The following is a 288,358-nucleotide window of genomic DNA, read 5'->3' as shown; positions in this document are numbered from 1 at the left end:
TCTGTATGGCTTATTTCACTTAGCATAACAATCTCCAGTTCCATCCACATTGCTACAAAAGGCCATATTTCATTCTTTCTTATTGCCAAGTAGTATTCCATTGTGTATATAAACCATAATTTCTTTATCCATTCATCAGTTGATGGACATTTAGGCTCTTTCCATAATTTGGCTGTTGTTGAAAGTGCCGCTATAAGCATTGGGGTACAAGTGCCCCTATGCATCAGTACTCTTGTATCCCTTGGGTAAATTCCTAGCAGTGCTATTGCTGGGTCATAGGGTAGATCTATTTTTAATTTTTTGAGGAACCTCCACACTGTTTTCCAGAGTGGCTGCTCCAGTTTGCATTCCTGCCAACAGTGCAAGAGGGTTCCTGTTTCTCCACATCCTCTCCAGCATCTATAGTCTGATCTGTTCATTTTAACCACTCTGACTGGCTTGAGGTGATATCTGAGTGTGGTTTTGATTTGTATTTCCCTGATGAGGAGTGACGTTGAGCATCTTTTCATGTGCCTGTTGGCCATCTGTATGTCTTCTTTAGAGAAGTGTCTATTCATGTTTTCTGCCCATTTCTTCACTGGATTATTTGTTTTTTGGGTGTGGAGTTTGGTGAGTTCTTTATAGATTTTGGATACTAGCCCTTTGATATGTCATTTGCAAATGTCTTTTCCCATTCTGTCGTTTGCCTTTTAGTTTTGTTGATTGTTTCCTTTGTAGTGCAGAAGCTTTTTATCTTCATGAGGTCCCAATAGTTCATTTCTTAAAAAAAAAAAATTTTAATGTTTTTGAGAAAAACAGAGTGTGAGTGGGGGAGGGGCAGAGGGAGGGAGACAGAATACGAAGCAGGCTCCAGGCTCCAGGCTCCAGGCTCCAAGCTGTCAGCACAGAGCCCAATGCAGGGCATGAACTCACAAACTGTGAGATCCTGACCTGAGCCAAAGTCAAACACTTAACCAACTGAGCCACCCAGGCCAGGTGCCCTGTAACATTCTTTCCTAGTGAAGTGGACTCTTTCAGACAATAAAGGAAATAGAACATTAATTGATGATTCCCAACCCTTGTCCTGGACAGGAGACTGAATTGAGCCCTTGATTTCCAGTGTGTCATAGCTAGTCTAAGAAAGGGAGAGGTAGAGAGGGCCATGATATTTGAGAATAAAATCTTTATTTATAGCTGAGCTTAATGTCATGTTTAATGCTATAACCATTAAGCCATTCCTGTAATACTTAAGTTCATTTTCTCAAGGAAGCTTGTGAAATGTCTCCAAAATGACTTGGTATGTATGTGTGTTTAAATAAGCTCTAGGCCAGGGCACCTGGGTGACTCAGTTAAGCATCCAACTTCGGCTCAGGCCATGATCTCGAGGTTTGTGGGTTGGAGCCCCGCATCAGGCTCTGTGCTGACAGCTTGGAGCCTGGAACCTACTTCAGATTCTGTGTCTCTGCCCCTCCCCCACTCACACTCTGTCTCTCTCTCTCTCAAAAAAGAAACATTAAATAAACTCTAGGCCCAATGTGGGGCTTGAACTCATGACTCTGAGATCAAGAGTCACATACTCTACTAACTGTACTAGCCAGGTACCACAGAATGACTTGTTTTTTAGTGACATTAGTTATTTTCTTTTGGGACTTGATTCTAGTAACAAACGATGCAGTTTGTCAAAGACTGTTTCATCCTCAGTATCTTTAAAAAAATACAATAGCCAGGTAAAGCATTTTGAGATAGATTACATCCATCTGGGCTATTTTCCTGTTACCCAGTAATGTTTCAACATCAGCCACAGCTGTATGAAAGGACATTAAAGGGTCTCCTGTTAAACAGTATAGCACTAATGTTCATAATAGAACATTAAGATAGGTTGAAGCCTTCCATAATCAATTTTTCCCTACCTTCTGCCCTCTTATTTCCCACTTATATTTTATTTTATTTTTTTTATTTTTTTTAATATATGAAATTTATTGTCAAATTGGTTTCCATACAACACCCAGTGCTCATCCCAAAAGGTGCCCTCCTCAATATCCATCACCCACCCTCCCCTCCCTCCCACACCCCATCAACCCTCAGTTTGTTCTCAGTTTTTAACAGTCTCTTATGCTTTGGCTCTCTCCCAGTCTAACCTCTTTTTTTTTTTTTTTCCTTCCCCTCCCTCATGGGTTTCTGTTAAGTTTCTCAGGATCCACATAAGAGTGAAACCATATGGTATCTGTCTTTCTCTGTATGGCTTATTTCACTTAGCATCACTCTCTCCAGTTCCATCCACATTGCTACAAAAGGCCATATTTCATTCTTTCTCATTGCCACGTAGTATTCCATTGTGTATATAAACCACAATTTCTTTATCCATTCATCAGTTGATGGACATTTAGGCTCTTTCCATAATTTGGCTATTGTTGAGAGTGCTGCTATAAACATTGGGGTACAAGTGCCCCTATGCATCAGTACTCCTGTATCCCTTGGATAAATTCCTAGCAGTGCTATTGCTGGGTCATAGGGTAGGTCTATTTTTAATTTTCTGAGGAACCTCCACACTGCTTTCCAGAGCGGCTGCACCAATTTGCATTCCCACCAACAGTGCAAGAGGGTTCCTGTTTCTCCACATCCTCTCCAGCATCTATAGTCTCCTGATTTGTTCATTTTGGCCACTCTGACTGGCGTGAGGTGATATCTGAGTGTGGTTTTGATTTGTATTTCCCTGATAAGGAGCGACGTTGAACATCTTTTCATGTGCCTGTTGGCCATCCGGATGTCTTCTTTAGAGAAGTGTCTATTCATGTTTTCTGCCCATTTCTCCCACTTATATTTTAGTAGTAACTATATTGAGGATACATGACCACTAAATTGTAAGTTTCTTTGAGAGCAGGAGCTATAACATTTATTTTCAAATTTCCTTATGTGCATAAAACAGGACTTTTATTTCTTGAGCAAATATTCACTGAGCATCCACTAGGTGTCAGATATACTAGGTAGATTGTAGAGACACCAAGATAAATACAGACATGCCCTTGGAAATCTAACAGTTTTGTAGGGGAGAGGTAGAAAAAGGTATTTGTGAGCCCAAAACAAAACAAAACAAACCTGCAGTATAATATGATGTAGTGGAGTAAGAGATTTTCTGGTTTAAGAGGACTGAAAAATCATTTCCAAAAATATCTCCCCAATAAGTCTGCTTCAGTGACTGAATTTCCACCATTAGAATGTCTTTCTTTAGGGGCGCCTGGCTGTCTCAGTTAAGCCTCCAACTTTGGCCCAGGTCATGATGTCATGGTCCATGAGTTCAAGAGTGGTGTCAGGCTCTATGCTGACAGCTCAGAGCCTGGAGTCTGCTTTGGATTCTGCGTCTCTCTCTCTCTCTCTCTGCCCATCCCCTGCTCACACCCTGTCTCTGTCTCTTTCTCTCAAAAATAATGAAACATTAAAAAAAATAAAACTAAAAAAAAAATAATGTATTTCTTTATAAGACCATTACTGCATTATGGTTGCCTCTGGGCAGAAGAGCTAAGGGACATCAATGGGCTGTGGAATTACTTTTTCCCTCTTTTTAAAAATCTTTTAACTTTATATAAAGATCCAATTCTTTTTGATATATAATTTCATGAGTTTTGACAAATGCATAGACAACCTCTAATCACTACCACAACTGAAATACATAACAGTTCCATCATTCCACAGAGTTATTTTATGCTGCCCTGTTTATAATTTTATAATATATTTTTTATAATTTTTGGTAAAATATTTTTCAAAAAGTAAGGTTTGATTGTTCCATTGTATGTCTTTTCCTTATCAAAAAAAGTATGTTTGGGGGTTAAGACAGTACCTTTTCTACTAAGCTTCTGGAGAAATATAGATATCCAAGGAAGGGCTGAATTATTATACCATTATAAATCATCCACACTTGGTAGATTAAACTGCCGAATAGAATGAGGATTCAAAAAAGGTAAAGGGAGGGGAGCCCGGGTGGCTCAGTTGGTTAAACATCTGACTTTGGCTCAGGTCATGATCTCACCCTTTGTGGGTTTGAGCCCCACATCGGGTTCTGTGATGATGGCTCGGAGCCTGGAGCCTGCTTCAGATTCTGTGTCTCCCCCTCTCTCTGCTCCTCCCTTGCTTGTGGTCTGTCTCTCAAAAATAAACATTAAAAAAAAATTATTTTTTAAAAGGTAAAGGGTGAGTGTGGTGTGTATATGATAGGTTAGAAAGAGAATAGGAGTCGGGGTGGAGGAGGAGATTAGGGCCTGACAGTGGAATACTGTGCAATAGAAGAATAGATAAGAGTAGCATGTTTTGAGTAGTATAAGTTCCCTGCGTTGTCAAAGATACAGGGGACAACAAAAAAGAGATGAGTCCTAAAGAGGGGTGGCTTTCATGTGTAGATTGGTCTATAATTATCTGGAGCTATAGTCCTGGGAGTCTAGAACTGATTCTGACAGTAACTAATTCTTGAAAAGTCACTTCCCCTCTCTGGGCCTAAATTTCATCAGTTAATCAATCAATAGGGTTGGATTAAAGTATATTCAAAAATCTATTTCAGTGTTCTCCCACTAGAGGCAAAACTTGTGGATAGAGGAAATGGGCTGGTTCTGAGTTTCTGGGCTGGTTCCAATTTTAACTGGAGAGGCACATCTGTAGATAAGAATAACCCAGCTCTAGCAAGTGTTAAGGACTCTTGAAATGTGTAGTTGGATGTCAGAAGCTGCAGAGCAAAGTTAATGCTGATCTGAATTGAGCTCCAGTGATACAGCTCTCTGGCCCTCTGCGTTCGCATTTATAGAATGATTACATATACTTTAAGGTTCCTTACAGTTTCACATTTTATGAATGTGAAACCTATTAAAACTTACCAGTGTTATTTCTATTCTCACTTCCTCTGGGTCTATACCAATTCTGATTTTCATTTCTTAAGTTTTTATTAGTCACTATTCATTCAGTACTTTTTGTGTGCCAGAACTTTTAACGTAGGATATTTAAGAAATACCTATGTTATTTAAGAAAATTTACAGTGCTGCAGTCCTTTATAGGTGTGCAAGTATGGGAAAATCACACCATGCCTCCCACTCCTATCCTGGATAACATATTTCTACAGCAAGATATCATTTCAGTGAATATTAAAAGTAGCTCTGGAGAGGGGAAGAAGAGGAAGATGTGTGTGGCTTTCAGTTGATAAGTGAAGGGAAATGAACTAACAGTTGAGGGCCTACCACGTGCCACGCACCACCTTACACACACCTCTCTTCTCTAGGTCATTGATATAAGCAGACAGGTAGGAGCCTGTTTATCTTGATAAGGAAAAGGAAAAAATTCTTTCATCCCTTAAATCGTTAGAATTATTCAGAGTATTTTTTTTCATGTCATTCTCTCCTATGAGGGCACAAACAGCAGAGTGCTTCTGCATAGTGTTTGGTGAATGTTTATTGAATGAATAGGGATTTTTCTCCTGTCCTTAGAATAGTAGTTCTTTGGGTCCATGGACCTCTAAGAATTTTATAAAAGCTATGGACCCATCTAGGATGTCACCTCTCCCACTACACAAACACCACAAAATTTAAAAAAAAAAAACAAACAAACAGCTAACTCCCTCTCCTTGCCTTAACTACCTCCACATCTGTATTTGAGCAAAATCCATAATTTTGGAATGTTTTCTGCCTTTCTGCAATTTATTCATGTGCCCCAGGTTAAGAACTCAGCCCTGGAAACATCTCTGGATGTCTAGGCAGCCTAGAAGCATAATTCCATTAACTTGTAATGCTTATAGAGCTATCATCCTTGATTGGTCCTTTATACGTTCGAGAAAATGACACCATGCCTCCTGACTATCGGGTTTGTCTGTTTGTTTGTTTTTATGTTTCATGTTTTATGTTTTATGATGTTTTATCATATTTTTTATCTTTTTAAGGTTTTTGAAGTAGGTATTGTTTGATTTTATAGATGAAGAAATTAAGGTTTGTCCCAAAGCTTATTTTATGTGAGTAACATATCTCTGGCTTTCTATAATTTTTTTTAACTTAAAAAAAAATACACTTAAAAAATACACTTATTTATAACAGGATGTAGTTTTTTTAATGTTTATTTTTGAGAGGGGGGGGTAGGAGCAAAAAGAGAGGGAGACAGGATCTAAGCGGTCTCCACACTGATAGCAGAGAGCCCGATGTGGGGCTTGAACCCACAAAATGTGAGATCATAACCTGAGCCGAACTCAGACAGCCAACCAGCTGAGCCACCCACGTGCCCCTAATTTTTTTTTTCAATGTTTATTTATTTTTGAGAGAGAGAGAGAGAGAGACAGAATGCAAGCCAGGGAGCACAGAGAGAGAGGGAGACACAGAATCCAAAGCAGGCTCCAGGCTCTGAGCTGTTAGTAGAGTCGGACACAGGGCTTGAACCCACAAACCGTGAGATCACGACCTGAGACTGACGCTTAACCAACTGAGCTACCCAGGCACCCCATCTCTGGCTTTCTAAGTGGAATGATTCCTATTTGTTTCTTCTTTTTTGTACTTCTTCCCATTCGGAAACCCACTTCAAACACTGTTAGGCCAGTGTCCTCATCTGTGAAATTTTATCTGGGTAGAGAAAGAGGTTGAAAAAAAATGTCATCTCATAGTGGTGGAGAATGACATATAAAGCAAATATTCTAAATAATGCCAAATATGGTATAAGAACTACCCCATAAAGTTGTGAGGATCAAATTGGTTAAAGGAAAACTGAATGTTGTATAAACTGTATAATTTTCTAAACACAACTGGCTCTTATCTTTATATAAAATCCAAGGCCTAGTACAGTCATAACTAGGGAAATTATTTGGATGCTTATCTAATCTCCAATATCTCCTTTCTGTTTAATACTTGACAGCAAGACTGTATCTCATCCAGGCTTGTGATGGAAGAAACTTGAGTTGTTTATTATTATTTATTATTATTATTATTAAAATGAAAAATAGGGGTTTGTTGATCAAATGGATCAATATTTTGAGCACTTATTATGTGCGCAGAGTTTTTAATTGACACAAACTTTCTGGGTGAAGAGTAACAGAGTCTTCATTGTTCAGTTACCCCAGGCTACATAGTTACAGCTATCCTTTGAGAGTTTACTGTAAACAAAAGCATTGTTCCAAGTGCATTTACACTTATTTCATTCACATGTTTCTCAATGTTTGTAATAACTCAGTAAGATATTGTTGATACTGTCATCACTAATATATCAACAATAAATCTGAAATTTAAAGAGATTAGACAATTTGCCCAACAATATTGCAAAGCTGAGACTTTGAACCCTGGCTGAAGTCTGTACTTCATTCTGGCACATTTACAAAGCTTCCAAGGTTAATAACCACTAATCACCACTGTCATTTACAAAGTATGGCTGTAGAGGAGTCTGTAAAGGGGGACTTAAGGAGGAGTTACTGGGCCATTTCTGAGAGAAATGGTCCCTTACCTCGCAAACAAGTTTCTTGTGGTGAAATCAGGTTGGACAGATAAAAAAGGTTGGAGAAGGTGGAGGTGGCGTGGTTGAACCTGTTCAGGAACTGATTACATCTAAGCCTCTGGCCCTTTTGCCTGCCAGCTGACTCAGAGTTGGCGGATGGGCCAAAGCCCAGGCAGGTTAATTTCATGGGCTGTATACTTCAAAGGATCTGATTCCTGGCACTGCTATGCACGTTGCTTTTCAGAGGGCACAACCTTGTGGGGGAGGGAACAGGATGGCCTCCAGGAAGTGTTTGCAAAAGGCCAAGGCACTGTTTGCTCTAAATCCCAATATATACAGCTTGTTCTAGGTTTGGCAATAAAAACCACAGGACCAGCCCTAAGCATGGCTTAAAACTGGCTATCTAAACCTTAAGTATTCCTCTGCAGTAAATGCAGCCATTAAGAATATGAGTCCTAGGGGCGACCAGGTGGCTCAGTTGGTTAAGTGTCCAACTTCAGTTTAGGTCATGATATCACAATTTGTGAGTTTGTGTTCTGCATCAGGCTATCTATTGTCACACAAAGTCTGCTTCATATCCTCTGTCCCCCTTCTCTGCCCCTCCACCCCCCCCCCCCATGCACATGCACACACACACACACACACATGCACGCTCTTTCTCAAAAATAAACAAACATTTAAAAAAAAGAATATGAGTCTTAGAGTTAGACCTGCATTCCAATCTTGGTTCTACCACTCAACTATGGATTTTCTCATGTGTGAAATGGGAGATTAAGTACCTACTTCATATGATTGTTGTTAAGATTAAAGTGAGTATAAAGTATTAAGTGAATAAAAAGCAGTACCTGAGACATGGTAAAATCTCTTGAAATGTTAGTCATTATTATTCAGAGAAAACTCATATTTTATAAGAGAATCTTGGAGCTTAAACAAATCAATTGATTCATTATTCCTTCATTTAACGTACATTCAAAAAACATTTATTATTGTGTTAGGTGGCAAGGATGATGAAAACTGACAACTTTTGTTGAACACTTAAAATAAGCCAACTATCCTAAAAACATATTGTCTCATTTAATGTTCACAGCAGCCCTAGGAAGTATTTTACTGCTTTATTAATGTGACCCTGGGCTGAGAGGGGTTTAGTAACATGCCTAAGATTGTATAGTCAGCATTCTGTAACTCCAAAACCTGTGAATACGATAGCCTTTCTCCCCACTGGAACATGCTATTTCAGCTGGCAGTCAAACACATGAACAAATTTCTAAACTCAAAGTGATGTTGTTGAGGGTTACACTGGGTGATTGGGAGCACTGGGGAGGGAAGGCGAACAGGAGCATGGTGTGTCCAGGTAGAGTGAAGCTCATCTTAACAGAATAAATGCTAATAGTGGGGCTTTGGGCAGGAATGAGTAGGGGGCTTTTGCTAGTAGTAGAGGAGTTAAGAGAGATCTTTCTGGGTTTCCTCAAGTGACATTCAAAGAGGGGTTGGCACTATGACAAGCATTATAATTGCAGCAAATGTTATTATTACAGGTGAAGGAATGGTCTCCAGAGAGATGAGATTATGTTTTCTTGAACAGAAATGGTGGGGGTTATGTACAAATAATGTCTATTTGCATCAGAAGTATCTGTACCTCCTTGGGCTTTGTAACTGAACTAACAATAGCAACTAACTCCTGTTGTATGACTGTTAGGTACCAGTCACTACTGTGATCACAGGCCACAACTCTTAACTAGAGAAAGGTAGAAAGGCTTTGCCTCAACCAGTAATCTCAAATTAAGTATTCTTAATTTAGGCAAATATCCATGATATATGTGTATTACTTCCTACATACTAGGAAATGTAGAGATAGACAATAAAAAATTGTAAGGGAGGAAATGAAGTTGAAACCAACTATTTTATCCCAGGGCAAAATATATACTTGGGATTCTGTACCTTTGTATTAATAGTGGATATAAATTGATATTTCAAATAGGCTACTTAGTAATTTTTTTTGGTCAACTTGTCAGATTTGATCAGATGATCATTGTATTGAACCTCATAATACGAATGGTACCAAGTAGAAGTGTCAGTTCTACCCATTTTTTTTTTGTCTTCTTATGTATCATCTTCAGAGTTTTCTAAAGCAATTCTTCTTTAACCAATTGCTCATTTTGTGAGATTTAGATTAGTGAACATTAGACTTAAAAAAATCCATAAGTCCTCTTTTGAACTACAATATGTCACTAAATTCTGAAAGTGAAAGAACTTCATGTGAAATGTGAGCATTAAACATGGGGACCGTGTGAAGGTGCCAAACTCAATCTGTATTAATAGAGGTTAATGTTTTTGTGAATAACAAACATATGTACAAGTAAGAAGAATTCTTGTCACACCTCAGTAGATTGTGTTGTATACCTACCTCGAGGGTGAGCACACTCCGTTTTGCAGATCAGTGATCTAAGCAACAGGACCTGCGGCCATGAAGTGGGAATATCCAGTCTCATCTTCAGCAATGACCGGTCCAGATTCACTTATGAATGACAGATATGAAGGGCACAATATGACTTCCCAGGAAATCTGAAGAGCTGAGCACAGCTGGACCTTTGAGAATGTGGCCTGTCTGCACAAAGGCAGAACCTACATTCGTTGAGTGCCTCAAAGAAATGCATTCTAGTTTTTAAGAAAACGGACTTTGTCCTACCTACTTAGATTTAATCCCAGTTCTGCTACTTACTAGCCATGCAGTTCCGGGACAGCAACAACCTCTTTGTCATTTGTTTCTCATCTCTGAGAGAAGAAAGATTAATGCTAGTACCTACCTCACTGAGACGTTTAATGTGATACTGTTGAACCCTCACTATGTGTGCACAGAGATGCTGAGCTAAACTCTTTACAAGAATTCCTTTAATCTTCATGATATCCTAGGGTGGTAAAGGCTAACTAATTTGTCACTGAGACATTTCACTAAGACACAAAAGGACTACATTTCCTGGCCTTCCCTGTGGCCACATTACTTTGTTCTGGCCAATGAAATATGAGCAGAAGTGATCAACGTCACCTTCAGGACTGACTCATGAACTTTCCCTTGAGATGCTCCATGCTCTCTTCCCTCTTCTGTCAGAAGATCCAGCAAAACCAGTAGTGCAAGGGTCTCTCTTGTCCTCTCCCTACCTCTAACCTGCATTGGATTGTGATAGGAGCCAGAAATAAACTCTTATTGTGTTAAGTCATTGAACTGTGGGGATAGTGTGTTACAGCAGTTAGTATAACCTAACTAATACAACATGGCCTGACAAGAACCCAGAGAAGGAAGAGATAAATTGTTTACAGTGTCTGGCATATGATGTACAATAAAAAAGGGTGATTACCCTCATTAATTTAAGAAAGGTGAAGAAGGTTATTTAATGAGAGAGCTTATGAGCAAATATCTAAAAGTCCTTTGGGTAAAGTGAGAAAATGTCAGGAATCACAGGCATACAGTCTGGTTTCCAAAACTTTTCATAGATACCACTGGGATGCCTCAAGGAATGGATATACCACCCCTGCAGTACCTCACACTCTACAGCCTGCTAAATCAGCTCAGCACATTCCTCTAAGGTTCATAACAATATGTAACCAGTATGAATACATTTTTTGCCCTGTGCTAGGAACCGTTCCTCTTTTTTTTTTTTTTTTAAACATTTATTTAATCTTGAGAGACAGAGCACGAGCAGGGGAAGGGAAGGGCAGAGAGAGAGGGAGACACAGAATCCGAAACAGGCTCCAGGCTCTGAGCTGTGGGCACAGAGCCCGATGCGGGGCTCGAACTTGTGAACTGTGAAATCATGACCTGAGCTGAAGTTGGATGCTTAACCAACTGAGACACCCAGGTGCCCCAGAACCCTTCCTCTATTTTAATGAGGTTTTCTTCATTTATTCAAATCCAAGAGCTAGAATATATGTTTTAGATTTCTCTCTGAAGTTATTTCTCTCTCACTAGTTTCCTGTAACACATTTTCTAGACACTACAGTGGTTAGCTGGAGCCATATTTTTATCTTCAGAAATTGAATTCCTGTAATTTGGCCTTGGTCTCTGAATAATCTCATGTCACATTTTTGATGTAGCAACTGCTACTGTATTTTCCTCTTTTTCTGTCATGCTTATTTGCAGAGTTGATTGTGTGGAATTGCGTAAATGGGTACTTAGACTCCTGGCTTCACATTTTGTCCTCAAAATTATTATTTCTCGATAAATTATTTCTCCTTGATTTTGGTGAATCAGAATATTAGCACAGCCTTCCAAAACTTTTTATTGCTATTACCTTTGTCATGTTCCTTCCCTCAGTCTTATATTTTCAAAACATTCATGAGCTAGGCAATTGGTTTTAAGGCCTTGATACATGCTCACAGAAGCTATGCAGCTTAAAGGAAGCAAATAGACTTTGTGTGAGGACAGACTTGATTTCCAGCCCTGACATAGCCACCAACTAGCTATATATGACATTGGTCAGTTATTCAACTTTTAAAGAGTCACAACTAAAATGGAGACGGTAAAACCCACTTGTAAGATTGGTGAGAAAACCCACTTTGCAAAGGTAAGTGGGTTATATAGGCTAATTTCACTTTTGAATATGGAAACAAAAATCTTAAATAAAATACTAGCAAACCAAATCCCAAATATACATCATAACCATTTATTTATATCAAGAGTATAAGTTTGGTTTAATATTTTTAAAAATAAAAATGTAAATTATGCCTTAACTGATTGATGAGATAAGCACAAATGGTTATTACAACAGATACAGAAAATTTTTTGATAAAATTTAACATCCATTCATAAAAACAAAACTCTTGTCAAACTGGGAATAGAAGAGAAACTCTTAAATTGACAAAGGCTATCTATTTTAAAAATTGTACTTTAAAGAGGCAAAAGCTTTCCTAAATTATTGATAAATGAAAACTTTAAGAAGTATATCATTCTTAATGGTTTAAAGATGAAAAATTTTCCTTTGAAGCCAGAGTAAGAGACTTCTTGGCTGGCTGGCTGGCTCAGTCAGTAGAGCACGTGACTCTTCCTCTTGCGGTCATGAGTGCAAGCCCTGTGTTGGGTGTGGGGATTACTTTTTATTTTTGTTTTTTTTAAGATTTTATTTTTAAGTAATCTCCACACCCAACATGGGCTCAAACTCACAACCCCGAGATCAAGAGTCATACACTCTACCAACTGAGCCAGCCAGGTGTCCCGGAGATTACTTAAAAAAAAAAAAAAAAAAATAGGGGCGTCTGGGTGGCTCAGTCGGTTGAGTGTCCAACTCTTGATTTTGGCTCAGGTCAGGACTTCATGATTTGTGGGTTCTAGCCCTGCATCTGGCTCTGTGCTAACAGTGCAGAGCCTGCTTGGGATTCTCTCTCTCACTCTCTCTCTCTCTCTGCCCCTCCCTGCTGGTGCACATGTGCTCTCTCAAAAATAAATAAACATTAAAAAGAAATAAATTAATATAATATAATAAAATGTAATATAATATAATAAAAAAAAGAATAAGAGACTTCTTTTATTTACCATTGTCTTTAGAGGTCCTAGCCAGCTAAGGGGGAAAAATTTAGGATAGATATTCAGGAAGAATGAAAATCAAAAAACAACTACATATAAATTATTAAGACTTAAAAAGAGCGTGGAAAGTTTATTGGATACAACACTAATATGTAAAAATTAATTGCATTTTATGTACCACAAATAGTTTTTAAAAGTATCTGAAATAGACAACTTAAAATTAAGCATTGAAAATATCAAGTGCCTGAGGCACCTGGGTGGCTCAGTCTGTTAAGTGTCCAACTCTTGTTCTCAGCTCAGATCTTGATCTCAGGTCATGAGTTTAAGCTCTTTGTTGGGCTCTATACTGGGCCTGGAGCCTACTTAAAACAAATCAAGTGACTAGGCATAATCTAACAAAAGATGCATGTGTCTCTAAGGAGAAGACTAAAACTGTTCAGAGACATTAGAGAGGACATAAATAAATGGAGAAGTATACCATGTTCAAACTGTCTTCTTCCCCCATTTCTTTTTTTAAATAAATCTATGCCCTTCCTTCCTTCCTTCCTCCCTTCCTTCCTCCCTCCCTTCCTTCCTTCCTCTCTTTCTTTTTCTTTCTTCCTTTCTTTCTTTCTTCCTTTTTAAATGCAAGCTCGATGCCCAACTGGAACTTGAACCCAGAACTTCAAAATCAAGAGTCACATACTCTCTCAACTGAACCAGCCAGGCACCCCTTTACTTTGCTCCTTAACATATATATAGTATTGAGTATACTACCCTACCTGGAACCCAAGTCCTGGTGCCTCAGAGGCTTTCCTGACCCCATTTCTTTGTTACTGTAAACAAATGCCTGTATTAGAAGGAAAAACTAAAGAAACAGCACCTGATAGTCTCAGCACTGTTGTGTCCAATTTTGGACCCAAGCTCAGTGTCACCAGGTTTGATGGCAATGACTCTACTGGAGCTTCATGGTAGACCCTGATCTTTGAGAGTGTCAGGGAAGCCCAGCTCATCTCCAAACAGAAGAATAGTCAACATTTATAGATGGATTCATTCTAACCAAATTACATGCCTTCTTCTGACCTTGGGTACAAGCCCAGGAGGAGAGGATTTGCATTATCCCCATTTCATATGTGAGAAAGTTAAGGCTCTTCAATGTTGATGGCAGCCAAAGACCCACAATCATTCATGAAGCTGGAACTCAAATCCAGGGCCTTTGACATCAAATTTGATGCACTATCTTCTATAAAAACAGTGCATTTTGGAGGTGTTTGGATGGCTCAGTAGGTTAAGCATCCAACTCTTGATTTTGGCTCAGGTCATGATCTCATGATGTGTGAGTTCGAGCCCTGTGTCAGGCTCCACACTGACAGTGCAGAACCTGCTTGGGATTCTCTCTCTGTAACTCTCTCTCTCAAAATAAATAAATGAACATTTAAAAAATGCATTTTTGATAGGAACCTTGCTCTGCCTCATTTACCAGGGCAAATGCAGTGCCATGGATTCTTGAGTCTTTTGACTGAACAAATCTTTTCCAGATGCCTCTATTCTCAAACAATTGAGTTTCCGTAGGCATTATACTTTTACATCTTAAGAAGGGAAGGGATAGAGGGAAAGGAGAGAAAAAAGTAGGGACTTTACAGTATTTGCCTCACAAGACAGCAGTTAATTTTTTTTTTTTTTTTTTTTTTTTTGAGAGAGAGAGGAAAAGAGAGAATCTTAAGCAGGCTCCACACCCACCATGGTACCCAACTCAGGGCTCAATCTCATGACCTTCAAATCATGGCCTGAGCCAAAGTCAAAAGTCAGTCACTTAACCAACTGAGCCACCCAGGCATCTTTATTGTTTTATTTTTTTTTATTCAATAGACCTTTATTGAGGAGCCAGCAATGTACCAGACACTATGCTAGTCACTGAGAATGGAGAAAACTATATCATCAGCACTGCCCCAAAGGAACTCTGGGGCAATCATCTCAGGCATGCCAGTTCTGAGGGTCCAAGACTGTTCATTTGGAGGAAGAGGAGGCAGACTACCAAGTATGGTGAGAAATGTATAAACTTGGCATCAGAGGGATGGCAGTTTAAAGAAAGGTGCTGCTTATTTTATATATAAACTTGAACAAATCCTTTGTATCTTTAGATCTCTGTTTCTTCATCTGTTACTGGGAATTATATACTTACCATGAAGAATTATAATGAGGATTCAATGGTGTCATTTAGGTTAAGTGCCTGGCCTTTGGTGGCTCCTTTTTCTTATGAAATTGATGGGCATCTGCCCCTCTAACTTTTCCAGTCCAAGTTGCACTTTTCTCTTTGTGGTTTCCTATTCCCTTCAAGCCTGATCTTAATTTGCTATAAGCCCTGTTCTTTTTTTTTTTAATTTTTTTTAATGTTTTTTATTTTATTTTAAGAGAGAGACAGTATAAGTGGGGAAGGGGCAGAGGGAGAGGGAGACACAGAATCCGAAGCAAGCTTCAGGCTCTGAGCTGTCAGCACAGAGCCCGACATGGGGCTTGAACTCACAGACTGTGAGATCATGACCTGAGCCGAAGCTGGACACCCAACCGACTGAGCCACCCAGGTGCCCCTAAGCCCTACTCTTGATCAAGTAATAATAATAAAATATATGGAGAAGTGGGTGGGACACAAGGTGTACTTTGCCTCCCGCAAGGAAACCACCCTCCTGTTCCTCTTCCCACATAGCCACCATTGTTTCAAGCACAAACTACTGGATCTCAAAGGCCAGTCATTCCTTAATTGTCCATAACCAAGCATTTCAAGCCATCTCTGATAGGTACATCAAAAAGACCCCATTTTGTGCAGGTGGACTCTTTTTACATTTGTTTTTTATGCTCCAGTATCCAGTCAGACTATTCAGAGGGAGAAAAGGATCTTGTAAAGAAGTTGACTCTAGAGGAATGCTGTGTACGTCATTCTTGGACTCTTGATGCATCAGGACAAATGTCCTTTGTCCTTTGGATAGTGATGGCCCAACTCCTTTATGTCTATTTGAACCCTATTTAAACACTGAGAAAGTTGTTTTCTTCATTTATTTATTTGTTTATTCATTCATTTACTTAATAGACGTTTAGTGACCACCAGCTATGTGCAAGGCCTGTGCTAGATCTTGGGGATATATCAGTGAAAAAGAGACTATACCCCTACCCTCATAAAGCTTGCATTCTACCAGGGTAGACCACCATCAAAAAAAGTCATCAAATAAATTAGGAAAATTGCAATAGATGAGTACTATGAAGGAACTAAACAGACAAATGTCTGAAAGAGTAATTGTATAGAATGGGAGGTGAAAAGTGACCAGAGTTGGCCTTTCTGAGGGGGGGAGTATTTAAATTGAGACGAGGTGCCAATTATGTGAATAGCCAGGAATAACTTTCTTTGCAGAGGGAACAGTAAACGCAAAGGTCTCTGAGTGGGGGAAGGGCTTGATATGTGTAGAGAAAATAAAGAGGTATGAAATGAGAGTGGAGAGGCTGTCAGATGACAAATTAAGCAGCGTTTTATAAGCTAGGATTATAGATTTTACTTTAACTGTAATTCATTAAGTATTCAGCAAATACTGATTGAGTGCCTAATGTATGTCAGGCACTGTTCCAGGCTCTGGGCATGCAGCAATAATATTGAAAGTAACTTTTTTAAATGGAAGTATAATTGACACACAATGTTATATTAGTTTTAGGTATGCCAAAAGTAATTTTTGAAAGTTACATTGTAGTGGGAAAGGCAGGCAGGAAACTAAATAAGAAAACAAAATACCACTTTTAGATAGTTCTAGGGAGAATATTTTATTTATTTACTTTTGAAGATTTTATTTTTTTAAGTTTATTTATTTATTTATCATGAGAGAGTCCATGCCTGTGGGGGAGGGGAGGAGATAGGGGGAGAGAGAGAATCCCAAGCATGCTCCACACTGCCAGTGCAGAGCCTGATGCAGGGCTTAAACCCATGAACCATGAGACCATGACCTGAGCTGAAGTCGGATGGTTAACTGACTGAACCACTCAGGTGCCCCTGAAGATTTTATTTTATTTTATTTTATTTTATTTATTTTTTTTTTTTTAATTTTTTTTTCAACGTTTTTTATTTATTTTTGGGACAGAGAGAGACAGAGCATGAACGGGGGAGGGGCAGAGAGAGAGGGAAACACAGAATCGGAAACAGGCTCCAGGCTCCGAGCCATCAGCCCAGAGCCTGACGCCGGGCTCGAACTCACGGACCGCGAGATCGTGACCTGGCTGAAGTCGGACGCTTAACCGACTGCGCCACCCAGGCGCCCCTATTTTATTTTATTTTATTTTATGTTATTTTATTTGTATTTATTTATTTTGGGGAAAGCACAAGCGGGAAAGGGGCAGAGAGAGGGGAACAGTGGATCAGAAGCAGGCTCTGAGCTAACAGCAGTGAGCCTGAAGTGGGGCTTGAACTTACCAACCACGAGATCAGGACCTGAGCCGAAGTGGATGGATGCTCAACTGACTGAGCCACCCAGGTGCCCCAAGATTTTATTTTTTAAGTAATCTCTACATCCAACATGGGCCTTGAACCCACAACCCCAAGATCAAGCGTCACAGGCTTTACTGATTGAGCCAAACAGACACCCCAGGAAGAATATTTTAACAAACTAAGAAAAGGAGTTAAGAAGTGTAGGGTTGCAATTTTAGATAAAAGTGGCCAGACAAGGCCTTGCTTAAAAAAAACTTACATTTAACTAAAGATATGAAGTGTCCATATGTTATCTATGGGCAAAAGCCCCAGGCCACTTCAATATTTAGAAGTCAGGGAAGATGAAGAAGAAGAAAGGAAAGGAGAATGACAAGAAATACCTGGAATAGTAAAAAAAAAAAAAAAAAAAAAAAAAAAAAAAAAAAAAAAAAGTCAGGCAAGTGTCCTGAAGGCTGGAAAATGTGTCAGGAAGGAATGACATCAATGGTGTAAAAATGCTGCAAGTATATAAAGATGAGGACTGAGACATGATCATTGGATTTAGCAACATGGAGGTCATTGGTGACCTAGAGAAGAGTTTCCTGCCGTAGTGGAAGCAAAACCTTGGTAGAAATATGTTCAAGAGACAGTTGGAGGAAAGTAACTGGAGACCCTGACCTGAGATAACTTTCAAGGAGCTTTGCCATAATGTAAGGGGATGAAATGGGGCAGTGACCACAGAGCCACCTAGATTAAAAGAGATTTTCCTCCAATTGTTTTTAGTTTTTATTTTTTAATTTTTTTAATATGAAATTTATTGTCAAATTGGTTTCCATACAACACCCAGTGCTCATCCCAACAGATGCCCTCCTCAGTACCCATCACCCACCCTCCCCTCCCTCCCACCCCCCATCAGCCCTCAGTTTGTTCTCAGTTTGTAAGAGTCTCTTATGCTTTGGCTCTCTCCCTCTCTAACCTCTTTTTTTTTTTTTTTTTTTTCCTTCCCCTCCTCCATAGACTTAATTTTTTTTAAAGTAGGCTTCAAGCACAGCACAGAGTCCAAACTCATGACCTTAGGATCAAGGCCTGAGCCAAGAGCAAGAGTCAGACACTTAACCAACTGAGCCACCTGGGTGCCCCTGTTTTTAAATGTTCAAACCAACAGAAAAGTTGGAAGAATAGTGCAATACTCTTCACCTAGTTGCAGCAATTGTTGACATTTTGCCACATTTGCTTTCTCTCTGGAGAAAGCTTTTTAAAAACTGTATTTCAAATTGTGAAATATAATACATGTACAAAAAAGTCCACAAAACAACATGTTTTAACTCAGTGAATGATCGCAAAACAAACATCCAAGTAACCACCAGTGATGTCAAGAAAATAGAACACTGCTAGCATCCCCAAAGCCTCCTTATGCCCCTTCCCTCCCATCAAGATGTAACCACCATTCTGAATTTTCATGGTGATAACCTCTAGCTTTTCTTTATGGTTTTGTATATTGTCTTTCCTTTTTTTAGCATATATATCTCTAATGACCCAGCACCATTTATTTATTTATTTTTAAAAAGTTTTATTTATATTAAGAGAGAGTGTGCACCACTGGGGGAGGGGCAGAGAGAGGGAGACAGAGAGAGAATCCCAAGAAAGCTCTGTGCTGTTAGCACAGACAGAGCCTGATGCAGGGCTTAAACCCATGAACCATGAGATCATGACCTAAGCCAAAGTCAGACACTTAACCGATTGAGCCAGCCCCCAACTCCCCCCACCCCCACCCACCCCACCCACCACCGGCACCATTTATTAAAAAACTGTCTGTCCCAGTGTTTTCAAGTGCCACATTTGTTATAAATCAGGTGTTCATGTGGCAGTTCATTTCTGGGCTTTATGCTCTATTTTATTGGCCTATTTTCTTTCCTTGCAACATTAATACACTGGCTAATTACTATAGCTTTATAATAAGTCTTTTTTTTTTTAAATGTTTATTTAGTTTTTGAGAGACAGAGCATGAATGGAGGAGGGGCAGAGAGAGGGAGACACAGAATCTGAAGCAGACTCTAGGCTCTGAGCTGTCAGCACAGAGCCCGACTCGGGGCTCGAACTTATGGACCCTGAGATTATGACCTGAGCTGAAGTGGGACACTTTACAGACTGAGCCACCCAGGCACTCCTATAATAAGTCTTGATATCCGATAGAACAATAACTCCTACCTTGTTCCTTTTCAAAAATGTCTTAGCTCTTATTGATCCTTTCCATGTCTCTCTAAATTTTAGGATCAGTTTATGGAGTTTATATACATAAAACAAATCTTCTTGGGATTTGGATTGGAATTGAATTGAATCTACTGAGAATAAGGGGCAAATTGACATCTTTAAAATCATTGAGTCTTCCAATCCATGAACATAGTAAAGCCTTCCCTTTACTTAGTCTTTAATTTCTCTTGATAAAGTTTATAGTTTTCTATATAGAGATCTTGCAGATTTGTGTGTGTGGGTGTGTGAATTTATCCCTAAGTATCTGAAACTTCTAAATGTTATCTTCTAAATATCTATCTAAAAATTTTATTCCTGTTTGTTGTTGGTATATAGAAATACAGTTGATTTGTTCATTGGCTCTTTATCCAGCAAACTTCTTAAACTCACTTTTTAATTCTAGTAATCTATGTGTAGATTATTTTGGATTTTCTATGTATATAACCATTTCATGTATGAATAATGATAACTTATTTATTGCTTTTCTTCATCCTGAAATTATAAAATACATCCTCTTTCTCTTAGTAATTTTAGAATTATGATTAATTCTTCAATTTACCTGGAATTTATTTTTGGTATACAGTATGACATATACCTTATAAACTAATTTTTTCCCAGATGGATATCCTGACTTTTTAGGTAACAGTTATTGAATAACATTTTTCTTCAATGATTTGAAATGAGACTTCACTATATATTAAATTCTTATGTATATTTGGTTGTATTTTTAATAGTTTTTCCTCTCAGGGCTCCTGGGTGGCTCAGTAGGTTGGGCGTCCGACTTCAGCTCAGGTCATGATCTCACAGTCTGTGAGTTCGAGCCCTGCGTCAGGCTCTGTGCTGACAGCTCGGAGCCTGGAGCCTGCTTCGGATTCTGTGTCTCCCTCTCTCTCTCCCTCTGTCCCTCCCCCACTCACACCCTCTCCGTCACTCTCTGTCTCTCAAAAATGAATAAATATTAAAAAAAAAATTTAAAAATATAATTTTTCCTCTCATCACTGATTTCTGTTTTAGTTATTATAACTTTAAAATGTTTTAATATCTGGTAGGAATTTACATTACTTTTTGGAATATTTATTGCCATTCTTATTTATTTTGTTCATATGAATTTGAAAATCAGCTCATCTATTGCAAAAAGAAAGTTCTGTTAGAATTTTTATTAAGTGAGATTTATTTATTTATTTATTTATTTATTTAAAGTAAGATCTATCAACTTGGGGCTCAAACTCACAACCCTGAGATCAAGAATCATATGTTCTACATACTAAGCCAGGTAGATGTATCAGGTGAGCTTTAAATTATGGATTCTGTTTTTGACCTTGAGTCTTTGGATCCATGAACAAGGGCTGCTTTTCTAATTGTTCAAATCTTTTGTGTTCCTTAGCATTTTAATATAGACCTTGTGCATTTCTTTACAATTTCTTCCTAGACATTTATCCTAACATGTTATTGTTAATGAAAATATTTATTCCATTGTATTTTCAAACTGGTCATTGTTTGTTTGAAGGTTGTATATTAATTTTTCTATGTGTTAATTTTATAACCTGACCACCAAACTAAATTCTCTTATCTATAAAAGCTACTCAGTTGATTCTCTTGGTTTTCCACTGGTAAGCAATTATATCATCTATAAACAACATACAATTTACTTCCTCTTTTCTACTTTTTATTTCTTTTATTTTTTTCCATCAAGGAGTTTTAAGCAGGAGGGCTATCTAATCAGATTACAATAATAAAGATTACATTGGTTGCAAAAGTGGAGCTAAGGAAATGTTTTAGAAGTCCAGTACAGTAGTCCAGATAGCAAAAGACGGTGCCTCAGCTAAGAGAGTTGCAACAGAGATGGGCAGAAATGGGTAGACTGGAAATATATTTTTAAGTGTGTCAGATAATGGTCTGATTATATTATGGTAATGATTTGTAAAATTCTTGGGAACCTTAGAACATAAGAATCATAGTTAGAAAGGACCATCAATATAATCAGTTGTGTACCGTAATCCTACGTTTTCTCGGATTCATTCCAATTTCTTAGTCACGTCCAGTGATGGAGAACTCACGAACTCCCATGATACCCATTCCATTTGTTCATTTTTCTCCCATAAACCCTGGTCTGTGTCAGGTACTGTAGGGGGCCCTAGGAAATAAGAATAATCACCCCTTCCTCCCCTCCCTGGGGAAACTCAGAGAAAGAAACAGTTCTCTTAGAAAGTCTCTTTCCAGGCAGATCTTAATCTCTAGTTTCCTGTCTGAATCCTCATACAGAACAAGGCTGACTTCTCTTCGTAGGCTGCTTACTCCTCAGGTGTTTGCAAAGATGATCATAGCTTTTGGGGTTTCTCGTCTTCTCTTCCTTGTTTTTTGTTTTTTTTTTTAGTCTGATCTGATATCAAATTCCCTCTTTATCTTGGTCCAAATTTGGGAAATTTGAAACTTGATCTTTTGTGCTATTTTTCTGAAGAGTTATTATGTCATTTCTTTACCTTTATAATTCAATACCTGGGAAGTTAATGTTCATTTGTTAGATATCTTTGTTCATATTTTTGGTTTTCCCTTAGTGTTCACTTTTTTTTAAAGACTGTCTTCAGGGCACCTAGGTGGCTCAGTCGGTTAAGTGTCCAACTTTGGCTCAGGTCATGATCTCACGGTCCATGAGTTCAAGCCCGACATCAGGCTCTGTGCTGACAGCTTAGAGCTGGAGCCTGCTTTGGATTCTGTGTCTCCCTCTCTGCCCCTACCCCCCTCTGCACTCTCTCTCTCTCTCAAAAATAAATAAACATTAAAAAATTAAAAAAAAAAAAAGACTGTCTTCCTTAAGAACTTAGTGTATGAAGTGTATAATTAGCTTTGGAAATGAAAAACTAAACAGCTGTACAATCATTTACCTTGCTAGGCTCAGCAAGCACTAGCTGGTTACAAGGCTGAAGGCATTTATTCAATGGAAAGACTGAAAATAAACTAATAATGCATATGGAAGGAAGCTAGCAAGTTGATCAGTGCTGAGTGAAATATAAACATATGATTTCTTCAAGGCGAGCAGTAACACAGAGTCTACTTTTACAGGTACTATATAACATCCAGTTCCAAACAATCAGGCTTTTTTTTTCCCCCTCAGCAGCCCATTACTCTTCCAAAGTAATTATGTTAATTATGTGTTCACAATCCCCGTCCAATTTAACGGTCAATATATTTAATGAACATGTTATCTTCTTGGTGAGACATTTTTGTGTAACATTTGAATATCACTATATTTACAGTGTCAAAAGACATAATACAATTTGACAGGGTTTCCCAAATGACTTACAAAGAAATGACAGGGGGGAAGGGAAGAGGTTTTGTTGTTGTTTTTTTCCCCTGTAAAGAGGGTAACCCTGGTCAATTCAGAATGGAGACAAGTATGAATTATAATGGGTGCCTCTGAGAATTGTCATATTTAAACTAAACTGATGATATGGTAGCTCAGGAAATAATTCCTGGTGCTTTGCAAGTGTTGTGGGCAGTTTGCTTCCCCGCATGATGCAAGATTATTTTGCCTCCCTAAATTTTGTCTTTAAGCATAGGTAACTTGGGATAGCATAAATAGCATTTGTCTTGCAGTCAGATATGTCTGCCTTTGAATTCTGATATGAATCAGGACAACCCAACAGGTTTTTTTTTTAACATTTTGCATATGTTACTTAACTTTTCTAATTTGTTTTTTTAATATTTAAATGAGTTATAATATTTTCTCTATTAAGGGTACTGTGGAATTGAATAAATGCAATGTGTGTGTATTTTTTTTAAAGATTTTTATTTTTAGCAATCTCTACACTGTTTGTGGGGCCTGAACATACAAACCCAAGATCAAGAGTTGCATGTTTTACCAACTGAGCCAGTCAAGCACCCCCAGTGTGTATGTGTGTCATTTTCATTTATTTGATACTCATGTATATATAAATGTATGTATAATTAACAAAACCTTTACTTAGTGTTTCGTAATATCAGAGGCCAAATTCTTAACCACGTACTCCCTTTCTTTTTAGTCCATTCATTTGCCTAAATGGCTTCTTTCTTTCATATCTGAAATTTACTGGGTTATTACAGCTCTTTTGATTCTGCCCCCAAAAGCCTTCTCAGATTGGTTTCATCATCTCCATTTTTTCTGGCAATGCCTTCGTTCAGGATACTATTGTCTCTTGCTTAGATTATTGCAACAACTTTTTAATTATACCCTTTGCTCCAGTCTTGCTACTTCTAGCATATCTTCTATGCTGTCCAGAGCTCCTCAAAACCCATTTCTGATTATGAATCAACTTTTCTGGCCTAAGTGCCTTTTTATTTATTTTTTTATTTTTTTAATGTTTATTTATTTTTGAGACAGAGAGAGACAGAACATGAGCTGGGAAGGGGAATAGAGAGGGAGACACAATCCGAAGCAGGGTCCAGGCTCCGAGCTGTCAGCACAGAGCCCAATGCGGGGCTCGAACCCATGCACGAACTGTGAGAACATGACCTGAGCCTAAGTAGTATGCTTAACAGACTGAGCCACCCAGGAGCTCCCTACTCCACGTGGAGCTCAGACTCTCAACTCCCAGGTCAAGAGTCACATGTTCCACCAACTGGGGCAGCCAGGTGCCCCTTGCCTAAATACTTTTAATGCCCAATCTTTATTGCACAGGTTTGTCTCCTTCAACTTTTGTCTTTGATGTCAAACAGGGTGCTATGTTAACCACTGTCTTCTATTATCTTCTTCAGTTTTCTGTTTTTGGATTAAGTTATGGCAAACTTTCTAAACAAAAGGATCTCTAGGTGGCTTTTAAACACATGACAAAAATATTCAACTTCACTTAAAGTAATAGATCTGAATATTAAAATTAAGTAAGATATTATTTTTCATCAGTTTGGCAAAGATGAAAAAGTTTGACAGTACATTATTTTGGCTAGGGTGTGGGGAAATATTCTAATACGTTGTTGATAGGAATGTAAAGGAGTATAATCTTTTAATTTTAATTTAATTTTATTTTTAAAGTTTATTTATTTTAAGAGAGAGAGAGAGCACAAGCAGAGGAGGGGTAGAGAGAAAGGAAGAGACAGAATCCCAAGAAGGCTCCATGCTCCCAATGCAGAGCCTGATGAGGGGCCCAAACTCACGAAGAGTAAGATCATGACCTGAGCTGAGATGAAGAGTCAGATGCTTAACTGACTGAGCCACCAAAGTGCCCCAAGGAGTACAATCTTTTTAAACAACCAGTTTCACAGTATCTATCAAAAATGACCATAACTTTGACCCAGCATCCCATTTATCCTGCAGAGATACACATGCAAAGATATACATGAAGAATATTCCTTGCACCATTGTAACAGCAAAAGATGGAGCATAACCAAAAGATCTACCAACAGGATAATGGTTATGTAAATTGCAGCATGTCCTTAAAGTGTAATTCTACAGAGCCACAAAAAAGGAATGATGTAATCTATGTGCACTCATATAGAAAGATTTTGAAAATTAATTAAAAAGTGAAGTGCAGAACAGTGTATACAGGATTGCTATCATCTATATGGAATTTTAAAATAGATGTATGTGCATATATGTTGTAAGTATTAAAACATCTCTGGGGTGATATAAAAAGTCTGGAAGAGAGTGGTTCCCTCTGAGGAGGTGAATTTGGGACAAGATGTAGAGAGCTTACACTTTATACTCGTCAGTACTGTTTGCATTTTTTTTAATCAGGCACACATATTCGTTTTCAAAAATAAAAACAGAGCAGTGGTTAAGCAAATTATGGCTTATCACCTTGATAACATAGGCGACTGCTACTGTACCGCATCTCACAACAGTCCTATGAGATGTTTATCTCTAACAGAGGAATAAGCTGCTGATTGATGAGAGTAACTGATCGAAGTCTCAGTGTCATTAGGAAGCATAGGGACGTAAGCCCAGGTTTATCTGGCACCAGCACACTTCAACCTTCCTTGAAAATACCTCAGTTGTGAAAAATACTCCATTGTATTCTGAGTATTACTCTGCATATCTATGCTTTTTCTCCAGTAGACTGGAGGCTTCCTGAAAGCAGGAGCCATTCATCACTTTATCATCAGCCTGGCACATATTAAGAACTCAATAAAAGTTTACTGACATGAATTATTTTCTTTAAGCAATGAGATATTTATGGAGAGGTAAATTCTTTTCTGAAAGGTAGACTATCTCTTTTTAAAATATTTATTTATTTTGGGGAGACAGACAGAGTGCAAATGGGAGGGGCAGAGAGAGAGAGGGAGACACAGAATCTGAAGCATGCCTCAGGCTCTGAGCTCCGAGCTGTCAGCACAGAGCCTAACGTGGGGCTTGAACCCATGAAGCGTAGGATCATGACCTGGGCTGAAGTCGGACATTTAACCAACTGAGCCAGCCAGATGCCACAAAGGTAGACTATTTTGATTTGTGTTTTCATCATACCAAGCAATGTAAGAAGGAACAAACAAGATGGTGATGGTCAACACCGCAGCCACAGAATTGAAGAGCAAGCTGGGTTTTTTGATGTTTGTTTTCCAGTGCGTAGGAGAATAATTCAAAATATTCTAAAAACATGTGCTTCTCCACATAGCTGACAGGGGTGAGTGTAAGACTGACCCTGTGGTTTATCTCGTGAAACATTTTTACTCACTGCCTCTTGTTTCTAGCTCCATTTGGATTGCTCAGAGCACTGCCTGGCCCCTAGCCTGTTTGTGCCTGGAGAATTCTGTCACACGTCAATGAAGAAGCCTGTGTCCCCACCAGCCGTAGTGACGTGCCTCTGAGATGTGCATTCACTACACTCACTGCAAAACTTCCAGCCTCTGGGAAACTGAGGTATTTAGAGAATTTCCAAAGCAATCAGCAATGCCTAAACGGCATTTATTTCTTCAAAGCCAAATTCAGAGTTACTGAAAATTTTACAAAATAGTGCTTCAAGAAACGCTTAGTTTCCTGAATCCGTAAGAAAGATTTCTTACAGAAATCTTTTATTGGTCTCCCCTAACTTCCCACCTTCTCTGGAAGTATGAGTCAACCAATGGAAACCAAAGGACGGGGGGAGCAATTTGAGTCTATCCATTGGGACTTAAACATGGGCTTGCCAACTTAGAATCTCAAAGGATCCTTTCCCATCATCACCTGGGCAAAGCAGGAAGGTATGATGAAAATAGCACACACTGAAAGTAGTCTGACCAGAGTTTGAAACTAGGTTCTGTCAACAAGTGATCATGTGATCTTGGGCAAATTACTTCACTTTGAGGTTCTGCGACCTCATTTTGCAATGTTGTGGCGAGAACTTGATAGATCATCAGCAGCACAGTTCCAAGCAGAAGCAGATGCTCAAGAAATCTTATTGAGCAAAGTGAGTGAATTACATATTTAAGATGACCACATATAGAAGAGTTTAGTAAGTATTAATTCCCTTCCCACTCTCTAACTTCTCACTTTTAGTTCAGTCTATGTGTTGCTCTTTGGTGAATTTTTCCCCTTCAGTGTTGCTCCTAAAGGTCACCAAAGCCTGTGTTTACCCAGGAAAAAATTAATTAAGGCAAAAAGGGAGCTTGCAGTGGAAATCACTTTAGCTTCCAAGCGCCCAAAGGATGACCTTGTTTTTCTATTTGTTTGGTCAAAATAAATCTGTTGAATATTGTTTAACAAAGAAAATGATAGATTTTAATTTTTAAACCTATCCATAGTGTTGCAGAATGTATTAAAGAGAACCAACAGAGAGCAGCCATTGCCAAACCGTGCATTCTAATCTTCCTGTACTTTTGTTATGAAAACACCATGGATCACTAGCCGAGTACATAGCTTGAACCTCTGACCAACCTATATTAGAATCCAAACTTTTGTCACTTATTTTTTTATGTGTAAGCTTGGGCAGGTTACTTAACCAGTCTGAGCCTCAGTGTGCTTATCTGTGAAATGTGGCCAAAACGCAAGGACCTACCTCATGGGTTTGGCAAGGGTGGAATGAAATAATTGCCACACCTACCATGGTTCCTGGTATGGTGCTCACTCTCAACAAATTGTAGCTATTATTATCATCTCATTTAATATAAACCCGAGAGGTAGCTAACTTTATTGCCTCTGTTTTACAGACAAGGAAACAGAGTTTTAGATGAAGAATATATAACTAGCACAACACCCAGCAAATAGTAAAAGCTCAAAATATGTGACCTTGAAGAAAGAAAAAAAAAAAAACCATGGTCTCCAACTGGCAGATCAGGATCTGTAATTAGAACTTAAAGTGGGGCACTGATCCTTTATTATAGTCTGCATGCATTTTGTGTAGGAAGAGGAAACCTGAAATGACCTATTAACTTTTCTGTTTACCCCTATGTGCTGGGAGGGTATGGCCAGGGTCCCTATACAGCCAGCACATAGGCATCGTAGGTGCTCAGTATATATTTGTTAATCAACCAAGTGGAAGGGGTGAGCATGCAGGGACTCCATTCTGGATCTTTCTTATCAAGAAGGTACCAGCCCCCATTCCTGTCCCAGACACTCTCTCTTCTTTGTGACTTCCTCTCTCATCCTGAAGCTTAGAAATCAACACAGGGACCTCCTCAATGAAAGGTAAGAAGAAGTATGCCTTAAACAAAAAACCTGGGGCACCTGGGTGGCTCAGTTGGTTAAGCGTCTAACTCTCGATTTGGCTCAGGTCATGATCTCTTGGTTTGTGAGACCAAGTCCTGCCTGTGCTGACAGTGGGGAACCTGCTTGGGATTCTCTCTCTCCCTGTCTCTCTGCCCCTCCCCTGCTCCCTCTCACATGCACACTTTCTCTGTCTTTCAAAATAAATAAATACATTAGAAAACAAGCAAACAAACCTCTGACCCTTCCTTGAAATGCCAGTCCTGTAAAGTTCACCCTAAGTTTTTTTTGTTTTTTTTTTTTAATATTTATTTATTTATTTTTGAGAGAGAGAGAGAGAGAGAGAGAGAGAGAGCATAGATGGGGAAAGGGCAAAGAGAGGGAGACACAGAATCTGAAGCAGGCTCCAGGCTCTGAGTTGTCAGCCTAAGGCCCAATGCGGGCTTCAACCCACAAACCGTAGGATCATGACCTGAGCTGAAGTCGGACACTTAACCAACTGAGCCACCCAGGCACCCCCACCCTAAGTTTAAAAAGTGGGCCATTCACAGGGTGCCTGGGTGGCTCAATCAGTTAAGTGTCTGGCTGTTAGTTTCAGCTCAGGTCATGATCTCACAGTTCCTCAGTTTGAGCTCCCCGCGTTGAGCCCCGCTTGGGGTTCTGCACTGACTATATGGAGCCTGCTTGGGATTTTTTCTCTCCCTGTCTGCCCCTCGCCTGCTCACTCTCTCTGTCTCTCTCAAAATAAATAAATAAACTTAAAAAAATTGGGCCATTCATATGTAATTGAGAAACTGTGGTAGAGTCTTTATTAAAGGTAGACTCTTGAAAGACTAGAACATTGCTGGAGACAGAAGGACTCACGTTTTGGAAAAGCACATGTTTAAGCCTGAATAAGTCAATAGTTAAGCTTTGGAGATGTTAAACAAATATTTTTGACTCACGGCATAAATATAAACATGACCCTAAAACTGTATTCACGAATGATTGTTCTTTACCAACTAGTAAAATAAAATCCAAATTGAGAGTCCTTTGGGAGATTACAGTTTGTTCTCTTCTTATATCTGTGACAGAATAAACATGTAGAAAAGAAATGTGAAAATTTAAAAATGAAAGCATGTTTGATTGTCACTTTGTGCATTTCAAAGATGAGAACAACAGTCTAGAAAAGGAACGGGAAAGTATATAATATAAAGTCCATGCAATAATAATAAAGTATAAAATGCTAGAATTCTGCCCCACTCAATTACTAGTATGTGAGGTTGAGCAAGTCACACACACACACACACACACACACACACAGTGTATATGAGTATACACATATGTGATGGTAGTGGAGATTAAATAAATGGAGACCTTAAACTACTTAGCATGATGAGGTATGGTACACAGAATGTGCTCAGTAAATCTTAGCTTTTATTACCAGAGAAAGAAAGGTGAGAGTTAGAGGCAAATCCCTTATAAGTTCTCATATCCAAGGGCTCAAGTCCTCAGAAGATGGGCCCCAGGAACAGGGTTTTACTGGTATGTTTGCAAGGAATTGCCTAGAAGACAGGCAGCTGTGATGTGAGCAAAGTGTGAGATTTACCATTAGAAGAACCGACGCCCCAAGTCCCAGGCCTGACTAACATTTCTCAGCAGCGCACACTTGGACTAATCACCTATTATCTCTGCGATCTGGGTTCCCCATCTGAAAACAAGTAACAAGAGAAATGCATGGATTATAGCCCTTTATAAATTGTGAAGTACTCTTAAAAATATTAGGCCCTTTGTTGCTGATCCTATACTAGTTGTGCCCTAAGAAAGGAGATGTGGTGCCATCAGTAAGGCACCAGGTTTCCCTCTTATCTGTATCTGTATCTGTATCTGTATCTGTGCCTGTGCCTGTATCAGGCTCTGCATGAAGGAGAGCTCTGGCAGAAGGAAAGGCTAGTCAGTTTTTCCAGGTCTGTCAAGCAAGGAATCCCTCACCAATGTTATCCTCATCAGGAAAACTCATCCACACTCTCAGCTTCCTCACAGAAGAAATTAGCCTCACAGAGAATCCAAGGTCTTGGGAGTAAGGAGGAGGCTGGAGAAGAATGCTCCTGCTTAGCACTTTCTTCTCAGAAGATATTCCCGTGAGGACAGACTGCTCATCTTCATGTGGGGACAAACAACTGTCATGTTTCATGAGCTCTTCCTTATAGCAGCAGTGTTGTGTCATGGAAAGAACTTTAGAGTGACTCAAGGCTTGGCTCAGAGCCCCTGTTCTTTAATTAATATGTGACCTTCAGTTGATCGCTATATCCTTTGAACTATGGCCACCTTTTGAAGCTAAGGAAAGCCCTGAAGATAGAGACCGCACTTCTTAGCTCACCCGGTTGCTCTTAGAAGCCACACATTTAGATGTCAATTAGATTCCATCTTGAATTGGTCTCCAAATGTTTTTTCCTTATTCTAGTCTCCCTATCGTTGTAAGTTCCAACACTATCTTCCTCATCTGAGAATTTGGTGCCAAGTCCTGAACCCAGCATATAGGTTCTCAATACCTGCTTGTTAAAATGACTAACTCTAGGAACGAATTTAATGTTTATTTATTTTTGAGAGACAGAGACAGAGACAGAGCACATGCACAAACATGTGAGTGTGGAAGGGGCAGAGAGAGGGAGACAGAGAATCCTAAGAGGGCTCCATGCAAACAGCAGAGAGCCAGATGTAGGGCTTGAACTCATGAACCACGAGATCAGGACCTGTGCCAGAGTTGGTCACTTAACTGACTGAGCCACCCAAGCACCCTGGGAATTAATTTGAAATTCAGGGGTGCCACAGTGGCTTAGTTGGTTGAGCCTCCGACTTTGGCTCAGGTTATGATCTCACGGTTCACGAGTTGGAGCCCCGAATCAGGCTCTCTGCTGCCAGTGCAGAGCCTGCTTCGTATTCTCTGTACTCCTCTATCTCTGCGCCTCTCCTGCTCACTCTCTCTCTCTCTCAAAAATAAATAAACATTAAAAAAATAATAATAAAATAAAATTCAGGGGCACCTGGCTGGCTCAGTTGGAGGAGCATGCTACTCTCGATCTCAGAGTTGTGAGTTCGAGCCCCACATTGGATGTAGAGATTACTTAAAAAAAATAACATAACAAAATAAAATAAAATAAAATAGATAAAATAAGATAAAATAAAATAAAATAAAATAAAATAAAATAAAATAAAATAAAATTCATTGTAAGCTCCTGAGTGAAGCCCCTGTAGTACCTAGCACACTTCAAAGCAAGTACTCAAGAAACAAGAATCTATTGATTCGTCAATTCAGCATTTATCATCCTTACTCCTGCTTGATTGGCATCTTCTCTTCTTTAGGCAGTTGAAATTTCCTGCCATGTTTTCCATTTCCCAGCTGCCAACAACCTCGGGTACAAATTGCCATATTCTTGGAGGCTTCTGGAATCTCCTCTTATAGGAAGGGTTTCCAGATTTAGTTAATAAAAATACAGGACACCAAGTTAAATTTGAATTTCAGATAAACAGTAAATAATTCTGTAATTTTTTTTAATGTTTATTTTTGAGAGAGAGCGAGGCAGAGTGTGAGGGGGGAGGGGCAGAGAGAGGGGGAGACACAGAATCTGAAACAGGGTCCAGGCTCCAAGCTGTCAGCCCAGAGCCTGACACAGGGCTTAAACCCATGAGCTGGAGATCATGACCTGAGCTGAAGTCAGATGCTTAACCAACTGAGTCACCCAGTCACCCCAATAATTCTGTAGATATAACCATCTCCTGTATAACCTTTGGATCATACTTGTACTAAAAAATTTTTTACTGTGTATCTGCAATTCAAATGTAACTGAGATCTGTATTTCATCTGGTAACCCTTCTTAGAGGGTCTTACCATAAGCAATGATACCAACATGGATAATTGTCATTTCATAAAATTACACCTTTTAGGCTCTGTGCTCATTAATCAGTTGGGTTCCAAACATCCCTACGGAGACAGAAAGCTGCTTTATCTTCCTTTAAGCAAAGGTCTTACTCATAGTCATGTGTCGGGGAAGAGAGAACCAACCCCTGTTTCCTGCTTGACATCAAGCCTCCTTCATTTCACCAGTAAGCCATTGGATAGGTGCTTGCGGATATGCCATCAGCACCCAGAAGTTACAGCGTCTGTCTTTTGTATGTCTCCTGATGTAATAAATCACTGAGTCCTGGGTTTGTTCTTGTTGCTGTTATGCATTTTTTGTTGTTTTCCCTACAGAAACATTTCTTGGACCTGCCTCTTCCAGTCTACTTCTCCAGCCGGCTGTGCCAATTTAGTATGTCATCACCTGGGGCTTGGATTGCAGCAATTGTCCCAGCTCTTCTGGCTGCCGTATCTGCGCAACTTTCTGCAAATTTATCCTTATTTACTATTCTTTTCCCACTGGGATTCCCTTTGGGAGAAGCTGGCATGAGTCTCTATTTTCTGTTTAAGAAGTCAATACCAGGCTCCACAACCTGGCCTTCAAGGCCCCAAGCCTATATAGTTTCCTTGCCTTGCCTACCTTCCATAGATGCAATCCCATTTCTATTTGCCAATCCCTGGGCCCCATTCCTCCTCCTGCCTGCATCAGCCCCATCATTGCCCTGAGTCCTTAAATCCCCTCCTCCTCCTCTGGGTCAATCCATGTCCCTTGTTTCCTTCAAAACCCAGCCCATTAGAAGATAACAAAGTCAACTGTGGGATGGAGAAAGCCTTTCCACAGGGAAGAAGGCAAAAGAGGAAAACAAATTGTTCAATAGATTTGCTTACACAAGAATGAAAAGCTTCTTTGTGTCAAAACGTCCCTCAAACAAAACAAGAGAAACTGGGAAAAATAAAGTTCATATTCTTAGTATAATTTTACAAATCAGTAAGAAACAGACATTCCAAAAGAAAATGAAGAAAAGATGTTTGTGTGTCACACACAGACACAAAGCAGAAGAGGCCAGGAACATAAAAAGCCATAAGACCTCAGTAGTATTAGAGAAATTAAAATTACAGTAAGCTTTCTTTCCCTTTATCAAATGGGTATTTAAAAAAAAGAATGATAGTCAATGTTGATGTGAGTGCAAGAACAGGATCTTTCACATACGTTTTTAGCAGGATGTTTCTTATACTTATTTTTTTTAATGTTTATTTCTGAGTCAGAGAGAGACAGAGCATGAATGGGGGAGGGGCAGAGAGAGAGAGAGACACACACACACACAGAATCCAAAAGAGGCTCCAGGCTCCGAGCTGTCAGCACAGAGCCCGACGTGGGGCTCGAACCCACAAACCGTGAGATCATGACCTGAGCTGAAGTCGGACGCTTAACCGACTGAGCCACCCAGGCACCCCTTTTATACTTCTTTAAAATAGCATGGGTTTAAAGATCTTACTACCTTTGTATCATATTAACAGTGTTTTCCAGTATCCTTTTTACAAGTAACAATATACACAAATGTGTTTTTAAAAATCCCATAAAAATTAAAGAAAGATGAAGAGAGAGAAGGAAAGTATTTTATCCTTTTTTTAAATGTTCATTTATTTATTTGAAGAAAGGGACAGTGCGAGTGTGTGTGAGCCAGGGGGAGGGACAGAGGAGAGACAGAATCCCAAGCAGGCTCTGTACTGTTAGCACAGGGCCTAACTCAGGGCTCTGTCTCATGAATAGCCATGAGATCATGACCTGAATCTAAATCAAGAGTTGATGCTCAACTGACTGAGCTGCCCAGGCCTGGTTTAGGAATCCACGATTGCCAGTAACTAGCTGTGATTAACCGCTTAAGCCTAGAAACTTCAGCTCACAGGGCAGTTGTTAAGATTAAAACGGGAAGAAAGGGTGTAACTTGTTACCATAGTACCTGATATTTTGTAGACATTCAGAAAATGGTGGTATCTGTTATTATTCTGTTGTGTCCTCAGCAGATAGTTTCAATGTTCTGCGTATAGTAGTAGGTGCTAAATTAAAATATGACTGATGGTCTGCTCTTTTTAATCTGTACTTTTAATATTCTTCTCTACTGACCCCATTCTCCTTTTCCCTTCTCCCTTTCCTCTTGCCTATTCCACATCTGTTCTCTCAATCTCCTTTCTGCTTCTCATTAAACTCCTTGTCTTATATAACCATCTTTCATAAGTAGTCTGAACAACATTTTTCAAAACCCAACTCCAAAACCCACTGTTGTGTCTGATGTGTCAGTCTTACCTGAAGGTCAGCAGCATTGACAATGGGTCCCAGTCTTCTCTTCACTCCTGCTTCTTATTTTATTAATACCTACCTTGAAACTCAGCTGTCCTTGGAATGCTTCCTATGCTTGACTGCACTTGAGTCTGTTCACATGGGTGCTTCCTGGCGGCCCGTGATATGCTTGTGTGTTGGCTTTTTCTTTCCTCCAGGCAGAGTCTAATTTTATGTTCCTTATGATCCTTCCTGCATGTTTGTGTTCATCCATCTTAGAAATAAGTTTATAGCATTTATTAGTCAGCAAACTATCCTCCCTCCCTTCCTCTTCTGCCCCCTTTCCATCCCTTCCACTCTTTTAACACTCCCCCCCCACAACAGGAATATAATTATTATTCTTTTCTTTTTCTCTCACGTAAAGTTGTATTTATTTCAGGAAAGCAGGATGAATGCTTTTGTGCTTATGACCTATTGGCCCATATTGTCTATGTGTCCTTGTGTTTTTTTCAGAAACATACACTAAATGCTGTAGGGCAACTGATATGAGATAATAACAAGAGCAGAATGTGATCATGACAGCAGCACAAGATCCTCCCCTCCATACCCTCGTAACTATTAAGGTGGTGAGCATGGAGTTTGTCATTAGACCAGATTTGAATCTGTTGCCAGTAATGCACTCGCTAAGCTTTAGCTTCTTTGACTGTAAAAAGATGATAACATCTGTCTCAGGAGGTTGGAATTAAATGTGTGTAAAGCATAAGATACAATCTAAGTCAGAGTAGATTTAAGGGCATTCTCTAGCACAAAGGGAAATTTGAATTTCCCCTTCTCTTTCCAAGATTTATTCATTCTGTGGGGATTTATAATTCAGTGGGGAAAAAGCCAAGACATATATAAATAAACATTAAACACAATCGAAATGAATTTATCAAACACATAGTACTTACTACATGCCACATAGTCTACTAACGCACTTTGTAAGCATCACTTGATTTAATCCTCATAACAGGGGCTATTATAACCCTAATTTTAAGATGAGAAAATTGACCAGGGTGCCTGGGTGGCTCAGTCGGCTAAGCAACCAACTTCGGCTCAGGTCATGATCTCGCGGTCCGTGAGTTCGAGCCCCATGTTAGGCTCTGTGCTGACAGCTCAGAGCCTGGAGCTCCTTTGGATTCTCTGTGTCTCCCTCTCTCTCTGCCCCTCCCCTGCTCGCACTCTGTATCTCTCTCTCTCATAAATAAATAAATGTTAAAATAAAAAATGAGGAAATTGACATCCCTACAGTCTCACAGTGAGGAAGAGGTGGAGCAGGCAATCTAGTACCAGTGCTCATGCTCATTAACTGCTGCATTGTACGCTTCTCACTCATGCCTTGAACATGTTAGGAACTGGAGAAATCTCTTCACATCTTTCCTTATAACCCCTTTGACCAAAGCAAAGAGAACCACCACACATTCCCAGGAAAGCAGCCCTTACCTACCTATTCTTTGATCAAAACAGTTGGCTACTTTGCACATAGGCTAAAATTCCAACCCAGTCTGGTGCAAAGGAGCCTTGGGAAAAATGGGGTATTTTTTATTGTCAAAGGTCTATTTCCCCCAGGGCTAGTGACTCTACAATAATAAACACCCCAGGGTGTGAAGAAGATGACATTTAGAGTAGGTCTTCAGGACATCAAGTTAGTAGCTACAACTTAAAGTCATTATAAGGGCCAGGAAGCATTTTGTTCTAGCTAGTCTGTGACTCTATCAATCAAATTAATGATATGAAAATACTTTGAAGATGCAGACTCCTACAGAAAGACTACTTGTAAAAGCCCTGGACTCCAGTTGTATTTAATTCTTATTCATTAATGTTAACATTTCATCTTGCCCGGTAGGTTTTGCTGTGTGTGCATTAAGACATTCAAGAGTGTGGCTAGAATATGGTTGACACCTTTTACTTTGGTATTTCTTGTTGAAATCATTATGGACACTGACTTTTCTTGAAGTAAATGATGTAACCACTAGAAGTTCCACAGATTTATATTTTCAAGCATAACCTACATTCCATTCAAAAAGAAATTTCAAAATGATTCCATTTCAAGGCGTGTTTTTAATGAGAAAGGTGTCTAGTTCCAAGGTGAAGATTGCGTGCATAGTGTAAGAACAAATGAGTTCTGAACACTAATTAATCTAGATTTTGTCTATTTAGACTCGTGGTAATAATTTTGACTAGGTTTAGGATAAATTTACCTTAGCTTAGCAAACACTTTTTCCCTAAGACTAACTCACAGTATGGGGTTCCTGGGTACTCAAGGGGTCTGTGAGAGTGGTAACTTTGGGTTTGTAATGGTCAACTCAGTAGGACAGATCAGCTCTGATGGGCTTAAAACTTAACTATTTAAGAAATAATGAAACAAGTAATTATTGTGAATTAATATAGTTTGGTTAACAATATTTTTCAAAATTTGGGATCCATGATGGCAAGGGGTGAGGTCTATGTGTACTTAAAAAAAAAAAAAAAGGCTTGATAGTGAAAAGTATTATTGTCCCAAAGTATAAATTAATAAAATCAGCAAGACCAAAGAAGATGTTCAAAATATAGTATACTTTTATGTATATAGTAAAACCTTGAATTGTAACTTCTTCTGCGAGTGTTCTGTAAGATGAGCAAACATTTCTAATAAATTTTAATTTGATAAACAAGCGATGTCTTGCAACATGGTAGTACGTGACATCAAATGTCACATGATCACAACTGAGCTTATGGTTCTTCTGTCTCTCTCACTCTCCCTCCCTCTTTCTGCAAGATTGTGGGTGATCGTCTCCCATGCTTAGATGCTCGGTCTTAGGCTATGGTGTTTGACAGAATCTAATTTTTCAGAATGTTGGAAGGTGCCCACAACTGGCACCAGTGTATTTTTTGTCACTTCAAAGCACCCATGGACAATCCTTTGCTTTTCCATACAAGAGTAAGCTTAGGAATGCTTTGCTTCATTTTAGGTCAGGCTGCCTGCAGATATAGACCCCTTCCTCTGCTGCCTTATCGCCAGTTACATTAAATACAGTATATGACAAGAGTTTATTAATACCATATGGTAGTCAACATTCGCATGAGTATATACAATGGTCCCCATGCAGAAACAGGTTGAAAAGAAAGGCAGTAAGAAGAAAGAGATGATTACGGTGGAAGTTAAAAAGGAAATCATTGAGAAGTACAAACGAGGTATGCGAATGGCTGAAATTGCAAGATTTTGTAAGAAGTCTATACCTGCGTGGGGCACCTGGGTGGTTCAGTTGGTTGAGCTTCTGACTTCGGCTCAGGTCATGATCCAATGGTCTGTGAGTTCGAGCCCCGCATCGGGGTCTGTGCTGACAGCTCGGAGCCTGGAGCCTGCTTCAGATTCTGTGTCTCCCTCTCTCTCTGACCTCCCCCATTCATGCTCTGTCTCTCTCTGTCTCAAAAACAAACATTAAAAAAAATTTTTTTAAAGAAGTCTATGCCTGCATATCGTCTGCAGAGGAGGAAGAGAAAAAGGTGGAGGAATCTCTCACTTCAAATGAGATTAGGGAGATGTGTAAAATGTGGGAAACAGTGCAAAGTTTTGTAGAAAAGCACCACTCGAATAAGGCTGTAGCAGTGCGAGTGATGAATCTGTTTAATGACAATTCAATGTCACATTTCTGTGAAATGCTCAAAAGGAGGCAAAAGCAAGTGTCACTGGATAGGTTTTTTGTTAAAGTTGCACAAAAAGAAAATGATTCCATTGAGCCAATAGATAGCAGTGATTTCATTAGTGATAATGGAAGTTGTTCTACACAATAACCTTCCTCTCTCTTGTCTCCCTCACACAAGTCACAAAGGTTTTCAAAGGCAAGTGCAGGTTAATTTGTTTATTTTTCTTTATATTTTATATTTTCTTTATTATTTTTTATTATATGACAGTATTGTAATAATTTTTATATGAATATTTTTGGGTTGTGGAACAAATCATCTGAGTTTCCATTATTTCTTCTGGGGAAATTCACTTTGACATACAAGTGCTTTAGATTACGAGCATGTTTCTGGAACAAATTATGCTCGCAAACCAAAGTTTTACTGTATTACCAAAAACAAAAAACAAAATAAAACAAAAAGGATGGAAATGACTGAAATGTAATAGTGGTTCTTTTTGATTTGTAGTTAATGGGAAATTAATAATTTTCTTCTTTTCTGTTTTCTCAAATTGTATTTAATGAGTATGCATTAATTTATAATTGTAACTACATGTAATTTTTGTAATTAAAAGGTTTGACCGTTGATTTCTAAGTAATTTTTTAATTTTTTTAATGTTTATTTATTTTTGAGAGAGAGAGAGCATGTGAGTGTGAGAGACAGAAAAAGGGAGACAGAGGATCAGAAGCAAGCTCCACACAGTGAGCACAGAGAGTCCAACAGAGGACTTGATACCACGATCCATGAGACCATGACCTGAGCTGAAAACAAGAGTCAGCCACTCAGCTGACTGAACCACCCAGGCATCCCTCTAAAGCCAATATTTTAGAAAATACTAATCTAATCTATACAGACTTATGCACTATCCTTATCTGTTTCATTTAATCCAGGCTCTTAAACCTCTACCTTTCCTCTATTTCATTTAGTTTAGACCTACATTCCTCATTTAATGCTTTAATGGTGGGCATTTATGTATCAGGAAGGACATTGGGTTTGAGGCTGGTGTTGAGCTTTGATGAAACCTCAGAGGCGAAGCTTCTTGCCAAGCATCTGCGATTTCATATTGTTGGAACTTTCTCTATATAGCTGAAGGTTGCATCTTTCTATATGTTTGCTATGACCAAACAAAGCAAGAAAGAATATGCAGTTTTCTACAGAAATTATGATTCCATGAAAGATTTTGAGGAGATGAAGGAGGCTGGTATCTTTGAGAGTGCAAAGTGATGTTGGAATGTAAAGAATTTCTTTGGGTTGAGTTCCATGCAAGTTTGTCACTAACCTATGTTCCTGAACTATGACACATGAATATTGGGTTATGGAATAGTTTCTCGTGATAAATAAACAACTAACAATAACAACAAATTAACAATAGAATGAGTGACTGGGACCTAAGCCTTGTGGTATTGACTTGCAACTTTCAGAAAATGCTGTCAAATGTGTCAATTGATTGGGAGTAATCTAAAAGGGGATAGGCCAAATAGTGCACCTCAAGAAGTCTCAAGAAATAACTCAAAGTTTGCTTCAGTACCCAAGAGAATGAGTCAATTAATTCTCCAAACTCTATGCTGGGACATAGCCAAAAGCTATTTTTTCAGGACACAGCCTGGAAGATTTATTTAAAAAAAAAATAAAGTACTAGTTTTCTTTCCCTATTTAAAAAAGTAATACACAATGTAGAAAAATTAGAAAACAAAGCTATAAAGCAAAATAATTTTTTAAAAAATCACCCCAGAGAAGCTTTTTTTTCTTTTTGGGAATATCTTTTAAAATACAGATTTAAGGGGCACCTCAGTGGCTCAGTCTGTTAAGCATCTGACGTCAGCTCAGGTTGTGATCTAGCAGTTCATGAGTTCGAGCCCTGAGTCGGGCTCTGTGCTCACAGCTCAGAGCCTGGAGTCTGTTTCAGATTCTGTGTCTTCCTCTCTCTCTGCCCCTCCCCTGCTTGTGCTCTGTCTCTCTCTCTCTCTCTCTCTCTCTCTCTCAAAAATAAATAAACATTTAAATAAATTTTAAATGCAGATTCAAAAAAATATGTACACAGATTTCAGGGTTTTATCCTCAACTACTTGAATCAGAATATCTGGGGTGGAACCTAGAAAGCTGCATTTTTAGCCAGGATGCCAGGGGAACCACTGTTCTGGTGAAGACTAGTTAACATGTAGCCCAACTTGGACAAAGCAGCTATGGGGTGTTGGACTCAAATTACTCACAAAACATACGCTCAGCTTTCTGATGAATTCTCTTGCTATATAAGGTAATTTAACTTTACCTCCCTTTGTTATGTGTGTCATTTGGATTTATTAGCTTTTTCTTTTTTTAGATATTCTGGCTCAATATAACTATGGAAGCCATATGAATAAAAATTTGAGACATCTGATACAGGATTCTATCATCATCGTCGTCATCATCAGCATCATTATTACTAGTACTATTATTTTGATTGGAAGCATCTTATAGTAGTAGGAAAATAGTAAAGTTATGTTTATTGAAAAGAATGAAATTGAAGCAATCCTGACAAATGTTGAACAAATGGCTTTAACACTGTAATAAATTGAAGTATCCTTAGAGGAAGTCATAGGATGAAGTTAATTGCAAAGATAAAGTAAGTATACAAATACCACTAAAATAAAATGTAAAACACTATAAATGTCAAAAGAGAAACACAAAGCATATGGAAAGATGCTCCACATCATAAGTCCTCAGGAAAATTCAAGTTAAAGCAACTAGTTTCCAATTCACACCTATGAGAGTGGCCAAAATCCCGAACACTGACAACTCTAAATGCTGATGAGAATGTGGAGCAAGAGGGGACACCTGGGTGGCTCATTTGGTTAAGCATCCGACTTTGACTCAGGTCATGATGTCACAGTTCGTGGGTTCGAGCCCCACATAGGGCTCTACGCTGACAGTGCAGAGCCTGCTCGGGATTCTCTCTCCCTTTCTCTCTCTCTGTCCCTCCCCCACTCTCACTCTCCCTCCCTCTCACTCTCCCTCACTCTCACTCTCTCTCACTCTCCCTCTCCCTTTCTCTCTCTCTCTCTCTCTCTCTCAAAATAAATAAACGTAAAAAAAGGGGGGGGGCACCTGAGTGGCTCAGTCAGTTAAGTGTGGGACTTCAGTTCCAGTTATGATCTTGTGGTTCGAGTCTCTCTTTGGGCTCTACAGTGACAGTGCAGAGCCTGCTTGGGATTCTCACCCTCCCTCTCTGTTCCTCTCTCATTTGTGCTCTCTCTCTTTCAAAATAAATAAATAAACTTAAAAAAAGGTATATATATACACACACACACATATATATATATATATATATATATATATATATATACACATAAATACACATACTTACCTATGTATGATTGCTGGATTGTAAGGTAAGAGTATGTTTAGTTTCTAAGAAACTGCCAAACTATCTTCCAAAGTAGTGGCACCATTTTGCAAGAACAAGAGGGAATCCATTCTTTGCTGGTGGGAATGCAAAATGGTACCACTACTTGGAAGATAGTTTGGCAGTTTCTTATAAACTAAACATACTCTTACCTTACAATCCAGCAATCATACTTCTTGGTATTTACTCAAAGGAGTTGAAAATTTATGTCCTCACGAAAACCTACACATATAGCAGCTCTATTCATAATTGCCAAGCCTTGGAAGAGACCAAAATGTCCTTCAGTAGGTGAATGGAGAAATAATGTGTGGTATATCCAGACAAGTGGAATGTTACTCACTGCTAAAAAGAAATGAACGATCAAGCCATGAGAAGACATGGAAGAAACTTAAATGTGTATTACTAACTGAAAGAAGCCCATCTGAATCCTGTATGACTCCAGCTATGATTCTGAGAAAGGCAAAACTAAAAAGATGGATTATTGCCAGGGGTTAAGGGGGAAGCAGGGATGGGTAAGCAGAGCACAGAAGATTTTTAGGCATGAAATTACTTTGTATGATACTGTAAGGTAGATACATGTTATCATAAATTCAAACCCACAGTATGTACCACACCAAGAGTGAACCTTAATGTTTACTTTGGATGGATGGACTTTGGGCTTTGGATGACAATGATGTATCAATGTAGTTCACCAACCATAACAAATGTACTGCTCTGGTGGAGGATGTTGATAATGGGGAAGGCTATCAGTACGTGGGGCCAGGAGGTATATAGGAAATCTCTGTACCTTCTCAGTTTTGCTGTGAACCTAAAACTTCTCTAAAACATAAGGTATATTTTTCGGGTGCCTGGGTTGCTCAGTCGGTTAAGAATCTGACTTTGGCTCAGGTCATGATCTTGAGTTTGAGTCCCACATCAAGTTCTGTGCTGACAACTTAGAACCTGGAGCCTGCTTCGGATTCTTTGTCTCCCTCTCTCTCTCTCCTCCTCCCCTGCTCATGCTCTCTCTCCCTCTCTCTCTGAAAACTAAATAAAACATTACAAAATTTTAAATAAAGTCTATTTTTAAAGATGAGAGAGAAACACAAACAGCATGATACAGGACTTCAAAGAAGAAAGAATTCTGTTATGTATTCATTCATTCAGTAGACATTTATTGAATACCTATTATCTGCCGGGTATTGTGTTATTAAAGAGAAGGAATGTCTGGAAGAATTTTTTTTACTTGGGGTATAATTGACATATAACAGTGGAAATTTTAAACTTAATATTGTTTGCTAATAAGTTCTTCCAGAATTCAAAGACTATCTGCCCAGACCTGGTAGGAAGTAGATGTGTTGTAATTACAGAATTTTTTATCAAATGATAGTGTCATGAATGATGGAGGAAAAAGAGCTCAGACGTTTGTTAAATGCCTACTAAATGTTAAGCATTGTGATGCCAGCTTTACAAACTTTGTCTCACCTAATCCTTATAACCTCCAGGGAGGTAGATGTTTTTATCCTAACTTACAGATAAGGAAACTGAGACTTAGGAACTGAAGTAACTTGCCTGGAGTCACACATGAAGTGGTTGGCACTTTATTGAAACTAATTATACTAATTCTGTTTTCAGTACATTACTACTGAAGTTTTAATGGGGGTTTCTCTACAGAAACAGGATAATTATGATCTAAGGATTTGTTTAAACTTTTTAAAAATAGACTTCTCACAAAAATCAAGCACAAAAGAGGAGACTCCTGGAAATGCTTGATCTTTACTTAACATCCAAGGTTTTTCTCCAGGATTTACAGTTACTTCATATGCCTTGATGCTCTTCTCATAATCAGATATTGTGCCTGGGTTGACTGTCCTGTTTCAGGGTTTAGTTATTAAATTGGTCATCAGTATCTTCATCATAGAACATTAAAACAGTTACTGTGAAGCATGAGGAACTATTCTTTATTTCTATGATTAACAAACACCTAGATTTAAACTAGCTCAAGCACAGAGACCAGCAGAATAGCCCAGTTAATAGCAGATTAGGAAGAAGATAACTAAAATTCTGAAATCACCATGTTTGAATTTGCATCATTATTCATGAACTGTCTAGGTTTCAGACTTTGTGTCCTACTCTCAGAACAGAAATAGATTGAAGTGGGAGCATGCCCTATGAGAGTAGTTTCTTAGTAAGAGAGTGTTTAGTGCCATGTGGAGAGGTAATCTAATAAAATGTGGTCTGTTGGAAAGGTAGAACCTTCATCAGGAAGAGTTCAAATAGCATGATTAGAAAAAGGCAGGGAGAAGGCCTAGGGGTCACCAGAGAAAAGAATAAAGAGGAAGAAGACCTGTGTGAGAGAAATAGGACTGAATGTAAAACTCATGGTGGAAAGGGAAGTCTGGTGTTTCCAGACTTGCCTCTGTGGCTGGAACTGCCACTGTCTCTTGTGCTTAATGTTTCCTGTTTGTCCCTAGATCTGCTCTTCACTTTCCTTCCCCATTGGCATAAGGAAGCCCTAGGACAAAAATGTAGGAAGGCCAGCAGGGGAGGGCAGGGCATTTATGCTCTTGGCTTCCTCCCAGCGGAGCCACCTCTATCTGGCTGAGTCCCTCAACAGAGGCCACAGTTTCTCTCTAGGCCATCAAATGTATCCATCCTTATCTCCTTCTGGGTTCTGAAATCCTTCACTTTGTCTCTTTGGACTTTGGGTTGGTACCAACACAGATGCTGTTAGCCCCCAGGTTACTGCATTGTACCTTGTGCAGTAGACCTTGATCTTCACATCAAGAGTCTCTCTCTCTCTCTTTTTAAAGTTGTTTATTTTATTTTTGAGAGAGAGAGAGAGAGCATGAGTGGGGAAGGGGCAGAGAGAGAGGGAGACAGAATCTGAAGCAGGCTCCAGGCTCTGAGCTGTCAGCACAGAGCCCTACGTGGGGCTTGAACCCACGAACTGTGAGATCATGACCTGAGCCAAAGTAGGATGCTTAACTGACTGAGCCACCTATAATAGTGCCCCTATAATAGTCTCTTTTAGGTGAAAGACTCGTACTCTGAAAACTATAAAACAATGATGAAAAAAATTAAAGATGACACAAACAAATGGAAAAATATTCCATGCTCATGGATTGGGAGAACAGATATTGTTAACATGTCTATACCACCCAAAGCAATCTACAGATTTAATGCAATCCCTACCAAAATACCAACAGCATATTTTACAGCAGTAGCACAAATAACCCTAAAATTCGTATGGAACCACAAAAAACCCTGAATAGTCAAAGCAATCTTGAAAAAGAATAACAAAACTGGAGGTATCACTCTCTCAAATTTCATGATATACTACAAAGCTGTAGTAATCAAAACAGTATGGTACTGGCACAAAAACAGACACATAGATAAATCAATAGAACAGAACAGAGAGCCCAGAAATAAACCCATGATTATATGTCCAACTAATCTTCAACAAAGGAGGCAAGAATATGCAATGGGAAAAAGACAATCTCTTCAACAAATGGCATTGGGAAAACTGGACAGCCACATGCAAAAGAATGAAACTGGACCACTTTCTTATACCATACACAAAATAAACTCAAAATGGATTAAAGGACCTAAATGTGAGACCTAAAACCATAAAAATCCTACAATAGAGCACAGGCAGTAATTTCTCTGACGTTGGCCTTAGCAACATTTTTCTAGATATGTCTCCTAAGGCAAGGGAAACAAAAGCAAAAATAAACTGTTGGGACTATATCAAAATTAAAAGTTTCTGCACAGCAAAGGAAACAATCAACAAAACAAAGACAATGAGAGAAGATATTTGCAAATGATGTAGCTGATAATGGCTTAGTATCCAAAATATAGAAAGAACTTATGCAACTAAATGCCGCAAAAATAAATAATACAATTAAAAACTGGGAAGAAGACATGAACAGACATTTCTCTAAAGAAGACATCCAGATGGCCAAGAGACACATGAAAAGATGCTCAATATCACTCATCATCAGGAAAATGCAAATCAAAACCACAAAGAGATGCCACCTCACACCTGTCAGAATGGTTAACCTCAAAAACACAGGAAACAAGTGTTGGTGAGGATGTGGAGAAAAGGGAACACTTGTGCCCTGTTGGTGGGAATGCAAACTGGTCCAGCCACTGTGAAAAACAATATGTAGATACCTCAAAAAGTTAAAAATAGAAATGCCATATGCTCCAGTAATTCTACTACTGGGTTATTTACCCAAAGAAAATGAAAACACTAATTTGAAAAGATATATGCACCCCTATGTTTATTGCAGCCTAATTACAATAGCCAAGATATGGAAGCAACCCAAGTATCCATGGATAGGTGAATGGTTAAAGAGATATGATACACACACACATACAGGAATATTACTTGGCTATAAAAAAGAATGAGATCTTGCTATTTTGTACAACATAGATGGATCTAGAGGGTATAATGGTAAGCGAAATAAGTCAGGCAGAAAAAGACAAATACCATGTTTTTTTTTTTTAATGTTTATTTAGTTTTGAGAGACAGACAGAGTGTGAACAGGGGAGGGGCAGAGAGGGAGGGAGACACAGAATCTGAAGCAGGCTCCAGGCTCTGAGCTGTCAGCACAGAGCCTGACGTGGGGCTTGAACCCACAAACCATGAGATCATGACCTGAGCCAAACTCAGATGCTTAACCGACTGAGCCATCTAGGCTCCCCTCATATAATTCCACTCATGTGTGGAATTTAAGAAGCAAATGAACAAAGAAAAAGAAAAACATTAAATTATAAAGGAGAAAAATCTTAAAGTATGTATTCCTGAAACTGAGAATCTATGCTGTGGTGGCTACCTGTTTACATAACCTTTATTACCCCCCAATATATTTTTTTAATTTCCTTTTCCCTCCACTAAAATGTAGGCTCCCTAAGGGCAGATATTTTGCTTGTTTTGTTATATCTCCAGCCCCTAAAACAGAGTCCACCATACAGCAGGGGCTCGTTAAATATTTGCCAAATGAATGAAAAACCGAATGAATGTTACCTGGTGCAAAATGCAGAGATGGGCGCTGCTGATTGAAGGAGTTACACCAGAAAGTATAACTCTTATACTGAATAGCCTGGTATGATTACACTGAAGCAATATGGCTTCACACCTCCACGCTTTGGCATGAGCTGTTCATTCTGCCAGGAATGCCTTTTTTCCCTTGTCCACAAGGCACACTCCCACTTATATCTTAATTTTAGCTTAATCATTACTTTCTCTGGGACACTGTCTTCCATTTGGAGGCCTCTGATTTCGAATGCATCCTTTCCGCTGATGTAGCCAGTCTTAGAGATGTACCCATTTCATTTAGGATTAATATTTAAGACAAGACCTTTTCTTGCCCCTATAAAATCCAGCCATAAATAGCAGCCAAAATCTGAGTCCTCCTTGTGCTTGAAACCTGGGCTACCTGGCTTCAGCCTGCCTCAGCCTCTAAAACTTGGGCCTCTTGTTAATACAGCGAGAAAGAGTGTAACTCTCATTTTATTTCTCTCTTGTCCTTTGAGTCTCACCTTGATTTGCTCCAGCAGGCTAAGGAATTTAACAACTCAGCCAATAAGAGGGAGTCATTATGAGTTAGTGGGGAGGGCGGAAGAAGGGCAGGGATGTTTTCGTGGGCCTCACCTAGAGCTGTACTTAAGGATCAAATGGAAAGATGGGATCACTAACTCAGCCCTGGAATGCAGTCTAGCAGCACTGATGAGGTGATAGCTACAGTCTGTTTCCTCTGGGCTGGCCGCATGCAGTGAGTCCGGGTTGTTGTTGGGAGATCACGAGCATTTTGCACGTTTCTCCAGTGCTCCTACTGCTTCTGTTTTCGTGATAGTTGTGACCACCTTTTCCCATTTTCCCTTAAGGTGCCTATAATCTCAGATTAGTTGTTTGGATCGAAAAACTCTTCCTTTCCAGGTCACAGATGCCCTCATGAACACTGGAACAACTATGGAATTTAGTTTCTCAGACTTCTCTCTCTGTTTCATTCAGACGACTTCTATCACTCTCGCCATATTCAATTCTACTTCCTCACCCTTGCCCCAATATCACCCCCACTTAGAGTGCTCTTCCCTTGTTACTCTTTAAAACAATTTTTTTTAATGTTTATTTATTTTGGGGTCTCCTGGGTGGCTCAGTCAGTTAAGTGTCCAACTTCAGCTCAGGTCATGATCTCATGGATTGTGGGTTCAAGCCCCACGTCAGGCTCTGTGCTGACAGCGCAGAGCCTGAACCCTGCTTCAGATTCTGTGTCTCCCTTTCTGCCCCTCCCCCATTCATGCTCTGTGTGTGTGTCTCTCTCTCTCAAGAATAAATAAATTTAATTTTTTAATGTTTATTTTTGAGAGAGACAGAGTCAGAGCATGAGCATGAGCATGTTATTTTTGTGTCACAACAAGATTCAAGCCCTTGGAATTTAAGAACTAAATTCTTTTGTATCTCACTCATGGCACATAACATTAATAGTTATTTGGCTTAATAAATTGGTTTCTTGATTTGGGGTAGAATGGGGCTGGAGAAAGAGCTTAGGTCGGAGAATCAGACCATGCTTTGGTCTAATTTTAGCAAAGGCATTTGTTAGTGATAGACTTTGGCAAGACATTTAGCCTCTCTGAGTCTCAGTTCTTCTTCTTAAAATGGAGATGAGAACATCTTCCTCTCAAGTTGTTATGATTTAATTAGATAGCTTAAGTGAAGTGCCTGGTTTTAAAATAAAATTCTCTTCCTTCTCTTTCTGAGAGGACTATTGGGAAAGTTTATATGATCCTTTGCACCTCTTCATAGCTAAAGTGACCATGTATTTTTTTTAATTTTTTTAAAATATTTATTCATTTTTGAGAGTGAAAGAGACAGAGCATGAGTCGGGGAAGGGCAGAGAGAGGGAGACACAGAACCTGAAGCCAGCTCCAGGCTCTGAGCTGTCAGCACAGAGCCCCACGCAGGGCTCAAACTCACAGACCGCGAGATCATGACCTGTGCTGAAGTCAGACACTTAACTGACTGAGCCACCCAGGCACCCCTAAAGTGACCATATTTTTTTAAATGAAAAATGTAGACACAAGCCTTAAAATTTGTTTTTCTAGTTTGTGAACTTACTCATAGAAAAACTTGTATAAAAGCATAAAAATTATACCCTATCTAGTGGTTCGTATAATTACAAGGTTCTAAGCTCCACGAAGGCAAGGATCCTATCTGTCTTGTTCAATATTATAACTTGCTTATCTCATAATAGGTATTCAATAAAAATCTAATGAAGGAAGTAATAAATTGATAATAAATTTATATGAAAAAATATAACAAGTCACAAAATCTTTGGATATTTAAAATTTGGAGTGTCTCAAAAATTCTGGATCAAATATCTATACTTTTTGTTTTGAAATCTCTGTACTTCTGACCCCAATCTGACTGTGTGTGGCACAAACAATTGGCCTGGTGGAGTCTGATTCAGGATAACTGGCAGTAGAAGTCCACACTGAAGCAGTTGCTCCTGACAGATTAGTGAGGCAACTGGAAGTAGGAGAGGGGAGGAAATGGCAGTTGCACACAGAGTGAGGTCTAAAAATGCCTCTAACTATTGATTTTAAGAATATCAGGAAAAGTGACACCCACTTAGCCAACTATTCTCTGAAAATAAAAAGTGAGGCTTGTGACCAGTCAAGGTAGGTAGGCGACAGGTAGCATCACATTTCTACAGTATTTTCTAGTTTTCAAAACACTTTTATACACATCCTGGCACTTTGTCTCTACAACAGCTGTGTAGATTAGGTAATTCAATTCAATAAGCATTTGAGCATTTTCTAGGTCCCATGTACTGTGCTTGGTACTATAAGACATAAGTATGATTAGGTCATTATCCTTCCTTTCCAGTAATAGTAATAATTACTCTTTATTGGACTCTCACTACTCACCAGCAATGTCCTAAATTGTTTTTTTAAATGATATCATCTCATTTAATTCAGTCAAATTGGCATTATTTTTTTTTTGAAATTTTTGGCTTGCTTTATGTTTTTAAGTTTATTTATGTATTTTGAGAGAGAGAGAGAGAGGTAGAGAGAGAGAGAATGAGTAGGGGAGGGGCAGAGAGAGAGAAGCCTAAGCAGGCTCCACACTGTCAGCACAGAGCCTGATGTGGGGCTTGAACTCACAAACTGTGAGCTCATGACCCAAGACGAAATCAAGAGTCAGATGCTTAACCAACTGAGTCACCTGGGCGCCCCTACTTTAGACATAAAGAAAATGATGCTTAGAGATGTGAATAACTTGTCAAGGTCACATAGTTAACAAGGGAGATTAACAAGTAATCTAATAAGTAGATCTGGGACTCCAACCTGGGCTTTCTTGACTCCAAAGCCCTTGTTCTCTTAATAAGCTAGCAAAAGATCCTAGTAAATAATTCAGCAAACAGTTGCTCCCTGCTAGAAATGTGTCTCAAATTCTATATGAAATAAAATAGGATATATGTTTTAAAAAATTAAAATTTTAAATGGTCCTTGTTACATAGGAATTCCTTACACCAACTTTTTTGGAGAGCCATTGAGCATTATACATCAAAATTTAAAATGCTCACCCCTTGAGCCAGGAGCCTACCCCTTAAGCCAATTAGTTTAGTAGTTATCAAGTGAATATAAGCAAGCAAATATATGACAATATTTTGGGTTGGGTTCTTCCTGAAATAGTCCCTGAGACAAAGATTTCAGTGTAGTGGCTTCTCTGGACAGTGAACCCAGAATCACTGGTGTGGGCATAGGGAAGTGAGAGGAAAGGGATGGTCACCACACAGGGTGCAAGATTAATTAACAGATGACTACTGCAGCCAACTGGGGCTCAATCGTACTCAGGAGGACTATACAGAATTTGCCTCAGAAGTGTCTTACCCAAGAAGTTGAGGTCATTTTCCACAAATACTCATCACTGGATGGTGGCCTGCTGGGTTGTTAATGCCCTGCCCATGCATGGACCAAACTCTCTCCTCCCACTGAGAAAGCCTAAGGTGGAGGACTCACAGGCACTTGAAATAGAAAGAGAACCCCAAGAGGGTAGCCTGGGTGGCTCAGTCGGTTAAGTGGCCGACTTCGGCTCAGGTCATGATCTCGCGGTCTGTGAGTTCGAGCCCCGCATCGGGCTCTGTGCTGACAGCTCAGAGCCTGGAGCCTGTTTCAGATTCTGTGTCTCCCTCTCTCTGACCCTCCCCCGTTCATGCTCTGTCTCTCTCTGTCTCAAAAATAAATAAACGTTAAAAAAAAAAATTAAAAAAAAAAAAAAAGAAAGAGAACCCCAAGTATAAGGAAACAGGGAGGGCCAAGGGAACATCTTCAGGGCACTTGATAGCATCTGTTGGAGTATACTAATAATACACAAAGGTGTTAATTGAGTCATTGCATATAATAGTTAAACACAATAAATGACCTGAATGTACTTTAGAGGGGATTGGCTAAGTTTCCCTGAACAACCTTATGACAAAGAGGTGGTTTCTACTGAGCTTTTTCAAAGGCTTACACCCAGGAGTGCTTAACCTAGTCTGGAGGTCAGAGAAGGCCTCTTTGGGAAAGTCACAGTAGCCAGGCACATCCTCAGGCTAGGGAACACTGAGGGGAGTTATCCAAGCAGATGATGGCATTGTTAAAGCCCTGAGAAAAGAAGAGGCTTGGAGACTTGTTTTAGTGGCTGGAATACAGAGAACCAGGACAGACTGGCTTCCAGTAAACAAGGGCCAGGAGATTAGGGACTTGAACCTGAGGCCAATGGGAAGCTTGGAAGGGTGTAAGTTTTTGCAGCAGATGTTTAGAATGATGGCTCTGGCTGCAGAATAGAGAAAATAGGAACCTACACCATACTGCTTGGCCTCTAAATTCTTTGGCAAAGTGAAGAAGGTCAGGCTGTCAAGAATGTACTGCAAGATTTCTAACAGGCTGATTATTGTGCTATTTAAACAAAAAAATGATATATTCATTTCAAATAATCAGAGATAGTTTTAATTTTTATTACCTAACCTAGTTCAACACGGGGCTTTATTAAAGAGAATTTTTAACTGTCCAAGAGTTGCTCTATATATAGAAGAGAATTTTCATCAGTATTGAAGTTTTTAAAAATTAATATTCAATATATTAAGATGGCAGTTAAAGAAACGTAGTATTCTTTATGTCTTTAGGTTAAAATAATAAATTTAATTATTTTATTTATACACCTAGAAAATGTTACAAATTGCCTGATTAATGTTCAGTCAACTCCACTTGAGTAAATACATTTTCATCAGACAACTAAATCTATTTCCAACATGGTTGGTTGCATTTATTTAAACTTTTAAACTGCATTTGTAAACTCAATACATTCTATTTTCTTTCAAGCACTTTAAATGCTTGATTTCATAGGTAACCTTTCCAAGTTCTTGAGTTCTTTTAAATATTGGAGTAATTTATGAATAGTAAAATTGTTTCATAAGTCTAAAATCACTGAGTTACATATTTTGTTTGAAAATTATATGTCTGATTCTTTAAAATACTAAATTCTGTAAAATTATAAATAGTATTTTTTAAAAGTGACTTACTGAATTGATATAATATTCAATTTATTTGGGGTGCCTGGGTGGCTCAGTTGGTTAAACGTCCCACTTCAGCTCAGGTCATGATCTCATGGTTCATGGTTTCAAGCCCTGCGTAGGGCTCTGTGATGACAGCTCAGAGCCTGGAGCCTGCTACGGATTCTGTGTCTCCCGTCTCTCTTCCCCTCCCCTGCTTGTGCTTGCTCTCTCTCTCACACACTCTCTCTCTCAAAGGTAAATAAACATTAAAAAAATTTTTTTTAATATTCAGTTTATTTAAATAATACTATTCATCTCAAAACAATGAGAGTTCTATTGTCATATAGAGTATATTATCTGAGGCATAGTATTACAATTCTGGTTTAGAAGCAGATGTTCTTTTTTTTTTTTTAAAGATTTTATTTTTGAGTAATCTCTACACTCATGTGGGTGGAACTCAACCCTAAGATCAAGAGTCACACACTCCACTGACTGAGCCAGCCAGATGCCCCTGGATGCAGATGTTCTTAGAAAAGGCTTTGGTTGTTGAGGCCTTTGATTTGTTGCAGGGAGAGTAAAAATATTTTAAGGATGGTAACAATAAAACCATGTAAAATGTCTTACAATCAGAATTTTTCTTTGATTTAAAATGAATTGAGGGGCACCTGTGTGGCTCAGACAGATGAGCGTCCGATTTCAGCTCAGGTCATGATCTCACTGTTCATGAGTTTGAGCCCATCAGGCTCTCTGCTGTCAGCCTGTCAGCGCAGGGCCAGCATCAGATCCTCTGTCCCCTTCTCTCTGCCTCTCCCCTCCTGGTGCTCTCTCTCTCAAAAATGAAATAAAACATTAAAAAGAAATGAATTGAGTAAACAGACGCATGTGAAAATCCTGGCTCCTCTGAGATCGTAGGGCAGCTGAGTTTTCTGGATTAATCTATAAACCTAAAAATAATTTTAAAAATAAATACATGTTATTTGTTTGTTTGTAATAGAACTCTCTCTGAAACGTTCTTGGCAGTAAATGTGTGTACGAGGTCATGAGTCCAAAATAGGGTGCATTCACAGAGTTCGGCAAAAAGTAAAATATTCATTAACATAAAGAGAATGAAACAAATCCTCTGAAGAAATGATTTACTTTAGAGCTGACATGTTGCTATTGAGATCAAGGTGTTTCTCAAGGCTAGATCAGCTGTCCCAAACTATTTCACAGATTGAATCATGGTGACTAGGAAACAATGGCCAGAAATTTACTGAGTAGCATTTGTAACTTCATTTTTTTTTTCTTTTTTGCTGTAATTTCCTTTTCTTAGAGATTCATTTCTCTGTTAAGACCTTTTATCTTTTATTTCATTCTGTTCATTTCTTACCTCTAAATTTTTTTTTACATATTTATAATAGCTATACAGGCATACCTCGGAGATATTGTGGGGTCGGGTCCAGACCACTATAATAAAGTGAATATTGCAATAAAGCCAGTAAAATGAATTTTTTGGTTTCCCAGAGTGTATAAAAGTTATGTTTACATCATACTGTAGTCCAGTAAGTGTGTGATAGCATGATGTGTAAAAAGAAGTACATACCTTAATTAAAAAATAATTATATTGCTAAAAAATGCTAACCATCATCTGACCTTCCAGTGAGTCATAATTACTGGACACAGATCACCATAACAAGTATAATAATAACGGAAAAGTTTGAAATACTGTAGGAATTACCAAAATGTAACACAGAGACACAAAGTGAGCAAATGCTGTTAGAAAAACAAAGTTGCTCAACACAGCATTGCCACAAACTTTCAATTTGCGCAAAAGATATCTGTTAAGCACAATAAAGTGCAATAAAACAAGGTATACCTGTATTAAAATCCTTTTATTGGGGCACCTGGGTGGCTCAGTTGGTTAAGCATCCAACTTGGGCTTAGGTCATGATCTCGTGGTTCATGAGTTCAAGCCCAGGGTCGGGCTGGGCACTGACAGCTCAGAGCCTGGAGCCTGCTTCAGATTCTATGTTTCCCTCTCTCTCTGCCCCTCTCCTGCTCATGCTCTGTCTCTGTCTCTCTCTCAAAATTAAGTATACATTTTAAAAAATGAAGTGTGAACATAACTTTGGGATACAATAAAAATTACAAAAAAATCCTTTTATTTTAATTCGATGTCTGGGTCATCTGTTTCCATTGGCTTTTTTTTCCCTCTTGATTTTGGGTCACATATTTCTGCTTCTTTTCAAGTCTTTTAGCTTTTAATTGATGTCAGGTAGGCATTGTTTAAAAAAAAAAAAAAAAACATAGAGATTGGAGTACAAATAACCTCCCCACCCTTTCTTTTGTTAGGCCTTTAGGATGAGTTGCTGATCACTTTGGTCCAGTCAATGGTTGAGGTGGTCAGGAATGGGTTACATCTTTAATTAGTTTTGTCTTGAGGGAAAAATAGATTCTGTGTATATTAGAGGACTCTCTTCTAGTAGCATGTTGAGAACTTAGTACCACAACACCCTGTCTTTGTCATTTAGCCCAGCCTTCAATTTCATGCTCTGCCACACACACAGCAAATATCCTGCTGCTGGACCTTCTTGTCTTTCATGACAACCCAGGTTGTGATGGCAGAGGCACCTTGAGCTGCTGTTCTCAGCAAGGTTGAAAGCTGAGGAACCAGCCTGGGGCCAGAGCAAGGTGGCAGCTCATACTGGCCACAAACTCCTACTACTGTCACTATCTTGGTTCCTTCTTCCCTAAATAAATACCAAACAGGTATAGATTATTCCAAAAGCGTTTGATTTACTTCATTGTCTCTATGTTTACCACCCCAAGGAAACCTAGGTTACCAGTTCAGCAGGGTAAGACTGTTTATGGACCAGAGATGTTGTACCTTGGGCTGCATATACCTAGTCATTATTCTTGAACCATTAAGGAACATATGGAACTCTTTTAAAATGATATGATAGATTGAATCATTATTCCAAATACTTCATGACCTTCCTCTATTGGAACTCTACATTCATGTTTTTATCACATGACTTTTCAGTGTCTCCCACTTGAGATTGCAGAAGACATCTCCCCTCACCCCAACGGATGACATGTTTGGCCTTATAACTTGCTTTGGTCAGTGACATGTGGACCAAAGAGACAAGCGTGCCAGTTCCAGGCCCAAAACCTCAAGAGGCATCTTATGTTTCTGCCTACTCTCTTGGACTCCAGTAATCCCCCCTGAGAAGAACACGTCCCAGGTAGCCACTGGTCCAAGGAGAATGAGGAAATATGTGGAGTGGGCTTGTACCCAACCAGCAGCCTGGAGTCAAGCCTAACTGATTCCAGTCAAGCCTAGCAAAGCTGCATCCAGCCTACAGACCTGTGAGAGAGGAAATCAACATGTGTTGCTAAAAGCCGCTGAGAGTTTATTTTTAATTTTTTAAAATGTTTTTTTATTTGAAAGAGAGAGAACAAGAGGAGGAAGGGAAGAAAGAGAAGGGGACAGAGGATCCAAAGCATGCTCCCTCCTGACAGCAGAGAGCCGGATGTGGGGCTGGAACTCACGAACCCACAAGATCATGACCTGAGCCAAAGTCTAACGCTTAACGGACTGAGCCACCCAGGTGCCCCCAAAATTATTTATTTTTAATTTTTTACTTTTTTAAAGTTTATTTATTTATTTATTTATTTACTTACTTACTTATGCATTAGTAATCTCTGTACCTAATGTGTGGCTCAAACCCATGACTAAAAGCCCCAGAGTGTTTAAAATTGATTGATATTCAGGAAAAACTGTTTCAAACCAATGGTTAGTATTAGACATTTACAAAAATTATTTTTAATGTTTATTTATTTATTTTGAGAGAGAGAGAGAGAGAGAGAGGGTATGAGCAGGGGAGGGGCAGAGAAAGAGAGAGACAGAATCCCAAGCAGGCTTTGTGCTATCTATCAGCACAAAACCTGACCAGGAGCTCAAACTCAAGAACCTAAGCTGAAATCAAGAGTCAGGTACTTAATCAATTGAGCCACCCAGGTGCCCCAGATATTTTTAAAAAGTTTAATGCTGATTTGTCTCTATGAAGTTTTCTAATTTGTCTAAGGTTTCTCTCTCGTAGGTCATCTATTTGCTGCATGATTGAATTGGATATTACCTTTACATACTTGTTTGCTTATCTCAATGGTCATTATGATCATTTTATAACAGATTTTAAATAACCACAATTATCAGGCTGTTTAGGTTTTGTGTATTTATTTATTTAAATGTTTGTTTTTGAAACAGAGAGAGAGAGAGAGAGAGAGAGAGAAAGTGAAAGCGAGCTTAGCAGGGGAGGGGCAGAGAGAGGGGGATAGAATCTGAAGCAGGTTCTAGGCTCTGAGCTGTCAGCACAGGGCCCAACATGGAGTTCAAACTTGTGAACCCTGAGATAATGCCCTGAGCTGAAGTTGGACGCTTAACAGACTGAGCCATCTGGGCGCCCCTAGATTTTGTGTATATAATCTAAGTCAGTTTAATAAGAGTATGTATATTCAGAATAAAATATTTTCAGTTGTTTTATATTTTTCCTATTGTTGAAAAGCTTTTAAAATAATTGTCTTACCTCAGGGGTGCCTGGGTGGCTCAGTTGGTTAAGCGGCCGACCTCGGCTCAGGTCATGATCTCGTGGTTTGTCAGTTCAAGCCCCACGTGCTGACAGCTTGGAGCCTGCTTCGGATTCTGTCTCCCTCTCTCTGTGCCCCTCCCCTGCTCATGCTCTGTCTCTCTCTGTCTCAAAAATAAATAAAATATTTTAAAAAAATTATTATTTTACCTCAGAATAAAAAGGCACTATGTATAATTTATTAAGCATCTGCCAGGCACCGTGGAAAGTATATATATCATACCCACTTTTAAAAACAAATTTAGGGGCGCCTGGGTGTCTCAGTGGGTTTAGCGTCCGACTTCAGCTCAGGTCATGATCTCGCAGTCTGTGAGTGTGAGTTCGAGCCCCGCGTCGGGCTCTGTGCTGACAGCTCAGAGCCTGGAGCCTGTTTCAGATTCTGTGTCTCCCTCTCTCTCTGCCCCTCCCCTGCTCATGCTCTGTCTCTCTGTCAAAGATAAATAAACATTAAAAAAAAAATTAAAATAAAATAAAATAAAAACAAATTTAATTTTTTGATTAGTTAATACTTTCATAAAGTAGATAGTTCAAAAGACAAATAGGGGAACGAAGTGAAAAGATTCCTTCTCACCCCATTTCCCAGGTTGCAATCTAGAGACAATTAATTTATCAGATTTTTGTATATTCTTTCTGTGATATTACCTGTACATACAAACTTAATACATATTTATATGTATATAGTTTCCCTGACTTTTTAAAATAAATTCACTGTTAATATATGATTACAGGGTTCTGTACCTTTTTTTTTTTTTTGAGAGAGAGAGTGAGGAAGCACAATTGTGCATGTATGCACACATGAGGTTGGGGAGGGCCAGAGGGAGAGAGAGAGAATGTATTTAAACAAAAAAAATTTTTTTAATGTTTATTCATTCTTCAGAGAGAAAGAGCATGAGCAGGGGAGAGGCAGAGAGAGAGGGAGACACAGAATCTGAAGCAGGTTCAGACTCTGAGCTGTCAACACAGTGCCTGATGTGGGGCTCGAACTCACAAACCGTGAGATCATGACCTGAGCCGTAGTTGATGCTTAACCGACTGAGCCACCCAGGTGTTTTGTTTTTTTTTTTTAATGTTTATTTATTTTGAGAGAAACAGAGAGAGAGAGAGAGAGAGAGAGAGAGAGAGAGAGAGAGAGGCGGCAAGCAGGGGATGGTCAGAGAGAGAGGGAGAAAGAGAATCCCAAGCAAGCTCCACACTCAGCACTGAGCGGAAATCAAATCAGATGATTAACCATCTGAGCCACCCAGGTGCCCGAGAGAGAGAGAGAGAGAGAGAGAGAGAGAGAGAGAGAGAGAGAGAATCTTAGGCAAGCTTCATGCTCAGTGTGGAGCCCGATATGGGATTTGATGCAGGGCTTAATCTTGACTATGAGATCATGACCTGAGCTGAAATCAAGAGTTGGATGCTTAACTGATTGAGCCACCCAGGCACCCCTGTAACTTGCTTTTATTTATGTATATTTTCACTTAACAACATATCTTAGAGCTTGTTCTACAGCAACACATAAAGAGCTTCCTCATTCTTTTAAAAAGCCATGTAATATTCCAGTGCCATGGTTCTCAAAATGATAGGAGTGTGTTGAGGTTGACTTTATTTTTATAAGAACACTAAGATATTATTTTTCGTTTTTATTCTCTTTCACCAGAGTAGTTTTCCAGGGCCTATATGTCCTGTGTCATTGCAACAGAATGAATGCAGAAGCAGACCTAAAAATCCAGCTGTCTTCTATTAACCCAGGCATTAAAGAGATTTGCAAAAATATAAACCATACCAGTTTTTAAATTGATTTTTCTGTGTTTTGGAAAATAGTTATATTTTAAAAATATGTTGTTTAAATTCCATGTAAAGGATTTATTATTGTTATTTTTAAATGAATAAATATTTTTATTACTTCTAAGTTCTAATTTCTAAAATGGTAAACAATGATAGATGTAATCCATATTAACTAAAACTATTTGGGGTTCTCAATCATTTTTAAGAGTGTAACACGGTCCTGAGGCTAAAAGTTTTGAGAACTGCTGTTCTGTTGCACAGATGTACCTTAATTTAACCTGTTCCCTCTGAATGGACATTTCATTTATTTTCAATTAATCGCAACTTCAAGCCATGCTGAAATGAATAAACTTTTACACGTTTTATTTTTCACATATGTGACTAAATTTGTCTTGTGTTTTTAAAAGTGGAATTGCTGCATCAAATATACCTTGGTAGACTCTCACAAAAGTGTATATGGTCTCATTTCATCCTTGTAATAACCTTATGAGGTGAGAGTGGTCATTAATTCTTTTTTACATATGAGAAAATGGGGCCTTAAAGAAGTGAGGTAACTGTCTTAGAGTCATCAGGCTAAGAAGCTGTTGCAGAGACAGGAGTGAAACCATTTTAGCAGACTGCACGCTTTGAGCCACTATTCTGAGCTATGGTTTCTCCAAGCAATACATGTACATATTCAGTTATCTGATAACAGGCTCTATTCTCCTTGGCCCAAGTTATTTCCTGGCATAGAACAGTTTTGGAATTAGATGCACTGGGCCTCTCAAAGCGAAAGTCTGTACCAGAAAACTTCTTAAGTGATAAGAAGAATAGAACTTTTTATTTTGACTCACAAGAATTTCAACCACCACACAATCTCAGAAATAAATTTTAGAAGGCAATGCAGTTAATTAAAACTAATTCACATAATTCTGAGTAAACTTTATAAACAAACCTACATGTCAAAACAAAATATTATGATGTATATCCACTTTAACCCCCATGAAACTTACACTGTACTGTTACCTGTAATTAAGCTACATCATCTTCCATTTAAACACACAAAGAAGAGAAACCTAAGTGCTTTTAAAGAAATGTAATTTAATTTTTACCAAATCTAGCACTGCCAGAAATCTTTTTGATACAAAAATCTGGCCACTCCCCATAAAAATCCTTCAGTGGACTCCCATTCCTTGTATTATAAAGCTGATAAGAGGTTACTCATGATTGGTTCTTATCTCATAAACTCTCCTACACACATTTTGATCTCTTTTGAAATACAGATCTCAAAGATCTATTTCTTTTGAACAAGCCTCTTCAAACAGGTGGATATACAATGAAACTTCCCTCACATGAGCCATAAAATTTTATATTTATAATGTTGTATTCTTTTTCCCCAAGAATATCTTCCAAATTGTATATGCTTCGAGCCCCCACAAAACCTAGATCTACTTCTGTTTTTTTTTTTTTTTTTTTGGTCTGGAATACCCTTTTTTCCCTTAATCTAGGTAATCCAATTCATTCCTTTGAAACCTGCCAACTGTCAACAATTCAGGGAAGGTTTAGTTGACCACTCCAGTGTGATTTAGAGGCTTCCTTCATGCTCCCAGTCTATGCTGCTATCTTGTCACATTGTGTGTGGTCTGACTCTTATCATCCTGTAGGGTAATTGTTGGTTTACTTGTTTATCTCACCCAGCAGACTTGAGCTCCCTGACAGCAGGGGTCATGTTGAATGAACTAATGAAAAAATGAACACTTTTTTTGTGAGAAAATCTATCTGTACTTTGTTATGAAATAATATTTGGGAGGTTTTCTGTTAGTATTAATTCACTGCATGTCTTTCTGCTTTTTCATCCACAACTACAAGGAAATGAAACATGGTTAAGATAAATATATGGGAGCAAAACTTAAATTGAGAAATTATTTTCGCTCAGTCATATTTTTCTGAAAATATGTGAAAAGATTGCTAAGACTAGCACTGCTGGCAAAATAAAAATTTTAAGGCCCCAAACTATGAATTGGTTTTTGGAACATGGTGATTGCATCATTTGAATTGTCAGTCAGCCTCCCTCCCTGATAATCTCTATCTCTAAACTCTGTAATGTCAAGTCCAATCTTTAGTCTAGGTTCTCGGCTAATCCTGTATTTGTCTATTTGAACTAGAGGAATACAACAGGGACAGGCAAGGTGAAATTGAAATCAGAAGGTCTGGATCAGTCAACAAATATTCATTGAATGTCTACTACAGGACAGTTTTAGAGTCTCTTTTTGAGCTAACACCAGAATGGCCCTATTCTTGTGATAGCTATCTTCCTAAGCCACACACTTGAAAAAAAAAAAAAAAAAGATTGAATTACATAGTTTTAGGACTGTTCATGAAAGAATGTCCATGATACCTTGAATTTAAAAAGCAAGTAATGGGGCGCCTGGATGGCGCAGTCGGTTAAGCGTCCGACTTCAGCCAGGTCACGATCTCGCGGTCCGTGAGTTCGAGCCCCGCGTCAGGCTCTGGGCTGATGGCTCGGAGCCTGGAGCCTGTTTCCGATTCTGTGTCTCCTTCTCTCTCTGCCCCTCCCCCGTTCATGCTCTGTCTCTCTCTGTCCCAAAAATAAATAAAAAAACGTTGGAAAAAAAAAAAAAAAACTTTAAAAAAAAAAATAAAAAGCAAGTAATAAACTATTATATAATGATCCTGTTTCAGTAAAAATCAAAAATAAAAAGCTATACACACCCTGTTTGTGTGTGTGTGTTCACTGAAAAAGGCACGGAAGGATGCATATTAGACTATGAACTGTAGATACCCTGTTCCCAAGGGCAGAGAGGGAGAACGTTCATTTTTTACTTATGTGCTTGTACTTGAATTTTTTAGAATAAGCACGAATTATTTTGTAATTATAAAATGTGTATGTGTAAACAATAAAGAATGTTTAAATAGGTAAAATGCTTGTTCATGTTTTAGTAAAAATATATATTATATATAATGTGTAAATATTTTATACATATATACATATACATACATATATACATATATACATATATACAGTTGGCCCTTGAACAACATGGGTTTGAACTGCCTGGGTCTACTTATTGATGGATTTTTTTTATAGTACGATGAATGTATTTTCTCTTATCCATTTCTTAACATTTTTTTCTTCTAGCTTAGTTTATTGTAAGAATGCAGTATAGAATACATATAACGTACAAAAGTGTGTGTTGATCTACTTTATGTTTTGGGTAAGGCTTCTAGTCAATGTAGATTATTAAGTATATGGAGAGTTAAAAGTTATATGTAGATTTTCCACCATGCTACTGGTCGGTGCCCCAACCCACCATGTTGTTCATGGGTCAGCTGTGTGTGTTTGCTTGTGTGTGTGTGTACACAGTATATATGTGTGTGCATAGTATAAAAATATAGTATAAATATATATCAATACATGTAAATATTATTCCTGCATATTATTTACACACATTGGATTCACATATTGAAAGGGAAATACCACCTGCTGGCAGTGCTAATTAATTATTTACATCAGAAGGGTACTTGATTGTCTAGAACAGAGGTTGTTTTGGGAGGAATTAACTCCTCTTGTTAACACTTTGTGAACCAAAGGAGGAGTATAGTTATTTTCCTCAAAAAAATGGAAGACTTCACATTCTGTGGAAACACAAGAATCAGTGGGTTTGATTTTTGAAGACAGCTCTGGAAAACCCACTGTCAGATGCAGTACTTTTTCATACTACTCCATGAGATTACAATTAGACTGTACATTTCATGAAGGTCAGTCCATGGGCCTGCCATGCTCACCACTGCACCTAGCATAGAGAGGGCGTATAACTGGGGCTTAAGGTTGGTACAAAGAGTGCATTAGCTGCATATTCTGATGAAAGAATTGGCGCTGAAAATCATGGGAGAAGTTTCATTCATTTATATATTTAAAAATAGTGATGATCTGGGGCGCCTGGGTGGCTCAGTCGGTTGGGCGGCCGTCTTCGGCTCAGGTCATGATCTCACGGTCCGTGAGTTCAAGCCCCGAGTCGGGCTCTGAGCTGACAGCTCGGAGCCCGGAGCCTGCTTCAGATTCTGTGTCTCCCTCTCTCTCTGCCCCTCCCCCGCTCATGCTCTGTCTCTCTCTGTCTCAAAAATAAATAAACATTAAAAAATACTTTAAAAAAAAAATAGTGATGATCTAATTTGTGGTCGGTCCTAAGGATATAAAAAAAGAAAAATTCTTGGGGTATCTGACTGGTTCAGTTGGTAGAGCATGGACTCTTGGTTGTGTGTTCAAGCCCCAGGTCGGGCACAGAGCTCACTTAAAAATAAAATAAATAAGTAAAAAAAATAATAAAGGTTCTTGTTGTAGTTTAGCACATGATTTGAAAGAGATTGCTACAGCACTTGAGTTTTTCATGTGTTTTGAGGGTACACAGATTTGTTGATTTAAATCCCAAGCATATATTGTTTGCTCTGCAATGTGTTAGGGATACAATAGAAGCAAAATTAGAGCTTTGAAAACTCTTTTTAAAGTGCACTTGGTTGTTAACAGAATATAAAAATAACAAAAGGTGGACAGCTTTTATAACTCAAAGTTTAGTAACTGAATTCACTTTTAAAATTACAAGGAAACCTATTGGAGACTGCTTTACCCCGGACATTACCCTTCAGAAAGCAGGAACTTTCAAAGTTCCTTAATTTTAACTGTGTTCACTGTATCTAAATATCACCACTAACAGTGGTGTGAAATTACTGAAATCAATAAAACCTATGCAACAATATTTCCTAGCTTCAAATGAGAAAAGACAGGCTTTACTTTACCCAGACTTTACTTCTCATTCATATGTGGTAGCACGTCAAAATAGTCTCACGTCAAAATAGTCTCACGTCAAAACAATCTTGTACATTTTACGTATGTGCAGTTTACTATATGCCTCAATAAAGCTGCTTTAAAAAACTCAAAAAACCGAAGAAAAATAAGACATGAAAATGTTACTTTATATGGGACAAATAAAGGAATTCACTTAATTCTTAAGAGCGGTTTCCACTGGAGAACAAAGTATTTCTGCAGGCCCTAGTAGCCTGAGGAGGACAATCGTGAATCAAATTTTACGTAATTAATACCTTTTTTTTTTTTTTTTTAACTACATTTAGGTTACCATCTCTTCAATGAAAAAAAAAAACAAAAACAAAACACAGTCAACCCTTTTAGTTTATTGTGTTATGATGCAGCTCCAGGGCAGAACTATTTGAATGCTTTGTGTCTCGAGAGCATCACTTCCAGCCTCCAAATAGGATTTTAGAAGTCTGGGAAAAGACTCTCGCACGAAGAGACTCTCTCCTACGTGCCCCAAATAGCGTATTCTAAGGCTGTTTCGAAGTGAAGATTGAGAGAGAGGAGATATCAGGCTAGAGGCTGGGTGTGGCTTTTGAGAAACCCTTCCTAGAGATCTGAGTTGGCTCCCCAAAGATCTCCAAATCCCTACGGAAAAGCCTTTCGCACACAACTCTAAATAAAAGCCTTTTCCCGGGGATTCGACTCAAGAAAGCTGGCCTAGGTGTTTTTGTTTGTGGATGTGGGAAGCAGCGTGGAGACCACTTCCCTAGGTTCCGGGTAAATTCGGCGTCTCACTCCCTGTGTCAGTTCCAGGAGGGACAATCTGCCCCGCAGCTGGACCCGCCCAGGCTCTCGGGAGCACCTGAGTCGCCAGCGGCGAGGTGGGGTGTGGCGGGCCGAAAGCCTTCGCTCCCCTCAGCCCCCACCCCCTGGCCGCGGCCGCCAGGGCAGACGGGAGGGAGGATGATTGACGGAACCGCTCAGTGGCTAGGGGATTGCGGAGGGAGGGACGAGGGGAGGGAACGGCTGAGCTTTCTCCTTAAACTGGTTGGGTTGGGCCTCGGGAACAGGCTCCCCCAAGCCTATTGGCCTCCCTGAATGGGTTGTTATGGTAACAAATGACCGAACAGTCCCTTATGAATCAGCCAATGAGAGGGGCCGTCTTTTTCACCGCACCTCTGAACGGTAGGTGTTGCGAAAGCCCGGGTAGGGCCGGGAGAAGAAGGCGGTGCCAGGACGCCCTGCGGAAGGGCCGAAGGCGGGGCTTGTGACGTTACTGGATGAACCAATCACCCCTGGTTTTCTCAACGGCCCCGCCCTTTTACCGCACATTTCCCCTCCCCTTGCTCATTTCGCACGACGCAGCGGTTGGGAACACAGACATTTTCGGAGCTGGAGCCGCCACTGCCGCCGCCATTTTGTGTCTGTGGAGAAAGAAGCTTCTGTGGCGGCTGGAAGTGGACGGAGATCACCCTTGAGACGGCGGCGTTTCATACCCGAGGTTCCCCCTGTGTCGTCCCCTAACCCCCCTCCGCGGTCAGCATGTGGTGAAGCCGGAGCCGCGAGAGACCCGGGGAGAGGAAGAGGAGTCGGAAGGGAGGCGGGGTATCGAGAGCGGCTTCAGCTTCAGCTGCGGCGGACCTCGGAGGGGGGCCGCGGCGCAATGTCAGAGCAGACGCCGGCCGAGGCCGGTACTGCGGGGGCCCGGGAGGACGCCTGTCGGGATTATCAATCATCACTCGAAGACCTGACCTTCAATAGCAAACCGCACATCAATATGCTGACCATTCTAGCCGAGGAGAACCTGCCCTTCGCCAAGGAGATCGTCTCTCTCATCGAGGCCCAAACCGCCAAGGTTTTTATACACCCCGCAGCCTCCTATTCTTCTAATACTCCCTGATTTTAGTGTCAGCCTCATCCCAGGTCTCGCTTCCATCCAAAGGGGGACAGTGTTCCTCCTCTCCAACCCTCCACCTCCAACTCAGGCTCGGTCTCTGGCCCAGGCTTCGAGCGTGGGCCTCTCTCGGGGGGGAGGGAGTGGGGAGGATAAAGGGTGGAGTCCCACTTCCGCTTACCAACTCCCTATTTAGGCCACCGCATTGTATATCCCGACACACACGTTTTGAATAGAGCCCTTTGGGGAGGGGGGTACTTAAAAGGCAGTTTGTGGTGTGGGGAAGTAAGAGTTAAAACCATTTTAACCCCCGGGAAGGTGGGGAGTGGTGGTTCTCCCATTCCCCGCCCCCACCCCCACCCCCTTACCCTTTTGGGTAATTGTGCTCTGTGGGTTGGAAGGAGGTGAAGGGGGACCTGGGAGCGAGCTGTTGGTGGGTGGGAGTAGGGAATTGGCCCCGAGTGGAGCAGCCGCCTGTTAGGAGCCCAACATGGCGCCTGAAAAGCACATGATGCGAAAGGGAAGAGAGGAGAATCCATTCCCTGCCAGCCAGGCAGCTGCTCACACCCGTCAGCCCCGTTTTGGGGTGGGGGCGGCCAGATCGAACTTTTATTCTCCTATCGGAGGGTCTAATTTGCCCCAAAATACGGGAAATTGGGGGTTCGGGCGGGGTTCGGGTGGGGGGAGGAGATCTTATCCAACCTGTAGGTGGAGAACTGGCCCAGTGGGTAACAAGTACTTGCAGTTTTTTTTTGAAAAGTTCAGTCCCTCCTCCTCTTCCTTTTCTCTTTTTTTCCTCCCTTCCCTGATAGTGAAGACGTGCTTTTCTTCACCCCTTGAAAGAAGTGGTCCTCTGCCACCCTATATTTCCCTGTAGTCCTCCTCTTCTGTGGATTCATGTGGGAGCGATGTCATTTAAGTTACTGTTAAACTTAGTTATCATAATGAGTTTTAATAGCTTCCCAGTATTACGTTTTAAGTTATTTTTCAAGCTTGTACTATGGTTCAGTTTTTTCTAGTTGTTAGTGATTGAAATTAACAGGATGAGCCTCCTTTTAGCAGAGTGAACCCCTTTTAAAAGGCCACTTTAACAACAACCACCAATATATTGTTTAGAGGCGGTTTCTGTCTAGTGTACAACTGAGTGGTCTGACTCTTAATAAATGGTTTTGAAATGTGTGACTGGTATTATAAAATTTGTGAATAAAACATATAAAATATGTATTTGTCTTTTTTATTTACCTTTGTAAGGTGTAGAATCTGTTTCCAAGACTTATTTTTATCTACGTGGTTGTGTGTTTTAAACAAAAGTCTTTAAGTGACTTGGGTTCATTCTTTAGGTTCCATCCACTCTTTTGGGTAAATCTGTTCACAAGATACACGGTTTCAGGTGGTCCTTTCATACCTTAATTTAAAGAGGACAAAAAAGTAAAGATGTTTTGTTTTGTTTTTAAGGGCCCAACAAGTTTGTCATGCTCAGTCTGACAGCTAAAATACAAGTCTTCATTCACCTTTTCCTGTGAATGTCTGTGAAACAGCTATTGTTCTTTTTTTAAAGTATGAGACTTAAAAAGGAAGCATTCCTCATACTCAACATCCTTTTTATCGATATCACAAACATGTTGGACGTGAAAACTTAGTTTTTGCCTTGTTGAAGGCTTACCTTGACATTGAATGCCTTTTTTAAAAAACAAAACACTTGCGTTTCTTTCTTTCTTTCTTTTTTTTTTTTTTTAAAATAACATTGATTTTTAAAATCTAATTACCTAGTAGTTTGGGGATTACTAATATTCCACAGAGTCTAATATTTAGCAGTTCAGGTTGTCACTCAACAGTTTCCTTGCTGGTTTTTAATGGATCCAGAAGATCTTCGAGAAGTGAAAACTAAATGCTGACGATAGTGACCACATTAAAATTTGTATTTGTGTATGGCGACACAGAGTGGTGAAAATAGATGGACTATTTGCTGATAAAAGCTGAAATTTTTTTGGCACACGTTTCCTGGTTATTTTTGGAAAGCCAGGTTGAGGAAAAGATGTAAAAGTCACTGGGGAAATAATCAGGGTTGGGGTTGAGGGTGAGGGGAGGGATTTTCTGTCATTTGGTAGCAAACTGGCTTGGTTTTGTGTTTCTGGAGGTGAATGTTTGTGTCCTTATTCTCTAGCGTCTCGGCATTACTAAAGGATTCACACCTAATTTGACTCTTCCCATGAGGCAGTAGTAGTGAAAAAATATTACATACAGGATTCACTTGTACAATAAAAAAATTAGCCTACTGAACAGATTTTGGTTTTAAAGAGAGCCTGTCTTCATAAGTACAACAATGACTAAAATGGTATAAAACATGACATGGTAAGATAAAGACACAGCAATAAAGCATTGGACATGTTGGTACTTACTAGTATACCCACATGCAGTGGCCTTGTGAACCCTTTTATTAGGACCCTAAAAGAAATTTTTCATACAAAGTTATTCAAAGGTTTCCTTGGCCAACTTTGGTTGTAAAGGTGTTATCAGAAGCAAGAGCACTTCCACACACTTGTATGGGCAATTGGTTTTGTGAAATATGATGGCGTTGTGTACTGCAGAACTGTGAGCCTACCCTAGCTACAGATAGCTATGGGTAAGTGTTGTTCAGGGTTAAGATTCCGATACACATGGGATGGGTAAATGGGGATAATTTTTTTTTATTTTGTCTTTAAATCATGGGTGCTCCTGTGGAGTCGGAGTTAACACTTTTTATGGTGTGTCTTAATGCTCCTCAAGTCTGTGAACCTGCTGATGCTTTCTGGAAACTTGCTGTACATTCTAAAAGCCAGTGGTGGGTTAGGCATTGCAGTTGAACTGGGGGCAACATTTCTTTGCTTTGGAAAGGGCCACCTGTATCAGCATCACCACACTGGCTTTGCACAAATTTAGAAACACTGGTTTGTGCATGTCAGAGGAAAAATATTTCGACGGAGAGTCCATGCTGTGAAGAAAATCTTCAGGACAAATCCTGGTTTCCAGAGTCAAGTTCAACCTGATTTACATGACTCAGCAGCTGCTCCATCCAGTTTTTCTTGTATCAGTAACAACTTGCACCTTCCTGCATGTCCTTGTGCAAGTTTCAGAGTGTTTTTTGCCATTAACTTCATATGTGAAGTGTACTTAATTTCTTTGTTCATTGGATTATAGAAAAGTAATCCTAATGATTTTACAGGTAACAAAAGCGTCATAGAGTCTAACATATAAAATATGCCTATGAAAATTAGGGTTTCTGCCAGAAGTCTGGAAACTTTACTTCGTTGAGTCTAGGCACACTATTCTAAGTTAATGGGAGTCACAAAGCTTACACTTGGGTTACAGAAAATACCCTTTCCCCTTTTTGCTCACTTAAAACACAGGTCTTTTTACCGTATGAACCTGAAATTACATCGAGTGTTAAATGAATGTGCTAAAGATTACGGTTTGTCTTTCTGGTATTTCTGAGCTAATTTTATATGCTCAACTAAAGATCATTGTAAGAGATGACACCTTGATTGAACATTTAATTTTCATAAAGGTTAATATTAATTCGAAAGTATTTAGCGTCAACAAGAATAGAAATCTGTATTGTATGTTTGAAAACTCACTTTTAAAAGTAATTCTTTGGTGACAATTCATTATACTAAACTTCTCAGTTTCTTTTTATCACTTCAGGCTCCTTCCTCAGAGAAGCTTCCTGTTATGTACCTTATGGATTCTATCGTGAAAAACGTTGGAAGAGAGTATCTCACTGCCTTTACTAAAAATCTAGTTGCAACATTTATTTGTGTGTTTGAAAAGGTATATATGCATTTAGAAACATTTGAATTTTTTAAAAAATGTGTTCCTGATTAAATAAATACTTGTGTTTGTGTTGGGTTTTCTTGGGTGGTGAAATGTTTTATTCTCTTGGATATTTATCAAGTACCATGCTAAAGTTAGTGTTTTATGTTAGATCTTTAAAGCAGATTCTAGGGCTTTTCCATTATCCATTCAAGAATAGATGGGGTTTGCTTTTAGAATTTGTTTTGTTTTTAATTGAGTTCATTTGATTGAAGGTCTGTTCCATCACTAGAATATGGGCAAAAATATCTGAAGCTATCAATAATACTTCAAATTTCATTGTTGCAGTTTTTGGTGTTAGGATGTTGACTATTCCTATCTGAAAAAGCATAATCTTCCTGTGTGTCCCAGCCTGTGATTGGTGCCTGAAACTTTTGTGATCCCCCTCCCCCGCCCCCCGGAAATGTTTCCTGTTACTTTGTTCAAGTGTGTTTTCTGTGAATGTAATAGGTATGTGTGAATGGTGGACCAGTTAATTGCTTTAAATTATTTTGGAAATAACTTTTAATCCCCTCTTAATGTTTAGAAGAAAGGCTTGTTAGTTTCTATACCCAGAGATTGCAACTTCTTCCTTCCATAACATTGTATCTGGTAGTTTGTTTAATACAGTATTAGGCTGAGGAAGACAAGGGATTTGCTGGAGTAATCCATTCTCTTCCTGTCAGACTTGATCTTTCACACTTAGCAAAAGGACATTTATAAGTAATTTAGTTTTAAATCTTGTTACCTAACATAAAAAAAATGGTAGTTCTTATCTTTTATTAGCTGAACCTGTTGTGTTTGGAGAACTCTTACAGTTGTCAGACTTGGAGAATTGGAATTATTTTGAAAGAAATACCAGATTTTACTTGTTTGTTAGAACAGATTTTACTTGTTTGTTACTTGTTTGTTTTACTCAAGTAGTTGCTACTTGAGTAATTTTTTTCTTCTCAGTTCTTAGAAAAAAATACTGCTTGTAAGTATATGCAGAAGAAATTTGGAAAGCTGGGTTTCAAATTGTATTAAGGGGCTTGCTGATGAATAGTGTATTGTAGACCTTGGCTAAATACAGCTTACCTGAAGCTGTAGTCTAAGAAGCCAACTTTGCATTACAGGAGTTGGGAAGCTAAACCAGCTTCTTGGTTTCAGTTTCATTATGTTCAAATTTAGTTGGGTGTTTGGTAGAATATTACTGAATCTAACAGGGCATTGACCCTGCAGTTGATGAAAATGACTATAATAAATATAATTCTCTAAAGACTTGAATATAGGCCAGGCTTTATTATCCTAAAGCTAAAATTCTAATTCAGTTTTCCCAAGTACTAGATGTCTCTGCTAACTAGTTTCTGAATATCATTGTTATTGTTATTCCTGTCATAGTTAGGTAACACTGAAGCTCAACAGTGGGTAAGATACCTGTGAATTTCAATTTTTATGGTGCCTTCCATACCACAAATAACTTGTTCATAGGTGCCAACCATATTGTATTGCAGAAGATTGGTTAGGGAGACAGATTTGTCTTACAGGTTCAACTAATTTCTAGTTGTTTTACACTTTTGTCCAGAGTAAGAGTAACATAAGGAATACTATATCAAGCCCTAAAATTTGGAAACATTTTGTACTGTTAAAAATAGAATTGCTTAGTTGTTTGCTTTCATAAAGGCCAGGGGACAATGACTTTAATTTTTCTGAATTTTTTTGAAGGAGAAGTTTCTTAATTAACTTTACATTTTCAAACCAAATATACCTTTAATAAGTTATTACTGTTGTACATATTTATGAATGAGTAGTATGTTTGCTGTATTGAGTAGAACAGATATTTATATAGCTTTAATTCTTAATAATTAAAACATTCTATAGTAACTTAACAAGCCATAGAATTGTTCTGTTGTTCTAGGTGGATGAAAATACTAGAAAAAGTTTATTTAAATTACGTTCCACATGGGATGAAATATTCCCTTTGAAGAAACTTTATGCCCTGGATGTCAGAGTCAATTCGTTAGATCCTGCTTGGCCTATTAAACCTCTGCCCCCCAATGTGAATACATCTAGCATCCATGTGAATCCTAAATTTTTAAATAAATCGGTAAGTTTAATATGAATGGTATATAATACTTTATCAGATTTCAATTTACCTAAAATTTCTTGTTTGAAATCTCAAGAATACCCCGTGCTAAATTAGTTTCGTTACAAAAAAACTTTTTTTTCACTCATGTTCACAGTGCATTTAAAATACATTCTTCTTGTTGAGGTGTTACATAATATCCTTATTTCGGTTTTTAAATTTTTGGAAGATTTTTTGTGTGCTTTAAACGTGACAAGCCATTTATGATTATGGATAATATTTATTAAGAGGTCAGCTGATAATTTTTAGTTCCTCAGCTTCCTTTTTAGCCGTGAAATATATATTTTTAACACATTATTTTCTCTTCTAGCCCGAAGAGCCTTCAACACCTGGCACAGTGGTCAGTTCCCCTAGCATCTCCACTCCTCCAATTGTTCCTGATATACAGAAGAATCTTACTCAAGAACAACTAATAAGGCAGCAGTTACTGGCAAAACAAAAACAGTTGTTAGAACTTCAGCAGAAAAAGCTGGAGCTTGAGCTAGAGCAAGCTAAGGCACAACTGGTAAGTAGAGGAGATTTGGCATTTTAAATATTTTAAACCTGTCTTCAGATAGAGAAGTAATTATTTTGTATTTGAATTGTATTAGCATGTTATTTTTATTAGTGAGTGTATTCTTTTTCCACATTTATTTTGTAAATTATGGTACCTTTATTACACCAAATTTTTATTTCCTTATTGTAAAACTCACTTGAGTATAAACTATACACTAGTTTCTTTCAAGTACTTTTTTCTGTTAAATTGCTATCTTTTAAGATAACACCTTAGTTTAATTAACATTATATCATGTGGACTTAAGACCTGTCCCAAGATGGTTAGGTGTGTTGTTGTGAATGTTTTTGCGTAGTCTTTAATGTTTTATGAGCTTAGGTTTCAGGAGTAGAAATCCAGTTCCTAAAGCCTATGAAAGAAAAGCCATCACAAAATTAAGGAGGCCAGGAAGATTACATATTTCCATGCATGAGTGACCTTTTACTAAGTTATTTTACTTAGCACTTGAATTTGAGAGTGAGGAAGTACAGGAAGGCAAGATTTTATCAAGTTCATTATCAGTGACATTAGGAGGAACTAAATTTTATGACCTAAAATTTAGCTGGAATGACTCTGATTCTTGTGCACCTAGGGTGCAGTGATTTATTTGGTAATTTCTTAGTAGCAGTCTGGCTCAGAATCCTGCATAATTAGGAAGAGGGAGGATGTTTTTTTCATTCTCTTAAAGATTATATTACAAAAACCCCAAAGTAAAGGACTAGTAAGAAATAACAAGCCCCATAAGTACATGAACTTTCTCTCTTTATTTTAATCTCCACTTAAACACTAGAAGTATACAATGTAGCTGTAGTATTGAATGGATTTATTGAAAAAACATTACATTCTTTATTGTTTTCCTGACAGATAATCTGCATGTTTTATGTATTAACATGAACGTTTATTTTGTATTTCAGGCAGTTTCTCTTAGCGTTCAGCAGGAGACATCCAACTTAGGTCCTGGATCTGCACCATCCAAATTACATGTTCCACCAATTCCCCCTTTGGCTGTTAAACCTCCCCATCAAGTTCCTGTGCAACCAGAGAAAAGCCGTCCAGGTCCATCCTTACAAATTCAGGATTTGAAAGGAACTAATCGGGATCCCCGTCTTAATAGGATGAGTCAACATTCTTCGCATGGAAAAGATCAGAGTCACAGGAAAGAATTCCTAATGAACACATTGAACCAGTCTGATATTAAGACAAGTAAAACTGTACCCTCTGAAAAACTAAATTCGTCCAAGCAAGAGAAAAGCAAATCAGGTGAAAAAATAACCAAGAAAGAACTTGACCAATTAGATTCTAAATCTAAATCTAAATCTAAATCACCATCACCTTTGAAAAACAAATTATCCCACACAAAAGACTTAAAAAATCAAGAATCCGAAAGTGCAAGGGTGTCGGATATGAGCAAGAGAGATCCTAGGTTAAAAAAACATCTTCAGGATAAGACTGATAGCAAAGATGATGATGTAAAAGACAAGAGAAAAACTGCAGAAAAAAAGGACAAAGATGAGCACATGAAATCATCTGAACACAGACTCGTTGGAAGTCGAAATAAAATCATCAATGGCATCGTACAAAAGCAGGATACAATAACGGAAGAATCAGAAAAACAAGGGACAAAACCAGGGAGATCAAGTACTAGAAAGCGGTCAAGATCACGATCACCCAAGTCTCGATCACCAATTATACATTCTCCAAAGAGAAGAGATAGGCGGTCACCCAAACGAAGGCAGAGGAGTATGTCTCCAACTTCCACACCCAAAGCTGGAAAGATTCGCCAATCAGGAGTTAAGCAATCACATATGGAAGAGTTTACACTACCTTCCAGGGAAGAGCGAAATGCTAAAAGGAGTAATAAACAAGATATTCGAGATCCGAGGCGAATAAAAAAGACTGAAGAGGAACGACCACAAGAAGCTGCGAATCAGCATTCTACAAAATCCGGCACTGAACCAAAGGAGAATATAGAAAATTGGCAAAGTTCGAAGTCTACCAAAAGATGGAAATCTGGTTGGGAAGAAAATAAAAGGTAGGATGTTAACGTTTTTAATTAAGTAAAATAATAACGTATGTTTTAAAGACAGTGTTAATTTTAAAATTGGGTAATATTTATTGGATGCTGTAATTAGTGCTTTATTTTTCCTTTTATTTTTCAGTAACTGGGTGAAATACCATTAGTATTCCTATTTTACAGATAAGGAAACAAGTTTAGAAAGGTTAACTAGTCTACCTAAAGCTTCACGTCTAGGACATGCAAGAAGTAGAATTCATGTCTGATTTTCCTGACTTCAGACCTTGTGCTCTTAATCATTTAGTTAACTTTTGTAGTTACATGTATTCATTTTAACCAGATCCTTTGGAATATGGTCCTGAGTAATTGAAAAAATTTTCATGAAGTAACATCATGCTTTTGTGGTTTCAGCTTACAACAGGGTGATGAACATAGTAAATCTCCTCATCTAAGGCATAGGGAGAGCTGGTCAAGCACTAAAGGAATCTTGTCACCTCGAACCCCAAAGCAGCAGCATCGATTAAGTGTAGATGCCAATCTTCAGATTCCTAAAGAGTTAACCCTTGCAAGCAAAAGAGAATTACTTCAAAAGGTAGTTACTATGACCACATGTAGTCATTATTCTCTTTTGTCTAAGTTTTTTTGTAAGTGCTTTTTATACTTAAAATATTTGATTTCCTTTTATCACCCCTACACAGACGAGTGAACGTTTAGCATCTGGTGAAATTACACAGGATGAGTTCCTTGTTGTTGTGCATCAAATTCGACAGCTATTTCAGTATCAAGAAGGTAAACATAGATGCAATGTACGGGATAGTCCTACAGAAGAAAATAAAGGTGGATTAAAAAAGAAACCTCTCTTATCTGATGCTGAATTAACCTACTATGAACATAAAGCAAAACTGAAAAGGACACAGGTTCAGCATTCATTTCCAAGACTTGATCTCTTAGATCCTGATATTTTTGACTACCCTTTGACCGATGCCTTGTTGTCTGGAATAGAATGTGAGCCATCCAAAAGTAAACATGCAAGTAGGAATAGTGGAGCACAGTTTGACAGAAAAGAACAATTTAGTGAAAGAGCAAGACGTCTTTCTCCTATATCTGGGAGTCGTACTTATGCTGAGAATCTTTCACCCCATGAGGGCCGGAGAAGACATGACGAGCAAGTCTCTGCTAAAGGTAGAAAAAGTTAAATCAGATTATGCCTATTGAATCAGCAGTGAAGGGAAAATGAACAAGCTAAGTGGGGATGGATTTCTGTGACTGTTCAGACTACCTTTTGTTTATTTTGTTTCATTTTTTCCCCTCAAAGGGAAGGGAAGGGAGCTAATGCTTAAGGCCACCCTATGTGTTAGGTACTTGACTTAGGTTCTTTATATATGTAATCTGATTTAATCCTCACAATAACCCAATTAAATATATTTTATCTCATTTTACAGATAGGAAGCAAGACCAGAGAGGTTAAATAACTTGCTCTCAAAGTCAAATAATTAGTTGACAAAATGGGGATTTTTTTTTTTTTTTTTTTTTTAAACCCAGGTGTGTCTGACTGTAGAGGGCATCCTCTTTCTTGCTGCTTGATATGCTGTCTTTTCCTTCCCCTCTAATAAAGTGAGATAGTTTTGGATATTTTTGGCTAAACATTTACATGAAAATAAAAAGAATTAAGATAATTTAATAAAAATTCAGATTCAGGGAAAATAACATCTTTTTCTTTTTAAAAGGTGTACGAGAAGAGCAGAGGTCACCATTCAATGATCGTTTTCCACTTAAGCGACCTAGATACGAAGATTCAGATAAACCATTTGTAGATAGCCCAGCATCAAGATTTGCCGGCCTCGATACAAATCAGCGACTTACAGCTTTAGCTGAAGACAGACCATTATTTGATGGACCTAGTAGGCCATCAGTAACAAGAGATGGCCCAACCAAGATGATTTTTGAAGGACCTAATAAATTAAGCCCTAGAATTGATGGACCTCCTACACCAGGTTCTCTTCGGTTTGATGGGTCACCAGGACAAATGGGGGGAGGTGGCCCTTTGAGATTTGAAGGACCACAAGGTCAGCTAGGAGGTGGGTGTCCTTTGAGATTTGAAGGTCCTCCAGGACCAGTTGGGACGCCTCTGCGGTTTGAGGGGCCGATTGGTCAGGCAGGAGGAGGTGGTTTTCGGTTTGAAGGTTCCCCTGGTCTGAGGTTTGAGGGATCTGCAGGTGGTTTGCGATTTGAGGGACCAGGGGGCCAGCCTGTGGGTGGTCTCAGGTTTGAGGGACATCGGGGTCAACCTGTGGGTGGTCTACGGTTTGAGGGACCTCATGGTCAGCCTGTGGGTGGACTTAGATTTGATAATCCCCGAGGTCAGCCTGTAGGTGGACTTAGATTTGAAGGGGGTCATGGTCCATCAGGGGCTGCAATTAGGTTTGATGGACCGCATGGTCAGCCAGCAGGTGGGATCAGATTTGAGGGCCCTTTGCTACAGCAGGGAGTTGGAATGAGGTTTGAGGGTCCCCATGGTCAGTCAGTAGCTGGTTTGAGGTTTGAAGGACAACATAATCAACTTGGTGGGAACCTTAGGTTTGAGGGTCCACATGGTCAGCCAGGGGTTGGGATCAGGTTTGAAGGACCGTTAGTCCAACAAGGAGGTGGAATGAGGTTTGAGGGTCCTTCTGTGCCAGGAGGTGGCTTGAGAATTGAAGGGCCTCTAGGTCAAGGTGGTCCAAGATTTGAAGGTTGTCATGCTTTAAGGTTTGATGGGCAGCCAGGTCAGCCATCACTCTTGCCAAGATTTGATGGATTACATGGGCAGCCAGGTCCTAGATTTGAAAGAACTGGTCAGCCAGGCCCACAGAGATTTGATGGACCACCTGGACAGCAGGTTCAACCAAGATTTGATGGTGTACCTCAAAGATTTGATGGCCCACAACACCAGCAAGCATCAAGGTTTGATATTCCTCTTGGTCTTCAAAGCACACGATTTGACAATCATCCTTCACAAAGGCTTGAATCAGTATCTTTCAATCAGTCTGGTCCATATAATGATCCACCTGGCAATGCTTTTAATGCCCCATCCCAAGGACTACAGTTCCAAAGACATGAACAAATGTTTGATTCACCTCAAGGACCAAATTTTAATGGACCACATGGCCCTGGAAACCAGAGTTTCTCGAATCCCCTTAACAGAGCTTCTGGACACTATTTTGATGAAAAGAATCTCCAGAGTTCCCAATTTGGAAACTTTGGCAATTTACCTGCTCCAATAACAGTAGGAAATATTCAGGCGTCTCAACAGGTAAGTCTGTTGTTACTCTAAAATGATGTTCTTTACAGATGTGGACCATTTTAATGTTTCTAGGGTTTGAAGATTTTTAGGAGATAATTTATTCTGTAGATTGACAGTTTGTAAGGTACTCTAGAAGTCCACATGCTAGGCAAGTGGGATGAGAGTCTTGAGCCTTAAATTTGCAATTTAAATCCAAAATTGATTTTAGCTCTCCCAGGATCTGTAGAAATCTCTCTCTGTCTCTGTCTCTCTCTCTGTCTCTCTCTCTCTCTCTCTCTCTCTCTCTCTCTCACACACACACACACACACACACACACACACACGCACACACAGTGTTTGTTTTTTAATGGACTTTATTGTTTTAGAATAGTTTTAGGTTTACAGCAAAGTTGAGCTGTGAAATACAGAGATTTCCCATATTACCCCTTACACATGCATAGCCTCCCCATTATGTTTTTTCCTTTTTGGTTTCAAAGCTAGTAAAGTATTACACAATTGTGAGTTTGTTTCATAGACTTGTGCTACATTGTAGAACTGTGGAGCCCTTAAAGTTATAGGGAGCTGGATTTTTAGACTTTTAAGAACTTCCTTAACCTGAGTTAAATAAAATCAAACTGCCCATGCTTTTACAGCCTTTCTTTTTCTTTTCTTCCTACTTTTCACCACCTTTCCAGTGATTCCAGTTGAATACAGTTGTGTGATATTAATGTAAACACAGGAAACTTGTGACATGTCTCCCAAATACATTCAGTGCATCACCTCAACTTGTACAATCATCTGTTGGTATTCTTTTGCTTTTGTTCTGCATATATTTTAAAACGCATATTGAAATAATTATAAAGCAGTGTGCTTACATTGTGTGATTAATGACTACTTTGCTTGCCTGCTGAAATTCTCCTGGGCTAAATTCACTTTTTTTCTAGGCACTGACATTTTCTTACTAGGACAGATTCATTTTATAGTAGTAATGTCTCATGGAAGAAAATGTAAAACAAAAAGATTTTAAAATGTGTTATAAGCATTATTGATAGCAAGCAGTCTGTACAGTAGTTGTTTGTCTTTTACAGTCTACTTTGCAACCCAAAGTATGATGTTCAAGCAGGATGATCAAAAAAGAGTTAAGAGATTGCTGATTAAAGCAGGCTTTTCATATCTGTGGGAAGGAGTCTGGTCAGCAGTTCTGGCCTCAGCTTTGCTGACAGCTAGCCATTATGATTGTGTACAGGTCATATCTCTAGATATCAGTTCTATTTGTAAAATAAGGGAAAGCATCAGCAAGGTAAAATGATTTGTTTAAGGTCACACAGACTGTTGGCTATCTTATGTTTGCATGGTATCTTAAACTTCTCGTATATCTTATAACCCATGAAACAGGTAAGGGAGTATTGTTTCATTTTTGTAGAAAGTCTAGAAATGAAGTGATCCAGTTAAGTTACACTTGTACATTTTTATTGTAGAAACCAGACCTTATGATATCTGTCGGTATTTTTATATGATCAGAATGTTAAAGTTTTAGTTAAAATACAGAAAGGATGTTCTTTTTTAAAACCAAGGTTTCTCTTAAAGGTTCTTACTGGTGTTGCTCAGCCAGTAGCATTTGGCCAAGGACAACAATTTTTACCAGTTCATCCACAAAATCCTGGAGCATTTGTTCAGAATCCTTCAGGTATGTGCTTTCTGAACTTAGCGTTTTTTCAAAAAACAAATATTGTTTTGTTGAGTAGCTAGTTTTGTCAGTTTTAGGAAATGACAATTTTGAGAGGGGATATGCAGTTTAGAGAAATTTAATCTGGCTGGAAATTTGTGTTCCCTTTTTGAGTTTGTTTCCACTGTTTATGTGTATTCACTTGGATCCTGTTTATAGCTAGACATGGTCAGCCAGGGTTTTGTAGACCATAAAAAAGAAAGAAACCTGTGGAGGGTGGAGTAAAGGGTGATGTTTGTGTTGAGGTAAAATGAAATAAATGACAAACCTCAGAAATCTCAGTTATTTGATATTTTGAGTTTTTGTTTTGTGTATATGTGATGATCCAGCAAACACGAAGTGAATACTAGGGACTTTGCTTTATGAAGTTGATTCATTCATATGTCTTTATGGGCACTCAAATAATAATTGTACACAACATGTTAAAAAAGTAGAAATAGGGTGCCTGGCTGGTTTAGTTGGTAGAGCATGTGACCCTTGATCTTGGGGTTGTGAGTTCAAGCCCTGGGTTGGGTGTAGAGCCTTCTTAAAAAAAACAAAAAAGTAGAAAAACCTGAGTCCCTAGCCAGGTCCCCTGAGAAGCTCTTGTTACTGTGAGATGAGGCATAACAGTATTGTTATGGATACAGTAACTGTATTGGATATGAGAGCTTTAAAAGCGATTTTTAGTTTTGGGGTGTCTGGGTGTCTTAGTTAAGCATCTGACTCTTGGTTTTGGCTCAGGTCATGAGTTTGAGCACTCCATCAGGCTCCATGCTGCAGAGCCTGCTTGGGATTCTCTACCTCTCCATCTCCCTCTGCCCCTCTCCTGCTTGTTCTCTCGCTTTGCTTTCTCTCTCTCTCTCCTCTCAAAATAAATGGAAAAAAAAAGTGAATTTTAAATTTAATTTTAAAACAATGGGAAGTTTATAAATTATGGTATTTTATAAAATAACTGCAAAGCTTTAGTGTATTGAGAAGTAGCCCAACCAAATTGTAGTGGTACTTGCTTTATTTTTTTAATTATTAAAATAGGCACTTTCAGAAACATGCTGTAGCGTGGCACTATTTAGTTTACAAATTTAGGGAGTTTTCCAAAACTTTGGAAGTAACTATGGAAAGCCTAGTCAGTCAAGTTCTAGTTTATGCTTTAGTTCTTAAATTGTGTCATCACAAGTATTTCATGTAATTAATTTGAAAAACACTTTGTGTTTTTAGTTCCTAGATTGACAATTAGGATAAATTAATATTTTTAAAATGTTTTTTTGTTGTCACCGTATTGAAAAGGGAAGAAAGAACTGGGATCTAAAGTCAGAAGACCAGTGTTAGAAGCTATACTTTACTACTTTATAGGTAGGCAGGGTATAAGCAAATATCCTCTCCGGGATTCAGTTGCTTCCTCTTGACAGACAATAAAGTCAGTATTTGCTTGGGAAGTTTGTTTTTTAAGAGTCAAATAAGGTAGTATATGCAAAAGTGCTTTGTAACATGTGCTGTATTAACGTATTCTTTTTAGAACTCAGTTTTTTTTTTGTTGAGTAGAGGATTTGTTATGTTGGGGTGAGTAGCATGAGATAGTGTGCAAAAACTGCAAATTTTCTTTTTGTTTTTACAACCTTGGGGTGCATGTGTATACACACAGGGGATAGCAATGTCACAGAGGAAATCACATCTTTTTCCTCTAGGTTGGAGGAATTGAGTGAGATGTTAAGTATGCCTTACTTCAGGTTCTGCTCACTCCTACTAAAGAGGTGTGAAAAGCATCCAGTGTTCTATATTCAGCTTCTCTTAAGGTTTCTTCTTGAAAATGAAAGTAAAAACACCTCCTAGTAGTAAATATTTAAACATATTGATCATTTGCTGTATGCTAGGTATTGTTCTAGGATGACTCTTCTTTACCTATAAAACTGAGGCACAGATATGCAACTTGGTTATGTCACACAACTAGAAAATGGAATTTCCAGTTAGAATCCCAGGAGTCTGTTTCCATAGTTCATGCCCTTGATCACTCAACTCAGCTGCTCACAGACTTGTGAATAGCTGGTTACAACTCTGAAACATAAATAGCTAATCCCAGTGAAATGTAAATGTTAAACTAGGGTGTGAAATGGTGTTGTAATTGACTGTTGAGGTTAATTTATTCATTCATGTATTCAGACATTTCAACAAATATTAATTAGCCCGCAATGTACAACGGACTGTGCTAAGGGTACAGTATACAGTGGTTAAGAGCAGGGATTATGTATATTGTGGATGCAAACTGAATTTCTGTCATGAAGAGAAATTTTTAGTAGTTCAGAACTTTTTTCTAGAGGTGTAGTGAGATGCATAATAGATAATAGTGATATACAAATACATTAAAATACTGTGTTTACAGTTGATTTAAAGAATAGTAATTGGGGCGCGTGGGTGGCTTAGTCGGTTAAGTGTCCGACTTTTGATTCTGGCTCAGGTCATGATATCCTGTCGTGGGTTTAGCCCTGCTCAATAAAGTATTTATAAAGTACTTATAAAGTTTCATAAAGTATCAGTGTTTTCAGTGTTAACTTTTAATATTTGTCCTAGAATATATTTTTAAGAGATGAGGACTTGCTGACCTAAATGAAAAGTTCACTTTAGGAGCTTCTGTGATAATTACACTCATCCTGAAGAAGATTTTTTTCAAATTTATTTTTATTTTTTTATTTTCTTTAATGTTTATTTTTGAGAGAGAGAGAAAGAGAGCGTGCACACGCGCCGCGTGAGCGAGCATGAGTGGGGGAGGGGCAGGGAGAGAGGGAGACACAGAACCTGAAGCAGGCTCCAGGCTCTGAGCTGTCAGCACAGAGCCTTACAAGGGACTCAAACTCACTGACCGGACCTGAGCTGAAGTCAGACGCTTAACCGACTGAGCCACCCATGCATTCCCCAAATTTATTATTGATAGGGCATCTTGAAGAAAACTTTGAAAAATGCATAGTATGATTTACATCTTTGAGTTCTACTTTCATTTTAAGAGTGCTATTTTTTTAAAGGAGCCCTTCCAAAGGCATATCCTGATAATCATCTCAGTCAGGTGGATGTAAATGAATTATTTTCAAAACTGCTAAAAACAGGAATTCTCAAATTGTCCCAGCCTGATTCAGCTACAACACGTGAGTATGGTTCTTCTATACTGCATGTACACAAAACTTTATTAAGTTTTAAAGGTGTATGTATGATTTGCTATAATGTTATAAGTTATGATAAAAGTCATTAAAATTTTGAATTTTTAATTTTTTTCTGGAAATCAAATATAATTGGCTTATAATGAAATACTTTAAAAATTTTCTAAGATGGTACTAGTAACTTTATAGTGGACATTGTTTCATTTAACGTTCCTGCAAATGCCATGTGCAGACTTTTTACTAGTTATTTTATATTGATTTAGTTTTTAAAAATAATTTGCATATTGATGAAATAAAATTTCATGAAAATTGACTTTGAAGAAATCAGACTTAATTTCAGTTATCAAAACAAAGAATTGTATTTGTTTCCTTGGTCAGTAAATACAGTGAATAGACAAGATGGGGTTCTCTGTATGTTTATGACACTTTAGTATTCCTCTATAATGAATGCTTAGAGAACGGTATTGAGAAGTTTGTTTTTTTTTCAATTGAAGAAGTAAATGAAGTTGCTGCTCAGCCTGCCCCTGAAGAGGAGGAAGATCAAAATGAAGATCAAGATGTTCCAGATCTTACCAATTTTACAATTGAAGAACTGAAACAGTATGTAATCTAATTTTCTTTCTAATTTTCCAAGATAAATGGGACAATGACTTTAATTAAACAGTGGATGTTATTATTAGTGCTATTCATTTTACCCCTCTTTCAAGTGTTTATAAAATTTAGGAAGCATGTTTTCTTTTTCTTTAATGTAGTGAAATATACATAACATAAACTTCAAGAAGCCTTTATGTTTTTAAATTTCGTTTTAAAATATGTCTGCTGCACAAGTATTTAGGCCAAGAGACCATCCCCAAATTTCAATTTTTTAATATCTGTATTTGGTATAGGAAATATAATCATCAGGTATTAATCATCATGTATTCCTTTTATCTCCATTTCTCTTAATCATTATTTTTTCTGTATTTGATATTCTTGTGCTTTTGAAGATAGGAAAATGAGATTTTTATAGTCTAGTATTTAAGAACTTAAAAAAAAAATCTATTTTCATTTCATAAGTAATGCATATTCAGTGTAGGAAGTTAGAAAATTCCTACATGCTCTGTAGAGCATGTGACTCTTGATCTCAGGGTTGTGAGTTTAAGCCCCATGTTGGGCATGGAGCCTACTTAAAAAAAAAAAATTAAGGAAAAAAAAAGAAAATTAGAAAATTCAGTTAAATCAAGAAAATAAATTTAACCTACAATTCCAACTTTACTGATAACCACTCTTTTAACATTTGGTGCATATTTTTTCCTAATATTCTATTTGTGTGTATTACTCCTATAAAAAAAGTTAAAGGTGCTTTATGGACTTATTATATCCTTATGAATACTTCATAAAAATATAGACACCTAATGGATTACACCTTTTAAAACTCAATTTTTTTTAACTGTAATTCATGGAATTAAAGCTTTATAATGAAAGTCTTCTAATAAAGGCTTATAATAAAAGATAGTATCCCTTTTTCCTGGCATTACTCTTTACCCAGAAGCATTAAAAATAATTGTTTTTAAGTTTATTTATTTATTTTGAAAGAGAGAGAGGGAGTGTGAGTGGGGAGTGGCAGAGAGAGAATCCCAAGCAGGCTCTACCCTGTCAGCACAGAGCTGGATGCGGGTCTGGCTCTCAACGAACCCTGAGATCATGACCTGAGCCAATATCAAGAGTCAGATGCTTAACTGAACCATCCAATACCCCCACCCAGACACTTTTTTTAAAACCATTTTTAACCTTTAGTTATGGTTCCTTGCATTTCTCTATTTCTTAAAAGATACATATTTTCTTGATTTCTTGATTTATCACATTTAGACAATCTTTTGATTTCCTGAAAATGAAGATTTAGCCAGCTCTTTTACTGTCCTACCAACTCTTCCCCATATAGTTATAAAACCATTTTTATTAAATCATTATTTAGTATTAACAGTTCATAACTGCCCTATTTATTCAGTTAGTTGGTCTGTATACCTATTTCTTTCCAAATAGGAAGCTCAGAATTGTAAGAACTGATGGTGACCTCAGTTTACCATGAGTCTAATTTTTCTTTTTAGTTATGTATACTATTATTATTTCTTTTGTACTACTTTCACCATTCTTTAGATGAGGGTGGGGTAGTTGAGTCATTCAGAACTCCAAAGATCTGAAGAGGTGAAATCCATTTGTTCTGCCATACCCATCTGCCATGTCCACCTTGATGTTGACACTGATCTAAGAGCAGGCCAACTATTGGCTTATTAGTTAGCAGATGATCATTCCATTTTTAGCTAGAAAGGAAATAACTGGGCCAGGCCTATCAATAAGAGGATAGACTCCATGTTCTAAAATTCACCAAAGTTAATTTAAAGAGGGTCAGTGACATGATATTAGAGAACAATATTGATCTTAGGGTATTGTTTCAGCCAGCTTTTGGCCATTTTTCCATATTATCAGAACTAAAGATGATTTCTTTGTTTTTCAAAATAGACGTTATGATAGCGTTATAAATCGACTGTACACTGGTATTCAGTGTTACTCTTGTGGAATGAGGTTTACAACATCACAGACAGATGTATATGCAGACCACTTGGACTGGCATTATCGGCAAAACAGAACTGAAAAAGATGTTAGCAGAAAAGTCACTCATAGACGTTGGTACTACAGTTTAACAGTAAGTAATCAGTATACCTCTAAACCATCTTTTAACCCTTAAATCTTATCATTCTAAAGAGTGTTATAGTTTAAATAATTGCTGGGAGCTATCTCATCAATTTTCTGAATAGAATTTGATCCCTAGAATATAAAACGTTTTTAAAATAAATTTGAAGAGTATGTATTTGCTTTTTGTTGAGATAAGAGTAGGACATAAGTTTCTACTAGCTGTAAAATTCCAATTTCCTATGACATTTTTTTTGTCAAAAATTTTATGTGAAATTTATCTTGTTTAAATTAGTAGTTGTAACTCTAGAGGTAATGGAAAATGAACATTAAGAACTTAACTGTTCAGTAGTTGCTTTGTATTGTCTCTAAGTTGTGGGGTTCATAGAGAAAGTATAATTTTAAATAATATTAAAGCATATTATAGGTAAATGTACCCTTATCTTTCAATGCTATTATATTGAAGATAAGCAGTAAAAGTTTAGAAACAAATGAAAATATTCCTTTTAAATCAACTTGTTTTAAGGACTGGATAGAATTTGAGGAAATAGCTGATTTGGAAGAACGTGCAAAGAGCCAGTTTTTTGAAAAGGTGCATGAAGAAGTTGTGCTCAAAACTCAGGAGGCTGCAAAAGAAAAGGAGTTCCAAAGTGTACCTGCTGGACCAGCTGGAGCCGTTGAGGTAAGAAAAGAATATTAAATTTTCTACCTCTGGTCATCCCTGACTTCCTTATCAGTGACCAACAACAGCAAAATAAATGTTAACTATTTTTGCATGGAAGAATGCAAAATCCTTAGAACTTATTTTGTATTTATATATTGAACTTCCAGATAGCACGTAAGTTTTCTTCCACTTAATAAAATGTTTATATGTTTTTACCTAAGGTGATTGAATATGTTCTGTAAATTTCATTTTTATCATTCTATTTTAGAGTTGTGAAATCTGTCAAGAACAATTTGAACAATACTGGGATGAAGAAGAGGAGGAATGGCATTTAAAAAATGCTATTAGAGTAGATGGAAAGGTAATTTTCAATTCTTTATAAGTGTTAAGATTAGATTTTTTTTGTAGGGGCTAGCTCACCAGTTGGAAAGAAAAATTTTTGTTTTTTGATTCTTATAAAAAAGGTATAGAGTGTTTGAGTTGGAAGTTATTTTAGCAGTCAATTGGTTCTATACTCATTTTATATAAGAAGTTGCAGAATTAGTTAACGATAAACCCAGAGTAGATCTGAATCTAGTCAGTCTTCTTTTTACCTAAACCACATCATTTTAATTCTGAATTTATAATTCATCATAAAAAAACTGTTACTATCTTAAAAGTATACCATGTTATCTACTTAAATGTATAAAGCAAGATTACAGAGAAACTGGATGAAATTTTTGTTTTATCCACATATGTGACTGAGTGATTTTTGCCACCTTTCTAAGATAGCTATTTTTTGGTGTAAATTGAAAAAGAAAATCCTATCAGAATAGTCTATTGGAAATGAACACACATGTGAATACCTACTTACTGTTTTTCTTTTTGCTTCAGATTTATCATCCATCATGTTACGAAGATTATCAAAATGTAAGTTCTTTTTGATTACTGTTTTTTCTCATGTACATTAATAAAGTCTATTTTCAGTTATTTTTTTTGCATCAGAGCAATATTTAACTTTATTGAGCTGTTTTGTGTTTTGATGTAGCATTTAGGTTGTTCACTAAATATTGGTGCTAGATTGATAGGATCTGATTTAGATTTTGAAATTTCTGTATTCCTTGCATTCTATTCATTTGAGTCTTGATGTTTTTTACTAAAACAGTAGGCCCAGAGAAATGTGAGGGAAACTGAAGAGGAGGATCATAATGTGAACAGATTTCTAGAGTTATGGGTAGTGTTTACGGCCCTTTTTTTTTTTTTAAACTTAGCATATTATAGCATAGGAATAATTTTAAAGTGATCACATGTGAAATCTGAAAGACCTGTCTTGACTTCAGAAGTTCAAATTTTCATATTTGAGAGTAACCATTTCTTAAAACCAAACAATAAACACTAACTGGTTCAAGAGGGAGTTTGAGGGGCACGTGTGTGGCTCAGTCAGTTAAGCGTCAGACTCTTGATTTTGGCTCAGGTAATCTTGCAGTTCATAGGTTTGAGCCCCACTTCAGGCTCTGTGCTGCCAGTGCGGAGTCTGCTTGGGAAATTCTCTCTTCTTCTCTCAGCCCCTCCCCTGCTTATTCTCTCTCAAAACAAATAAACTTAAAAAAAAACTAAAAAAATAAATAAAAATTAAAAAGGCAGTTTGGAAGATACATTTAGGTCATCAAAACAGAGTAGACATTCTAGGACATTTGATGGTTTGTGAGGTCAGAGTATTTGAAATTACGATAGTCAGAATTCCATAGTATATGTAGGGGTTACTATCTCTGTGGGGTTAAATATAGAAGTATATCTAATCAACTTCTTTTGGCCTGACAGTGGTTACTGCTTTTCTTAGCTCAGATCACTGCTGAGGATGTATTAAATGCTCAGTATATTTATTTGCCTGCTTTTATAATGTTGTATGGGGAAGCAGGTATTATTTATTTGTTATGTGTATGTTTCTTTTTCCACACAAAGGTCTTATAAATAAAACTAATGTGGTACTTTTGAACTTGAATTAGAACTCACAGGGCTTTTCATTTTGTAGACATCTTCATTTGATTGTACACCATCTCCCAGCAAGACACCAGTTGAAAACCCTTTGAACATTATGTTGAACATTGTCAAAAATGAATTGCAGGAACCCTGTGAAAGTCCCAAAGTTAAGGAAGAACGAATTGATACCCCACCAGCTTGTACAGAGGAAAGCATAGCAACACCCACTGAAATTAAAACAGAAAGTGATACAGTCGAGTCAGTTTAAATAAAATGAGAAAGGTATGTTTTTCTTTTTAAAAAAAAGCTGCTGTTGGATCTAGAAGGTGAAGAATTTTTTATGTATATATAGACATATATCTATATAAATTGTCTAGCTGAGGCAGGGCCTTCAGCTATCATTTGGTTAATAAATACATTTTAGTATTTGCATTTCCTACTGCCTGCACAGTTTCAGGTGCTTGTTGTGTGAAAGTTCTGTAGATGTGTGCAAATTTAACAAAATGAAATTGTATGTGTAAAAATGTACGATTTTCACTTGTGAAACTGTAAATTATAAATAAAAAATATTTTTGCTATCCATGGAGTGTAATATTTATGCACACCATCAAATAAAGACAGTGTTTCTGTACTTTTTATTGGGTGAAAATGGAATTAAACAGCAACCTCAACATAAAAGATTTTTTTTTTCTAGTAGCTTCACATGATTAAAGAAGCAAATTCTGGTTAGTTTTATCCTTCAAATGAGGGTTGTGAGAGAGCACTGCAGGACTTTTCTTAAATAGAAAAGCCAGACTTGAAAAATTTTTTAAACCGAAATAGGACTTTGCATATATATCTCTCCAGCTATAGAGAACCATCCAGATGTCCATTTTTGAAAAGTATCTAATGAAGCAACTTTTATTGAACTTGGACACTGATACCATCAAGCGATTAACAAATATATTTAAGTACTAAAGGTGATTTTTTTTTAAGTGACATTTTTCAAATTTGTCAAACAATTTAATGCAGATGAACATATTTCTATTTTAAGTTACAGGGGAATCTGTAAGAATGTTCATTTGAAACATGGTTAACCTTTTTCCTTTGTTGGTTTTGACTGAATTAGATGGATACCATGAGATGTTAATATTCATACATGTAATAAATAGAATGATGAAGAAACTTCAAGTTTGTATCTTTTTATTTCTTCAATGGCTTTAGAATGGCTTCTTTTTCTTACGTCTTGTTCATCACTCTGTTCTTTAAAACCTGAGCATGGCACCTGCTATATATAAGGCAGGATCTCTGAGATGCAAGATTAATCTTTCCTGTCATCTATTGGAGATGGGCATACAAAACAGTGAAAGTCAGTTTGTTGAGCACTTGCTATGTGGTAGGCATTGGCAAACTTTTTACATATATTTTCTGTGGTATTTACAGATACTACTACATAGCAGAGTGTGTCCCCCAGTATACAGATTGAGTCACTAAAAACAGTTGAACAAGAATGTAGATCTGGCTTTACTTCATTTTACTGCGATTACTACTTCATTTCTGCAATTAAAAAAATAAGTAGGTACACTAAACTACCTGGAAGTTGGTTAAGGAAGACTTAAAGGTGGTGGTATTTGAGTCTTGGAGGATAACTAGGAGTCCACATATCTATGGAGAATGAACAGCAAACTTAAAATCTTGAAAACACGTGTTTTCAAATGTTTATGTGGTTAAAACCCAACAACTTTGAAAATTATGAAGTCTTCTTTGTCATGCTTAGTTGTATTACACTGGGGAGCATGGGAGCCACTAGAAATTGTAAACAGACCCTATCTGCATGTTTTTCTTTTTTTTTTAAGATGAAAGTGAATACAAGAGATTGTCAAATGCTATTATAGAGAGGTTCAGTCAGAAAACTTAGGTGTCCAGTGGATTTGAGAGGTAACATATTTGTGATAGCTGAACTTAGGAATATACATGAACACTGTCATGGAAGAAAGGCTGGGGTCTGCATCCAAAAACATAGGCAAAATTTTCTGTTGTACCTTCCTTTGGGGAGACCATAACTTTTATCAAAGGCTTAAAGGTATGACAATCAAAAGAAAGGTGACATTCAAACCTACCAGTGTACCAAAAGTATCCATACCAAGGAAGAAGGTCAAGGACAGGTCCCTGGGGAGCAAACATTTAGACTCCTAGGTGGGAAGGTGAGAAAGAAGCCCTATTGAAAAAATAAAACCAGTAATGGTAAAATGGTAAAACAAAACAAAAGTTTAAAGACTGGGTAGTAAACAAGCCAAGAAAATATGGAATGACTGAGAAACAATTGACTGAAGAACAGCTAGGTATGGGTGCCAACACCAGTAGCAATGGGTTGTGTGAGAGGTAACACAATAGTAAGAGCTACTCTTATGAAATTTAACTAGAGATTTAATTGTAGTTAGAATGAGGCAAAAAAGAGATGTTAACATGTATATTAAAAGGAGTTCATTGGAGAGACATGTTGAAGACAGATGATTGACCAATCTCAGAGTTGGAAAGAGATTATCAACAGCACAAAAGGAATTAGCTTTGGAGTGGCAGATGGACAATACTTTATGAGATGATTACAGGTATTTACAGTTGGAATTGAAAATTTAGTTCCTAGTTTTTGACACAGGAGGCTGGATGTTGGATAGTGATTTAGGTGTGTGGCCCTGAAATTTCACTGCATTAGAATCAGTGAATATTAAGAACAGATTGTTTATCTCTGGAGGGTCTCATTTAGTAGATTCTCATTCATTCAGGTGCCTCTACCATTTAAGAAGCTCCATAGTTATACCTGAAAATAATGTCAATTAAATCTTAATTAAAAGAAACACCATAGTTGATTTTTAATGAACAGCTAGATCTGATAACTTACCTAGAAAGAAGCAACACTGAATTATAGGCCCCCAAAATGGAAAAGTAAGTCAACACATACCCCTGGGAACTAGAACTAGTAAGTAATCTACAATATGAAGTGTAGCAAGGAAAGCCAAAGGAAGCCTCAGGGAAGATGGAATATTGTCTTTTAAAGTAATAGTTGAAGTTTGTGAGAATAAAAGGGTTATTTCCTAAAACTTACAAATTTTCTTTCTTTACAATGTTCTGATTTTAACATAATTTGCTTACTTAAAACTTTGAATTTCAATGTTCTGGAAAATACTAAAATACAACCTTATTCAGCTACAAATAAAATAAGCTTTGGCAAAAAAAAAAAAAAAAAAAAAAAAAAAAAAAAAAAAAAAGACCTAATTATATAATAAAAATTCTAAGATTTCCATGTAACAGCTTAGCCTAAAATAGAACATTCTAGATTCCAGTTTTGTTTTCCTGGCTGACTTTGTTTTTACAAACCATTTAGCAACTATTAAATGCTGTAAGAGGTTTATACAGAATATTCAGAAAAAATGTAAGAAGGCATCTATCTAATCATTCCTGCAAGTGGAAAGATTTAGCAGACTAAAGAGGAATCTGGACGTAGAAATGGAACGTCAGGTTACTGTCAAGGCCTGAACTTCTGTAGAAGTAGGGTTTTCTAATCCTATACGGGGTCACTTTGCTGTGCAGGTGGGAAAGAGCAAGAAACCAAGGCACCCATGGAGTGTCTAGTCAGTTTGCAGGTGTGCACCAAAGGGAGAGCAAGGATGCTGGAGAAGCAAGAGCGTGCCTACACAGAAGGGAGAGGATTGCCTGGTGTTGGCTTTACTCCCTCTTCTGGAACTAGATGCAGTTTATCTATGGGGGATTAGGCAGACCCCTCTTTGGAAAACCTGAGAGGTGGAACCATAAGCTTCCACTTCTCTGGAATGCTGAGATGCCCACTTCAGTGTTCTGGAATTTCACTTGAGAAATTTCCTTCAGTCAGTCCCTCACTTACCTTGAAATCCTGTGCATTCTGAGTTTTTACATCTTGACTCCTAAATTTTCCCAATGACTCCTTGCCAAAACAAGTGTTTTTCTTAGTCTCTTAATCTCTCCTGGCCCACATACTCCTTTAAAAGTACTTTCTTCTGCTTTATACAGCAATGCATGTTTTCCTATTCTTTTGTACTTAGGAAGAACTTTTTTTTAATTAAAAAAATCAAATAACATAAAGTCTCCTTTCACATCTTTCTTGTTCTATAAAGTAACTACTGAATTTATCTTCTGTAGATCTTTTTTTGAAAAAAAACTAAAATGAGATTGCATGTGCAGTTTGCCTTTTTTTAAATTCAGTGTATCTTTTTCCATGTTGATGTAGATCCTCATTTCTACAACTGTGTAATATTTCATATGAATGCAGCCTAATTTACCCATTGTTTCACTGATATTCAAGTGTCTATTCACAACTATAATGTGTTGCAGCGACTATCCTACTGTAAGTGATTTCTGAGATTTTACAACTGGATAAAGTTACCAAGTATGCAGTGTACATTTAGAATTTTGACAATGCCAAATTGTCCTTCTTGGGTCACACCAATTTAATCTCTCACCAGCAGGGTGTTTTGTTTAGTAAACCTCTTCCAATACTCATTATCCATTTTTTTAGTTTTTACTAGTGATGTGCAAAGAGCATTCTTTCTTGTGCATTTGAGTATCTTTTAACTTGCTTTTTTTTCAAATTGATGTCAACTAATACAACATACAGTAGTTTCAGGTGTACTTGCTCTTATTTTTAATTATGTTTTTTGTGCATTACTTCTAGAGTTATTCTTTTTCAGACTTGATAATAAAGCTGGTCTACCTTTGATCTCAACTGCATGTTAACATACCTTGTAGCCTTTTATGTTTATACATTTTTTCTCTGTGGTCTTCAGGGTTCATATTGCTTAGGAAGGCCTTTGCAATATGCATAAAACAACCTTTAATTCTTAAATTTTTGTATATGGAAATGAAGAGCCTACATTCCTGTATTTGAAATGCTACCTCTATAATGAACATACACATGGATTATTTCTGAATTCTAGTTTGTTCCATTAATCGAATTGTCCAGTCCTATTCCAATACCTCCCTGTTCTAAATACTCTAGCTTTGTACTTGTGATGTGTATTTGGGTTATTGTATTTTTTTTAAAAAAACATTTTGGTTAATCTTGCACATACATTCTTCCAGAGAAACTTTAAAACCATTTTGTTGGGTGCCTGGGTAGCTCAGTCAGTTGAGCATCCTTCAGCTCAGGTCATGATCCATGGTATGTCAGTCATGATCCATGGTATGTCAGGTTCTGCACTGACAGCGCAGAGCCTGCTGGGATTCCTTCTATCCTCTCTCTCTGCCCCTCCCCCGTTTGTGCTTTCACTCAAAATAAATGAACCTTAAAAAACCCCAAAACTTCAGATAATAAAAATCATCTTGTTGATTTCCACTAAAAATTGTTAAGTATTTTTCCTTGGAATGCAAAAAATTTATAATCTGAGGTGAATCTTATCTTTCCATTGCTGAGCCTACTCATGTAGGGGCACAGCATTCTTTCCATTTATTTTGATTTTCTGTAACATACATAAATGAAATTTTATGTTTTGATGTAGGTTTTCCTTTTTTCTTGATAGATTTCTGGAATATTTCACCATTGTTGCTGCTAATGTGAATAGTTCTTTAGAAGTTGATTATCTGGTTTATAAAAAATCTCAATGTTGCTCTGAGAGCTTACCATCTTCCTTCCAATGTTTCATAGTTTTTTAGTTGTTTTAGATTTCCAGGTAAACATTATCATATACCTTAATTTCTTCCTTTCCGATTTCATACCTTACCTTACTACAGTGGATCCCTAATTCTCAGAACAATGTTTAATTGTAGGAATGACAGCAGATAACCTAAACAATGCCATTAAGTGTGCTGTTTATCTTTGGTTGATACCCTTCATCCAGTTAAGCAAGCTTCCTTTTATTACTTAATATGAACTGTATTTTTCTTTAAGAAATCAGTAATTTTCAGTATCAATTAAGATTATATAGTTTTTCTTCTTCAACGTAGGAAATTTTCATTCTATGTCTAATGTTGATCATCCTTGACCATAACGCAACTTGGTTATTATGTTATTTTCTAAATGTACTGGTGGCTTCTTAGTTTCCTTAATTTCTTTGCAGGTATATTCCTAAGCGGCACTGAGCTGGGTTTTTTTTTTCAGTATCCTTGTCTAGATTCTGTTACAGTTCTGCTACCTTCATATCTGGGATATACTACATTCTTCTCTATGCTTTGTTCCTGGTGACTTTTGTCAGGGGTATGTAGAGCATTCTTTTATGCTTCCTTTATTAAGGTTTTCTAACTCTTCAGTCAATTTTTTGAAATCTGTATTTTCCTAGAAAATTATCCAAGTCAATTTTCAAGATTATTAGTATATAAGGCTATGCTAGGGGTGCCTGGGTGGCTTAGTCGGTCAAGCATCTGACTTCAGTTCAGGTCATGATCTCATGGTTAGTGGGTTCGAGCCCCACGTCGGGCTCTGTGCTGACAGCTCATAGCCTGCAGCCTGCTTCAGACTGTATCTCCCTCTCTCTTTCAAAAATGAATAAACATTATAAAAAAAAAAAAGGCTAGGCTAAATTCACTTCTAATTTTGGAGGTCCCTAATATCCATATGTTCCCTTTGTTTCCAAAATTGTTTTCTCCTTTCTTCTTTAGATTTGCTAAGTGTCTACTCTTTTCAAACAACAGCTATTATTACTAATTTTATTTTCTATTTCATTAATATCTTTTATTTTTAATTCCTTTTATTTTGGGAGATCTTATTTTTTCTGCTTCTTTGCTGTTTGTTTTCTTTTCTGATCCTTCCTGCCATGTGCGTATCTTTTAAGGATGTGCTGACCCTCAGTGAGTTTATCCACACAACATAGCAACATATGAAGCCTTTACCATTAGCCTATGTAGCCTATGCAGGCTACAAAGTCTGTATTAATCTGGAGTCAGAGTGGGTTCCAATTCCCCACTTCCTACTTATGAGATCTCGGCCAAATGTGAGCAGTTTCTTCATCTGTAAAACAGAAATAATAATACAGATTAAGTTTGAAACTATTTGCAAATCATTTAGCATAGAAACTTGCTCCTATTAGTAACTCAATAGGTGTTTGGTAAGACAAAACACCTCAGTTGTCCTATTTCTAAAAATAAGGGGATTGGGATGACTAATCCCCAATTCCCTCCCAAGTGCAAAAAAGTTTATTTTCAGTCTATCAGTTCATCCACCAGACAATCAACTGATCAAGCCACCCACGAACCCCCACCACAATTACTAAGCCTTCCACTTGAACTAAGTATTCCAAATGTCAGGAACACCAAGATGAATAATGAAAAAGTCTTTACCTTCCAGAAGCTCAGAGTCCTTGGGGAGTAGGGGTGAAGATCAACTATTAAACAGTGGTTTAATAAAGTCTGTGGAAATTCAGACTTTGAAAAGTATGTGCAGCAAAATCAAAGACCTAGGTTGAAAACCTAATTGAGATACTTAATACTAGCTGTGAACCTTCAGGCAAGTAATGTTGATGCTTTATTTCTCTTTCTGTCTCTATACCGTCCTGGTAGGTTAAGGATTGAATAAGAAAACAAATACAAAGTATAAAGTGCCAGAGTCACATGAACTCAGCAAATAGCAGTTGTTAACATTACTAATATTACAAGAGGCTATGGAAGTTAAAGAAAGCCAATTTACTGTACTTCAAGAGAGGAATGATAGGGTCTGGGGAATATCCCAAATGTGTTTACGGAACAAACCCTGAGGATTGGAAAAAAAAAAAAAAAAAGAATGAAAGGGCAATTAAGGTGGGTGATGCTCTTAAAGGGCAGAGAATTCTAATTTTTGTGTTCTCTGCTGCTAGCATTAAATCCAACCCACATATTCCTTCTCTGTCTCCGTTTTTTAGTAGGCTCCACGCCCAACGTGGGGCTCGAACTCAAGACCTGGAGATCAAGAGTCCCGTGCTCTACAGACTGAGGTAGCTAGGTGCCCCGTGAACCATGTATTTTCAATAAAGAGTGAATGGAAGAATACCCGTTAAATAATAAGGTTGGAGAAATAAAAGATTTGAGCGAAACTGTTGCAAGTATCATTTTACATTAAAGGGAACCTAGGAGTTAGAGTCAGGAATCATGGAGCAGTCTTTTGACTACTGACCTGTGTTTATACTGGCTCCACAACTTACCTGCTGTTTGGCTTTAGCAAATTACTGAGACGTTGAATCGCCTCACCTACAAAACAGGGCTAACACCTACCTTACACAATTATGCTCAGAATTTAGTACCAAGCAATTATCCAAGAGCCTGGCACTAATAAAACATTCAATAATGAAAGCGGCTGCAGCTAACTTCTCCTTTGGGTCTTTCTCAGTACCTGTGAAATGACAGGATAAGAACAAATTTCCTCCAATGTTCCAAAAAGCACTGAAAAATTATACTAGGTTTGCCAAGGACGAAGAAAGGCCCCGCCCGGCCCGCGCCACACAGGTCACCTACGCAAACTGCAGTCCTGGAGCCCGCATCTGCGTCGCTGAGCCATGGAAGGCGTGATCGATGCCAGGCCGTTAGAGAGACGGGGCCTAGACAGGCTGCATGTGAGACCCCGCGGAATCTCAGGAACACCAGCCCACACCACCATCCGATTTCTCTAGAGGCGAAGCCTCGAAAAAGGTTGAGGGGAGGCCGGAAGTGACGCAAGGTCGTGAGGAACCGGAAATGACCGCAGCACGCCGGAAGTTTACCCGTTTCCAAGGCAACGGCTCCACCGCAACTACGACCGGTTAGCTGTAGTCGGGACGCTGGAAAGCACCTCGGAGGAGAGGGTAGCAGCTGACGGCGGCCGCCGCCAGAGCGACTCGCGGAGAGTAGCAATCGAAGACGGCGGCCGCCTCACTAGTCATCGCGTTTGGAGGACAAACGGCCGACGTGGTCAAAGCGGCGGCCAGTTAAGGGAAAGAGTTAGCGAAGACAGGGGAAGTATCCGTGAAGACGGCGGCCACCTCTATAGGGGCTCTAGAAGAGTACGTGAAGACATCGGCTTCTCCCGCAGTGACTCGAGAAGAGTCAATGAAGACCTTGGCAGTGTCCCTCTGGAGAGAGTTAGGGGAGATGGTGGCCGCTGTTACAGCACCTCCTGGGAGACATTAAGGGGAGACCGCGGCTTCAGCAGCAGCGACGTGAATTTAAGTGAAGTCGGTAGCCACCAAACTAGTGACTGTGAGGGACCGGTCCGAGAAGACCGCGGCCTCCGCTTCAGTGATTCTTGGGAGGGGGTCAGAGAAGTCCCCCAAACCAGCGACTCCGGGGAGAGAAGCAGTGACTACCACAGCCGCCGCCTCAGTGACTCTTGGGAGGAAGGGAGTGCCGATGGCGGCCACAGCCTCAGTAATTCCTGGGACGAAGTAAGTGAAGATCGCGGCTACGCGGCCAGCGACTCCTCTGCGGTGAGCGTCAGCATAGACGCCAGCCGCCGCCTCAGTGGATTCTGGGAGGGAGAAAGTATAGACGAGGGTTCCCGCTGCGGGAGCTTCTGGGAGAGAACCAGGGAGGACGGCGGCCCCGGTGCTAGCGACGACGAAGGCGGTAGCCGCTGCAGTGGCTCGTGGGTGACAGCGAGTGAAGATCACCGTAGCAGTAGGGGCCTGGACTCGATTCCTCCCCGAAGTCCGCGGGATCGCACCATGCCGGTGGTGTCAGATTCAGGCCCCTCCACTTCCTCTAGGGAGACTGCAACCCCAAGTGAGTCAGACTACTTCTCTTGCCCGTCTCTGCCTCTCTTCTCACTTCACCCACATCACCGTTGGCCCTTTCTGGTAGTTTCGTTTCTCAGCTGTTACTCCTAATTTCCCTCTGACATATTTTAAGTGGGTCCCAAGGCTGTTCACCTGTTTCTCATCCTCCCTCCAGGTTTCCTCACTTTCTTCCCACCTGCTATATTCCCGAGACTTCCTACCCAGATTGACATCAACGCTTGTTAAATCTTATGGACCCTTGGCTTCTCTGCAGCATTTGACCCTGTGGAGATGACTTTAGATTTACCTAGTTTTCTTCCACTCTACTGACGCTCCCTTTCCCTTTGATGACTTTTCTACCATCCTCTCCTTAAATGCTGTTCCCCCCCCCCCCCCCCGTGGATAGTGCCATCACTGATGCTTTTTTTTTTTTTCCTGGTCGTGTACTATGACTTCAACCCCTTTGAAATCTTTATTATTCAACCATCCAGTAAATATTTACTGAGGGCTTACTATTTGCTGTATCTTAAGGATATATCAGTGAAGACGACAGACACATTCCTTACATTTTAGGAGGAAAAATAAATGAGCAAATAATGACTAGTGTGATGAATATTATAAAGAAGAGTACAGTGTCCTTGGCTTCAGAATGGGGTGAGGGTAGGTATCAGAAAAAAACTATGTATGAATACTGAGAGACACCTACCACTGAGATCTGCTGCAGACAAATATATACAGCTCCCTCTGGAACTCTTTGGCACCTCAAGATCAACATGAGAAAAATAGGATTTTGTGTCCATATGCCCTCTCCGTCCTTCTTGGAGTTATCCCATTATGCCTTCCTTATTTCACCCACTGTATGCATCCTATTTCCATATTTGTTGAATCTGTCTCCTTTTCTGTTCCTGCTGTTACTCTCAGTTGAGAGTTTCAGCGTCTCTGGTGTGGACCACTGTAGCTTCTTACAAGGTCTTCCTGAGTCTCTAGTCTTACCTTTTTGCTCCCCTTCAGGAATAGGATGGGTGTGTGTGTGTGTGTGTGTGTGTGTGTGTGTGTGGTTTCTTGACCACATCCTACAATTCATGCTGTCTAGGATGCCTTTCCCTGTCCCCATTTTATCTAGCAAACTCCTGTTAATCCTTGAAGATTCATCTTAGAACTCACCTTCCCCAGAAATCCTTTTCTTTCTCATTTCCTTCTATCCTGGCTGATTTAGAAGTCTTCTGTGCTTCCATAAGTTCTTATGAATATTTGTCATTGTTCTTATTGCATTATTTTATAATTTTTTTGTTTGTATCTCTCTGTGAGTTCTTTGAGGATAGAGACCATGTTGCCTTCATCTTTTTATCTTTATGGTAGAGACCAAATTAATGTTGAGTGGATACATGGGTGGATGAATGAATGAATTGGGATGGAATGTGGTGGGGGAGAAAAGGCTGTAAAGTTAGATGTAGCCAAGTTAGTGGAGGGCGTACATTGTCATACTGAGGGTTTGGGCTTTGTTCTCTAGACTAGCAGTGGATAACCAGATGCAGTTAGTGGAATAGAGGCATGGAGTGATCAGGATAGTGTCCTTGTACATGATGGATTAGAATGTCCTGTATAAAATGGATTAGAGTAGAACATCATTTGTAGATCTTGTATTGCTAGTTTAAAGGAGAATAATGAAAGTCTGACCTAGGGGATTACGTCATTAAACAATTATTAAGTGGCTTGGTTATTTTTGGTGCCCTCCTTACTCCCTTCCCCATATGCATATTTCTTAATTGTTCTTCAAGATCTTGCTCACATGTTTACTAAGTCCCAACGTCTTAATTTCACCTATACTCACTTAGGGCAATACTGTCATTTTTTTTTATTTTATTGAATTTATCCAAATACATTTTATTTTTTTTTATTTTTTATTTTTTTTAATGTTTTTATTTATTTTTGAGACAGAGAGAGACAGAGCATGAATGGGGGAGGGGCAGAGAGAGAGGGAGACACAGAATCGGAAGCAGGCTCCAGGCTCTGAGCCATCAGCCCAGAGCCCGACGCGGGGCTCGAACTCACAGACTGCGAGATCGTGACCTGGCTGAAGTCGGACGCTTAACCGACTGAGCCACCCAGGCGCCCCCAAATACATTTTAAAGTGTTGGTGGAAATAAAATGCATTAAATCCCTGTTCATTTGCCATCATATTATCTTAGTGCCTGGAACGTGCTAGATGCTCAGAAAGGATTTTGAATAAAATGTATAGCATTTTGCTAAGGGGTGGCATGAGATGCAATTCCATCCCTCAAAGAAATTAACATTTGAGTTATTGAGAAAGGACATACACATGGATAAGTAGTAGTACAAGATAGCCTAGATTTTCTACCAGAAATGTCGGTGAGTTCTTTTGAAAACAGTTTGAGGTCAGGAATCATGCCTTTTTGTTTAGGAAATGCTTTGATTAAACTCTGTACTCTTCCTCCCTCAACAGCTGTTCATGCTGAGATATCTGTATTGCTTCTGGCTTACAGTACACATTAAATATTTCACAGTCACAATGCGGTCTTGTGATGTTTGGAACATTAAATTATAAAACATAAGACCCCTAGAGTGTATGAAGTAAAAATTGTGACCTGCCATTCCTTTCTTAGTGTAGTAGTATGAGAAGGATAAGAAAAGTATATTGATAGAATGTATCAGCCTATGTGAGGTGAGGCTTTTGTAAAGTCTTTATCACTGGAGAGTAGGCCTTTGTTACAGAGAATGCACTGGGTATATTTCAGAATGATTACTTTCCCCCTTCCCCTGCCGAAGACATGAAAAGAGTCTTCTTGACTTTTCACAGTGATAACCTGGTGGGATTTACCCTAGTGGGGTAAAATCTATGAAAATGTGGGGGCCTTCTAAGACTGTGGCCTCAAGAGTTTCTCACTCATAGGCTAATACTTTCCCGACATCTAGCAATTTGTCACAGTTACCATTTCAGTGCTTCTAGGAGTTTATGGCTCCAGTGGCTTCTGCTCCAGGTAAGCTGAACTTGTTTGTGCTTCTGTATTTGTGTGTCTCTCCAGACTTGAGGAGGCAGTTGACCTTGAGACCTCAGTTCTCTGATAAATCCAAGAAAAATAATTGATTTTCTGTTTGACAGCTTTTTTCCTGTATCTATGCGAGTGACAACTTCAATGCTCTTTACGTGTTAGAGCTGAAATGGAAGTCTGATTAAGATGTTAACCACAAATATCTTTGTAATAAATTATTTGGAAAATCAAAGTGATTTTGTGCTTTCTATTGAATCATTGCTTTAGGCTTTTTTTTTTTTTTTTTTTTTTTGTAATATATTTTAAGCAATTTTTCAATAGGTGCCCAGAAGAAAGTGCATTTTGGTAACATACATGATGCAGTACGGGCTGGAGATGTAAAGCAGCTTTCAGAAATAATAGAACGTGGAGCCAGCATTAACGAAGTTGACATTCTCCATAAGTTTTCCCCTTTACATCGGGCAGCACATTCTGGAAGTTTGGAGGTAAGAAGCTGTATAAATTATTAAACTGAAGTTTACAGCTGTTAGCAATTTTGAAAAGTTAGCAAATAGGATTGAGACTTTATGCTAGGTATTTGAAATATTTTTCTTTTTCCTCTTTTTTTAAAGTTTGTTTGTTTGTTTGTTTGTTTATTTATTTATTTATTTATTGAGAGAGATAGAGTGTGAGCCGGAAGGGGCAGAGAGGGAAGGAGAGAGAGAATTCCAAGCAGGCTCCGCACTGTCAGAGCAGAGCCCCAAGGGGGCTCAAACCCACGAACTGTGAGATCACGACCTGGGCTGAGATCAGGAGCTGGATGCTCAACTGACTTAGCTACCCATGCGCCCCAGAAGTATTTTTCTTTTTCAATTCATCGTGATATTTGTTGTTCTGGTTACTGTACCTTTGTAACAAATTATCCCAAAAGTTAGTGGCATAAAATAACCATTGATACTCAGAAGCGAATCAGGAATTTGAATCTCATGGATAGCTCGTCTCTTTTTCATGATGTCTGGGGCTTCAGCTAGAAGATTGAAATACTGAGGCTGAAATCTTCTGAAGGCTTGTTCACGCAGATGTCTGGTGGAAGATGCAAGCTACAGGCTGGCTGCCTTAATTCCTCTCCATGTGAACTTTTATGTGAGGCCTCTCCACCTGGGCTAATTTGTGATTCCTCACAATGTGGTGGCTGAGTTCCAAAGGCAAGCCTGGAGGGTAACTTACAGAGGGTAACATATGAATACCTAATTCTATCAAATCTTAATATTTTTGCTATGGTTGCTTTAGATTTTTAGAAAATAAATGGAACCTCACAGATGTATTTGAAGTCCCTTAGCACCCCTCACGGGTGCCATTCCTCCCCTAACAACTCCAGAAGTAACTATTACCCTGCATTTGGTGTTTGATATTCCCATGTAGGGGCACCTGTGTGGCTCAGTCAGTTGAGCATCCGACTTTTAATTTGGGCTCAGGTCATAATCCTAGGGTCATGGGATTGAGCCCCATTCACCGTGGAGCCTGCTTGGGCCTGCCCCTCCCTCCCTCCCTCCCTCTTTCTCTCTCTCTCTCTCTCTCTCTCTCTCTCTCTTTCTCTCTTTCTTTTCTTTCTCTCTCTCTCTCTCTCTCTCTCTCTCTCTCTCTCTCCCTTCCCCTTGCCCCCTCCCTTGCCCTTGGGCATGCTCTCCCTTTCTCTCTCTCTCAAAATAAATTAAAAAAATACTATCTATGTTTTATGTTGTTATTAAATGATTGTATCATTGTTCTTAATAACATTTTATATAAATGACATTATACTATGTTCATCATCCTGCAGCTTTTTGCGTTCAACAATGTATTTTTGAGGCTTAACTATGATGGCATTTATGTACTCCATTTCTTTCAGGCATGTTATAATTATTCTTAGACTAATATCATCCATTTTTCAATGGCTATTTAGTTGGTTTTCTTTTTTAGCTAGTACAGGCAGTGCTTACTGAATATTTTTATGCAAAAGTTATTCTCAGGTTGTGTACAAGGCCAACTGCACTTTTTCCTCATGATTAGAGATTATGTGTGGAGAACTTATTTTAATTACCGCATTTCCCTAGCCGGTAGGCTGCAGGAGGTCTGCTATGAAGTGTTTGTTTTTTCTCCCTACCACACAGAGACTGCTTTCTATGAAAATGGCTTCTCTGTGTGATTTCTTGTTTGTTTGGGTTTCTCTGCTTCTCAAAACTGAATCTGGCCTGGAGAATCTCTCCGCCAGTTGTGTGCCCCACTTGAACTGTTGTAAACAAGGATTTTTTGATTTGGCCTATTAGTGGCTTCCTCTCATCTAGGAAGTATGTGCCTTGATGGTTCTTTCTCAGTTTGTAGCCCTGGGTGGGTATGTTCTCTGTTTCCTTCCATATCCCTATTGGATCTACACTTCGGCAGCTTTTTCCCATTTGTTTTGTAGCTTCGGATGTTTCTTAGTTTCATCAAGGATAGAGTTTTATTCCTGTTTTTCTTGCCTTTTTTTTTTTAATGATTTCAAAGAGAGTGGGGTTTCCTCTCTTTCGTGGTATCCTTTCAGCCTTTCTGATTACTCCCAGTCTTCTTTGGTTAACCTCCTCTGACTACTCTATAAATATAAGTATTTTTTATATTTCTGCTAATAGCCTTTTCTCTCCTACTTTATGTACTCTCTCTAGACAGTCTTTTAGCATTCCTTGGTTTTATCACTACTACATAATTACTGATTTGCTTTCTCTCTTGAACTCTGCTTATGTATCAGGTGCTTGATCAATAACAGCACATATGCATCTGACTGGATCTCTAATTGGTCTGAAACTAAACTAGTACTCTTTTCCCTCCCTTTCTTAGTTTTCCAGGCTATTGACTTGGCATCATTCTTGCATTGTCTCCATTTTTTCCAGAAGTGAAACACAATATCAACATTTGTCTGAAGGTGCACTTGATAATGCAGTGAGAACTGATCATTAGGTCATTGATTTTGTTCCATCTTTGTCTCCTGAGTTTGTCCTCTCCACCCTTTTAGCCACTGCTTTAGATCTAATTGATTTTCTTCTTTTGAAACCTTTAAGTCTGTGTAGTGACTCTTTATCCCCTATAGGATAAATTTCAAGCGACTTAATATAAGAGACTTCTCTCTGCAACCTCATCTCCCATCATACTTGTTTTATTCTGTAATACTGGTGACTACTGTCATTTCCTAAACTAGCCTGCTGTTCTTTGTTATCCTAGACTTTACACATACGGTTTTATCTGCCTGTTTTCACTCACCTCTTCCTACTGGTTACTTGGTTGAATTCCAGGTCAGGCAGCACCCACTTGGAAAAGCTTTGTGTGTCTCCCCGCCCCCCCAACATCCCTTAGTAACCTACCTAGGAGCTACACCTAAATCTTACACATATTTTTAAAACTATATTTATTTGTATTTATCACATTGAATTGATCACTTTGAATCTCTTTTAGATTTTGAGCTCTTTGAAGGTACCATTTGGGTTTTGTTCCTCTTTTTTTCCACATTTGGCATATTGGATTCTCAATAAATGTTTGCTGTATAGCTGAATTTGCTGAACTAAATATATATACATTAAAAAAAAAAAACCCACATATATGTGTGTGTGTGTGTGTGTGTGTGTGTGTGTGTGGTTTTTTTTTTTTTTCTTATGATTTATTTTTGGGACACACCTGAGTGGCTCAGTCAGTTGCGTGTCTGACTTTGGTTCAGGTTATGATCTCATGGTTTGTGGGTTCGAGCCCGTGTTGGGCTGTGTGCTGACAGATTCTGTGTCTCCCTCTCTCTCTGTCCTTCCCTCCACTCATGCTTCGTCTCTCTCTCTCAAAAATAAATAAATGTTAAAAAAAAAATTAAAAGATTTATGTTTAGAGAGAGAGAGAGAACAAACAAGTGGGGAGAGAGGGAGGGAGAGGGGGAGAGAGAGAGAAAGAGAGAGAGAGAGAGAGGGAGAGAGAGAGAGAGAGAGAGAATGAATATGAATCTCAAGCAGGCTCCATGCCCAGCACAGAGATGACATGGAGCTTGATCCCACACCCCTGAGATCATGACCTGAGCCAAAATCAAGAGTCAGATGCTCAACTGACTGAGCCACCCAGGCGCCCCTTAAATTTATATTTTAAGTGTTAGCATAGTGCATAACAGATATTCCAGAAATGTTTGTTGAATTTAACAAAAATAAGTTAAACCAAAACGTTTTGATGCCTGTGTACCTCTCCATTTAAAGATCATCTCCTCATTCTCTACTTGACTACTACGTTAATGATCTCACATTTTGTTACCCTTTCTGAAATTTCTTAAGACTGTGGTACTTATGTTGGTAATATAATCACTAGATAAACAACTAGTGAAAACTATGCTTCATTAGACTTCATTTTTTTTTTTCTTCGTGAGATGAAATCAGCTCTTGAGCCCCTATGGTAAACTTTTTATTTCAGATATATTTTTTACTTCCAGAATTTCTTTTTCTTCTTTCTTTTTTTAAAAATAACTTGTCTCGGGGCCCCTGGGTGGCTCAGTCGGTTAAGCGTCCGACTTCAGCTCAGGTCACTATCTTGCAGTCTGTGAGTTCCAGCCCCGCGTCGCGCTCTGGGCTGATGGTTCAGAGCCTGGAGCCTGTTTCCGATTCTGTCTTGGTCTCTCTCTGCCCCTCCCCCGTTCATGCTCTGTCTTTCTCTGTCTCAAAAATAAATAAAACGTTAAAAAAATGTTTTAAAAATAAAAATAACTTGTCTCTTTGTGTATATTTTCTTTTTTTTTCATTTTCTGCAATTGTATTACTACTTTCACATTTTAAAGTTAACTTGGAAATATAATAGTATTTCATATATTTGGATAGGAATCAATATTTTAATATTCATGGACACAAAATAATTACAATTATTTGAAATTAAAATGAATCTTAATAATCTGTAATTGAACAATAGTCTCAAAAACATAGATACTTATAGTTTTATTATAATTCATATAATTCATTTTTATCCACAACTTTGAAATTGAATTGTTTGCCAAACATAGCATGAATTAAGCAAAACTTTAATTCAATTAATACATTTTTATGAGTGTGTATTTATTTCTATTAAAGATTTTATTTAAAAAATTTTTAATGTTTATTTATTTTTGAGAGAGAGAGACAGAGTGTGAGCTGGGAAGGGACAGAGAGAGGGAGACAGAATTTGAAGCACGCTCCAGACTCCAAACTGTCAGGACAGAGCCTGATGTGGGGCTTGAACTCATGAACCACGAGATTATGATCTGAGCCTAACTAAGATGGACACTTAAGCAACTGAGTACACAGGTACCTCCCTCCTTTTTTTTTTTAATAAGTGCACTCTTTTTTTTTTTTTTTTTTTTTTTATATGTTTATTTTTGAGATAGAGGCAGAGAATGAGCGGTGGAGAAGCAGAGACAGAGGGAGACACAGAATCCAAAGCAGCCTCCAGGCTCTGAGCTGTCAGCACAGAGTCTGAGGTGGGGCTCTAACCCATGAACTGCAAAATTATGACCTGAGCCGAAATTGGACACTTAATGAACTGAGCCATACAGGGACCCCTTTTATGTTTTTAAGTAATCTCTATACCCAACATGGGACTTGAACTCACAACCCTCACAGGGTCAAGAGTTGTATGCTCTGCTGACTGAGCCAGCCAGGCTCCTATATGTGTGTGTGTTAAAAAAATTTTTTATAAGTATACTCCTTAATCGCTGTTTCAGCCACTCCTCACTCACCTCCTCTCTGATAACTATCAGTTTGTTCTCTATAGTTATGAGTCTGTTTCTTGGTTTGTCTTCTCTTTTTTTTTTTCTTAACCTTTGCTCGTTTGTTTTGTTTCTTAAATTCCACATAAGAGAGAGATCATATGTATTTGTCTTTCTCTGACTGACTTATTTCTCTTTGATGAGTCATTGTCATCATACTTTCCTTTAATTTTTTAAAATGTTTATTTATTTTGGGATAAAGAGACAGCACTAGTGGGGAAGGAGGAGAGAGAGAGAGAGAGAGAGAGAGAGAGAGAGAGAGAGAATCCCAAGCAGGCTCCACATTGTCAGTTCAGAGCATGACGTGGGGCTTGAGCTTATGAATTGTGATATCATGAGCTGAAATCAAGAGTCAGATGCTTAACCAGCTGAGCTACTCAGGTGCCCCTCCTTTAATTCTTTAAATATAAATTCTTTCATTCTTATTTATTTATTTTTTAAAGTTTATTTATTTTGAGAGAAACAGAGACTGTGTGAGTGGGGGAGGGGCAGAGAGAGGGAGACAGAGAATCTCAAGCAGGCTCTGCCAGTACAGAGCCTGACATGGGGTTTGAAGTCACAAAACCTCGAGATCATGGCCTGAGATGAAACCAAGAGTCAGATGCTTAACTGACTGGGCCACTAGGCGCCCCTAAATATAAATTCTTTAAAAAAAATTCCTTTTAGTTATCCCAAACTGTTTATAATAACTGCTCTATTAAGTCATATTAAGTCCAACCCTGGGCCCTCTCAGATATTGTTTCTGTTGATCATTGTATACATCTCATAATTTTTTTTGTTTGCCTAGACATTTTGAAAACAGCGCTTTTTTTTTTTTTTTTTAATTGAGAGAGGTAGAGAGAGTTTGAGTGGGGCAGAGGGTGAGAGAGACTATCTCGAGCAGGTTCCACGCTAGGCCTGGAGCCTAATGTGGGTTGTGATCCCACAACCTTGGGATCAGCACCTGAGCTGAAATCAGGAGTTGGATGCCCAACTGACTGAGCCACCTAGGCACCCCAGAAAACTGCACGTTTTAGATTATATATTGTAGCAGCTTTGAATTCTGATCTTATTCAGGTGTGCTTGTTGCTATGTGTTTGCTTGTTGACTTACCTGGACTAAGTGTATGGAATCTGTTCCCCACAGTGTGTGGTCACTGCTTAGTTTTTTTGTTTTTGTTTTTAAAAATTCTTATTTTTTTAAAATTAAAAAAAATTTGTTTAAATGTAGCTTATTGTCAAGTTAGCTAACATACAGTGTGTACAGTGTGCTCTTGGCTTTGGGGGTAGATTCCATGATTCATTGCTTACATACAATACTCAGTGCTCATCCCAACAAGTGCCCTCCTCAATGCCCATCACCCATTTTCCCCTTTCCCCAGTCTCCCCATCAGCCCTCAGTTTGTTTTCTGTATTTAACAGTCTCTTAAGGTTTACCTCCCTCTTGTTTGAAACTATTTATTCCCCTTTCCTTCCCCCATGGTCTTCTGTTAAGTTTCTCAAATTCCACATTTGAGTGAAAACATATGATATCTGTCTTTCTCTATTACACTTAGCATAATACCTTCCAGTTCCATCCATGTTGCTGCAAATGGCAAGATTTCATTCTTTCTCATTGCCAAGTAGTATTCCATTGTGTATATAAACCACATCTTCTTTATCCATTCATCAGTTGATGGACATTTGGGCTCTTTCCATAATTTGGCTATTGTTGAAATCGCTGCTATAAACATTGGGTACATGTGCCCATATGAATCAGCACTCCTGTATCCTTTGGATAAATTCCTAGTAGTCCTATTGCTGGATTGTAGGGTAATTCTATTTTTAATTTTTTGAGGAATCTCCACACTGTTTCCCAGAGTGGCTGCACCAGTTTGCATTCCCACCAACAGTGCAAGATGGTGCCTGTTTCTCCACATCCTTGCCAACATCTGTTGTTTCCTGAGTTGTTAATTTTAGTCACTCTTACTGGTGTGAGGTGGTATCTCAATGTGGTTTTGATTTGTATTTCCCTGATGATGAGTGATATTGAGCATCTTTTCATAAAATATCTAGGAATAAACCTAACCAAAGATATAAAAGATCTGTATGCTGAAAACTATAGAAAACTTATGAAGGAAATTGAAGAAGACGCAAAGAAATGGAAAACCATTCCATGCTTATGGATTGGAAGAACAAATACTGTTAAAATGTCAATACAACTGAAAGCAATCTACGTATTCAACGCAATCCCAATCAAAATTGCACCAGCATTATTCTTAGACCTAGAACACACAATCCTAATGTTTGTATGGAACCACAAAAGGCCCTGAATAACCAAAGTAATGTTGAAAAAGAAAACCAAAGCGGGAGTCATTACAATCCTGGACTTTAGCCTCTACTACAAAGCTGTAATCATCAAGATAGTATGGTTTTGACACAAAGCAGACACATAGACCATTGGAAGAGACTAGAGGATGCAACCTGGGTGGCTCAGTCAGTTAAGTGTCGGATTTCAGCTCAGGTCATGATCTCATAGATCATGAGTTTGAGTCCTGCATTGTGCTGTGTGATGATAGCTGAGCCTGGAGCCTGCTTCTGATTCTGTGTCTCCCTCTCTCTCTGCCCCTCTCATGCTCTGTTTGTCTCTCTCAAAAATAAATAAACATGAAAAAAAATTAAAAAAATAAAGAATGTAGAATTGGACCCACAAATGTATGGCCCACTAATCTTTGGCAAAGCAGGAAAGAATAATATGTAATGGAAAAAAGACAGTCTCTTTACCAAATGGTGCTGGGAGGACTGGACAGCAACATGCAGAAGAATGAAACTGGACCACTTTCTTATTACCATACACAAGATAAACTCAAAATGGGTGAAAGACCTAAATGTGAGACAGGAAACTATCAAAACCCAAGAGAGGAGGGGCGTCTGGGTGGCTCAGTCGGTTTAGCACCGACTTCAGCTCAGGTCATGATCTTATGGTTTGTGGGTTCGATTCCTGCATTGGGCTCTGTGCTGACAGCTCAGAGCCTGGAGCTTGCTTTGGATTCTGTATCTCTCTCTCTGTCCCTCCCCTGCTCGCATTCTGTCTCTGAAACATAAATATAAAAAAAATTAAAAAAGAAAAAACCCGAGGGGGGAAAATGCAACAACCTTTTTGACTTCAGCTGCAGCAACTTCTTTTTTTTATTTATTTTTTTAATTTTTTTTTCCAATATATGAATTTTGTTGTCAAATTGGTTTCCATACAACACCCAGTGCTCATCCCAAAAGGTGCCCTCCTCAATACCCATCCCCCACCCTCCCCTCCCTCTCACCCCCCCCCCTCCCTCCCACCCCCCATCAACCCTCAGTTTGTTCTCAGTTTTTAACAGTCTCTTATGCTTTGGCTCTCTCCCACTCTAACCTCTTTTTTTTTTTTTTCCTTCCCCTCCCCCATGGGTTTCTGTTAAGTTTCTCAGGATCCACATAAGAGTGAAAACATATGGTATCTGTCTTTCTCTGTATGGCTTATTTCACTTAGCATCACACTCTCCAGTTCCATCCACGTTGCTACAAAAGGCCATATTTCATTCTTTCTCATTGCCACGTAGTATTCCATTGTGTATATAAACCACAATTTCTTTATCCATTCATCAGTTGATGGACATTTAGGCTCTATTCATAATTTGGCTATTGTTGAGAGTGCAGCTGCAGCAACTTCTTACTTGACACATCTCCGAAGGCAAGGGAAATAAAAGCAAAAATGAACTATTGGGACCTCATCAAGATAAAAAGCTTCTGCACTGCAAGGGAAACAATCAACAAAACTAAAAGGCAACCAATGGAATGGGAGAAGATATTTGCAAATGACATATTAGATAACGAGTTAGTATCCAAAGCAAACTCAACACCCAAGAAATAACCCAGTGAAGAAATGGGCAGATGACATGAATAGACACTTTTCCAAAGAAGACATCCAGATGGCCAACAGACACATGAAAATATTCTTACTATTTTTTTAAAAAATTTTTACTTTTTTAAATAAATTAAAAAAATGTTTTATTTTTGAGAAACAGAGACACAACGTGAGTGGGGCAGGGGCAGAAAGAGAGGGAGATGCAGAATTGGAAGCAGGCTCCAGGTTCTGAGCTGTCAACACAGCGCCTGATGTGGGGCTCGAACCTACAAACTGTGGGATCATGACCTGAGCCGGAGTCAGATGCTTAACTGACTGAGCCACCCAGGCCCCCAAACTTTTTTTTTTTTTTTTAATTTTTTTTTTTTAAAGAAAATTCTTATCTTTAAGCCTGGCTTCCTAGGGGTTACTATTGCATCAGTGACTGATCAGAGGTTGTGCTTAGGTACCTTGAGCCCGTAAGGTTTCTGTCTTTTGCTGATGAGTCTGTGTGTGGCTTGGGGAATGTTTTCCAAGTCCAAGCAGTTTATTATAAGTCAGCTTGACTTTGTTTTTTTTTTTTTTTAATTTAAATTTTTTAAAATAATGTGTTTAGCCAGGGATATATAGCCAACTTGGGCCCTCTTCAATCTTTCCTGAGAATAAGCAGCTTTGTATATGTAGATGGCCTTTTAGATTACAAGGGATAAGTGGAATCTTAGCAAGGCCCACTGGCTCTCTAATTTCTTGGGTGTTTCTATTAGTTTTATGGGAGGTCTTTTGTTTTTTGTCTTACCCAGTATTGTGACTTCAGGTGAGCTCTGATATTGGCTTTCCCAGATTGTTGGCCACTTGGGTTTGGAATTGTTTTTGACTATGTGCTTGGGCATGAAATTTTCAGTCCCTCCAGCAAGATAGTGAGCTGTTCAGCTGGGGAGAAATTCTGTACCCTATAGCTGTGGGGTAGGGATAGTTGTAGTCTCAGGCTAATCTGCCACAGATTCCACTTGTTACTGAGATTCAGAAGATTTTCTTGAGTAAATGCTTCTTATTTTGCTATATGCCTCTGATGAATTCCCAGAGTCTTTAAATTGTTGTTTTTGAAAACTTTATCTGGTTTTATCATTGCTTCTTGGGGAGGATTTGCCAAGCTCCTCATTTAGCCATTTCTGAAATCTTATTGATTGGTCAGTTGATTTTTGGCAAAGATACAAATGCAATCCAATGGAGAACAGATGGTATTTTCATTAAATGCTGCTGGCACAATGGAACAGTCGTATGTGAGAAAATGAATCTCAACTTATATTTGGCACCTCATGTAAAAATATACTCAGAATAGATCATAAACAAAGGTAAAACTTAATCTTGTAAGACTTCTGGGAGAAAACATAAGTGAAAATATTTGCAAATCATATATCTAAGAACTTGTAGCCAGAATATATGAGACTCTTATAATTTGGTAGTAAGAAAACAAAAAACCCAAATAAAAAAGGAGTGCATGACTTCAATAGACACTTCAAAAGTACCAATTGAATGGCAATTGGATGGCAATTGAGCACATGACATGTTCCACATCATTAGCCATTAAGGAAATGCAAATTAAACCCACAGTCAGATGCCACTACATACCTATTAGAATGGCAAAACAAAAACAAAAATGATACTACCAAGTATTGACAAGAATAGGGAGCAACTGGAACTCTTGTACATTGCTAGTAGAAATGTAAAATGGTATAGCCACTTTGGAAAACAGCTTGGTAGTTTCTTATAAAGTTCAACATATGCTTTACTTATGTTCCAGCAATCCTGCTTAAACATATTATCTAGGAGAAATAAAAAACTTATACATGAATGTTTGCAATGATTTTATTCTCCTGTAACTGAATGGTGTTAGCATACAGTAGTCTGTCCCTAAATATTTGTTGATAAATTGATAACTTACTGTGATTAGTAGTGAAGTTGAGCCTTTTTTTTGTCATCATATTTTATTGGCCTTTTATCTCTCTGACAGGCAAATGATACCTAAATGTTAAAAGCCTTTTAACAAGTGATGCAGCTATAACTGATGTGACGGTGTATCCCAATGATACAATCAATTCATTCATTCATTCTTTCTTTTCTTTCTTTCTCTCTTTCTTTTTTAAATTTTAAGTAGGTTCCAACCCAGTGTGGTGCTTGAACTAATGACTCTAAGATGGAGAATCTCATGCTTTACCGACTGAGCCAGTCAGGTGCCCCCATACAATAAATTCTTTTTTTTTTAATAAAATTTTTTTTTTAACATTTATTATTGAGAGACATAAACAGAGCATGAGCATGGGAGGGGCAGAGAGAAGGGGAGACACAGAATCCGAAGCAGGCTCCAGGCTCCAGGCTCTGAGCTGTCAGCACAGAGCCCGATGTGGGGCTTGAAGTCACGAACTGTGAAATCATGACTTGAGCTGAAGCCGGTTGTTTAAGCGACTGAGCCACCCAAGTGCCCTGACAATAAATTCTTTAAAAAGAAACTTCTTGCAGATAGAATCTCCAAACTTGAACATATGAAGACAGTAATACTGTATGTGGCTCAGACCTCTAGTATTGTAATCTATTGAGACCTATGTTAATTAAAATATTAAATGAGGATGCATTTGACCCTTGCCCCATTTTTTTCTTTTCTTTTCCTTCCTTCCTTCCTTCCTTCCTTCCTTCCTTCCTTCCTTCCTTCCCTCCTTCCTTCCTTCCTTTCGGGTTTCAGAACGAGAGCCAGAGCGAATCAGTTGGGGGAAGGGCAGAGAGATGGAGAGAGAGATTTCCAAGCAGGTTCCACACTGTCAGCACAGAGCCTGATGCAGGGCTGGAACTTAGGAACCGTGAGATCATGACCTGAGCTGAAATCAAGAGTTGGATGGTTAACCTACTGAGCTATCTAGGTGCCCTAACCCTTGCCTCAACCATTTTTTAAAGTCACTTAAAAAAATTTCTTTTGGGGGTGCCTGGGTGGCTCAGTCAGTTAAGTGGCCGACTTCGGCTCAGGTCATGATCTCACGGTCTGTGAGTTCGAGCCCCACGTTGGGCTCTGTGTTGACAGCTCAGAGCCTGGAGCCTGTTTCAGATTCTGTGTCTCCCTCTCTCTGACCCTCCCCCGTTCATGCTCTATCTCTGTCTCAAAAGTAAATAAACGTTAAAAAAAAAAATTTTTTTTAGTGTCATCAGAATAACAATGTTTGCTCTGACAGAAGCTTTTGGCCCCCTTTAAAGATCTATGACAGAGGTTGCAAATTGGCAGCCATTGAGTGAAGTTGACTCACAGATGTGTTTTGTTCGGCTTACACAGTATTGGTGAAATAAAAGATTTGGATCAGCATTTCACTTACAGCAACAACTGGCTGGGATTAAGTAGCATCTACATTTTATGGGCAAGGAATGTGATCTTCACTTTGCCATAGCTCCCACCATTCCCTAATGTTTACCCCAAAAAAACCCCACAAAAAACAAAGATCTAAAGACATAAAAAACCAGTTTTGCCTTATCACTTGTTAACATGATTATCTTCTTAATTTAGTGTCTTCACTGGCTCCTCTGGCATGGAGCTGATATCACCCAGGTAACCATGAGAGGTTGGACAGCAGCTCACATAGCTGCAATCAGAGGCCAAGATGCTTGTATGCAGGTAATAATAACTTTGGTTACTTTTTTAAAAACTGGTAAGTTTAATTACTTTAGCATAGTTTGGTTGGGTTGTTGCTTTTATTCTAATAATTTGATCCATAGATTTAGTTCTTTGTCCTAAACAAGAACTTACTGAATTCTGTGACTCAGATATTTTGGTACCAACAACTTAAACAAAGTATGTGAGACTGGGGATCCTTTTATCTCTGAAGTTATTGGCTATCTGATAGATTGTTTTAAGGGCTGTCATAGACATGCCCAGATTATCTCCTTCATAGCTTGCCACGTCTAAAATTTCTTATTTAGTGTAATTTTTTTTACCAGAGTTACACATTAATATATGCAGGATCTAGCTTATTAGAGTAACTAGATATAATCAGTGTACTGAAATAAACTGGAATTTGGAGGAATACAAAATTGTATAAGCAAACAGTTCCTGGGTATAAGAAGCCTGAGATTCTATTTGGGAATGGTAAGCATTTACTCAGTGAGTTATAAAACAATACAGAGCACAGTCTATGATTAAGATTCTAATGATTGGAAGGTGATAGAGGAATCATAAATGGAGGAAATAAAACTTCATCTAAGTCTAAAAGAACAGGTTGATTTCAGAAAGTTAAATAGTGAGGAAGCATTGTAAGTAGAGTTTATATCAGGAGCAAATAAAAATAATGATTATCACTTTTTATGTGTCAATTACAGTTTTCCATGCATCGCATCATTTAATGTAACAATCTTATGTGTTCCCCTTTTTATAGATAAAGAAACAGATTCAGAGAGTTAAGTACCTTGCCTAAGTAAGTGACAAAGCCAGGACTGGAACCTAGATTTTATTCTATTAACCTCTATCTGTAATTCTATGTGAAATACTGGAATTGGAAAAATAAGGGTGTTCAGGGGATAAACTATTATATGAGTTTGAATTGTAGATGTTTTGTTGTTATATACTATTATGAATTAAGTGTGCATAGCCAGGTATGTAAAATATCTTAGAAGTAGAATAAAGATTAATTTGTATAAGAGACAGAGTTTTTATATGCATACTAATATATACTCTTACACATACATATAATACATGCATACTTATACATACGTACACATGCACATGAGTGTTAATAGAGGAATGAAGTAATGAAAGCAGTTTTTCAGGAGATTATTCTAACAAGATTTATCAAGGATTACCTAGGATGAGGAGATGATTTGGAGGCAAGAAGACCAGTTAGAGACTTTTGGTGTCATCACTACCCATAGAGGGAGAAATTTTATGGTGGCACTGGGAAAGAAAGAAAATGATTGAAGACATCTTGCAAAGCAGGCATTGATAGAATAGAGTGAAAATTTAAATTTGTTTAAAATTTATTTTAAAAATTAAAATTAAATTTAAATTCATTTAATTTTAAAGACAGAATGACAGATAAGTATGACACTACAGATACATAAATCTGAAAGGCAGGGGAGATATGGGAGCAAAAATGTTGAGTTCAGTTTGGCACATGTTGTTTAGGGGCCCTGTAGGTAATTCATGTGCAGAAGGTCCAAGCAGCTGAAAAGGGTGCTGGAGACAAAGATTTCAGGAGTAATAAAGTATAGAGAAGAGAAGGGAGTATTGAGGATTGAATTTTGAAGAATGTTACTAGCAGTGATGGTAGGAAGTGGAGAAATGAGTAAAGAATTCAGAGGAAGAAGTGGGAGATAGGAGAGCCAGGGTTCATTAGGGCTGTGCAAATGAAGGAGGAAGTATAAGAAGTTAGGTAGAGTATCACAGTTACAGGACGAAGCTAAGGAAATGCTATTGGACTTGAGAGCTCACTATCAGGCGAGATTGCTGTATTTCCATGTAGTGTTAGGGGTGGCACATGGTTTGCAGGGGAATTTGAAGTTGAGGCATTGAGGTATTAGTTTGAGAAGTAGGCAATGGAAGAGCAAATACCGTAGTAACTTCAGGGAACATCAGGGTCGAATGAAGCTTTACTTGTTGCTTTCCTTCCTCTAATCATTAGATGAAACCATTCCCTTTGTTCTTTTCATTCTCAGAGATTTTGTAGTACTTTTTTGGTACTATACTGTGTAGTTGTTGCTTATCAAGGACTTCTTTGTATAGTTGATGATCTTTGTCTCTATGTATGTCCTAATTCCCTAGGTTGACATGTCTTCATATTCTTTGTAGTGATTTTTAAAACACAGCAAACACTCAGAATATGGTTTGTGATGATTATTGACTAGTTTGTTAATTATGGAGACTATTCTTAAAACTTGATAAGAATTATGACTGAGTCTTTTGCTAAGATACTGGTAAATACAGACTGGTTAAAAAAGAAACAAAGTCTGAGGGAGTATAACTAGGGGCACCTGGGTGGCTCAGTTGGTTAAGCATCTGACTTCAGCCCAGGTCGTGATCTTAAGGTTCGTGGGTTTGAGCCCCTTGTTGGGCTGTCTGCTGTCAGCACAGAGCCTGCTTCAGATCCTCTGTCTCCCTCTCTCTCTGTCTCTGTTTCTCTCTCTCTGCCCCTCCCCCACTCATGTTCTCTCTAAAAAATAAACAAACATTAAAGAAATACAATATTAAAAAATATTAACTAATAATTCTTTTAAACCAATTACTTGGTATACTATATAGAGAGATGGGCTATGTATATGATATAACCCATATACAGAAACTAGGCCAATTGTAAATTCTGATGGGATTTCCTCAGATGCAGTTAGAAATTTTATTTGGAGCTAGAGCTAGTTACTTTAATAAATAATCCTTTTACAGTATTTTGAAACTCAGGTAATAAAAGATACTGCTTTTGAAATAGTGGAAGTTTACTTTTTTGGTTTATTAGCTTAGCATTAAAGTATTTAATTTAGTGATTATTAATCTCTGTTCCTGAAAGCGTGCCTTATAAATTATATGTACATGCTCAAATCAGAGTGTGAAATAAGGTATTATAAATATCTCTTAGGCAAGGTTAAAAAGGATCTCAAGTGTTTTCTTAGTATTAGCTAAGAATTTCTCATACTTTGCCTGTGGCACATGTGTAAGAATTTATATAGTAATCTAGCTATAGGTTGGTAAATTGCTTGCCTAATAATCTGAATCTGCATTTATGATTTAGCATATATATATATATATATATATATTTATGTAAACTCTTATATATCTATTTTGAGGCTCTCATAATCAATGGGGCAAATCTGGCAGCTCAAGATGATCGTGGATGCACTCCTTTACACCTTGCTGCAACACACGGACATTCTTTCACTTTACAGATAATGCTTCGAAGTGGAGTGGTAAGAGATTCTTGTTAATATGTGAGAATGTATAATCAGATATGTAGAATAGCATTTGGTAGCCTGGTTATCTCTTCCTGACTTTTAAAATCTCTTATATGACGTTGGAGAAGTAATTTGATATATCTCTTTAACTTTTCTGTCTTTAAACATGGGAGCAATAATTTAGATAAAGCTTCAAAAAAACCCAGTTTAGGGGCGCCTGGGTGGCTCAGTCAGTTGAGCTTCTGACTCTTGATTTCGGTTCAGCTCATGATCCCAGGGTCATGGGATCAAGCCCTGCATTGGACTCTATGCTGACAACATGGAGCCTGCTTGGGATTCTCTCTCTCTGTCACTCTCACTCTTCCCCTCTCTCCCTTACGCCCTCTCTCCCTCCTTCACTCCCTCCCTCTCTCCTTCTCCGACTGTGCATGTGCACTTTCTCTCTCTCAAAATAAAGAAACTTTAAAAAATAGAAACCAACTCCAATTTAGCAGTGCAAAGTATTTCAGAGGCTGTGGGTTCTTCATGTCAGTTCAGAGTTTAACTGGGAGGATTCTGAAGTTTTCAAATACATCTTAACCAGTGATTGTAAATCTTTCTGAATTTCTGTGTGCTTGCCTGTTTGTTTTGTAACTTATTTCATACACTAATTTAGAAAGTGATTTTTAATGTTTGTTTATTTTTGAGAGAGAGAGACAGAATGCAAGCGGGGGAGGGGCAGAGAGAGAGGGCGACACAGAATCTGAAGCAGGCTGCAGGCTATGAGCTGTCAGCACAGAGCCCAACGCAAACCACCAAACCAGGAGTTCATGATCTGAGGCGAAGTTGGCCGCTTAACCGACAGAGCCACCCAGGTGCCCGAGAAATTTTCTTTATTGTAATATTTACTTTAATATTTCCCAGTGGTTGTTAAAAAAAAAAAAAAAAAAAACTTAAAAGAACTAACCATATTGAAGACATTGTGGTAAGAGTTGAGAAAAAGTTAAAGGACTATTAAGTATTTTTATTCTGTCATTAACTCTTTGTTTATGCTCTCAAAGATATGATTGGATCATTTGAGTACATCCCTTTCATTTTATTGGTCAAGAACACAGGTTCTTTTTAAGTCCCTTTTTAAAAACTATTTTTATGAAACTAGCTATTGTTTTTTTAAAAGACTATTTTATAAAATTTCATTAGTATTTTATTAGCTCATATGTTTAAATCAGTAGTAAATTTTTCTATTAAATTTGTTGTTTGCCTTATATTTTTAAGAACAGTCCCCAATTTTCATTTGCAGAATTAAGCTGCTTGACTTATTGTTTCTTCTGCAAATGGAAAAAAACTGAGTTCTTGTGAATGTTACCTCTAGGATCCCAGTGTGACTGATAAGAGAGAATGGAAACCTGTGCACTATGCAGCTTTTCATGGGAGGCTCGGCTGTTTGCAGCTTCTAGTTAAATGGGGATGCGGCATAGAAGATGTGGACTACAATGGAAACCTTCCAGGTATTCTTTACAAAAGCAACTTTTAAATGATTGTGTTTAAGAAATTTAAACTTGTCATCATTCTAACAGTCCCTCAAAAACCAAAGTAGTAAATACATTGACATGAACGTTTTTTACTCTTACACCTATGTTATATACCTGTCATATGATAGATTTTTTTTTTTCTGGAACCATATCAGCAAAAGAGAAATTGGCAAAATTAAACTTGGATTTACTCTTCCCACCAGCTGTTTTGTTTATCTACTGTCTAGGGTTATTATTATTATTATTTTTTTTTTTTTTTAAATTTTTTTTTTCAACGTTTTTTATTTATTTTTGGGACAGAGAGAGACAGAGCATGAACGGGGGAGGGGCAGAGAGAGAGGGAGACACAGAATCGGAAACAGGCTCCAGGCTCCGAGCCATCAGTCCAGAGCCTGACGCGGGGCTCGAACTCACGGACCGCGAGATCGTGACCTGGCTGAAGTCGGACGCTTAACCGACTGCGCCACCCAGGTGCCCCTATTATCATTATTTTTAATGTCTATTTATTTGTGGGGGAAGAGAGCAGGGAAGGGGCAGAGAGAGAGGAAGAGAGAGAGAATCCCAAGCAGACTCCACACTGTCAGCCCAGAGCCTGACTCTAGGGTTATTATTTTTTAACTTCATACAGCTTCACTTCCCAGACTACTGTTTATTAAAAAATCATATAAATAGTGGATACTCATGTATTTGAGTTAATTTTCTAACTGCAGTTGGCTAGCCTGCGATTAGCTGGCTATTTGAGACCTGTGCCTTAAACACTCTGTCTTCTAAGAGGTGCTGTAGAAATTCAGAAGAGGAATAGGTCACAGAGTGGAGTGCAGGTTACTAAAAATTATACTCGAATTATGTCTTAAAAGAATCTCAAGTAGCAAAACAAGTGAAGGGGGAAGCCCAGGCAAACTTGTTCATACCTGAATAGCTTCACTCAAATCACTTTTTGGCTTAAAAACTTCTTAGATTGCTATGGAGCTCTGATTTCTTAGCTTGGTGTGCTGTATGCTCATAATTTGGCTTGTACCTTGGCCTCCTCTTCCACCCCTTTACCCTACTGTCTGGGATTGTTTTGCTTCTTTCCAAAGTAAATCCTTTATTGTTCATATAGAAAAGATCTGTTGGTATGGACTCTCAATTTTTATATATCTGGAAATTATTGTTTTGCTCTTATTCTTTTTTTTAAATAAATTTTTAAACTGAACTATAAACAAAAGTACCCAATTTCAATGCACAGCTCATTGAATTTTCACAAATGAGTAGTTTTCTGTAACCATTAGCCAGATCAAGAAATAGTCTCTTTCATGTCCTCTTTTTGGTTACCAAGAAAGAGTCTCCAAAGTTACTCATCTCGGGGTGCCTGGGTGGCGCAGTCGGTTAAGCGTCCGACTTCAGCCAGGTCACGATTTCGCGGTCTGTGAGTTCGAGCCCCGCGTCAGGCTCTGGGCTGATGGCTCAGAGCCTGGAGCCTGTTTCCGATTCTGTGTCTCTGTCTCTGCCCCTCCCCCGTTCATGCTCTGTCTCTCTCTGTCCCAAAAATTAAAAAAACAAAACAAAACAAAAACAAGGTTACTCATCTCACTTCCAACATAAAAATTAGTACTTTTTTCTTTCTGAACTCTATGGGATAAAATAATACACTGGTATTCCTTTTTGTCTGACTTGACTTTCCAAGGTGATTGTTATCAGTTCGTACACTGTTGAGTGGTATTTAAGACTGAGTTACTCTACTCTCTCATTAATACTTGTCATTATTACTTTTTTTTAGTTTTAATCATTCTTTTGGGTGTAATACTTTATTGTGGTTTTAATTTACATTTTTTTGATTAAAAATGTAGAACAGCATTTTTTTTTTCCTGGAAGTTTATACCTCTCTTTAAAATTTTTTTCTTCATTTTTTTAATTGAAGTATGTTTGACATACATGCTGTATTACTCAATTGTACGACATAATGATTTGACAGTTCTATATATTACTCAGTGTTGACCGTGATGAGTGTAGTCACCGTCACCATACAACATTATTAGAATATTATTGACTATATTCCTTATGCTGTACTTTTTATTTCCATCATTTATTTTGTAACTGGTAGTTTCTATCTCTTAATCTCCTTTACCTGTTTCTCCCATCCCTTCAAGCCTTCCTCATTCTGGCAGCCTTCAGTTTATTCTTTGTATTTATGAATGTCTCTCTCTCTCTCTACCTCTCTCCTTTTTTTTTTTTTTTTTGTTGGTTTGTTTGATTTTTAGATTCCACATATAAGGGACATCATATGGTATTTGTCTTTCTGTATCTGACTTCAGTCACTTAGCATAATACTCTTTAGTTCCATCCTTGTGGAAAATTACAATATCTCATTCTTTTTATGGCTGAGTAATACTCCATTGTATATGTATACCACTTCCTCTTTATCCATTCATCTATCTATGGACACTTAGCTTGCTTCCATATCTGGGCTCTTATAGATAAGGCTGCCATAAACATAGGGTTGCATATATCCCTTTGAATTACTTTTTTTCCATTTCCTTTGGGTAAATACCAAGTACTAGAATTACTGGACCTATGGTATTTCTATTTTTAATTTTTTGAGGAAACTCCATACTATTTTTCACAGTAGCTGCACCAGTTTACCTTTACACCAATAGTACATGAGAGTTCCCTTTTCTTCACATCCTCTCCAAAACTTGTGGTTTTGATTTGATGATCATCCCTGATGATGAGTGATGTTGAGCATCTTTTCATGCGTCTATTGGGCATCTGTATGTCTTCTTTGGGAAAATGTCTATTGAGATCCTCTGCCATTTTGAATTGGATTATTTCTGTTTTTATTGTTGAGTTCTTTATATATTTTGGATATTAACCTTTTGTTGGATATAATTTGCAAATATCTTCACCCATTCAGTAGGTTACTTTTTGTTTTGTTGATGGTTTCCTTTGCTGTGCAAAAGCTTTTTATTTTAGTATGATCCCAGTGGTTTATTTTTGCTTTTTTTTTTTTTTTTTGGCATGAGAAGATATATCCATAAATATGTTGTTAAGGCCCATGTCCAAGAGATTACTGCCTGTGTTTTCTTTTAGAAATTTTATGATTTCAGGTCTCACATTTAATTCTTTAATCCATTTTGAGTCTATTTTTGTGTATGGGGTAAGAAAGTGGTCTAATTACATAATTATGCATATAGCTGTCCAGTTTACTCAGTGCCATTTATTGAAGAGAATGTCTTTTTTTCTATTGTGTATTCTTCTTTGTTGTAAATTAGTTGACCAAGTAATTGTGGATTTATTTCAGGACTCTATTCTATTTCACTGATATATGTGTCTGTTTTTGTGCTAGTACCATACTGTTTTTATTGCTGTAACTTTGTAGTTATTCTTGAAATCTGAGATTGTGATATCTGTAGCTTTGTTCTTGTTTTTCCCAGATTACTTCAGCTCTTTAGAGTCTTTTATGGTTCCATTCAAATTTTAGGATTATTTGTTACAGTTTTGTGAAAAATACTCTTGGTATTTTGATAGGGATTGTGTTAAGTCTGTGGATATTTTGGGTAGTATGGACGTTTTATTAATATTAATTCTTCCAGTCTGTGAGCCTGGTGTATGTTTTCATACGTGTCATCTTCAATTTCTTTAATGTATGGTTTTCAGAGTACAGGTCTTTCACCTCCTTGGTTAACTTTATTCTTAGGTATTCTTTTTGGTACAATTTTAGATGGAAATTAAAAAAAAATTTTTTTAATGTTTATTTTTGAGAAAATGAGAGACAGAGCGGGGGAGGTGAGAGAGGGAGACACCGAATCTGAAGCAGGCTCCAGTCTCTGAGTTGTCAGCACAGAACTTGATGTGGGGCTTGAACTCACGAACTATGAGATCATGACCTGAGCTGAAGTTGGCCATTTAACCGAATGAGCCATCCAGGCACCCCTGGAATTGATTTCTTAATTTCTCTTTGTGCTGCTTCATTATTGGTATATAAAGAAACACAACTGATATCTGTATATTAATTTTGTGACCCGCTACTTTACTGACTTCATTTATTACTTATAGTAGTTTTTTGGTGGAATCTTTAGGGTTTTTTTATGCATAGTGTCATGTCATTTGCAAATAGTGATAATTTAACTTTTTCCTTACTGATTTAGATGCCTTTTATTTTTCTTGTCTAATTGCTGTGGCTAGGACTTCCAGTACTATGTTGAATTCAAGTGGTGAGCGTGGACATCCTTGTTTTATTCCTGATCTAGAGGAAAAGCTGTCAGGTTTTCAACATTGAGTATGATGTCAGCTGTAGGTTTGTCTATATGGCTTTTACTATGTTGAGGTATGTTCCCTCTACCCACTTTGTTTAGAATTTTTATCATGAATGGATGTTGTATTTTGTCAAATGCTTTTTTTGGATCTAGTGAGATTACCATATGGTTTTTATCTTTCCTCCTGTTAATGTGTTGTATCACACTGATGGATTTTTGAATATTGAACCATCTTTGCTCCCTGGAGTAAGTCCCATTTTATTGTGGTGAATGATCTTTTCAGTGAATTATTGAATTCAGTTTCTAATATTTTATTGAGAATTTTTGTATCTATGTTTATCAGAGATATGGGCCTGTAGGCATTATCATCATTATTGTCGTCATCTTTTTTTTTTTGTAGTATCTTTGTCTGGTTTTAGTATCAGGATAATGGTGGCCTTGAAGAACAAATTTGGAAGTTTTTCTTCCTCTCTGAATTTTTGGAATATTTTGAAAAGAATAGGTGTTAACTTTTCCTTAAATGTTTGGTAGAATTTATTTGTAAATCCATCAGATCCTTGATGTGTTTGTTGAGAGGCTTTTTTTTTTTTTTTTTTTTTAATTTTTTTTTAATGTTTATTTTTGAGACAGAGAGGGACAGAGTATCAACGGGGGAGGGTCAGAGAGAGGGAGACACAGCATCTGAAACAGGCTCCAGGCTCTGAGCTGTCAGCACAGAGCCCGACACGGGGCTTGAACTCATGGACCGCGAGATCATGACCTGAGCCGAAGTCGGCTGCTTAACCGACTGAGCCACCCAGGCGCCCCGCGAGGCTTTTTTTTTTTAAAATGTTTATTCATTTTTGAGAGACAAAGAGCATAAGTGGGGGAGGGGCAGAGAGAGAGAGGGAGACACAAAATCTAAAACAGGCTCTAGGCTATGAGTTGTCAGCACAGAGCCCAATGCAGGTCTCGAACTCATGAACTGTGAGATCATGACCTGAGCTGAAGTCAGATGCTTAACCAACTGAGCCACCCAGGCTCCCCTGTTGAGAGTTTTTTTTTATTACCAATTCTTTTTTCTTTTTTTTTTTTTTAACTAGTAAACAGTGTGTTTAGTTTTTAAATTTCTTCCTGTTTAAGTTTTGGAAGATTTTATGTTTCTAGGAATTTATCCTTCATTTTTAGGTTGTCCAGTTTGTTGGTATATGATCTTTCATAGTCTCTTATATTTCTTGGTATTTCTGTGGTGTCAGTTGTTATTTCTCCTGTTTTATTTCTGATTTTAATTTATTGGCGTTCTATTTTTTTCTTGATAACTCTGGCTAAAGATTTATCAATTTTGTTTTGTTTATTCAAAGAACCAGCCCTTGTTTTCATTAATCTTTTCTTTTACTATTATTGTTGTTTTTGTTATTGTTTAGTCTCTGTTTCATTCATTTCCTCTTTGATCTGTATTATTTCCTTCCTTCTGCAATCTTTGGTATTCTTTTTTCTTTTTCTAGTTCCTTTAGGTGTAAGGTTAGATTGTTTATTTGAGATTTTTCTTGTTTTTTGAGGTAGGTCTGTATCACTATGAACTTACTCTTAGAACTGCTTTTGCTGCATCCCAAAGATTTTTGATCAATATGCTTCTATTCTCTTTTGCCTTCATGTATACTTTGATTTCCTCTTTGATTTCTTCATTGACCTGTTGGTTGGTGAGTAGTAGGTTGTTTAGCCTCCACATGTTGTGTTTTTTTTCTGTTTTTTTTTCTCTTGTGCTTGATTTCTAGTTTTATATTATTGTAATTGGAAAAAATGCTTGATATGATTTCAGTGTTCTTAAATTTATTAAGATTTGGCCTAACATGATCTGTCCCGGAGAATATTCCATATGCACTTGAAATGAATGAGAATTTTTCTGTTTTGGGGTGGAATATTCTGTATGTATCTGTTAAGTCCATATGGTCTAATCTGTTATTCAAAGCCACTATTTCCTTAGTGATTTTCATCCTGGATGATCTATCCATTGATGTAAGTGGAGTTTTAAAGGCCCTTACTATTATTGTATTACTATCATTTTCTCCCTTTATGTCTGTTCATATTTGCTTTATGTATTTAGGTGCTCCAGTGTTGGATGCATAGTTATTTACAGTTGTTAAATTCTCGTTGCACAGATCTTTTATCATTATGTAATGTCCTTATTTGTTTGTTGTTACAGTCTTTGTTTTAAAATCATTTTGTCTGATATAAGGATTTTTACTTCAGCTTTTCTTTCTTCTGCTTCCATTTGTTTGTGAAATATCTTTTTTCATCCCTTCCTTTTAGTCTGCATGTGTCTTTAGGTCTGAAATGAGTTTCTTGTAGGCATCATATAGATGGATTGTTCTTTCTTTTCTTTTTTTTTTTTTTTTTAAGTTTATTTATTTTGAGAGAGAGTGAGAGTGGGGGGAGGGACAGAGATAGCAGAGAGAGACACAATTCCAAGCAGGCTCTGTGCTGACAGCTCGGATGTGGGGCTCAATCTCAGGGAACCATGAGATCATGACCTGAGCTGAAATCAAGAGTCAGGACATTTAACTGAGCCACCCAGGTGCCTGGATGGGTCTTGTTTTTTTTAATTCATACAGTCACACTGTATATTTTGATTGGAGTATTTAATAGTTTATTTACATTTAAAATAATTATTGATTGGTATTACAGAACATCATTTCATATGTTCAATGGCCATTTTTTAATGTTTGCTGTCCTTTTTTAATTTTAAAAATATATTTATTTTAAGTATATTTTAAGTGTATAAGTATATTTTAAGTGTATATTTTAAGTATATAAGTATATTTTAAAAATATATTTATTTTAAGTAATCTGTACACCCAACCTTGGGCTTGAACTCACAACCCCGAAATCAAGAGCTGCATGCTTTTCTGACTAAGTCAGCCAGGCATCCCTCATTATTTTCTTTTGTGCAGTAGCAGTTCAAATGTTTTGACTATTTTTTTTTTTGAGTTTTCTCTGTGTTTAAAAATTAATTGTATGGGTTCTTTATATAATAGATACAAGCTCTCTCTTATGTGTTGCAAATATCTTTTATTTAAATATCTTTTCCATTCTGTCTTGCCTTTTCATTCTTTTAAGATATCTTTTGATGAATAGAAGTTTTCACTCTAATGTAGTCAAGTTTAATAAGCTCTTCCTTTATGGTTATTCCTTTCTGAATCTTGTTAAAAAATTCTCTACGCTTTGGTCATGAAAACATTCTTTTATATTCTAGAAATTTTATTATTTCACTTTCACATGTAGATCACCAGCCCACCTGGAACTGACTTTTCTGTAATACAAGGTAGGGGGTAATTTCATTTTTAGTTGGTTCTTTATTAAATGTGCCTGATCATTTGTTAAAGTCTTTTTGCCTGCTCATTAAAAAATTCCAACTTTTATTTCTTGAAGCATATAAAAACATTTATGACTATATATAGTATATTTTTTAATAGTATAATATAGAGATTAGGAATGTGGCTTTAGTATACACTGCTTGTGTTCAAATCTCTATCCTAGATTGTTATTTGTTTTTGTTTTAAGTTTTTAAAATGTTTATTTATTTTGGGGGAGGAGGGGCAGAGACAGAGGGAGACACAGAATATGAAGCAGGCTCTGGGATCTGAGCTGTCAGCACAGAGCCCAGTGCAGGGCTCCAACTCATGGACCGCAAGATCATGACCTGAGCCAAAGTCAGATGCTTAACTGACTGAGCCACCCAGGCTCCTCTCTGTCTTAAATTATTAATCCAGCATTTATTTCCTGAGCATCTACTATGTGTCAGTCCATCTTGTGTGTTGGGGATATCACAGCAAACAAAACAGGCAAAAGTCTGCCTTCATGTGATGCTGGTCAGAGGGAGACAGGCAATAATCACAAGAATATAAATTATATTAAGTAGGGATATGTGTATGGATAATCAGAGAAGAGAGTAAAGAGGATGAAGTTTAAAAAAGCGTGGTCAGGGAAGCCTTCACTGAGGGGGTGATAATTGGATAAACACCTGACAGAGTTGAGGTAGCGGGTCTTGTGACTACCGTGGGGAAAGAATATTACAGGAAGAGGTGATAGCAAATATAAAGCTCCTGAGGCAGGAGTGTTCCTAGTGTATTTGAGTAACAGCAAGTAGTAACAGTGAGTCAATGTGGTTGGAACAGAAATCAGAGAGTGAGTAATAGATGATGAGGTCAGAGAGGTAACAGGAGCCATTGAAAAATTTTGAGCACTGCAGTGACGTGATCTGAATACATTTAAGAGCATCATTTTGGCTATTTTGTTTATAATAGATTGCATTGTGGGTGTGGGGATGGCAAGGGGAGAAATAGACCACTTGTGAGACTGATAGAATAATTTAATGCTGCTCTTTGGTTGGAGCAGTGTAGAGGCAGCAAAGATTGTGAGAAGTAACTGGGGTCTGTGTATTTTGTAAAGATAGAACCAATAAGATTTGCTGATTGATTAGACATAGAGAGTGACAGAAAGAGGAGTCAAGGATGGCTCCGGGATCTTGGGCATGAACTACATGGAAAAAAGACAGTTCCTATTAAGTGAGATGGGGAAAACTATGGAAGGAAAATGTGTGCAAGAGGGATGAGGAGTTGAGTTTTTGATGTGTTAAGTTAGAAATGCCTGTAAGACATGTATGTGTATATATGATGAGTAAGCTGTTAGAGGATTCTCAAATTTTAGGGGGAGTTTTTTGGTGTTTTTCCTGGAAGGTTCAGCTGAGAAAGTGTAGATGGCATGTGCCGGCAACTTCTCTTTTGGATGTTGTTACATCTTGTTTCTCCTGCATTACACTGGTCATTTCGGTGCTGCCTTACTTCTCCAGTGGTAAGATTTGTGTATTGATTGGGCTGCTGCCCAAATACTCCCTTCTCCAGAGATGTAAAGGTGCTCTTGTTCTTCGTAGTCACTGCCCTAAGCTTGTAATCCCCCAGAACCATTCTTATTTTTTGTGGATTTTGGGTTGTGGGTCCCCTTTAGCCTGCTTCAGTATATTTTCTTTCAGGGATTCCTTAACATTTTTTTGTCTGTTCTTGGAGTTCTTGTTTGTTTTTCTAGACCTTTTTGGCTTCAGAAAATCTCTTTTCTATTGTTTTCAAGGATTTAGAGTAGAAATGGTGAGGCAGTATGTGTGCTTTGTCTGCAGTTTTGATCCAGTCTTCCTGTTTTTAATAAAAAGAATAAACGTCTATGGAAAAGTGACAAAATACATAGTGATAAAAATAACATTCATATTTGCATATGACTATTTTTTTTTAATGTTTGTTTATTTTTGAGTGTGCAAGCAGGGGAGGGGCAAGAAAAGGGGGCAGAGGATCCAAAGTGGGCTGTGCACTGATAGCAGCAATCACAAACCGTGAGATCATGACCTGAGTCAAAGTCACACGCTCAACGGACTGAGCCACCAGGTGCCCCCATAGTGACTATTTTGGTTTATTTCTTCCATTTTTTCCAAAACATTAAAATAAATATATCTATCATCTGTCTTACCTAGCAAGTATTTTCTCATGTAATTATAAGCTGCATAATTGGGATTTCTCTTTTCAAGAAAATGTTCTGGGGCTTGCTCTTTGGTATCTCTCATCTGGCCTCTGCACTCTCACAGTAAGTGTAACTCCACTTAGTCTGTTGCTTTAGCACGACTAGAAGGCTGACTAAGGACTTGTGGGCTTGCAGAGAAGGTGTTACCATTGCTTACAGTATGTCCCTGTTACATGGGGAAGGGACAGTCATCTTCTGGTGAGGATTAGAGCCAATATTGTTCTTTGTTTCTTCAAATTATCTTATTGTCAATTTAAAAATTAAATTCTTTTTCTCTCTCACCTACAGTTCACTTAGCAGCCATGGAAGGCCACCTTCACTGTTTTAAATTCCTACTCAGTAGAATGAACAGCACCACACAGGCTCTAAAAGCCTTCAATGATAATGGAGAAAATGTACTGGATTTGGCCCAGAGGTTCTTTAAACAGAACATTTTGCAGTTTATCCAAGGGGCTGAGTATGAACAAAGTGATTCAAAAGATCAGGAAAGTAAGTAATAAACCTGGAGTGTGGTAGCATTTAATAAGTAGAGTAAGTGGAAAAAGAAAATAAGTTATAAGGAAAATGTCGTATTTAAATATGTAACTTATAATTGTCCACCCATTCATTCAGTTTGTCTTCTGTATTATAAAATATTTTAGGCAGAAATATATAGAGATTAATGTGATGAACATTCTTTATGCCACTAATTTAAGGATAAAATGTTATACATATAGTTAAAGTTTCTTGGTTCTGTCTCCTTCATATCATTCTTTTTCTTCCTTCTCAGAGGTAAATATTGTTTTCAATTTATAATTCCATTCTATAGGTTTTAATTTTAATTTTTTTAATTAAGTTTATTTTGAGAGAGAGCACAAATTGGGGAGGGGCAGAGAGAGAGGGAGAGAGAGAGACAGACAGACAGAATCCCAAGCAGACTCCATGCTGCCAGTGCAGAGTCTGACACAGGACTTGAACTCATAAAACCACAATATCATGACCTGAGTTGAAACCAAGAGTCGTATGCTTAACTGACTAAGCCACCCAGTGTCCCTACATGTTTTATATTTAATGTATATGTACTTACAAAAATATGCACTACTGTGTGTTTTTGGAGTAAGAGACTAACCTGTTCTAACAAAGAAATCATAAAATTCAGTAGCTTAAGGATTTATATGACAGCCCAGATTGGAGAGTGAATCTATACTGTGCAGTCATTCAAAACTGGCTTTCTTTCCAACTAGCTCTCTCTGGTTGTAGCTAATTCAGTAGGAGGTGGGGAGGAGCAAGACTGTAAGGTTAGGACCAGAGATTTTCAAGGTCTAATTTGTATCCATCACTTTTGCTAACAATTCCATTGGCAAAAGTTTAGCCACGTGGGCATACTAGCTGTGAGGAAGCCTGGAGAATTCAGTATTTAGCTGAGAAGACTTACTCAGCTACAACTCCCTTAATATTGAAGGAAGGGGATTTTAGTGGATGACTAGTAGTCTTTGAGACTTCTCTTAAAATCTTAAGGAAATGGCATAAAACAGTATTCATTCTTCTATTCCTTGCTTTTTTCCAGAAAATACTATGTTTTGGGGTTTTTATTAAGCTGATAGATATACCTATTCTTTTTAAGTGTTTGTGTAGTATTGTATTTTATGAAAACCATTATTTATCCATTTTCCAATTTGACATTTAGATTGTTTTTCACTATTATAGTAATGTGGTTGGGAATATTCTTGTATGTGTCTCCTTATATACACATGCAAGAGATTCTGTGGAGAAGTGCTTTACTACCTTTTTAACACAGAGCCCACATAGAAAATATTTTTATGGCACATTGGGATTGTTGGATGAGGCTGCTGGTGGAACTGCCTGTCTTCTCTGAAGACTGAGAGTTAAGAGCCCTGTTTGGGTAAATAGGTGTGATATTCTACTTTAGGGTTTGCTTGGTGGGATATGCCCTTCGTCAGTATAAACAGGCATTGCTACATTCTTCATCAGGTGCTCGTAGAAGTTTGCACTCTAATCAGCAACGTTTGATGGGAATTTAGAGAAATGATATTCGTTATTGTCAGACTTTAAAATGTTTGCCAGCTGATTGGATATGAAAAAGTTTAATTTGTATTTTGATTTGCATTTTCTTGATTACGAATGAGGTTGAACATCCTTCTGTAAGTTATTGGTTCTTCTAGTTTTTTTCTTCTATGAATTGCCTGCCTATACTTTTCTCCCTTTTTAAAAACTGTATTCTTTGCCCTTTTCTAAATAATTTGAGTTCTTTTTTTTTTTTAACGTTTTATTTATTTTTGAGACAGAGAGAGACAGAGCATGAACGGGGGAGGGGCAGAGAGAGAGGGAGACACAGAATCGGAAGCAGGCTCCAGGCTCTGAGCCGTCAGCCCAGAGCCCGACGCGGGGCTCGAACTCACGGACCGCGAGATCGTGACCTGAGCTGAAGTCGGACGCTTAACCGACTGAGCCACCCAGGCGCCCCATTGAGTTCTTTATATAGTCTAGATTCTAATCCTTTATTAATTTTATCAGATATAGATATTTTCTCTCACACTGTGGCTTGTTTTTTCACTTTGATGAGGATATCCTTTATTTATTTATTTACTTATTTAATTTATTATTTATTATTTATTTATTTTTAAGGGGATATCCTTTTTTTTATTAAACTTTTTAAAAAATATTTATTTATTTTTGAGAGAGAGACAGAGTGTGAGCAGGGCAGGAGCAGAGAGAGAGAGGGAAACACACAATCTGAGGCAGGCTCCAGGCCCCGAGCTGTCAGCACAGAGCCCGACGTGGGGCTTGAACTCACGAACTGTGAGATCATGACCTGAGCCGAAGTTGGACTCTCAACGGACTGAGCCACCCAGGCGCCCCCTCCTTTTTTTAAAAATGAACTTTATTTCAGTATGATTTACATGTAATAAACCGTACTCATTTAGTGTGCTGTTAGGTGAGTTTGGATGTATACACTCATGAAACCATCACAATCAAGATGGAAAACATTTCCACCACCTCTGAAGGTTTTTTTTATAATACCCCCTTATATTTCACCCTTCCTTTCACCCTGGCCCACTTACTTGCTTTCTGTCAGTATAAATTAGTTTGAATTTTCTGTTTTGTTTTTTTTTTTTTTTTTTTAATGTTTTATTTTTGAGAGAGAGAAAGAATGCAAGCTAGGGGAGGGAGAGAGAGAAAGAAGGAGACAGAGGATCCAAAGCAGGCTCTGTGCTGAGAGCAGACGGCCTGACGCCAGACTCGAACTCATGAACTGTGAGATCATGACCTGAGCCAAAGTCAGATGTTTAACCTACTGAGCGACCCACATGTCCCAAGTTTGAATTTTCTAGTAGAATCATTTTAAGATTCATCCCTGTTATGTATATTAATAGTTCATTCCTTTTTATTGTTCAACAGTATTCAACTGTATGGATGTAGGCCCCATACAACCTCTTATTTGCTTTATGTCATTATAGATTAGTTTGAATTTTCTAATGGAACCATTTTGAGAATCATTCCTCTAATGTATATTAATAGTTCATTCTTTTTTATTGCTCAATGGTATTCTATTGTATAGATGTACTATATTTGATATATCTGTTTGGCAATACTACAGCTTGATTACTCTAGCTTTATATAGTAAGATTTAGAATCAGGTAGTGTAAGTCTCTAACTTTTTCTTTTAAAAATATTCTTTGGTTGGGGTGCCTGGGTGGCTCAGTCAGTTAAGCATATGACTTCAGCTCAGGTCATGATCTGTTTGTGAGTTCAAACCCCGTGTTGGGCTGTGTGCTGACAGCTCAGATTCTGGAGCCTGCTTTGGATTCTGTGTCTCCCTCTCTCTCTGCCCCTCTATGGCTCATATTCTATCTCTGTGTCTCTCTCCAAAGTAAATAAACATTAAATTTTTTTTTTTTAAATATTCTTTGGCTATTCTGTTTCCTTTTCAGATTTAAAAATGAGAATAGGGACACCTGGGTGACATAGTTGGTTAAGCATCCAACTCTTGATTTTGGCTCAGGTCCTGATCTTGGAGTTGTTATCAGTAAAAACATCTTATCAGGTATTTAATGTGTAGTTAGGAGCTAGGTCAGCCCCTTTTACACAGGCATGTGTATATGTGTATGTGTTTGTATACATACTTATGTATACTTTATCTGCTTCCACTTTATTTTGCTTTCTTCACTTCCTTGCAAACAGAGAGTGAGTGTTCTGTGCAAATGTAGGACTTTAGACCAAAAATGTCTTTATGTGAAGGGTTGAAAATGACCGTCGTGTGTTTTGTGGTGGCCTGAGGGAAGAATGGAATATAGTTAAGCATAGTTCTGGTACAATATTACTTGGCATGTTTGAGGTCCTGAGGGGTGGAAGGGCTACACAATTAATAATAATCTTACTTTATGATTGTCCTTTTTATTACTTGTTATTGCATCAATCAAACTAATTCCAATATAACATTATCATAATTGAGTTAATATTGAAATCTGAAATGTGTGACTGCTTGAGTCAAGAAAAATAGAATGAACTCATGTGTTTACTGAAATACTGAATTTCTATTCATAGCCTTAGCATTTCCAGGTCATATGGCTGCCTTTAAGGGTGATTTAGAAACACTTAAGAAATTAATAGAAGATGGAGTAATAAATATTAATGAACGTGATAATAATGGATCAACTCCTATGCATAAAGGTGAGTTATTCCTGGTTTTGTTTTCAGTTCTGACATAATTACCTTTGAATTATTTACCATTTAAAATAATTATACTTCAGAAACATGTGAAAATGTAAAACTTTTCCTGATACCCTAGGACATTTAAGTCTTCCTTATATGGTACACAGAGGCTTAATTTTCAATTGAAGTGTGATATTCCTTTTATGATGTCAGAAATTGTCACATTTAGGGTAATTCCAATAGAAATTCTCTTGTGATACTGACATGTTTAGATATGAAATTGACTGCTAGAGAAATTTCTTAGGACTGACATTTTCTTTGGGTTAAAAATGGTCTATTAATTCATGCTAAGGCATGAAAAAGGTATACCAGAACTTGAGAAAAAGGTGTAGCAAATTTTTATTCTTTCTTAGACTCTGAAAAAATGTTTTTACTTCCATAGAAATATCAATGAATGTTTGATTTGAACATATCTTCAAGATGTCTACCACTTTTATCTGCATTCTCTCCTTCTTTGTATGTGAAATTCTAACATGTTAACTAGCTTTTTGGTTTTTTAATCAGACTGTCAAATTGTCAGTCCTTATTGGGAGTAGGTACTCTAGGATTTATTCTTGCCAATCTTCATTGTATTTATAAAATCGAAAACCAAATCTTTACCCCATCTGAAATTTCCATTTCGCCTCATTTGTAATTTATAAGTTCCTGCAGAATCTAATGGCAGGTAATTCTTGTAAAAGTGTTAAAGGGCCTGCCAAGTAGCTCAGTCAGTGGAGCATGCAACTCTTGATCTTGGGGTTGTGAGTTGTAGCCCCATTTTGGGTATAGAGATTTCTTAAAATGCCCTTAAAAAATGTTAGAGTAAAAGACAGTAAGTAGTCTAGTTAATGCAGTCATGTGTTTTTTAATTTTTTAAAAAGTTATTTATTTTTGAGAGAGACAGCATGAGTGGGGGTGGGTGTGGGGCAGGGCAGAGAGAGAGGGAGACACAGAGTTCCAAGCAGGCTCCACACTGTCAGCACAGAGCCCGATGCGGGGCCCAAACTCACGAACTGTGAGATCATGAGGTGAGTTGAAACCAAGAGTCGGGTGCTTAACCAACGGAGCCACCCTGACACCCCTGCAGTCATGTGTTTGGATTAGGTTTTTATTTTTATAAATAACTTCTGCTGGTCCTAATCACAGACTATGTTCCTGTCGGTTAGGTTCTTAGTTTAATTATTAAAGTTGTTTTAATTCATAAGGAATCTCCAGTATAGAATCTAAGTACCATGTGTACCAGTAGTTTTGGAAGAGAGAGCTTAGGTGGCATAAGAAGAAGGGGAATGCAAAGAGATTTCCCCTACACACAAAGGGGTTTCCACTTTGACAAACACTCTACCCTAGACTTGGAAAATCTCACTCCTTTGTCTCTACTGGCTGTCTAGGGGTTTAACTCTTCACCATGGGATTTGCGAATGGGGAGGAGACTTAAAATGTGCTCTATATATGGATAGTTTAAAATGTGGTGCCCTGGAGCAAAGCCCTCATTTCATATCCTAGATATAAGCACTTCTTATTACTAATATTATGATATGTGGAGTATCATTTAGACACTGTAGCAAAAGATAGGCTTGCTCATGATGCTTAATATGCATCTTTCCAGGAACAATTAAGTTTCATTGAAGGCTAGTTGTCAGCCTTTCTCAGTCACTTCTTCACCACTGGAACTAAGATGGAAATGAGAGATCTGGAAGAAGGTTCTAAAGGGACTGATGTATAACGATAGGGTGGGATGCAACCATTGTGAGATGGGAGGGTGAAAATTGAGGAGGAACCAGTAGTGTTTGCTCTTCATCCCTTCTCTTGTCAGTCTATCCACTGAGGACACCTAGGGCCAGGAGTGGATCAGGTGGTGTGGTAGAGGGGTGAGAAGTGGCTATAATGGGGAGAAGGAGCATTTTGTGTACATTTGCCTTTCCTGGCAAACATCTGTATGTTTAGTTTATAGCCAAATTAATCAAATAAAAGTTGATGTCTCCTTATGATTTAATTCACCTTTCCCACATTTTATCAATCTTTCTGCTTCTTTTCCTTTATTTTATATATTGATTCAGTAAATAAGCTGCTGTGTTTATTATTGAGGCTTTCTTCTTAATCATTTAATGATTTTTAAATTCACCATGACTGCTCCTTCCTTTCATTTGCTAAGCCATAAGTATTGCAAATAATTTCTCAAAAATTTCTAGCCACTGCATATTTTATCTGTTCTCTTATAAAACATGGATTAAATTCTTAAACATATCCTAACCAGTATACAATAAGGATCTTGGGTAAAAATCCTCTTATTGTAATTCATTTTAGAGAAATACTTTTGCCTCCCTTTCCCTTTTTTGTAAACAGTATTTGTGTAATAACATGGAAATGTTTGGTTAAGCTCATTCTGTCTTCTAAAACTGTTATCCATGATACATAAATACTATTTTGTAAATCTTAAAGACAGAATATGTTGCCATCTTTGTCTAAAGTGGGGTTATTTCTAAAGGTCTGGGAAATCTTGTAGTATTCTTTGTTAACTGGTTTTGAGTTTGCTGTAGGAGACAGGGAGAAGGCCCAGGCTTTTCAGGGGCCAACTCTGAGTTTGATAGATGGCTCTGAGTGAAGAAGAGAATGGTGGAAGAATTCGTACAGTAGTGATGGGTTACTCTGTCACTGTTTCTGACTTTCTGTCCTCTTTTCTCTGTTGCCAATATTGGAGGTGGATTCACTTTTTGGGACACCAAAGATATACCAGAAGTTCCTAGTCTTTGATTTATTTTACACAGGCATTTATATTTAGCACCAACCATATGCTTGCACTGTGTAGACTCTATGAGATCCAGACCTTCCTGTTAAGGAGTCACATACTTACAATATGAACAACTAGAGATTTGTAGAAGTTAGGATGTAATAAATGGCAGAAAGGATTTGGTTGTTAAAATACAGGCAATAGGAATTCAAGAGTAGGAACTGAGGAAAGAAGAATTTGGTAAGGGTGAAATTATTAAAGGAGAGTTCATGGGAATTCAGAAATAATATATTTATATGATATTTAACGGGATGCAAAACTGTCATCACATTTAATCCTTGTAATTTTATGAAGCAGCAGTGTACCCTCCTTATAAATATGAAATCATCTTTGTAAAAGATAAGGAAATTGGGGTCCAGAGGAATCAGTTTTCTTGATTGAGGTTGTACAGCTAGCTGGTAAGAGCAAAGCTGACATTTTATTAATATTGTCATTCATTTATTCACTCATCAACTTTACAGACTTTATTGAGAGTCTTTATGTGCCAGCCACTTGCTAAGTTCTGTCCTGTCCTCCAGTCTCATTGTTTAGTAGACCTAAAATCAGGTCTTTTAAGTTTATTAAGTTTTTTCCCCCAGTTTCCCAGAGTCTTGAGATGAATCTAGAAGGATGGATAGAGGTTAGATGAGCACTGGTTGAGTGCTGGGTACTAGGTGAGAAGACATGTAAACAGAGCTATGGAGGTGGAAATTAGTATTGAGTGCATGTGTTAACAAGATTTTGAAAAAGGTGGTAAATGGTTCTGATAATCAGTGAGGGGACTGCAAATTTTGAGTTTTGAGAGTCAGTAGAATAACCTCTTTACATAAGATGATGCAAGATATCTGAAGTCCTTGTGGGTCCCTGTGGCTGGATTGTGCTCACGTTCTGGTGAGATACAGGATTAGTCAGGACCTATAAATAGCAGCAGGCAAACACTGGATAAGGATTGGGAACAACTAGATTATAGTTTCAAATCCATTCCTTGCTAGCTGTGTGATGTTAAATAAATAACCTCGTTGAACTTCAGCTTTTATATATGTAGGGAAAGTCCTCTGTATAGAGACTAGCACAGTAGATATTTGATAGAATATTTGTCTAATGAGTATGTAAATTAACAGAGAAAGTAACATCTGCCCAACTTACTTTTGTTGGTTATTATAAGGATCAGTATTTGTGAAAATACTCTGTAATGGGATTGTCCAAGATTTTCAGATAATTGTTACTACTAACTTTTTTTGTCTGTATTTTCCGTTTTGTATTTTTGAAACAGCTGCTGGGCAAGGCCACATAGAGTGTTTGCAGTGGATAATTAAAATGGGAGCAGACAGTAATATTACAAACAAAGCAGGGGAGAAACCCAGCGATGTGGCTAAGAGGTATCCCTATTTGCTTTACTACTTTCTTCTGTTTTTAAACTTTTGTATATACTCTCTTATATTCAGAAAACTCTGAGGATTTAATGGAATTTTAGGACTCTGTCAAATACTGATGGAATGACAATTTTCAAGCTGAATTGACATTGGATGAGACCTCAACTCTTCTCTCTAAAGTGATGATTTTCAATTGGGAGATAATATTGTCCCCTTTCCTGGGGGAGGGAGGGGATTTGGAAATGTGTGGAGGAGTGAGTGTCACAATGATTGGAGACCAACACTGATATATAGTGAGGTCAGGTCCAGGAATGCTAAACATTCTACAGTGCTTAAAACAGTGGTACACAATGGAGAATTGTGTCCCACAAATGTTCGTACTGTGTGAAATACTGTGTGATAAAAAGGAATAATCAATTTGGAGCCACATAGGTTTTGAAACAAATTTTGATGTTTATGTTTGAATTAAATATAACACCTAGTATTGAACACCCCCTCACTCAGGTCAGGTCCTCAAGGAAAATTCAGTCAATCCATTTGTTCATTTGGTTGTTTTTCATTCAATTTCCTGTATATATAGTGTGTCCCTAGTGCTATGGTTAGTGTTAGGATTACAAAGATGAAAAAACACAGTCCTTCCCCTCAAGTTTGCAATCTTGTGAAGAGACAATGTACATAATAATAATTATTAATTATAATCATTATAACATATGTGTAAGATACAGTAAGAACTTAGGAGAAAAAGTACCCAGATCTTCCTATTTGAAAGTTGTGGGAGAGAAATGTTAACACAGATGATGGTAAGAGTTATGAAGGAACCTGAAGGGAGATGGAATTTATATAGAGGTCAGGGAAAAAGCTTTTTTTGGAGGAAGCAATGTTTATGCTGGTGCTTTAAGAAGGCAGAATTGTAAGATAGTACCTTGTGTGTTTGAGGAGCTGTATGTGGTTCAGAACTGCTTGAATCTAAGGTAGAAATGTGGGCTAAAAGTTGCAAATGAGGTTTGACAGGATGCCAGAACGTAATCATTCACTGAATTGCTCTGCAATTTTTGTGAGTTCATGTTCCTTAAAATTTTGAGGGATTTCTTTGAAGTCCCGGAGCATGGTTTTGCGGTTCCACATACCTAGGATCATAGCCAACTCAGGCCCACTTTATTTTTATTTTGGAAGATGGCTTTTCCAAGATATAATTGGCATATGACAAAGTATGCATATTTGTATTGTACCAACTGATGAATTCTGATAAATGTATGTACCCGTGAAACCATTAGCACCGTCAAGAGAGTGAATATATCCATCATCCTCAAAAGTCTCTTTGTGCCCCCTTTGTATCTCTCTCCTTCCACTGCTTTCTGCTTCCCCTTCCCCCAGCAGATGCGGATCTGCTTTCTGTCACTGTAGTTTAGTTTGCATTTCCTAGAGTACAGTACAAACTCTTATAAATCTGGCGTCTTTCTCTCTGCATCATTATTTTGAGATTCTTCTATGTGTATTGGTAGTTCATTTCTTTCTTATTGCTGAGTAATACTCCATTAGATATAGAATTCCATGGTATTCTAATAGTTCTATAATCCAGTAGCCAATCGATGGATATCTTGATTATATCCATTTGTTGGTTATTATGCATAAAGCTGCTTTAAACATTCACATACAGGGTTTTGTGTGAACATAAGTTTTTAGCTCACTTGGGTAAATACTTGGGAGTAGGATTGCTGGGTCATGTGCGAAGTTTGTGAGTATGTTTAATTTTATAAGAAGCTGCGAAAGTGCCTTCAAAAGTGATCATACCAATTTGCATTCTCACTAGCAGTGAGTTTCTTTTGTTTTCTTTTTCTTGCAAGCATTTGATACTGTTTATTCACCAGAGGAAAATGTACAAATGGCAAATATGCATTTAAAAAATGCTCAAAATCATTTACATTAGGAGAATGCAAATTAAAACCACAATGAGATTCCACTGTATACCTATTAGAATTTTGTAATTCATGCACCAAAATTTTAGGTGTATGTGTACTATTATAGAAATAACCTTGAATAAATTGTAAAAAAAAAAAAAAAAAAGTGGGGTGGGGGTGGTTCCTGGGTGGCTCGGTGGGTTAAGCATCTGACTCTTGATTTCAGCACAGGTCATGATCTCACAGTTTGTGAGTTTGAGCTCCACACTGACAGTGCAGAGCCTGCTTGGGATATTCTCTCTCTCTCTCTCTCTCTTTCCCTCTCTCTGTCTCCCTCAACCCCTCCTCTTTCCCAACTTACATGCATGCATGCACGCTCTCTCTCAAAATAAACTTAAAAAAAAACCAAAAAAACAAATACACTTGAATCTGGCATAAAGCAAGTACTCAGTAAATGATAGCTGTTAAATTGCAACCTAGTGGTAGAGATAATGAATTCTGTTAACCTTACAACTTCCTAGAATATTTGTTAATATTTGCAGTACCTGGTGAAAGGGGAGGACATATGTGTGCATATGGTTATGTAAGTATGTGGAAAAAAATAGGATTTGAGATTTTGTATTTAATGAGTAGTTCTCCATGTGATAAGAAGAAACATTAAGCACTTCAATTAGCATGACTGAGAAAAATATGCAGATTACATGGCAATCATGTCAACTCCAAAACCTAGGGTATATTACTGGAAGCTTCATGGAGATGTGGGCAAGCTCAAAGAAAATAGAAAACATGGATAGAAAAAGTCACTGTTTTTCCATTAAATTTCAAAACCATGCCAAGTATTTTGGGTTGAGGAAGGATGAAAATTAAGGGGGTAGATATATAGTTACCCTAAAACTGGAAACAGAACTAGTTCTGCAATCTAAATTAGGCCATCAAAAAAGGTAGTAAATATAGGTAAGAAATAAGGTGGTTCTGGGCTTTCTATACAGTTGACCAGCTGTGTCTAGGGCACACCACATATTGTCTTGATATTGGGTCTCCTCTCCCATTTGGATTTTTGCCAATACAAATTATGAAATAGCCTGTAGTAGGACTGTTTGTCCTTAGTGTCCAGTAACTCTTTGAGCTGGATGTATGTCAAATTGTCACTGACCTTCAGGTACAGTTGTGTTTTTTTGTATTTTTTTAAATGTTTGTTTATTTTTGAGAGAGAGACAGAGACAGAGCACGAGTGGGGGAGGGGCAGAAAGAGAGGGAGACACAGAATCTAAAGCAGGCTCCAGGCTCTGAGTTGTCAGCAGAGAGCCTGATGCAGGGCTTGAACTCATGAATCATGAGATCATGACCTGAACTGAAGTTGGATGCTTAACTGACAGAGCCACCCAGGCACCCCCAGGTACAGTTTTGCTCCTTTACGGGTAGATGGGTTGGTGGCATAATGTACAGAGTGTAATCTGCTAAATTAAGTTCAAACTGTCATTTCAGTTTGAAGAAGATTGTGTATTAATTTCTGATTCTTTCCCACAGGTTTGCCCATTTAGCGGCTGTAAAGCTATTAGAGGGGCTACAAAAATATGACTTGGGTGATGAGAATGAAATTGATGAAAATGATACAAAGTTTTTCTTACGACATGGTGTTGAGGGAAGCACTGATGCCAAGGATGATCTATGTCTCAGTGAGTTGGATAAGACAAATGCCAGAAGTAAGTGTGCCAACTCTATGTTGCTTTATTGTTTAAGAAATACCATAGCCAGTTTTTACCACAAATCTGGAAATTATTCTAATTAACCATCTGCAAACACAAATACTTTGATATTTTTGGGGGGAAGCCAGACTAGTACAAATGTTTGTGCTACGGGTTTGTGAACACATAGAGTGTAAGAGGGGTGCCTAGGTGGCTAAGTTGGTTAAGCATCCGAATCTTGGTTTTGATTTAGGTCATGATCTCACAGTTTGTGGCTCTGTCTGCACTAACAGCATGGAGCCTGCTTGGGATTCTCTCTCTCCCTCTCTCTCTGCTGCCCCCCCCCCCCATTCTCTCTCTCTCTCTCTCACTCTCAAAGTAAATAAATGTTTGAAAAAAAGTAAGACATAATCTCTGTCCCTCAGGGAGGAAAAAGTTATAAGGAGGAAAAAATACTTAAGTGGGTCATAGGAAACAGGGAAGTAAACATCTCGAGGATTTCCGTGGTTAGTTGTCAAATGATTTTTACAGATTAATAATAGGAAATATTTATTGAGTGTCTACTGTGTGCCAGACACTGTTGCACAGATCGATGAAACAGTGAACAGCACAAAATCCCTGCCCTGCCAGCAAATTTCATTCTACTGGTGGTGGTGGTTGAGGCAAGGTGATGACTAGCTGATAAGAAAATAAGTACACAAAGAAAATAAGGTATAGTAGTGCCAAAGATAAGATAACCAGTAGAGGAGGCCTCTCTGAGGGGGTGACATTTGAGGAGAGACCTCTGAGTGATGAGGATGAGCCATATGAAGATCTTGGAAGAACATTCTAAGCAGAAGGAGCTGTGTGTGTAAAGGCTATGGGGTGGACTTGAGCTCAATAAGTGTGGCTGGAGTACAATCAGCAAGGAAGTGGTAACAGATAAAGTTGGGGATGTAAGCAGGGGCCCAGTCAGATTGTATAGGGCCTAATTAGGATTTTATGGGTTTTTAAATTTTTAAAATTTTTCTTATTTTAAATAGAAGCCACTGGTTGGGTTTGAGATGGGAATGATCTGATCTATGTTTACAAGTAGTATCACTCTAGCTGCTGGGTAGAGAGTAGACTGGGAGGTAGGGGAGAGCATAGCATTTCAGGTGGGTTATGAATGGGCAGGAAGAGAACATACTCACCTGCCATTCTAAGGTTAGATGAAGTTTTTAATATAATTTAAATTTGCTGAGGACACCAAATTAAAATTGTACAAGAGCAGATGCAGAATGTCTGCACAGATTTCCTGGGCTCCAGGAGTCTCTGATGTGGACCTGGAACTACCAGTGATGCTACAAAGAAAGCTCCATTCTGGTTTTGCAGCCTTTTTTTTTTTTTTTAAATTTTATTTTTTATTTTTTACATCCAAGTTAGTTAGCATATAGTGCAACAATGATTTCAGGAGTAGATTCCTTAGTGCCTCTTACCCATTTAGCCCATCCCCCTTCCCACAACCCCCCCCCCCCCCAGTAACCTTCTGTTTGTTCTCCATATTTAAGAGTCTCTTCTGTTTTGTCCCCCTCCCTGTTTTTATATTATTTTTGTTTCCCTTCCCTTATGTTCATCTGTTTTGTCTCTTAAAGTCTTCATATGAGGGAAGTCATATGATTTTTGTCTTTCTCTGACTGACCAATTTCACTTAGCATAATACCCTCCAGTTCCATCCACGTAGTTGCAAATGGCAAATTTTCATTCTTTTTGATTGCTGAATAATACTCAATTGTGTATATATATATACACACACACCACATCATCTTTATCCATTCATCCATCGATGGACATTTGGGCTCTTTCCATACTTTGGCTATTGTTGATAGTGCTATTATAAACATGAGGGTGCATGTGTCCCTTCGAAACAGCACACCTGTATCCCATGGATAAATGCCTAGTAGTGCAATTGCTGGGTGGTAGGGTAGTTCTATTTTTAGTGTTTTGAGGAACCTCCATACTGTTTTCCAGAGTGGCTGCACCAGCTTGCATTCCCATGCAGCCTTTTTTTTTTTTAAAGAATTTTTTTCTTAAGTTTGTTTATTTTTGATAGAGCATGACCGAGGGAGGGGCAGAGACGGAGGGAGACACAGAATCTAAAGCAGGCTCCAGGCTCCTTGCTGTCAGCACAGAGCCCGCTGTGGGACCCAAATCCATGAACCATGAGATCATGACCCGAGCTGAAGTCTGATGCTTAACCTACTGAGCCACCTAGGTGCTCCTTAAAGGAATTTCTTTTTTAAGTTTATTTATTTTGAGAGCATGAGAGTGGGGGAGGGGCAGAGAGAAAGGGAAAGAGAATCCTAAGTAGGCTCTGTACCATCAGCATGGAGCCCAACACGGGGCTTGAACCCATGAACCATGGAGCCTGCTTGGCATATTCTCTCTCTCTCTTTCTCTGTCCCTCCTCCTCTCTCTCTCTCTCTCTCAAAAATAAATAAATTAAAAAAAAAGTGAGTAGAGCTTGGGCACTGAATTCAGACATCAGAATTTCACCACTCTTAGCTGTGTTAATCCTTGCACCTCAGTTTCCTCACCTATAAAAATGAGAATGTTATAATGTCATCCCCACAGAGTTAAAAAGATTAATATACTAGAGAATGGAATGTGCCTAGCCCTTAATAGAAGCTCAGTAAATGTCTGTTCCCTTCCTCTTGATCTGTGGAAAGTATTTTTGGTTTGTTGGGCAGGAAGAACTAGTTAGACCAAAACTACATTCTCTAAGGAAAATTTCTAACTCCTGTCTAGATTTTTAAAAATTAAAAATTAAAAAATTCTAATTGAAGTACAGTGGATGTGTAATATTAAATTAGTTTCAGGTGTACAACATAGTAAGTCAACAATTGTGTATGTTATGAAATGCTCACCATGGTGTGCATTACACTATTATTGACTATATTCCCTCTGCTTTACTTTTCATCCTGGTGACTTATTTACTTTAGAACTGGAACTTTGTGCTTCTTAATCCTAAACACCCATCTTCCCACCCCCCTCCCCTTTGGCCACCACTAGTTCTCTGTATTTATGAGTCTGTTTCTCTCTTTGTTGTTGTTTGTTTGCAGTTTGTGACAATGTGAATATACTTGGAGGGTATTACACTAAGTGAAAATAATCTGGACAGAGAAAGACAAATACCATATGATTTCACTTGTAAGTGGAATCTAAAAAACAAAAGAAATGAACAAAGAAATTAAAAAAATGTTGTTAAGAATTTCCAGGGCATTGTCAGGCAGATCATTACTCTCCAGGGTATGGTGAAAGCCTCTTCCCTGGCAAATGCAAGCAAGTGAAGACCTGAAGATGCTGATATCAGGGGCTCCCAACAAACAGTCCACCTAGGTCACCCTGTAGTAAAGCTCAGAGTTAATGATCCCTTCGAAATTTCAGTAGCTTTATTGAGACATAATTCACATACCATTCAATTTACCAACATCTAAGATATCCAGCTTAATGTTATTTAGTATATTCATAGATTTGTGCAACCATCACTATAGTAAATTTTTAAACATTCCCGTCACACCCAAAAGAAACCCCACATTTGTTAGTAATCGTTCCCCTTTACTCCTGCTTTCTTCTCCCTTCCCCCCAGACCCCATCACTAGGTAACTAGTAATCCATTTTCTGTCTGTATAAATTTGCCTATTCAGGGTATTTCATATGAGTGGAATGATACATATGTGGTCTTTTGAGACTGGCTTCTTACTCTTAGAACAATGTTTTCAAGGTTTATATATCCTGTAACATGGATCAGTACTTCATTACTTTTCATTGCCAAATAGTGTTCTTGTATGGATACACTACATTTTATTATCCGTTCACCAGTTGATGGATGTTAGAGTTGTTTTCATATTTGGGCTATTAAGAATACTGTTGCTGTGAACATTCATGTACATGTTTTTGTGTGTACATATTTTTTCATTTCTCTTGGGTATAAACCTAGGAGTTAGTTGGGACTGCTGAGTCATTTGGTAACGCCATGTTTAACATTCTGAGGAACTTCCAATCTGTTCTCCAAAATGGCTGCATCATTTAACATTCCCATCAACAATGTTTGAGGGTTCCGTTTTCTCTACATCCTAGCCAATACTTGTTATTGTTTGATTGGTTAAGGCTAGTCTATGAGTGTGAAGTGGGATCTCATTATAGTTTCTTTTTTTACATTCTGTAATTGAAGTATAATTAACATACAATGTTTTGTTACTTTCAGGGATACAATATATATACTCGACAATTTTATATATTACTCAGTGCTTACCATGATAAATGTAGTCACCATCTGTAACTGTCAAACATTCTTACAATATCATTGATGATATTCCCTATTATACTTTTCACCTCTGTGACTTACTTATTTTATAATTTGAAGTTTGTACCTCTTGGTCCCCTTTATTTATTTCACCTACACACCCACTCACATACCATCTGGCAAACACCAGTTTGTTCACTGTATTTAAGTATCTGTTTTTGATAGAATCGGGGGGAAGATGGCAGTGTAGGAGGACGCTGGGCTCACCGTGTCCTGCTGATCACTTAGATTCACCCACACCTGCCTAAATAACCCAGAAAACTGCCAGAAGACTAGCAGAACGGATTCTCTGGAGCCAAGCGCAGATGAGAGGCCCACGGAAGAGGGTAGGAAGGGCAGAGAGGTGGTGCGCGCTACACAGACTGGCGGGAGGGGGCAGAGGGGCAACCTGCCGGCAAAGCAGAGCCCCCGAGTCTAGTTTGCAAAAGCGGAGGGGCCGGAAGGAGTGTGTTCAGACAGCAAGCGGGACTTATCATCTGGAAGGTTGTAAGTTAACAGCTCTGCTAGGAGAGCAGGAAGGCTGGAGGACAACGGGAGGGAGAGTTGTTGAGCCCCGGATGACAGAACTCAGCTTGGTGGGGAACAAAGGCACGCGCCAGTGCCATCTCCCTCGCTCATCCCCCGGCCAAAATCCCAAAGGGAACAAGTTCCTGCCAGGGAATTCGCTTGCACCGTGCAAACACCCAACACTGTGCTTCTGCAGATCCATCCCTCCGGCGGCGGATCTGATTCCTTCCCGGTGCTGCAGGGCCCCTCCCGAAGCGGATCTCTGAAGGATAAGCGAGCTGAGCCTGCCCCTCCCGCCCCTGTGCACCTTGCTGATCCACCCCAGCTAATACGCCAGATCCCCAGCACCACAAGCCTGGCAGTGTGCAAGTAGCCCAGATGGGCCACGCCACCCCACAGTGAATCCCGCCCCTGGGAGAGGGGAAGAGAAGGCACACACCAGACTGACTGTGGCCCCAGTGGTGGGCTGGGGTCAGACATCAGGTCTGACTGCGGCCCCGCCCACCAACGCAAGTTATTCAAGACAGCACAGGGGAAGTGTCCTGCAGTTCTGCACCACTCCAGGGACTATCCAAAATGACGAAACGGAAGAATTCCCCTCAAAAGAATTTCCAGGAAATAACAGCTAACCAACTGATCAAAAAGGATGTAAACAATATAACAGAAAGTGAATTTAGAATAATAGTCATAAAATTAATCGCTGGGCTTGAAAACAGTATACAGGACAGCAGAGAATCTCTTGCCACAGAGATCAAGGGACTAAGGAACAGTCACGAGGAGCTGAAAAACGCTTTAAATGAAATGCAAAACAAAATGGAAACCACGACGGCTCGGCTTGAAGAGGCAGAGGAGAGAATAGGTGAACTAGAAGATAAAGTTATGGAGAAAGAGGAAGCTGAAAGAAAGAGAGATAAAAAAATTCAGGAGTATGAGGGGAAAATTAGAGAACTAAGTGATACACTAAAAAGAAATAATATACGCATAATTGGTATCCCAGAGGAGGAAGAGAGAGGGAAAGGTGCTGAAGGGGTACTTGAAGAAATAATAGCTGAGAACTTCCCTGATCTGGGGAAGGAAAAAGGCATTGAAATCCAAGAGGCACAGAGAACTCCCTTCAGACGTAACTTAAATCCATCTGCACGACATATCATAGTGAAACTGGCAAAATACAAGGATAAAGAGAAAATTCTTAAAGCAGCTAGAGATAAACTCCCTAACATATAAAGGGAGACCGATAAGACTAGTGACGGATCTCTCTACTGAAACTTGGCAGGCCAGAAAGGAATGGCAGGAAATCTTCAATGTGATGAACAGAAAAAAATATGCAGCCAAGAATCCTTTATCCAGCAAGTCTGTCATTTAGAATAGAAGGAGAGATAAAGGTCTTCCCAAACAAACAAAAGCTGAAGGAATTCGTCACCACTAAACCAGCCCTACAAGAGATCCTAAGGGGGATCCTGTGAGACAAAGTACCAGAGACATCGCTACAAGCGTGAAACCTACAGACATCACAATGACTCTAAACCCGTATCTTTCTATAATAACACTGAACGTAAATGGACTAAATGCGCCAACCAAAAGACATAGGGTATCAGAATGGATAAAAAAACAAGACCCATCTATTTGCTGTCTACAAGAGACTCATTTTAGACCTGAGGACACTTTCAGATTGAAAATGAGAATGGAGAACTATCTATCATGCTACTGGAAGTCAAAAGAAAGCTGGAGTAGCCATACTTATATCAAACAAACTAGACTTTAAATTAAAGGTTGTAACAAGAGATGAAGAAGGGCATTATATAATAATTACAGGGTCTATCCATCAGGAAGAGCTAACAATTATAAATGTCTATGTGCCGAATACGGGAGCCCCCAAATATATAAAACAATTACTCACAAACATAAGCAACCTTATTGATAAGAATGTGGTAATTGCAGGGGACTTAAACACTCCACTTACAGAAATGGATAGATCATCTAGACACACGGTCAATAAAGAAACAAGGGCCCTGAATGATACATTGGATCAGATGGACTTGACAGATATATTTAGAACTCTGCATCCCAAAGCAACAGAATATACTTTCTTCTCGAGTGCACATGTAACATTCTCCAAGATAGATTGCATACTGGGTCACAAAACAGCCCTTCATAAGTATACAAGAATTGAGATCATACCATGCATACGTTCAGACCACAATGCTATGAAGCTTGAAATCAACCACAGGAAAAAGTCTGGAAAACCTCCAAAAGCATGGAGGTTAAAGAACACCCTACTAAAGAATGAATGGGTCAACCAGGCAATTAGAGAAGAAATTAAAAAATATATGGGAACAAACGAAAATGAAAATACAACAATCCAAACGCTTTGGGATGCAGCGAAGGCAGTCCTGAGAGGAAAATACATTGCAATCCAGGCCTATCTCAAGAAACGAGAAAAATACCAAATGCAAAATCTAACAGCACACCTAAAGGAAATAGAAGCAGAACAGCAAAGCCAGCCTAAAGCCAGCAGAAGAAGAGAAATAATAAAGAGCAGAGCAGAAATAAACAATATAGAATGTAAAAAAACTGTAGAGCAGATCAACAAAACCAAGAGTTGGCTTTTTGAAAAGAAAAAATAAACAAAATTGACAAACCTCTAGCCAGGCTTCTCAAAAAGAAAAGGGAGACGACCCAAATAGATAAAATCATGAATGAAAATGGAATTATTACAACCAATCCCTCAGAAATACAAGCAATTATCAGGGAATACTATGAAAAATTATATGCCAACAAACTGGACAACCTGGAAGAAATGGACAAATTCCTAAACACCCACACTCTTCCAGCACTCAATCAGGAGGAAATAGAAAGCTGGAACAGACCCATACCCAGCGAAGAAATTGAATTGGTTATCAAAAATCTCCCAACAAATAAGAGTCCAGGACCAGATGGCTTCCCAGGGGAGTTCTACCAGACGTTTAAAGCAGAGATAATACCTATCCTTCTCAAGCTATTCCAAAAAATAGAAAGGGAAGGAAAACTTCCAGACTCATTCTATGAAGCCAGTATTACTTTGATTGCTAAACCAGACAGAGACACAGGAAAAAAAGAGAACTACAGGCCAATATCCCTGATGAATATGGATGCAAAAATTCTCAGTAAGATACTAGCAAATCGAATTCAACAGCATGTAAAAAGAATTATTCACCATGATCAAGTGGGGTTCATTCCTGGGATGCAGGGCTGGTTCAACATTTGCAAATCAATCAACGTGATACAATACATTAATAAAAGAAAAGAGAAGAACCATATGATCCTGTCAATCGATGCAGAAAAGGCATTTGACAAAATTCAGCATCGTTTCTTAATAAAAACCCTTGAGACAGTTGGGATAGAAGGAACATACTTAAAGATCATAAAAGCCATTTATGAAAAGCCCACAGCTAACATCATCCTCAATGGGGAAAAACAGAGCTTTTTCCCTGAGATCAGGAACACGACAGGGATGTCCACTCTCATAGCTGTTGTTTAACATAGTGTTGGAAGTTCTAGCATCAGCAATCAGACAACAAAAGGAAATCAAAGGCATCAAAATTGGCAAAGATGAAGTCAAGCTTTCACTTTTTGCAGATGACATGATATTATACATGGAAAATCCGATAGACTCCACCAAAAGTCTGCTAGAACTGATACATGAATTCAGCAAAGTGGCAGAATACAAAATCAATGTACAGAAATCAGTTGCATTCTTATACACTAATAATGAAGCAACAGAAAGACAAATAAAGAAACTGATCCCATTCCCAATTGCACTAAGAAGCATAAAATACCTAGGAATAAATCTAACCAAAGATGTACAAGATCTGTATGCTGAAAACTATAGAAAGCTTATGCAGGTAATTGAAGAAGATATAAAGAAATGGAAAAACATTCCGTGCTCATGGATTGGAAGAATAAATATTGTCAAAATGTCAATACTACCCAAAGCTATCTACACATTCAATGCAGTCCCAATCAAAATTGCACCAGCATTCTTCTCGAAACTAGAACAAGCAATCCTAAAATTCATATGGAACCACACAAGGCCCCGAATAGCCAAAGTAATTTTGAAGAAGACCACCAAAGCAGGAGGCATCACAATCCCAGACTTTAGCCTCTACTACAAAGCTGTAATCATCCAGACAGCATGGTATTGGCACAAAAACAGACACATAGACCAATGGAATAGAATAAAAACCGTAGAACTAGACCCACAAACGTATGGCCAACTAATCTTTGACAAAGCAGGAAAGAATATCCAATGGAAAAAAGACAGCCTCTTTAACAAATGGTGCTGGGAGAACTGGACAGCAACATGCAGAAGGTTGAAACTAGACCACTTTCTCACACCATTCACAAAAATAAACTCAAAATGGATAAAGGACCTGAATGTGAGACAGGAAACCATCAAAACCCTAGAGGAGAAAGCAGGAAAAGACCTCTCTGACCTCAGCAGTAGCAATTTCTTACTTGACACATCCCAAAGGCAAGGGAATTAAAAGCAAAAATGAACTACTGGGACCTTATGAAGACAAAAAGCTTCTGCACAGCAAAGGAAACAATCAACAAAACTAAAAGGCAACCAAAGGAATGGGAAAAGATATTTGCAAATGGCATATCGGACAAAGGGCTAGTATCCAAAATCTATGAAGAGCTCACCAAACTCCACACCTGAAAAACAAATAACCCAGTGAAGAAATGGGCAGAAAACATGAATAGACACTTCTCTAAAGAAGACATCCAGATGGCCAACAGCCATATGAAAAGACGCTCAACGTCGCTCCTCATCAGGGAAATACAAATCAAAACCACACTCAGATATCACCTCACACCAGTCAGAGTGGCCAAAATGAACAAATCAGGAGACTATAGATGCTGGAGAGGATGTGTAGAAACGGGAACCCTCTTGCACTGTTGGTGGCAATGCAAACTGGTGCAGCCACTCTGGAAAACAGTGTGGAGGTTCCTCAAAAAATTAAAAATAGACCTACCCTATGACCCAGCAATAGCACTGCTAGGAATTTACCCAAGGGATACAGGAGTACTGATGCATAGGGGCACTTGTACCCCAATGTTTATAGCAGCACTCTCAACAATAGCCAAATTAATGGAAAGAGCCTAAATGTCCATCAACTGATGACTGGATAAAGAAATTGTGGTTTATATACACAATGGAGTACTATGTGGCAATGAGAAAGAATGAAATATGGCCCTTTGTAGCAGCGTGGATGGAACTGGAGAGTGTGATGCTAAGTGAAATAAGCCATACAGAGAAAGACAGATACCATATGTTTTCACTCTTATATGGATCCTGAGAAACTTAACAGAAACCCATGGGGGAGGGGAAGGAAAAAAAAAAAAAGAGGTTAGAGTGTGAGAGAGCCAAAGCATAAGAGACTCTTAAAAACTGAGAAAAACTGAGGGTTGATGGGGGTTGGGTGATGGTTATTGAGGAGGGCACCTTTTGGGATGAGCACTGGGTGTTGTTTGGAAACCAATTTGACAATAAATTTCATATATTGAAAAAAAATTATGAATGCAAAAAAATGTAAAAAAAAAATCTGTTTTTTTCCCTCTATATTTAAGAATCTGTTTTTGTTCATTTGGTTTTTAGATTTCAAAACTAAGTAAAATCATATGGCATTTGTCTTTCTCTGACTTATTTCACTTAGCATAATACTCTCTAGGTCCATTCATGTCACAAATGGTAAGATCTTACTCCTTTTTATGGCTGAGTAATATCTCATTGTATACGTAAATTATACCTTTATCCATTCATCAGTGGACACTTAGGCTTCCATATCTTGGCTATTTTAAATAAGGCTGCAACATACACAGTGGTGCATATATCTTTTAATTAGTGTTTTTGTTTTCTTTGGGTAAATATCCAGTAGTGGAATTACTAGATTCTATGGTATTTCTATTTTTAATGTTTTGAGGAACCTCCATACTGTTTTCCACAGTGGGTGCACCAATTCACAGTCCCACCAACAGTGCACAAAGGTTCCCTTTTCTCCACATTCTGTCAACACTTGTTATTATTTGTCTTTTAGGTACTAGTCATTTTGACAGGTATGAGCTGATATCTCATTGTGGTTTTGATTTGCATTTCTCTGATGATTATTGATTTTGAGCTTTGCCAACCATTTGTCTTCTCTTGAAAAATGCCTATTCAGATCTTCTGTGTGTTTTTAAATCAGATTTTTAATCAGAGCTTTGTAAGTTCTTTATATAGTTTAGATATTAACCCTTTATTAGATATATCATTTGCAAATATCCTTTTCACTAGGTTGTCTTTTTATTTTGTTTATGGTTTACTTCACTGTGCAGAGGTTTTTATTTTGATGTAGTCATAATAGTTTATCTTTGCTTTTGTTTCCCTTGCCTTAGGAGACCTATCCATAAATATGTTGCTAAGACTGATGTCAAAGAAATTACTATGCTGCATTTTTTTTTTTAGGAGTTTTATGGTTTTATTTAGGTCTTTAATACACTTTGAGTTTTTGTATATGGTATACTAAAGTGGTCCAGTTTCATTCTGTTGCATGTAGCTATCCAGTTTTCCCAACAACATTTATTGAAAAGAATGCCTTTTCCCTTATTGTGTATTCTTTATTTCTTTGTCTTAGATTAATTGACCATAAAAACATGGATTTATTTCTGGGCTTTCTATTCTGTTCTATTGATCTCTGTGTCTATCTTTGTGCCAGTTCTGATTTCTACAGTTTAGTAGTTTATCTTGAAATCTAGGATTCTGATACCTCCAGCTTTGTTCTTGTTTCTCAAGATTGCTTTGGCTACTCAGGATCTTATGTACTTACATACAAATTTTAGGGTTATTTGTTCTAGTTCTGTGAAGAATACTATTTGTGTTTTGATAGGGATTGCTTTGAGTCTGTGGATTGCTATGGGTAGTATGGGTGTGATAGCCAGATTAATTCTTCCGCTCCATGAGCATGGTATGTCTTAACATTTGTTTGTGTCATCTCAATTTCTTTCATCACATAGTTTTCAGTCTTTTACCTCCTCGGTTAAGTTTATTCCTAGATATTTTATTCTTTTTTGGTGCAATTGTAAATGGAATTGTTTTATTAATTTCTCTTGCTGCCACTTTATTGTTAATGTATAGAAATGGAACTGATTTCTGGGCATTAATTTTGTATTCTGCAACTTTATTGCTTTCTTTTTTTTTTGAGAGAGACCAGGAGTGTGCACACATGTGGGTGCCTATACATGTATGCAAGCAGGGAAGGGGTAGAAAGAGGAGAGAGACTCTTAAGCAGGCTCTGTATCCACTGTGGAGCTCAACCCAGGCTGGATCACAGGACTGTGAGATCATGACCTGAGCTCAAATCAAGAGTTGGATGCTTAACCAGCTGAGCCATACAGGCACCCCTGCAACTTTTCTGAATTCATTTATCAATTACAATATTTTTTGATACTCTTTAGGATTTTCTATGTATGGTATCATGTCATCTGTAAGTAGTGACAGTTTAACTTCTCCCTTAATCAATTTGGATGCCTTTAATTATTTTGTTGTCTGATTTCTCTGGCTAGTACTTTGTTGAATTAAAACAGTGAGAATGGACATCCTCATCTTATTCTTGATCCTAGAGGGAAGGCCCTGAGTTTTTCACCATTGGCTGGTGAGCTAGGAGTTAGTCATATATGGCTTTTATTGTATTTAGGCTTGTTCCCTCTATACCTATTTTATTGAGAGTTTTTAAAATCATGAACAGATGTTGAATTTTGTCAAATGCTTTTTCTGCATTTATTGAGATGACCATATGGTTTTTATCCCTTGTTTTGTTGATGTGGTGTGTCATGTTGCTTGATTTGCAAATATTGAACCACCCTTCCATCCCAGAATAAATCCCACTTATCATGGTGAATGATACTTTTAATGTATTGTTCAATGTGGCTTGCTAATATTTTGTTAAGAATTTTTGCATCTATGTTTATCAGAGATGTGGGCCTGTAGTTTTTGTTGTTGTTGTTGGTGGTGGTGGTGGTTGTTTGTTTTTTGCAGTGTTTCTTTTTTGTTTTGGTGTCAGGGTAATGCTGGCTTTGTTGAATGTGCTTGGAAGTTTTTCTTCCCTCTATTTTTGGGAACAGTTGGAGGAGAATAGGCATTAACTCGTATTTAAATGTTTAGTAGATTTTAACTGTGACTCCATCTGGTACTGGCCTTTTGCTTATTGGGAGTTTTTTGATTACCATTTCAGTTTTATTGCTAGTATTTGGTCTGTTCAGATTTTCTGTTTCTTCCTGATTTAGTTTTTTTTTTAATATTTATTTTTATTTTGAGAGAGAGATAGAGATATAGAGATGAGAGAAAAAGAGAGAGAGAGAATGAGCCTAGAAGGGGCTGAGAGAAGGGGAGAGAGAATCCCAAGTAGGCTCCATGCTGTCAGCACAGAGTCCCATGTGGGGCTCGATCTCACCAACCATGAGGTCATGACCTGAGCTGAAATTAAGAGCCGGATCCTTAGCTGACAGAGCCACCCAGGCTGTTTTCTTACTGATTCAGTTTTGAAAGTTCATATGTTTCTATAAATTTATCCATTTTTTCTAGGTACTTTGCTGGCATGTAATTTTTTGTAGTATTCTATTATATTCCTTTATATTCCTGTGGTGTTGGTTACTGTTGCTTCTCCCCTTTCATTTCAAATATTACTTGTGTCCTCTTTTTTTTTTTTTTTTTTTTTTGATGAGTCTGGCTAAAGGTTTATCAATTTTACCTTTTCAGAGAACCAGCTCTTGGTTTCATTAATTTTTTCAATTTTTTTTTTTTTTACTTTCTGTTTCATTTATTTCTTTTTTTTTTTTTTAATTTTTTAAATGTTTATTTATTTTTGACGGAGAGAGAGAGAGTGTGTGTGTGTGCGCATGAGTGGGGAAGGGGCAGAGAGAGAGAGAGGGAGACACAGAATCCAAAGCAGGCTCCAGGCTCTGAGCTGTCAGCACAGAGCCCGACGCGGGGCTCGAACTCCCAGACTGCGAGATCATGACCTGAGCCGAAGGCGGACATTCAACCGACTGAGCCACCCAGGCGCCCCTGTTTCATTTATTTCTGCACCAGTATTTATTATTTCTGTCTGTGTACTAACTTTGGGCTTTGTTCTTTTTCTAGTTCTTTTAGGTACATAGATTTTTTATTTGTTTTTCCTGTTTCTTGAAGTAGACTTGTTTCACCATGAATCTCCTTTTTAGAATTGCTTTTGCTGCATCCCAAAGATTTTTGACTGTTGTGTTTTCATTTTCATTTGTCTCCTTTTTTTTCTTTTTAAATTTCCTCTTTTATTTGTTGACCTGTTCGTAGTTTTGTAACATACTGTTTAGCCTCCATGTGTTTGTGTTTTTTTCCAGTTTTTTTCTTGGGATTTATTTTTAGTTTCATAATGTTATGGTTGAAAAAGATGATGTGATTTCAGTCTTCTTAAATGTATTGAGACTTGTTTTGTGACCTAATATGATCTATCCTGCAAAACATTCCATGTGCACTTGAAAAGAATGTGTATTCTGTTGTTTTTGGAAAGAATGTTTTGTATAAACCTGCTAAGTTCATTTAGCCTCATGTGTCATTGAAAGACAGGTTTCCTTACTGATTTTCATCCTGAATGATCTATCTATCGATGTAAGTGGGGTTTTAAAGTCCTCTACTCTTAGGAGTACCTGGCTGGCTCAGTTGGTAGAGTATCCAACTCTTGATCTCAGGGTCATGAGTTCAAGTCCTATGTTGGGCATGGAGTCTACTTAAAAAAATCCTCTGCTCTTACTGTATTACATCTTTCCCTTATATCTGTTAATATTTACTTTATGTATTTAGCTGCTGAAATGTTGGGTGTCCAGATACTTACATTTATTATATCCTCTTGACCTGTATTGACCTGTGAATTATCACATAATGCCCTTGTTTTTCTCTTGTTATGGTCTTTATTTTTTGAGAGAGAGCAAGAGAGCATGTGCATCAATGGGGGTGGGGCAGAGAGAGAGGGAGAGAGAATCCCAAGCAGGCTCTGCACTGTCAGCACAGAGCCCAACATGGATTTCATCATGTGAACTGTGAGATCATGACCTGGGCCGAAATCAAGAGTTGGACGCTTAACTGACTGAGCCACCAAGAAGGCCCAAGAGTCCGTTTCTTGGTTTGTCACTCTCTCTTTTTACCCCCTTTGCTTGTTTGTTTTTTAAATTACACATATGAGTGAAACCATATGGTATTTGTCTTTCTCTGATTTACTTCACTTAGCAGTATACTCTAGCTCCATTTATGTTGCAGATGGCAAGATTTCATTGATTTCAATGATTAAATAATATTCCATTTGTGTGTGTGTGTGTGTGTGTGTGTATACATACATATACATACTACATCATCTTTATCCATTTATCAGTTGATGGACACTTGGGCTGTTTCCATAATTTTGCTATTGTATGTAATGCTGCTATAAACATAGGATGGCATGTATCCCTTTGAATTAGTATTTTTCTATTCTTTAGGTAAATATCCAGTAGTCTGATTGCTGGATTGTAGGGTAGTTCTGTTTTTAACTTTTTGAGGAATCGCAATACAGTTTTCCACAGTGGCTGTATCAGTGAGCATTCCCACTAACAGTGCACGAGGCCTCACCTTTCTCTATATCCTTGCCATCCTTGTTTCTTGTGTTGTTGAGTTTAGCCATTCTGACAGGTGTGAGGTGATATCTCATTGTAGTTTTGATTTGTACTACCCTGATCAGTTTCATGTGTCTGTTGGCCATCTGTATGTCTTCTTTGGAATGATGTCTATGCATGTCTTCTGCCATTTAAAAAACAAGGTTTATTTATTTATTTTTGAGAGAGAAAGAGAGCAGAAGCCAGGGAGAGGTGGAGAGAGAAGGAGACACAGAATCTGAAGCAGGTTCCAGGCTCTGAGCTGTCAGAACAGAGCCCAGTGAGGGGCTTGAACCTACGAACTATGAGATCATGACCTAAGCCGAAGTCAGACTCTTAACCAACTGAGCAGGCGCCCCTCTTCTGCCCATTTTTTAAATTGGATTATTCATTTTTTGAGTGTTGAGTTTTATAAGTTCTTTATATATTTTAATACTAACCCTTTATCAGATAGATATGTCATCTACAGATATCTTCTCCCATTCTGTAGGTTGCTTTTAGTTTTGTTGATTGTTTCCTTTGCTGTGCAGAAGGTTTTTATCTTGATACGGTCCCCAAAGTTTATTTTTGCTCTGTTAACCTTGCCTCAGGAGACATATTTAGAGGGAGGTTACTATGGCCGACATCAAAGAGTTTACTGCCTGTGTTCTAGGATTTTTATGGTTTCAGGTCTCACATTTAGGTCTTTAATCCATTTTGAATTTATTTTTGTGCATGGTGTTAGAAAGTGGCACAGTTTCATTCTTTTGCCTGTTGCTGTCCAGTTTTCCCAGCACCATTTGTTGAAGAGACATTCTTTTTCTCAGTGGATAGTCTTATTTTGTCAAAGATGAATTGACCGTATAGTGGGTTCATTTCTCAGTTTTCAATTCTGTTCCATTGATCTGTGTGTCTATTATTGTGCCAGTACCATACTGTTTTGATCTCTGTAGCTTTGTAATATAACTTGATGTCCAGAATTATGATACCTCCAGCTTTACTTTTCTTTTTCAAGATTACTTTGGGTATTCAGGGTCTTTTGTGGTTCCATACAAATTTTAGGATTGTTTGTTGTAGTTCTATGAAAAATACTCTTGGCATTTTGATAGAGATCACATTAAATGTGTAGATTGCTTCCGGTAGTACAGACATTTTAACATATTTTAACAATATTCCATGAACATGGAATGTCTTTTATGTCATCTTCAATTTCTTTCATTAATGTTTTGTAGTTTGCAGAGTACAGGTCTTTCATCTCTTTGGTCAGGTTTATTCCTAGGTATCTTATACTTTTTGTGTGCAATTGTAAATGGGATCCTTTCCTTAATTTCTCTTTCTGATGTTTCATTATTGGTGTAAGAGAAATGCCACAGACTTCTGTACGTTGATTTAGTAACCTGTGACTTTACTAACTTGGTGTATCATTTCTAGTAATTTTTTAGTGGAGTTTTTTGGGTTTTCTATATATATAGTATCATGCCATTTGCAAATAGTGAAAGGTTTACTTATTTATTACCAAGTTAGATGCCATTTCTTTTTTTATTATTTTATTTTTAGGGTGTACTTATGAATTTATTCAGAATTCAGCACTTATAGACAAAGATAAATGAAAACTAATAATAGAATAACTAGTACTCTATAGCAATACTATCCAGGGTAGTAGTCACTAGACACGTGTGACCATATTGAATAACGCACATAAGGAACATTTTTACATCATCATGAAAAGGTTTTTTTGGACAACACTGCTATACAAATAATAGATGATAAAATGAGACTTTCAAATATCCATAAACCAGAATGGAAAGATTGGTGGAGAAGCAATATTTGAGCAAGTGATTCTGAGCCTTTTGTTATCCTCAGTCTTTTTTTTTTTTTAAGTTTATTTATTTTGAGAGAGTACAAGCAGGGGAGAGGCAGAGAGAGAAGGAAAAAAGAGAGAATCCCTAGTAGGCTCTACACTGTCAGCACAGAGCTCGATGTGGGGCTCAAACGCAGTAACTGCAAGATCATGACCTGAACTGAAATCAAGAGTTAGATGCTTAACCAACTGAGCCACCCAGGTGCCCCTAAATGCTTTTTAGGTTTTGTTGTTGTTGTCTGATTGCTGTGCCTAGGCTTCCAGTACTATATTGAATAAAGGTGGTGAGAGTGGACATTCCTGCCTTGTTTTTGACTTTAGAGGAAAAGCTCTCAGTTTTTCCCCATTTAGGATGATATTAGCTGTGGGTTTTTCATATATGGCCTTTATTATGTAGAGATATGTTCTCACTAAACGTACTTTGTTGAAAGTTTTTATCATGAATCGATGTTGTATTTTGTCAATGGTTTTTTCTGCATCAAAATGATCTTATGGTTCTTATCCTTTCTTTTATTAATCTATCACACTAATTGATTGTGAATATTGAACCACCTGTGTAACCCAGGAATAAATCCCATGGATTCAGTTTGCTAGTATTTTGTTGAGGTTTTCTATATCTGTGTTCATCAGAGGTATTGGCCTGTAGTTATCTTTTTTTTGTGGTGTCTTTATCTGGTTTTGGTATCAGGCTAATGCTGGCCTCATAGAATGAACTGAGAAGTTTTCTTTCCTCTTCTGTTTTTTTGAATAGTTCGAGAAGAATAGGCATTAACTCTTCTTTAAATGTTTGGTAGAATTTGCCTCCGAAGCCATCTGGGTCCTGGACTTCGTTTTTTGGGAGTTTTTTGATTACTGATTCAACTTCTTTGCTATCAATCTGTCCAAATTATCTATTTCTTCCTGTTTCAGTTTTGATAATGTATTTATTTCTTGGAATTTATTCATTTCTTATAGGTTGTCCAGTTTGTTGGCATATAGTTTTTCATAGTATTCTCCTATAATTGTTTGTATTTCTGTGGTGTTGGTTGTTATTTTTTTCCTCTCTCATTTGTGATTTTGTTACTTTCTTTCTCTTTTTGCTAAGTCTGGCTAGAGGTTTATCAATTAATTTTTTAAAGAAACAGCTGGTTTTATTGATCTTTTCTATTGTTTTTTTTTTTTTTTTTAGTTTCTATATCATTTATTTCTGTTTTGATTCTTATTTCTTCCTTCTGGTGGCTTAAGGCATCATTTGTTGTTCTTTTTCTAGCTCCTTTAGGTATAAGTTTAGGTTGTTCATTTGAGATTTTTCTTGCTTCTTGAGGTAGACTTGTATTGCTATACTCCTCCCTCTTAGAACTGCTTTTGCTACATCCCAAAGATTTTGGATCATTGTGTTTTATTTTCATTTGTATCCATGCATTTTTTATTTATTCTTTGATGTCCTCATTGACTCATTCATTGTTTAGTAGCATGCTGTTTAGACTTTGGCTGGCTGACTGGAACTTTGGCTGAATGGAGGTCCTGGAGCACTCTGTGCTGGGGCTCTTCTGGTGTCATGGGCAGAGCAGAGGTTGGTGTAGGTGGGGGCATTCTTAGGGCTGTGCATGCAGAGAGCACCCTGGCTGGACAGCTGAAGCTGAAGTGAATATGGCTCAGGGCTCTGTGCATTGAAGGCACCTTGGCAGGATAGCTAGAGCTGAAATGGGTACAAATCAGAGTGTCCCAAAGTGCTTAATTCAGAGGGTTCCCTGCTGATTGGCTAGAGCTGGGGTAGTTGCAGGCCGGGGGTTCCTTCTGCTATGCTGGGGATGCTCTGGCAAGTTATCTGGAGCCAATATGGTATGGACCTCAATGTTGCATGGCACTTTGAGCCTGTGTCACCTTGGCAAGATGGCTGGAACTATTGTGAGTGCAGACCAGAGGGTCCTAGTGTGCACCTCACTGAGGCCTGCCTTGGTGGGACTGATGGGGCTATTGTGGGCTAGGGGCCCCAGGATTACTGAGGGGATAGGCTGGCTATGGACATCAGACCCTGCATCTATCTGTGCTATCAGGGTAGAGTGGGAACATGAACTGTGCACCTCGCCAGCCTTTCTGATTCAGAGAGAGTTCCAACAGTTCCCCTGTTGTTTGGCAGGGTTCTAATGGTGGTTCCTTTATATTCTAGTTGCCCCTTTAAACTCTGGCTTTTTTTTTCTGGGCCTCTGGGCAGATGAATCTGCTCATGGTCCCTTCCTACTGTAGTTTACAACATCGGGAGTGGGAATTCCCTTCATTGCCATGTCTCTGTTTCTCTTGCTGTTTGTTTTCTATGTGGTCTCTCCATCTTTTGTTGTGCAGAAGCTGTTCAGTAGCCCTCACTTCTTATTCAGGAGCAACTGCTCTATAAATAGGTATAGATTTGATATGTCTGTTGGACTGAAATCTTGCAGAAGCTTTTAATTTTGATAAAGTTCAATTTATCTACTTTTTATTTTCTTGTTTGTACTGAAATTTTTGGTGATTCTTTTGGGAAGTAGCATGAACTTAGAGCCTCAGAGAATGAGTAGTTGATTTGTAGACTTTCAATTTACTTCTAAAATTATTTGAGTAAGAGATATTTGTAAGGGGATCATTGTCAGTGAATCACAACATTTTGAAAAGATGTTTTAGGACAGACCAAGAATGTGACTAGAACCATTTCCTACTGTGGTGTGTTTGATACAAATGCAGTCTTAAACTCTTGCCGTACAGTGAAGCTCACTGGTACCTAGCTGGGGTGCTTGTAGCTAGTGAAGTTATGAAACCATGGGCTTTTTTCTCATCCTTATTTAATTTTATTCCAGAACAAAACCTGAAGGACAAGACGACCTCTTCTTGGGACACTGCATTTTGCCAGAGCACCTGTAGGGGACTGATTGGATTTCTTGACATAGACAATTCCTGGGACTGAGCCTCAATTTAGAGCATTCTTTAGGAAATTATATTTAGGACTATGGCATCATAGAACCCTATACCCATTTGAAGTTTGGCTTTTGACTCAACATTGCTGTCACATGTCATCCAGCATCCACTGAGTCACCTTCAGTGACAAGACACTCATTGTTTTCCAGGGATCCCATTTTCATCTGACAGCATTCTTGTGAGGATTAAAATGTGTAAGGAACTTAATGTAATGTCTTGCACATCACAGGCACTCCAGAAATACATAATAGCTCTTACTGTTTTTGTTGACAAGTTTCTCCTTTGTTGAGTTAAAAATCTCTCTTCCTGGAGCTAATCTCATTTAATCCTAGCTCTTAACTCTAATGACCCCATAGAACAGCTCTTTTAAAATATAGCCTTTGGATATTAAAGAATTATTATATGAGCTAAATAGCCACAGTTCTTTTGATCTTCTTTAACCTCTCTTTTCTTAAATTCTACTTGTTGCTGCTGGTTATCGTGGTTCCCAAACCTGTCTGCCAATCAACATTGTCTGAGGGGCTTAGTACCAGTACCTGAAGTTGTAAGTCTGGTATGAGACACAAACACATACCTTTTTAAAGTGACCCTGATTCTGACGTATGTAGCTTGGAACCTGCAGCTCTATAACCTATTGAGAGAGAAATCCGTGTGTTAAGTGTTAGGGAGAAGAGGCTGTGACTTGCTAACCTGGTCCCATAAAGCAGGGTTTTTCAACTTCTGCACTATTGATCTTTTGGGCCAGATGCTTATTTGTTGAGGGAGATTTTCCTGTGCATTTTAAGATTTTAGTTTCATCCCACACCTCTAGCTGCCAACAGTCTGTTACTTTCCAAGTATGACGAGCAAAAATGGCCTTTGGAGGAGACAATCACCCAAGGTTAAGAACCACTGCCACAAGGATAGAAAACTCAGTTTGGGGGGCATGTGAGTGGCTCAGTTGGTTATGTGTCCAACTTCGGCTCAGGTCATGGTCTCGCGGTTTGTGAGTTGGAGTCCCGCTTCCAGCTCTGTGCTGACAGCAGAGAGCCTGGAGCCTGCTTCAGATTCTGTGTCTCCCTCTCTCTCTGCCCCTCCCCTGCTCACACTGTCTTTCTCTCTCTCTCTCTTAAAAATAAACATTAGAAAAAAAAATTTAAAAAAAAGTTTTGGTAGTTGGATAATAGCTAAAAGCAGCTTTCAAAACTTCCTTCCCTCAGTATTCTCTTGCTTAAATAGATATTACAAGTGACTAATGATAAAATTAGGGGGCTGGGGCTCTTGGGTGGCTCCGTCTGTTAAATGCCTGACTCTTGATTTCAGCTCAGGTCATGATCTCACGTTTCATGGGATTGAAACCCACATGAGGCTCCTTGCTGACAGTGTGGACCCTGCTTAGGATTCTCTCTCTCCCTCTCTCTCTCTCTGTCCCTCCCCTGCGCTTGTGTGCTCTCTCTCTCTCAAAATAAAGAAATAAACTTAAAAAAAAATTGGGGGGCTGGGTTAGATCTGGTTTATTTTAAATCAAGCATATTTCAGTTTTTCTAATTTTCTTACATATAGTAGATTGTGCATGGTCTTGAAATACACCACTAATCCTAAGAAACCACGGTGTTTTTTAAGCCTTCCTGTTTGTAGTATTAATAACCATAGCAATTTGATACATCCTCCCATAGCAAGAAAAGGATCCTCCATTCAGGTATTTCACTGCTTGTTCACCCTAATCTTCTGTTACTGATATTTATCCTCTATGTATATGCCATCTTCCCCTCACCCCTTTCCGCAGAGCGTTGAGGGACTGGCTCTCAAAGAAGCATGTTTCAGGACCAGCATCCTGTGAACACATGAGCTGTTATCTGTCTAAACAAGGTTCCTATTCAACTTTGTCTTGCAGTGAGAGCTTATAAGAAAATTGTTGAATTGAGACACATGCTGGAAATTGCTGAGAGCAACTATAAACACTTGGGAGGGATAACAGAAGAAGATCTAAAGCAGAAGAAAGAACAGCTTGAGTCAGAAAAGTAATGTCCTCCAAACTATTATGGTTTGCTTTTAGTTACCTTTCTAAATGCTGTGTAAGGGTTTGTTGACAACCTGTTTTTCCATCCTCACCAAAGGGTGTAAGGTTCCAGCCAGTTTTTCTCTTAAACCCCCAGATGGAGAAGATGTTAAGATGATTTTTGGTTGTGGTAAAATACACATAACATGGAATGTATCATCTTAACCATTTCTAAGGGTACAATTCAGGGGTGTTAAGTACTTTCACAGTTTTGCACAACCGATCTCCTGAACTCTTTTCATCTTATAAAACTGAAACTCTATTTTTTTGAGACCACACCTACTTTGAGCTTATCAACCAACAGTCTCTACCTGTTCCTGTCAAATTGGACTGATTACTTGAAAATCTGAGACCCGGTCCTGGGCTCCCCAACTGTCCTGCCCAATCAGAGAATGTGGTCGTGTCCAGGGGCAGTGAGGGGTTCCATAGCTGCCCTCACCTGTCACTGCCTGCACCCTGAATCGCCTTGCTGCACATTTGGTGTTGCTGGAAGAGAGGGTGCCTCGTGCTCACTTCCTCCACCAGGCGGGGAACAAGGGGAGACAGGACAAGGGATTCTGGCCTAATCAAAACATGGGTCTGTAAAGAGCAGCCCACATGGACTCTGCTTTCCCTTTTCTTTGCTTGAGTCCCTCACACTCTTAGGACCTGTTTCCTTTTCCTCCACCCTCTTCTCAATGTAGCCTCAGGTACTTGGGAATTTAAACGAGTCAAAGCCATAAGCCAAAATACCCTCTTAGTGGGATTTTAGACACTAGGAAGCTGTGGCAGACCAAAACAAAACAAAACAAAAAGAAGAATTGCTTTTTAATTAGAGGTCTTTTTGGTATCTCAGGTGTTCACTGCCTCTACATTGATTAAAGTGTTTTGAGGTGTAGAATATTTTTAGTATTGGCCTTTGCTTAAGAGCCTGGCTGAAAACCCTTGTGGTCTGGAAAAGTTCTTCACACTGGAGCATTTTTTTTCCCTAGATAATGAGCTTTAAACTTTGGTTTTCTTTGCTTTCCTTCTAAGGTAGATTAGTACTTCTATGGCTGCTTGTATGACTTCTGAGCACTACTGTGTGCTGAGCACTAGATAAGCTTCTTAGATACGTTATCTCATGCAGCCTTCATGGGGCCAGGAGCTATTGTCTTACTACGTGTATGGGAAACCAAGACTTAATATAGAGGTTAAGTGAGTCTCATGAAGTCACAAAGGCAGGAGAAAGGATGGGAAGTGGAGCCAGGATTTGAGCCTGAGTCTATTTGACTCCAAACCTGTTATCTGAGATGATTATGATTTTTAACAGTCCTTCATGGGACTTTTAATGCTAATATTCACATTTCACTGTGAAATGGTTATCCTGTTGATATGATTTTGAACAGATTCTCCCCCAAAGATTGCTTTAGTCTTTGTGCCAAGTGTAGCTTCATGTCAGCTGAGACTTCAGTGTCTTCTGAGTGAGCTTTAATTCTTCTGTAGCATTTGTTCACCACTTTGTGTTGAGTACATCTTAAGACATTTATTCTTTAGGTACAAACCCGTGCTTTTAGGTCTAATTGGAAAGAAACACTGGACAAGTATTGGTTTGAGGGACGTCCTTTTGATTTTGTTGTTATCGCTTAGTTAGATCAGAGTCACAATACAGCAAAGCACCAGTGGTGTTACTCTGTCCTGGGAATGAATTTCCCTTCTTGTTTGCTGAATCTTGTTTGCTGAATCAGTTGACATTCTTCTTCCCTATTCCCAGTCTCAACCCCGCTCACTTCCATGAGAGAGCTACTACTGATGCTCTTAGATCGCCCTCACAGGAACCTGACATCCCACCCAGCCTGCTTCGGAAATTCTGTTCCCCCCCACTATCCAGCAACAAGGCAGAAAAATATCCTGGTTCAAGTGTCATCATCTCTTGTCTGGATTTATTTTAACATCTCCCTGATGCATTTCCAGCTTCCTGTCCCTGCCCCCTGATTCTATGTCCCCAAACCCTGAAATCTTTTTCAACACAGCATCCAGAGTAATCATGTTAAAATCTGGGTCCAGTAAATCTCACATACTGTTGACTGAAGGAAGTCAAGCACACAAAAGTATGTAATATGCAATTTCATTTATAAGCATAGGCAAAACTAATCTAACATGATAGACATTCAGAATGTGGTTGCATATGAGAAATGAAGATCACTTGGGAAGGACACGAGGGAACTTTCTGAGGCAATGAAAATAGTCTGTATCTTGGCAGTTGTGGTGATTACAAGGTTTACACATTAATCAAAACTCCTTGAATTGTTCAGTTAATATTTGTATTTTACTCAAATTGTAGATCATCAAAAAAATACGAAAGCAAAACAAAAGTCTAAGCTCATGCTGTTTCTCTGCCCAGACCCTCCAATGGCTTTCCCACTTCATTCAGGGTGAAAGCCTAGATTCTTGCTGTGACCTAGAAGGCCCTGCTTATTCTGGCTCTCTTTTGCCTCTGTGACCTACTAGTCTTCCTTTTATACTTTACTCCAGCCACATTGGCTTCTGGTTTTCTTCCAGTTCGCCAGGCATACTTCTGCCTTAGGGCCTTTGCACATGCTATTCCCTGTGGAATGCTCTTCCCCCAGATGTCTATGTCGTTACCTCTCTCATTTCCTTTAGGATTTTTTTAGAAGCCCCCTTCTCAGGAAGGCCTTCCCTGGCCACTGTGTCTGAAGTATTAATCCCCTCCTCGGCGACATTTTATATTACTCTTTCTTGCTTAAATTTTTTCTCCCTTGGCATTTATCACCTTTCCCCATACCATATTATTTACTTGTTTCTTTACTGTCTTCTTCCATAGCTAAGATAAGCCTGAGGAAGGCAGATTTGGCCTGTTTCATTCCCCAGTGTCTAGATCAGTGCTGGCTCATACTAGACTCTCCGTACCTATTTGTTGAATAAATTATTTCTTTGTTTTATTTGCCTTAAATACAATGCATGTATGCTTTTCGCTATTGCCAAAAATAATTGGTAGCTCATATTGGAGACTGACTGAAAACAACTTTTTTTGATAGGACAATCAAGGAGCTGCAGGGCCAGCTGGAGTATGAACGGCTACGCAGAGAAAAATTAGAAGGTCAGCTGGATGAGTATCGCGCAGAGGTGGATCAACTCAGGAAGACACTGGAAAAGATTCAGGTCTCCAGCTTTGCTGTGGTTGGTGTCCTTCTTAACACATTTATCTCTCTCAAGAAGTGGTATATAAGAGTAGCTAAGAGTCTAAGCTAGGGTTTGAATCTTGGTCATAACCCTTTTTAGTTTGGACAAGTCATTTAACCTCTCTGTGCCTTATTTTTAAGCCATAGTTAATAATTTGTACTTGGTAAAGTGTTGTAAAGATTAAAGGAGTTATGTGTATAACAGTATAAAACTTTATATGTACACACACATACTTACATATACATATATACTGGCTAGTATAGCATCCTCAGAAGTGTGCAGTGTCATTGTTTGTGACACATGAGGAAAAAATGTATTTTTTAATATTTATTTAGAGGGCTTCAGCAGGGGAGGGGCAGAGAGAGAGGGAGTCACAGAACCCGAAGCAGGCTCCAGGTTCTGAGCTGTCAGCACAGAGCCCAATGCAGAGCTCAAACTCATGAACTGTGAGATCATGACCTGAGCTGAAGCCGGAGGCTTAACCGACTGAGCCACCCAGGTGCCCTGAGGAAAAATATTTTTTTATAAGCAGAGTAATAATAATTCTCAGACAGCTGGAATCTGTATACTTTAACATTCTAAATAGCCAGAATAATGATTCCATGTAAGAAAGCTTCAGCTCCTCAAAAGAAATTGTTAGTATATGTGCTGCCGATGCGAGCAGTTGGATGCAAGAGCAGCTGGAAGAGTAGAAAGGAGCCACCGTGGGAGTGGTCATAGCATCCCTTTGTTCAGATTGCAGAGTAGTAAAAACTAACATCTGTAACGCTTCACCTTCACAAAGTTCTTTCATGTGTTAGTATATGTCATTTGATCTGCCCTCATTTAATGTGAGGAAACCGAGGCTCAGAGACTTTAAGTGACTTGTCTAAATTCACACAGCTAGTAATGGTGAGATCAGTAGTCAGTCTCTACTTTTTGATCCCATAGTTTTAGCTCTGCTTATAATTCTCGGCTAGAATTATGAATTTGGAATTCAAAATATAGCTCTAAAATCTAGAAAAATGCTTTAGAGTGACAAATAAAAAGGACAAATGTGTAGGAAGAAGCTGAAAAGAAATGGATATAAGAGTCAAATACAAAGAACAAATACAGAAAAGCAGGTATAGAAAATAGAGTGAAAGTGACAGCAGGTGACCCACAGTGGTGCTCATATCACGGCCCTCTGGTCTCAGAGCAGAGCAGGCAGAATGCAAACTGGGGAGACTCTGTGACCCTCACTCTCTCTTGTGAACGAAGACAGCTTGATGTAGCCCTTGTGGAAGCTCATGTGACACAGGGTAGTGATTCAGGTGCATTTCGTGTTTTCTTTCCCATAGGGAAATGTTTTCTTTGGTCATCGTGGGTGAGTTAATTCTCAACTCTGATTTGTAAGAACTTCCTGGCTCCTTTTTATTTTGTACAAACTTATCATTAGTCTCTTTAATAACCACTTTTAAAATATTAACACATGTGCTTGTTATAAAATGTTAAAAGCAGGGCAGTCGTTCCTTCCCATACCAAGTCCAACTCTCCAGAGGAAGCTACTGGTAATGGTTTGGTGTATCTCGTGTCAACAGCATTCTATTCATCTACAAACATGTGTGTGTATTTCTCTGCATGCATGCATTCACACACTTTCTCTCAGTTTTGGTATCTTACCAGCCCTTACTTTTCCAAGAGACAGAATTAATTATAACCCATTCTCTTCATTTTTGCAGTGCTTACCTTGCACCACTCCTAGCCACTGTGGGAAGCTTTTGTGTAGAGAGGCCAGCCTGTGCGGTCACTGGGTATTGGCCGGGGACCTGAGGACACACACCTTTCATAAACTACCCCCTACAGTCTGAATCCTGATGTGCTGTCTCAACCTGCGGCAGGAGATCCGCCGCCTCCGTCTCCTGGCAGCACCAGATCCTACATCTTTTGGAGATTACCCAAGCCTCACCATCTTTGAGTCATTCCAAATCGATTTGTCTACCTGGAAAATTTTTATTTTTTAGTAGCTATTTAAAATATTACTTTCTTACCCCAGAACATCTGTTCTCAGGGTTGGGCTCGATTCCACATGCTACCACACATCCCCCCTAAAGCTCTGCTCTCTACCAACCATGTGGTTTTCAGGAGAGCCGACTCAAGGTCACTGTACTCCGGGCCCACCGTCTTTTGCAGTCCTACTTTAGGTTAATCGATTTTTCATAAATGAGCAAATGTCACCAACCTTTTTTGGCAGCTGCAGTCCTGCCACTGCTTCTTTTCTGCAAAAGCTTCTGAGTCTTCAGTTCATCTTTGAAATGGTGATAACACCGGTCTCACAAAGTTGTATTGATGTTAAATGAAAGACTAAGTGGCAATACTGAGGTATTTTCTATCTCGTAGTATTCATAGGACTACATTCACGCTTTTTCATATCCTTTTCTTTTTCCTTCCTTTCTTTTCATTTTCCATGTTCAAGCTGCATAAACATTGTCGGTATATAAATAAATGTGTGGAGCCCTATACTTGAGAGTAGGAAGAATTAGTTTATTTGGGAGTCTAAATACATAACGTATAAATAAAATGAACTTTCTGTTCAGTGCTCGTTTATACAGATTTAAGAAATTTTGACCAAATCTCCTGCCACCTTCTGGTCAGGACCTATGATTGCATTCAGCTGTGCCTTGAAGACTTTTCTCTGCAACAGTCTGTAATAGTATAATTTTTATCCAGGAAAAATTTCTCAGGGTAGTTTCTTAGGATCGTCTGACATCTGTAATGTACTTAAATAGTTTTTGATAATAGTAACAACAGCAGCAATTGGTTTTGATAATAGTGACCATATTTATAGTGCAAAGGTGTGGGCAGGAACACCTGGTGGAATCCTAACCCCAGCCACGAGCTCTTCCCATGGACATGTATGTGCCTTGTGTGGTTCTTGGAGCCCTGCATTCAGCTCTGTCCTGGACAGCTGGGTGCAGAGCATTTTTGACTGAGAGAATTACTCATGGATGAGTAGCATCTGCTGAGTGAGTGTCACCTTATTTCTAGCTCTCTCTTGCTCCTTGTGGCATTAAGTGGATCTTCTGTGCTAGGTCCTGAGAATACCATGATGGATGAGAAATATTTGGAAACAGTGGTGGCAGGCAGAGTGAAGAGTGAGACAAGGGCAGTAGAAGGATGTTGTATGAACACAGAGGAAGGAATGGAGTGGATGTGGAATGAAGGAATGGAAGGAACTAGATGTGGTTCCTAGTACTACCGGGCTTGCAAAGAATCCAGGCGATGACATTCTAACACTGTGTGTGTGTCATTTAGCAGTATATTGAGAAGTGACAGGCTAAGAAAAAAAGCAGAAATAGGGCTGTTCTCTTTTGGGGATGTATCAGGCAGAGCCAGCACTGGTTGGTTTCTCTAGGTGTCTCCTACCTAGTCCATGAATCAGCATAGTATGATGGACTGATACTTCAGATTTGAGAATTTATTTATACAAAAGCCTAAATTTTAACCCAGAGTTGAAAATAACAGTATGGCTAAATTTCTTCTTTTGGAACAGATCATGTAGAAAGATGAAATTGTGTCTACTGCAGATCTCTCATTTGGCCATTTTCTTTGTAGGAAGAGGACTCTACTGACTCAAGCAAAGATAAAAGGCGAGTGAAGAAAAAGGTGTCTTCTGGGGGAGTTTTTGTGAGAAGGTACTCATCAATGAAATAACTTTAAATAAACTTGTTTTTCATTTTTAAATTGATATAAAACCTGTAAGTTCTCTTCAGAGTTACTCTTATATATGCTATCCCAGTTCTGGAGGCAGAAATATAGACTATCAAAGGGATTGCTAAAGTTGCATGCACTTAGCTATACTCCCTCTCCCAATATACTTTTATATATTTATGTAGGCAAGACTCCACATTTATGAGTAATTAATTCTGCAAGTAATCACACACAAACTTTAAAATATAAGATGGTATAGTCAGTAATCAAAATAAATGTAGACATTAAAAATTATGAAGCCAAAGAGAATTTTAACTTTCTAGAGACTATCATTTTTTAACTTTTCAAATGACTTTTAGAAAGCATGTGGATTTAGGAGAAAATGCAGCATCAGACAAGTAAATTTTAGAAAAGGACGTCTTTACAGTAACAACCAAGTATCTCAGGAAAGTTTTATGTAAAGTGAAAATCTGTTCTTGTAAAAGAAAAAAAAGTCATAGTATGTGTTTGCTAAGGATACCTATTTAAATAATCTGTTTCAGAATTCAACCATTGCCTTGTCTTGCAAGCTTTATAAGAAAGCAACACAGAAATGAGGCAGACTGGACAGGATAAAAGACACATGGTTTTATTATTCTTTCTTCCTCTTTTCCCCCCTGACATTGCTGACCAAAAAAGAACCCAGCATTTCATTTCAGTTCAGACTTCGTTCCCTCCCTTCCTACCTCTACCTGCTCCCTCCTTGATGTAGCCGATTTGGTCGATTTGGTCATGGGGCAGTTGTCTAGATCTTGCCTCCTCCTGAAGAGCTGATTGTTGGCTTTGGGCTTCCCAGGGAGCAGCTTTCTCACCATTCACCAGATGCTCACCCTCTGGGTCCTGGCATGTGCTTTATTTACATGGATGCTGAAGGCCATTCTGACACAGTGTCATCAGGACCAGTTTGGCCTGACATGGGTGCATCGGAGTGCTAAGATCGGGCTGATCAAGGGTTTGTAAACAGGTCTTAAAAAATGCCTGAACTATCCTTTTGATAACCTTTATAGTCATTAGTGTTAGTTTCTCTGTGGTTTCCAATAGGCCTTCAATCTATAATAAAACATTTATTTGGTACTTACTATGTGTAAGTCCTTTCCACATATTATCTCTTAATTCTCACCACAGCAGTGGGAGACAGGTATATTTTATAGCTGGAAGATTGATTTGCTCAGAATCACACAGCAATGTGGAAGACCCTAACCTTAGCGGGGAAGGGTCAGCATCTGCATTCTTGACCACCACAGGAATTCCCAAATCCATTATTTCTCACCTTCTGGGACTACATACAGCTTTACTTCTTCCTTCCCACCCGGTGACCCTAAAGTTAATGCTTTATACTCTAGTTTGTTATTCTTGCTCCGGTTTTCTCCAGGCCACATCTCGCGTCTCTCTTTGTAGCAGAGAGGTAGGGAAGAACTAGATGAGTGTGGTCATAGAAACGTGCACCCTTGAGGCAGAGGTTCCCTGGTTGCCCCCAGTACCTGTTCTCCCTTTTTCCCCCACAGTGTTAGGACTTACCTGGCTTGTGGCTGCTCAGGATAAGGGCTAACTTCCCAATCTCCTTTGCAGCTAAGACACCAAGTTGTGGCCAATAGAGTATGAACCAAAATGGCGTATAAAACGTCAGGGTCTTGCCCTTAAAGGGAAAGGGCTTGCCTACATCTTGCCCTTTTCTACTTCTGGAATGTGGATATGGTGGTGAGTCACTGGACCTTGTGAATGAGGGCAACACCAGGAAGGGTAGAGTAATAAGATGATACCACGGAGCTGGCATATTAGCCCTGGAATGCTTACACTTGGACTGCAGGTAAGTAAGAACTAAACCTCTTTGTTCTTTAAACAACCATTATTTTGGGTCTTAGTAGAGCAGCTAGATCAAGATTGTAATACCCTCAAATTACATGTATTTAATCATAAGTCGCATACATGTATTGTCATGTGTGCTGTTTCCAGCACAACCAGTTCTTGGATTTTCTGACACTATCTGGATGTTCAACGGTCCAGTTCTGACATTACCCAGAGTTGGCATCAGACTCCACAGGTTAAGAGCTCAGTCCCACAAGAATGCCCCCACTTCAGACATCCTTTTGCAAGTCCCAGGTTGTCACTGGTACTTCTGACTAATCAGCGGTACTTTTGGAGGTTTCAGGAACCCTCTCCTCAGGTTCAACAATTTGCTGGAAGGGACTTGGAGAAACACTTTACTATTAGTTTATTAGAAAGGCTACGTCTCAGGAACCACCAAATGAAGGAGAGGCAGGGGGCAAGGTATGGAGTGAGCAGTGCATGAGGCTTCCATGCCTTCTCCCGTTGTGTCACCAGTGGCCTGATGTGTTCCTTGGGTTGGCCAGTAGTGACTGAACTCAGTCAACCTCCAGCTCCTCTCATGTCCTTCTCCCTTCCCCAAAGGTTGAGTTGAGTTGGGAGGTCAGGGAGGCTGAAAGTTTCACCCTCTAATCATGCCTTGGTCTATTTGGCAACCGGTCCCCATTCTGAAGTTATATAAGGGTTCCTAGCCACCAGTCATCTCAGCATACAAAACCCACTCTTATCATTCCAAAGATTTAAAAGATTTCAGGAGCTGTGTGCCAAGAAAATGGAAAGAAGCCTGTAATTACCTCTATCAAGAAACGGTAAGGGTTTTAGGAGATCTGTGCCAGGAACTGGGGACAAAGGCCAAATATATATTTATTATGCCAAATTATGTTAATGAAAAACAAAAATAGAAGTGAAAAAGATGTTAGAGATAGAAGTAGAAATATTGTGTTTTTTAAAGTTTATTTACTTTTTGAGAGAGCAAGTGAGCATCTCAAGCAGGCTCTGCACTGTCAGCACAGAGCCCAGCACAGGGCTCAAACCCACACGTGAGATATGATGTGAGCTGAAATCAAGAGTTTCAACCTTTTATTTGTTAGTCCATAAAATGACGATCAGTTTAATGTTCGTGACCATAGCTTTTTCCGTTGCCTTTTTTTCTTTATATTAAAAAAAAAATACTGCAAACTTTTATATATCTAAATTCTTAAAGACTGACTAAAGGGGAATTATAAACTTCAATTTGCTTTTTAAATACACTGAAGGGTTTTTACTGACTCTCAACTGGTCCTTATAAAACTCTGCCTGATCTACTTTGTCACCAAATGGAAGTTTACTGAATTTAAGGGAATCATAAAAAAAACAAACAAAACCCTTCATTTTATGTAATAAGTTTAAGATGAATTTCTAAAAAGCAGGGATAAATTGGCTTTTGTGAATCAAAAAAAGTATATGTAATACTCAGAGTTCAAGACATTGGCAACTCTTTAGATTTCATACTGTCATATAATTGCACTAGGGTACACATGATTTTAAAGGTTATTGTTTTAATCCACTACCAAAAAACCCCAAATCTCCAGTTAGATGGTAAGTTGCCTTTAAAATCCAAACAATTTTGTTATGACAACATTTTATTTATTAATTTTTAAATTAAAATTTTTTTTTCTTTTTTAATGTTTATTTATTTTTGAGACAGAGAAAGACAGAGCATGAATGGGGGAGGGTCAGAGAGAGAGGGAGACACAGAATCTGAAACAGGCTCTGGACTCTGAGCTGTCAGCACAGAGCCCGACGTGGGGCTCGAACTCATGGACCGCGAGATCATGACCTGAGCCAAAGTTGGACGTTTAACCAACTGAGCCACCCAGGCGCCCCATAAATTTTTTTTTTTAAATATGAAATTTATTGTCAAATCGGTTTCCATACAACACCCAGTGCTCATCCCAACAGGTGGCCTCCTCAATACCCATCACCCACCCCCCATCAACCCTCAGTTCTCATTTATTTTTTATTAAAAATTTTTTTTAATGTTTTATTTTATTTTTGAGACAGAGAGCATGAGCAGGGGAGGGTTAGAGAGAGAGGGAGACACAGAATCCAAAGCAGGCTCCAGGCTCTGAGCTGTCAGCACAGAGCCCGACGTGGGGCTCGAACTCACAGACGGTGAGATCGTGACCTGAGTCGAAGTCGGAAGCTCAACCGACTGAGCCACCCAGGTGCCCGTTCTCAGTTTTTAAGAGTCTCTTATGTTTTGGCTCCCTCCCTCTCTCTCTTTTTTTTTTTTTTCCTTCCCCTCCCCCATGGTCTTCTGTTAAGTTTCTCAGGATCTACATAAGAGTGAAAACATATGGTATCGGTCTTTCTCTGTATGACTTATTTCACTTAGCATAACACTCTCCAGTTCCATCCATGACAACATTTTATTTTACATGAAAAGGTAATGGTGCAGTAGTTACCAGGAAAGTTGAGTAAAGTAACAAGTATGTAGGTTTAGGAATAGTTTTTAAATTTGCAACAGACATCAAAGAAATCCTATATGATATACAGTTGTTCAAGCAAACACAAGAAAGCTCAGGCTCAGCTTCTATGAACTATTAAAAGGATAAAGACAAAAGGCCTTTTATCTCAATCGGATTTTGAACAGCTTTTCAACATGATAAAGACACATATAAAATACAAACACAGAATACATCTTCCCATTCTAAAACATTTCTTTTTTAGTCCATATATGCTTTGAATAATCTTGTTTTACTAAGTACCTGCTGCAAATTTCACTCCAAGTAATCTCTTCTGGTGTAGTGTTCTAAGAAGTCAATAGCAGTGGCCAGCAGTAGAAGAATATAGTAGTTTCTCTGCTATTTCCAGATTCTGTAAAATCCCAATGCTATTGCCAGGCATGTAAACACTGAGGCTGTGAAAAGAAACCAGGTTATGGGTCATGCATTTGTGATTATTTTACAGAGACAAACACAAAAATGTCATCTTCAATTTAAATGAAGAGCAAAAGACAAAGGAAATCCAATCTTTTTTCTACCTTACGTTTTTTATTCCCAGAAAATTAAGCTAAGGATAAAGGCTATACTTTAGGGCAGGATTAATACCAATTTTTAAAAGCTTCCTGTATTTAAAACCTGAGTAAGGATGATAGTTTACAAATTATGTCAGTTAGATTCTGTGAACAGTGTTTAAAGTCATTATAATTAGCATTAACAATGCTACTTTAATACTTTATTAAATAAAGTATTTTATTTAATGACTTTAAATAATTATGAAATTGAATTTTAGATCTTGTCAGTGGAAAAACTTTCTTACTTATATATGAAAAAATGATGTAAAGCTAATAAAATAGACATCTGTATTATCCATGATAAGAAAATTTTAATTGCTTTTTCAGTACATTTAAAAACAATTTCATGATTAACAAATTTATAAATGAAATTTTAATGAAAAGCCTATAAAAAAATCTCAGTGAGGTAGATGAAAAGGCAGAAAAGGCATCAGGCTTTTCAAGTAGTTAACATACTACCTATTCTTTGTTACATCATTCTAGATAGAAAACCTTGTTTTCCTTTAAGAAGTTAAATCTGGGTGAGGCTTTTAGTGACTCCTTAGTTTTTCTAGTGTGTTTTAACAGCCTTAACTTTTAAAATAGAGATTCGAGATGAGTGGCAAACTTTTTGACTAAAGATGCAAGAAACAGCCTTTCATGATAAAGTTACTGTAATTTTAATATATAATATATATCCATGTGATCCTAAGATTAATTGAAACTTGGTTAACGATAACACACAGGGAGGCTGGATATTTGAAGAGGAAGAATAACACTTAAGTTTCTTGTCTTATTGCCACTGGTCAATTCAATTATACATTCACCTACTGGATCCTGAAACTATTTGCCATGTTCCAGGCAGTGTGCCGAACAATTATAAACATTATCTTATGTAGCCACGATTAAAACCATACAAGATTGGTGGTGTCCCACTGTATAGATAAGGCAATAAGCTCAAAGTTATATTGCTGGCAAGTGGTGGACAAGGAGTCAACATTATGTGTACCTATGTCCAAAGCTGTTTAACGTTTATATTTTGAGAGAGTGAGCATGAGAGAGATAGCAAGAGTGGAGGAAGGGGAGAGAGGAGACAGAATCCTAAGCAGGCTCTGCACTGTCAGCGCAGAGCCTGATGTGTACAATATACAACATAATGGTTACTGTATTTAAGTTTCTCATTTCTCTTGTCAGCTGTTACTTCTCATTACTGTTACCCTGCCACCCAAATAGCTTTCACATTTGTTATTTTCTATGGCCTGTAAAGGACACATCCCTATACAGGATGCTCAGGTGACCTTGTACCCGGTACCTCTTAAATACTCTGTAAATGTTAGCTCCTGTTATTACTTGTCTGCCTAGAACAGAATCTACCACATTAACTATATAGATCAAATGGAAACTGCCACTGCCTTACAGTTCTTATCTCCTTGGCAACAGTGATCTGGGTCAAAGGTTGGTGTTTGATCCAAGATGGGCCATAGAGGAGACTCCTGGGGATTTTCTGAATTGGACATAAGGAAAGGGGTAAATTTTCTTGGTTGGTGAAACTGGTACGATAGGAGTCTGGAAGCTATTAGTAGCCATGTTTCCAACCCAGGAAGAAAGATGGATAAGAGAATGAGGCAGATATTCAGGGACAAGATAATGAGTAAACTGTGATTCTAATTATCCTGGACTTCAAGCTATACCTCAGCCCTTCCAGAATTCAATATGTAAACTAATGAATTTCCTTCAATGCCTAAGCTAGTTCAAGTTGGATATATGATCATTGAAACTAAGAGTCTTGATTGATACATGATGGGAAACCAAATTATCCAAACTGATTACAATTTATAAGGGTTTCTTCTCTAAGGGAAATCTAAGATCTTTAATGCTGGGGCTTTATTAGTATTTTTTTCCTTTTTTTTTCCTTCTGCTCAAGACTGAATTCAGTATGTGAATCTCAGGTAAGTGGAGTATTACTGTTTTATGTGCAACATCTCAGGTATTCTATGCCCAACTGATCTACTCATGACATTACCTCCCCACCTGCTGAGTATGAGATTCTAATTTCCTAAAAGGCTTAACAATAACCTCAGCAATAACATATATTTGAAGGAAAAGGAGGAAAGAAAATGCCTTCAAAGTGGATGATTCCAAATCCTCAGTGAAAAGAAGGAAACGAAGGTAACTTACATGATGTATTTTGTAAACAATGACTAATTTCTTTTTTCTTTTTAATTTTTAAATATTTATCTTTGAGAGAGAGAGAGAGAGCGCGCGAGCAGGAAAGGGGGGCAGAGAGAGGGAGACACAGAATCCGAAACAGGCTCCAGGCTCTGAGCTGTCAGCACAGAGTCCGACGCGGGCCCAGAACTCACAAACCATGAGATCAAGACCCGAGCTGAAGTTGGATTACCAACAGACTGAGCCACCCAGGTGCCCCAATGACTGGCTAATTTCTAAACAATAACTTGTTAATTTCTTTTGTCACTGCCACTAAATCTATACAAGTCTGTCTTATATACAGCCATTACTGAAAGAAAGCTTTCTGGAGATGACCACCATCTTCAAACTGAAGGTAAAAGGGACTTTATTTTTAACTAAGATACTGATCTTTGGATAAATATTCTAGAGGAAGCAGAGTGGAATCTGAAGCTCCTCCTAACCTGGGTTGCTCGGAGATCTGTTTTGAAGGTGGGATTGAATGCTGCAAACTGGGCTATTTTGTAATTTCCCCTGAACATCACCAATGAACTAAAGATGTCTGGTTCCAGAGACTTTGCTAGAAAAGTGGTTTTCAAAACCTGTTTTAGTCTTAGAAGTCTTTTTCAAATGAATCTTCAACAGAAGCTCAGTATTTTAAAAAGACAAAATACTGTAAAAGATTCAAGTTGAAGAGAGGAGGGGGGTATGTATCAACTGAGGGCGGGGGAGGGGGGCAGGCTCCACTTCTACTCCTGCCAGGTCAACATAATTAGTGGCTGCCCAGAAAACCACTGATGGTATAAATCAGCAATTTTATTTTGGAAAATAATATAAATGATTTTAAATGTGCATTATCTCTTTGACCCCCAATTTTAGATGTTCATAAACAATTTATTATATAGAAATACTAGCATAAAGACACAAAAATGTGTGTCTGTGAATGTAATGTTTACACATACATGGCTGTTGGATGCACTATTTCTCATAATGAAAACCTGGCAGAATGTTAATAGAGGTTTGGAAAAATAAATTATGGCTTTTTCATATAATGGAATACTCTGCTTTTGAGTAAAAAGATACATATGTTTTGCCACGCAAAGATACTTAAAACATTTGGTTAAATTTGAAAAAGTTGTAGTCTGTACAATACAAATTATTGTATTTAATAATCTGTAATGTTTATATATGTAAGAAAAAGCCTAGAAAGAGATCTACTAATAGTAAATACATGTGGGGAGGGAGTGGAAGGCTTTCACTTCAACTATATTGCTTTTGGTTATAGGACACAATTTATGAAAACACATTACTTTTTATAAAAAGAAAGTACTACGAATGTAGGGCATTTTTCTCATTCCTTCGGGCCCTGTAACTGGGTCAGGTCACATGGTACCTGAGCTCAGTATGTGACAGTCTAATTTTTGGGTAGTATCTGTGCTCAGCTGGATTTAAGGTAAAAAGGTAATTTCCCCCCTATACTTGTTATCATTTTTGCCTGTATCTATTTTAGTGATTGTCCTCTGGAGGTCCACTCAAATCCTTATGGAAGAATGTAGGAATAAACATAAAATTTTCATTTCTTTCCACTGTGGAGCAACCAATTTATCTTTTTTGCATCATTCTGTACTTGTTTTTATACATTTCTTAGACATCTATATGCTTTTTCCTATTAGTAGGTTGCAGAGTTACCCGTTAAACTTATATACTAACTGCTTGTTAAACTTCCACTGCAAGTGATACAGGAAACCTGTTATACCTCCTCCTTTTTTTCTTTTGTGCTCCATAGTTACCCTGGGAGATAGTAGCTAACAGATCTCAAAATCAAATGTCAGCAATTACTTTCCCTGACAAACACAGTATTAAAAAGGAAAAACCACACACCCCAAACGTCACTTAGGCTGGGTCCCCAAACTGAAGCTTATTACCTAATCTAATTGCAGTTTAAACTTGCCCCAGAAGTGTGGTCTTAACCAGTCAGTGGGAATTTTGCGGTCATCTGCAAGGGTCCCCTCCATCCCCTAAAAGAAGATGAAGTAATTTGCATGATAAAACTACCTGCACTCCCACTCAGGGAAAGGGACTTTGCCCGGAACAGTCCCTTTCTTTTGCTAATAACCTTCTTGCCCAACCCTCCTTCTACAAAAACCTATTTTTTCCCCAAGTTTTATTTATTTAATCTCTATACCCAGTGTGGGGCTCAAACTCAGGGCAAGAGTCAGCATGCTTTCCCAACTGAGCTAGCCAGGTGCCCCCAAACCTTCCATTTTGTACAACTTCTGAGAGTTCGCCTCTACTTGCTAGATGAGATGCTGCCCAATTCATGAACTGTTTAATAAAGCCAATTAGATCTTCAAGTTTACTTAGTTTTGTTTTTTAACACATCTGGTGGCAGCGAACATCCGTTGGCATTTGGGGACAATGAGAAATACAGGTGTGGCACCCAGAAAACCTTAGAGTGTGCTGTCCTTGCCATTTCTGAGGACCACTGGTAAGTCCCTCTCAGTTTCAGCTCCACTTTTTGTGTTCAAGCTGCGGATCTAATTGATTCTCCAGTCCTGGGTTCAGGAGTCAGTTTAGACCTACAGCAGAGGCTCTAATGGAGTGCCCTGGTTCAATCTACAATTCCACATTGGAATCCTTCCCCCAGTTCCAGTCCACAGTCTCCTTGAATCTGCTGGAGTTCACTTTAGGAGTTGCTGGTGGTGTGCATGGCCTTCTTTTGGACAGTCTGCAGGGACATTATTTTGGTTACTACTGGGGTGCTGAGGTGCATGTATGTCTGTCTTGTGTACATAAAGGCTACTGCTAGGATCTCGGAGGCCAAAAAGCTGCAAAAATTGGTGGGCACAGATTGACATTTAAGAACTATTAGGGTACTTGCCCACCTGACCCAAAGACTCTTGTGTTTGAATAAGATGGTCATGGAAGAGGTAGACTGATACTAGGTCAACTGCCAACGTCAAGAAAACTGTGTAACGAGGCACACTGTAAAACATGTATAACCCCCAAAACAGCAGCAAGTCCCTCTTAGGTATTAGTTTGGCTCTGAGAAACCCAAAGGCCTAGCTAAAGAAATGAGGTTCTTTATGTTCAGAGAGTTGAGTGTGCCACCTTCTGGCACAGCTGCTTATTCTGTGTCTAAGAACTTAGTCCTAAAAGATGCAGATAACTAGTAAAATGAAAAAATTTTACTGAGAACAATGTGGAATTACAATGGCCATTATGGGGGAACACTCCAATTAGACAACCTCATTCATTTAAGAAGAATACTTGAAAGCAAGGGCTCTCAAATTAAACAGAACAAATGGTCCAATTAGCAAGCAGAATCCTCTAAAAGGTTTTAAAATTCTATAATAGTTTCATTAAAAAAGCAATGAAAAAGAGAAAAGGTATCTAAAACAAGACTAATAAGATGTGCTGTAACTCCTACTTCTCTCCTCTATCCTTTGAGTACTCATCCCAGTGATCCTGTCTACATTGCCTTTCCACTCTAAAGAGACTATGGCAACAATTACCTTTTAAAATAAGACCACCTGAGGTTATAGAGGATCTTTCACCCTTTGGTCAAAGGCCAAATTAAGGGCTGTAGTTAGAGAATTTTTTTTTTTTTTTTTTTTTTTTTTTTTTTTTTTCCTTTTCAAGGTTTTTTTTTTTTATTTATTTTTGGGACAGAGAGAGACAGAGCATGAACGGGGGAGGGGCAGAGAGAGAGGGAGACACAGAATCGGAAACAGGCTCCAGGCTCCGAGCCATCAGCCCAGAGCCTGACGCGGGGCTCGAACTCACGGACCGCGAGATCGTGACCTGGCTGAAGTCGGACGCCTAACCGACTGCGCCACCCAGGCGCCCCGAGAATTTCTTAAACTCAGGGAGGATCCTTAAGAGTTTCTCTGAACACCTTACCTCCTGAGCTCACTTGAGAGAGGGTAATAAAATTTCACACTGTCACTTCCTTTCCAAATCTAGATCCACTGATTATTGATCTTTTGTGGGAAGAGCTGTTTCCTTCTTGCTTGTTATTTTTACATCCTAAATATGGCTTGGTTTTTTGCCTGCCTAGGACTTGAAGGTTGTTGGTTCTTCTTTTTGCTCTCTTTGGGAGTGACTCTAGACCTTGTGAAGGTAGTACCTTTTACACCCTCTTTGAGGATGCCTCTTGGGTCCCTGAAGTTCTTTAATACTGCCAGAAATATTTACTATTTGTCCCAGATGAAACCTGACAGACTGACTCAATAACCAGGAGTTTAAACTGAAAGCTGACATTGATAGCTTGACAGAGTACTTTTAGGCCTTCTCCCCTCAGTTATATGTACCAGAGGGAAAGAAGACATTCTCATAGGTGGATGGGTTTGTCAGTCCTTTGGCATCACGGAGGTGGCAACCCAATTCTTTGAGGAATTAAAAATAGCTGTCCTATTTTATATATCTAGTCTTTACAGGATCAGGACCGTGATTCCAAAAACAATTCAAAGACCTACAATCTTTTTTTTACCACCCCCAAAACCTCCCCTATTTATCTCAAAAGTTTTTAAATGTAAAAATTCTGGCCTTAAGGAAACAAAAATTTCTTCTATGAGAAGCTTGTACTTTATTTCCCTGTGCCTTTAAAATGTTCTACCAGGTCTTCTCCAGGAACTCTTACCTAGTCCATCTCATTAAAATGCAAATTTCAGGGAGATAATTCTTACCAAGTAAAAACAAAAGGGAAGAATCATGTATCATGTAAGATACAAGAATCAAGGGAAGAATCAAGAATCATGTAATATAAACCTTAAGTGTCTTCTCCACTCATACTAGAAACAGCTCTAGCCATCTAGACATCTGCCAGATGTCTATTATTCCATCTACCAGAAAAACAAATTCAGACCCAACTTTTATAACTAGCAAATTTAGTACCTATTTCATGGCAGTAATTTTAAAACAAGCTATAAGATCTCTATAAGCATTGGTATGTTTACATAAGTCTATATATGTGCATTGTAATTATGTGGTTACTTCCTACCTCTGGACAGTATTGCTAAAATTAATTTGTAATAGAGCTCTATTTAGTTGGTTTGAAGGCAAGCACTTACAAAACTAGGACTCTGAAACTCTCAGATAAAAACGAATCCAAGTATTTTCCAAGTTCATATAACCTGGAAAAATATTTGATAGGAAAGCAAGTTTAAGGTTGATGGTTTAATTAAGACAAACATGTTTTGGGATGCCTGGGTGGCTTACTGGGTTAAGAGTCTGACTTTGGCTCAGATCACGATCTCACAGTTCATGGGTTTAATTAAGCCCAGCGTCGGGCTCTGTGCTGACAGCTCAGGGCTTGGAGCCTGCTTCAGATTCTGTGTCTCCCTCTCTCTCTGTCTGCCCCTCCATAATCTGTGCACGTGCTTGCGCGCTCTCAGAAAATAAGCATTAAAAAAAAAAAAGAGACAAACATGTCTTTAGAGTTATCAACATTATATATAAAACTTTTGAATTTACTAGCCAAGTAAGTACATGTTCTTTTATAAGATCTGTGAATAAAAAATAATAGCTTAAGATAATGGCTGACTTTGCCTAATGTTTCAATGAGGTTTTAGTAAGTAATTTAAATATGATTTTATTTTTTAAGCATTTTTAAATTAAAAAAAAATTTGTGTGTGTGAGAGACAGACAGACAGACAACATGAGCAGAGGAGGGCAGAGAGGGAGGGAGACACAGAACCCAAAGCAGGCTCCAGGCTCTGACCTGTCAGCCCAGAGCCCGAAACAGGCCTCAAACTCACAAACTGCAAGATTATGACTTGAGCCAAATTCAGACGCTTAACTGAGTCACTCAGGCAGACACCCCAGTAATTTAAATACAATTTTAAAGAACAAGTAGAGTAAATAGAAAGTTTTAAGGAAACTTTTAAAAAAGTTTCTCCAAATCTTTTTGGTAACTTGAAACCTTAAAGTTTTGCTAAGTTAAATGACTTAAATCCATTAAATATCTAGATTACTTCCAAATAAAACAAAATACTAAAACATTAATTTACTAAACATAGGTTTATCTACTTTTGGTTTTCTACTATAGGGAAGCTAAAAGACATCTGGATGTATTAAAGCTACATTAGAAAATTTTAAATCATTTAAAATGATTCTAGAAAATTTGAAATGTATTCATGAATTTGCAAATTAAAAGCATGCTGGTAAACAGATGTTCACAAATGCTTAGTTTTCACTAGAAATTAAGGTTTCTAAGGGTTAAGAATTATTTTTAAATTTTTTTATTAACAATTTTTTTTTTAAAGAGTATTTTTTTATTTAGAGAGAGAGCATGGTAGAGGGAGAATCTTAAGCAGGCTCCATGCCCAGTGGGGAGCCCAATGCAGGGCTTGATCTCACAACCCCGAGATCCTGACCTGAGCCAAAATCAACAGTTGGATGCTTAAATGACTGAGCCACCCAGGCGGCCAAAAGTTAAGAATTCTAATTAATATATGTAGTTGAAGCTACTGAAAATAATAAGGGAGGGGTGCCTGGGTGGCTCAGTCAGTTGAGTGTCTGACTTCGGCTCAGGTCATGATCTCACAGTTTGTGAGTTCGAGCCCCGTGTCAGGCTCTGTGCTGACAGCTCAGAGCCTGGAGCCTGCTTCAGATTCTGTGTCTCCCTCTCTCTCTGCTCCTCCCCTGCTCACATGCTGTCTCTCTCTCAAAAATAAATAAAGATTAAAAAAAAATAAAAAAAAATAAGGGAAACATCTCCATATGCCAGGAAAACAGGATGTGTTTTCAGCAAAAAAAAAAAAAAAAAAAAAAAGTATGAAAAACAGAGACGTATTTTGTATTTTTTGTTGAGGGAAAAGAGAGTAATTTTGTCCTAAAGTGAGCCTGGTTGTTTAAAGAGGAAAAACAGGACAAAATCAGAATGCAGGAAAAAAGAAAATGTTGTATAGAAGGTTTTTGAAAAAGCAATCTTTAAAAAGGAGTTTTATGTGTGGTCAAGGTGGTTAAGATAAAAATTAATTTAAAATGGTTTAATATCAAAAATAAGCTGGTGCAAAATTAGAAAGTAGTATTCCCTCTGTAAAAAAGGATGAAGTTTTCTTATACTTTTGGTCTGCTTTTGATAAGACTGTAAAAGTTTCTTTACCTTTTATATTTAAATTTCATAATGATCTGTGATCCTTCAGGCAAGTGCTTTAAAAACTTTTTTTGACAGCGCATACACAAAATGATTTGCTAAACCAATTAGGCTTACTTGATATGCACATTACATGGAAAGCACTGGCAAACAAGTAATACAAAGTCTTATATTTGTAAGATGTGGCACATGTGGATGAAGTCCATTTGGTTGCTGCAAAAATGGCCCCTTATTGCCAGACTTTTGCCATCCTAATGTCCTTGTAACATGGCAACAATGTACTCAAATCTGAGAAAGTAAGAGGGGGTAAGCAATGGCTATAAATTACAGTTGGGGCAAAAGAAACTGAAGACAGCGGCTTGGTTCTTTCTGGCTCCCTGACAAACCCCATTTCCCATTTTTTGCACACCTTCACCTACTGTACATTTAAGAGGACTCAAATTATGAAAAGGCATTGGTGTGAGGCTTGTGTAAAATTACAAAAACGGTCTACCAAGACCTGACCTGTTTGGTCCATAATCATGGAAAAATTGTTTGTATTTGGAGGCTTCAGATCTCCTTCTGGACCTTCTTAATACCTGCAGGTGGACTTTATTCAACTATCACTTCGTATGGGTTATCAGTGTTCTTGTTATTGTATGTGTGTTTTCCAGATGTGCTGAAGCCTTTTCCTGCTGTAAGGCACATTGAAAAAGGCAAACTGCTAGAAAATGTGAAATACTCTCTTGGGGTATACCTTCCATGGTCTCTAATAATCAAAGCACTACGTAAATCACACTTCACTGGGCAAATCATATTAGCCTTAATGAAAACCTCACAAACTTCTTGGAATTCTATTAGAATTGAATCCAATTCTATTGTAATTCTACACAACCTTCCGCTGAGTCTCTGTTGTCTCACACTGGCATGACCAGCTACAGTAAGTCTCTAATGTCTTATGCTCAAGCCTGTCATCAACAGGTTAGAGAAGCCTTCCTGGATCCTTATTCAAAGGAAACCTTCAGTCACAATCTGTAGCCTGGTGACTGGGTATTTTAAAAATATCACCAGAAGAAGACAACCCTTGAGCCCTATTGGAAGAGAACTTCCTTCCCAAGTGCTCCTGACACTGTTGCAAATCTAGAAGATGCTAACGACCTCAAAATCAAATTGACAAGAAAGAGAAGTAGCTGACATCATAGAATGCTTCTGCCCAAGATGACAGATCAAGACTTCATACCCTAAGTCAACATAAAACTTTCTTCCTCTTTTCCTTTCCTTTATTCTACCTTGGCCTGTAAAGATAACACCCTCATCTGTAGCTCCCAGGCCACTGCTAAAGTGGGGTAACCTCTGGAATTTAAACAACCTTTTATTTCAGGGTTGGAGAAAATCTAACAACTGCGCCTTCAACTTTTCACAAGCAAAGTAAGACATTTAATTGTTTTAGCTCCCCTAAATTTAAATTGTTGAGTTAAAAAGGACCTACACTGGATGCTTTTGTGATTTGGGATTCACTCCTTTTGGCAGATCCCTGTTATTTCCCTGGTTAGGGATAAAGGTAGATGAGACGGTGATCTTCTCCTTAATTCTTAAATTATAAAATTTGCTGTTAAAGAAATAGCAGCCCAGCAAAGATCTTAGATTCTGCAGCCAAAGTTGTCCTTGATAATGGAATACCTCTTACGTTTTAGTTGAGCAAAGAGGTGTCTGTGCTGTGGGGGCTATCTGCTATGCCTAGAGTAATACTTACGGGGAAGCGGAAACTCAGTTATATAAGATCGAAGAACAGGTTGCTTAGCTTAAAAAGTGGATTCCTTCCAGTCTTTATTTGCTTTTGACTGGTGCTAATGGTCTTCCTCTCCTTTGTATCCCCACACCCCTACCCCTCTCCTTAGCGTAGGATGTCACGTAACCTCACATTGCCTATCTTCGTGATTTCATATCTGTAGGGACTCCCTGTGTATATATGAAACTAACTCTGATTTCGTCCCGTTAAACTGTCTCATGTCAATTTGATTCTTAGTCCAGCTAAAAGAACCTTGAAGGGCAGAGGACATTCCTTCTTCCAGACAGCTGGCATAGTTGGTGGGATAACCTGCTGATGGCATTATCCCTGGGTGCTGCTGCAGCAGAGAGCTCCCCAGGAAATCTGACATGCAGCCCGCAGGAGGTAAGATTTCCTATCTTGTCTGTCTCCTGGAATCTCTATCTTTGGAGTCTGAGAGAGTAACACTGGTGAGAACCCTTTTTCTAAATTTATACGAGCAGGAGAAAATATCTGTGGAATTAGTTCCTTGGCCTTAGTGACTCTTGATAAATTTGTCAGAGAACTTTCTGGTTACTGATCCATTTCATCCTGGGAGTGGTCTTTGTATTCTTGTGTCTTTTATGTCGTTTGTCATACATTAGGTAAAGGCTGTTGCTAAGGGACATCTTGGAAGCCAAAGTTGCAAAATTTGTGGGCACAGGTTGGACACTTAAAAGCTGTTAGAGTGTTTGCACCCAGCTCAAAGACTCCCAGGTTAGGATAAGCTGGTCATGGAACAGGGGAGGCTGGCACTGGGTCACCTGTCAACTTCAAGAAAACTTCTGTGCAACAAGGTACACTGTAAAACACACACAGTCCTCAATCCTCACAATCCATAGCATAAGCCTCCTATGTATTAGTGTGGCTCCAAGAGACACCGGCTTAGCGAAAAGAAAAACCAGATGGTTTTTTTTCCTTTGTCTTACTCTATGTCCTAAGAGCATAGCTTTGTGACCAATGAGTATATCCTTTTTGGTCTCCAGCATCCAGGGTGCACCCTAATGCACCATTAGGTTCTGAGTCTCTCTGCCCAGCCATGCCAGCTCAGCACAGGTGTCTTATGAGAGGTCCCAGGCCATAGGGACCTTTGTCATCTCAACCTCTGTTGCTTATTAGTAATTAGAAAGTTCCATTCTAGGAGGGCCTGCCTGGTGTTAAGAGATTAGTGAGTTTGTGATGGGAAGAATCTCATTTTTGTGGGAGACCAGAGACACTGTTTTCATTGCATTATCCTCACTACCTGTGCAACAAAGGGCTTTGCTTCCTTTGATTAATTTTGGGAGTGAACCTTTGGATCACAGGGGCTACATTATACATGTTCTCTGGGTGCCTCTTGTGGCTTTGGCTAAGCTATTAAAAGGCTTATTGGTTTGAGTTGCTATTAATAGATCTTATTTGTCAATGGCCAATTTAAATTGGCTGTATTTTAAAAATGTATATTTTATAGTGAGCTTTTCAATTATCTTATTAGTATAATGACTAGCCTTAGGGACTTCCCTTACAAGATGAACAGAAATCAAACTGAAGACAAAAATCAATGTCCACATCCAACATAATGCCCCTTCTTAAAATCTAGCCTTATCTGCCTGTTTAAACTTCCATTTCCCTATAAGATTTACAGAGAAGTCTGGCATAATCTCTAGGTTAAAAGTATACAGGTTGCTCACGTGAATGCTGAAAGCCAGAAAACGAATGTTAACAAAAGTGCCCAAGACTGTCAGTAAGGCTCTCTTTGCTCCTACCTTCCAGGGCTCTGTAATCGGGCTCCACTAGCTTCAGGCCTTTCTATGCAATGTCCTTTACAAGTATATTCCAGACCACTCACCACAAAAGAAATCACATGAAAGAAATCTGGCCAGCGGAAGTCTTTTAAGTTATATAGCCCTTCTACCTCTACTTTCAGAGGATCCTACCAAATTTAGAGAATTGAAAAGGTTAATGACTATTCACAAACCCTCTTCAGAGAGAAACAATGACCAAAATTTCTTCTAGACCCTCCTACAAATGGGCTGTGAAGAGCCAATATTCAGGGGCTGATAGGGGATAAAGCCAAGGTTGAATTGTATACCCAGAAAAAAGGCTTTTGTTATAAAGTGCTTTAGAAAGATTTTACCAAGGCATAAAGCTTTTGATTTCAATTTTTGTTAAAAATCTGATATAAAGAAGCAAATTTAGTTAAAAAAAAACAGGCCAAGCCCTTGATATTCAGGCTATAATTCCATTCTTTGGGAATTGGTAACAACTGTCTTTGTCTTAAAAATCTCTAAATGGCTCAGTGGGTCATGATCTCAAGGTCTGTGAATTCGAGCTCCACTTCGGGCTCACTGTTGTCAATGCAGAGCCTGCTTTAGATCCTTTGTTTCCCTCTCTCTGCCCCTCCCCTGCTTGCTCTCTCTCTCTTAAAAATAAACATTAAAAAAAACTCTATAAAGCCAGAAATGCAACTACAGAAACAAATCCTATCCATTCCTCTCACAACGTCTGTAGGTGTTAGAAAAGATCAGGATATTGGAATGAAATTGTCCTGCTTAAAGAAAGAAAAAAAGCTAAATCTTAAATAGGAGTTACCCTGAAACTAAAAGAAAAAAAATTGTTTTGTATTCTTTCACTCTCTCGAAATTATAAATCTTACCATGTCTTTAAAATGGAAATATAGTCCATAATTGCCTAAGACTGAAAATTAAAAATGTAAACTTCTAAATGGGCTCTTGTGTCCAGACTCTAGGACTGTTGATAATGGAGTAGATATGTCCCATCTCCACCTTGGAGAAAACTTGGATAATATCTCCATACCTTTGGGATATAAAATTTCTACCCCCATCATCTCTAGGATGTCAGAGCCATTCTTTGAAATACAAACATTAGGGGGGCACCTGGGTGGCTCAGTCGGTTAAGCAGCCGACTTCGGCTCAGGTCATGATCTCGCAGTCCGTGAATTCGAGCCCCACGTCGGGCTCTGTGCTGACAGCTCAGAGCCTGGAGCCTGTTTCAGATTCTGTGTCTCCCTCTCTCTGACCCTCCCCCGTTCATGCTCTGTCTCTCTCTGTCTCAAAAATAAATAAACGTTAAAAAAAAAATTAAAAAAAAAAAAAAAGAAATACAAACATTAGGGAGAAGTTTTTATCAGGAGAAAAAAGGGGGAAGTATTTGGAAATTGGGACTGTAATGTCCTCTCCACAAATATGAGTAAAAACAGAAGTTAAGAGTTTCTTTCCATCTTGTCTGGATATATGGGTCTATATATGTTGTAAATGTGAGATATTTTCTCTACCTAGGAATGGTAATATTAAAATCTGTAATAGCTCTATTTCAGTTGGTGTGAAGGCAAGTGCTTATAATTGACTGTTCTAAAACTCAGAAAGCTAGAAACTAACCCTAATTTCAAGTTCATATGATCCGGGAAAAAATTCAGTATTAAAGCCAATTTAAAGTTATTAAAGACACATCTTTAATTAAGAGTTATCAGTATTAAAAAAAGTCCATGTTATCTCTATTGGAAAATTTATCAGAAAAAAAAAAAACTTAGAGGACAGTGGGTAACTTTATTGCCTCATGAACTTTTGTGGGTAAACATAATTGTTAAGAACAAGTAATTTAGATGTAAATAAGATTAAAAAAAGGTTTGTAGGTAAACTTTTGATTTTTTAAAAAATTTGTTTCTTCTGAGAGAGAGGTAGCACGAGCTGGGAAGGGGCAGAGAAAGGAACTCAAGCAGTTCCATGCTGTCTGCACAGAGCCTCACGTGGGGCTCGAACTCAGACACCTAGCTGACTGAGCTACCCAGACGCCCCTGTATATAAACTTTTAAATTGCTTCCAGAATCTTTGGTAACCTGAAACTTTAATGTTTTTGCTAAGCTAAACATAAATTTATCTACTTTTGTTTTATTACAGAGAAACCAGAGATAAGTTTAGATGTTAGAAAACATGTTTTGGAATTCATTGTGAAAAAGCACGTTTCTAGAAATTATGAAATGTACTCACAAAACAGTTCACAATTGTTTACTATTTAGTTTTCACTAGAAATTAAGGTTTCTAAGAGTTAAGGATTCTAATAAATGGTAATAATTAAGACCCCTAGAAATAAAGGATACAACGGTGTACGCCGGGAAAGTAAGATAGGTGTTTTGGGTGAGACAAAGTACAAGGAATAAAAATTGTGCACTAAAATTGCAGTATGCAACTGATGTCACCCTTCTCTGACTTGAGGTCTCAGGTGACCTTAAGGAGGAATCACACAGGTAGAACTGGCAAATTGGAAGCAAAATTGCAAGCAATATTTTCAAACAATCAGATATGATAGAAACAATGTATTAAGATGACCTAAGGGTCTTTCTTGTGTCTATCAGTAAACCTGAATTTTAAGGACTGTAACAGATACCTTGTGACACCCAAGTATTTGGAGAATGCTTACAAGCACATAAACTCCTTCCTTTTTATGTATATAATCTGTAGCTCACAAGTTTTTGAGCAGTTCTTCAGAGCAGTCTGAAAGACCGTCTCCCAGACTACAGTCCTCAGTAAGAAAAAAAAAAAGCATTTATTAGCATACTTTGAAGTTGGTTTTCTTTCACTTGACAAAATACAGTTTTGCTAAGGGAAAAGAAAATAATTTTGTCCTAAAGTAAGTAAGGTTATTTAAAGAGGGAAAGTTGTAGAAGGTTTATGGAACAAGAAATTTGAGAAAAGAATTCTATGTGTGGTCAGTACTGGCTAAGATTAGGATGAAGTTAAGTAAATAATTTTGTCACTTTGTTAAAAGAACAAAATTTTCCTGAACTACTGGTCTGTTCTTAGCAAGTAATTGCAAACAAAGTTTTTCTTTACATTTAAAGTTACCTGCCTAGAAAACAAGGATTCTGTGTTTGGTCTTAACTGAGTCTTGATATTAAAAGGGCTAAATTTTGGGGCGCCTGCAAGTGTCTGACGTTGGCTCAGGTCATGATCTCGCAGATGACATGTCAAGCTCTGTCCTTACAGCTCAGAGCCTGGAACTTGCTTCAGATTCTGTCTCTCCCTCTCTCTGCCCCTCCCCCATTCACTCTCCCACTCTAAAAAAATAAACAAAAAAGCGCTAAATTTTGCTCACAACTATGTAACTGTCTCTAATTGCCTTTGAAATCTTTTACTGTCACTTTGGCTAAATAATTAAATACTGTTTCAAAATAATTTGTGACCCTATTTAATCAAATATACAAACCTTTTAAATATTTTTGATAAACTTCCAAAAATAAAATTCTGAAGTTTTTGGACCATAATCTTAAATATAAAAGATTTTGTGAAAATTTGGTATATTAAATTGCATGGGAAGCACTGTCAACACTAAACCCTCTTAGATTGTTTATATAGATATGTTATTAACATGGGTGAAACTCCTAAAAATCTGTTATCTTTGAAGTGTTGTATACCACAGAAATAACTAAATTTCCTTATCAACTGTAATCAGATCTAGAACCATGGTCATATTTAAGTCTTGTCATGTTACTGTTTTAGTCTGATGCTATTGCAAATGTCTTTAGTGAGACTCATGTAAAGAACTCTGAGTACAGGTTTCCAATAATTTTAAGATAACCAGGTAAGAATTTTTGAACTAGTGAAAAAAACCAGATCTAAGCACAACAAGAATTATTAAATAGGACTGAATGAATGGAGATTTACTTTTAAGACTTTATTTGAAACAATGCTTTTTGTTTTTCCAGATATATGGAAACTTTTTTCTTAAGCTAACTAATAGCAATTTGAAACATTTATCTTTTTCTCCCTACCTGATCCCTCCAGCATTCAGAAACCCAGTGAGTATTCTATTTTCATGACAGTATATTTGCATAAGTTAACTAAAAATCTCTTCTCCTTTTGACTAGAATGTTGTATTTTAGACAGATCTGCATAGATTCAGATATGAGTAGACAGCTTTAAGGAACTAAGATGGACTTTATGGGGCCTAAAAAGCCCCTTTGGAAATATCATCCTGATTGATACCTTGCTTACAGAGTACCCAGCAGCTTTACCAGGTGAGTAAAGAAGGTCACTTCCTGGTCAGTGCAGGAACCTTGAGAAGAGAATTCGCCCAAATATATAGGTATTGCAGGTGAAGTCTGACTGCAAGTATTTGGCTTGGCTTCTGGCCTTGAGATGCTGTTAAAAGTTCAATCTGGAAATCCTGATAAGTAGTTGCAGCAAAGGAGATCTTAAAGAGCCTACAGAGTCAACTGCACTTATGTAAATAATCAGGCCAAATTTTTTTGTTTGGTTTTGTTTTTTGTTTTTAAATTAAACTTATTTTGCAATACAATTAGTGTTAATTTGGCTATGAAGGTGATTACAGAAAGACACACCTGTGTCTAATACCTGTGTATTAGATTTTAATATTATTCATCAAACTGGAGTAGAGCCTGATTACCTCTAGTTTCCTCCAATGACTGGCTACAACTGTCTAAACTAGTATTTTCAATTTTTCTCCTACCTTTCTGACTTGGAATCATGTTAAGAACTAAAACTATTCTTTTCCCTGAAACCCTACAAACTAAACTTCAGAAAAATCACACTAGCTCACACCTAGAGACAACCTTCATGTCTGTCATTCTATGGGTCACTCAAAAGATCAGAGACAGTTGAACTATAAATGAAAATCCGTCAGACTCACTGCTTGCTCTGACTCAGTCTGAAAATGCTTCCAGCCTGACAACTAGAAGTCATGACTACCCTTGACCCAATCATTAACCGTTGTTTTCTTTTGTTCTGACAGAACCAAAACACCCGATTACTTATTTAATACCTGATTACTTAAATCACAAGCCTAGCTTTGAGAATATCCCTACCTCATAGCCTTCTGAAATGAGTTTAACTGAGCTGATCTATTGTCTCATCTATTGTACTAGGTGATCTGTTGTACAGACTGGTTCAATGAGACAGAACAATCTACCAGTGCTCAACTTTCATGTGTGAAACTTCAGGGAAGTTTCCTTCAAGTGCCAAGGGCAGACTGCCCCAAGAAAGGTGATTTTGGCATGAATATTACTTTGAGTTAAAAGCAGTCAAACCTAGCAGATTAGGAAAAGCTTCTTACTCCCATTCAACTGCCTACATTTACATTTACATAAAGGACAGCCTATATACCAGGAACACAACTATTAGTGGAGATTCCTCTTTACCTAAGATATCTAGTATTTGCATAACAGCAACTTTTATTTTCCAAACATCTCCTCTCACCTTCCTGCCAATGGCCGTCCTTCTCTATGTATCCTCAGACCCCTAAACCCCTTTCCTTAGCTCAGGATGTCATATAAGCCTTATGTTGCTTGAATGTCTTTGGAATTTCATGTCTGTTTTCTCCTGTTAATCTGTCTGATGTCAACTGCAAAGGACATTCTTCCTCCCTGACAATACCGTAGAAAAGAACAACAAAATAGTGGTAACTGAGAGTAGCACTAATGCCTTAAGTTTTGATCATATTTTTTAGTTAAACTGAGACTTAACAAAGGGGGTGGAACTGTTAAACTGAGATGGTGTCACTCAGGCTTAGTCTGAAAACCAGGGCTTAATGGCTAATCTAATTGTAGTTTAACTGGTCTTAACTGGTCAGTCAGGAATTTTCCCATTAGTTATAGTGGGTCTGCCACACAGCCCTCTCCCTTTCCTCAAAGTGTAATCTGCGTAAGACTTCTTGTTTTTTACCCTTAAGAGAAAGTGACCTTGCATGGAACAATCCTTTTCTTTTGCTAGTAACTTTCTTGTCCCACCTTCCCTCTACTTGCTAGATAAGAGGATGCCCAAATCATTCAAAAACAAAAAAAAATCCAAACGATTAGAGGGCACCTGGGTGGTTCAGTCAGTTAGAAGTCTGACTTTGGCTCAGGTCATGATCTTGCAGTTTGTGAGTTCAAGCCCTGCATCAGACTCTCTGTTCCTCCCCCACCTGTGCTCTCTCTTGAAATAAACTTAAAAACAAAACAATTAGATCTTCAGATGTACCCCACTGATTTTTGTTTTTTAACAAAATATGGAATTACCTTACCTGCAAGGTAACGGATAGTCTCAAGCTTGTTAGACTCCATCAGTGTTTTTAAAGAAGCAATTTCAGTGTCAATTTTATTACAGGTCTCTGAAATAATACTTCTGGTTTTGGTATCCTGCAGTAAATAAGAATGAGACAATTTTGTCCATATGACAAATATTTACATTAGAAACCTTACTTATGGGCTGTGTATTGCAAAAATTTTAATGGTGATAAAAAAAACATTACATGAACATTATAAACTGACAAAAATTCCTTCTATTTTTAATATTTGGGAGATTATTTATAGGATTATCACATTTTGAGTACATTCTATTAAAAGCCTCATAGGAAGAAATTTGAGACCTAAGAGGGAAAAATTTTAGTCCTAGAACTTAAATTCCTTAGGATATCACAGTTAAAACTTTCAATTGTGTAAAAGAAAAAAACTCAACCAGATTTATAATGCAAACTGGCAGAAATGCTTGCTGGGTAAAAACAAATGCTATGTGTAGAGGGGTTAAGGGGTAGAAGAGCTCAGAAATTAGCCCTGAGAGAATTTGTTGATTTCCTTGTTCATCTCCTCTATCCTGACAAGAAGTAAGAGAATATAACAGAATACATGGAAAGGCAAATGATACCCTCCCTTCTATTTAAGAACGAGGTCTCTTCTGTTAGAATGTAGACCCAATGGCTTTTATTAAGACGATGGCTGAGTAAAAAAGCTGCGTTTCACTCAAACCGTAGAGATTAAGCAATGATTACCATTTAGGATTAGGAGAAAGTAAATAGTAGTGGAGTATGGAGTTTAGAATCTGGGTTCACATTCCAGCTCCACCATTTATTAGCTGTGTGACCTTAACTTCCGTGTGTCTCATTTTCCAAACTGGTAAAATGAGAAAAAAGAGGGCCTACTTCAGAGGCTGATAAGAAGTAAAGCAGGTAGAACTATCTGATGTATAGTAAGCACTCAATAAATATTCACTATTAGTTTTAAAATTTTAAAGATAATTTCATTGAACCTGTGCCCTCATTTAAATGTGAATCCAGGTCTTCCAAAAAATAGTTATTTTCTATATAAAAATAAGCTGGGGGGGGGGGAGCGGGGTGTGCACCTGGGTGGCTTTGTCAGTTAAGCACCTGATTCTTGATTTGGGCTCAGCTCATGATCTCATGGTTTGTGGGTCTGAGCCCTATGCTGGGCTTAGTGCTTGGAATTTTTTTCTTCCTCTCTCTGCCCCTCCCCTGCAGGTGCCTTCTCTGTCTCCCTCAAAATAAATAAATTAAAAAAAAAAAAAGCTCAGATACAACACATAAAATACATAAGTGGTATGAAATAGAATTTTTACATACTAGCTTACATTTTTGGTAAATTCTGTGGTTGCTTCCATAAGTTTCTTTTCTTGATCTGTAAACTAAAGGATATGACAAATCAGGAGGTAAAAAAAAAAAAAGACTAGAAGGAATTAATAAGTTACCAAGAAAGTACATTTAGAAGCACATTACCATATCAGTTACTCTGCTTCTTTCTAGGTTGATGTCCAGTTTATTGTCTGCTCTGATCTGACTGGTTTCATTCTTTACAGAAAATCAAAATATTAAAAAAGCAATCTCATAATGTTTGTTCTGAAATTAATAAAATATTTTAAAGTGAGAAAAGTAAAACTTACTATCAGTTGCTGCTTAACTTGTTCCAATTCAGTTTTCATTTTCTAGGTATAGAAAAAATCACATGCAATTGCCATTAAGCCAAAAGCCCATAGCATGATTTATTCAACAAATCTGAAACCTTGCATTAGCAAAAACTGGATGATCTACAGATTTCTAATGAAGCACTAAAAATAGACAAAAAAGGAAAGTAGTATTTCATCATATTCAGAAAATTCTTATGAACAAAACAGTAAAAAATGTATTCTAGTTAGTTTTAAACCATGACTGATATTTGAAATTTAAAAATATTTAAAATTAAAAAAAATTAAAACTCCAAATGAATTACAGAAGCAGTTTTCTCTTAACTCACAAAAATTACTGCAGATTCATATAAAATGGCACATTGATTTAAATTTTGAGAACATTATATTGAGCTATATTAGAAATTTTATATATAATGTGAAACATTTTATATATAAAGATTTCCCCTTACATTTGACTTTTACATGTGTAAGATACAACTCTTATTCTTTGGTCTAGACTATGATTGATACATAGATTAGTTATAGGTTAAACATCTAGCATACTTTGACCAAAAAACTTGTTGAAAGTTACTGAATGACCACATAAAATCATTACTTGGTCCTATTAGAACACATGTGAAATCAGTTATTTTATTAGTAATAAACAAACTAGTATCACCTGGTTCTCTGCTCTCAGATTTGCAAATTCACTTTTCTCTAGGATGACCATGTCTTTCCTGATGGAGTCCAAATGAGCCATTAGTTGTTGTACTGTTATTTCCTGGAAAGCAAAATTGAAATGACCTAGTGATATATGGAATGCTTTCACCTTACACAGAATTGTTTTCATGGAATGTAAAAGAATCTGTTGTTATGCTATAAGGTGTAATGTTGCTTGGCTAACTAAACAAAACCATATGAAGCCTATATATAAAAATGAAAAGGAGGTTCCAGTCCAAGGTTGTGACACAGGAGGACCCTGAACTCACCTCCTCCATGGATACACCAAATCTATACCTATTTATAAAGCATTTCCTCCTGAAGGACACCTCAGGGCTAACCGGCCAGCTTCTGCACAACAAAAAATATACCACAAAGAGAAAGGCAAGAGAGACAGAAGCACAGTAATGAAGGAAATCCCTAATCCTGACACTGAGAACTGCAGTAAGAGGGACAGTACTGAATGACCATGAGCAGATTCATCTGCCCTGGGATAAAGAAAAAATGCTGAGGTTTAAAAGGGCAACTAGAATATAAAAGATCCAGCCCTCGAACTCTTCCAGAGAGTGCTGCTGGGACTCTCTAGTTCTGAGGGGCTGGTGAGCATCACTGTTTACATCCCCCTTCCATTTTTAGAGCACAGACAGGAGCAGGATCTGGGCACCACAGCCAGCCTACCACTTCAGCAAACACTAGGCCCCCAGCCCAAACCAGCACAGTGTCGTGGCCCCAGCGTGGAGACACCAGAATACCCCTGGTCAGTGTTCACAACAGCTCACCTTCCGAGGTGAGGCAGGTACAAAGCACCCCAGAACACTCCAGGCTCCCAGCACTTAAACTCCAGATGACTTGGCATGACACCCCCAGCTCAGAGCATCCTGTTACCTTTCCAAATTAGCTCGTGGCTAATTTGACTCCAGACAACTCATCAGGGCACACTCTGTAGAGTGTGTCCAGGGATCCAGTGGTCCATACCCTGCAGCAGCTGCAGCAACCTGACCAGGGTGTGTCTTGGGCTTGCACTTACCCCTGGCTTGCGCTCATTTCAGCACCAGGTACTCTCTTATGGTGCCATCTATGCAGAGAGCCCCTGGACCACCCTGGCTCATGCTCACTTCAGCTTAAGCTGTCCTGCCAGGGCACTAATTCCACAGAGAGTCGCAAGACCTCCCAGATTGGAACCTTTTCAATTTCAGTTATCTTACCAGGGTATGTTCCATGGCAAGAACACTGGGCTTGCCCCCCAAATGATACCCTTTATAGCACCAGTTGTCCTGCCTGGGGGCCCTCTGCACTGAGAGCCCTGGGAACCTCCAGCTTGCACCCACTTCAACTTCAGCTGTCTGGCCAGGATGCACCTCTATGTGGAGAGCCCGAAGACAGTTCTGGCCTGTACCCACTTTGGCTCTGGCCATCCCACCAAAGTGGCCCTAACATGAAGTGCCCCAACACCCATGACAGCCACATATTCAGAAAGCCAGCTAATGTCACCAGACACACATTCTCCACAGGGGATGACTTGACTATACACAAGATCATCCTACTTTGAAAACGTAGCTGTTGTGTGTAACTCACAAAGTAAAGCAAGAGGAAGAGACAAAAGAATTTGCTTCAAATGAATGAACAAAGCCCAAACCTCAGAAACAGAACTAAATAAAATGGAAATAAGTATGCCTGATAAATAGTTCAAAATTATGGACATAAAGATGCCCACTGGGCTGGACAGCAGAGTGCATAAGCTTGGTGAGAACTTGAACAAAGAGATAGCATATAAAAAAGAACCAAGTTGAAGAACACAATAAACGAAAAATAAACTGGAGGGAATCAACAGATTAGAGAATGGAAAAGAACAGATTAATGATATAGAAAAGAGGGTAATGGAAAGCACCCAAGCTGAACAGTAAAAAGAAAAAAAACACAGGGATAGGTTAAGGACTCTCTTGGACAAAATCAAGCAAGAACATCTGCATTATAGAGGTCCCAGAAGGAGAAAAGACACAGGGAGCGGGGGGAGGCAGAAAACTTATTTGAAGAAATGATAGTTGAAAACCTCCCTTATCTCTGGGAAGAAAACAGGTATCTAGGTTCGATAAGTGCAGAAGTACCAAACAAGATGAACCCAAGGAGGTCCACACAGTAAGTAATAATTAAAGATTAAAGATAAAGAGAGAAGTTTAAAACCAGAAAGAGAGAAGCAATGAGTTACATACAAGGAAACCCCATAAGACCATGGGCTGATTTCCCTGCAGAAATTATACAGGCCAGAGGAAGGAGTTAAGATGGCAGAGAAGCATAGAGACCCTGAGCTTGTCTCATCCCTGAAACACAGCTAGATCAGCACCAAACCATTTTGAACACCTAGGAAATTGATCTGAGGATTTATGCAACAATCCGTATAACCTGAGCCACAGAACTCGGCAGATACATGGTGTGCAGAAGTGAACTGGGGGAGAGAAAAGCCACAGAGGGTAGGGAGCTGTTTTTGTGGAGAGAAGACTAAAAAAAAATAAAGGGGTAGAGTATGGTACATTGTGCACAAGAAAAGCACTTGCCCTGAAAGTAGTTTGAGAGAGAAAGAGTGAAAATACTCGCAGGGGACTGAACAAGAAATCTGTTCCCCAAAACCAATGACAGGGAGAAAGGAGAGGGCTTCAATACCACCAGGATTCTATACACAGTGGAGTGCAGAGTCTGAAGATTCAGAGCCCCGTGCCTGGTGGTGCTCTGGTGAGAAAGTAGGGAGAATCCCCAGGAGCAGGCAGTGGGGTTTGAGGGGTCCATGTGCCACATAGGGAAAAGTGGTTCCCCTGCATGGAGTGCATTTGGTAGACACCATATGGCCTCCTGGTGGGCAAAGGTCCCAGAGGACCCCAGAGAAGCAGCCATGTTTGCTGGTATTGGGACAAAGATGCCAGAGTGCTGTGAAACCTGGCACCAACTGTGTGTTATGGACTGCCATAATCTCTGAACCTCTGCCACCGTGTGATCACACAAACGTTTTCTGGGGCAAGCTGGCTTCCAGCCATTGCTCAGTGAGACCCTCCCCAGAGAGTCGGTGGGGGTTTCCAAAGTGTGGGGTTTTGAAACACAACCCCATCTGAGATAAATCTCGAGAAGGAGTTTTGTCTCGCAGGCAGACAGCTTAGACAGACAGGGTAGAGGCAGGGAGTGAACGAGACCTGAGACAAAGGAGCGGTGCTTGACTGTGGGTTGGTGAGATTGCGAAGTTCCTGAGCCAGAGATTAGGGCGCTGGGTGAAGTCAATTCCACCTCAACCGCACATGCACAGGTACACAAACACACAGATCCAGCCCAGCAAGCTAAGCAGCACCATCTAGTGGAGAACTGAGCTGTTACACCAAGCCCTGCCCAACTGTGCCCTCCAAGCACATCCCCTAGAAGACCAGCACAAGTCACTCCACCTGCTTAGTATATGGACTATACAGTGCTTCATAGTTTCAGTTCTAGGGGAAAGTGGATATAAATTCTTTTGGGTTTCATTCTATTTGGTGGCTCATTTGTTTGCTCATTTTCTTTACTTCAGTTTTCTTTTTTTAATCTCTTGGATACAGAGAAAAAATTTATTTACACTTTTTTCCCCCCTTTCCTTTTCCTTTATTTTCTACATTCTATAAAGTTTCTTTCAACAAGGAGACTGAAACAAACCTAGGATCTGGCTTCCTTTGATTTTGTTTTGTTTTGTTTATAATTTTTATTTTATTAATTTTTATCCTTCCTCCAAAATGAAAAAAACAAAGGAATTCACCCCAAAAGAAAGAATGGGAAGAAATGACAGCCAGGGATTTAATCAACACAGACATAAGTAAGATGTCTGTACTAGAATTTAGAACCACGATAATAAGAATACTAACTCAGGTTGAAAAAAGCAAAGACACCATAGAATGCACTTCTACAGAGATAAAAAAATAAAATCTAGTTAGGCCAAAATTAAAAATGCTATAACCGAGATGCAATCTTCAATGGATGCCACAATGGCAACGATGGACAAAGCAGAACAGCGAATCGGCAATATAGATGGTAAAATTATGGAGAATAATGAGGTAGATAAAGAGTGAAACAAAGCAAAAGATCACAATATAGGACTTAGAGAACTCAGGGATTCATTAAAAAGGAATAACATCTAAACCATAGGAGTCCCAGAAGAGGAAGAGAGAGCAAAAGGGACAGAAGGTTTATGTGAGCAAATTATAGAGGAAAACTTGCCTAATCTGGGGAAGCACACAGACATCAAAACCCAGGAAGCACAGAGAACTCCCATTAGATTCAACAAAAACCCATCACCAAGGCATATCATACTCAAATTCACAAAATACACAAGACAAGGAAAGAATTATGAAAACAGCAAGGGGGAAAAAAAACATCTTTAATCTATAAGGGAAGACAGATCAGGTTCACAGCAGACCTATCCACAGAAACTTGACAGGCCAGAAAGGAATGGCAGGATATACTCAACATGCTGAATCGGAAAGACATGCAGCCACGAATTCTTTATCCAGCAAGACTATCATTCAAAACAGCAGGAGAGAGAAATAATTTCCCAAACAAAAACTAAAGGTGTCCATGACCATTAAACAGTCCTGCAAGAAATTTTAAGGGGGACACTTTGAGTGGAAAAAAGACAAAGAAGACCAGAAGCAACAAAGACTAGAAAGGACCAGAGAACATCACCAGAAACACCAACTCTACAGGCAACACAATAGCACTAAATGATTATCTTTCAGTACTCACTCTAAATGTCAATGCACTAAATGCTCCAATCAAAAGATGTATGAGAATGAATAAGAAAACAAGACCCATCTATATGCTGCTTACAAGAGACTCATTTTAGACATAAAGACACCTTCAGATTGAAAATAAGGGGATGGAGAACTGTCTATACTGCTAATGGTCATCAAAAGAAAGCTGCAGTAGCCATACTTCTATCAGACAAACTAGATTTTATTTTAATGTGTTTTAATGTTTATTTATTTTTAAGAGAGAGCGTGAGTGGGGGAGGGGCAGAGAGCGAGAGGGAGACAGAATCTGAAGCAGGCTCCAGGCTCTGAGCCGTCAGCACACAGCCCGATGTGAGGCTCAAACTCATGAACTGCAAGATCGTGACCTGAGCTGAAATCAGATGCTTAACCGAATGAGCCACCGAGGTGCCCCCAGACAAACTAGATTTTAAACCAAAAGAGTGTAACAAGAGATGAAGAAGGGCATTATATCATAATGAAGGGGATCTATCCACAAGAAGATATAACAATTGTATTTATTTATGCCCCCAACGTGGAGGCACCCAAATATATAAAGTAATCACAAACATAAACTAATTGATAATAATACTATAATCGTAGGGGACTTCAATACCCCACTGACAACAATGGACAGATCATATAGGCAGAAAATGAACAAGGAAACAATGGCTTTGAGTGACACACTGGACCAGATGAAATTAACAGATATATTCAGAACATTTCATTGTAAAACAACAGAATACACATTTTCTGGAGTGCACATGGGACATTCTCCAGAATAGATCACATCCTGGGTCATAAATCAGCCCTCAACAAGTACACAAAGATCAAGATCATACCTAGCATATTTTCAGACCACATCACTATGAAACTGGAAATCATCCACAAGAAAAAATTTGAAAAGACCATGAATACTTGGAGATTAAAGAACATCTTACTAAGGAATGAATGGGTTAACCAAGAAATTAAAGAGGAAATTAAAAAGTAAATGGAAGTGAATGAAAATGAAAACACGACTGCCCAAAACCTCTGGGATGCAGCAAAGGCAGTCATAAAAGGGAAGTATATAGCAATCCAGGCCTTCCTAAAGGGGGAAGCAAGGTCTCAAATACACAACCTTATGCCTAAAGGAACTGGAAAAGGAACAGCAAATAAAGCCAAGAACCAGCAGAAGAGAAACAATAAAGATTAGAGCAGAAGTCAAGGATATCAAAATAAAAAAAAAACAACAGGTCAACAAAACCAGGAGCTGGTTCTTTGAAACAATTAACAAAATTGTTAACCTAGCCAGATGGATCAAAAAGAAAAAGGAAAGGACCCAAATAAATAAAATCGTGAATGAAAGTAGAGAAATCACAACCAATAGCAGAGAAATATAAACAATATTAAGAGAATTTTTTGAGTAATTATATGCCAACAAATTGGGCAATATGGAAGAAATGGACAAATTCCTAAGAACATATAAATTACCAAAACTGAAACAGGAAGAAACAAAAATTTTTTAACAGATCCATACCCAGTAAAGAAATGGAATCGGCAGTCAAAAATCTCCCAACAAACAAAAGTCCAGGGCCAGATGGCTTCCCAGGGGAATCTACCAAACATTTAAAGAAGAGTTAACACCTATTCTTTTGAAGCTGTTCCAAAAATACAAATGGAAGGAAAACTTCCAAACTCATTCTATGAAGCCAGTTTTACCTTGATTCCAAAACCAGACAAAAACCCCACTAAGGAGAAATACAGACCAATTTCTCTGATGAACATGTATACAAAAATTCAACAAAATACTAGCAAACCGGATCTAACAATACATTAAAAGAATTATTTACCACCATCAAGTGGAATTCATTCCTGGGATGCAGGGCTGGTTCAATATCTGCACGTCAATCAATGTGATACATCACATTGATACAAGAAAGGTTAAGAACCACATGATCTCAACAGATGCAGAAAAAGCATCTGACAAAATACAGCATCCTTTCTTGATTAAAACCCTTAAGAAAGTAGGGATAGAAGGAACATACCTCAAGATCATGAACACCATATACAAAAGACCCATTGCTAATATCATCCTCAATGGGGAAAAACCAAGAGCTTTCCCTCTATAGTCAGGAACACGTCAAGGACGTCCACTCTCACCACTGTTATCCAACATAGTGCTGGAAGTCCGGCCTCAGCAATCAGACAACACAAATAAATAAAAAGCATCCAACTCAGCAAGGAGGAAGTCAAACTTTTGCTCTTCGCAGATGACATAATACTCTATGTGGAAAACCTGAAAGACTCCACCAAAAAACCCCAAAAATAAATAATCCAGTGAAGAGATGGGCAAAAGGCATGAACACTTTTCAAAGGAAGACATCCAGATGGCTAACAGACATATGAAAAGATACTCAGCCTCATGTAGAACTGATACATGAATTCAGCAAAGTAACAGAAATAGGTTGTATTTCTATATACCAATAATGAAACAACAGAAATAGAAATTGAGGAATTGATCCCATTTACAACTGTGGTAAGAACCATAAGACACCTAACCAAAAAAGTGAAAGATCTATACACTGAAAACTATAGAAAGCTTATGAAATGGAAAAACATTCCATGCTCATGGATTGGAAGATCAAATATTGTTAAAATGTCTATACTACCCAAAGCAATCTACATATTCAATGCAATCCCTATCAAAGTAACACCAGCCTTATTCACAGAGCTAGAAAAAATAATCCTAAAATTTGTATGGAACTAGAAAAGACCCCGAATAGCCAAAGCAATCCTGGAAAAGAAAACCAAAGCTAGAGGCATCACAATTCCGGACATCAAGCTGTATTACAAAGCTGTAATCATCAAGACAGTATAGTACTGGCACAAGAACGGACCCACAGATCAATGGAACAGAAAAGAGAATCCAGAAATGGACCCACAAACATATGGCCAGCTAATCTTTGACAAAGCAGCAAAGAATATCCAGTGGAAAAAAGTCTCTTTAGGAAATGGTGCTGGGAAAACTGGACAGTGACATGTAGAAGAATGAACCTGGACCACTCTCTTATACCATACACAAAAATAAACTCAAAATGGATGAAAAGACCTAAACATAAAACAGGAAGCCATCAAAATCCTAGAGGAGAGAACAGGCAACAACCTCTTTGACCTCAGCTGCAGCAACCTCTTACTTGACCTATCTCTAGAGGCAAAGGTAAACAAAAACAAAAATGAACTATTGGGAGCTCATCAAAATAAAAAGATTCTGCACAGTGAAGGAAACAATCAGCAAAACTAAAAGCAACCAATGTAATGGGAGAAGACATGTGCAAGTGACACATCTGATAAAGGGCTAGTATCCAAAATCTATAAAGAACTTATCAAACTCAACACCCCAAAAATAAATAATCCAGTGAAGAGATGGGCAAAAGGCATGAACACTTTTCAAAGGAAGACATCCAGATGGCTAACAGACACATGAAAAGATGCTCAACATCACTCATCATCAGAGAAATACAAATCAAAACCACAATGAGATACCACCTCATCATACCCGTCAGAATGGCTAAAATTAACAACTCAGGGAACAACAGATGTTGGCGAGGATGTGGAGAAAGGGGAACCTTTTTGCATTGCTGGTAGGAATGCAAAGTGGTACAGTCACTCTGGAAAATAGTATAGAGGTTCCTCAAAAAATTAAAAATAGAACTAGCCCTAGACCCAGCAACTGTACTACTAGGTATTTATCCAAAGGAGACAGGAGTGGTGATTTGAAGGGGCACATGCACCCCAGTGTTTATAGGAGCGCTATTGACAACAGCTAAATTATGGAAAGAGTCCAAATGTCCATTGACTGATAAATGGATAAAGATGTGGTGTATATATATATATATATATGTATATATAATTATATACATAATGGAATATTACTTGGGTGATCAAGAAAAATGAAATCTTGCCATTTGCAACAATGTGGATGGAACTAGAATATATTATGCTAAGTTAAATGAGTCAGAAAAAGACAAATATTCTATAATTTCACTAATATGTGGAATTTAAGATACAAAAGAGATGAACATAGAGGAAGGGAAGCAGAAATAAGATTTTAAAAAGTAGGGGGAACAAACTATAAGAGACTCCTATATAGAGAACAAACAGGGTTGTTGGCAGGGTGTTGGGTGGGGGGAGGGAGGTTAACAAGGAGGTTAACAAAATGCTACTAAACAACAAATTTCTTCAATGAAATCAAAGAGGAAATAAAAAAAAAAATATACGGAGACAAACGAAAATGAAACACAATACTCCAAAGTCTGTGGGACACAGTGAAACAGTTCTAAGGAGATGCACAGTGAAACAGGCCTACCTCAAGAAACAAGAAAATTTCAAATAATCTCATCCTACACCTAAAGGAACTAGAAAAAAAACAAAAACAAAAACAAAATAAACCCGAAGTTGGTAGAAGGAAGAAAATAATAAAGATGAGAGTAGAAATAAAGGAAATACAGATTAAAAAACAATAGAAAAAGATTAATGAAACAAAAAACTGATTCTATGAAAAGATAAACAAAACTGATAAGCTTTTATCCAGATTCATTGTGAATAAAATAAAGGACACAAAATCAGAAATGAAACAGAAGTAACAACTGACACCACAGAAATAGAAAAGCGTATAACAGAATACTGCAGAAAGTTACATGCCAGCAAAGTGGACAACCTAGAAGAAATAGATAAATTCCTAGAAACTGATACAAACTTTCAAAACTAAACCAGGAAGTAACAGAAAATCTGAACTAGTAATGACACTGAACACATAATCAAAAAAAACCTCCCAATGAACAAAAGTCCAGAACTAGACAAATTCACAGATGAATTCTACCAAACATTTAAGGAAGAGTTAACAGCTCTTCTCAAAATATTCCAAAAAATAGATGACAGAAAACTTCCAAATTCATTCTATGAGGCCGGCATTACCCTGATACCAAAACCAAACAGACTTTACAAAAAAAAAAAAAAAACAAAAAAAAAACAAAAAACCACAGGCCCATCTCTGATAAACACAGATACAAAATTCTCAACAAATATTACCAAACTTTGAACTGAACAATACATTAAAAGGATCATTTACCACCATCAAGTTGGATTTATTCTAGGGATGCAAGGATGGTTCAGTGTTCATAAACCAATTGGTGTGGTACATCACATTAACAATAGAAAGGGTAAAAACCATATAGTCATCTTAATAGATGCAAAATAAGTACTTCATAAAATACAACATCCATTCATGTAAATACTCTCAAAAAGAGTGGGTGCAGAAGGAATATAACTCAACATAATAAAAGCCACATATGAGAAACCGACAGCTAATGTCATACTCAATAGTGAAAAACAGAGAGCTCTTCTTCTAATATCAGGAACAAGATGAAGGTGCCCACTCTCACCAATTTTATTCAACATAGTACTAGAAATTCTAGCCACAGCTATTAGGCAAGAAAAAGAAATAAAAGGCATAGAAATTGGTACGGAAGAAGTACAATGGTCACTGTCTACAGATGACATGATACTATACATAGAACCCTAAGCCCTAAACACCAAAAAAAAAAAAAAAAAACAACAACAAAACCCTATAATTCAGTTTTTATGTGAATTCAGAATATAACTGAATTTTTGGATTGAGTGTACTTAACAGTATAGTCTTTCTGCAGTGATCAAGTACAAGGCCCTGAGCCTCAAACCCATCTTTCATGACATCTTTGGGGTGGGGGTGGGGTCAACAATTGGATTAGGCTCAATGACGGAATGAGATGTTAATTTCACACACTAATCATAAAAACACCAAAATTTAGCATTTTGAATGTAGGATTAAATGGTATTGCCAGCATAAAACTTCCTTAAGCCACAATTTTAATTCACTGGTTATAGGTAAACTTAAAAATCTAATTTAAGAATATTATCAAAAATGTCAATAGCTTGGACTTTTGAGGAAGATGGCAGAATAGGCAGCCTTTAAATTTTCCTTGTCCCATGAATACAACTTGGTGACACTCACATCAATGCAAATAACCCAGAAAATGACCCAAGATTAGCAGAACTCCACAAGTAGCTGTAGAGAAGAAGCCACATCAAAGAGGGTAGAAAGGCACAGAAATTGTGGGGAGCTGAACCCCATGGGTCTGGCTGCCAGAGGAAGGGAGCTGTGAGGTGCAGAGAGGGGTGAGAAACAGAATATCACATCAGAGAACCTACACAGGGCAGACGAATCTCCACAGGATTTGGCTTTGAAAATGAGAGGGGCTAGATTTAGTGATTTCTTAACCAGGAGAACTTAAAGCCTACAACTTTAAAAATCCCTGAAAGCAGCAGAACGCTGAGTCCCACACTTAAATAGATAGCCCCCAAAAAGCCCAGGAGATACAGCTTAGAAGCATCAGTTTGTTTAAAAAAAAAAAAAAAAAAAAAAAACCCTAAACACACACAATAAAAAAAATGGCAGCAGTTTGAAAAATGAGAGCATTTGAGAAGGAGAGTTAGTAATCTGAGTTCCTTAAGGGACATCTCCAGGGAAAAAGGAGCTGGCATGTACCATTTCCCTCCACCAACCCCAGCACAATCACCCTTCCACTGGTGGGAACCAGCACCTGTGGGCATTCACTGCCTAATTTGCTTACACTGCACCACCCCAACCTTCTCCAGCTAAACCTGCCTCAATCCAGGTGCTAAAGGTCCTCTCCCCCAGCAGACTAGCACAAACCTTGCCAACAATGTGTTGCGACCACCGGTGGGGGATGTGTGCACCTTGTTAAAACTGCATCACCCACCCACATGTGCTTTGTGGAATGTCCTTAAGCCAACTCCAGTACCCACAGCAGCTGCATACAAGAGGACCAGCCAGCTTGTTAAAAGTGAGCATCCCACCAACTACTCTCAAGAGCAGGAGATGTAGCTGAATTTCCTAACACACAGAAACAGACAGAGCTAGGTAAAGTGAAGAGACCAAACCAAATTAAAGAAAAGGACAAAATCACAGCAAGAGACAAGTAAAACAGAGATAAATAATGTGCCTGATAGAGAATTTAAAGTAATGACCATAAAGATACTCATGGGATTTGAGAAGAGTGGAGGACATCTGTGAGACCCTTAAAAACAAAAAAGAGCCACTCAGGGATGAAGAGCACAATAAATTTAAAACAAAAATACACTTGACAGGCTAAATAGCAGGCTAGAGGAATTAGAAGAATGACTTCATGGCCTGGAAAACAGAGTAAGAGAGAGTAATCAAGCTGAGCAAATATAAGAGACAAAAAAAAAAAAAAAAATGCAAAATGAGAACAGATTTAGGGATCTCAGTGACTCCAACAAGTGTAATTTTCACAATACAGGGATCCCAGAGGAAGAACAGAGAAAAGGGGGCAGAAAATTTATTTTAAGAAATAATAGTTCAAAACTTCCCTAATCTGGGAAGGAAACAGACATCCAGATCCAGGAGGCACAGGGAACCCCCAACAAAATTAACCAAAGAAGGTGCACAAAAATACACATAGTAATTAAAACAACAAAAAGTAGTGATAAAGAATTTTAGGGATGCCTGGGTGGTTCATTCAGTTAAGTGTCTGATTCTTGATTTCAGCTCAGGTCATGATCTCAGGGCTATGGGACTGAGCCCTGCATCAGGCTCTGCATGGAGTATGAAGATTGAGATTCTATCTCCCTCTCTCTCTGTTCCTCTCCTGTGCTCATGTGTGCATGATCCCTCTCTCAAAAAAATTAAAAAAGTTAAAAAAAAAAAAATTTAAACACAGTAAAAGACAGTTACATAAATGGGAAACCCCATAAGGCTATCAGTGCATTTTTCAGCAGAAACTTTGCAGGTCAGAAGGGAGTGGCATGATATGTTCAAAGTGCTGAAAAGAAAAAAGTCTGCATCCACGAATATTCTATCCAGCAAGGCAATCATTTAGAATAGGAGATATGGTTTCTCAAAAAAAAAAAAAAAAAAAAAAAAGTAAAGGAGTGAACGACCACTAACCCAGCCCTATAAGAATTATTAAAGGGGACTAAATGAAGGACTGTATAAAAAGCAGGAAACACAAAAGAAGTGAAAATAAGTGTATCAGTAAAAATCAGTCAAGGAAATCACAAAATAAAAGGATGCAAAATAGGACATCAATACATAAAATGTGGGTGGGCAGGGGTGTAAAGAATGGGTTCAAACTTATGAGAACATCAACTTCACATGGAGATGTTATATACAAACCTAATGGTATACAAAGAAATCAAAACCAGTAACAGATATGTAAAGACTAAAGAGAAGGGAGTTCAACTTTACCACTAAAGAAAGCCAGCAAACTGTGAAAGAGAACAAGAAGAGGATAAGAGAAAAAGTACAAAAAACAACCACAAAAAAGTAACAAAATGTCAATAAATACATATTTATCAATAATTACTTTAAATGTAAATGAACTAAATGCTCCAATCAAAAGATATGGGGTGACAACATGGATAGAAAAGACCCATTTATATGTTGCCTACACAAGACTTGTTTCAGATCTAAAGACACCTGCAGATTGAAAGTGAGGGACAAAGAAACATTTACCATGTAAAGGATATCAAAAGAATGCTGAAGTAGCAACATTTATACTGGACCAAATAGAATTTAAAACAAAGATGGTAATAAGAAACAAAGAAGAACACAATATTGTAATAAAAGGGACTATCCAACAAGAAAATATAACAATTGTAAATATGGACCCAACATGGTGGCACCCAAATACATAAAACAGTTAACAACAAACACATAGGAACTAATCAGTAGTAATACAATAACAGTAAGGGACTTTAACACCCCACTTCACCCCACTTACATCAATGGTCAGATCATCCATACAGAAAATCAACAAGAAAACAGTGGCTTTGAATGACACAGTGGACCAGATGGATTTAACAGATATATTCAGAACATTCAACCTTAAAATAGAAGAATACACATTCTTTTCAAGTGCACATGAACATTTTCTAGAAGAGATCACATATTAGGCCACACAACAAGTCTCAACAAATTAAAAAAAAAAAAGTCATTCTATGTATCTTTTCGGACTATAATGCCACGAAACTAGAAATCAACCACAAGAAAAAAATATGGAAAGAGCACAAATACACAGAGGTTAAATAACATGCTACTAAACAATGAATTAATAAACCTAGAAATCAAAGATGAAATAAAAAATTATATGGAAACAAATGCAAATGAAAACACAAAGGTCCAAAATCTTTGGGATGTAGGAAAAGTGGTGTTAAGAAGGTAGTTTATAGCAATATAGACCTACCTCATAAAGCAAGAAAAATCTCAAATAAACAACCTAACCTCATACCTAATGCAGCTAGAAAAAGAACAAAACCTAAAACCAGCAGAAGAAAGGAAATAAAGATTAGAGCAGAAATAAATGACAAAGAATCTAAAAAACAAACAAACAAAAAAAACCCAAAACAAAACAAAAAACCCCAATGAACGAGATCAATGAAACAAACCAACAGTTGGTTCTTTGAAAAGATCAACAAAACTGATAAGTCTCTAGCCAGACTCATTAAAATAAAAAGACTGAAATAAACAAAATCACCAGTGAAAGAAGAAAATTAACCCACAGAAATACAAACAAATGTAAGAGAATATTGTGAAAAATTATATGCCAACAAACTGGACAACCTACAAGAAATGGATAAATTCCTAGAAACAAATCATCACCCAAAACTGAAGCAGGAATAGAAAATCTGAACAGACCAATTACCAGTAATGAAATTGAATCAGTAAGCAAAAACTCCCAACAAAAATCTAGCACCAGATGGCTTCACAGGTGAATTCTACCAAACATTTCAAGAATTAATATCTACTCTTCTTAAACTATTCCAAAAAACAGAAGAGGGAGGAAAACTTCCAGATTCATTCTAGGAGGCTAGCATTACACTGATAACTAAAACTAGATAAAGATATCATAAATAAAGAGAACTAGAGACCAGTATCTTTGATGAACATAGATACAAAAACCCTCAACAAAAATATTAGCAAACTGAATCCAACAATATATTAAAAATATCACTGACCACAATCAAGTGGGATTGATTCCCAGGATGCAAGGCTGGTTCAATATTTGCAAATCAATCAACATGAAACATCACATTAATAATAAAAAAAAGGATAAAGACCATATGATCATTTTGATAGATGCAGAAAAAGCATTCAAGATGGTACAACATCCATTCATGATAAAAACCGTCAAAAAAGTAGGTTTGTTTGTTTGTTTAGAGAGTGCAAGCAGGGGAGAGGCAGAGGGAAAGAGAATCTTAAGTGGGCTCTGTTCCTGACGTGGGGCTCTGTCTCACAACCGTGGGATCATGACCTTACCTGAAATCATGAGTTGGATGCTTAACCGACTGAGCCACCCAGGTGCCCCAACAAAATAGGTTTAGAGAGAACATAATAAGGGCCTTTATGACAAACCCACAGCCAACTTCATACACAATGGAGAAAAATTGAGAGCTCTTCCCCAAAGGTCAGGAACAAGACAAGAATGTCTACTCTCACCAGTTTTATTCAACACAGTACTGGAAGCTCAAATCACAGCAATCAGACAACAAAAAGAAATAAAAGGCATCCAAATCAGTAAGGTAGAAGGAAAACTTTCCCTATTTGTACATGACATGATACTATATATAGAAAACGCTAAAGATTCCACCAAAACCCACCAGAACTGATAAATGAATTCAGTAAAATTATAGGATACAAAATCAATGTATAGAAATCTGTTGCACTCTATACACTAATAGTCAAACAGTAGAAAGAGAAATTAATAATCCCACTTACAATTGCACCAAATATAATAAAATACCTAGAAATAACTTTAATCAAGAAGGTAAAAGACCTGTACTATGAAAACTCCAAAACAATGATAAAAGAAACTGAAGACAACACTAAGAAATGCAAAGATATTCCATGCTCATGGACTGGAAGAACAAATACTGTTAAAATGTCTATACTACCCAAAGCAATCTACAGATTTAATGTAACCCTATCAAAATACCAACAGCATTTTTCACAGAACTAGAACAAACCACCTTAAAATTTGTATGGAATGACAAAAGACCTCGAATGGTCATAGCAGTTTTGAAAAAGAAAAACAGAACTGGAGGTATCACAATTCTGGACTTCAAGTTATATTACAAAGCTGTAGTAATCAAAGCAGTATGGTATTGTCCCCAAAATAGAACAGAATAGAAAGCCCAGAAATAAACCCACAATTATATGGTCAATTAATCTTTCACACAGGAGGAAAAGAATATGCAATGGGAAAAAGACAGCCTCTTCAACAAACGGTGCTGGGAAAACCGGAAAGCTACCTGCAAAATAAAGAAAGTAGACCACTTTCCTACACCATACCAAAAATAAACTCAAAATGAGTTAACCACATAAATATGAGACCTGAAACTGAAAAGTCCTGTAAGAGAGCACAGGCAGTAATTTCTCTGACATTAGCAGTAGCAACATTTTTCTAGATAGGTCTTCCAAGGCAAGGGAAGTAAAAAAAAAAAAAAAAAAAAACTACTGGGAGTACATAAAAATAAAAAGCTTCTGCAGCACAAAGGAAACAATCAACAAAACTAAAAGGCAACCTATGAAATGGGAGAAGATACTTGCAAATGACACATCTGATAACAGCTTAGTATCCAAAATATATAAAGAATTTACACAACTCAACACCAAGAAAACAAATAATCCAATTAAAAAATGGGCAGAAGACATGAACAGACATTTCTCCAAAGTAGATATACAGATGGCTAACAGACACATGAAAAGATGCTCAATCAGCATCAGTCCTTGTTAGGGAAATGCAAATTAAAACTACAATGAGATTTCACCTCACATACTTGTTAGAATGGCTAAAATCAACAACAGAAGAAACAACACATGTTGGCGAGGATGTGGAGAAAAAGAACTCTCCTGAACTGTTGGTGGGAATGCAAACTGGTGTAGCCACTATAAAAAACAGTAGGGAGGGTCCTCAAAAAATGAAAAATAGCCTATAACCTAGTAATTGCACTACTGGGTATTTAACTCAAAAGATACAAAAACACTTATTCAAGGGGCACCTGGGTGGCTCAGCTGGTTAAGCATCCAACTTTGGCTCAGATCACGGTCTCATGGTTTGTGAGTTCGACCCCACATCAGGCTCTGTGCTGACAGCTCAGAGCCCAGAGCCTGCTTTGGCTACTGTGTCTTCCTCTCTCTGCCCCTTCCCGGCTCACACTTTGTCTCTCAAAAATAAACAAACATTAAAAAAATATATTTAAAAAACAAACAAAAACACTTATTCAAAGGGATGCATACACCCCTATGTTTATTGCAGTATTATATACAATAGTCAAATTATGGAAGCAGCTCAAGTGTTCATCGAATGATGAATGGATACAGATGTGGTATATATACACAATAGAGTATTATTCAGCCATAAAAAAGAATGAAACCATGCCATTTGCAATAACATGGAGGGAGGCAGAGACTACAATGCTAAGTAAAATAGTTAGAGAAAGACAAATACCTTATGATTTCACTCAGATGTGGAATTTAAGAAACAAATAGGCAAAGGTAAAAAAAGAGAGACACAAACCAAGAAACAGACTTATAAAAAAAACTGTATAGTGACAGATAGTGACTACATATATCATGGGGGAAGCACTGAGTAATGTATAGAATTGGTGTATCACTACTTTGTACATTAGAAACTAATGCAACGTTGTATTAACAGTGCATCACTTGGGAGAGGAATAAAAAAAGAAGGAAAATCTTAATTCCTAAGTAAAAATGAAGTATTTGTCAAGTCCAAGGGAAAAAAATATACATGTATGTGTGTGTGTATAAAATTACAGAAAGTAAACATTTTTAATCAGTGATTAATTCACGATTATGAGTTTTATCAATTATATTCTACAGTCAAGCTCATTTAGCTTATTCTATGTTTTATATAAAATTATTCTTTTTCTCCACAGCACCACAATGACAACTGTAAAAAATTAATCTGATTCTCTCCTCAGTGGCAAAGTAGAATAATTCTATCTACTTTGCAAGGTTGTTAGAGGGATTACATAAGATAATATGTGAGAAATCCACAGCCCTGTGCATCTCTCACTGTAAGTTCTTAGTAAACGGCATTATCTGACTTTAAGAATTTGTGTATCCAAATTTAAAGCATCTTAATGAAATCCTTTCCAGCCATGTTTAATTAAGTCTCTTCCGTTTGTGAAAATTAACCAGAACATACACCTGACTGCAGTTAAATGTTTTTATCTAATAGGTTAGCTTTTCTACTGTGGTAGGTATTCTGTGGAGAAGAAGTTGTTTCACTCATCACCTACCACCACCTCAAATAATTCAAATAATATATAATTATCTCACACAATGAAAGCTTTGACAAAATTTCATTCTCTGTGTGACCATAATTTTATTATGACTCTTCTAACTCCTCAATCTCTTTAGATACTAACTTTACTGAAGAGTTTTGCTTTTGTTCTTTGGTCCCTTTGTAGAGAGAAAGATGCAGGTATGTTTGGCAGGTGGGTGGGTTGACAGAGATGCCATATGAAAAAGATTATCTAATGAAATGGTCACAATTGATAATAATGAAAATATTACCTGTTGAGCTCGAGTGACCATCTCCTTATAGATACTATCCAGGCTGACATTTGATAAAGTGGTTAATGCTGATACAATTGTTTCTGCTTGTGCTTTGTCAAATCCTGTAGAGAGCAAATACATATGTGTATATATATATATATATATATATATTTTTTTTTTTTTTTAATTTTTTTTTAACGTTTATTTTTGAGAGAGAGACAGAGCATGAACAGGGGAGGGTCAGAGAGAGAGGGAGACACAGACTCCAAAACAGGCTCCAGGCTCGGAGCCGTCAGCACAGAGCCATCAGCACAGAGCCCGACGCCGGGCTCCAACTCACAGACTGCGAGATCACGACCTGAGCCGAAGTGGGACGTGTACCGACTGAGCCACCCAGGCGCCCAACATATGTTTATATTTTTAAAAAATGATATCCATATCAACATAGACAGCTAGAATAACTTTCCTCATCATTTAAATTTTTTACTTTTAAAAAAAATATTTGTTTATTTTTGAAAGAGGGAGAGATAGAGCATGAGTGGGGAAAGAGAGAGGGAGGGAGGGAGGGAGGGAGGGAGGGAGAGAGACAGACAGACAGACAGACAGACAGAAATCTGAAGCAGGCTCCAGGCTCTGAAGTGTCAGCACAGAGCCCAACGTGGGGCTCAAACTCACAAACCGTGAGATCATGACCTGATCCAAAGTCAGATGCTTAACCGACTGAGTCACGCAGGCACCCTTAAATTTTTTACTTTTTAAAAAATGGTTACAATAAAAAATTTCAGATTATGCTAAATTACTCTCTAAAAGCATTCTGCAATTTTAATTCCCACTGATCCATTTCCCCATATTTATATCAACACTGGATACTGCTAGTTTTTTTTTTTTCAGTTTATAATTGGCATTAAAAAATGAAATGGCATAGCATTGTTATTTATACTTAAAATTTGCATTTCCTTAGTTAAGCACCTTACATATATTTATTGCCTATTTATATTTTTCTGTGTGCTATTTATGGCCTTTACCCATTTTCCTATAAGATACTGAACATTTCCTTATTGGTTCATATGAATTTTGTGTATTAAAGCAATAGGGTCATTATTATGTCTATTCCTAATATTTCTAACTTTACAGATGACACCCTTTGATATACAGATTTAAATATTTCAGTAGTCACATGTCAGTCTTTAGTTCACTGCTTTTGAGTTTTGTCTTGTTTCCTCAATCTAAAAGTCTTAAAGTATTCTAGCATTTTTTTTTAACTTTTCCCTCATATTTTTACATTTGACTTTTTTTTTAATGTTTATTTATTTTTGACAGAGAGAGAGCGAGAGAGAGAGCATGAGTGGGGGAGGGACAGAGAGAGAGGGAGACACAGAATCCAAAGCAAGCTCCAGGCTCTGAGCTGTCAGCACACAGCCCGACATGGGGCTCCAACTCATGGACCGCGAGATCATGACCCGAGCCGAAGTCGGATGCTCAAGTGACTGAGCCACCCAGGTAACCCATCCATTTGACTTTTAATCAACCTGGAATTTATTTTTTCAAATGGCTAGTCATGTATCATATCGATTTATTAAATAGCCCTTCCTTTCTCTAATTTGTAATGCCTTATTGTTTGCTAAAAATATCTATGTTTACCTATCTGAATACAACTCTATTTTATTAACCAACTTTTCTTATTTTTTACACTGTATTTATTTTTGAGAGAGAGTGACAGCATGTGCATGAGCAGGGAAGGGGCAGAGAGAGAGGGGGACAGAAGATCCAAAGCAGGCTCTGTGGTGACAGCAGTGAGCCTGACATGGGGCTCGAACTCATGAACTGTGAGATCATGACCTGAGCTGAAGCTGGACACTTAACTGACTGAGTCACCTAGGTGCCCCATTTATCAACTTTTCTATTCCTGTATTATCACACAATTTAGTTTAAATTATTGTTTTGACAACTGGTTATTTTTTGTGCTTGTTCCTTTTTCTTTTTTGCTATTCCCAAGCAGTCCTTGTACTTACACATGAACTTTAGTATCAGCCTAGAAACTCTGCAGTTTTTTTCTACATAATTGAAATCATACTGCATATGTAATGTTATATGTTCTCTATCTTGAGTATTTCTCATTATCAGTAAATATTCTTCAAGCAATACCATTTTCATGACTGTAAAATATTCCACTGTATGGATAGCACTTGTATTTCAACTGATTCTTAATTGTCCATAATAATGATACTGTCTTGACTAGGTAATTTACTATGACTGTTGTTAAATTCTTTCAAGAGTTATCCGTTTCTTACCATGAGTTTCCAAATCCTGAACCAGTGCATGGGTATCAAACGTTAATTTCCTTTGTTCTAAAGGAGTTAGGTCCACTCGCCTCATATCATATCCTTCCTTGGTTGTGGTGGTGAAAAAGTCTGAAAAGAGAAGACAGGGTTTTTTCCTTGTAGGAACTAACACAAGTGTGCCACTTTAGCTTCTCAAGCATTTCTCTCATCTATTTACAATACAGTTCTAGCTCTTCTACTTAGGAATTCTGTAATTTCAAGGAAGAAAACGGGTTCCTCTGAGCCTTGGACTCTTTTATCTGAAAAGTGTCTAAAAGTACTCTGTACACGGCATTCAATAAATGCTTCCTTTCCTTCTTTCAGTATGATGTTTTATTTGTTAAGAGTCAGTAAAAAGTTGTAATGTAATATACATCAAAAGCTTTGGATATCACCGTCACGTCTCTCATTACTGGAAGAGTGGAAACCATCCAACTCTCCTAGGTGCTAAGATGTCTTTCACAGAGCTATGATAATTATTTATACCTACATCCTCATATAAAGTAGCTTTTTGAACTCCCACTCTCCTACATATCCAGCTTATTTCCATCACAGTCCTCAGTTCTAATCTGAACTCGTCTTGTTTGTCTCTCTGAACCAGACTACAAGCTCTAGGACACTTTGTGTTTTTCATCACTGTATCTTCGGTACCTAGAACGGTACTCAGCAAATAACTGGGTCACAATATTTTGTTGAATCAATCAATGAATCTGATTTTAAATCCTGGAGTATTTACTAGAGGCAACACAAAAGCCCTAGCAAATTTCTTATCTTTGAAATAAATGTATCATTTCAATAAATTCCCAATTTTTAACCTAGACACAGTACGGTCCTTTTCCATATATTGCTGGCGAATTTCATTAAAAAGTATTCTCTTTCAGCAAGAACTCTGTTTACATTCAACTTCATTACTATTACTATATTTAAGTAAAATAACAGCTAATTAGTATAATTATTAATTGAACACAAGGTACTGTACTAGATGTTTTATATACTACAAAGGCAAGGTGGCATTATCCATTTTAGATAAGGTAAGTGAACCTAAGGTAAAGCATTTTACCTCCAGTCACAGACTCATTAGTGAATTCAGACTCAGGTCTTCTGACTCCAAAGCTCAGGCTCTGTCACCCTATGCTGTCTCTCTTTTTTATCCCAAACCACTTAATACACGTAGGTACTTAAAAAGACACAGCTGCAATCTCAAGTATTGCTTTTCTGGTAGGTACTGTAGGGAAAATGCAATTCTTTCCTATATCCTTCCAGCAATATCCTTCCAGCCAACAGACACTTGAGCACCAGGTACAGAGGATGATGAGAAAACCAGACATAACTGATGTCTTTGCTGACTTTGTGGACTAGTAAGTGGGCAGGAAAGATAGGTTTAAAAACAGTATCTAAATATAAACTCTAAATTCAAATGATGAAAAAGTGATGCCCAGTCCTTTAGATCAATTTATTTAAATACTCAGATAAATTGTTTAGAGATAATGGTAATCAGATGTAAAAGTGGATCAATTTTGAACACATACACACACATATTAGCACAGCAGTCAGCAATCTTTTTGGCTTTGAGTGCCATCTAGAAGAGTTCAGCAATGTGCCTGTGTGTCAATATTAGACCCGAGGAGGAAAAGAAAAAATTGGGAGGAAAAAGAGGGGCAGATTTCAGCAATATTTCCAGTAACAATTGTATTAGGATTGATTAGTACCTGAAGTTATCTCTCCTTGATTAGAAGTTTAGTATTTTATTCAAGGTTTACTTGGTGGCGGAGGCGAGAGGGTAATATTTATATGACATGATACTGCTTTCACACCTAATACTTATCCTTAAAATTCTCATGTTATGGATGAGGAAAACAGGCTCAGAAGTGCTAAGTAACTGCCTGAGATGTTATGGTCTCAGAGCTAGGCAGGTTAGTGCACAACTCCTCTGATTTCAGTCAACAAACATTTGAATGCCTTTCACAAAAGGCAGCTTCCTACTGAATATGGGAGAGACACCAAATACCTAACACAGCCACAATCTGCAGGGTGCAGCTGCAGTCTCCTGTCTCCCCTCTTTGGCTCTCTGCTCTTAAGGATTCTTTTAACTCTAATTCTCTGAATAACTTAAGAAAGCTCTCCTTTTCTTTGCCTGCTCATGTTTATCCTTCTGAGTTCAGTTTGAATGTCTCCTCCTCCAGAAAGCCTGCCCAGACTGTCTTACGTCAGGTGTTGCTTGTTCACAGGATCCTAGAACAGTTTTGCCACACCTCATGAATTACACATTTATATGACTGTTAACTGCTTACAGTTGGCCTGACCTGAAATGCATGCTGTGTCTACCAAAAACCTGGGTCCGAGACAGCACCCAAATAACAGCTTAAGTCTGAACAAGCCACGAAAGAAACCAGAACTCTCAGAACACGGATTACTCCAGACAGACCTCGGAGAGGGAGGGGATTGCCAGCCTCATTTGATAATAAAAAGGAACCAAGCGCTGAGAAAGAAAAGCCCGAGGGACTCTAGTGGTGGAGCCAGGTGGGAGCCCCAGGCTTTCACGGGCTCGCTCTCAAAAGAGGAGAAGCGGTTCTCTACTCAGTCCTGGCCCCTCCCGCCCCAATCTAAGCGGGCGAGATGCAGCGGCGGGGTCGCCAGCACCAGGGACTGGGAGGGGCGTGGCACTCTTGTCTACCGCTCGCGGGAGCAGGCACGAACCACCCGCAATATCCCCAAATAGCACGCAGGCATCGACACCAAGCCGTCTCGTCTCACCTCTCCGCAGGGCCGGCGAGAAACGCCCGCCGAGGATGGAAACCCGGCGGCCGGCACGGCCGTCAGAGCACAGGAGCCGCCAAACACTGCGACTCCACATTTCCTGTTTTCAGGCTGGCGGGTGGAGGTGAGAGGCTGGCTGAATCACGCTCAGGCTTTCGGGCAACGTAGTTCTGGCACCACGAGGATTCTGGGAAGTGTAGTTTTCGGCCTGCAGCAAAAGTCCTCCCCAGCAGATTCTAACCTCGGTACCGTTAAGACGGGCCTCTTTACAGACGGACCCACAGTTCGCGAGCATGGTTCACAGAGGCTCCGCTCCTTCCACCGCCCTTTCCCAACCGGCGCACGACGTTACCACTCTAAGAAAGCGGGACCTTGTCTGAGAACTTTCTGGCGCCCGTTTCCTAGCAATGAGGTACAGCTCAACAGCGGAAGTCCCCCGGGAAAACCCAGAGGCCATTACGCCCCTGGGTGTGGGATTGCGTCACACCCTTCCGCCCAGCAACCTGGGACCTGAAATCCTCATCCGCTGAGTATTCCGGGGAATCGCGCAGAAACCTGGGAAACGTAGTCCAGCGAGATGCTCATTCTTGCTGCTTCATGGCCTACTCCTTTGCCCTCTTGTGCACAGGAGGACGAACTGCAGTTAGTTTAGTTACGGTCTTGAGGGAAACAATTTCTCCGTTTCCAGAGCGGTGCTGCTTTTCGTCACTTACCCTCTGAGACTTGTTACCTCAGACTTTGTTCCACACGGAAAAAATGTTAAAAGTAACAACACACAGTAATTCTGGGGTTCAAATATGTTGATATGTTCTTCGTAAATTCTAAAGTGGTACACAATGGTTGGGTTTTAGTGGCTTAATTATTCTCACAAGGATGTAAACAGTTACTCTAAGATTTTTCTAGCTACTTGTTTTCAAAGCTTTGTCAGCATCAGTTGCATAACAAGCACCATTGTAAGCACTGAGGCACATTAAAGAACAGCACTTGATTCCTGCCAGCAAGGGCTTTAACAGGCAATTTATGGAGAGGGAATATAAGTGTTATTTAAAAATTGAAAAACAAAACAAAACTCAGTTTAATCTCACCAGTTAAATGAAAAAACAAACCTAAAGATATACCAGTTTTACTGATTAAAATTAAAAAAAAAAATTACCGATGCCAGCAAATATGCAATTACATCGGGTCACTTACACTGCTGGCAAGAATGTAAGTTAGTACCTTTAGAAAGCAATTTAATAATATATATGAAATTCTAATAAAAATGAATAGCCAGAGGTTCACTTCTAACAATCTGTTCTGAGAAAAAATAACCTTAACTGTAGCTAAGATTTTTAAGAATTAAAACCCTGGAATGTTACTTATAATAGTAAAACTTTAGAAATAATTTAAATATTCAAGGTGATTCAGCAACTTGCACAAATGTTCCAAATTGGAATAGTATACAGTCATATAATTGGAATTATTATACAAATGGGAATATTATAGAATCATGGAATATTCTATGAGCGTCACTATAGATGAGGGAGCATGGGGCGGGCTAAGGACAAAGTGCAAGCTAGCATCCCCCCTCCCACTCCCAAGGTGGGATGTGTGTGATATTCCTCAGGCACTTCTGGCTGACCAAGGACAAAGGAAAGGAAAGAAAACAAATGGCCAATTGATAGAGATCACAGTCATACAGACCATGGGTTTCCATCAGTTTACAAATATTTTAGTAAGTTACAAGAAAAAGTCAATCTTATCTATTCTCCTAATCTCCAGAAGCCTGTAGACTGTTTCCTGGAGCCCCAACATCACCCCTCCATAGTGATAATGGGAAACAAAGGCAAGAAGGAAATGGCAGGTAAAATTAAATTCTCAAATACAGAGTATAATATTTCTCCAGGAACCCCCTACTGTCTTAATGCCTACTAGAGGGACAACAATCTTAGCTTGACAATAGCAAGTTTTTGGGTATCTTAGGAGTCGTCTTTAGCATATCAAAGTCCCTCTGGAGGCCTCCCTTTTGACTTTACCTTCCCAACTCCATAGTATAAAACCAGCCATTCTTTACAGCACCGATATAGCTCTTTCTGCCCACGGGTCGTGTTCTGTGCGTTAATAAAATCACTTTATTGCACCAAAGATGTCTTCAAGAATTCTTTCTTGGTCACCAGCTCCTGAGCCCCCACCATCACCCCAAAACCTCATCGGTATGATATCATTATTTAAAAAAATTCTTTATATATACACACATACATCAAAGTTATGACATATACACATGCATATATTTATACATATACATATATGTATATATATGTATACATATATGCACATCATGTATATATATATATATATATATATATCTCCAATATGATTGTAATTCTGCCTAATGTTATGATGATTACTGTTCTGGAGAAGCTTACAGACTACTGGAGGATAAAGACCAGTAAGTGGGACCACAATATTTTTAATTACCTAAAGTAATGATTATGAAAAAAGCTACACCTCTTTATACATTAATATTTATTGGTTATTATTTACATTACTGTAAAACTCCACAACAGAAATGAAGTTTTGATTAGTCACGTGACCAAAGCTGCGCCAATCATTCTCTTTCATGGGCCGAGCAAGCCGAGTCAGGAATTCTTAATCATCTTCTGAAGCTGGTTGGCACTACAGCAAGTGAATTTGGGAGCTGAGACAGCCATACTCTGACAATGGGCAGGAGAAGTGCACAGAAGTAGAAGCAGGAATAGCAGATAGAGCGAGAGTCCAGACAGTATTCAGCTAACAGATCTAACCACTCCCTGAGACCTCCCTGATGTACCTGTGTGTGTTTCCAAACTCTCCATTGTTGCTTTCCATTTGTATGTGAAAGCCTTAATTTATAAAAATATTTTCACATATATTTGTTAATATTTCCTCATAAGTTTGTTGGCAGGAGTAAAAGACGTAATGCATGTAAAATAATTAGCACAGTGCCTGGTGCATATAAACACCCAATAAGCAAGAGCTACTTTTATTAATAATGCCTGTTGACTTTACTCAATATTGGGAAGTAATTCTCCGTGAGTCTCTCACATTTCTGCATGTCTTGCACACAGAGGCCCTCCCTGCCTTTTGCTATGGACTCTCTTTTTAAAGAATTTTGTATAATGAGGAGACTTGGGAAATTCAGTGTCCTTCTGGAGCAAAACGTCCCATGCTTATTGCCTATTATAAAAGATTTGGGTTTTTCTGCTCAGAGTTCCTCTCTGTGATGTAGTGCACACTCAGGCACACACCTGGGCCTGTGTATGTCACCACCATGGGAGTGAGGGCTGGGGGAGCTGCGTAATATGCCGAGGCTCAGGCCGCTGGCCATGCCTTAAGTAATTACATCCTGTCTCTGACCAAGGAGTCTCGTGTCTTCCGTCAGCATTCATGAAATTGTGGCTGGCTAACTTGTTATTTGCAAATAGGGTAAGATCTCAGACCCTTCACAGTTCTTAACAATCACTGCCTTTCTAGACTTGAAGACAATTTTCATTTTTTCAGTTTCACTCACAGAAATCTCTGAGTGCCAGCTAGCTTTAAGGCTAGATGTTGTGAGGAGTGCAAAGAAACACAGCTCAGGGGCTCCTGGGTGGCTCAGTCGGCTAAGTGACCAACTCCTGATTCTGGCTCAGGTCACAATTTCCTGGATCCTGAGTTCGAGCCCCGCATCAGCCTCTGTGCTGACATTGCGGAGCCTGCTTAGGATTCTCTCTCTTTCACTTTCTCACTCCCTCTGCCTCTCCCTCTCTCTCTTGCTCCTCTCTTGTCGTGTGCATACACACGCTCTCTGTCTCTCTCTCAAAATAAAGAATAAATTAAAAAAAAAACTTAAAAGAAACATAGCTTGATCAATTGTTTGTGTTCCTACTATTTGCAAAGATTTCTGCTCTCTGAGAACTTGTAACCTAGTTGGGAGAATAGAACAAGTATACCAATAACTTCCACACAATGCAGTGATGGACTAGTGCCATCTAAGTGTTATAGAGAAGAAATCCTTCAGTTCAATTGTGGATGATAGTTCCCAGTCATGGTTATCGAGGAGAGAGAAGATTTAAGCCCTGTGTTAATGGCTTTTCTTAGGCACAGATTGTAGGGATAAGATCTAGGAGAAAGGATTGGCGTAAACAAGGATAATTTAGTAATCTCCACAGTCCTCACTTCCGGGCTTTTACAAATGGTATTCCCCCAACTTGGAGCACTTTCTCCTCCTCTTTACCTGGTGAATTCTTTCCTATCCTTCAGACCCTAGTTTAAATGCCAGCTCTTTTGTGCCCCCAGTCACATGTAGACTTCGTGTTTTTGTTACGAACTCCTGTAGGAACCCGTGTCCCTGCCCGCGCCCCTGCACTTCCTATTTGTATCCTCCATGATGGCAGAGACACATCTGTCACTGTTTTCTCCAACACCTGGCATCATGCCTGGCTCATAACGAGCCTTCGGTAAACGTGTGTTGAATGAACCAATACATGTTCGAAATATAGCCATAGTTTGGTGAGGCGATCTGACAGACTGGGGCACAGGATTCATTTGTAAGATTGGGTGGGATGGGTGGAGATAAAACTGAAAACAAGAATAAAAAGACTAAGGAAGTGAGTTTGTACAGTAGACTCTCAGGAGACTTGGAAAGTTTAAAAAAAATCATTTATTTTAAAAACATGCTTATTTATTTATTTTGAGAGAGAAAGAGCACATGGAAGAGCAGGAGAAGGGGAGAGGGAAAGGGGGAGGGAGAGAGAAAATCTCAGGTTCCGTGCTGTCAGCACAGAGCCCCACGCAGGGCTCGATCTCACCAACTGTGAGATCATGAGCTGAGTCGAAATCAAAAGTTGTACACTTAGCTGACTGCACCGCCCAGGTACCTCTAGACCTCAGAGATTTCCAAACAAAAACAGGAAATGAAAGTCTTGAGGACAAAATGTTGATATTGAAACAGGACTCTGGAAGCGTCTCAGAGAAGTTATTACACGAAATGAGATACTCATTTTTATCACTCACAGATATTCTGCAGACCTGAGCTGAAATCAAGAGTCGGGTGCCTAACCTACTGAGCTACCCAGGTGCCCTGATTTTGAGTTTTTAAACCCAAACTGATAAAAGCCGGTTTGAGTACCTTTCCAGGAAACACTTTTTGCCATTCAGTAGTACAGGCTTATGAATCATTGCTCTTCTCAGTGTCTGAAGACGTGGCCTGGCCATGAGAAGTGCTCTCTCTCAGAGAGCAGCCTAGTTTATCCACACCTCAGAGGCCAACAGTGTAGCAGGGGAGTGGGTCTTACCTTTTTCATTGTGAAGGACCACTGTTAATTATCTTTTTATTCCTATGAATCCCAAATTTAAAGCTATCTTACACTCTTTACCAACTGCATACATGAAGCCATTACTTAATTTCCTATTTTTTTTATCATTTTAAGACATAGATAACTACCACTTAGTGAGTGGGACATATGTAGTGCTGATCCAACACTTTGCTGATGATGTCCAACTAAAGGCGAAAATACTTGCCAATTTCTTTGGTGGTTTTCAGTTTCATCTCCAGTGATGGTACAATTTCCTCAGGCATTGTGAAATTCCAAGTCCCTCCTGAGGACCCCAATACTTTTCTTCTGAGGCCCAGAGGTCTGGGAACCCAGGCTGGACATAATTGCAAGAGATGGCCAGTAGCCTTCCAGCTCTGTGAATGTAGCTCTGGTGACCTCAGGGAGAGAAGATGCAGCTTGGACCACTCCTTGCATTATCCTTTTCTCTCAGAATAGGTGATCTGAAGGAATCCAAATGCATTTTTTTAAGCAGGTGAATGAGGATTTGAGACACAGATGGGACCCAATGGGCTCCTTTTCCTTCCCTAGTTTACTCTGAGTTTTTGACACTAGAGGGAGTATGTGGACAGAACAGAAGACCATCCTTTGTCTTTATTTCTGCAACTAATTTTACAGTTTTTGTGAATCCTTGAGTCAGAAGAGCCCATTGTCACAAAAGTTGTGTGCTATTTTATATTTCATTTCACACTTTCACGGCTTGAAAGTAACCATCCTCTATCCCCTACAAATCTGGGACCTTTTTTTCCTGATTGTACTAGGGAGCTGGCACTGACACAATGCACCCAATACAAGTTTGCTGATTACAGCAAAGAGAAAGATGAAAAGAAAAGGAAAGAAAAAGAAAACAAAAGAATTGGTAAAACATTATTATATTTTGCAATGTTACATCACACCTGACAGTGTCTCTCATTGATTATTCATTTATTCCTTCAACTAATCCATACTGAGCACTATTTATGGTATCAGACACTGTGCTAAGCCATGAGGATCCAGACATAAGACACAGTCCTACCCTCAGATTGCTATCAGCCTAACTGTAGTCAATACTATGATGAAGGAGAAGGGTGCCAAGGGGATGTGTAAGAGAGGCTTATACTACCCAAAGCAGGAAGCAAGCCCTGGGAAGTCTTTCATTTGCAAGGATGAGTAAAAAAATTATTTAGTTAAGTGGAGTTGGTGGATAGTGGTATGAAGTGTGCAAAAAGCAACAGCGCTTGCAAAAGCCCAGAAGTACACGTGGGAGAGTCTGATTCTTTTGAGAGAATGGCTGGTGGAGAGAATGGGCTGAGGATAGAGGGATTCAGAGGCTGGGGTTGGAACAGGTGGGGCTGGCCCTCAAGCTCTCTTTGACTCCTTTTGTGGCTATGGAGGATTCGCTGAAGGGTGTTAGGCTGGGGAGTGTCATTAAAAAGAAAGGGTGTTTACCTGTTCTTTACTCAGTCCTTTAGTCTAGACTTCTGGGAATCAGGGCCATGCATTTCACCGAGGTCTCTTGTCCTAGATACCAACCTGGAGGATCTTCGAGAGCCAGGATCTTTCCTGGCCAGAGATAAATCCTTGCCTGGCAGAGTTCGTAGCTCCAGCCTCAAGGTGCCTGCTCAGAGAAACCTTCCTCATGGGATGGCTTGGCTTCCTTGAATCTCAAAGGAACCTGCCTGGGAAAAAGGACTTCAGGGTCTCCTCATCTTCAGGGCCAATTTCTGCACTGGTGTTGGCAAATCTCGCCAAAGCCTCACGTGGCTCATGTCCTCCCTTCCCTAACCATGGAGTGGGACATTCATCTCCAAAGAACTTCTGATACGTTGCTTTATCTCTTCATGGGAGCCCATTCATATACATGAACGCATTTGAGCTCCTTAGCAACTTCATGAGTTGGGGATTATTGCTCCTATTTCACAGGTGGGAAAACTGAGGTTCAGAAGACTGAAGTGACCTGTGTCTCAGGTCACAGAGCAAGTAAGGAGTGGAGATCAGAACTGAACGCACTGCACATGGTACAGAGAAGTCGCACCATCACTTTCCCCTCCACCATTTATTTTCATCAGGCACAGGGCACAAACTGTGAAATCATGGCTACTGTTAGGGACACATGACCTCTCATCCTCCAAGAGGCTATTTCACATCTTTTTTCATTCATTCAGTATGTAAACTCTCTAAGACAGGGGTGGCAAATAGGTTTCATCTTCATGACAACTCTTTTCGATGGACTGCTCAGAAGAAAGCATTGGATTGTACAAGGCCACATCCCGGTGCAGTAGGAAAGAACACTACTGTTGATTGGCAATGTCTGCTATGGATCTAGGAGAGGGAAGGGGCAGGACATATGCCATTTCTAGTAGATAAAGATCATGCTTCCCTTGGGTTTCCACAATCCTGCGCTAGGTCGTGATATGTCCACTGACACCCACCTTCACCCCCAATATTCATTTTGCTCACTTTCCCTTATTCCTTCCCTTCCCTGCAGGACCTGTCCCTGCCCATTTAATACTAGCTTCAATGGACTGAGCAGGTAGGGTGTGAAGCTGTGCACATATTATTGCCAGGCCTCACAACAAGCCTGCAAGGTAGGTAGAGATAAGAACAAGGTTTAGAGAGGTTACATAACTTGTTTAAGGGCACACTACGAGGAAGTTAGAGTTTGAACCCTGAACCAAAAATAAGCGTTGTGTATTTGTGGTGGGCCACGAGTCCCTTCTTATTTACTGTTTGTTCTGACCCTCACAACAGCCCTGGGAGGTAGTTCTCTGGGTTTGCAGCTGAGGGATCCTGAGGCTCTGAGAGAAGTCAAGCTGGCTTGTAAGCTGCGGAGCCCTGACTTCAGACTCTGGGTTTAGGGCTTCACCTGCCTGCTCCGCCAGGTTCTCCAGAGGAGCCCTGGACTCCACACAGCCCTTGCGGAAGCTGATCTCACCACTGTGGTGAGAATTTGGGGGCCCTTGATTAATTTTGCCAAGTCATCCTGACCCTGTTTTCAGCTCTCATCATCAAGAAAGTCATTCTTTAACTAGTAGCTTCTTTTTCTGTAACTTAGCCTCTTTCCTTTAAAAACAATTATCTTTTGGAGGTGAGATTCACATAACATAAAATTAAGCATTTTATTTTTTAATATTTAAAAAAAATTTAAGTTATTTGTTTATTTATTTATTTTGAGAGAGAGAGAGAGTACATAAGTGGGAGGAAGAGCAGAGAGAGAGGGAGACAGAGAATTCCAAGCAGGTCCCACACTGTCAGCATGGAGCCGATGCAGGGCTTAAACACACAAACCACGAAATCACGCCCTGAGCTGAAATCAAGAGTCAGACACAACTGACCTAGCCACCCAGGCACCCCCAAATTAAGCATTTTAAAGTGAGCAATTCAGTATCATTTAATACATTCACAATGTTTTACAACCATCGCCTCTATCTAGTTCCAAAATGTTTCCATCACTGCAATGTAAAACCCTTTACCTAGTAAGCAGGGTTTCTCTGCCCCCTGCTCTTCAGCCCTTAGCTACCATCACTCTGCATTCTGTCTCTGTGGATTTGTCTATTTTGGGTGTTTCATATGAAATCGATTGGATTATACAACATGCAACCTTTTGTGTTTGGCTTCCTTCACTTAGCATAATGTTTCATTCACGTTGTAGCATGTATCAGTACTCTATTCCTTTTTATGGCTGAATAATTTTCTTTGGATATACATACCACAATTTGTTTATCCATTTATGCACTTTCCACCTTTTGACTATAATGGATAGTGCTGCTGTGAACATGTGTGGGCATGTACTTGCTTGAGTATCTGTTTTCAATTCCTTGGTATAAATACCTAGGAGTATTGCAGGGTCATATGGTAATTCTGTTTAATATTTGGACCCAACAAGACCCATTTCTTGTTGAAGTAGATGGGAAAGTCCTTATGAAAGGGAACGTTTGCTTTTGGAAGATCCAGAGATGAAAAAGGGTATCCTCTACAGATGAGCAGAACAGGTGTGTCTGGATATGAGAGAACTGGAAGTGGAGAAACTATAGTACCCCAAAGTGCTATGGGCAGGAAGGGATGTTTGTGAGGCGTGAAAAGTAGCCTGGGGTAGAAAGCCTGTGGGTGGTGGGCATCTCTTGAAGATGGCCCTTCACCTGGAGGTGGTACTCTTCCCAAGGCACACTTGTGACATTGCTCAGCTCTAAGCAGCTGCAGAAAGCACAGCAGGATTGTGAACCTCTTTAAGTGTGAGCATTTTGTAGATGTTTGTATTGGCATATTAGGAATGATGGCCATAAATGCGAACCGTAAAAATAATGATATAGTGATTCTATCAGCACTTAAGTCATGAGCTTGGAACTACAGTAAAACTTTGGTTTGCAAGCATGATTTGTTTCAGAAACATGCTTGTAATCCAAAGCACTTCTACATCAAAGCGAATTTCAAGAACCATTGGCTCTGTTGTGATCATGTGACATTCGGCCTCACAAACTACTCATATTGCAAGACATTGTTTGTTTACCAAGTTAAAGTTTGTTAGAAATGTTTGCTCGTCTTGAGGAACACTCACAGAACAAGTTACTTGCAATCTAAGGTTTTACTTGAACGACAGGAAGGGTGACTGATAATTCTCAAAACCTCAACACTAAGAGGTGGACATGAAAGGCAAGTACATGCAGAACATGGGCTGTGTGGGCCTAGAAAAGGATCGTAAGGCAGAATCAGGATGACAAGTGAAGACTTTCTGGACAGGAGGAGGGAAGAAATATTTCTTTAGATATACCTGGCTCAGGATCAAATGGTTTTGCCATTCCTGAAGATAACTTCCCATCCCATTGTGGTGGTTATAATTGATTTCATATATACTTATGCTTTAAAAATTTGCATAGTAATTTCTATGTATTTTATTTGATGGGTTAGGTTTGTTTATTCCCAACTTTTTGTGGCCATGATCAAGGTTTCAAACCTTGAATCATGCAGATAAGATTCTGATGTCCAGAATGGGCAGATCATTTATGCAACTTACAGGTACAAAATGTGATCTGAATACAGTTTTTTTTCTGTATTTAAGACCTTGATAAAAACACTATTTATGGGGCGCCTGGGTGGCTCAGTCAGGTAAGCATCCAACTTCGGCTCAGGTCATGATCTCACGGTCCATGAGTTTGAGCTCTGCATTGGGCTCTGTGCTGACAGCTCAGAACCTGGAGCCTGCTTCACATTCTGGGTCTCCCTCTCTCTCTGCCCACCCCCCCAATTGCAGTCTGTTTCTCTCTCTCAAAAATAAATAAAACATTAAAAAACGCCACTATTTATGTTGCCACCTTGGTCAAATGGATGTTAAGATGTCAGTATGGTGTCTGACAAGACAGCCAACTCTTAAGTTGATGGGCACACGCAAAGGGTCTAGCCTTTCTGGTTTAAATTATCCAGACAATTGCTTTGGCTCACTCCTAAAATAGCAGCACAGCACCAAAGATAAACATCAGAATTTATGTCCTTTTGGACAGGCAGGCACATTCACATCTGGATCTGAAATATGAAGCCTGTGGCCCTGAAACATAAACAGTTTCTTCACAGAAAGTTCCAACAAGGAGGAGAAAATCTTGGAACTAATCTTGCCTTTGCCTACAAAATGATCAAACTGTAATTATCACATTTAAGGGGTAATTGTTCCAATTGTACCAGAATGGGATGCTCCAGCCCTCTTTCTTCTGCTGACACAAATAGAATTGCTATGAAGATGGAATGGTACTTCCGGAACAGCTTGCTTTGAGCTTGTTCTTTTTATAGTGACTCTAGGGTCAGGGAAAGGTGCTGTGTGGGCAGGCCCTATCGAGTCTGCTGGGGTGTCAGCTTCTGAAGCTCTTCCCTCTGCACAGCTAGGCTGTTTGGTGCCCACCTGCAGCCACAGACCCAGACCCAGAGTAGCACCCACACTGACCTAAAACAATGGGATTTGAACCATTCTTACCACACACTAGGACTTGGACAGGAGGCCTGATAGTTCTCAGATATGCCACAGGGCAGATGAAGTGGGGAGTCTGGTCTGAGTTGCTTTCACAGGGGCAGGATGAGGACAATAGCCCTTCAATAATTAGGGATCTCAGGACATGATGAGAGGAAAAATGAAGGATAATATCACATACTGAGCAACTACTATGTTCTAGGCACTGTGCAGGGCACTTTCTCATATGTCATTTTAATTAGGTAGCAAAATCTCAGGCACAGTAGACAGAAATGTTGACGGGGGGTGCCTGGGTGGCTCAGTCGGTTGAGCATCCGACTTCAGCTCAGGTCACGATCTCACAGTTCATGAGTTCAATCCCCGTGTTGGGTTCTGTGCTGACAGCTCAGAGCCTGGAGCCTGCTTCAGATTCTGTGTCTCCCTCTCTCTCTGCCCCTCCTTCACTCACACTTTGTCTCTCTCTTGCTCCCTCAAAAATAAACATTAAAAGAAAGAAAATGTTGAGAGTACAGTGTTTGAGAGTCAGCCAAGGGAGCAGTCCTTTTTTGGGAGTGCAAAGGTCTTGAGCTTCTGTCTTTGGCATTCTGTCCCTGGATAAAGGAATAGTAATAGGACAGAGAGCAGACACTAATCCTGCAAACTACTTGTGAGCAACTGAGGTGAGCTTAGATAAAATGGTGGTGGGGTTGGGAGAGGACCCAAGAGCATAGAAACTCATTTTTCTCTTTGTAGTTGTAGATCACCACAGGAAAGGGGCAAGGGCAGGGGACTGGTGAGAGGTGAAGCAGGAGCAAGACCCTGAAGGACCTTGTATGTTACGTAGAGAACTTTTGACTTTCTTCTGGGGCACTGGAAGGCTGTTTGTAGGTTTTAAAATTATGATTTTATTTGAACTTGGAATCTCACATTGATTGTCCAGTTGAGTGGGAAGAGTAAGATTTAGAGTAAGAAGGTGGTGGACACCATGCTACATGTTGGGGAGACACTACCTTTTTGTCAGGAATTTTTTGGTTGCTAGAGGCACCAACTCAACTTGACAGCCAATCGCATGTTGGTTGCACATGCTTCCTTCTCTACCCACACAGGGCAGAATGGTTCCAGATGCAGTCTGGAACATCAGGAACAGGGGCTTGAACATGACCAGGCCTCTTGCCATCTCTTATTTTCACTCTCTTATTTTTGCCAGTTCTGCAAGGTAGAGTCGTGGTTATGATGATGGGCTCTGGAGCCAGTTGACCTCAGGCTCTGTTACTTACTAGCTGTGTGATATGAAGCAAGTTACTTAGCCTTGCTTTACCTCAGTTTCCTCATTCATAAACAAGGATAATCATATTATTTACCTCCTGGGTTTGTTGTGAATTAATGCACATAAAGAGCCTGGCATGGTGCCTGGTACATAGAAGGTGTTTAAAAAGCGCTAGCAATTATTACTATTCTTCAACTGCAGTCTGGCTTTTCCTATATGATAGGAAAACAGCATCTGACAGCTCAGAAGTTTTACATCTGACTTGGGCCACCAGAGAGAGACTGACTGAGTTTTCTCTGGTCCCAAGTCCAAATATCCAAAGGGAAAAGATTCGCAGGACAGCTTTAATTTGATTTTGCTCCCGGACCAATCAACATGGCCAAGTGGACAACTGCCATGATTGCCCCACTTTGATCTGTGGTCTCATAGAGATCACAAAAGACAATCAAGATAAAGTCCCTGGCCAGTCTATTGAAGAAGGCTGGATCCCAACCTCCCCCAAGTAATAGGCACAGTGATGGAAGCATTCACCAAGTCCCACAGACCTTCACATTTCAGAGGGTACCAATGTCTTTGGGGTCTCTGCACTTGAGGAATCCTCGATAGCTTCATATTACCACATGGAATTCAGAAAAAATATAACAGAAATATTGTGATCCTATCAGGCTCTATTTGTAGATATGATGAAGGACTATGGAAATACAATTGATGCTAGATTCCTGGGGACTTGGTCAGCTCTCTGGTCCTAAGGCCTTGAGCTTCTCCCTGACATCTGGTGCTTGAGCCCTGATTTACAATCAGCAGTGCCTCAGTTCTGCTCCCTTGGTCCTTGGCTATCCCCCCTACACAGCCTTCCCCTTTTCTCTTCTTAGAGAGCCTGGCTTGTATCACCTGATGCCTCCAGATCCATTTGTTGGGGCTCACGGACTAGATTCTAATCTCTTACCAATCCTCTTACAATTTTTTCTCTAACAGAGTGGGATAAAGGTGATGGTGGAAATAGGAAGCACCACCATTCTCTGCCCTCTTTGTCCTCCAGGGCCTTGTTTATACCAATCTTCTCAACATCCTTTTAGCTCAGTGACACCTTCCTGTACACTAGCCTTACAGCAGCTGTGATTCAAAATCTTCTTAACAAAATTTCAGAGAAGCCCATGTCTTAGACCTTTAGGGTGGTTTGAAAATGTTCAAAATAGAAAATGTTAAAATCTGTAAATGTCAAGGGTCTACAATACAGATGTGGAAAAGTTCTTCCTGTCTATAGGGATCGATTGAAGTCTTTTTGATGCAGGTGGCACTCAGATGAGCCATGGAGGATGGGTAGAACTTTAAGAGTTAAAGGGGAAAAGGCACAGGGGACAGGGCAGGCCATGTTTTGGGGATGGTGAAAGTTGGATGTTCCCAAGCCTCAGGGTGAATGGAGAGGTGGCAGGAAATAAGGTTGAGATGGCACAATGTGGCCATTGGAAGCTCCAAGACAAGAAGCATACTTTTTTCCAGCAGCCACAGGTGGGTAAGATCTTGAGTGTCCCTTGCACTGTTGTAAAAAATGGGCGGGAGCCTATATTATGAAGAAACAGGGTAGAGTTGGTGGGGCACGTGTGTGTGTTGTCCTTATGGAAGTCAGCCTCTCTACAGTGAGCAAGTGTTGTTTTCACATGTTAGATTTAAAAATTCTTCATCCTGTAAAACATTTCCTCATCTTTGTTTCACTTTCCAGAAGATGCTCACAGTGGTGTGCAGTGAACACTTGTGCATTGGAGATGTGCCGCCTTCCAACTGAACTTTCCAGAACATACGTATCTCCCATGTAAAACCTTCTTGGAGTCCCTATCTCTGATGATACATATGTGAATACATAATTAGCTGCCTCACTAGACTATAAACACCAGGAGGGCAGTGACTAGGTCCTTTTCATGCCCATAACTCCAGTGACTAGCCCAGGACCCTTAGCAAAGTTCTCAATATGGCTTAGGGAGACTGAGTCATGATGAAGCATGTACGAGTCTGAATCTGGGGAATAATCATGGAAGGTGAAAGGCCAGGATCAGTCTGAGAGGGTGTATGGGTAGGTCATAGAAATAACAGACTCTGTTCCCCTGGTTAGCAGAAAAGGGTTTGTGAAAAAGCACGTATGGCTCACGGAATTACTGGGAGGGTCAAAGAAACAGAATATAAAACGAGCTTCCAGAAATGACTCCCCCAATCACACTGCAGGGTTCCTCCTTTTGCCAAAATCAGGAAGCTGCTGTCCCAGCTGTGGTCTCTGAACCTAAGGAGGTTCGACAATGTTCTACTCTGAGAACTGATGCCTCATGCTTTGTCTCTCTCCCCAGAATTTAATTCAAAATTAATTTCTGAATTTAAGTCTCAGGACAGGGCATCTGATTAGGGAAACTAAATCACATTCAGAACCTCAGTGAAAGGAAGTTTGGGCAATTATGTTTTCAGTTTTGAAGCACTTTGTTCAAAGACCCTTGGAGGGGCCTGCACAAACCAGTGCACCACTGTGTCTGCCCTGTGGCTGCTGGGAAGGCTGCCAGATGTGGATGAGGCATCGGGAACTACACAGCCTTATTCATTCAGCAAATATTCTCTGAGAACGCACTGTGTTTAGGGCATGCACTGGAAGAGGTACAGAGGCCTGTTTTCTGCCCCTTGGGCAGGATATTACCCTGTGCGGAGATGTTCAGGATGAAACTCTCAGACCTGCCTTTGGACAGGACCAGCTCTAGAGGCCGGGTGAGGACGGTGATGCAGGCAGGAGTCAAGGAGCACCCCTAGCGTCCATCCACTGGAGGGCCGGGGATACAGATCCTGGCAGTAAATGAGGCCGGGTCTGCTAGCATGAGATTAGCCTTCCAGGCAAAAGCCACTCTTCCAAAGATTCTCAGAGCTGGAAGGGCCTTGGCGGTTAGCTGGTCCAACCGTGGTGGTTACACAGGCTTCCTCCTCTCCAGCATCCCTGAAGAGTAGTTAAAATCATTTTCAGCTTTCTCCAGAATCTTGGTTTTATCCTTTAGTCTTTAGGTTCTCATTTTATGGGTCAATATGTGGCAAGCTGCCATCCAGATGAAATATGTGAACAGGTGTAAGAATGGAAAATTAGATAACAGCAAGTTTAAAAATGTTAACGAAATCAGGACACAAAGGAATAGTAAGAGCTTGGTTCCCACAGCAGCTTAGTTACTGCGGCGGATCATTGTGAATACATATGTGAGGCTGTGCTCTAGCATCCTCTCTGAAGGGTAGAGGATGGGAAAATCATGGTCACAGAAAGAGCTGGAGAGGATACCGCTTAGGTCAGAAGAGAATGTATATACATGAGCTTCCTTTTAGTAACAGGATCTAAACTGCTCCTATTTCATTTATTTTGTCTCCTTGCTAACAGTATGAGGTCTCCTGGCCCAAATCTGAGTCCACATCCTCTCTTCCTTCTGACGGGCTAAGCGCTAAGCTAATGGGGGCTGCAGCAAAGTGCTTTTCTGGCTCTAGGGGCTACCAGCAGTGTGTGGAGGCCTGTCCTCCAGGCTCTTGGGCATTGAAGGTGGTGTGAGGACAAGAAAATGGGACATTTATTGAAGAGATATGTAGCAGTGAGGAAAACAGATGTGTGAGCCCAGCACTGGAAAGTTGAAAGACAGGCCTCACCTTGTGGGAGACAAGGTATCCTTAGCACAGTCAGGCATAAGGGAGTCCAAGAGGCACAGGAGGATGCATTATCAACAGGAGGTGCATTAAGAACCCAGGGCCTCAGGAGCAGGACTGTGTAGCTCCTCACTCTATTGCTGGACCATTAGGGTGCTATTTCTTCGTTTCTCTTTGTAAGGCTTTGGATCCGTCCAGGTCCCAGAAGGAGATGGCTGGCATTCCTCAGCTGGAATTTTTGAAACAAGTGTGAAATGAAGGGATTGTTTGTAAACGTGTAAAGAGATAAGGATCCCACAAGGAGTCCCTGGAAACTAGCAAGGGAAGGAAGCCATTATCACTCCTGGGCTGATAGAAGCAAGGAGAAGAGATGGTGGTCTTGGAGGCTGGATGAGAGTTGCTGCCATTTAAAGACTGTCTCATGCGGAACTGTGGCTGCAGGGGAAGGCAGATGTCACCAGACCTGGGGTGTGCAAAGATTAAATACTGTGACTTTTCTCTCCTCCAGTCTCCAATCTCCTGCCAGTTGCCCCATTGGCTGATCTTCAGGGCCGTTGTTAGGAGGATGGGATGCTGTGTCCAACTATCTGCTTTTCTAGGTCTTTGAAAATGCACACCTTTTCTCATTTATTACTTATGATACAATGCCTCTGTAACTAAGTATTTTTATTCCCACTCTACAGATGAGAGAACTAAGGTTTAGAGAAGTGAAGTAACTTGCGCAAGGTCTTATTATCTGTCAGCATTGGGGTCAGAGTCCCAAGTGGGATCAGAGGGTCTCTCAGATCCTTTCCACCATAGGCAGCAAATGAAATGGGTAGAGCCAAATGTTCTCAAGGAGCTGTTTGGGAAGTTATTCCTAACAAGATATTACCCTGGCTGTCCTTTTAATATTTTTATCTACTTCTGGTAAAAACAGCACAGATTTATAATTTCAACTGCAAGATCTGTTCCCAAATGAAAATAGCCATGACATTTTTTTTATACAAATATATATGCATCCCTCACGAACTGATATTTTTTTTTGTTTTTTTTTTTTACCAGCCTCCAGATACTGGAGTAAAGTGGTTTTAGGAAAATTGTTTTTGGAAGCACTTGCTTTTGAAATAAATGCATTATTGTGATTTTAAAAATGCTTTTGATAAAATTTCTTAGTCAAAGCAAAGATTCACTGAACTGAATTTTCCTGAAGAGGTGTTAGATATTTTTGCTGGCTCTCAGAGTATACCAGAGTACAGTCTCCGTGTATCTCCCGGCTAGAGTGTAAATAAAAAAGTAAAAATAATTCCACTATCTCAATAAAACAATTATCTACATTTTGGTGTATTTATTTAGTCTTTTTTCTTATGAGTTCTTTTTTTTAAAGCATAGTTGCAATAAATAACAGTGCATATATAACTTTATAGCTTACTTTTTAAAAAACTTAATATTAACTTTATTAACTGTTTAATATAAGTTGTATATTATTGCCATTTTCTCGTGTGGGCACAGAGACTTTTAAACCATTCTATTAGACAATGTAGGTTGGATTTTTTTAAGTTTATTTTATTTATTTTGAGAGAGAGCTTGCATGTGCATGTGCCTGAATGGTGGAAGGGCATAGAGAGAGACAGAATCCCAAGCAGCCTCCATGCTCTATCAGCACAGAGCCCAAGGAGGGGCTCGATCCCATGACCTGAGCCTAAACCAACAGTTGGATACTTAACCGACTGAGCCATTCAGGTGTCCTTGTAGATTGAATTTTTAAAACCAATCTCTTGGTTTTAAACTCTTGGACATTTGAGTCTTCTTTTATAAACCATATAAAATATTTTCAATTAAAAAACCATTTTTAATGTTTATTTATTTTTGAGAGAGAGAGACAGGGTGTTAATGGGGGAAGGGCAGAGAGAGAGGGAGACACAGAATCCGAAGCAGGCTCCAGGCTCTGAGCTGTCAGCACAGAGCCAGATGTGGGGCTTGAACTCATGAACTATGAGATAGTGACCTGAGCTGAAGTCGGACGCTCAATCGACTGAGCCACCCAGGCGCCCCAGAATATTTTCAATTTTTAAGACTGACTTCCAGAATTGACTTTATGGGATAAGAGCATATATATTATTGCTTGTTTTATATATTGTCAAATTGTTTTATAAGCAATTGCATACATTTATCCTGGTATTTGTACTTTTGAAGTCATCTGTTTCCCTGTACCCTTAATACCACTGAGTGTTATTGTGACAAAAAGTTCTTTTTCTTTATTAATTTCACATATAGGATGGCACCTCATAATCATTTTTAGTCTTTATATTTTTAATTAATGAGGTTGATTATTTCTCTAGATGTTTGTTTACTAGTTGTAAATCCCCTTGTATGAGTTTTGGCCTCATATCTTTTGTCCAGGTATCAATTAGGTTCTTAAATTTTTTAAAATTATATATTGTATATATATGGTATAGAATTTTTTTGGCATTTAAATACTAGAGAAATAGTTATCCTTCCTCTAACATATGCTATGAATATTTTTTCATAATCTGTCATTTTTTTCTATGTTGACACTTTAGTAATATGTGTATTTTAAAAGAAATAAAGCAGGAAACAGATTCTTAACTATAGAGAACAAACTGATGGTTACCAGAGGGGAGGGAGTGGGGGATGGTTAAACAGGTGAGGGGATTAAGGAGGGCACTTGCTGTGATGACCACCAGATGCTGTATGGAAGTGTTGAATCACTATATTGTACACCTGAAGCTAATATTACACTGTATTTTAACTAACTGGAATGGAAACAAAAACTTAAAAAACTAAAAGAGGAACATTTTACAAATGGCATTTTCAACAGGATAACTGGGTTCATGAGGTTCCAAAAAGTCATGTCACAAAAAATAGGATTGAAGGGACTGTGCAGTTTAATTTGGGAAAGACTTGGGTGAAGTGCATTCTTCACTTAGTGCAAATCAAACGTAGTCTGCATGGTTCAAGAAGTCATAACCAAGGAAGTGGATGAGATGGAAGTTGCAGGTAGTTAATAATAAATGATATTTCCTGGTTATGTTATTTTTAATATTTATTTATTTATTTTGAGAGGAGAATGAGAGAGAGAGAGAGAGAGAGAGAGAGAGAGAGAGAATTCCAAGCAGACTCAATGCTAATCACAGAGCTGGACTTGGGGCTTGATCATGAGAACATGACCTGAGCTGAAATCAAGAGTTGGTCACTTAATCGACTGAGCCACCCAGATGTCTCTAAATGCTTTTTAAATTTTTTTTTAACTAAGGAAAGCTGCTTCTCTTTTCAAGTGTTCCTGTTCAGCCTTACCCCAAACTGAGATGTTTGCTTTAAAAGGGAAAGCCCTATTTAGCACCTGAAATAGTCTGAGGGAGGGGTCCAGTCTTTAGGTTCTATGAAACATTAGAATTGCCTTTCAACACAGAGAACCCAGTGCCTAAAACAGTACTGGCCTTTGTGGAGTTAAGTATATTGAATGTTTCTACTTGGAAAAGTGTGGTGCAGTTTTTGTGCACATACTTAATTAAAAATGAATGAACAAGCAAAAAACCAGCTCTAAGTGTGGGATGGGGATGGATGGGGAAACACAATCCACACAGGATGTTTCCAAGCCAGAGCACGGAAGAAATTAATAGAGGGGAAGCGGCTTAAATCTAAATAAACTTCAGTTTTCTTATCTATACCATGGGGATAATAGCATCCTTCATTGATTTGAAAAGCATTTCCTTTTTTGATTTTATTGGCTCTGACATTGGGATGTATAGATGAAATGGTGGGGATTTTTCTTTCTTAGTGATAAATAAAGAAATGGTACTTTCTATAACTGAAGGGGTCTTACAGAGGGATGCATGAATTACATGAGATAATGTAAATCTTATACATTCACACAGAGGGTAAGGTATATAATAAATATTAAATAGGCTATGTTTATTTTATAAATATAATGAATTTTGTTTCTTCTTTTGCAAAGTAGTAGTCCAACGAAGAAACCTAATTGCTTATGGAAATAAAGAGAATATAAGGAAGTGGTGATTTTTAACTAGAAAACATGGGTTTTATAAAGAAAATTACAAGTAAAGGTGATATTTGGATTGAAACGATTAAAGGCTTAAAAAGGGTTTTTAGTGTATTCCCCATTCTTGCCAAATTCTATTAAAAATCCAACTGAAATTATCCTTGGAAAAAGAATTATATTTATAGATCAATTTAGGGAGAATCAATATTTCATAATATCAAGTCTTCCAATTCAGAATATGGTGTGTCAAGACCGATGGTGTCATTCAGTAAGTTTTATTGTTTTTTTTCATATTATTAAGCTTATTTCTAGGTATTTTATAGCTCTTTGTTGCTGTTGCCTTTGATTTATTCCTAAAGGTTTGGTAGAACTCTCTAGCAAAACTGTCTGAACTAAGAGTCTTTTGAAAGGGGATATTTTGAAACCCTTCTCAGTATCTTCCTTGGTTATTGGTAGCTTATTCAGAAATTCATCTTTTTTTCTTGAATCATTTTTGGCAATTTATATTTTCTAACAGAGTAGTATTTTTCATCTAGACTTTCAAATTTATCAGAAAAGAATTATTCTCATGATTTTAATAATCTTTGCATCTATAATATCTCCCTACATTTAGCTTAATACTCATTTTTGGGGTCTTTTCTTTGACTAAACTTGTTAGAGATGCACCGTTTAAAGCAGAGACAAGGGACACATCCAAAGAGAAAGTTTAGATTAGGCAATTTACCAAATCATGTAATTCACTCAGTGGTATTATCCTTTTTCTTTTCAAGGAGCTGTGTCCCTGTCTTCTGCAGGCAGTGCTGGGTGGGCCAGCCTCTGTGTCTACAGGATTCTCTGCCATGGATGACCCTGCCCTGGATGTGAGGGATGAGGGGTGGGGGGTGGGAGATGAAATACCTCTGAAAGTGAAGGTGGAGGATTATTTTTGCAGTTAGTTGATGTACCTGAAGTTCATTTCCTTTCTTATTCTGGTGTAGACAAGACAGCCTTGAGGGGATAGAGAGGCAGAAGCAGCTTTTGATGTCACAGTTCTCCACCAACCTGCCTCCTGTTCAGTTCCAACCACTCTCCTTCCCTTTGCCCATCCCCCCATGTTTAAGCATAAAAAGAGGGGACTTGATTGGCAACTGGGAGGGAGCATCAGTCCCAGCTGTACCTCCTTCTTGGAGCACCTGCAGAAAAGCTTTTCTGACTTGTGAATAGCCCCAGGCTTATCTTCCAGTCCATCCAGTCTGAAAGCTGGAGAGGAAGTGGGGAGGCTTCTGCTTAAAAAAACAAAAAAGGTATGGAAATCTATAGAGTTCAGAATGAAATTGTTCTAAAGATGGAAATGTCCTAAAGATAATCACTGTTCACAGTTTGGGGTATTTTTCTGTCCACGGTGCTGCAACTTGATTTCCTGTCATATCTCAGATGTCTTTCTGAATCAGTACATACAGGTCTATTTCATTCTTTTTAATAATTGCATAGTGTTACATGGTAAAGGTTAGGCATTATCCTTTTAGCTGCTCTTCCTATTAATGGAACTTAAGTTGTATCTTTTTTTTTTTCTGATATCAACAAAACTCCACTGAATATTCCTGTAGGTATTTCTTAGTGCATGTATGTGAGAATGTCTATAGGAAGAATTTCTAGAAGTAGAATGGCCAAGTCAGGGTTTGCACATTGAAAATGTTGAAATATATTGTTATATTGTACCCTAAAAGTCTTCACTAATTTGCATACTCTTATGAGGGCATTCCTTAACTTTCAGTAGCTCTTACCAGCATGCAACATGTGAATTGCCTGAATCAATCGTTCCCAAGTTCTCCAGAGATGTGGGCAATCCTCAATAACTCTTTCAGTGTAGGTCAACACACTTTTGTGTGCCTTTTATGAGTACTAAGGTAGGCATGGGGACTTCAAGGATGCCTAGAGGTTGAATAACACTCCATCTTGCAGAAGTTTACAAGCAGAGGAAGAGACAAGTAAATGAAAAGTAAAAGATAATATGCCAGGTATCAGGATATACATAAGATACTGAGAGAACATGGAGGAGAGAGAAACTGCCTCTTTCTGGGGACCTTGGGGAAGGCTTCCCAGAACCTGGGTCTTGAAAGATGAGTAGGAATTCTAGTAAAGAAGTAAAGAAGGGCATTGTAGGCAGAGGGACTAGCATGAGCAAAGGCCCAGAGGTGAGGACTACATATCATGTGCTACATCTGGGGCATGGTTCCATTGATCTGTAGGATGATCAAGCAAGGAAAGAGCAGTGAGAAAATCAAGCAGGAGAGGTGAGCCTCATTGTGAAGGACCTTGAATGCCACACGAGGGAGAAATGTTGAGTCAGGTGCAGAAAGGGCAGAAGACAGAGTGCTTGGAGCCCTAGAGAGTGATTTAGAGACTGTGCATAAGTTCAGGCGGAGTGATAAAAGATGGAATCAGGATGACTGTGCTGGGAACAGAGAGGAGAGGGCTGGAGGTGTAGACAGTATTTACACATGTTCCTTTGGGATCTCAGACTCAGCCTGGATTGAGCCTAGAGGCTGTCATCTGGGTCAAATTTATTACACTAGATGGCTAATAAAACTGTATTGATTTCATTTTGTTTTGCAGCAAGAAATCCCTCTGCTGGGGGAAATGTCAAATCTGATGTGTCTGAGAGGAATGAACAAGAACTGCTGGCTGGTTCAGCTGAAAGCTGCTGTCTCAGGACCAGGGATGCTTGCACTATTTAATAGGCTAAAAGAGCCCGGACACCACCCTGGGCTAGAGAGACTAGGGAGGAAGTGGGGAGAAAACCAAAGGTGATGGCAATGACCTTAAAATAGAAAATCCAGGAGTTATCATGGACACATTTTAATCAATCAATCAATCCATTCATCAAACCTGTATAAGAATGTACTCTGTGCTTAGCAGAGTGCTGGCCAGTGGAGACATAAAGTCCCTGTTCTCCAGGAACCTGATCTAGGACCAGAGCCCAAAACGTTTGCAAATGGGTTGGTCTGGCATGGTCAGATCTTGTCTTCAATAAAATGATGGAGTTTGAGATATTGGCTCTAGTAACTCCTCTCTACACCCCCTTTCTACATCCAGCCCCACTCCAGGCTTCCTTGTGATAGTAGGTTTGTGTACTATTCTTGTTCTCAGCTAACTGCCAGTTCATCTCCATTAAAGCAGCAAGTGATGATCAGAACATTTCTAACAGTAGCTTAAAGCAGGACCCATCCTGAGCTTTTTTTTTTTTTTTCAATATGTGTGAGAGATAGCCTGGTTCCAGCTAGTTTCAGCCTGATTGCTCACTAGCTTTGTGATTTTGGAAAAATCATTTGGCCTTTCCGAGCCTCATTTTACTCACCTGAAAGTGTGAGGCACCATAATTCTGTTCTGCCCTCCTCATGGGATGGTTGGAAGATTCAAAGGATGTGAATGTGCTTTGAAAATTGTCGGGCGTAATACAAAAGCAAGAGTCTACAATTACTCCCTGTGCTCTCAGTTGCTCAGAGTCAGAAACCCAGATTGTGACTGCAGGGTGTTCACAATTTACAGGCTTCTCCTTTCTTTACCCTAACCCTCGAGGGAATGAACATATCACACTTTGGTCCACCTGCTCCCATTCAAAGATGGCTGGCTCTGAGATTAGTGGGATTGAACTACTTTTTCCCAAGAAGATATCTGTGAGAAGGGCAAGGTGAGTGAGACTTAAAAAGGAATTCCTGAAGATTTGTATGTAGGTGGCAGGATAAGATAAATTAGGCTTAGACTACAGAAGAAGAGATTAGGTCAAACACTGGGAAGAATAACCCAGCTTTATGGTTTGGGAGACCCTGGACTGTGTGACTTTGAACTTTTTAAGACCTGAGTGTTGTCCTTTCTAACAACATTGCAACTTTGCAGCTTTGGGCAAGTTACCAACATGACTCAGTTACCATTTACTAAGTTATCAAAGGTCTCTGGGACTCAGTTACTTCCTAGGGGTAGTACTGAGGTAATAGAGTATGTATGCCAAAATGTGAGCTGATTGAATCTCCTTTTCTGGAACTTGTTCTGATATGAAAAATGGAGGTGGCTCTTTCTATATAATTGGTGGGGCAGGAAAATAAATTAAGTAACTAGAATCCTAGTATTCTGCAAAGCCCCTGTGGAGAATCACATTGCAGATAGTATGAAAACTTGGTGAAAATATAGTAATTCTGAACTGAATGTAGCTGTGCAACACCTGAAATGCTATCATTTGTGCTCTATTGAAGGAGATAAAAACGAAGTTAGCAGGCTGCATGTAAACATCTTGAGCTTTTCTGTACACAACATTTAGAAAAAAAACGTCCTTAGCCAGGACAAAGAGAACTAGTAAGGAGTTAGAGAAGTTTAAATATGAGAAACCTGAGTTTACTTGCCCTTGATGAGTGTATGTTTATGGAAGGAAAATGAAGATTTCAATTCATTATTCACGTCAAAGAGAGACAGGCTCCTGTCCTGAGTGTTTGTGTTGGGACCTCCCCAAGTCACAGTCCTTGGGGGACGTATTAGAAGACACGACTGAAAGATGGTGACAAAGATGATGATGATGGTGATGGCAGCTGGTTTTCTCTGGGAACATGCCTTGTGCTAGGCTATGTGCCAAGTGCTTCTCATGGATTATCTCACTGAATCCTCATCACTACATAACACATTGTTATCCTTGCTTCACAGATGCAGATACTGAAGTGAATGAAGGTAAATTCCTTGCTCCAGGTAGTCTCTCTAGGGAATGAGCCAAGACAGCAGACTCCCCACCCCCCCCCAAACCCAACAACTAAATATATTGTTTCTTAATCTGAATTATTTTCTAGCTCCTACTGTAATCATTACTATAAGCTATAAGAAATTTGAATTAAATTAAAGCAGTGTATCAAGATTTCCTTTATTGTAATGTTGCCAGGTGGCTGAACTTTAAATCTCCTTGAAAAAAATCTAAACTTTTCAATCAAGGCATCTAATGGTTTGCAAGTTACCTTACTTATAATTTTTGGAACAATCTCACAAGGTAGGTACTATTATCCCATTTAACAGATGAAGAAATAAATAGAGGTTCAGATAATTTAAGTCCATACTTTTCTAACTTTAATGTATATGTACATTGCCTGGAGATTTTGTTAAAATAAGATTCTGTTTCATTAGGTCTGGTGTGGGGCTTGAGATTCTGCATTTCCAACAACCTCCCAGATATTGCTAAGGCTGCTGGTATGGGGGGTCACACTCTGAGGAGTGAGGCTAATAACCTGCTCACGATTTAGGGGTGTCTGAGTGGCTCAGTTGGGCAGCTGACTTTGGCTCAGGTCACGATCTCCCACTTCATGGGTTTGAGCCCCACATCAGGCTCTGTGTTGACAGCTCTGAGCCTGGAGCCTGCTTCAGATTCTGTATCTCCCTCTCTCTCTGCCCCTCCTCTGCTCATGGCCTGTCTCTCTCTGTCTCTCAAAAATAATAAAAACGTTAAGAAAATTTATATAAAAAAATAACCTGCTCAGGATCTCATAGCATGAAAGAAGGAAATCCTTAAAGCTTAGTGTCTTACCATTATCTGTGCTTCTAAGGGGTGGTATTGGTGGCATTGAAAATACATGGTTGCCCTTTTTCTGCTGGGACAGGTGGTTAGATAGGAATCTAGACTTGAATCTAGCTCTAACAGCTCTACTTCTGGTCATGCCCCACTGTCTCTCTGAGCATCAGTTTCTCTCTATACAAAGTTGGAGATGAATTACATGGCTTCCAAGATCTCTGAATACCAGGATAAATCATGAAGTGGTTCCTATATTAAGGTCCCTCTGTTGGAATGCTTAGAGTGGCCAGACCAAACCCAGACAGATACACAGACTGATATAAAAATGGATCTGTAGACACGATCCGGTTTTCTTATTGGTTAGCTGAGAAGAGTAGATCCTTTTGTCTAAAAATTCTTATCATCCTCCTTGTTACGCATCCTCCTGATATATAACACATGATTCAGTAAATTTTAGAATGCACAGTTTTTCAGAAAGGCCAGATGGTACCTGATCTGAGAACAAATGGTAGTAAGCAGGGATTTTGACTCCTTTCCCTTGCTGTTCATCTTTGGAATCTGGCCCCTAGAAACTGAGGAAATGAACTTCTTCTATATAGTTCCATAGTCTGTTTCATGTGATGAAAACCCAATTCAAATTAGAGTAAGCAAAAAAGAGACACTAGTCCATGTACTGGAAGACAATAGTCCAGGTACTGGAAAATCTAAGATCAGAGTTAGCTTTACGTACTGCTAGATTCTGAAGTTCAGACATATTAAGATACAGTTCCTGTAAGTATTGGTTAGATTTCATCTATTGGCTTAATTCTCAGCCAGGGTCTTTCTATGTGGGAGTAAAGATGGCTATCGAGTTTGTTTTTAGAGTCTTATGTCATTCTTAGAGCTTATGATTCCAAAGAAAAGTGAGACTTAATCTCCCATCTTCCATTTCCAAACCTCATAAACATTGAGCTCATTTGTTATACCTGGGCCTTATGCCCATTTATCAATTACTGTGATCAGAAGGAAAGGGTGGGACAATTGACTGGGTCTGGTTATATGCTCGTCTACCCCTACATTTGAGGACAAAGAGAGGTGAATGATGCTAATAGCTACTCTTGTTTATCTCATTTAATAAACAAAATTACCCTGCTATGGTCTGAATGTTGTGTTCCTCCAAAATTCATATGTTGAAACCTAATGGCCAATGTGATATTTGGAGGCAGGACTTTAAGGATGGAGTCCTCAGGAATTGTATTAATGTCCTTATAAAAGAGACTTTAGAAAGCTCCCTAGCCCTTCCATCACGCGAGGACACAGCAAGAAGTCTCCATCTATAAACCATGAAGTAGGTTTTCACCACTGAATCTGCCAGTACCTTGATCTTAGACTCCCCAGCCTTCAGAACTACAAGAAATGTTTGCTGTTTATTAGACACTCGGTTTATGGTATTTTGTTGTAGGGGCCTGAATGGACTAAGATTATCTATGGAGTAGATATTATTAAATCTGCCTTAACCCAAAGCCCCATTCTGATATACTGTTTATCCTATAAAACCATGTTCAAGAGGGTGACATTGGAGAAGTCATATTTGTTTTTAGGCCTTGCAGGTCTGACCTTGGACCTAAAATAGAAGACACAGTCAAAAGGAATAGAGCAGAAGTGAGGAGTCAAAGTGGGAATGAGATGTGGGAGTCCAAAGTTTTAGCTGTACACGTGGCTGGGATGCCCAGAACCCTGATCAAAGACTCTTGATGTAAAGGGCTTATTACCTCCCGGGTGATGCTTGCCCAAGAGGTACCAGTGAGTTGCTTGGCTCAGGGTGAGCTGTTGCTTTTTGGTTCTAGATAAAGCCACAACTTCATAAAGCTCTGGCTTCAGTTTAGTCCCAAGGTACCTTCTGAAACTCTCTTCTTCTGCAGAGGCTTTCCTCCTTCTGACTCTCCCTGCCCTCATCATCCATTTGAGCATCAGGATGAAATATAATCCTCTTGGAGAGTATGGGTGTGTGCCTTTCTGAGACGTGTACAGGTTAATCACAAGAGATATGCACTCCATCTCTCTTGAATAGAGTGGACTTTGTTGGGTAGACTCACTCAGCCTGATTTTCAACAGTTCACTATAACAGGTTCAGGGATAGGTTTTGGTATAGGGAAGCTCTGATTCAGAGAGAAGAATATACAAGAAAGGTATAAAACTTATTCATCATTTGATCAGAAAGCATCAATTAAATCCGTAGCATGTATCCAACATTCTTCTAGACCTAGGATGGGTAGGGGGAAAGAGGATAAAGAACAACAAAAAAGTAGAAGACTAGTTCATACTAACAAGAGCCTTTCTACCTAGCTGAAGACTTCAGTAAAAGACAAATTGAAAGAATATTTGAGATTGAGATGATGAAATTTAATAGCAATGGTGCTCATTCATTGGACAAATCTTTATTAGCTGTGTCCTATGCACCAGGCACTATGCCAAAAACATCAGGTAAACCAAACAGACACCATTATTTTTCTCATTTTCTAAGGAGCTTAAGTCTAAAAGGAGATGTTTACAAACAAGTAAAAATCCATTGCAAACATTTGTTGGGTGTTTGCTTCGTGTTGGGCATTATACTGGGCATTATCTTTGTCTTTTGAACTGTGGGTACAAAGATAAAGACTAAAATCTAATCTGTTAACAAAATCACTGATGACAAGCATGTAAATAGATGTATTATGTGTGTATGAAATGAGATTGATAGAAATATGAACGAAGTACCATGGGAACTCAGGGAAAGGAGAATGTAACTATGCATGGTATGAGGTGTGGGTGGCAAAGGTGGGCATGATCAAGGAAGAAGGAAAATTTGGGACATGATCATGGAGGAGTAGGCATTTGCCAGATGAACATGACATTACTAGCAGAGGGAGAAGCATGTGAACTGTCACCACAATATGAAAAATTCATGGAGTGTTTGGCATCTTCAAATAGTTGTCCAGCTTTGGGGTAAGATTAAGAGGTAGGAGATGAAGCAGGAGAAGTAAACAGGGGCCAGATCATGAGGGACCTGTAGGTCATAATTTAGGGAGCTTGGATTTTCTTTAGAAAACAATGAAGAATCACTGAAGCATTTTAAGAAGGGAAAGGAGTCTAATGATTTCAAAATGTAAGAAGAGGAGGACATTTGAGGCAAGAAGTCCTATTAGGTGGCCATTTTAATAACTCAGGTAAGATACATGTGTTCAGTGGTAGGCATGGGGATGAGGAGGAAGAAACTAAGTCTAAAAATATTTGGGAGTTAGTCTTTTTAGAACTTGCATATGTGGGGTGAGGGAAGACAAAGGATCTAGAAGATTTCGTGTTTCTTACTTGGGCAGTCAGGTGCATGGTGCTGCCATTTATTGAGATTTGGGATATGGGAGATGTGCTGGCTAATTTTAGGTGTTGACTTGGCCAGGCTGTGGCACTCAGTTATTTGGTCAAATGCCAGTCCGGATGTTGCTGTGAAGGTATTTTTTAGTTATGATTAACATTTAAATCAGTAGCCTTTGAGTACCGAAGATTACCCTCCATAACGTGGAAGGGCTTCATCAGTTGAAAGCCTTCAGAGAAAAGACAGGTCCAATGAGGAAGGAGGAATTTTGCCTCCAGATGGCCTTCAGACTCAAGACTGCAATATTGACTCTTCCCTCAGTCTCCAGCCTACCAGCTTGTCCTGCAGATTTGGGAGTGCCAGCTCCCAAAATTGTGTAAGCCAATTCCTTAAAATAAATGTCTCTTTCTCTCGATATACATCCTATTTGTTCTGTTTCTCTGGACAACCTTGACCGTTACAGGAGGGTGTCTTTTTATTGAAGCTTGTGATTCAGAAATGTTTTGCTGAAGTAAATCTTCAGAATTTTTAAAAGAGAAAGTAAAGGCTTATTTTTGTTGTTTATGCCAGGGTATATTGTGGTTCGATATCAATACTGTTTATTTATTCCCTTGAGCTGTTGGACGATGTTCTCTCTGGGATTCTGTTGTTGTACATTGGAGAAAGTGGGATATATTTGTGTAACTCTCACCAGTAATAAAATCCACTGCACACTGTAACTTCTTGATTATTTTATTGAAGCCAGCGTTACCATCTGGTGGTTTCCTTGGAACTTACACAGATTATTTTGTACCTGTAAGGAAGTGATGGAAATGCTTCTCAAAAATGTGCATCACTTAAGATAAGATTGTAAAAGAATACAAGTTTAAAACTATTACTTTATTCTGATTACATTTACACAAGGAGAAGTGGGTCCTTCTGTAGGTCATGGGAGGTGATAGAGTGGGTTAGATTCTCCTACACAATTACAGTTAGAGAGATCCAGAACAGCGAGAGCTTTATATGACTTCTTAAAGATTTTTACTATTTCTTTCTTAATTCATTTCATTTTCCTCAGGAGCAAAGCCTTGAGATCAAACAAAACTAGTCCTTCCCGTACTATCTCTGTGACTTTGGGCAGGTAAATTTATTGCTTTGAGCCTCAGTTGCAACGTCTGTAAAGCATACCACTTGCAGTTTTTGCAAGGGCTCACTGAGATGTTATTTACAAAGTGCCCCATCTAGGGCCTGGGGGCAGAGTGTGCACTAAAGTAATAGAAACTATTTTTATTATTCTTTACATTTATTTGTTCCCACATAGGCTTTCAATTCCAGATTCCCCAGGATAGTTACGTATACTTGGTCTGTTGGACCTTCAGGAATTTTTCCTTGTCCAAATGGAATTTGCAGATTTATAACCTAAAAATCTTGAACTTAAAATTTCTCAAAAATGAAGGGAACTGACAGGAAGTAGACTTGATATCTTCATGGTCAAATAATTCAAGCTAAAGAACAAACCTTATTTCATGAGGAACAAAACTGTTCCTTCATGCTTCTCTCCCGTTTTCCTTCTTTCACATGGCTGGTTGCTACTCATTCTTCAAAACTCAATATCACCTTCTAATGGAGCCTTTCTGTCCTTGCTTAGCACTTCCTTATATTTCAACAGCACCTTTGGTCCTCTTAATGCACGTCTCCAGAGAGCACAGTTAATTTTATTCCGTAAGTAAATAGCAGTCTATTTATTCTATAGAATTGTCCAGTGGTTGGCTCTTGTGTTTATTCTGTAATAGCACTTATTATATTGCTTGTAATCATCTGTTCTCTTGTTTGTATTCATTTTTTAATGTTTAGTTATTTATTTTGAGAGAGAGAGAGAGAGAAAGAGAGAGAGATGGGGGGCCAGAGAGAGAGGGATTCCATGCTGTGAGCCTGATGCAGTCTCAGACTCATGAACTGTGAGATCATGACTTGAGCCGTAATCAAAAGTCAGACACTTAGCCAACTGAGCCACCCAAGTGCCCCTGTATTCATTTCTAATGGGGATCATTTTTAAGAGCATGGGCCATATTCAACTTTCCAACCTGCAGTGTCTGGCACAGTGCCTGGGACATTGTCTAAGGAGAGAATGAATGGATAAATGGATGAATGAAAATCTGCAGTAAGTTACAATGAAGGATATGTGATAAATATTATTCTCTCACATCCACTGTTCCCAATCAGGTTTACATCTTCCCCAAGAACTACTGAGGGCACTGCCATCTGACTCTAAAGTTTATGACATTTAAGAATTCTACAATTTCATCTCAGGCTCCACTCATCAGTCAGATCCAACGAGGCAGCCTCTGTGTGCAAAAGTAGAATGAGGTAAGGGGGACTGTGAGTAGAGATTGTGATTGGTTTTTAATGAGGCTAACTGTTCCAAATATCAAATTGGTTTGCATTCTCATTAGCAATTTTCATAAATTGTTTGAAATGCTCATAACATCAGGAATGCAAACTTAGAGATGAATCAATTATACCTTGGCTTCCTGTGGAGTGGAGATTATTAATTGCATCCTTTCTCATCAGAGCTCCCCACACAACTGCAGCCTTTATTTTTAGCGTATCCCCTATTGCCAGCTTCTATCTGAACCAACTCCACTTTAGTCTAATCAGGGCATGTGAAGTTAAGACTAGGGCAAAGAGAAAGAAGAGCCTAGAAAAGTGAGTCACTTGTCTGGTTAGGTATGGGTTCAACACAGTAACTTTGCAAAGAAGTCATTGTAGGAAGACTATAACAGCCTCCCATTAGCAGAGCACATAACTCCATCTCACACCCCACTGGGTCTCTTCCTATGCTCTCTGACCCCAAGTGGGGACCCTGCCTGAATGCCTTCATCAAGCATTTGTGCCAGAATGCTGCCAGTGCACCAACTGCTCTATCACTTTTAAACTGAGGGCCCCTCACAGAGGAACCACCATTCACAATCTGTGTTTATGAGTCCTGTGCTTTTAGTTACAATTTTAAGTACTGGCAAAGTATGCATACTCCTAAGCAATATAGTGTTAAGTTTGTTAGGATTTGAACTTTAGCAAACACGTATCATACTGAATGTTTTGTTCTGTGACTTGCTTTCTTTCATTCATCATGTTTTTGGAACTCAATGATGTTATATGTGACTCATTCATTGTCATTGCTGATAGAATTCCACTCTATCAGTACACAGGTCCTTGGGCTTTAGTAAAAATCCCTGGGGCCAAATATGTTTTCACATATAGCCATTCATTCATTCATTCATTCATTCATTTATGTAAGCTATACACCCAACATGGGGCTTGAACTCACAACCCCAAGATCAAGACTCACATGCTCTACCAACTAAGCCAGCCAGGAGTCCACCAAATATAGGCTTTTTTGCTTGTTTTTATAAAGATAATAGGATATATATTCCATCAATTACATAATGTCCCCAGTAGTGTCTTGAGAGGCATTTGGTAATCAAACACATGAATATTTCTGGTTAAAAGGTAGAGAATATTCACTTTAAGAGGAATAATACAGATACTAAATAGCTTTGTGTCAGTTCATATCAGGCTCTGCTGCCAAGTAAGTTATGAAGTCACTTCCAGTTTCCAAAGTTTAGGGATTATGGGTCTGTTCCATAATTGCTATTTTTTCTTGGAGACATTTGGTTGGTGTCCAGTATTTTGTTAACACAGATAATGCTACCATACCATCTGTATATGGCTGCCTCCACCCACTGGGCTATTTGAAGCCAGGAGCTATTTCATACTCATCTTCATGGCTTAACACAGGGCATCAATAAGTGGGTTTTGAATGAATGAATAAGTGCTCAATTTGCTCCTCTCGAAAACTGTACAGCTACATCAAAACTGCAAAAATGAGTCTCAAAGAAGGAGCTCAATTCACTAGTGCCATTAAACAAGGGACTGGAATAAATGAATAAAATCCTCAAGCAACTTTGGGAGTATTTCTTCTCTTGCTGGTTAGGTAGAATGCTCACATGTGATCTCTGTATTATGATATCATAATGGGTCTTTCAAAGACATTCTATTAAGTATAGTCTTAGTATAATTCACAGTGGTACATCCAATTCACCTCCCTTCTCCCCCTGAGTTCAGGGGACATATATAAGGTTTGAAGAGTCAAACACAGACCAAAGAATGAGGAAGTGGGAAAGTGGCCTCTCCGAATTAGTTGGACAAAACCCGGCACTCTATCAATTACTATCTCTACTGGTGGTTCATGTGGCTTAAGAGTAACAGCAATGGTAGAGAAGGTGTAGGCTGTGCCTAGGGATTAGTTTGAAAGTTCTTGCTGTATGTATTTCCATTTCTACTCAGGGCCCTTGAAGGAGAAGGACCATGAGAGTATACGGTCTTAGTTTTAAGGACAGCCATGACATACCCTTTCTTATCCCTGAACAGAGGCTTATTTTTCTCTTAATAGGATTTGTTACTAACATTTTTGCCTACAGGTCCAGATTTTCCATCAATTTCTAAATAGAATACTGCTACTTTATAGAGGATATTTTAAAAAATTCTGTTGATAAGTCAAAAAGAAATGTGTGGGTCACATTAAACTGGATGTTTCAAGTCTCTGAGAGTTGTTTCTTTAATTATTGGACATCATTCATTCAACAAAAATCCTGTTTATTAAGACTTTGCTGGGTGCTGAGGATGTCAAAGACAAATGAGACAAAGTCCATGCGATATGTTAATTTTATGTGTCAACTTGTCTGGGCCATGGAGCCCAGATATTTGGTTAAACATTATTCTGTGAGAGTGTTTTTGGATGAGACTTACATTTAAACCAATGTGCATAGGGTAAAGCAGATTGCCATCCCTAATATGGGTGGGCCTCATCCAATCAGTTGAAGAACTTAATAGAACAAAAGGCTGACCTCCTCCCCTGAGCAAGGGGAATTCTCCAGCAGACTGTTAACATACTTCATCTGCAACATCGCCTCTTTCTGGTTCTATAGCAGACTGCCTTTGGACTTGAACTGCAAATCTTTCCTGAGTCTCCAGCCTGTCACCTACCCTCCTCCCCCATCAGGTTTTGAACTAGCCAAGCTTGTACAGTAACATGAACCAATGTCATCGAATAAATTAATTTCTCTTTCTATACACACACACATTCTGTTGGTTCGATTTCTCTGGAGACCCTAATATAGTCCCTATTCTCTAGCACCCAGCATCTCTTGAAACAGAGATGCAAACAAGCAATTGTATTCCAGTGTGAAGATTGCCCTAAAAGTTGCTTTCATGTATAAAATATGATGAGAGCACAAAGAAGCATCTGTACTCTTGTGGGCATACTTAGGGAAGGCTTTCCAGGAGTTGTTTTCTAGGAGGGTAGGGTCTTAGGGAGATCAATGTGAAAATGTCCAAAGGTGTGGGAAAAGTGTGTCCTGAGGACCATGTGTGCAGGACAAAGTGGTGACAAATAGAAATTCAAAATGTAGCAATTGAACAAAATACTCAAAAGTTAAGAAAAGCAATAATATGCCTGTGTACACCTCTGGACAGACAGACTCTCCTTGGGGAAAAGAGTTCATTGTACACTAGAGTCCAGTGATGGAAACCAGGCAAACAAATGCTGAGATAGCACTCATGTCATGCCCAGAGAAACCGGCCTGCCTTATCCAGAGCTGGAGGGAGCTCTGAGTTCAGAGTGGTCTCCCCATAAGCACCTATGACTAGGACAGTCTTCTGTGTGTGGCACCCCTGGTTTGACCCTCATGGTGAATATGTGCTAAAAAGCACTGACATTTAATATACTTTGCTCCTTGTCTCAAATCCATTGGTGTAGGATTTAGAGAACAAATGGCTTGTGCTTATAGGTATGATTATATAATGTAAGTAAATAGGCTTAAAAACAAGAAAAAAAGCAAGAGAAACAGGAGTCCATTAAGATACAGAGTCAGCTGAGAATTCTGCCCCATTTTCTGAGAGAAGTTGAAGAGAAAAAGCTAAAAATAGAGAGGGAATGAGCAGGAAAGGACAGGAATGTGAATCAAACAATCCACACCTCTATGCTAAAAATTGATTAGGATTGAAAGTAGGTACACTTAACCTAATTGGGACGAAGTAACTGTAATTAGGTTAAGGGAAATTTGGAGTTGAACATTTCAAGGATACCTAGACCTCTATCAATTTTCCAAGTGGAGGTGTTGAGTGGAGAGGGAGTAGGGCTTTGAGAGTCTTATTCATCATAAAGATAGTTGGGAGGTGGGAATGGAGACTGGGAGGGGTGTTCTGACTTACTCTGGTCCCTTCTGAGCACCTTACCCACCCCTCCAGTGCCTGTTAGCCTCCCCACACCCTTATATTCATCCCCTGTCGAAAGGCTCTCCCTGTGCCCAGCTCTCCACCTTGCCCCGTTTCCATCTGTGGCCTAAAACAGTGATAGCCCATCAGCTGCAGCAACAACCAACAGGTCTTTCTCATTTCCAAGGTCTGTACTCTGACAGGAGCAATTTTTAATGACATTTCAAAGTAAATTGAATGGAGCTTGTAACAGCAACATTATGTGATTGTGCCTTGTGTGGTCATGTTTTCAGAGCCTGTGGCATATGGAAAAGGGATTTGCTTGGTAAACGACATCCTATGGAAAAGTCGAGGAGAAAATTCAATTTGCCTTCAACTGTCAGTACCAACAGTATCTGTCCTGCCTACATCACACAGATGAAAGTTCAAGCTGCACAAAAAATCCATGCTGACCTCAGACTAACTCTGTGTGTGCGCATGTGTATGTATTTGTGCACGTGTGTGAATATGTGTGTTGGTGAGGCTGAAAACGACCCCAGGTATATGGATATCAGCTTCTCCTCAGCAAGGCATCACAGGGGAAGATGGAAGCACTGGCTGTTAAACATAACTTTATTTGGTCTGTGTGAAGATTGAGACTTACTGACAAAAAGTTTTGCAACTAACTGGCTGTTTGGTCTTAAGCCACCTAATTTCTTGGAGCCTCTGTCCTCCTCTGTAAAATGGGGATACAGGAATTGCCCACCTAATGGGGTTTCTGAGAGGATGAAAAAGGCAGCATTTGTGACAGCATCTAGTCTGGCAGTCAAAGTCCCTCATGAGCTGGCCGTTAGTGCCCAATCTCAATTTGCATTGCATTGTTCTTCTAAACAAACCCTTTGCACTTCCTTCAAACAGGAAACCTTACACACACCATGCCATTGCTCACCTGGTTTTCCCTTCCTGCAATGCTAGGTTTTTCCATTTGTCCAAGGAATATAAAATTTTAAAAATTCAGCCTGAATCCCATTGGTTTCAGGAAGCCTTCCTGGATTATTTTTACCTTTGATGATTGTTCCCTCCTCGAACTCCTTTGAACTTTATAGCACCTTATCAAGTGTTTAACACAACCCTCCTTGGCAGCTTAATGGTGTGTGTCTATGAAACAGAGAAAATATTTTCAAATAACTCCTGTTGTATTTTCCTCTCTTCTTAATTCTGTTTATTTTCCCAAAATATTTTCTCTAATAGGACTAGACCAAAAGGCCGGAATGAGGAAAGGAGTCTATGATATAAGGAATGTCCCTTCCTGGAGGGAAGATGAAATCAGAAGCCCTTCTGGTGCTGGGTGAAAGAGGGGAGTCAGGAGAGGAGGCAAAGTGCAGATACAAATGATGTCCCCCCCCCCCCCCCCCCCCCGCCCCCGGGATCAGATATTGGTGGATAAGAAGATAGAAATATAAAGATAGAAAACATATAATCTCTGGCCTGCTGTCCTCACACATGATCCAAAGACAGTGTAATCCCCAAAGAGAAATACGAAATTTAGCATAACATTCCTAACTATGAAGTGCTTAGGTGATAGAGTAGGAATTGCTGAAAGAAGTGCCCAAGAGTTTGGCCTTAGTTTTCTATGGTCTGTTCCCTAGGGGATCCAGAAGTTCTGTGTGGTCTTGGGGCATTGGGATACTTGGGAGATGTTGGGTGACGAACTGAGAAGGTGAAGGGGGGTTGTCCATAGTAGTTAAAAGTGAAGAGATACCACAGCAAAGAGCAGGGCCAGCTACCTGCACTGGTGACCTCAAAGCAGTTGCAGATGTCTTAGAGGACCAGTGGTTCCAGTGAGAACCAGGGTAGGGCCACGCTAGTGAGCAAGACATCAGTCTTTAACTTCAGTGAGAGAAAGGCCCACAGGATGCTAGTCAGGGACCAAGGAATAGCAGAGGCAGCAGGAACTGGAAGGAAACAAGGCGAAGAAGCACATCTTCTCTTAGGTTTTATGTTTTCCAACTGTCTCCCTCCCATGTTCTCCCCCATCACATCGGTGGGATGAGTGCTTGAGAGCAAGGTGAAATAAGTGATAGGAAATGAGAGCTACAGACTCCTTCTCTCTCCCTCCCTCTCCCTCTCCTTCTCTCTCTCCCTCTCCCTCTCCTTCTCCCTCTCTCTCTCTCTCTCTCCTCCCTTCCTCCTCTTTTTCCTTTGCACATCTGATAAGTAGTGAGTAGATTCTGGCCTACTTCTGTGTATTTTATCTCCTCAAATAGATTAGAAGTTGCTGATGGGGGCCACCTGGGTGGCTCAGTCAGTTGAGCCTCCGACTTCGGCTCAGGTCATGATCTCATGGTCTGTGAGTTCGAGCCCTGTGTCGGGCTCTGTGCTGACAGCTCAGAGCCTGGAGCCTGCTTCAGATTCTCTGTCTCCCTCTCTCTCTGACCCTTCCTTGTCCGTGCTCTCTCTCTGTCTCAAAAATAAATAAACATTAAAAAAATTAAAAAAAAAAAAAGAAGCTGCTGACGGGAGTGACAGAGTTCTAGAACTGTTCCTGACATTGTGTTCTGAACACAGTGGGCACTTAGTCAATGTTGTCAGTTTTGTGGAGTTACAACATATACATCTTCATCTGCAGAAGTGGTGGTGGTGACGATAATAAATGCTCCTGTTTGCTATAAGGGAGACATAGGGTAGCAGATGAAAAGAAGGTTCTGGATCCAGACTGTCTTGGTTTGAATCCTGGGTATGCAGCTGAACTAGCTATGGGACCCTGGGGGGAAATCATTCAACTTCTCTGTAACTTAGTTTCTTTAGCTGTAAAATGATCATAGTTCCTAGGACTGTTCCGAGGATTAAAAAAATTTGTACATATATACCTAGAGTGCTTGGGTCATATAAAACACTTGAAAACATTTTTGTCTTATGTGCCAGGCAATTTAAGTGCTTCTTGGTCTCCATTTTATTTATTTACTTTTTAAAATTAATTAGTTGTTTTAGCTTATTTTTTGAGAGAGAGAGTGAGCAATCAGGGGAGGGGCAGAGAGAGAGGGAGAGAGAGAATCCCGAGCAAGCTCCTCATTGTCAGTGCCGAGCCTGATGTGGGGCTCGAACTCATGAGCCATGAAATCACGACCGGAGCTGAAATCAAGTCAGATGCTTAACTGACTGAGTCACCCAGGTGCCTCTACCTATCATCTATCTATCTATCTATCTATCTATCTATCTATCTATCTAGTAGGCTCTACACCCAACGTGAGGCTTGAACTCACAACCCTGGGATTGAGAGTTGCATGCTCTACCAACCGAGCCACCCAGGCACCCCTTGGTCTCCATTTTAGAGATGAGGTGCAGAAACGTTAAGTGACTTGCACAGGAGCACAGAGCTAGCAAGTGATAGAACCCAAATTCCAAGGCAGTCAGCCTGAGCTCACAGGCTGCACACATTCATTACCCTTCTCTGGTAGAGAAGAAGTAGGATGGAAACCATTCACTTTCCTATTAGTCCTCAAGTCCCTCACTCTGTGAGCACTTTCTCCCCTACTAGGGCCATTCTTTTAGTGATTTCTTCTCTTCCACACCCACTTAGATAGTGACAACCCACAGCTCTTAAGAACATCTTACTTGGTGTAATATGGTTAAGAAAAAGAGAAATATAAGGTTTATTTTACTGTACTTATTCTCTCCTATATTTAAAGTTTCTTAAAATTAAAAATTTAAGTTCCTATTATTCTCCCAGGCTATTAATAATTTTATTAGAGTGAAAAATTTGGGGCCATTTGGAAAATTTAGATTTAATAGATTAAGCTGAAAATATCACATTAGATGCCATTTATTAAGTGTATACTGGTGACAAACACTGTATTGTGTCTAGTCTTCACAATAATCTTGAGGGTTTAGTATTTCTATTTAATTTTAAAGGTGAGAAAGCCAAAAGTTTTTAAAATAGGAATCCTCAGGGAAAAAAAAAAAATATATATATATATATATATATATATATATATATATATATATATTTACATATAAGTTTATACACATAATACTAGAAATCCTTTGAAAAAATTATAAGCGGATTTAAAAATACTTAATAAGATGGAGCTTATAAATTATGAAAGAATAATGTCCATGACTGTGAATATATGATGACACATTACTCATTTAATTTTCTGGAGGCCACATCAATATGCTGCCTAATTTAGCCTTGAAAAATGCATGGAGTTAACCTGGTTATTTCCTGGAAGGATTCTTTGCAGAACCTTTCTGTAAGGCAAGACAATAAAATTAGGAAGAAAAATCAAATTATACACCTTGAGTTTAGAAGATCAGGGTTCATGAACACATGGAGTAAAAGGGTAGATACCCCAGGGTAAGGGTTTGCTAGAGAAGTTCTATTTGAATTTCCTTTCCTAAAGCTTCAGATGTAGTTTCAGTATCATATTTTAAGCAGCATTCATACTATTCTGTTAGAAGTAAATGCAGCTGACTTGAGAGCTGCTGGGACTTCCTCAGCTGGGTTAGAAAAGGGGCACAGTCTTGGGAAGATAATGATTTAAGACTGTGTTTCTCAAACTCTGCCTTGTATCAGAATCACCTGGAGGGCTTCTAAAAACAGGTTGCCAGACCTACACCCAGAGTTTGATATAATAGGTCTGCTGTGGGGCCTAAGAATTTGCATTTCTAATAAGTTCCCAGATAATGCAGATGCTAATAAATCCAGGGACGCATCTTTAAGAACCAATGATTTGGGAGAAGCTTGATTGCCTTTATCCATTTTTGGTAAGTTTCCTTCCTTCTTCTTCTTACTCTCTGCCTCTTAATCTTTTCAGGGTCTCCTCCATGTTAGGAATGGAGAAACATCACACTGCCCTCTCTGAAATCACTTGGACTCTGGTTTTGGAGACATCATCAAGGTATACTGGAGAGATTACAAAAGATGGAGAAGGAGAGTCCTGGGTATGAGTGTAAGACTTGTCATTCACTACCTGCGTGACACAGGACAAATCATTGAACTTCTTTGAACTTGAATTTCCTTATTCATGGAATGGGAAAAATGATAAGAGCTCCCTACCTATGTAATGAGATTGCTGTGAGAGTGAATCAAAGGACAGGTATGAAAGCACTTTGTAAATCATAAAGCTGCTTGATATGGTATGGCCTCGAACAGACCCGTGTTCGAATATTGGCTTAGTCCAATGTGATGTCTTGGACAAATTTACCCTCTCTGTGCATAAATAGAGGGATAAAATATGTATCTCATAAGTTTATTGTGAGAATTAAATTAGATAATGTTAATAAAGTACCTAGTATAGAGTCTTAATAGGGCTTAATAAAGGCTAATGGCTGCTCCTAACTGTATGAAATTGTACCACTTTCTACCCAACTGCTCAAGCTCCAAATGTAAGAATCAGTCTTGATTAACTTCTTTCCTTCATTCTCCACTTCTGTTTTATCTACTGGCATACCTCTAGCAAATGGTAGACACTAATACTAATAGACAAAGGAATACAATTCTGTTAGTTTTGACTTCCAAAATATATCCTGAATGGGTTTATTTTCCCAACAATGCCCTTGAGGCCAGTCTTGTCCAAACATCTCTTACCTGGACTACATCACAGCCTCTTAGCCATTCCTAGTTTACACTTCTGCCAACCAATTCTCATTTTCTTGTAGACTTGAATACTTTTACTTGATCTCTAATCTTCACAAATTTTACTGGACTGTATCTAGTAGTATGTTTTTGAAAAAATCTTGTTTGTCACTTGAACTTTTGAAATGAGAGCACATAGATTTATTAGATTTGGGAAAAATTTCAACCATAATATTTTTGAAGATTTCCTGTCTCCATTTATTTTAATTTCTGTTTGAATATTCTATTAGATCCATGTGAGACTTTGGTGTGTATTCTCCATGTGTTCTTATTATTTCTTTTATATTACTCATCCTTTTGCCTCTCAGTGCCACATTCTGGGAATTAAAAAATTTGGTCTTCTAGGGACACCTGGCTGGCTCACTTGGAAAAGTTTGTGACTCTTGATCTCAGTGTTTTGAGTTTGAGACCCATGTTGGGTATAGAGATTACTTAAAAAAAAAAATCTAAAAAAAAAATATTCTGTCTTCTAATTTACAAAGTCTCCTTTCATCTGTGTCTAAACTACTTGGTTTTGCTTTTTATTTTTGGTTAAAAAAATTTTTTTAATTTTAAAAATTTCCATTGGATTTTTTTCAGAGTCAGAAGTTATCACTATGTACAATTTAAGTAAAGTTCTCGTTTTCTCCAGAGCAGTGTGGTGGAGGAAAAGATCCTCATCACTGGAGCTAAACCAATCTGGGTTTTGAATGTTGGCTCTACCCCTTCCTAATTGTATAGCCTTGGGAAATATTATGAACATTCTCTAAGTTCCTCATATGAAAAAAGGGAAAAATAATAGTACTTGCTTCTTTTTGCAATCAAGTGGGAGAATACATTGAATGTATTTAGGTATGCAATAAAAGGCAATTTTTTTTTTCTTGGTGGAGTGATAATAGTGGTCAACATAAAATAATCTCCAATGGTTAGAATTTGACCTATCACAAATCTTGGGTCTTGAATGTATGTGGTTTTACATAGTGTTTCTTAAACCATCTCCTTGTTAGGCTCACCTGAGTGTGGAGTATTGGACAATATGATAGGAACCCAGGAGCCTATGTTTACACTAGGGACTATTTTTGCGCACTCCTGAGAGTTTCTATTCATATGACTGCATTTACCTGATAAAATGCATAAATAAGGGAAAGATAAATACTAGCACCTCAAAATTCAAGTAGCGGTGGGGTAGGGTGTAAGAAAAGAAAGAAATTGACATTCTTTGGATGGGCTCTTCTAGCATAACAATGCTATAAAATTATGTTGCTTATTTATTTTGTAGATGCTCCACTCTGAAAATAAGGAAGCTCCAGGGCACCTGGGTGGCTTAGTCTGTTAAGCATCTGGCTTCAGCTCAGGTCATGATCTCACAGTCCGCGAGTTCAAGCCCCACATCGGGCTCTGTGCTGACAGCTCAGAGCCTGGAGCCTGCTTCAGATTCTGTGTCTCCCTCTCTGTCTGCCCCTCCCCTTCCCCCACTCATGCTCACGTGCGTGCTCTCTCTCTCTCTCAAAAATAAATATTTAAAAAATTTTAAATATTAAAAAAAAGAAAGAAAATAAGGAAGCTCCAGGATGAAGGACACTTAGTTAGGGATTTCACATGGTGGCTGTAGCAGTGGTGAAGTGATATAGAATTTGTCCTCATAAACACAGCAGGCAGAGCAGGATGGAGCTGAAAATTTAAGGAAGGAGAGAAATAAAGGAAGGGAGGCAAAAGAGAGACTCTTTCTGACACTTTCAGGAGGGAAGATTCTGATCTTTTTTTCTCATGTGATTTGTCTTTTTCTTCTCTTCCCACCTTTAGCTCAGTCAACTCTCATTTAATTTCCCCCATACCCCTTTTATGTTCTTAAGTTTTGTGTTTCTGAACCATGGTGTCTTCCATAGTCTTAAATACTTGTTTGAGAATATTACTTCAGCTTGGAGTTCTGTGTTACAGATTTCTTAAATTTTTAAATTTAAGAAAATTTAAATTTTAATTAATTAAATTAAAATTAAAATTTTAATTAATTTAATTTAGTAAATTAATTTTAATTGAATTGAATTAAAATTTTAAAAATTAAAAATTTTTTTTTAAAAATTTTATTTTAAAGAGAGAATCTGTGAGTGGGGGAGAGGGACAGAGGAAGGGAGGGAGAGGGAGAGAGGAGAGAGTAGAGAGAGGGTGAGAGGGAGAGAGAAAGAGAATTCCAAGCAGGTTACACTCTCTGTACAGATTTCTTAAGTTTTGTGATTGATTTTAGAGTGAATTTTCATCAGTAGAAAGGCTTTGATTTGCATTTTCTTATTTTCATTTTTATGTTAATTTTGTATGGATGTGTCTGCTTCTATCCCAATTAACTTCATGGACCAAGTTTATAGTGTAGGAGCACCCTCTTCTATGAATTTTATCCTCTTCTATGCAGTTTCTTTTATGGAAAATAGTGTCATCTAATGGTGCTCTGATGGGGAGGATGGGCATGTCTTATATTTTGTTTCTGTAGGATCCTTAACTTTCCTCCATTATTTCTTTCCTATTACTGATGGCCTTGTCTCCAATTAGTCCACCCCTTTTCTTTGTATCTTGTACTTCTCCCCAAAGCAATGTTTCCTGGGGTTACCATTTCTGGTCTCATATAGTTTCAAGCTCCTTCCCTGCAGATTTCTTGCCTCAGGAGGTAGGGGATGCAGTGGAGAGCATATGAGGAAGTTTCAAAATTAGGTAGCCACCATTGTTCTCTAAACCTTGATGATCCTGGGAGACAGATTGTTCTGACAGAAAGTTAACCCAAGGATATCCATCCATCCATCTATCTATCCATCCATCCATCCATCCAAAATATTTGCCCTATCCTCTGAGCTCTGTGTGTACGTCTGATTGGTTCTCAGTTTATTCTGATGATGGACTGAATCCAGCTGTATCAGAATGAAAGTTAGTCTTATGTCTTCAAGTGTTATGTGTTCAATCTTCCTGTATTGCCTTTCTACCAAGCAAATAGTTCCCCACTTTGCATTTACTCTTTTTTTAGGTCCTTGTTGAGCTCTCTTCAGATCCTTCCTGCTTCCCTCCTGATGTAATACAATTATCAAAAGCAGGCTATGCTTTTAGAGCTTTGTTGTTACCTGACAACAACTCTAAGTTTTGTCAATCTCACACCCTTACTGAGGACTGTTTCATGGATGAAGTTTCTTAGTGGATTGTCAGACTAGTCCAGGGACTTAAACTTATGGTCCTGCTCTGCATTTTATTAATACAGATGTGTTTGTATGTCTGACCTAGGAATGAGTTTTGGCCATTTTTGACACTTTCCCAAGGCCAAGACAAAAATAATAATTTAGAATGACCAGCTTCAAAACACTGTAGACACAAATGGTGGCTTATGACATTATTTACATTTCAATACAACTAATAATGTAGGATGTTCAGCACAATTAAGCCTCTGGGGACGCAATCAGCCAGTGCATCCTTTGATTCAAGTAAATTGAATCAATATACAGTGAGTTCCTGTATTAACATGCAGCTTAGGAGGCATTTATGCTCAGCTAAAAAAAATCTAATTAGTGGTTTCCTGTTTGGGGTACAGTGACTGTTTATTTCATTTCCAGTTCACCTGGGTCTATAATAAGTCCTCATGCTTGATTTCCATTCAGACCTTGACACTTTGCCTTTCACATTCCCAGCCTTTTCACAAAAGACCCAGGAACCCAATGTACCAGAAACAAATGGCAGAGAGGATTAAAAATAAGGACTTTTGATTGAGTTGGTTAGGTCCTCACATCATTAATAGAAAGGAGTTAATAAAATTCATTGTATCAATCAGAAGAGGACAACTGCAACAGACTTTTCTAGAAGCTTTTCTCTTGAGATGCCTGATTTCATTTCTCACCAAGGGCTCAGCCACTTTCTGTGGCTCTGAGTATCTCCTAAGACTATGAATAATAAACTGCTATTGTTAAATTATGCTTGGGTTCACAGAAAATTAGATGCCACAATTCTTTTGCTGCCTCAACTAATGCTAATGCACAATTCTTTTGCTGCCTCAACTAATGCTAATGTTTGTGGGTTTTAAAATTTCTTTCTTAATCTATTTATCTCTATGAGGTCATTTAAAGCTGACCTTATCTGCCTAGGGGCAGGGTTAATGGGTATAGGAAGTTGTCCTACAAATGGCTGTGGATACCATGTGGTTACCCAATGGGGGACCCAATAGGTATGGGTTGTTACCTGTAAAGCACCTAAAGGGAGCAAATTGAGATTTCTGGTGTGCTCAAATAACTGGACCTCCGGAATATAGAATATATATTTTTGAATTGTATAGCTATATGCTACAGGAAAATGATTCAATGTCAATGACCACCTCTTAGGAAAATATTGATAACTCAGTACAAAATAAGCCTAATGGTCTCTCCACATGTTTAAATGCTTAAAATCATATTCTGCCATTCAAAAACTGAAACTTTGTGGCACTCAAGTTTGTGTTAAAAGTTGCAATGGTGACAATAGGATTGTATATTTCTATTTAAAAGCATGTTTGGTCCTGCATACTTCTGTATGACATTAGCAGTCATTGATGATCATTGACAACTTTCATATCAACTCACGTTACAAAATGGTGATTTCTCATTGTATTATTTATTCTCCATCTATTTATTGGAATTCTTCTATAAAGGAACACTTCTTATCAACTCTTCAGTTACCTTTACAGAAGTCACCAAAAGGTGACTAATAAAACTTTTTAATGTGTCATAACTCATGACTTTAAACATATACGAAGTATCCCAATCAATTACAGCTATTCTTTTTTTTTAATTTTATTTTTTATTTTTTAAAATTTACATCCAAATTAAATTTTGGAAAAGTTAGCATATAGTGCAACAATGATTTCAGGAGTAGATTCCTTAGTGCCCCTTACCCATTTAGCCCATCCCTCCCCCACAACCCCTCCAGTAACCCTCAGTTTGTTCTCCATATTTATGAGTCTCTTCCGTTTTGTCCCCCTCCCTGTTTTTGTTTCCCTTCCCTTATGTTCATCTGTTTTGTCTCATAAAGTCCTCATATGAGTGAAGTCATATGATTTTTGTCTTTCCCTGACTAATTTCACTTAGCATAATACCCTCCAGTTCCATCCACGTGGTTGCAAATGGCAAGATTTCATTCTTTTTTGGATTTTGATTGCCGAGTAATACTCCACTGTATATATATATACCACATCTTCTTTATCCATTCATCCATCGATGGACATTTGGGCTCTTTCCATACTTTGGCTATTGTTGATAGTGCTGCTATAAACGTGGGGGTGCATGTGATCCTTTGAAACAGCACACCTGTATCCTGTGGATAAATGCCTAGTAGTGCAATTGCTGGGTCGTAGGGTAGTTCTAGTTTTAGTTTTTTGAGGAACCTCCATACTGTGTTCCAGAGTGGCTGCACCAGCTTGCATTCCCAACAATTACAGCTATTATTCTTATTAAGCTTGAGTTGTCCCATTTTTGTCCAGTGGGAGCTGCTTCAAGTTGGGTCCTGATTCCTTTTGCCACAATTTAGAGGACTAGTCTCTCATCCCAAGCTGTACAGGATTCTAAGACCAAAGCCTGGCTGGAGGCGAGCTTAAGATAGCAAACTTTCAAATCCGTAAGGAAGCAATGAGCAAAAATGAACAAAAACGAGAGAGCGCCAAGAATTTCATAATCAAATGAGAGACTATAAGTATTGTTTAGAGATAGTTAAAGAAGCACAAAAAAGAAATTGAAATTCTAAGAAAAAGGCACTGTGCAAAAAGAGCAGGTAGATTTGAAAAGTACTAGGTAGGGTTTATAAAACTAAAACAAAAATAAACAAATCATGATTTATACCTCTAAAAAGGAAAGCTACTCCTAAAAACTGAGAACAAACTGAGGGTTTATGGGGAGTGGGAGGGAGAGGTGGGTGGGTGGTGGGTATTGAGGAGGGCACCTGTTGGGATGAGCACTGGGTACTGTATGGAAACCAATTTGACAATAAATTTCATATTAAAAAAAGATGCAAAAAATAAAAATAAAAATAAAAAGGAAAGCTATGATAATTTAAAAAAGTCAATAGATAGGTAAAGCTGATTCTTTAAATTACTTTTAAAAATATCCACTAAATCTAATTTATAGGCACAGAGAAAATGAGCACTGAGAGATAAATATATGGCAAATTTAGTGAAATATTAATAAGTGGGGGAGGATAGGAGAAGTTTAATAGGTTTCATAGGAGCTCAAAAAAATAGTTAACATTCAAAAATAATGACTGAGAATTTTCTAGAACTTATGTAAGACATCTTCAGATTTAAGAATCCCAATAAGTCCCAAACAGTATTAAAGATAATAATAACAATTTAAAAATAAATACTGTAGGTAGGCATTTTATAGTGAAAATGCGAAACCCCAAAGATCAAATCTTTTTAACCAAAAATCTTAAATACAGCTAGAAGGAAAAGCAGAGAATCTGCAGACTTTTCTCTGTCAACAATAAAGGCCAGTAGATGATGGAATAAGCATCTTCTAAGTGCTGAGAGATAAAGTAATCCCCAACTACAAATTCTACACATAGTTAACTTTTCATTAGAGAGTGAAGGAAAAATGAAGACAATTTCAGATAAAGGCTGAGAAAATGTATCACTCATAGACTCTTTCTGAAAGAACCTCTACAGGTTCTGAAACCTTTAGAGTACTGAAATTGAACTCAGGGGAAGGAGTGGGGTGCAAGAAGCAATAGCTAAAAAAGAAACTGGTATGGAAACTAAAAAAAACCCCACATTATTAAATAATTTATGGGTTAAATGAGAAACAATAGAAATGAACATTTATAATAGAATGACTATAATTTTTTTAAGGTTCAGATAAGTCAGTAATTAGAAATTTATAGAAATAACTATTATAATAAGGGAGAATTTAATGAATAAGTGCCTGATTTTAGACTCAAAAAAGTACAACAGAAAAGAAATAATTGATGTGAAAGCACTTTGGAAAATGCAGTGGAATGTATGAGGGAGCAGTTATTAGTAGATGTCAGAACTTAAAATACTGTCAAGAAATGATGTTCTATCTCTGTGAGTACGAGACAATGGAAGTTCAGTGATATGGAATAAATGATGTTTCAAGACCCCTACAATCCTCATAGAGAAGCTGAGTCTTGCTTTCTTGACCACTGTCCTTGTCAATATATATGTTTGAGAGCAGAGACGTGGTCAATCTGGAGATTTCTCCCAACTTGTCAGGACTTGAGGTGAGCAGAGCATTGATAGAAAAGTTGACCAACAGCAGCTACTTTTGATGCACAAGGTCATGGCTGGTCATTCTTGAAACAAAGCTTCCACTCAAAAGCCAATCTGTGAATAGGAAAAAGATTCCCAGAAAGTTGAGGAGCTAAGAAGTGACAGAGTGGTTCCTATCAAGTCATCTTCATCTAAGAGGCATGAGTGTCGCAAATCGGTGGCCTAGTTGTTGGCAGATGCGACGTGAAAATGAGGCACTCTAGATACCAGGCATCACCTAGAAGTCCGGCTTTCAGAATTCTGCTCATGGGTCATTGCTAGAGCAAAACAACTGGTGGTGATAGCTGGCAGCTGTTTAAACCCATCTTTGCCATTCCTGTCTCCTGACCCAACCTACAGAATCTTTCAGCTGGTTGAGGACAGAGGATGGGAAGACAAGGAGAAGTGGCTTGGCAGTGGAGTGAGAAGGGAAGGGAAAGAAGGGATGTAAGGATATACATTTTGTTTGTCCATTCATCAGCTGACTGGCTGTCTCCACTTGTGGCTATTTATGAGTAATGCTGTTGTGAACATTCAGGTACAATTTTTTATGTGAACTTATGTTTTCATTTCTCTTGAGGACATATCTAGGAATGAAGGTAAATGCTGGGTCATGTGGTAACTCTACATTTAAACTTTTGAGGAAATGCCAGACTGTTTTCCAAAGCACTCACACCATTTTACATTCCCGCCAGCCAGTGTATGAAAATTGCAATTTCTCAACACTCTCTGTAACACTTGTCATTTATTTTTTTTTTTTTACTATAGCCATGCTAGTGTATGTGAGGTGGTATCTCCTGATTTTGGTTCACATTTCCCTGATGACTAATGATGTTGAGCATCTTGTGCTTATTGGCCATTTGTATATCTTTTTCTGGAGAACCACTTATTCGAGTCCTTTGCCCATTTTTTTTTTTTTTGTTAAAGTTTTTATTCTTTGCAAACACTTTATAGCAACAAACATATGGAAGAAAGTCACCCACAGCCTAACCCAATGTAGCAAATGTTTTTGTGTTTCCAAGTTTCTTCTCTATACACACACTTTTCTTAACCATACTGTATTTTTAAAATTACGATTAAAATATGCATAATGTAAAACATACTATTTTAACCATTTTTAAGTGTATAGGTCAGTGTCTTTCAGTACATTCACAATACTGTAGAACCGTCACCACTATTCATCTGCAGAACTTCTCCTTCCCAAACTGAAACTTTACATTCACTAAAGGTTAATTCCAAATTCTTTGTTTGCATCAATTAGGTCAGAACGTTGGGAAGTTATGGCCTTAGGGCCAAATCTAGCCTGTAGCCTGTTTTTGTAAAGTTTAATTGGAACACAGCCATGCTCTTTCATTTAGCTATTGTTGATGGCTACTTTTACTCTACAAAGGCAAAGTTGAATAGTTGCAGTGGAACCATATGTGACCCACAAAGCTTAAAATATTTACTATTGTCTGGTCCCCTACAGAAAAAGTGTGCCACTCCTACATTACATAAAGTTTTTTAATCACCCAGTTACCTCTTCCAGAAAGTTCAAAATGGTTACACATTTTGGGTCTTCTTACACTGGAGATGGGGTACAGAGAGGTGAGGAGGGGGCAAATAGGAACAAATGATCACAGACCATTGCAAGCTGAGAATCAGAGAAGTTTTAAAGGTTTAATAGCAAATTGTTTTTGTAGAGGATTTTATGACTGCAAGCACAAGTGTGGAAACATTATCTTGTCTTTGAACTTGAGAATTGGAAGGATCCCTAGATATTGCTGATCAGACTCTTTGATTGAAGCTGGACTCTCAGTTCCTATTTCAACCTGCTTTTTTCTCTGGAATGCAGTGTGGGAAATAATGCAATCTGAGGCTTAGGAGACAGCAGGAGATAGTTGGAAAGAATACACAGGCTTCCTTCAAAGCTGAGCAGATCCAAGTTTGTATTCTGGCTCTACTGCTGAGCAGCTGTAGGACCTTGGGCAAGTTAATTTTAAGTTAATTTAATTCCTCCACACCTTAGTTTCCACATCTACAACATGGAGTAATGATAACACTGTTATGACAGGGCTATTATAAGACTTAGGAGAATACAGAACACCTGGCCCATAATAGGAACCGTCATCATGATTACAATGTCCTGCAAACAGTCATCTGGCTCTGTTGTACCTTCGGAGATGAGAAACCACTTATAGATCCCAGTATCAGGAAGTTATATATGTTCTGCTAAAAGATGCCCAGGGTAATTATTTAGATGAGTTGCCACCTGGGCAATTGTTTAGATAAATTGTCCCATTTGGAGGTGGGGTATTTTTCCAGGCTCTTGTCCCTCATTGGTTGAAGACGGTCCTTAGCTGGTACTTCTGGGCTGCCCTATGGGCTGAACAAATTTTAGGTGCTCCTCCACAGGTGAGGGACTAGAGAAATGCAGAGTCAAAGCTGCAGTGTCCTGGAGATTGTATACTGTAGCTGCCGAAGGACCGGATGAAGGGTGTGTGGGCTGGGTCCCAATGGTGGCTATTATAGAGCAGGACCCATATCAGAGCTGCTGTGCTGGGCTGTCTTCCTCTCACCGCTCTGAAACTTTGCAAGCTACTCCTGGCCAAAGCACTGATCATGGATATTGTTTTCCTGGTATTGGGACAAATATCTGCTAACATGATTTATGTGAGAGGTTGGAGGATAAACTTAATTCTATCTTGTTTTTTTAAGTGAAGAGAAAAGCTGCTAAGACTCCAGAGGAGACAGTTAAACAAAGGAACCTGGTTCCTTTGGATTTACTGTATCTCTCAGCAGCAGGACCAAAACGGTGTCTGGCACAGCTGGGCAGGTGACTGCTTGGCATCCCTGCTCTTGGCACAGTTGACAGCAACACAGGCCCCATGCTGTCTGTTCTCCTGGCCTTTTATCATCGATTCCTTGCCTGTCACTCTGTCAGCACCAGCATCCAGATCAACTGGACCAGTACCCAGATAGGCAGAGAGAGGCTCTGGATGCTGAACAGGACCGTAGGTGGGGCTGAGAAGCGAGGGTCTGGGTTCAAGCCTCCATCCTGCCACTAACTAGTTCTGTCTTGATCTCCCTGCCCACAAAGCCAGAAAGTCAGACCAGAGATCTTTGTCTCCTCTCCCTCATCAGGAGGTGATATTTTCTCATTTTATTTTTCCCTAGGAAGGAAATCTGAGATTAAAGTTCTACTCTGAGTAAAGGCTTTGTCACTTACTCCAGTTACTCCTTGGGCCTTGCTGAGGTTGCTTTCTCATCTATAAAATGGGGTCAATGAAACCTGCTTTTCCTAATTCACCATGTTTTAGGGAGAAGATCAAATGAGATATTGACTATAAAAATGCTCTATAGGAGCACCTGGGTGGCTCACTCAGTTAAGCATCTGACTTCAGCTCAGGTCATGATCTCATGGTCCGTGGGTTCGAGCCCTGTGTCGGGCTCTGTGCTGACAGCTCAGAGCCTGATGCCTGCTTCAGATTCTGTGTCTTCCTCTCTTTGCCCTTTCCCTGCTCACTCTCTGTCTCTTTCAAAAATAAATAAACATTAATTTTTTTTAATGTTCTATAAACTGTCATTAATTTTTTCATTCTTTCCTTCATTCACCAAACGATTATAAGCATTTATGTCTGTGTTAGTTCCTGAGAATCTAAGGATGAAGTATATAGTCCCTGCTCCTGTGTGGTTTTCAGTTTGATGTGGAGATCAACAAGTAAGCACATAATTAAGTTACTGTGACTCATCCTAATATAGCAGTTATAGGTTACCATGCTATGAGAACACAGAAGACTTGGTGGCCCCCAACGGCAGGCTGACACACACACACACACACACACACACACACACACACACACATCTAACAAGAGAGGGATATATTTATCTAGTCACCACACATTTATAGAATTCCTGCTCACTCCATGTGTATCTCTCTCCTGGTTGAAGCATGAATCTCCCTGACTTTTATGTCACCATTTGTTTTCTCTGTCCCCTGTCACTTGACATGTCCACTTTTGGCATGCTTTTCTTACAGGGCCGCAGGGACAGACCAGGTCTGCTGTCCTTTCTTGGGCAAGCATCCCATAGAGGGAATGGGGCCAACTTCCCAGGAAATACAGGCTGTTCTTGCATGCACACAGCTTCAGGGACAAGAGGTCTGCCAAGCCTAACATGCTTCTTCATGTATATATTATTTCTGAAGGCATGGCATGCCATGAAAAATGAGCACAGAGACCCCAATGCTCCCCCTTTCTCCATAAAATGCAAAACTCCCTTCTATCTGCCAGGTATATGCAGAGCTGTGCTCTGGCCCAGCTCCATGGCTACCACCACCTCCTACCAGATGGCAGGAAGCAAGCCTGCAGGAGATCAGAAGAACTGTCTCTTTAAGAACCATTGCACTTTGGGAAAGGCCAGATTGGTGGTGACAGGCAGTGGGACTGCCCACTAGTCAAAGGAGTATGTAGAAGAGAAGACCTCCCCTAGAAGCATTCCGTATGTAGCCCTGGTCACTTCTGGCAGTGCTGTAGTATCCAGTGTACCTTTCTTCCCAAAGAAATGCATCCCTGTGTCCTTGGTTTTTATAGAAGTTCTTTTAACTAACCTTCACGTTGTTACCTTCCCAAGTTAACTGGGGCTCTCTGTTTCCTCTGTAAACGTTCTCACTGATGCCTGTGGAAGGCCGAGTTCTTGCAGCTCAGAGGTTACTCTTTTGTTTGTGTGCAGACTTTCAGTCCCACTAACTGAGTTACTAGTTAACAGTGATTGCTTAATGAGAGTCAGCTGTATATGATCTTATTACCACTGTAGTTATTGTTACTATATAATTCACTAAAACATGGTGTAAATTGATGAGATATGAAATAGACTTATTTCCATAAAGTTGAGTTGCATTTTTTTGGAAATCCTCAACAGAAGTGAGGAATTTATAAAAAGTGTTGTCAAAGGTGTAGGAGAGATGATTGGACATCGTGTGATGGAAAGTGCAAAGGCCACCTCTGCTCACATGCCCCTGGCTTCGTCCACCTTTTGCCTTCTGCCTAGAATGCTTTCCCCATCTTGTCCTCACACAGAGGCTCTGGCAGATAAGCCTTGCTCTGGGCATGCTTCCCCAACTCTCCCCACAGGACTAACCTACTTCCCTTGCTTTTGGGGTTCCCTAGCATTTATAGACTCCTCTAGAACACCACCTATGACTACGATGGTTACAAAACCATATTTCAAAATGCTTGCCACTCCTGTGGCCACCTTACTGGGACAGGAGTTGCTGGGCTTTGGATTGTGACTTTGCAACTGTGGTCATGACTGTGAACTGACTGGGCATGAGACAGGCCAGCAGCTTCTAATGTGACCTGGCTGCAATCTGTGCCTTAGGGAAAGGGAGCCATGAGGGAGAAACTATACCAATCAAGCCCTTTCTGTTGAGGAATTTGAATGCAGGGTACCGTTGTTGAAGAGGCTTAAGGACAGCCGCAAAGTCAGTGACAGAAGCCAGGTGGCTGACAGAGGACAGAGTGGGGAGCAAGGAACAGGGACAGATTCAGAGGTTGGGGGTGCTGTTGGATCTCAGGACAGTTGTGTTGTGAATGACTGTGCCTTTGATGGTTCGCTCTGTGTCTTTACTTCCCACGTGGCAGTTTAGATCATATAGGACCTCTCTGCAATTTATTTAACAGACACTGTTCTAAGCATCTCATAATCCTTATAATATAGGCACTGCCATTATTTCCACTCTCCAGGGGTGGAGCAGAGAAGATAAAATGACTTTGTCAAGTGCACACTAGTAATTGTCAGAGCCCACATTCAATACTAGGCTGCCTGGATCAGAGTCCAGGGACTTAGTTCTTCTACTACAACACTTCTTACAGGCAGCAAGCAGTTTTTGAGCACGTACCACATCCCAACCCCCAACTAGGTACCTTAGTATTAATTTCAGTTAATCCTGTGTGCATTATCTCATATAATTTTTGCAAAAAACTCTACAAAGTACATATTGATATACCTATTATACAGAAGAGAAAATAGAGGCTCAAAAAAGTTAAATGTGTTGTCCAAGACCAAACAGCTGGCTGGTGGCAGAGCCAACCATGCCTACCTGGAATGGTAAAGAAACAACTCTTGGCAGTTCCGCTATGAATGATGGAGGCAGCTGAGCCACCAGCCTTCGGATCTGCCCCTCACAGCGACAACCTGTACAATATCTGTCATTTCAGGAACTGTGAAACATGAGACAGAGCTTCAACACGTTAAGAATTCACAGGCATTTCTAGAGGCTGCCGCTAAAGTGGGGTGTGGGGGAAGGGAAGAGGCAGCACAAAGAATATAGCTTGTTTTAGTTTGAAATGAGATATTTTTTTCTCTCTCATCTTTTGTGCTTTCTACTTAATTGCCTTATGGAGATAAATAAAGCTGGGGAAAATTACATTTGGCAGCCCTCAATAGGGCTTGAATTCATGGTTCTTTTCTTTCGCTAACGGTAGATTTAACTGAGATTTCCTTCTTCTATACTTGCATTCTTTTTTTTTTTTATTTTTGAAGACAATGATATGCAAGTTATGCCATAGCCCTGGGCAAATAAAAATGCATAAAAACATATGCACAAAAATATGCAAATAGAAAATAGACCTCTGGGCTAACTAGCCTTCTTGTCTGAAACCATTTACTTAACCTGTCTGGGCTTTCGTTGCATCATTCATAAATCGAGAGATAAGAAATCCAGCCAAAAGCAACATGGTTGCTGGAAAGATCCAGTCAGATGATAATAGTAATTTGATTTTCTTTAGACTGTTGTGTTTTCAGATTTTCCTCTTAAAGTCCTCTCACTGGGTCAGGGAGGTGGACTGTTTTATCCCCATTTTACACATAAAAAAACAAAGTTTGTAATGTTAGGTGGCTAGACTCTCCCCACCAGCTAGAATATGGCAACATCAGGACTCCAAGTAAGTCCCTGCCCAGGGACAAGGAGTTGTTAAAATTCTTACAAAACAATACTATACCCAGACAAGGTCACATTACTTATCTTTTTATCTCAATTGGTTTTTTTAGTACAAAATTTTTATCAATTCATTGTTTTAAATTCAAACATGATAGAAATACAAATCTAAGAATGTACCTTTTAATCTCACCTTTTATATATAAACACTGCTAGCAGTTCGCTGTTATCTTTTTCTAGATTTTTTTCCATAACACCACCATTAGCAGTAATATAGTAAGTCACATTCTGATGGCATGTTATAGTTGCAAAAAAGCTTTTACATAAATGATCTCAAGGCATGAATCTCTACCATAATTTCCTTTTCTAATGATTAGCAGGGATGTTGAGCCTATGCCTTTGAGGACAATAAAGACCAAGTGAATGAGATTTGTATCTGCCTGAGGTCATAAGAGTAAGCATTCTAACTGAACTGACTGTTCCCTTCAGACTGGGGAATTGGCTGCCCTCCCTTCAATCAGCACTGATGAGCTGTTTGACAGAGCTCAATGGTTATTTTGACATTTCATAGACATAGCCTCAGCTGCTCCAGACAGAAAGAAATCAGCCATCTACCAAACTCTCAACAGCTGGGATCCACAGGTTTCTAATAAATTAATTTGCAAATATTTGGCTTGAACTGAGCCAAAAAGCTGAATATTCTTTATAAAGTTTATTTATTATGATAGATAGAGCAGGGGAGGGGAAGGAGAGGAGGGGGGGCAGAGAGAGAGAGAGAGAGAGAGAGAGAGAGAGAGAGAGAGAGAATTCAAAGCAGGCTTCTCTGTAAGCATGGAACCTGATGTGGGGCTCGAACTCACCAACGCAAGATCATGACCTGAACTGAAATCAAGAGTCTGATGCTTAACTGACTGAGCCACCCAAGTGGCCCTGATTCTTCTAAGAAAGTATGCAAGGTGCATTCAGATTGTTGGCACTAGTGGACCTCAGAAATTACCTGGTCTAGTCTATACCTTTTATTTTATAGTGAAGAAAACAGAGGTCTAAAGCTGAGAAGAGCTTTAACTTCTATATATAATGCCATCTGGTTAGGAAAGTGTTTTCTGAGTACCAATTATGTGCTAGATTCATTCAAGGTGCTTGGGTTAGATCTGATTCCAGCCTTCAAAGAACTTCAAAGAATCTTGCAAGTCCATGATTCACTGTCTAAAATATCACACAAGCAAGAGGGGAAATATTCTAAACATTTTCATGAAAGAGGTGAACCCAACCTCTTTCCATAGCTTTGAAGTATATACCAGAATGAAAGAACCAATTGAATAACTGACATCCTGATATTACCCTCTGTGACCGCCATCCCTCACAAGCCCTCTCCCTGGTGATCTCCCCAAGCCTTCCACCCGGACTTTGTAACATATGAACTCGCTACCTCACATCATAGTCCCTTCCTTCACCAGACTGTGGCTAATTTCAGAGTAAAGGTTGTGTCATGTTGGTATTTTTATTCCTAGTGCCTAGCATGCCTATTGAATAAATGCTTGCCAATTAATGAATGAATTTCTGCCTCTTTAAGACACATTGCACTTTTCATGGTGTTATACCTGTCTTCCTACATATAATTATAGGAAGAATATATGTATCTGGAGTGTTAGGTCGGATAAGTATTATAGACTTGGGAATATAAATTCAATATACAGGCACACTGACCTCCACATCACATTCTCCCTTCAGGATGTAGCCCATATGTTCATGCTCTGATTTTTGGCCATGTCCTTAGTGTTACCTACCAAGATAACAACTGGCACTCTTCTTTGTGGAGTGCCTATAGAAGCAATATTTGGTCTATGGTCTGTTGACCACTGCTAAAATGTGTAGATTAAGTCCCTGTAGTGTATATTTATGACATTCATGCTGCCTCACATCTAAACGCCTAGAGACAAGTCCATGTGAAATCACAGGGAAAATAACCATCCACAAGCTGAGGAGAGAGGCCTCAGAAGAAATTAAGTCATCCAACACCTTGATCTTGGACTTCAATTCTTACACAACTATGAAATGATAAATTTCTGTTGCTTAAGCCACCTAGTCTGTGGTACTTGTTATGGCAGCCCTAGCCAAGGAATACAGGGATAATACATTTTATCTCATGGAGATCTTGTCAATATTCAAAGAGATAATGTATGTAAAGCATTTGTCAAATAATAGGTGCTCCAAAAAAATGTTAGCTTTCCTTTTCCTTGATTTTTCACATTTTTTCTTGTTAACAACTTCCATTTCATCCAATTCCATTATATATCTATATTTTAAATGGGTGAGATTTCAAGTTAAGCAAATCTAAGAAGTGTTTTTGCTTTCAGAGATCTGGGTCTTTTCCCTAAGGAAAAGATAAGGAATGTAAGATGAAAACCTGACCTGTTTAAAAACATTGAAAAAAATATGAAATCTTAGAGGAATATCACTAGTGTTCTGAACTTTTTGCTTTATATCTAATGTCTTACTAATGACTTCTCTCCATGTTTCTGAATGTGGAATGTTTTCTCCTGATATTGAATTTCACCCACTGAAAATGACTATTTAAGATATCTCACACTTAGTCTAAGAAGGAGCTTACCCACAGTAAATGGGTTAAAATCCTGCCCTTGAAATTTTTTTGTTGTTGATAATATTATCTCTGTGCCATGGAATATGTGTTGACTTAGAGGTGCAAATCACAGGAGTACCAGAAACATCTAAAGATAAAATGTCTTGAGATACGTGTTGACTAAAAGTGCTCGGGAAAAACCACTGAAAATAAAAGCGTCTGGGCCTGGGTGGCTCACTTGGTTGAGTATCCAACTCTTGATTTCGGTTCAGGTCATGATCTCATATGATCCTGCATGTTTGAGCCCCGCACAGAGCTCTGCACTGACAGTGTGGAACCTGCTTGGGATTCTCTCTCCTCCCCCCACCCCTCTATGCCCCTGTTGTACTCGTGCTAACTAAATAAATGAAACTTTTTAAAAAAATAAATAAATAAAAGCATCTGGTCCAAAGCCAACCAAAGCTCTTTGAGTAATTCCTAGAAAAATTCTTTGTGATTTTTACTTATGAGATAGGCAAAAGTTTAAGTTTATTAACACTTAGTGTTGGTGAGGTAGGTAACAACAAGAACAAAAAACCAACAGACGCTTTTATATACTGACAATGGAATTGTAAATTGTTTCAATAATTTGAAGAGGAATTTATTAATATATATTTTTTTATTTTTATTTCTGAGACACAGAGAGACAGAGCATGAGTGGGAGAGGGGCAGAGAGAGAGGGAGACACAGAATCAGAAGCAGGCTTCAGGCTCTGAGCTGTCAGCACAGAGCCTGACACGGAGCTCAAACTCACAAACTGTGAGATCATGACCTGAGCTGAAGTCAGTCACTCAACCGACCCAGCCATCCTGGCGCCCTGAATTTATTAATATTCATAAAACTTCAAATGTACATGCTTTTAACTACAATTTCACTGCTAAGAATCTTTCTATAGACTTACTGACATATGCAAGTCATTATAGCACTAGTTTTAAGAGTTTTAAAAAAGAAGGAAAGCAATCTAAAGGTCCAAAAGCAAGGAACTAGAAAAATTATGGTATAACCACAAAACAGACTACAAAATAACCATGAACATAGGTATGCATGGACTGGCAAAGGAAGATCTCCAGGGTGAAAGGGGTCAAAAAATTAACTAACAGTATGAATAGTTTATTTCCATATGTGTACATGGAAAAGCATGTATGTGGTATATGTGTGAGAGATTTACTTCCTAGAAAGATTAAAAATGTGTTAATAGGCATTATTTCCGGAAAGTAATACTAGGACTAGCAGGAAAAATGGCTTTTGCTTTTAATTCTGCATGTTCTCTGTATTTTTAAACCGTTTACTTGTGTTACTTTTATTTAAAAATATATATGCCCTATTTATTTAAAAATTTTTTTTAACATTTACTCATTTTCAAGAGACAGAGAGAGACAGAGCGTGAGTGGGAGAGGGGCAGAGAGAGAGGGAGACACAGAATCCAAAGCAGGCTCCAGGCTCTGAGCTGTCAGCACAGAGGCCCACGCGGGGCTCAAATCCACGGACTGCAAGATCATGACCCGAGCTGAAGTTGGACACTTAACTGACTGAGACACCCAGGCGCCCCATATGCCTTATTTATGATAAAATCTTCTTAAACTCAAGATCTCTTTCATATGAGAATCCACCAACATCTCTTTGAGTCACCCTGATCACTAATGGGAGGATGAAAACAGGTAGATGTTAAAATCAACATTTGAGATACCTGTTCTAATTCAAAATTAAGTTGGCTTTTTTTATATCCAAAATGGGAATAAAATATTAAGGAAGAGAAATTTATTGGTTATCTATGGCTGCATAACAAATCACCCCAAACTTAGTATCTAAAAACAACACTTATTACTTCACAACTTCTGTGGGTCCCTGGCTCCACCGGATGGAGAATTCCTAACAACTTCCAGTTTGGTGCTGCCCAATTAGAATTGACTTTGCCTCAAATAACCTATTAAAATTTTCAATATGTGATGGGGTTCAAGGCAGGCAGTCCCCAAATAGGCAATTTTGGCATACTGATTATTTTGAATTAAGGTTACTTAAGAAATAACCAGTGCAAGAAGAATGCTCTGGGGGCACCTGGGTGGCTCAGTCGGTTGAGTGTCCAGCTCTTGGTTTCAGCTCAGGTCATGATCTTGCAGTTCATGGGATTGGGCCCCGCATTAGGCATTGCACTGACAATGCAGAGCCTGCTTGGGATTCTCTCTCTCCCTCTATTTCTGCCCTTCCCCTGATCATGCTTTCTGTCTCAAAAAATAAATAACCTTCAAAAGAAAAATTTTTAAAAAAGAATACTCTGTTCTCCTGAGACCAGGAAAAAAATTCCCCATGTGAAGGGTACCCTCCCTGCACCTGGAGGGGTAGAGGCATCCTTATTGCCAGAGAGAGAGAACTCAGGGATGAGAAGGCTCTATAAACAAACCTTCCTACTTCTTGATTAATTTGCTGCCTCAAGCCCAAACATCTTTATCTTGTCAACTCTTCACAAATTTATTGTTTCTTTGTCTAAAATGTGTAAAAGTGGCCTGCTTTGATCGTTTGAAACTCATTTTTTTTAAATTTATTTTTGGGAGAGAGAGTGCAAGCAGGGGAGGGACAGAGGGAGAGGGAGACACATAATCTGAAGCAGGCTCCAGTCTCTGAGCCGTCAGCACAGAGCCTGACACAGGGCTCAAACCCACAAAGCGTGGGATCATGACCTGGGCCAAAGTCGGATGCTTGAACAACTGAGCCACCCAGGCGCCCCTGAGTCTCATTTTTATGAGTTCACTTACATATGAAATTAAATTTTTCTTCTGTTCATCTGTCTCAGGTCAATTTAATTATTAGGTTGGCCAAAGAACCTAGAAGGGAAGGAGGAAAAAATCTTCCTCCCCTACGTATGCCTCAGTTTATCTTTTAACAATGCTAACGGGAGATAGGAAGGATATGAATGCTTACTGAGGGCCTTCTTTGTGCAAGAGGTACTACCTTCATCATCAAGTCTCCCAATAACCCTGTGCAGCCTTATAGATGAAGACAGAGAGACTCACATTAGGTAATTAGAATAACTCCTCACAACTCAAAGCTACAAAGTGATGGAGCCTCGGTGTCCATTGACATCAATTCCACAGCTCTTTCTTATGGAGGTTTATATTAAATGATTTTGGCTTCCCAGCACCCACATAATCCTTTTTCCTGCTTTATTTTTCTTAACAGCCTTTATCTCATACACTTGTTTTCTGTGTATGAGAAACTTGTTTCTTAACAGCCTTTATCTCATACACTTGTTTTCTGTTCATCTCCTTCTTTAGCATGTAAGCTCTCCGAGAATGAGGGTTTTGCCTATTTTGTTCATTGTTGTATTCTTAATACATAACAACAGTGCCAGGTGCTTACAGGGCACTCAGGAAGCATGTGTTAAATGAATACATTTTTTTTAAAGCCTTTAAAACATTTTCTAGTTATTAAGTGAACAGAGACACATTTCCAAACTGTGTCTATATATTATTGTAACTCAGTAAGTCTACTTTCCTCCGGAGAAAAATGTAGCTGCATTGGCTGCAAAATGTATTTAAATAAATCTAGGATAATTTGCCTTTTCATTAAATTTTCTCAGGCTCAGGTTTTCAGGCCACTGTGTTTTAGCAATCCTGAACCTTGAGTCTGAGAGACCTGGGTTGAAGCACCAATTCTGTGTCTTGCTAACTCTGTATCTTCTGAGTAGGTCACAAACCTTCCCTGACCAACAGTTCCTCACTTGCAAAATGCTGATTAGAATATATCTCAGAGTTCTTGCAAGGAATTAAAAACTATAGTGCCTTAAAAACTGCAAAGTGACTTGTAAACTGTAAGGTGGCTTTGAACTTGGAGGTATACAAAGCCCTCTGGGGGTTTTGCAAAGAGCCCAGACTGTTAATTCTGCATCTGAATAATTTGCCTTTTTGTCCTCTTTATATTCCCCACCAGGAATAGAAATCACCTAATAAAGGATGCCTGAATGAATGACATTGAGAAATCACAGAAGTTGATAAAGGAACAATTGAGTATTCTCTGCGAAGTGGCGTCTCATTTGAAATTCTAAGTGAGGCTGAGCTGGGAACACATAATCCTTCAAGGGTTTATGAAGTTTAATTGGTTTGTCTGAGGTGACTAGAGCTATAAAGAGAAAAATCAAAAGAAAATTGAGAAAGGTTAGGTGTCGCCATATGATTCAAATGAAACGTCTAATTTAATGTTTTAACAGTTTCCTGCGTATCTTCCCTCTTCTCCAACTCCCACCCAACATTTTAAGAATCTGACCTTCAGGGACAGATAGAGAGCTACAAAGAAGACGGTGGCACAATTCCTTTTAAAGAACAAATGTGTTTCTGGAACACCCTGGGTAAATTGAATTTTTATATGTTGAACACCCTAAATTAAGTCATATTTAAATGCACTTGGGGTGCTGACTCTGGCAAATTAAAATGAAAACAGTAGAATAACATAGATATCATTTATCAAGGTAACTTTTGTTTTTGAGAGAGAGAGAGAGAGAGAGAGAGAGAGAGTGAGCCCAAGAGTGAGCATGCATGAGTCAGTGGGGGAAGGGCAGGGAGGATCTTAAGCAGACTCCATGCCCAGCCGAGAGCCTGATTTGGGGGTCAATCTCATGACTGTGAGATCATGACCCAAGCCAAAAGTAAGAATAGGTTGCTCAACTGACTGAGCCATACAGGCACCCTTCAAGGTAACTTTTGAACATGCAATCTTTTATATACATTATCCTAATCACACAATAACTCCACAAGTTAGGAAAATTGTCATTATACAGATGATGGAATTGAGGTAGGGAGTTTCAGAAATCTGTCCACTTCCACACATATAGAAAGTGAGAAAGCCAATATTTAAACTAGATTCAAGTCTAGCCTACTAAAACACAGGTGCCTGGAAAGAGGAAGCTTTTGGAAAAGTGATTAATTTCCCTCTAAATTTTAAAGAAAAATAACCAAAGTTTTGTTCCTTTCAGGTGACTAGAAATGTCCACAAGTTTGCGTATGATTCGTTTTTATCTTCTCTCTCTCCCACTGAGGTCCATCTCTGAGTGTCAGTAGGATCTATCAGAGAGCAAGTGGATGGATTACTTCCTCACTTACCTGCACTGGCTTCTCACTGCCTATAGGGTTAAGTCTTTTCCAATTTCATCCAAAGCCTTTAGGATCTCCTCCTGACCACCTATCTCTGGTCTTATCTCTTCTACTTCCCTATAAATCCCTAACTAACTGTGGTTTCCAAAATGCTCTAGGCTCTGTCTCACCTCTGCCTGGAATGATTTCTTCCTCTTGTCAGTCTGATAAACTGAAGACTTACCTTCAAGATTCAGCTCTAATATCACCTTCTCTGGGAAGCCTTTGTGATCTTCCCACACAGAAGCACCTTCCCTTCCATGACATCTCTGAGTACTCATATCTTTCCTGGGATCATTGTTGTGTCTTCTCTAGACCACAAACAACTTGAAGGGGACAAGTATGAATGTCTCCAGTACCCAGTGTAGTGCTGGATTAACCAGTGATTTAGGAACCCTTTCAGAGCTCACCACCAGCCCTGTGGACTTCATTACCTCAATAAGGTATAGAGAAAAGAAACCTGTGCCTTAGGCCTCATTCTCTCTTTTTTTTTTTTTTAAATTTTTTTTTTTTAACGTTTATTTATTTTTGAGACAGAGAGAGACAGAGCATGAACGGGGGAGGGTCACAGAGAGAGGGAGACACAGAATCTGAAACAGGCTCCAGGCTCTGAGCTGTCAGCACAGAGCCCGACGCGGGGCTCGAACCCACGGACTGTGAGATCATGACCTGAGCCGAAGTCGGACGCTTAACCGACCGAGCCACCCAGGCGCCCCAACCTTAGGCCTCATTCTAACCCCCAAGTGTTTTCATTTTTTTTTTCTTCCCCTCCAGAGGTCTGGCAGGTCTTTTTGTAAATAGTATATCCTCAATGTTCCTTGGATGCAAGGATGAATGACTTGGTTGACCAGATGTTCCAGAATTCTTGAGCTCCCCAGTGTAGATGGACACTTTCCTCAGTCCCTCTTCACTTATGCATTCCTTATCTTTCAAACAAATATATGAGAAAACCAAAGTATACTTTTTGTAGGTATCTCAAATTTGGTCGGTCCCTCACCGCCCTCTTGTTTGATGTTGCCCTGAGCAGCTCTTAACCTTAGAAGAGTCTCCTAACTCTCTGGCCTTTTAGTGACCTCCCAAGATAAAGGTAAAAACCAGCTATTAGGCTGTTAGGTGTTTTACACACAAAAACCTCATTTTATTGTTACCATCTTCCCAGTTTTGCAGATATGGAAACTGGAAGGTTTGGAAAGTTTTTCTTGACTTATAAAGGGTTGAGCTAGAATTTGTCCTCAGGCTCCTTGATTCTCAAATTCATGCTTTCCCCCACTGCGTCCATAATATTGTTCTAGTCTCAGGGGCTAATGGTGAAAACTGAGAAAGATAATGACAGTGGAATTGCTCTGGAGAGTGTAAAATGCTATAGAGATGTTAGATTAAAAACAATTCATAAAAACATCAACAATATGTAATATCTTATATAGAGTGTGAATCTTGAGTAAGATCACTCCCTCAGAGATGAAAAAATATGAAGGAAAAACGGTATCTTAGAAAAAACAAATTCAGCAGACAAAACAAATTAATAACTGACCTGGGACATTTCATGTGCCTTACTTAATCCTCTGTAAATGCCCAGAATTAATCCCAGATTTATAAAATATGGTTTTGGCTAGAAGAGACCTAAATGGTCAGAGAGCCCAAATTTCTCATTTTATTGAGCTACAATTGAAATGCAAAGAGGGAAAGTGGCTTGTCACATAGCAGTGTCTGGAGCTAGAGATCCAGAGTTTTGATATGGAATCTGTGCCTATTCACATGAACTACTGCACTTAGAGGACTGTAAAGGGAATCTAGTCTGCACCCCAGCCCATCAGAGCTCAGCAGGAGCGCCCTCCCTCTTTGGTTTTCAGTTACAACGGACTGAGCTTACCTCTTAAGTTTTAGAAATTTGAGTGTGGGTGTGCTGAATCTTCCTTTCCCAAGGGCAATTATGTCTCAAAATTGAGTTATTGCTTATGAAAATATCTTGATTCATAGTGAGAAAGACACTCATGGTTTTGTACCTGGAGCAGATGAAGTATGCAGCTTGGAATGCAAAATTTCATCTCCAAGGGAGAGCAGCTTGATGTTTTACGTAGATGCATCTGCTTTTCCTCATTATTCCTCTGCTAGTCAAAAAGCCTGCCTTGAGCTAATTTCTTTCTAAATAAAATCTTTCTAATCTGATTTTCCACCCTATATGGATTTCAGATGGAAATGATCCTTATCCTGAAAATTAAAAATACTTTTCCCTGTATTTCAATGTGCAGTGGAGCTAATAACCTAGAAGGCCTTTGAACAGAAAGTCTGAGAGCTGATTTATTTGAATTTGTTACAGCAGACAATACCAGAAAGCCTATTGTGTATTAGACATGCCAGGGGTGAAAAGAGGCAGGAGACAGGGGTCGTGAACTAAGAGCTCAGGATTTGAAATCAGATTTGAGTTTATGTTTCAGAAGTACCCCCACTAGCATTGTTACTAGGCAAGATCTTTAACTTTCTGAGCCTCATTTTCCTCTTTTATAAGTAAGGATGATCAATCTCATAGGGCCATTGTGAGGAATGAAAGAGAAGAAAAGTGGCTAATATTTAATGAGCACTTACTATGCTCCTGGCATAGTGTTAAGTCCTTTACATGCATTATCTTATGAAACCATCACAATTTTATGAGGTAGGTGTAATTATGTCCTTCATTTTATAGATTACAAAATCAAGGCTTATGTTAATTAATGTACAAATTTGCACTAAAATTACAGGTAAAAATAGGACTTGAACTTGGATCTAATTGACTCCACAGTCCATGCTTTTTCTAAACCACTCCACTACCCATTGAAAGTTTGTATTTATATCTTTATTTACAGCTACATCTAGATTATTCATATCCATACCTATATCCATTTTCATGACCCAGATATGTCTATCCTGCTATCATCCTTCTACCTTTCCTATCTAGCATGATAGCTGGCACATAAATAATACAGAAGCTAATACAGTGCATGCTAAAAGCCATATCGGTAAGTGTGATAAGGGTTCAGAGAAGGGTGAAATCACATTACGCTTCAGTGGTCAGAAGAGCTTCAAGGAAGAGATGAAATTAGTGTTGAGTTTTGTAGGATGGTCTGACTAGCACTGTTAGTTTCCACATTTCCCTTCCTCCTTAGTAACAGAATGCCCTGTTGAATGATATGGTTGCCAGTCTCCCTAGCAGATAAGTGTGGAAGCTAGGTATGACTAAGTTTGGCCAGGGATAAGTGAATGCATATGTTATATAGTAATTCCAGAGAGCTTGTTAATGGAAGGGAGTACACTATTGTCCATCCCTTCCTTCATCTTATTGTTTGGAATTTGAGCACGGTGGCTGGAATTTGGACAACCCCTTGGACTCTGAGGGTGAGGAATACATCCTAAGAATGGCAGAGGAGAGAACTGGTTGGGGCATGGGTTCCTGATCATTTTGAAGTTGCCATGCCATCCCTGGGCTGCCTATCTCTGGGACTTTCTTATGTGAAAGAAAACTAATGTCCAATCATTAAGCTATTATTATTTTGGATCACATGCAGCGAAGACACTGATACAGACAGAGCTTGCTAAACTGAGGAATCTATCAGTGTGAGCAAGGTGGAGAGAAAGTAAATTTTTGCCAGTTCCTTACAAGTCTGGGTTCCATCTGGAGATGACTGAGTTGAAAATCACCTGCTACCAGTTACATTCTATGTGATCTTAGGTAAGTTCTTTCATAGAAAGTTCTGAGCACCCATTTGTGTGTGTGTGTGCTCACATGCATTTCTCACACCAAGTAATTTCTTCAACACCTGCTGGGTGTTCCATAATTCCACTCAATTCTGATACTAATTTGCTGGAGATAACATCAGATTCCACAGGTTAAGGGCTCAGTCCCACAAACCACCCTCTACTTCAGATGTCAGTCACAAACCCAGGTTGTTACCTGTACTTCTGACCAACTGGCTATAAATCACAAGTTTCCATATTCCCCTCTTTGTGTTGGATTAATTTGCTAGAGTGGCTCATGGAACTCAGGAAATGTGTTTACTCACTATTGATTTATTACAAGAGGTATTAAAGGATACAAATCAAAAGCCAAATGGAAAAGATGCATAGGGCAATGTATGGGGGAAGGGTGCAGAACAACGATGCCCTCTTCAGGGGCACCATTCTCCCACAAATCTCCACACGTTTACCAACGTGGAAGCTCTCTGAACCCTGTATTTTGTTTTCTCAGAAGGCATAAACGTGATTGATTAAATCAGTGGTCATTGGTGACTGAACTCAATCTCAAGCCTCTTTTCCTTCCCCAGAGGTCAAATGGTGGGACTGAAAGTTCCAACTTCCTAATCCCTCCTGACAACCAGCCTCCATCCTTAGACATGGTCCCAAAACTCATCTCATCAATGTAATGGAAGACATCTTTATTGTTTTCATCGCTTAGGAGATTCCAAGGGCTTTAGGAGGTTTGTGCCAGAAATAAAGACTAAATAAATATTTCTTATTACAAATTACAATATTATACTTCACCTATCCTCAGTTTCCCAGTCTGTAAAGTGGGACAGTCATATCTACCCCCTGGGATTGTTGTGAGAATGGGAGAGAATATTTAACATTAGATGAGTCCCTTAACTTTCTAGCCTTTGGGACACATAGTTCTCAATAAATGGTGGCCGTTATCATTATCCTCTAGGCTGATGATGCCTTCTGTGACTAGGGATGTATAGGAGCATTGCCAGCACTGGCTGCATCTTTGGCCCTCTATCTTGTCCAGGTCTGTGTAAAGACCTCCGTCAGGGCTACATGTTCCAAGCCCCTTGGAGGTTAGTATGCCCTGATGGGAATGCAGGAAGGCTTGTTCTGGTCTTCCCTTTGGCACACAGATGGCACCACTTCACGTGACTACTGTTTAACCTCACTACAATATGCCTCACTCTATAAAAGCTGTAGATTAAGGTCTGAGCTTTGTGGAGAATAGCTTCATAGCACCTGGATGTCACCTGCTCCATCCTCTAATGTCAGTAAGTAACCCTGAATAAAATGACTCCTGCTATGGAGTTATTTGCTTCATTTTTCAGTCTTAAAGTGACTTCTCAGTTTGGAGGATACTTTACTGACTCTTCTCTACCTTCTAACAGAATGATTAAAATTCTAGTGCTTTGGACACTGGGATTCTAATCAGAAGATCTAGGATATGCTTTCTTTCTTCCTTTCTTTCTTGCACATGCATGGTGCATATGCATGGTGAGGGGCAGAGAGAGAAGGAGAGAGAAAATCTTAAGCAGGCTGCATGCCAGGTATGGAACCTGATGTAGGGCTTGTTCTTGATCTCACAACCTTGAGATCATGACAGGAACTGAAATCAAGAGTCAGATGCTTAACCAAATGAGCCACCCAGGCGCCCCTAGAATAAACTCTTTCGGTGATTTCCTTGCTATTTAGCTTTGGACAAGTCACTTTTTGAGCTTTACTGTCTCTATCTGTAAAATGGGCACAATAACCTGCCACTCATAGATTTTTTTTGAGAGAATTAAATGAAGTAAAGGTGACACCTAGGGCGTTGGGAAGCTGTGGTTGTCCTCACAATCCTGTAACCTTGCATTCTTCCAGGGTCTGGTATATTCAAGGTTCTGCCTTATCTAGTCAATTGGACATTGAACGAGCTCCAGACAGCCTTAAAGTCTCTTTTATAGTTGGGAGCTTGGACTGCTGGTGAGGCCCTGATATCTTGTCAGTTCCAGGAATCCCATTTTTGCAAGCATATAGTGCTAAGGTCTCACTGGTACCTGCTTGACTGTGAGGCAGTAACTGCCAGTGGTTAAGAACACAGGCTTTCAGGGGCACCTGGTGGCTCAGTTGGTTAAGTATCAGGTTCTTGATTTAGACACAGGTCTTATGGTTTGTGGGTTCAAGCCCCATATTGGGCTCTGTGCTAACAGTGCAAAAAACAAAAAGAACACCAATAACAACACAAAAGAACACAGGCTTTCAAATCAGACTTGTCTTTAAATCACTCTTTCCTCAGTCTAACTTTGTGACCTTAGAAAATCCTTTTAATTCTCTGAGCTAAGCTTCGATTTCCTCATCTGTGAAATAGGGATAACAGCAATCGCTTTCCCTGGTTGACATGAGACTCAGCTGAGCTGGTGTAAGTGGAAAGCTCTCTACGAATGCCATATGTTATACTTAATGTGATTTCCTGGTTCCCCCCTTTGAGTCAGCTTTTATTAGGACTCTGTCTCGCATTCAGCAGGAACTAACCTGAATATTCAGCAGTGGTGGGCACAGAGAGGGGAAAAGCTTCCTGCAGGCATGCTGTTTCTATAGCACCTATCTGCTAAATCTCTGGGGGCCTCAGAAACAGACCCCGGATGGAAGGGTCAGCTAAGAGGTGAAGACAGATCATATAATCTGCCTCTGGGTGGCTTCTGGAAGAAGGGAGGACCTCTGAAATCTCCTAGTGTCTAAGGCATTCAGGTAGAAATTCTGCAGATCTGGGCTAATGGAACCTGCGGTTGCCATAGGAACTGTTTGGCATTTGGTAGCTGTAGAGGCTTCTCCCTTCTACACTATGCAATGATGATGTCTGAGGTCTGGAAGGAACATTAAAGATCACTGAGCACAAATGGGGAAACTAAGGCCAAAAGAGGGAAAGTTTTGCCAACAACATAAGGTTGCTCGAGTTCTATAATGTCTAGTCTAGTGCTTCTTCATGAATTTATTCTTAAAACAAATATTCACTGAACACTTACTATGTAGAAAGACATGTCTAGGTACGGAAGATGCAGAGATCAATGACG

The 288,358-nt window shown here is 38.8% G+C and overlaps 3 protein-coding genes across 11 annotated transcripts; 2 read left to right on the top strand and 1 right to left on the bottom strand.

Moving 5' to 3' along the window:
- Positions 1-64,503: 64,503 nt before the first annotated feature.
- On the top strand, positions 64,504-88,121 carry PCF11 (PCF11 cleavage and polyadenylation factor subunit). 4 transcript variants are annotated; one of them, XM_042904243.1, is made up of 16 exons: positions 64,504-65,013; positions 68,734-68,859; positions 70,778-70,966; positions 71,316-71,510; positions 72,452-73,569; positions 73,963-74,143; positions 74,250-74,733; positions 75,279-76,843; positions 78,401-78,500; positions 81,533-81,652; positions 82,162-82,264; positions 84,164-84,347; positions 84,861-85,016; positions 85,267-85,359; positions 85,872-85,907; positions 87,010-88,121. In XM_042904243.1, exons 1-16 carry the CDS (start codon positions 64,822-64,824, stop codon positions 87,223-87,225), a joined length of 5,058 nt encoding a protein of 1,685 aa, XP_042760177.1. In that variant the 5' UTR covers positions 64,504-64,821; the 3' UTR covers positions 87,226-88,121. The 4 variants fall into 4 exon arrangements, with proteins under 4 accessions (XP_042760177.1, XP_042760179.1, XP_042760178.1 ...); XM_042904245.1 differs by having other exon boundaries at positions 64,505-65,013; positions 74,250-74,340; XM_042904244.1 differs by having other exon boundaries at positions 64,505-65,013; positions 74,250-74,340; positions 82,159-82,264.
- A 7,475-nt stretch (positions 88,122-95,596) lies between these two features.
- Positions 95,597-168,999, top strand: ANKRD42 (ankyrin repeat domain 42; the record flags this gene model as incomplete). The annotated part of the gene is made up of 12 exons (XM_042907122.1): positions 95,597-96,626; positions 99,952-100,115; positions 112,755-112,862; positions 116,015-116,134; positions 117,471-117,606; positions 127,698-127,898; positions 131,955-132,080; positions 136,142-136,247; positions 139,667-139,842; positions 161,971-162,097; positions 165,153-165,294; positions 168,871-168,999. Coding segments are annotated over 12 exons (2,535 nt in total), but the record flags the coding sequence as incomplete, so codon positions are not given.
- A 4,222-nt stretch (positions 169,000-173,221) lies between these two features.
- CCDC90B (coiled-coil domain containing 90B) lies at positions 173,222-219,325 on the bottom strand. Of its 6 annotated transcripts, none has more exons than XM_042904560.1 (9): positions 218,798-219,319; positions 216,014-216,133; positions 213,741-213,844; positions 195,286-195,387; positions 194,604-194,645; positions 194,440-194,511; positions 194,295-194,348; positions 192,955-193,069; positions 173,222-173,731 (listed from the first exon to the last, which is right to left on the bottom strand). In XM_042904560.1, the coding sequence occupies exons 1-9, from the start codon at positions 218,895-218,897 to the stop codon at positions 173,676-173,678; spliced, it is 765 nt and encodes a 254-aa protein (XP_042760494.1). In that variant the 5' UTR covers positions 218,898-219,319; the 3' UTR covers positions 173,222-173,675. The 6 variants fall into 6 exon arrangements, with proteins under 6 accessions (XP_042760494.1, XP_042760496.1, XP_042760495.1 ...); XM_042904563.1 differs by having other exon boundaries at positions 173,646-173,731; positions 194,295-194,341; positions 218,798-219,320; XM_042904562.1 differs by lacking the exon at positions 192,955-193,069 and having other exon boundaries at positions 194,295-194,341; positions 218,798-219,325.
- Between the last annotated feature and the right edge of the window lie 69,033 nt (positions 219,326-288,358).

Source organism: Panthera leo, chromosome D1 (genome assembly GCF_018350215.1).
Source record: "Panthera leo isolate Ple1 chromosome D1, P.leo_Ple1_pat1.1, whole genome shotgun sequence".
In the NCBI taxonomy this organism is placed as follows: Eukaryota; Metazoa; Chordata; class Mammalia; order Carnivora; family Felidae; genus Panthera; species Panthera leo.
This window is presented reverse-complemented; position numbering and strand designations above follow the sequence as displayed.

Coding starts and splice junctions, on each gene's coding strand:
- PCF11 (XM_042904242.1), top strand. CDS start 64,822: ATGTCAGAGCAGACGCCGGCCGAGGCCGGTACTGCGGGGGCCCGGGAG. Junction 70,967..71,315: donor CTAAATTTTTAAATAAATCG/GTAAGTTTAATA, acceptor TTTCTCTTCTAG/CCCGAAGAGCCTTCAACACC. Junction 85,908..87,009: donor GTTACGAAGATTATCAAAAT/GTAAGTTCTTTT, acceptor TTCATTTTGTAG/ACATCTTCATTTGATTGTAC.
- CCDC90B (XM_042904560.1), bottom strand. CDS start 218,897: ATGTGGAGTCGCAGTGTTTGGCGGCTCCTGTGCTCTGACGGCCGTGCC. Junction 213,845..216,013: donor TCAGGATTTGGAAACTCATG/GTAAGAAACGGA, acceptor TGCTCTCTACAG/GATTTGACAAAGCACAAGCA. Junction 193,070..194,294: donor CCACAGAATTTACCAAAAAT/GTAAGCTAGTAT, acceptor TATTTACTGCAG/GATACCAAAACCAGAAGTAT.